The sequence below is a fragment of the Corapipo altera genome, unplaced genomic scaffold (genome assembly GCF_003945725.1).
Source record: "Corapipo altera isolate COAL_440 unplaced genomic scaffold, ASM394572v1 23b, whole genome shotgun sequence".
Classification (NCBI taxonomy): domain Eukaryota; kingdom Metazoa; phylum Chordata; class Aves; order Passeriformes; family Pipridae; genus Corapipo; species Corapipo altera.
Window position 1 is genome coordinate 1,352,781 of NW_020884885.1, and position 288,358 is coordinate 1,641,138.

At 36.7% G+C, this 288,358-nt stretch overlaps 5 protein-coding genes across 10 annotated transcripts in view; 3 read left to right on the top strand and 2 right to left on the bottom strand.

The window, feature by feature from the left end:
- The first annotated feature begins 20,513 nt into the window (after positions 1–20,513).
- On the top strand, positions 20,514–33,289 carry ARHGAP11A (Rho GTPase activating protein 11A). 2 transcript variants are annotated; one of them, XM_027642351.1, is made up of 12 exons: positions 20,514–20,699; positions 23,153–23,223; positions 23,553–23,649; positions 24,150–24,400; positions 24,872–25,032; positions 25,140–25,286; positions 26,563–26,637; positions 27,294–27,461; positions 28,681–28,816; positions 29,150–29,258; positions 30,069–30,216; positions 30,622–33,289. In XM_027642351.1, exons 1-12 carry the CDS (start codon positions 20,565–20,567, stop codon positions 32,202–32,204), a joined length of 3,081 nt encoding a protein of 1,026 aa, XP_027498152.1. In that variant the 5' UTR covers positions 20,514–20,564; the 3' UTR covers positions 32,205–33,289. The 2 variants fall into 2 exon arrangements, with proteins under 2 accessions (XP_027498152.1, XP_027498153.1); XM_027642352.1 differs by lacking the exon at positions 26,563–26,637 and having other exon boundaries at positions 20,517–20,699.
- A 1,670-nt stretch (positions 33,290–34,959) lies between these two features.
- On the top strand, positions 34,960–68,812 carry SCG5 (secretogranin V). 4 transcript variants are annotated; one of them, XM_027642361.1, is made up of 6 exons: positions 34,960–35,081; positions 36,367–36,599; positions 53,633–53,782; positions 56,718–56,830; positions 62,299–62,352; positions 65,983–68,812. In XM_027642361.1, exons 2-6 carry the CDS (start codon positions 36,386–36,388, stop codon positions 66,076–66,078), a joined length of 627 nt encoding a protein of 208 aa, XP_027498162.1. In that variant the 5' UTR covers positions 34,960–35,081; positions 36,367–36,385; the 3' UTR covers positions 66,079–68,812. The 4 variants fall into 4 exon arrangements, with proteins under 4 accessions (XP_027498162.1, XP_027498160.1, XP_027498159.1 ...); XM_027642359.1 differs by lacking the exon at positions 34,960–35,081 and adding an exon at positions 35,391–35,699; XM_027642358.1 differs by lacking the exon at positions 34,960–35,081 and adding an exon at positions 35,391–35,534.
- Positions 68,813–82,323: 13,511 nt separating this feature from the next.
- On the top strand, positions 82,324–90,264 carry GREM1 (gremlin 1, DAN family BMP antagonist). Its single transcript, XM_027642530.1, has 2 exons — positions 82,324–82,873; positions 89,574–90,264. The coding sequence occupies exons 1-2, from the start codon at positions 82,674–82,676 to the stop codon at positions 90,127–90,129; spliced, it is 756 nt and encodes a 251-aa protein (XP_027498331.1). The 5' UTR covers positions 82,324–82,673; the 3' UTR covers positions 90,130–90,264.
- Positions 90,265–113,644: 23,380 nt separating this feature from the next.
- Positions 113,645–242,217, bottom strand: FMN1 (formin 1). 2 transcript variants are annotated; one of them, XM_027642215.1, is made up of 18 exons: positions 240,723–242,217; positions 238,527–238,644; positions 229,329–229,361; positions 224,899–224,960; positions 200,435–201,213; positions 196,647–196,797; positions 187,294–187,381; positions 177,859–177,920; positions 175,275–175,363; positions 170,574–170,703; positions 169,034–169,180; positions 165,645–165,704; positions 163,703–163,823; positions 150,524–150,616; positions 130,317–130,368; positions 127,060–127,209; positions 116,720–116,804; positions 113,645–115,651 (listed from the first exon to the last, which is right to left on the bottom strand). In XM_027642215.1, exons 1-18 carry the CDS (start codon positions 242,181–242,183, stop codon positions 115,607–115,609), a joined length of 3,726 nt encoding a protein of 1,241 aa, XP_027498016.1. In that variant the 5' UTR covers positions 242,184–242,217; the 3' UTR covers positions 113,645–115,606. The 2 variants fall into 2 exon arrangements, with proteins under 2 accessions (XP_027498016.1, XP_027498017.1); XM_027642216.1 differs by lacking the exon at positions 229,329–229,361.
- A 6,448-nt stretch (positions 242,218–248,665) lies between these two features.
- Positions 248,666–288,358, bottom strand: part of LOC113946631 (formin-1-like) — a 45,932-nt gene continuing 6,239 nt past the window's right edge. Inside the window, exons 2-4 of the mRNA XM_027642217.1 lie at positions 275,551–277,549; positions 250,182–250,357; positions 248,666–248,846 (exon numbers count right to left, since the gene is read on the bottom strand). Coding sequence (XP_027498018.1) covers positions 248,766–248,846; positions 250,182–250,357; positions 275,551–277,447 — 2,154 coding nt within the window. The 5' untranslated portion in view covers positions 277,448–277,549 and the 3' untranslated portion in view covers positions 248,666–248,765. The remainder of the gene's footprint in view (positions 248,847–250,181; positions 250,358–275,550; positions 277,550–288,358) is intronic.

The following is a 288,358-nucleotide window of genomic DNA, read 5'->3' on the forward strand; positions in this document are numbered from 1 at the left end:
GTAGGCACTTTAGAAAATTCAGTTACAAAGAATATCTAATCAGACATAAAATGTTTTATATATAGCATATCATAGTTTGTTTGGTTTTGATCCAGTTCTTAATATCCTATACTATCAGCTTAATGTGTTAAAAATTGTAGCTAATGTATAGCTCATTTTTGAAATTATTTCTAAGCATTTCCACATTTTAATTTTCTATATGATTTTCATTATCAACATTTGAGAATATTTGAGTCTGTAAATAAAAATTAATAAATGATGTCAAAGGGGGCCAAAAAAAAAATGTAAAGAGTAAGTTCCTAATTTATTTTTCTCAGTTCTGATTTTTATTTTGAATTGCTGTTTTAAGGCTGCTTGATATATTTGCCAGGGGACCACCAATATATATTTTTCTGAAAGAAACAAGTTATTTACAACAGTAACTAGAATGCAGGTTATACTAGAAAGCATATGCACCTCATTGGATTGATTAGAATTGACATTTTGTGAGTACCTGGCCTGCACAAAGGAAAGAATCTCATTTGTTTTTTCAAATTTTGCATGTTTTTATCCAGGTGACATGTGGCTGGTGAGATGCAAGACTGCTTTGTTCTTCACAAGACTCATCCAAATCACTGGATAGAATAAACATCTTGTCCTTTTGGTAAATCATGTCTTCATCTCATCTTCACCTGGATGAGAAAGCATGAAACAAAGTTGGACAAACAATAGGGGAACCAGAACCTGCAACTGTGTTGGCTATGCCACATCGAGCAAAACCAGCAAAATCCTGTTTGACTCGTAAGAAAAGACTAGAAATTAGAGAGAAAGGTATATCATTATTAGTGAACCAAGATCAGAAGCTTATCAGTTAGGAATGAGTGAACTCCACTCAGAAATCAGAGAGACTTGGTGCTTTTTGTTGGTTGCTTTTTTTTTCTCTGAAAACAGGTTTGGGGTTTTTCTGGTGATGCCTTAAGATCCTTTTAGTTTCTTATTTTTCTAATTTTGTAAGCTTTATAAGTTTTATAAGAAGTAGATTTTAGAAGCAGCAGCTCTTATTCCTCACCCTTTAGCACCCTTTAGTTTACACATTCCTCAACCCTCTCACCCCATTCCATGCTCCCCATATCAATTCTACCCCTGAATTCAGTAGAAAATGTTTAGTCTTTTGTCAAGGCAGGGCTATGCTGTTTAGAAAACACTCATATCTTGGTCTAAACTACAGAACACAGTCAAGAACTGGGTGACCTGTGCTCTGAAGATGGTGAAGGTGATGAAGAGGTGGTCCTGAAATACACCCCAGACCCAATTCCCAGGGGGTGGGCCAGGGGGTGGACCAGAGCAAAGGCTCTGGGATGGACAAAACTTGGCTTGGTCGGGCAGTATTATAAAATGTAACATCTCAGGCACAGCCTGCATGCGTGTCCTGTAACATCTATGCCTAGGCACAAATTAAACCCTTTCCTTATCTCACCCTCAATTAACTGCTTCGAAGTTTTTTTTCCTCAGCACCATTAGGCATCACTGGCAAACCACCTGTCTGAATTATGACAATTTTTCATCTATATTTCAAGAGGAATTTCTGTTTATATTGTCTTATGCCAAGTTTATGGTACATCTCCCTGGAGCAATCTATCACACACCAGTGTTATATTTTCAGAAACTGGCGAATTCATGCTGTGTTAAATAATTTGTTTATTTTATTTATTTTGTTTAAAACAACAACAACAACAAAAGCACTGTAGTGTTTGTTGTCATAGCCTGCATTAGCTGTCTCAATGTGTGTTACGCAAAAGAGTATGAAGACCTGGCTAGTCACCCTGGGGTGCATATGTATATGCTTGTTCTGCAGCACATGCTCTGTCATACAATAATGTGGCATCATCAAGGTGATTCTGGTGTGTTTTACGAAACATTAGTGAAGAGAAATGGGCAGAATGTGCTGAGGTTATCTTCCCTTTTTAATTCTAGTATTGAAAGTGAATATTAGTGAAGGAAACCTGCACTGATATTCTTAGGTTTCCTTTTGAAATATCCAGAAAGATAATGAGCTGCTATATCCAAGACCAGTCCTATGGATTTCTCAGGAAGTTTATGGGCAGCTTTGCATCCCTTAAGAACATGACACATAAAGGATTTGCACAGCATTTCCAGTGATGTAGGAGTCTATCAGACAGTCAATGCAATCAGAACGCCCATCATTCACTACATGGTTCTCACAAAGTAATAGATGAAACTAAACAGCCTAAACATCTGAAGAGTACTTTTTGGGAAATGACAAGAAAAATCAATTGGGAAAAAAATCAGAAAAAAAGATATTTGTAAACATACTGGGAGGTACTCACAGCTGGCTTAGATACATATACTTGTGCAGCAGTTTTGAGCACATAGAGGGATACGGTGACTTTAGGCTTCCTCTCAAAGGAAGTGTTCATGTCTTTGTGTATAATTAGCTCCACTGTGAAGAAGACCTGAGAAGAAAAAGGCTTGGTTATCTTGTTAGACTTGTGGTTCAGAGGGGGGTGGGGTTGGTAGAAGAGAAGGTTTTGCGCTTAGTCATAAGTGGTGCTGGGAGCAACTAAAATCATTAGTATAGACTGGCTCTGTGTGGGATTCCATTACCAGCAAAGAAGGAGAGATTCACAAACAGAGGGTGGTTTCAGAGAAATGCCACAGGGTGGAAATTCCATTCCTTCCTGAGCTCTGAACCTAGGGGCTCATTTCCATTAGGGAACAAGAAAGAAGTAGAAAAATAAATTTCTATGCGGAGAAACACCACCTGTGCATGAGATAACACAACAAGACACAGATGTGATTTACATTCCTGATGATAAGTAAATTTTTTTTCCTGTCAGTTTTTTGATATTTTATAGCATCTATCAAGAACCTTGTCATGAAATGCTACTGAAGAGGCACATAGGCAAGTTCAGCATGAATACCTGTATGTAAGGAAATCAATTGTTTTTTTAGGAAACAAACTGAGTTAGTATCTAGATAATTTGAAAAACAAGTTAGAAATAAAATCAGGTATCTCACTTTCCTGCCTTTTACTGTGATCTCTGTGGTTTTACCTCATGTAATTTTAACTTGTGTTTCTCCTCTGTTGTTGTATAAATTACAGCATAATGGAAGGACCCACTTGACTAAAGTATATGTGATAGGTCTTCATATATCTGATTTTTCATCAAGTAATACATAGCAAAACAAAGAAAACCATCTTCATCTTACTTTTTCAGTGGTAGTTAGCTAAAAATAGAGACAAGCAACTATTTAAATTGCAAGCTGTTTTTAATAGGAAAAAGGGCTTAAAACTTTTTTTTTATTTAAGAAGGAGGAAAGAATACTAATAAACTAGAGACCTGCGACAGTAACATGCATTAGATGCTTTATTTGAATTATATGACCACATACAAAACTGTTAATTGTAAGACTATATACAATTACATCTCTACCTCAAAAATATAAAAAACCTGCATCTTCATTCCATCACAAATACACATGTAATGATGCTGATGCAAAGATACTTGCACGAAAATATGTTGTTTATTATAATACTGTATAGGTTTAATTGATTTGATAAAGAGTAATTGGAGCGACGCTGGAAATTACTAACTTCCCTTGAAGTTATGGAAAGTGTTTGAAATGCTCTGCCTTCTCATCACAAGATCCTCAGGGAAGGGACTTTCCTCATTCATGTCTTTACAGATTTTTTTTAGAAAAACGAAACAATTATTTCCACTCTCAATTTTAGGCCTCCAATTTGGAAGACTAAGTTAGTGTTCTACAGTCAATGACAGACCATCTGTGTCAGAAGTCAAAGTGCTGCCCTATTTTAGGTGTTCTGAATCACCTTATGGAAGATTCCCATATTTCCCCATTAATACATACAACTTAGGACACCTGCTCACCTATACAGAAACTTAATGTAGCTGCATGTAAATTGGTCAGTACTATTAAAACTTCTTTCTGCAAAACCAAGAAATTATAAGTATGCACTTCACAGTCATGAAATGTTAAATACCACTGCATCATTTTTACTCTATTGCATTTATTTACAATTGAACCTAGTCTCCTACATTCTCTTTCTGCTCTCCTCCATATTTATGTTTATTGAGAATATATACACATTATCTTGTTTCTTCTTTTAAAATCTGACATGACACTAATGATTCACTTTTCCACATAAACCCTTCTCTACCCTGCCCCCACCCAAACAAAGAAGCAGAATTAGAAAACATTGGATTAGAAATTACTTTTTGAGTATTTTTGCCTTTTACAGGCAAACATGAAATCTCTTTTGTAAGTGTAATAAGGTGCCATCCTGAAGCCAGTGAGGTTATTCACCCCATTACTCTTACAAGAGGCACAAGAAGTTCCACCTGAATATGAGGAAGAACTTTACTGTGCAGGTGACTGAGCACTGGAACAGGTTGCCCAGAGAGTTGTGGAGTCTCTCACTGGAGATATTCAAAACTCACCTGGACACAATCCTCAGTAACATGCTCTAAGGGACCCTGTTTGAGCAGGGAGTTTGGACTAGATGACCTCCAGTGATCCCTTCCAATCCTTACCCATTCTGTGATCATACGATTCTGTGGTAACTGTCAGTGAGATCCTTTTCACCACCTGAAGCCATGTAACAATTTTTCTTCTCTCCTGTGCACCTTGTCTTTGTACTCTGTCCCTCAGCTGGCCATGTAATGCTGATAGAGCCACTCCTGCCCCATGCAGCAGTCATGTTCCTCCAGCACGGGTCTGTATTTCAGAGGTGCACCAAGTGAAGTGCAGATGGATGGAAAGCCAGGACCAGCAAGCCCTGGAGATAATTTTGCTTGGCTTCCTGTGCTCGAGTCCTTCACACACAGACAGGTTTCAAACATAGTGGGGAGGAGACAGGGGCAGCTTGGCTGAGCCATGACTGTCTTCTGGCCCCGGCATTATGCAAAATTCCTGGGGATTCGATTAAGAGACCTTTTATGTGGACAGTTAGAAGATCTGGGTTTAAAGGCATTCTATCATATGTCACACAGGCCTAGCAGCATTGAACACACTATTGCCTAAATACTTTTAGAATCTAACATAATAAGGTCATCTTCTGGCAATGTATTTTTAAGGTTTTAAAGTATTTTCATTAATTAATTATAATAATTTTAATTATCAGAGAAAAATTGAGTTTAATTTGGAAATTAAATATACTGAAACTTTAGCTTGGAAAAATGAGTAGAAAACTAGGAGCCATCATCACTGGAAAACGAATAAAAAGTCAATATCAATTGATATATTTTAAGTAAAAAAACCCACCAAACCAAAACACAAAAAACCAATCTGCTAAGGACCACAAGTAACCTGTTGCTTTCTTCATATTGTCCTTTTCATTGTGAGTCATGTAACAGACATTATCCTGGCATCATGGGTTTGAATCTCAGTAACCGCCTTGAAAAGAGTGGGAAGGATTTTATTTTTTAACAAAAGCAGCTGGTGAAAAGTGACTTGGTAAAGATGAGAGTTGACTGGAAAAAAAAACAAACAGCTGCCTACTCTTTGCCCAAATGTATGCTCTTTGGAGCAGCTGGAACTGAACCTTTTGACACTAAAGGATGCAGTTTGTTTTGCTTCATGCTATATCATCTCATTCAGCAGTATTAACAGCATGCATCAATCAGACTGTCTTTGACAAAGAACATGCAAAACATTTACAAGTTTCTCTGCTTTAGATTCACTGTAACACACTAACTACTGAAAGTGGAGGACCTCTCAAAAGGTACCTTTTGCTCTGTAATTAGCTCATGACTTCTCAAACAGGAAATCAGCTTCAGGGGTGGTGGCTTTTCTGCAGCTATCATAACCGAGGTAGGAATTGTCTGATCTTTGTAGGTTTTTAAACGGATACTTTCGTGCAGAGTTGATGGATAGAGTTAAGTATGCCTGTCAGTACATGAAAATTTCTCATAAAGCTATAATAAGTGCACGTAATTACTAAAATGATAATTTCTTCACATTCCATTGTAGCTGTTTTTTTTTAAAATTCTGCATTTAGCTGTCTTGAGAGTTTGTATATTTATGAAAGATCGAAACCAAATAGAAGAAACCATATGCTTATGCAATAATATGCTAATAACTTTGTTTCCTCTTGTCCCGGTTTTAGCTGGGATAGAGCCCATTTTATTTTCAAAAGTTGGTGCAGTGCTGTGCTTTGGATTCAATATGAGAATAATGTTGCTAACGCTGATATCTTGGTTGTTGCTAAGTTGTACTTACCCTAAGTCAAGGACTTCAGCTCTGTTCTGCATTGTGGCAGCCTCACCTTGAATATTGTGTGCAGTTTTGGTCACTGCAATATAAGAAAGATATTAAGCTCTTAGAGAGTGTTCAAAGGAGGGCAATGAGGATGGTGAAGGGGCTCGAGGGGAAGTCAAATGAGGAGCAGCTGAGGTCACTTGGTCTGTTCAGCCTGGAGAAGAGGAGACTGAGGGGAGACCTCATTGCAGTCTACAGCTTCCTTGGGAGAAGCAGAGTGGCAGTCACTGATCTCTTCTCTGTGGTGACCAGTGACAGGACCTGAGAGAATGGCCTGAAATTGTGTCAGGGGAGGTTTAGGTTGGGTATTAGAAAAAGGTTCTTCACCCAGAGGGTGTTTGGGTGCTGGAATAGGCTCCCCAGGGCAGGGGTCACAGAACCAAGGCTGACATTTCAAGAAGCGTTTGGACGATACTCTTGGGCACATGGTGTGACTCTTGGGGATGGTCCTGTGCAGGGCCAGGAGTTGGACTTGATGATCCTTGTGGTCCCTTCCAACTCAGGATATTCTGTGATTCTGTGACTTTTCAGCGTCTCATCCTGTGCAGGTGAGGAGGTGCACAAAAGCTGGGAGGGAGTATAACTGGGGCAGCTGACTGAACTGGCCAAAGGGATATTCCATTCCATAAAAAGTTATGCCCAGTGCATAAGCTGGGGGGAATTATCTGGAAGGGGGGCCAATCGTGGCTCAGGGACAGGCTGGGCATTGGTTAACATCTGGTAAGCAATTGTACTGTGAAGCACGTGTCTTTCTTGTGTTTTATATTCCTCTCTCCCTCTCATTTTTATCTCTGTTATTATTATTATCATCATCATTATTGGTTTTTTCCTTTGTTTTAATTATTAAACTGTTCTTATCTCAACCCATGAGTTCTATTGTCTTTTCTTTCCTGATTCTCTTCCCCATCCCATCAGAGGGGGAGAAGGGGAAGTGGGTGAGTGGTGTGTGGTACTTTGTTGCCAGCTGGGGTTAAACCACAACATGTCTAAAACATGAACGGGGGAAGTTTGGCTTGTTTGAGGATTACATGATGTAGGTTATTTAAATAAGTATCTGACCTGTGAAAGGAAAACTATCTAATTTGAAAAGGGGAAGAGCAGTGCTACATCTGTGACACTGGTGCTGGTGGATGCCAGTCTTCCATTCCTGGCAAAATTCCTTCCAGGAGCATGGGTAATTAATAGTCTGTTTCTATTGGAAATGTTTCATTTTCACTTTTCTGCCAAAAACAAATACCACCATCTGAAAAGTGCAGCATTTCATTATTTTGTTGTGTTCCTTTTGAAAATTATTTATTATTTATTATTTATTTTTGAAGCAAATACGGATTATAAACATTTACTTGATAGAATACAGGACTCACGAGATCCTGTGGCAACTTAAAAGCAAATTAAAATTGGATGTAGCGTGGGAAGCTGGGATGACACATAGTGTTTTCACCTTGACAGCCTTTCACTGGAGGTGGCACAGCAAAAGTTCTTGACACATTCTGACACCAGCATAAATGCCTTCAAGTGGAAGGCAGGTAATTTTTTTCAGTGTAGTAAGAATCTAAACTGATTGTTAGTCATGAGACAAAAATAAAAAGAATTTCTGTATTTCCTAGATGAGTCCTGATCTTATGTGTATTTTTAGAAAGAAAAGTGAGTAGCTAAAAATAAAATAGATTTTAAAATAACATATATAAAAATAGCTATATATACATAATTAGAACTCGTTTGCCTAGTAGAGTAAAGATGTGGAAAAAGTCCAGCATGGCAATTTGAAAATTTGATATATTTGGAAATGTCACAATAAAAACATTGTAAAATTCTGGAGATCACAAAAAATGGGGGGGAAAAAAGCATACAGCAGTAGGTTCTTATTTGCATCTTTCATTAGCTATCTTACAAAACTTTTTTTTTTTTCTTCTGAGTTGCTGGCTTCTCATTCTCAATTAATTTAGTCTTTTTCAGTTTTCTGAATAATTGAAAATAATAGATAAGCAGACAATTCTAATACTGTAAAAGAAACAGTTTTCATACATGAAATTTCAAGTTTATTTTTTGAGGATTGCTGATTAATATGTTAACATTAAATTTGTCTAAGGTAAAGAGTGAGATAACAGTTAAAACATACATTATTTAATAGCTAGGTAATAAAGCTAGAAGAATATATGATGAGATGTAAAAAAGGAAAGGGTAACCACTGAACACTTAGTGGGAAGTGCAGACAGTTTCAAAAGCCTGCAGGCTCACACAGTGAGGTATGCCACAAGCATGTGTGTCAGAGAGGGAGGCTGCAGGCCATAGGCATGTGGTGCTGCCCTTGAGTAACAAAACCTGTGTCCCAAGCCTGGGTCACAAATGACCACACCAGACATACCTACAGTGCAGAGATCCCGTTCCCATAGTTATACACAGCGAGATGACCTGACCTTCTCTGTACTCACTACATTCCGAGTCTGTAAAATGGACTAATATCCACCCATAAATAATAGGTGTATATGTGTAAGAGGTTTCAGGATTGTGGTTTTGTAGGTATCAAGACTGTTTCTAATCTACAATAACATAAATCCCTTATGACAGTGCTTTTTGTCAAAGTAACTGTAATGAAAGTACGATCTATAAATGTGATCATGCTACTGACCCCTAAAATACTGCATATTTGTGTCTGGTTTTCTCTAAAAGTTTGTCAGTAAACTAATGCAGATCCAAAAATAGATGATAAAGAAGTTATATTGTGGTCTCTTGAAACAGTTGCTATTGTCTAAATCAAAATCTATTTGGTTTTTCTCCATATTTACTAACCAGTCCTGACTTGTGAAAATGTACTTGGTGCATTGGTTGAACTGTTTGTGTAAGCTTATTTGGAGGAATGCTCCCTTTGCTGATTTGCTCTCCAATATGAGCTGGACTCAGTAGGCATTAGAAGTCTTTGTATGTATTACAAAGGTAACAGGATCAGGCCATATAGGAGAAAGGTATGTCTATATCACACACTACCACTTTTAGAATTACTGATACTTTATGAAAAAAGAGGTTGTGTAGGTCAGTGTGTGGTTAGTGGACTGAATTTCATGAGATCTGGATTCTATATTTAGCTTAGCCATTAACCTTCTTAGACAAGCCATATCACTGATCTGTGCCTGTTCTACCTAATAATACCCACTGCCTTGTTTATTTGGATTCCAAGTTTTTCTTAATAGATCCTGCTTCTTACTGGATTTACATAGCATCTAGCATAGGGAGGCTCAAATGCTAAGTCCAGCAGGCACATTTGTAATATAAATGTGGAAAAACAAAAGGAAAGGGTAAAAAAGAAGTAACAAAAATAACAGTGAACATTCTTGTCCATATTCAATTATCTTTTCTAATGGAGGAAAGAAAAAAAGATAATTGGTATAAAGAAACTAGATTAAAGGAACTCCAAACATGAAGATAATAGAAAAAGAATTAGGGAAATATATTAAATAAACCAACAAAATAATCATCTACTTGTTCTTTAAACACTCAGTAGATAGAGTAGATACAGATGGAGATTTAAGAGGCTCACAGAGCAGGAGAAAGAAAGAGTTAGAAAAAGGGGCCAGATTTCCCATCCCAAGCGCTGGGGTATCATAACAACCCCAAAATTACGAATTGTGTAACTGATGATTAGTGGGAAAACTAAGGAAGAAAAGCCTGTGTATGCTTTTCAAAGTAAGTTGGCTCAAAACTACACATCAGGTTACTGTTCATAGGTCGAAGTGTGCACTTTGACATGCACAGCAGAGCCCTTCAGTGACATGTTTCTCACTATACAGTTTATTAAATGGAACAACAATGTTATCTACAGATTTTATTTCTTCAAATACTCTCACTGTTGGTATATTTAAAATGCTTATTTCTGCCTCACTGCACACAAGAAAATCCCTTTGCTCTGTTTCTCTTAAACAGAGAATGGAGTTAAAAAGGGAATCTGTGGCTTCTGTTGTTTGCTGTATTCCAGTAAAGTTCTCCTTTGAATTGGCAAGTGAAATTTAGTTACTGCTTGTTTTTGCCCAACCCCAACTCTAGCCCTAGGTACAGCAGCATAACCCTCAAGCCTGCACTGAGTTCTTAAAACTATACACATTCCATTGCAAAATGATCCAGTGATCATTTTACCTAGTGATACATTACATTGTAATCTGTTAAAATTATAAGGCTATTGTGAGAGTAGTTTGAGACAACTGATCTGTAGTGATGAACTATACTTCTGCAACATTTAAATCCTTCAGCACCCTTCAAACATTCAAAAAACTAAAGGACACTAATGGTGTAGGCACCACTTTAAGCTTAAAAACCTTTTTATGCAAGAAATTAAGTCCTCATCAAGAAAATAACTGTTGAAATCTTAATACCTTTCAATGACAGCCGCATTTGAAGAGCAATTTTATAGCATAATGATCCTTGTTGCATAATTTGGGCAGACTATTGTTCTCATTTTAATTTTCCATACACTGCTTGCTTTAAGATCTCTCCTTCCCACACCAACTCAAGGGGAGAGATCAAAAGTCAGGAAAGAAAACACCAAGATTTGGGTCTGGAGTTAAACTTCTGAATGTTTCAGAACAGCTCCTACTTCAAACATGCTATGGTTATCTGACTGAAGCATTGGGTGCTTCATAGAAGACTGGGACAGCTGCATTCCACCTGAGATCCCGCTGTAGACACAAGTCCAAAATAGCAACTTTAAAATCCCCACTGCACTTTGACACGGGTGAGAGTGGGGGCTTTAGACAAAGTTTATTAGAGAAGCCCTCCCGTTGAGTCACAAAGTGCAAAAAGGACCCCCTTGCTCTCTAAACTCCCTCTTAGAGAAGAGCCTGGGTGCAGCTGGATCCAGTTTTAGACGCAGGCTTTGTCAAAAGTTTAAGTACAACTTTTTCCTTCAGGATTATAGATGGCAAACTGGATATATTTATATAAAACAAATTATTTATTTTGACAAATGATTAGACAGAGGATCTTAATTGGAATTATTTATTACACAATACAAAAGCTATAACTACTAGTAGTGTATAGTGCAATACAGTATAGTGCAGTATACCAAAGCAACTATATTAAAGCAATTGCATTAAAGCTAGCGAAAAAGACGGAAACAAATATTAAGTGGAGATTTTATGTAACTCACCCATAGCAATGCTCACAGGCAAATCTCTTAACCTCCAGGAGTATCCTTGAGAGGTGTCCTCACTTCAAGGGAGAAAACTCCATACAGTCCAAGAAGAGTATGTTAGAAGAAATCTACCGTATGAACGTGGAACTGGACTTTTATAGGATGAAGTGATTCCCTGCCAGTCATATGTCTGTGGGTCATTTTAGCAGCTTATCTGCCAAATCTTTGCCCCAGTATCAAGATGTTAATTTGGGGTTGATGTGTCAGACTGGTTTTAGCATAATTTAACATTAAAAACGGCACATGATGCCCCCCTCTCAGCCCACCATTGATGGCTTGCAAAACAGGGCACTGTTTGAGTTGTTTAACCACATTCAAGGGCAGAGTATCCTGCTACAGCTTTCACCCAGGACTAGAATTATCTAAAGTTCCTGCTCTTTGATTTTTATTATCTTGAGGCATCTAGAATATGAACCTGTACAAAAGATATGCCAGAAGAGGTGGCATTTTTTTCCCTTCTATTTTACCTCATACCAAATGTTGTCTGGAATCTAGAAATTAGTTCCTTATTCTAAACCTTGCTTTAGAAATGATCTGACAGGTTTCCTCAAAATAAGTTTATGGGACTGGCTAGACTATAAAATGGAGTTTCAGATTCTTACTTTATTATCAGCTGGAGGAGAGGTTTATACCATCTTTTATAAAATTTCATAGCAGTTACAGAATTTGCCAAGGAATGCAATTTGCACTTTTTTTGTGCCCAAGAGAGTAAAACATACATAATTTTACCATTAAAAAAATACCTAACCATCAGTTGTTACCCTGAGTACATAAATTGCTGGACTGTGATATACAAGATGTCACACTAGACAATCTAATAGTTATTTCTGGCTTTAGACTATGATAATCTGTGAAAACTTGTGTGTCGCCATAAATAAATAAATAAATAAATAAGGCATCTTATCCTTCTGGAATATTTGTAACAAGTTCTGTGACACAAGACATGATGTTCAGTTTCCCATCTACATTTTTCCCTTGGGGTGTGCTCAAGTCAATGCCTTTGTATTTGCAACTGATGGAGGATTTCAGCAGGTGAGCTGAGTCCTATATGTAGTTTTTGAAGTGCTTCTGATCTCCAGTACTCCATAAATGTGGAGTAATATAAGATGAATTTTAATTTCCTTTCCATTTGTAGAATTATACCAGTCTGAAGCTTTTATTTTCTCCCAAGGAAGTTTTATTAACCCTTAAACTCTAGAACCATAGGTCTTCAGAATGAATGCATTGTCTTAGTAATGCATTCTCAGCATGGTTGCTTCAGTGGATCAAAACTGTATCTCTTCAGAGAAGAAACCTCTATTGGGTTTGCATGGCAAGGTTTTGGCAGCAGAGTGGCTACAGTGATGGTTTCTGGGAGAAGCTGCTAGAAACTTCCTCCATATCTGACAGAGCCAATGCCAGCTGGCTCCAGGACGAACCTGCCTTTGGCTGAGCCCACTGACAACAGTTGTAGTGCCTCTGGGATAACATATTTAGGATGAGGAAAAAAATGCTGCAGAGCAGCAGCTGGATACAGGATTAAGAATATGAAAGGAAACAGCTCTGCAGACACCAAGGTCAGTGAAGAAGGAGGAGGAGAAGGTGCTCAAGGCACTAGAGCAGAGATTACCCTGCAGCTTATGGTAAAGACCATGGTGAGGCAGGCTGTGCGTCTGTTGCTGCTCTCCATGGTGGAGCAGAGATCCACCTGCAGCCTATGCAGGACCCCACACCAGAGCAGATGGATGACTGAAGGAGGTGGAAGCCCACACTGGAGCAGGCTCCCAGCAGGACCTCTGGCCCCATGGAGAGAGGAGCCCATGCTGGAACAGGTTTGCTGGCAGAACCTGTGACCCCACAGGGGACCCACGCTGGAGCAAGTTGTTCCTGAAGGACTGCACCCTATGAAACAGACCCACACTAGAGTAGCTCATTGATGTGGTTTGAAGCTGGCTCCCTGCCAAGTCTCCAAACCTCATCATAAGAATTCCCCCCTACCAAAACCAAGGGAGAAGAGAAAAAAAAACAAAAACAAGAGAACCGAAATGAGAGGCATCTAAAGCAATATATATAAATATATTTACACTTATATTACATTTATATACAATTGAAATATATGTATAATTTCAAAAGGAAAAGGGAAAGGGAAGGGGGAAGGAAAAAAGGAAAAAAAACAAAATAAAATATACACGATCAATAGCCCAAGATCTAGCAACTAAAAGAATTAGCAAAAGAATATCTAACTACTCTCCTTGGGACAACAGAAAGTCGCACTGGAACAACCGCTGGCAACCTCCGTCTCCCAAGGTCGGCGAGGCCTTACCAGGCCTCATTCCCCAACACGGCAGACTCAACAGCGGGGAAACCCGAACCTCCAAAGACGCCGGAAGGAAACAAGGGGTGAAAGCCTCTCCTCCTTTCTTCTTATACCCTGGCTTACGTAAAAATCGTAGGGAATACTGGGTAAATACCTTGGTTACAAACTGGTCACCAAGGAAGGCCTAGACTAAACTACCACACTCGTGAAGAAGGTCAGACTTACATTAGAGAAGTTTGTGGAGGCCTCCTCTCCCAGGGGGGAGACTGCACACTGGAGCAGGTGAAGAATGTGAGGAGTCCCCACTGAGGAGGAAGGAGCAGCAGAGGCAATGTGTGAGGAACTGACTGCCATCCCCACTCCCCATTCCCCTGTACCATGTGTCAGGAGGACAGAGAGAAAATCAGGAATGAAGTTGAGCCTGGAAAGAAGGGAAGGGTGGGGGGGAGGTGTTTTTAAGATTTGGTTTTAATTCTCATTACCCTATTCCAATTTGTTTGGTAATAAATTAAATTAATTTTCAAGAGTTGAGCCTTTTTTTGCCCATGACAGTAATTGCTGAGTGATCTCTCCCTGTCCTTATCTCATCCCATGAGCCTTTTGTTGTATTTTTTTGCCCCCATCCAGCTGAGGAAGAGGGTGATAAAGCACCACTGGTGGGCACCAGACATCTGACCATGGTCAACCCACCCAAAACCATATGGCCATTGGTTCATTTCTCAAGGTAACTAGGTGATGCATCCATATCTTTCCAACTGAAGTGGAAACTGAAAAGATACATCTCTTGAAATATGGTACACATATAATAGACATATAATAGACATCAAATCAGTGTCACACAATTATACTCTAAGCAGTTACCCAAATAAACTGAATTCTTGACACAGAGGGATTTTTAAAACCTGTATTTTGCCTTAGATATAAAATTTCCAACCCTTCAATGAATTAAATATTCGTTATTTCAAAATTCAAGTATCTTACCAGAAGCAGCCTATAATCCTCTAAAAAAATGCAGTCTCTACACAGATTTGAGATAAGGAAACTGAGATTTCTATTACCTGGGTTTTATCTTGAAGTTTTATCACGAGGACACAGTTAATGGAAAAAAAATAATTCACCTTTATCTAGCAGGAAGATTATGAAAGGGATGTACTGAAAAAAGAGCTTGTATTAAGTGCAATTTAAAAAGAAAATGGAGGGTGAGAAGTAAGAGGAGGAGATGTTATTTTTTCTTCTTAGTGCCACTATAGACCCTTGATTCAGACTTGGTTAGAGGAAACTATTATGATTTGGAGGGGGTTTGTCTGATAGCAACATTAAATCTATGGTAGTGCATCCTTCTTGTTTTTTCTTTTTATTTTTCCTTCTGAAAGCAAAACCAGCATTCTCTTAAAAAGCCCTAAAAATTCTCCAGAAATAGTATGTCCAGTTCAGCAATTGTTCCCTCTGAAGACTAGAGGTTCCCTCTGAGAACCAGTTGTTGAGATGAATCCTATCCTCAGAGTGCCCTTTTAGAGTGATTACTTAAAACAGCACAGTGACTATTATCTGTGCAGCACTAAGGAACTGCACAGTAATATATACAATACAATATATTGTAATCCATATTTAAGGAGTTTGGCCATTTATAGGGCCACAGAAATGATCATAGGGCTGCAGCACCTCTCCTGCAAAGACAGGCTGAAAGAGCTGGGGTTGTTCAGCCTGGAGAAGAAAAGGCTCCAGTGAGACCTTATTGCAGCCTTCCAGTACCTAAAGGGGACTTACAAAAAAGAGGGACAGCAACTTTTTACATGGGCAAGTAGTGATAGGAACTGTTTTAAACTAAAAGAGGAGAGATTTAGATTAAGTGTTAGGAAGAAATTCTTTATTCTGAGGGTGGAGAGGCACTGGAACAGGGTGCCCAGAAAAGTTGTGAATGCCCCATCACTGGAAGTGTTCAAGGCCAGTTTCAATGTGTGGCACTGTGAGACTCTGGATTACTATATTAATTATTGGCTCGGACCAGCTTAAATGTGTGTGTCAGATTGGCTGGCACACCAGAAGTCCTGCCTCAGAGTAGGGGCAGATTGCCCCAGAGGGCCAGAGCAGATAAAATCAGCACCATGCAGCCATTGTGTGATTGTGATCCTGCCATCTCCTGGACTCCTGGTAGTTGGATCTACACTGGATCTGGGGTAGTAGCTGTAATTGTCTCTTTTTCTCTCTCTTCCTTTACTTCTTCTTCTTCTCCTAATCTCCTTTCTTGATATTTGGGTAACTAAAAGCTGTATGGGTTGGATTTTGCTAAGCCGTATGGGCTAGCAGGTGTTAAGACAATGCTTTGTAAAATGCTTTATTTTGGTTGAATGTTGCCTTTTAAACTTTTGCCAAGTTCCCTTTTTTCTAAAGTTTCCCAGTAAAAGTGTGTTATTTGACCTCTTGAGAAATATGTGCAGCATCTTCTCCCATGAGCTCTCTCAAGATATGAAAGACCTGAAGACTCTTTTAATAGATCTGGCGAGCGGATTTTTGGAGCTTTCTGTATTTTTAAAGTGAAACCCCTTTGATGAGCTCATAGCTCGAACCTGGGATCTTACATGCTCTGAGCAATCTGACCCAGTCACTGGCATCCCTAACCATGGTGAAAGAGTTGAAACTAGATGATTTTTAAGATTCCTTCCAACCCAGGTCTTTCTATGATTCTATGAATTACCATTTTGCTCTGCCCTGAAGACCTCGCTTGAGACTGAATAAGCTATTGCTGTCCCTGTGTTTAGAGAACAAGCAGACTTGCAGTAGATACCTTGAGACCATGTTGGGGAGATCTGCAATCTTTGCTGATGCACAAAGAGATGCAGCAGTAGCTAATACCCAGATTTCCAAACAAGCTTATATCTCTGCAAGATACAAACACACAAAGCATTTCTGTGCACTAGTGGCAGGGCAACTGTCATTATCCTACCTATATCCCTAGACTATGTTTGTAGGTAATAGGTCTCATAAGACCAACTGGTATAGGTAGGGAAAAAACAACCAGAGAAGTCTTTAAGCACTCAGACACTTTTTCAAGTCTAAAATAAAAATACTGGCTATAAAAGCTAGTCCCCCTCCACTCCCCCCCCCCCCCCCCCGCATCAACATACAGTAAACCAAAACAACAACAACAAATCCGAAACAGAAGCTAGAATTTATTTTAGGCTATTATTAAATAAATCTATCAAACCAGGATTTAAAACTGGGTTTACTTTGTGTTTCTTGGAAGCAAAAACCTAAACATAGAATTGTTATCCTGAATAGAAACAAAAGACTGCTATGAGTATCTTCTCTGAGAAATGGAGCACCCTAAGAAAAACGAATGAGGGTAAAAGATTATCCACCCTGTGAGGACAGGTATGCTGTATACTGCTGTCATTTGATAAATGTTCCAAAATTTCATTAGAAAAACCTATTTGACTACAGCACTAGTACATAAAAAAGTAAATTAAATTACTGCTTTTCACAAAATCCAAAAAGTTTTAGACTATTTCAGACATAATACTGATGATTCCCAGCATGGAATCATCATGCTGATGATGATTATAATTTATACAATTGATACTAAGGTTTTAAGATCATCATATCTAGTTTTCTGCAACTGCCTCTTTGAAAACCTGAAACTTACCATCCTGAAACAGGTAAGCTGAGACTAATTCATAACCCAAGTGAAACTTGGGTTAAATAGAATTATTCTATCCTCAAACCATGGTTCAGAGGAAACTCATCTTGAATGTCAGTTTAGAGGACTCTCTCTCCAACCTTATTTCCTTACTTCAAATACACTTTAAATCCTCTTCCTTACAATTTTCTTGATCTGTAAATAGTTTTCATCATGCTAGTCACAGAAGTAAGGGATGTAGTTAACTTTAAATGTTGATGGTATTCAGAATATCCAGATTGTTTTGCCTCTGACATAATTCAGAACAGTTGCAAGTAGGGACAACATTCCATATGTCTGATCCCCTCTCAGCACTTTCAGTCACAGGCCAGATTCTTTACTGAAGACAAGACAAAGCAGCAGGGAAAGTGGAAGACAGAAAAGGAACATAACTAACAGAAGTGCAGGCTGAACAACATGGAAAGATGACAGAGGGGAGTTGGAATAAATAATTCCTCATTAAGAGAGAAAGCCAGGAAGAAACGAGAATGAGTAAGGGTGTTCTGAATAAACTCTGCTAGTAGTCAAACTCTGAGGACATCAATGCGTAAACGTGTCTTGTGCAGATACTTTTCACAGTTTCTTCTGAATGGAACGGTCTGGATTTCTCCCCTCATGATTTTTATTTTTCATAATCTCCCCTTATGATCTTTCTTCCCTCAGCTTGTTTGTTTGAAGAAGTAAGGCAAAACAAGTCATTGTACTGCCAGAACGAGGGATACTTGCACTCCTTCCCATCAAGTTCTGAGTTTGTTCAGGGAGGGGTACTTCAGAGTAAGGTCTGGTTTTCGTACTCCTCATGTTTCCCTGCTTGTCGGAGTAGCTTGGTTTTGCTTATCTGGCCGATTTTCTGGTTGGTCGACCACTAACTGTTCTGAGTGGTTATTGAAATGAGACTATTAGTAAACATTTGACTTCTCTTTCAAAGGCCTCATTTCTGATGTAGCTTCCACAATTCACAAACTGCCACGCTAAATGGCATGTAGGTGCTCATGTTTTGGTCTTTTTAGTTCCAAAATGTAAACATATACCTATATATGAATAATGCAAAGAGTGTCTGTGTCTGTATGTGTACGAATACATTTGTGTATTACAAGTAAAAAGAAGTGTAAGCCTGGCCCTCCTGATGACAAAAGAGAGGTATGTAATTTACTTCACTCAGGGTAGGATTTCACCCAGAGATGCTTAAAATTAGAACTATTTAAAATGCCAGAAGCTTGGCATATCAATTCTGAGACAATCTGGGGTGAAGGGAGTGCAGGGGGGAAGAAGAAAAATAGCTGTTTATTTTTTCTAACTCAATTTCAAACTCGTGTAATAGATTTGAGTTGGGATGCTACAACTGGTCCCAAAATCATAGTTCTTATTTTCAAAGTAATTTTTCCTCCTCTAGTCTCTATTTGCAAATAAAACAGAAATATATTAAAATAGTCACCTAAAGATATTAAAATATTTGACAAATGTTTTTAACAAAATTAATAGCTAATACTGTTGCTTTAACTATCCTCTGCAAGATATAAAAAGATCATCTCCATCACTTTTTTTTGGTAAAAAAATGCAGCACATACTATTATAATGTGTTTTTTTCTTACATGACTATTGAACAGAAAATACTTGACTTGAAAACTTTTGATATTTTTATCAGATCACAGCTCCCTCTTGTGTAATTAATTCATCATTACTACAAAAAACTAAGTAGAATAGAGATTATTTAAATTAAATTCTATGGTACCTATTTACTTTATTCCTTCATTTTTATTTTTTTCTCATCACTGATATTTCAGGTTTTGAAATTTCATATTTTCATGTCATTTCAATGCCAGGACAGATGGTAATACCTACAGTAAGTAAATACTTAAGTACATTATTACGTTTTTTGCACTAAAGCTACATTTAGAGGAATATTACTTTGCTCAGTGACTTGATTGTGACATTCATAATCAAAATCCTGGAGGCTTACTTGAGAAAATTCATATCTAATCTGCTATTTATTCTTGCTGCTAGGTCTTTTTAGGTTTGGGGTTTTTTTGCTATTTATATTTTGATGACTTTGGGAAAAATTCTAGCTATTCTCTTTTTATTCTCTAGTTTTTGTGTCCATAAGTGTTCAGAGCACTGTAACAAGCTTATTATCATTCTATGTCTAAACTTTGTTGTATGTGTCTCAGTGAAGTAAGACTCAGTAACAAAACATGCATAAGGGAAAAGCTGGAAAGCTTATTTTCAGTACAGAACTTTTTTCTGACTCTACACAGAAAGACTGCATTTGATTAATTGGAGTGTTATTGGCACTTGCAAGAGCTACCTTCGGAATAGAAAATTAAAAAAAAAAAAAAAAGAAGGAGCAGCTTTTTCTATAACAACATAGTGCAAACCCCGAGTCAGGAAGAGGTGTATGAGATCATTGTATGGAACAGACAAGGAACCCCAAATTTAGAAACTCCAAACAAACTTGGCACTAATGGTTTAACTGCCGCTTAAATTTAGGAGTGTAGTTTTGTCAACAGAAAATGATGAGTCCCCTCAGAGGGACCTGCACTGTCTCTGACTGAAACACATGGGAAGAATCTCGACCTTTTTCATATGCCAATATACAACACCGTTGCGATCAGGTTCGGTGGAAGAATCCAGCTTACTCACAAAACTTTGGTGTACTGTTTTTAATTGAAACATTCGCAGAGAAACACACTTATTTCCAAGTAACCAACCAACCGAACCAACTCCGAACCCGGCACCGTTGGCCCGACACCTCTGGGAGCGAGGGGCGGGCACGTGGTGGGGCTGGGGAATGAAGGATGCGGGATGGAGGACACGAGATGCGGGATGGGGAATGTATCCCTTCCCGCTGCTCCGCTCCCCCTGGCCTTTAGGTAGTCATTACGATCGCCCGAAAGCGCCGCGCGGGGGCCTTGGGCTGAGGGAGACTAAGAGGCGGCGCGGGTGGCAGGCGCGGCGGGGCAGCCCCGGTGGGCCGTTGGGCGGGCGGGTCCTGATTTCGAACGCAAACGGCCCAATGGGAGGCGCGGGCAGGGCCGCGCGCGGTTCGAGCGGGCGGTGATGGTGCTGTGCGGGGTCTGAGGGGGGACGGGACGGGACGGGACAGGGGGGAGAGAGGGCGGGGGGGCGTCGGGATGGCGGAGCAGAGGCGGCGGCTGGTGCGGCTGGCCGTGCTGGAGGAGCTCCGGGTCTCGTATGGGATCAAAGTGAAGGGCGGGAGCTGTCTGGCAGCGGCCAAGGAGCCGGGAGCGGCGACGGCGGCGGCGGAGGTGAGCAGGGTGGGGGTGCGCAGAGGGGCCGGGCAGAGCCAAAGCTCACGCGGGTCTGGGGCTTGTCGCGTCCCCGGCGAGGCCGCGGGCGCCGGTTCTGGCACCATTTCCGTTCCCGTAATGCTGCGGCTCCCGCCGGCCGTGGCGGGGCATTACTTCCCGCCGCGGGGAGGCCTCTTTCGTTTGCAATGGGGAAAATCGCTTTTTACCGTTTTCCCCAGGGAGCAATTGCTCCCGACAGTCGCCAGACAGCCGTGTTGTGATCCAGGAAGGTAATGGCTCAGTGATGCTGTTGCCCTCGCCCCCAGCAGTTCAGGACTTGCGTGTTGCCAGGCGGGCCAAATGATGGAGGGGATGTGTTCCTCTTTTGTTCGTATACTTGAGGATTTCTGAAACACCCACGCTTGCCTCTGATCTGTGCAAGAGCTTTTTATGCTTTGCTGTGATTAATGTCTCTCAGTACAGAATTTAAATCTTAGTGATTGTATTCTTGGAATACGTACCTACTGTGTAGTTTCTAAAAGCTCTATGCCTTTTACTTGATTCCTTAGATTTTTTTTGTTTAAAGAACATCATTTGCATGGTTTCCTAGTATAACACATAACTATAGGAATTTCGGTGCCGACAGCTCTGGCCTTGATTTGCCAGTGGTCCTAGGAATGAAATCTGTCCCATTATCTTAAATACCTATTTTGAATTTGCTGAAGGGGAAAAAGTGTGTTTTCTGTCTCAGGACTCTTATTTAAAACTAAAGTATCATATGAGTGGCAGCACTGAAGTCCATTTCAGAGCTCTGATCTTCAGGTAGACTCTTAATTTATGAAGTGTGGACCACTGTCAAGTCCTAAACAAGATCCCTGTGCCACTGATATGGCACAGAACTGAACATCCTCAGACTGAGCTTTCTGTTAGGCTGACAAGGTATTACACAATGCTGCAGTAATCCTTGGTCAATATAGGCCAAAGAAGTTGTGAAAACTCTTGCTGGAGTTGGGTTGTTTGGAAAGGGACAAAGCAAGAGTTAATTTAGAATTAGTTTTCTCCCCCTTGTCAATATCAAGCCTACAGTTCTAGACACTTCTTTCTTTTTTCATTTGAAGAGAAGGTAATACGAACTGTGAGTAATACATGCATGTCCTAATAAAATATGTCTGTGTTGCTGTCTGTAATATTTAAATTGTATGCAAGGAAGAAAATATATATTTAAATTACTGAGTAAGGCAGGAAAAGCTACAGAATAGGATTTGTTTTGCTGGGGGCATTTTATTTCTATGGTGAGGGAACAGACATAATTTTATTAACTTTATTATTTGTCAACTACGAATTTAAGTCACAACTTCAGATACTTCACACAAAACCTAGAGGAGTGAGCAAATCAGGAATTGTAAATGTTGAATTACAAACCACTGGAATTCTCTATTATGCTGTCGTGTAAATACAGGAAAAAAATATTATCTCTTGGAGTTAATTTTCTTTTTTCTAGTTTTGGTAGCAACCTGGAACACAATGGCAGGTGTGTTGCTCCTCTTTCCTTATCGTGCTATGCTTGTTTTCTGTAGGACAGATAGGCATGAAGTGGCCTAATGGGCTAGTTACTGATTAACTATTTTTCTAACGTGGTCAGCAGTTCAAGTTTCAGGTATAAATGACCAAGAGGTTGCATCCATCTCTAATAACAAGTTGGGCATGATCCAAATCCTCTTCTGGTTGGGAGAGGGACTGGCTTGCATGTTTTGTAAATAGAAATGGAAAAGAGGTGAGGTAAGGAAATAAAAGTGCCAAGTTGAAATGTGGGCTTTTATAACTGACACAACTGTGTAGCAACCCCAGAAATAAACCTGCGTTTAAAAAATGCTGAATGTGAACATCAGTAGTAATGACTGAAGAGATTGCTAATTTTCTAATATGTAACAGATACTTTAATGTCTGGCTAAAATGCTAAATATGAGAGTTCAGAACATTTTTCTAGATTATTCTCTTGAGTTTAATCCTCCCTGAAACAGCAATTGTGAGTGTCTGAGATGAAGAAAAAAATTACTTTAAAAAAAAGAAGTTATTGTGATTGTCTTATGTTGATTTTAAGAAAAATAGGCTTTAGGTAATTTGAAAAGCTAAAGTGAGATTACGAAACAATCTGGTTAATATCCTTACTGATTTGGGAGCCCTATAAGAAAACTGACTTCTTGTAAAATTAAAGGTGTAAAACATACTCCAGAAAACCTTTGTGCTCTTTCTCAATCATCTAGGGTGTTACCTGTAACTAGAATCAACATAGTCTTTGATATCAGTGCTTTGATGACAGTGCTTTTCCAGACAATACTGTCTTATCTGAAAGACTGTGTTTTGTCTTAACTACCTTTATACTTGTGCTTGTGGAATGTGTGCTTTTTTGTAATATGTAGTTGATAATTATATCAACTTTTGAGTAATATTAATTGAATTTTGTATTTTAGGGTAAAATCTTTGGGATATCTTTTTATGCGCTGCCACGATCACTTGTGCCAGAATATGGTTACATTCCAAGGTAAATTAACAATGTATATTTAGACTTTACACCTACTTTGCTCTCTTTGTAGTATTGAACCCTTGTCAGAAGAAGGAATGCAATATTTCTTCCAGGTCTGCTAAAGCTTATGGTGGATATAAGAATAGTTTCAACTGGGGAAGGAGGGATGCAGAAGTTAGATGGGGAATTCAGAGCCACAGCTCTCATTCAGTTGTATTTCTTTATACTTCTTGTCACTGGCGGAAATTATTCTATATGTTAAGTTTATAACAAAACTATGAAATAGTTTATCTGGAAAAAACAAGCTTTATTCTGAGCATTGAATTATGTTACTGTTCTATTCTCAGCTTTCTGGTTGATACTTGTGAATATTTGGAAGAACATGTTCATACTGAGGGACTCTTCAGAAAGTCTGGATCTCTTGTTCGTTTAAAGGCTTTAAAGGTATTCTGTAAAACTACTCTTGTTTTTCTTAATAAGCTGCATTTCACTTGATCATCTGCATGTTTTACTATTTGGACTCTTTTCAGTCGTATTCAAGTTTTAATATTGGAAGTAGATTGGTAACATTACGTGCTTTAGAAATGAGAGGAGATCTAGTCCAAAAACTGACAGGTTTCCCTTTATTTTTAAAATATTTTGGCCTTGTGACTGAACAAGCTAATTAACAGTTGTGCACACTGGATGCTGTGAGAATATTTGTTTAGCAATGTTCTCCTAGAGGGTGTGTACATGGGAAACACGTAAATTACACATGTGGTGTGACAACATTGCCCGTGTCTCACTGTAGGTACTGTAGTTGGGTAACACATGACAAGGCTGTAGCTAACTGTGGGGAAGATGTGATTGTCTTTTCTGACTTGGGCTAGAGGATTAATGCCTAAACTTAAAATTTGATGATAATGTTGAAGACTTTAAATCATGTTTCTTATGAAAAATTTCAGAGTAAACTGGATCAGGGTGAGAACTGCCTCTCAGCTGCACTGCCGTGTGATGTTGCAGGGCTTCTCAAACAGTTCTTTAGAGAGCTGCCAGAACCCATCCTTCCACCTCACCTGCAGGAAGGCCTTGTCAAAGCTCAGCAGCTCGGAAATGAGAAGAAAACTGCAACTGTGCTGCTGTCGTGTTTGATGGCCGACAGAATAATTGAAACTTTGAGATACTTTTTCAACTTTTTGAGAACTGTGTCATTAAGGTGAGTGCGAAGAGAGTGGTTGTAAACAGGCCTAATTCCTTTAACAACTTCTCTTTCCAGGCAAGTGCTGTAACTTTCTGTGAGTGGTTTGAACTTTAAACTTTATTATCTGCAGACGTTCATTAGAATTCAGTCATAGTCTTTTATTTCATAAATCTCCAAGCTGGAGACTTGACTTTGTTCAAGCTGTATTTCTCATTCTTCTTTGGAAAGCAAAATTACCGTAATCTAACTGATACTTTGCATTCCCCAAAACTGAAGGGGATCTATAACCTCTATCCTCTTGATTTCAATGACGTAGTTGTGCAATTACCTGGCCTGGTATGCATAAATCTACACATTAATTTTGTCTTGTTATGTAAGCACTTGAGTAAATTAGTCCATTTTTATTTTTTTAACTGCATTTGTCTTATTTGGTCTTTTCACTGCTGATGTCCTGATAACTTGTATAAAAAACCTTTTCTTGTTAAGATCCAATGAAAACAGAATGGATAGCAGTAATCTGGCAGTGATTTTTGCTCCCAACCTCTTGCACTCAAATGAAAATGAAAAGATGTCAGCTAATATGGAAAAAAAAATTCGCTTGCAAGCTGCTGTTGTGGAAACACTTATTGACCATGCAGCAGAAATCGGTAAGTTCATGAATGTTTATCAAAATGTCTCATTGCACCAACTTGTATGCAGCTTTTCTTTTCATCTTTTAAGAATAATTTAAAAAAATATTTCTTAACTAATCCAGGACAAGTACCAGAATTTATCTTGGAAAAGATTCCTGCAATGTTGGGTGTTGATGTCTTTCAATCTACTCCCTCACTGTGGGGCCAGGAAGACAGTGAAAATGAATCTCCCAGTGAATGTCAGAGGAGGAGACACCGAAGTGTTGGGGGTAGGTATGTTGTGTGAAAGTTTCAAAACCAAAAAGAGAATTGAAACTTCAGGTATCCTGATCCTAAATGCTTGCTTTGTCCAAAAGCAGAATAGATGTCTGTGAAACTTGTTGGGCTTGACTTGCAAAGTCTATATAAGACTTCAGTAATCACATTACTTTAGTTTATATTTACTGAGTTTATTCTAATGTGTCTGTTGTCTACCAAAAAATATATTTTGGTTTGTATGGATTTGTAAACCCAAATCCAGCTTTTTGTTGAGTCAGCTGCAGGTCCTGTTGCAAAACAGTAGAAGTTGAGTTTTTTGTTCTGTTTTGGTTAGGTTTGGGGTTTTTTTGCTGGTTTTGAAATGATACTTTAACACATACCTTGATAAATCAAGTCTTGAGGAAGTAAGGATACAAATGGCAGGTCTGTTTTTAATTAGAGTATCTAATTTGTGTTTTGAAGTGTAACTTTGATATTATTGGATACTGTGTGCTCTGGTATCACGGATCTGGGGGTTTGGTGTGGTTTTTTAGTTTGGGGGTTTTTTTGTTTGGTTTGGTTTTGGATTTTTTTTCAATTTTCAATAGGGTTGGGTGGGGTTTTTTTTGCCAAATGTGGACAATCAAATGGTATATCCTCTGTTCTACACTCTCAGAGGAAATGCTGTGGAATACATATGCTTGACTTGATTCCAATCCACTATAACACTCATCTTCTATGTATTGCTATAAAAATATAGGTATGTATTTAGCTCATTTAACAGGAGTGTTAAACCTGACAGCAATTGAAATTAAGGCTGTATGATTGTATATGTTTAACCAAGGCATGTTTTGTTGTGTAATATGCTTTTCCTCTGAAGAAGGGAGACTATCCCGGAGTTGCAAAGTGATAAAACACAAATGTTAACATTTTGAGGAGAATCAGTTAGAATTTGGTAGTTCTGTGGAACACATTCTGATAGTAGGTAGATTCTACTCCTTTTTCAGATGTAGTAAAACACAGCATTACTACATTTTATGTTTCTGAAGATGAGCTTTTAAAAACTACGGGATATCCACCAGACACTGTAAAAGTACCACAGCCTGTAGTTTGCTAAGCTTTCCTGTGAACACATGGAAATACAACTGTAGGTTGCAATAGCACTGTAGGTTTTGGTACACGAAACAACCATTTAAACTGATTTGCTTTATTTCTCCCTGAAAAGAATACAGGTTAAACTTGAGTTGAAAATAGAGCAAGACAAACTTCACATTTAAACTTGATTGCTCGGTGTGTCTTGCATTTCAGATATTGTTAGTGGAGCATTGAATAAATTTAAATCTAACAGAACACCCTCCACTACACCTCAACAAGACAAAAGCGGTAGGTATTGGTGTATTTGTACTAAATAAAGCCCATGCAGTATCTTCTATATTTGTTAACTATATTCCACAATTTTTTTTTATCTGAAGAATTAGAACTTAGTTGAAGATAAGTGATTAAATTTAAATTGTTTAAAACTGTGAATATAGATACATATTTATTGAGGATACTGCATTTACTGTAATTCTTGGAGCAGCTACAATCACTGCAGCAGTGGGCTCTGTGGTTTACTTCTGGGATTACACAACCAAACTTGTGCTTTTTAGCTAATGCACACTAAGGCTTCAGTGCAGTAGTGCAGCATTTTATCATCTTGGGAATGAATTTGCCAGGACTGAAATTCTTTCACACTTACTCTGTCTCCTAAACTTACGGAATATGACTATACTTTTACTTCCTCCTAATACCTATATTGTTAATTAATGTGTGGGTTTGCATTTTCCTTTCTGATACTCTAAACTTGCAAAAAACCCCAACAAAATAAAAAACTGAACCCTAAGCCATACTGATTGCTTTGCCTGTTCAAAATGCGTGCACTTTGGCTAAGCTTTTATAACGATTTTCTTTCAGAGTTAAAAAAACCAGAACAACTATTTATTTTAGTAAACCCTGAAACTTTTAAGTTGTTATTACAAATTGGATTTTCTTTATTTCAGTCCTTTCGTCAGTGACTCCAGTGGTTCTTACTCCAAGTACCAAGCGTAAACTTCCAACTGATTGCTCTCAGGGCTTGTCCAGCAAGAAGAGACGGTCTTTTAAGCATAGTTTTGCCTTTGAGTTCTTACCAACTAGCATTTTTAACAGCAACTCAACACCAGCATCAGGTACAGTGCCTTCACTTTTTCCTCTTTGCTTGGAGTCGTTGTTTGTGGCTTTTTAATTTAAGTGTACAGTCTTCTGTTCTTGTTAGGCAGTTACTGATACTCATTACTTTAGTGTTCCTTGCACAACTTCCCCATCTCATTGCATAGTGTATGTTTATGTACATTAGTAGTGTCATGTCACAAGGACTGAGCAAAAGCCCAAGTTTTCTATTAATCTCTGACTTGCAGTCCTGATGTCCTTTTACTTTTTCCCTCCCTCTGTATCATTGAGGTTATACTCCTGTTTCTGTTTTAGAACACAAATCCATGCCTATGCTTCCAACTTCTTGAAAGTTTTTGCCTTCTGTCTCCTAAATGCTTAAATAGCTGATTTTAGCTCGATGTGAAATATGATTGTTGCTATTATAAAGGTTCTTTCGTGTATACAATCACTTCTTGTTTTCTCTAGATGCTAAATAATCTCAAAACTCTGAAGAATCATTTTTACTTTTGTTTGGTAGTGCTTTAGTACCACTTTATTCTACTAGAGCGCTTTCAGCTGTCAGGCTCTTCTGCAGATCCTGGTGGGGATTTTTTTTTTTTTTTGGTTCTTTAATGTCCTGCCAACCGAAGTTAGTCTGAAAAAAATTTCTAGACTGGCTGTTTGTTTTGCCTGAAGATTATTCCTTCCCCCCCAAATGAGTGATCTTAAACTTACTGCTTTTATTTATTAAATCATTTCATGTTCTCTAAAATTCTTGGGTTTGTGCATAAGCAAATCAAAACGATGACGTTTTGTAAAGATAGTATAATGCACGTGTTTCATAAAAAAAGTTCAGTAGTACAACAGCAACTCTTTTCTTTATTGTTTCTTTAACTATTCTGGCTAGGTACGTAAAAAAAATAAATACTGCAAATAATATTGAGACTGAATCTAATTTTTCTTACTAAGCTCTTAATTTGAGGAACTGATTTGATGATAGCAGTGTGGAAACTCACTTGAGGTAGTGATATCAGTAGCATGTAATTGCGTTCCAGCCACTTTTATGGATGCTACAAGGAACAGCTTCATATAATATTAAAGTGGAAGTCAAAGTAATTTCAAGCCAGCACTCCACAAAATAAGAAAACAAATCTTGTGCTGTTTAAAAACCCATTCTTCATTGTGTTAACTGTTAAGTCTTTACCTGAAAAAATGTGACTATTTTAAATTCATATAAATATAATTTTGTTCCTGTAGTTCACTTTGAAGCAAGTCCCTGTGTGTCTCTTGAGTCATCACAAACCTCACTGTCTCCTTCAACCATGGGTGAAAATCATCTGTCTAGTACGGGGAACAGAAGAAGTAAAAGACTTGCAAGCAAAAAATTATACAGGTAATTTGCCTTAACTCTCAGAACATAAAGATAAATTGGAAAGGTGGGTCTACATCTCTTGACTAATGATATGTAAAGTCTCAATCTGTCTCTACCTTTTTTGGTAGCAACTTGTGTCTGGTCTTAAAATGACCAGATCTTCCAATGTGGCAGAATGGAGCTCAAAACAAAATAAGAACTGGTATAGTAGCTTCCTGTGCCTAGTAAAAAAAGGTTGGCAAGAAGGCAATAAAGTAAGTAAAACTAAAGGAAATAACCATAAATGTCAGGATGTTTTCACTGGGCTCCTGAAGAGTTTTTTTATGTGTCACTTCTTCCCCTCTTTCCTCCCAGGGCTGAATCAGGAAAGACAGGTTGTTTTTCTCCAAAGATCAGCCGAAAAGAAATGGTTCGTAGGTCATTGCGCTTGAAATTTGGTTTGGGGAAAAGCAATAGAGAAATGGTAAGTATTCTGCTTCTAACCCAGTCTTCTTGTTAGTGTGCAGATTTTAATCCAAAGGTTTGGGCACTGATTTTCAGTAGCAAGAAGGACTTATTTTGTAATGGAGGGGATCACAGCATTAACTGGACCTGCTAGCTGTCAAGTACAAGAAGCCTGAGGTTTATTTTCATAGCAGTAACTGATCAGCTTGTACTGTGTTTAGCTGGGATGGAACAAGAGGCTGGGAGAAGGGCAGCTGACCTGAATTGACCAAGGAGTGATTCTGTGCCATGTAATGTCAAGCTCACTAGTAAAACTGGGATGGGGATAGTTTTTGAAAAGTAGCCACTTCTCAGGGGCTTGTTGAGAATTGACCTACTTGTTGTAAATGATGGCCTTTGTATGGTGTGGGTTTGGATTTTTTTATTTGTTTGCTTTTGTCTGTGATATGTCTGTGTCTTTCCTTTTTTACCTTTCCAATTCTCCCCCTCATTCTGCTGGGGAATGGGGAAAGCAAGCATGTGGCTGAATGGGACCTTACCTGCCAGCTGGGATCAACCCCACCACACTTGTGATCAGTAGGTCTCACAGCTCCTGAACTTCTGACCTTGCAAAGCCTATGCACAGAATCACTCTATTCAGAGTGTGATTAAGTCTATCTTACTGCAGGTAGGCTGTTCCCTACCTAGGTCTACAGAGAATCAAGGGAAGATAAAATATGGCCAAGAAAATGCTGCTGTGGCTGATTTGCATAGCCTTTTCCTGGAGGTTCATCTGTAAATGAGATTACAAGTTTATATAAAAGCAACTAACACTTTGTGTTTGTTCAAGAATATTGTATCAGGATGTACAGTTGGCAATAGATCTGAAAATATTGGAAGGCGTCTTGCAAGTCAGCAAGGTTTGGAAAACAGAATGGAATGTGGAAAAAGAGATGGACTCTTCAGCCCATATGCCAATGAAAAATTCCCTAAGAAAGGTAATTATCTTACTGGGTATATTAGATGGGGAAAACTTTTACTTTTGTTTTTGTAAAGCAAAAGTAACTTTATGAATAAAAGTATAAAAGCAATTGGATTAGAAGTGTGCTTCTAGCTAAAGTTACTTGAGTGTTAGTGGCTTCTGGGGAAAAAAATTGGTTTAGGATAGGCTTGTTGTGTTTCTAGTGCATTTTAGTAGCTCTGTTTTGTTAGTGAAGTGAGATGAGATGCATGATTTCAGTTCTTAATATTGCAACCTTTTTTCACATTTCTGAAATTTAAAGGAGCAATGGTGTCTTTAAATTCAGTACTGCTTGGAAAATTAGTTTTTTAGTAAGAATTTTGCCTATAATTATTGTTAAAATCACAAGATACTCTTCTTAAACATTGATATTTATTTTAAGGTTCAAGGAATGCAAGCAAGTCAGAAGAAAACTTGCTAACTCCAAAATGTGACAATAAGGTAGTTCACCGAATGTCATGGAATAGTCCTGCTGTTATGGAGTCTCAGGTGATCAGCAAGAGTGAGCAGATTCTGCCAGGACACCCTGAAATGAGAGTTGGCTCTTCAGAATCTGTTTCGTTATCTGGAAAGCCACCACTTGTTCCAGATGAATTCAAGTCCACAACTGTAAGCAAACAAGACAACAACTTGGAACTTGTGCTTTCTGAAGAGGAAAGTAACTCAACTGCAGAAACATTACTGAAAGTTAAGCAAGCCTTCTCTGCATCTGGAAGTATTCATCACAATTTGATAGGTGATAAGTTTTCTCTCATGAATGTGGCAGGTGAAACATTAAATGAAACTCTGTGTCCCGCAGGGCTCGCTCCAGGGAAAGAATTGTTAACTGAAGAAGTTTGTGAAAATCTAGCAAATGTAAAATCCAGAGAGCTGTTGCACCAACTTAATCAATCTTCTACTGCTGATAAACAGCAATCAAAACCCCCTGAAATTAAAGTTTTGGAGAAAAGAAACTTCAAAACATCTCTTGAGATTGAACTTCAGGTCCCAAAACTAGATACAAAAAAATTAACAGAATTTCCTGTGCCTCAAGTACTGGACAGGGAAGACAAGTTGACTGTTCAGAACAGTTCAACAAAAGATGACTTAAACAAAATAGATTTCTTTGGAAGGAAAGAGGAAATAGAATTAATACACTCACAAACAGCTGAAAACTGTGTGGTAAAATGCTGTAATTTAGAAGAAGGTACTGCTAAACTTTCTTCGGCAGGACAGCTTCCTACTTTACAGTTACCTAAATTGCAAAATGAAGTAGGCAACCAATACTTGAAAGCTGAAAATTCTGCTAAAACTTTAACTAAAACATCAACTGTTTCTGAGAGTGGAAAGGTTTCTGACCACATACAGTGGTTCAACAAGCTTTCATTAAATGATCCAAGTTCTGCAAGCGAAACTAAACCACCTCTGAAATTTCAACGTACTCCAGTTAGACAGTCTGTAAGAAGAATGAATTCCTTGTTGGAGGCTAACAGACGATCTGTAAGCTCTCAGCCACTTAAATCAAGCAGTGTTTGTTCACCACTTGTTAAATCTTTGAGCTGTGATTCTGCACTATTCTCCTGCACAGAAAAGCCCTCAAAGAATTCCATGGGTTTGCCGTGCAGGAGTGAAAGTATGTGTGACCAAATTTCTGTATCTCATAAGCAGCTAGACTTAACATCTAAATCACTTTGCAGGCCATCAAATCCCTCAGAGAAGCCTAATGTTTCTGTCAGACCTGGAATCTATGATCAAAAAGTGACTGTTCATCCATCAAAATCTGTTCTAGAAGATCTAACCAATCATGAAACGGTTAAATCCAGTTTGAAAGTTAATGCAAATATAAATATTCAAGGTGCTGCCCCAGAAAAATCTACAATCGCAAGAAGTGCTCCAGGAAAAGAAAGAGTTCGTTATAGAGGTTCTCCAAAGAATCCAATATCTAAAGTGAAATTGCTACCAACTGCAAAGCCAGTAGACTTATGAGATCAAATATCATGTCTAACTGGGTTCATTGTAACTTGGTTAACCTTTAGAAAGATCTAAATTTTTATGATTTTTTTTTAACTCTAATTATTTGTAATTTTTGATTTATTTTAACTGTGTGAGTCGTGGAGATGTACAAATATTAATTTGTTTTGTGTTGAGGTTTTCTTCATTTACTGAAACTTCTGTAAATGTCAGTTCAACTAAATGAATTTAACTTCTAAAACAAAAATAACCTGTTTCTACAAATGTTTGTGTTAGATCTCAAATTTGATTATTTAAGCTTCTAAAAACATGCTGCATCTCCCAAAACAGTTTTTGCAGTATTTAGATTAAGTACCAAGTTTAAAAAAAACCCCAAACTTCTCAAATATTTAAAACAAAACTAACAGACATCGGAAAGAAAATATCTTGATGCTGAGTAGTGGTAATTAAAGCTATTTACTTTTTAGTTTTAAGTGTGTTGTAGCACTACTCGATACTACGAAGTTGGATCTTATATGAGCCTACTTCTTCTGAGACAATGTTTTTTACTTCTATTGGAGTAAATTGGGAGCATATTTTCCTTGTTGAGTAGGTAAATGTCAAAATAAAATTCGTGCGTGCACATACACTGGAGAATTATTAGAACACTTGGAAAACAAATGTGAAGTTTATTCAAAAGGCAAAAAATCTTAAAAACTTCATCCAGTGATGTGCTCTGCAATAGGTACCAAGTATTTTCAGTTTTGAGCAGTAAAATTTTTTATCTTAATATGAGAGGAGAGTTTTAACTTATTTTTAGAGCAATAGAATAGTGTTAACTAGATGGTGCAGAAGCTGGTTTTAGATACTGACAGTGTTTCAAGAGATGAATGTAAGAAGCCATAGTGTGTTAAAAGTTGATTCGCACAAGCAAATGTTTATAATTTTTAGAATGAAAACTGTTTATGTCTGTCATCAGTTGTAAAATTATTTAAGAGTAAACACTTGAAACTATTCATTAGCTTTTTATAAATGCGAATTGTTTATTGGCAAAATGTTAGAGCTGAAGCACTGGATATTTTGGTTTTAATAAAACCATTGGTTTTTTTCCCTTTTCTGAACTTGTTCTTCTATAATGACTTAGAAAGTTAGATTATGTTGTTATATGCACACTGTAGGCACCAAAATTAATAAGGCTGAGAAAACTGAAGTCAGAAGCAAATCTGTTCTGGCTGTCTTTTTTGTTCATCTTAGATACAGTTTGGTGATTCTCACAACTAACAAAAGGCATGGTGCAACACAGTTTATCAGCAGTAGTCTTCTGACCTTTTTAAGCGGTATATTAATGAAAGGAATAGTTCTTTCTGTTCCTTACCTCCTTCCCTATGTGTCTACCAACTTGCAAGCTGAATCTGTTCAGCTGGTTGATCTGGTGGAAACCTCCTCTCTCACTCTGTTTGCTACATTACTGTTAAGATCTAGGACTATGGAAACAGACTTTAGAATATCTTAACGGGATTGTTTGGTGTTGTGGTTAAATATGGGAAGCTTCAGTTTCATGAAATAAAGGAGTTGATGTAACAGTTCACCACCATCCAAAGAGGAAACTCCTTCTCTTGGCAACATGCTCTTACCCTCTGTCTTTAGCTGGTGCTGGTAGATCCTTTGGCTGATTAAATGCAGGCACCAGAGCACCACATTTTGTATCTTCTCATGAGGTAAATAAGGATCAGCAAAACAACGGCTAGCTTTCATAGTGGATGCAAGGAGGTAGGAGCTGAAAATAGGACAGAAGGAAATGAAGGCAATGTCAGGAAAAAAATGAGATCTGACTCCTGTAATAGTGAGCTGTCATATCAATTTTTGTTTGAAAGAGTAAGTCTTGAGATTTTTTTTCCTGTTAGTATGTACCAAATATTTTGAATGCTAGTGCAGCTTTGACAATGTGTCCCAGATGGAGCAGTAACCTACTTTTGATGATCGATGCAAGCCAATCTTGAACCACTATACTTAGATGTCAGAAAGGGAGAATTTGGTAGGGCTTTGACAAAGAAAGCTTTAAATGCCATAAAAAAAATTGTCAAAGTTTAGGCTCTGTTTTTACAGGTTTTGCAGAACAGTTTGGATATATATCCATTTCGATGAAGTTGATTATGTTTTGCAGAAAGAAACACTAGATGCCAAGTAGAAGTCCCTACTGCTTAATTTTGCTTGTATAATGTACTATAGAACAGCAAAAAGAGAGAATAGTCTACATTTGAAAGTGTAGGCCATGGTTCTCTTGGGGTTTATGTAGTATAATCTCAGAGCTTCTCTTTAGCTAGCTATCCTAAAATGGAATGTGACACATTCCCATCAGTAGCAGTGAAGATGTGATACGTAAATTAGCCTTTAGAAGTTACCATTTTGACAAGTGCTATTAAGTGGTGCACTTCATTCTGTTACAGTTTTCTTCTTGCTAACCTTTGCTATGGATGATGTGTATAGATCTGTTTAATCTGGGGACCTTCACCTATAAATCCTTGGAGACGGTTCCCATGTTGATACCTTGTAAACCTGTAGTTAGGTAAATGCTATCATTCCATAAGTAAATCATATTACTCTGGGAAGAGAAATTACAGCGAGAAGACGGATACAGTCCCAGGAATACGTAGTAGCTTATTTCTGTAACTGTTAATCCATCACAACCCTTCAGTTTTATTTTTATTCTATTGTGTTTAGCTGAAAAGGGAGATCTTTAATATCTCCCCAAGCTTTGTGTCATCTTCTTATCGGGACAAGCCCACGCCACGAGGGCACGGTCCCTGCACGTACCTCGGGCAGCTCCCGGCGCGGGGGAGAGGCCGTGTGTGCGCACGGAGGATGCGCGGCCGCGGAGCCGCCGCACCCGCAGAGCCGCGCTGGGAGCAGGAGGTGAGCGGGAGGTGAGCGGGAGATGAGCGGGAGGTGAGCGGGGCGCTCCGCGGTGCGGCAGGGCCCGGCCCGGCCCGGCCCGGGGGGTCCGTGGTGCCGCAGAGCTGCCCTGGGGGCCGGGTCACGGCCCAGGTGCCCGGGGGGGGCGGCACAGAAGGGCGCGGTGGTGCGGGCAGCGGAGTGGCAGCCCTGCTGCTCTGCGGATTAAAGGGAATGTTCTGTAGAAAGCGGGCTTTTTTCCTCGACACAGAGGCCGCAGAGGCTGATGAAGCGGGAGGGTTGCGAGGGGCGTGCGGTGCGGTGGGGGAGCCGCGCACAGGCGTAGCTGGGAATATTCCCAGCATCGGGGTTTTTCAGCCATTTTTGCCTCAAAGACGTTTCCAGGTGCCTTGCGTCGAGCGGCTGGAGTATTGGAGCATCTTTAACTGTCTGGAGTGGAGAAATCAGGCAGCTGTGCGTGTGTTAAGGGCACACGGGAGGGCACCAGGGGAAGTGGAGGGGTTTTTGTTTATCTAAGGGATTGGAAGTGATGCATTTTAATTATTTTCTGACGTGAGGGGAAAAGGAGGTTTGAAAAAACAAGCGTTGTAATTAAAATTCAGCCTTTCAAAGAGGACAGTAAGTGGTGCTTTGTTGTTGGTTTTGTTGTTGGCTTTGGGGGGTTTTTTTCCTAATTAAACTACACTGAGCAGCCATTTAGTGAAAGGGATTCAAGGAAACAAACCAGTTTGCTTCAGGTGGGAAAGATGATGCATATGAAGTAGGAAGCCTTTTGTTTTCAACTGCAAAAAAACCATATCTAGGTTGTTCAGAGGTCTCTCGTTATTCATTTTTCAGTCAATGCAAGAATAGAGCTTGGAAAATACAGTTCCTGCCTGAAGAGTTCTTAGTCCAGAGCTTTATAAAATAGCATAATAAACCTGGGGGGGGGGGGGGGGGAAGGGGGAAGGGGAGGGGTGTAGTGGATGACGTATTCTCATTAAATGAAAAAATGGATTCATTTTGTTTGCAGTGACTGTTAATGAATGTTATGGGCAAATACAAATCAGAAAACTGATTTCTGCAGTTTGCTACTTAATATTTCTTTTAAAAGGGAAGAACGAACCCACCCTGTTTCCCCCCCTCCTCCCCTCCCAGTTTCCACCTGGCTAGACTTTCAGCTGCCCCTAGAAGCTGTGGTAGTAAACTGTGATGTCCGGTGGTAATATCAGATGTTATTTCCACCATGTGTATAGGACTTTTTTCCCCACTATAATTTATAATCAAATTCTTTTCTTTTTCACAGGATAAAAGTGGCTACCACTATGATAACTACCTTGTTTTGCAACATGATATTTCTGCTGGCATTTGGATTGGCTTCAGCGTTTAGCCACAGCCCTAGAATGCCTGACAGGGTTACTGAAGCAGATATACAAAGGCTCCTCCATGGGGTTATGGAGCAACTGGGCATTGCCAGACCCCGTGTAGAATATCCAGCACACCAGGCTATGAATCTTGTTGGTCCACAGAACATTGAAGGTAGCTGATTTCTACTTTGACTTGTGATTAATTTATTAGTATGCTTTGGTAATAATTAATATTTTGTTTATAGATGCAGAAGGAATATCCTGAGTTTAAAATCATGGACTTCTTCACCATGTTGTTGCTTGATCTTTGTTTTAATATCATCATTCATCTTCTACCTTCATTAATGTAATGATTTTGGCAGAAATAGTGGGGTTTTTTAATGTACAGGCTTTGCAGAAAAAGTTACATTACCTTAGCAGTGTCTGAGCTCTAGTACCTCAAAACTACAGCTTTACTAAATTATGCCTGAATATTGTGCATAAATATATCACATATATGTTCTATAATAAACAAGTGTGACCTACAGAGTCCGAATCTCTTGGATTTTTATAAACATTTGCAGACCAAAAGAGATCAAGTATTTGCAGTGCCATGCAAGATAAAGGGATAAACCTTACACTGGGATTTTTCCTTCATGCTGCAGAACCCTGTAGGATTCTGCAGGATCCATTCTGGAGCACACAGGGGGAAGCCAGGGCTTGAGATGCAGGTGGGAAGGATATGGGTGCTCCTCTCCCTGCATCCGTAAGTAGCACCTCAACACTGTATTGCTGTGATGAATGCTCTGGGCTCAGCTTCATTTGTTTTGGCCAATACCTCTGATCTCACACTGTGTGAGTAAGTTTTCCTTGGAATAAGTCTTTTATAGCTATGTAAATCATCTGAAATATCTGGCTCAAATGTTAGAGTATTGTGATAGTGTTACAATGTGTTGCTATTTTAACTGTACAAACTAGCTTTTATTTTGGCATGACAGCAAAAACTTGTAGGTATGCAACTCCAAATATTATTGTTTATGTTTGAACAACATCAAAACAGAGCAGAAACTCTCATCCTTTCTCTCAGAATTAAACCAATTTGACACAGTGTACCAAGTCTCCACAGTCTGTAAGTCTATATTCTTTATTTTATTGTCATTCTGATCTACAGACTATCCTATCCAAACAGATACAATTGCTCTAATGGAGGCTAAGGAGAGGATTAAAACTGAATAGGCATTTCTACCAGATAATTGCAGACCTAACTTTATAAATTTTCTAAAGAAACTTTGATGGACATATGTTTTTCTGCAAACTTAAATGACAGAGACTAGACTTAAAGAGTATAATTTGGTCTGTGCTCTTTTCTCCTCCTTTATGAATGTTCATAAATGGAGAAATTAGGACAGACTGGTAGAGTAATTTTACTCTCCATCTTCCTCTTTCCCCTAGACTTTAAAAAAAAATCCTTAAAAAATATAAGCAAATCTGAATCTCTGGCAAATACTTAATCTCAGCTGTTTACCATTACTTTCTAATTACAATATTAGCAAAACCAAAATAGGAATCTCTTAATATTGAAAATTTTCTAGTGCCTGTGAGACTCAAATAATGCTAGTTTTTGTCATCCATACAGTCTTCCACAAACAGCAGGTTGACAATTTTTTTTTTTGTTTTACCTACTTTTCTTTTCTTGTTTTCTCTCGTTTTCTCTCGTTTGCTTGGTTTTTTGATGTAAAAAACCCCCTGTGTATATAACAGAGTGAAACTGAAAGGTGATAAATCCAGTTAATTTATCATATTTTAACACTCTCCTCTTGATCACATGAGGATGTCTCTTTTTTTCTTCAAGCATACCATGGGTATTTAACATCCTATTTCTGCAAAAGAAAAATGGTCTTGTGAGATGACTGCTATCAGTCAGTGTAGAAATAGACAAGCAAATCAGACCTTTGTAACAAATGCTGCTTTTCATGGAATGTTCTGCAGTAAGTTTTTCAGATAGTAATCACTTGTTCTTTCTTTGGTTTCTTGTGATGATATGTGTCTATTTATAGATAGATATCTCTTAAAGTATCTGATTAGAAACATCAGCCTACTGTTGGTTGCAGTTTCAAATGGTCTTTCATCGTTCCACACAGTATTTTCTCATACTGCTTTTTTTAAAAAGTACTATAATTCAGTAGATTTTCACCATGAGTTTATCTTTAAATACAGACCATGAGTTATAGGATAGTTAATCCATCAAAACTTGCATTTCATTCAATATGGGTGATTTTAACTATTACGTTGTGAAAGACTTCACAATTGAATATACCAATTACTAATCAGTTAACAAGGCTCTGTTTTGTCCTCTTTGAATATTTATTTCTGAAACCTGCATGATGGGTATGATGGGTTTGACTTTCTATTAAGTATCTACTTTGGAAACAGAACTGCTAAAATGGCATGGTAAGACATCTATTCAAAACAGTTTAGTTCTGTAAGAGATACGTAATACTTTCATATATGGTGTCTGCCTCAAAAACTGCAGTTTTTACCGTTTTCCCCACAGCCTCCCCACTACTCAATTCTTGACAGGGGTTTGACATTCCTGACCTCCCAGTGGCTCCAGTCAGCCAATATTTTCTGATCAAAAGAGAATAGAGCTGGTTTCAGGCAAGGACCTCATTCTCTGGTGAGGACTGAGCATAGGAGGCATTTGAATGAGGACTCCTATGAGTTAATGACCTATGATGGATAAATGAAGTGTAATGCTCAGTACAGTAAAAACATAGTGACTCTTCTGAATGGTGTTTTGCTTGTTTGTTTGTTTGAGGGGGGAGGAAAGGGGACACAGATGGATCTCACACACATATTTTATGATATTCAGTCACATCATGCAGAAACAGAATTCTCTCAGAGGAGAAAGCACCAATCTCTGCTCTGTTAAACAGTTCTGCGGGACTTTCTGGATGAATGTTTTTGATGGTGGTACATTCTTACAGCTTGCTTGTGTCTCAGGTACTTCTTGGTCAATGCACAAGGAGTTGAACTGAGCAGCACAAGGAACAGTGTCATGGGTTGTGATGTTTAAGCAAAAGTCCTGTGCTCTTAGCACAGGTGTTGGCTGACAGGAGTAGTAAGGAGGATTGAGAGGGAACTTTGTGGCTGATATTACTGGTGCTGTCCATGTAAGAAATCAATTTATAGTTGAGTTATAGAAAAAATAAGTACATGTGTTTTTAAATAGCACCAGTACAAGATTTCAAATTCTGAAGGATTCATCTATGGGATTTCCACAACATAGTCACACTGTTATCACTGGCTAATAATTCTGTGTGTGAGTGCTTAAAAAAATCTGTGTGATAATAGAAAGGAAAACTAAGGCAGAAGGGAAGAAAGAGGTTTCACAATTATTAGAATATGTCACAGCAAAACAAGTTTTTCATTCTAAATATCATCATGGCGAAGTGGTAATTCACTAACTAGTCTCCTGAGGCGCTGTCTTCATTAGGAATTTTTACCTGAAAGTAGTGGAGAGTAGGATTGGGTATGAAATGTTTATTATTTATGAGAAATTCTGAACTGCCAAGAGTGTTGACTTCCAGATGTTTTTCAGACTGTAGGTTTCAGTGACCAATGACACTTCAAACAGTTTAAAACCAAGTTCATCCCATGACAGCATCTTCATTATTAGTGCACTGACTGTTCTGGGGTGCATTTGTTTCTCATTTTGACTAGGTATTGCAACTCAACATTAAAAAAAAATCTTTTATCAATCAGAGCTTAATAAATTATGTTCCTGCAGAAAATTGTTTTACTGAACAAAATGCTTTTGTCAGAAATAGCCCCAGCAGCACAGACGTGCCTCAGTGGTGGTAGCTGTGAGTGCCATCAGCTTTAGCCAGGCCATGATTTCAGAAGTGCCACTGATTTTCAAAACACCAAGATTTCACCCATTATAGGTGTACACTTGCAAACAACATACTGTCAGGAAAAAATTAATTTCTGTGGCTTTGGAATTTGGAAACAAATTTTGGCTGCCATAATATAGACCATTTTATACTAGCAGCCTGATTATAATGAAATGTTTGCAAATCTGAGTGATTATTATAATAACCTTCTCCAACTGAAGTTTTATATACCACAAAAATACCATTGCTGTTAGTTCACAAGCAGATTTCCTAATTATACTCATTTTCCATCTCAGCTCTCTACATTTTTTCTGGTGTTAATCATCGTATTTTGACTTTAAAAGGCTAGAAACCAGAGGGGTAGATGTGTTGCAAGGAACTATACATGGTCATCCCCATCCTTACCCTCACCCTCCCACCACCACCAAAAAAAAAAATAAAATTTAGGACTGTATTGACTGTAGAAAGTGAAGTCACAAACTTATTCTATACCAAGGACAACTAAAAATTGGACGCTTTTCAGAAAATACATTTAGTAGCATGTGCTCTCTTTCTGAAGTGACCAGACTTGAAGTGACCAGTTTTCTTGATTGATAGAAAAAAAAAAAAGACAGTTTCTTAATTGAAATTGAAATTAATTGTTAAAATTCATAAATACATGGGGTTTTTATCTTTTCCTTTTCAGTTGTCAATTTGCCTGTTACTTCAAGTCAGGCTGCTAAAATGGGAGTAAAGTCTAGAAAATGCCTGATAAAAAGTTTAATCTACTTAGAAAGTGCTGTGAAGTTCAGAGGGATGCAGAGGCAATGTGAGCTCTCCTCTGTTAATTAAGTGGAATAGGACAAATATATCACAGAAATGGGAATTTGCTGTCTGATTCCCTATGCTTGTGTACCATAGCCAGCAGTTGGTGCATAGCATGTTAGCATGGCAGAAGCCAGACATATCCTACAGGATGAGTGAAAATGTTTTAGATACCTGAAGGTGGTATCTTAGGATCAGCTGCTTTTGCTGGTCACTTGAGTTTCTTTCTGTACACCCTCTGATTCCTAAAACTAATAAACTCATATTAACTACTCTAATTTCTCTAATAATATTCCCTCTCCTTGTTCATTCATCTTTTCAGAAAGCTATGTTGGAGTCACTCAGCAGTGTCTATAAAAAGAGGGGAAAACATAGAAAGGCAAAATAAGAATTTTTAATGAGTAGCTGTGTTTTAGTAGTTACTGTTTAGCTTTGTCACTAAAATACTATACAAGCCCTACTGGGCTATATTCAAACTTTCTACAGATAAGAAGACAGCTGTGTCTGTGTTAAAAGAGAACAATAGAATAAAATAAAGAAATGCATTCAACATTCAAAAACATAGAAGTTAATTTTTGTGCTTGGCAGGAATTTTCCGAAGTAAGAGACTACTTTTTTTCTTTCCTTGCATGCTTACATGTTTGTACCAATATTTAAAGGGACTTGATATTGTTTATTTATTTATTTGTTTGTTTTCCTGAGGAGTGGAAGGGATTACATATATAATACAAATTTCAGGACTACTATACCATGCATAGCAGAACAATAAAAATCTCAAACACACGGGGGCACCACTAGTTCAACTCGGGCAGTTTATAGCACTTTAAATTCGTAATGGGAAATGTGAAGTCTTATTTTCATTTTGCAAATATAATTGTCTACTGTAAATTCAATACCCCAGAAAGCCTCTTGTGTGGTTGGTTTGTTTGTGTTTGATTTGGTTGTTTTGTTTTTATTTCTTAAGCACTTCAAATGAAGTGATTGTTGGTAAAGGTGCTGATGTGACAGCCTAGAGTCTGAAGTTTTCTATCTCCAGAAGAGGCATAATGTTTTCAACCTCAGTGACAACATTAAATGAGATCTCCTAAATCCTGATCGTTTGTAGGCATAAGAAAATATGAAAAATATGATGCCTCTTAGGGTGGCTTTTGACTCTCCTGATGAGACTGCTTGTAGCTACTGAGAAAAGACTGGGGTTTGTTTGATTATTTTGAAAGGAAATAAATACCTGTTTATTGCTTCAGAAAAATGTTACTGTTTCCCTGATTGAGATGATAAGAGAGTCTGGAACATTTTGCAAATATTTCTACTAACAACTGGTAGTTAATGACTCGTCAGCACAGACTCTGTACAAATAGCACTTTGCATGGAACCTACTGTCTGCAAAATTATGCAGATTACTCATGCATGTTAATAATGTGTGTTTTGTTTACATTTTACTAATAAGAAAACTTAAGTGCTGTATAACTTTACTGTCTGTCCTGTATCATACCTGCAAGACTACTACTTGTTTCCTACAAGGACAGTAAAATATTTGTATTAGAAAGTTGCAAAAACTTTTGCTGATGAATGCATTTGGTAAAACCAGTGCAGAAATGCGCTTTGCACTCATTCACTTTTGGGCTAATGTGTCCTATTCTTATACCCGAATATATTTGGACTTCCTCAGGTGACTGGAAGTCAGTGGTTATTGTATGATATCTGGGGGTCAGCAAACATGGCAGTGTGATGTCTGTGTCCTCTTTGCTCTAGTTTACATCCTCCGTGCCAGCCTCCAGGGATAGCAGTGGAGTCCTGGGGCTGGCCATGCAGCTGAGCTGGGCAGACCTCCCACAGCCTGCCCTGCTGATTCAGGGCTGCTTTGTTAGTGCAAAGAGACCACACAATCATTTGGTATTGGGGTTGTTATACCTGTTCGACAGAGAAAGTCTTGCTGCAGTTAAGACATAAAGTTGTATTCACATTGGGACTGCTTTTGCACACGTGATTTTAATCAAGCACTGTGTTATGGGCCTGGTATTTAACAAACAAAATCAAACCCCAGCATCACTCTACTAGTCTCTGCTTTCAGGTTTTGTTTGTTGTTTTTGGTTTTTTGGTTGTTTTTTTTTTTTTTTTTCAAATTACTCAAATAGCCCAAGAAATATTGTTTCAAAATTTAACATGGACATCTCAAGTTTGTAACATAAAATGAAAGTGGTAAAGCTAATTTTTTATATATTAATATGGTAGATATCTAGATTTGTATTTTCTTTGTATTTTATTCTGCAAATTGTATTATTAAACATAACCAGAATTTGAGTATCAGGCAGTGGTGGTGCATGTTGAAAGAGAGGTACTTTAGAATTCTAATTTCTGAATTTAAAAGCAAATGACAGTGACAGATGGCAGTGCTAGATGACATCAGTGGTGCTTATTGTGGATTTTCTTTATCTGAGTGAGTGATATGGCACAGGTCTATAAAGAAATTGCACATAAAATGTTTATACCTCTAACTCCACAAATGGGAAAATAATGAGGTGGTATGACTTTACTTTTATTAAAGAAAAGTCTTTGAAAATTTGGCCCATAATATCCTTGATTCCATATGAATTTATTAGCCATGACAAGCAGTGAATAATAAGAAAGCCAAGTTGATGTCTGTGTTGCTATGTGGAGGTCATACCATGTTACCTCAATGTTTTTCACAACCTTCCCTCTTGAGGAGCAAGAGCAGGATCCAGTGAAGGCAGTAAGTATTACCACTGTGGACTCTGCCACTTCTCAATTTTGGGAACTGCCCTTCCTCTATGCCCTTGAGGAGGGGTGCAGGCACTATTCCTGTGTTCTCAGTGTGGCTGGGGAGATGTAGGGAAAATTCTCGAAACTACTGTTTTCATCAGAGAAGTCAGTCAATGGGGAACACAAGAAGAAAAGTTTCTCTCTAAATCTCCATTATTTGCCTGTGGGTCTGACTAAGGGACCTATTTAGATTTGAGGCTTTGAAACCTTTTCTTGAAACAACATTGTCTTCTGGTGACTGCAGAAGAGTCTGCAGGTGTCACATGTCTCTTCTGAGGAACCAAGAAGATGAAGAGGCTCCAACTCCTAAAACCTCATACTAACCAATGTTATGTGGTACAGACTACTGCTACTGTTCATGAAGTCATCTTTAAAAGACTCCATCAAAGGAGAAAGCTGTTTGAGATGGGACTCTTTCAGGAAAGAAAGAGGGCAAGTCTGTAGGGATTCAGAATTAAGTAGAATCTCCAGTACCTTAAGGTAATTAATCAATTAGAATGGGATTTGTAGCCCATACAATTACTTTTTTTTGTACATGTTACTAGAGGAAAAAAAATCCAATAAGAGAGATTAGAAACTTGACAAGAAGAGGAAATATGACAGCTTCTATATTGTCTTATCCTTTATAGTAATTATGTTTTCTAGAGTTGGCAGATAGTATATAGAAATTTAATACAAAACAGTAAAATTTCATCTACCAATCACTTATGGTCCCAAAGAATTTAAAAAATCTACCAGTAAAGATTGGCCAAATTATGATAAGCTTTTGTTTTTAATGATTTTTTTTCCCTACTTGTCTTTCACATAGCTAAAATGTTTCTAACTAATGACACAGCATGAGGAACAAACGAGGAGCTTGAAGCTTTGGCTCAGTCCCAGAGATTTGATATCTTTGGCATGAGTGAAACCTGGTGGGTTGATGAGACCTTTGACTGGAGTGCCCTGTTGGACAGTTACAGGCTCTTCAGTAGGGATAGGCAGGACAGAAAAGGTGGAGGGGTGCCACTGTATGTAATAGAAGGGATAGAATGTATGGAGCTCACAGCTGGCAATGGCACAGTTGAGAGCTTCTGGGTAAAAATCAAGTCAAACAAATAGTGTGGATGTCATTGTGGGAGTCTGCTATAGACCTCCCAGCCAGGACAATGATGTCAACAAATTAATCTTTGAGGAACTAAGGGACACTCCCTAGTCAACTACCCTTGTCCTCCTGGAGACTTCAACTTGCCAGAAATCGACTGTGAGCACCACACAGCTGGTACAACCTGGGCCAGAAGATTCCTAATAAACCTGGATGGCAACTTTATGGAACAGATCCTGAGGGAACCGACTCAAAAAAATGTCCTCCCTGATCTGCTGCTTGTCAACAGAGTGGATCTTGTGAGCAAAGTGGAGACTGGTGGCTGTTTTGACCACAGCGACCACGGAGTGATTGAGTTTAAAATCTCTGTTGAGAGGAGGAAAAGTGCCAGCAAAACCTCAACTGTGGACATGAAGAGAGAAGAGACTTCAGGCTGCTCAGGGAATTTGTAAGTAAAGTACCCTGGAAAGTGTTTTTACAGGTGCTGGGGTCCCTCAGTGCTGGTCACTTTTTAAACATCACCACCTAAGGGCACAAGAGCAGGCAATTCCCAAATGTCAGAAGACAAGCAGGCTAGGCAGAAGGCTGGCTTGGCTGAGCAGGAATCTTCTCTTGGAAATAAGGCAAAAAAAAAAAAAAGAATGTATGCCCAGTGGAAGCAAGGTCAAGTGACATGGGAAGAATTCAGAGATGCTGCTTGCCGCTGTAGGGAGAAAATTGGTGTGGTCAAAGTTCAGCTGGAGCTGAAGCTGCCAGAAATGTGGAGGACAATAAAAAGAGTTTTTTCAAATGCATTAGTGACAATAGGCAGTGTAGAAATATCATCAGCCCCTTACAGGATGAGGATGTTCACCTCACAAATGGGGACAGAGACAGGGCAGAGGAGTTTAATACTTTCTTTGCCTCTATCTTCAACATGGATTATGGACCAAGGGGATCTCAGTGCTCTGAGCTAGAGGACCATGACTGTGAAAATGATCAACTCCCAGTTGACCCTGAAATTTTGCAGGATCTGCTGTTCCAGCTGGATCCTTATGAATCTCTGGGGCCTGATGGGATTCAACCAAGAATCCTCAAGGAGCTGCTGATTTCATTGCAAAACCTCTCTCGATAATTTTTGAGCAGTCTTGGGAATCCAGAGAGATCCCACCTGACTGGAAGCTGGCAAATGTTGTCTGAATTTTCAAGAAGGGCAAGGAAGAGGACCCTGGAAACTTCAGTGCCTGGTAAAGTTATGGAGAAGATTATTCTGGGATTAAAAAACACCTGAAAGTCATCGGTCATAGCCAGCATGGCTTCAGGAGAGGAAAGTCCTGCTTATCCAGCCTGATTTCCTTATATGACAAAGTAACCCACCTAGCTGATCAAGGGAAGCCAGCTGATGTAATCTTTTTGGATTTCAGTAGAGCTTTCAATACTGGATCCTTCTAGACAAAATGTCCAGCTCACAGCTCGATAAACACATCATATGGTAGGTGAGCAGTTGGTTCATGGGTCGAGCACAAAGGCTACTAGTGAATGGAGTGACATCAGACTGGTGACCTGTCACTAGTGGTGTTCTGCAGGGCTCCATCTTACCTTCAACATCTTCATCTTCAACATCTTCATAAATGATTCGGACACAGAACAGGAAGGGATACTAAGCAAGTTTGCAGATGGCTCAAAACTGGGAGGAGCTGTTGACTCCCTCGAAGGCAAGGGATACCTTAACAAATTAAAGGACTGGGCAATCCCCAACCATATGAAGTTCAACAAGGGGAAGCACTGGATTCTGCACCTGGGATGGGGCAACCCTGGATGTACATACAGACTGGGGAATGAGATGCTGGAAAGCAGTACCACAGAAAGGCACCTGGGCGGTCCTGGTCAATGGCAAGTTGAATATGAGTCAGCAGTGCCCTGGCAGCCAGGAGGGCCAACCCTGTCCTGGGGGGCATCAGGCAAAGCATCGGCAGCCCGTCGATGGAGGGGATTGTCCCGCTCTGCTCTGCACTGGGGTGGCCTCACCTTGAATATTGTGTGCAGTTTTGGGCACCACAATGTAGGAAAGATATTAAGCTCTTACAGAGTGTCCAAAGCAGGGCAACGAGGATGGTGAGGGGCCTTGAGGGGAAGTCAGATGAGGAGCAGCTGGAGTCACTTGGTCTGTTCAGCCTGGAGAAGAGGAGACTGAGGGGAGACCTCATTGCAGTCTACAACTTCCTTGTGAAGGGAAGAGGAGGGGCAGACACTGATCTCTTCCTTGTGTTGACCAGTGACAGGACCTGAAGGAATGTCCTGAATGTCGGGGAAGGTTTAGGATGGGTATTAGAAAAAAGTTATTCACCCAGAGGGTGGTTGGGCACTGGAACAGGCTCCCCAGGGCAGTGGTCACAGCACCAAGGCTGACAGAGTTCAAGAAGCATTTGGATGATACTCTCGGGCACGGGGTGTGACTCTTGGGAGTGTGCAGGGCCAGGAGTTGGACTTGATGGTCCTTCTGAGTCCCTCCCAACTTAGCATATTTTGTGATTCTGTGATATGTAAATAAATCCTTGAGCATGCTAGGATTTATAACTTTTTTTAATTGTTCTCAAAATCAGCTGCATTTCCCATACTCCCATCTGAATTTTAAATTAACTTGCAGTAAGAAAATACTTCTAAATTTACTTGTTTCTATGAAAAGATATTTTAGAAGTCTAGACAAAGAAGAAACTCTTACTCTTCTTGATTGTGGTGTTATCCATGGGCGATAGGATCTTTGGCACGCTCCAAAGGTTTCTAGAGATATTTTCTCTGTGCTTGTCATAGTGTGTGCTCTCTCAGTTGCAGGGATGAATGAGAAGAGGAATGTTCTCAGCTGATAAACAGGAACCAGAAGCTGGTTCCTCCCCTTTGGATGCTTTAGTACATGAAGTGAGCTGATCTGAGTCCCTTTTGCAGCACCAAAGTGCAGTGTTCAGTCTGATCTTACCTGTCAGGGCTCTTCATTTCACTGCTCTCTCTTGCATCTTTCTTGTGTACCAATGCTTTTATCCAAGTGCAAATGAACCTCACCTTGACTCCAGTGGTGTTGGCAGAGCTTTTGAATAGAAAGGCCTCTGCTTTTGGAGTTGTGAGGTTATACCAAAGCAGAGACTGGAGAGCCTTGTGGCTCCGCACTGGGAATGCTTACAATGAGGCTATTTGGGGCAGTTAGAAAATCTGCCCTGGTAGCAGCTGCCAGACAGGCATGGGAAAGTTTTAAACATATCTGCTAAAGAACCAGCTGGGACTTTGAGTCATCGGCATGGAAGAGAGAATTGAATGAGTATGAATGGGGCAATGAACAGGAAAATTTTCTGAAGTTCAGTGGAGCAGTAGAGAGAAAACATGGTCCTGTTCTGGATGATTCTGGTGCATCCATGCTTCACATTACAGGAGTGAAAGGAGGATTTTTCCATGAGTGTGTTGACACTGGTGGAGCATTCAGACTTCTCGTGCAGCTGGTGTCAGTGCCAGTGAATAAAGCATTACAATCTTTCATTGGCACATTTACATTCATAGAATTGAAATACTGTCCCATCCATCGTGGGATAGAGGAGGTCACTATTTTCCAGTAGTTGCTCTGTTTCCCTGAGCCGTGCACTGCACATGTGGTCACCAGCGAGGTTGTGCTGTGGCAATGACAGGAGTGTGCTATTTGCTGGATGTGCTTTCCCTCACTCTGTTGATGCGGGGTCGCTGGAAGTCAGAGCAGCAGAGGGGCCCATGGCTGTGTGCTGCAGGTTGCACTGTTTGTAAAAAGGGTAAGCTTGTCCACACAGTGAAGTGTGAAAGCTTCTGCTGAGACTGAAGGGCAAGTAAATATAGTCCATTAGAGGACTGTTCAACCAAGGCAGGCTTAAGAGATTGCTTTTTTCACTTTGTCAGCAAGTGAGCTGCTGGATTTTTTTTATTGTGTATACAATTTGAATAATGACATATAAGCTACTGTTATAAATTTATTGTGAGGGGCATGGGCATTACTTTGGTCCTAACCATTTCACAATAAAAGCCTTTCATATCTTAAATATTTGTACTGTTTGTAATTAAAATATGGGATAAAATTGAATTGTTCACTGAAAGCAAGATGAGTAGTTGTATGGTGTGTGTGCTTAAGGCTTTGGAAAACACATTGAAAGGAATTTGTCCCTCTGCAGAGAAAAAGAAAATTAGTCTTCATAGTTTCAAGAAACTTGGTGTCATTAAGAAGAAGACAAGCTGACTCTGGAATCTGGGATGCCTGAGCATGTATAGCTGTAGTGTTTTTGGGTTTCCTGAGGCATGCTCTTGAATGGTTAAGGAAGTTGGCTAGGTCTGTATTTTTCCGTTCTTTGTTCTCTATGCTTTTTCTCCTTCCCTATTCTCTTATTTAGCAGCTTCTGTGGAATAGTCACAATGTGTTAATTTATATTTTTTTTTCAGTGCTTCTCATTTCCTGTGCTTAATCAATCTCAGTACATAGAACAAATAGTCCAGATTAACAAAAGATTTTGCAAAGTAGCGAAGATGGTATTGCATCTCTGATGGTATTGCATCTCTGATTAATAATCTGTTTGCTCCCTCAGAAATCTGAGGCAAATAGGATAAGGTATACCAGGCTTCTCTTGCAGCTCATATTTGCTTGGAGTTAGGTCAAGATCATAAGAGGTGCAGTTTTCTCAGGGAGAATACTCCTCTCTGCACCTGGGAGGGGCTTGGACACTAAGACTAGGGCATCTAGTATGACTCTCTAAAGTAAGAGGCTTTAATTTTGTATCTCCTTGTTAAGATTGACCAAATTACCTCTTTTCTGAATTTGTAAGTGGGGTAACCCTATCTTCACTGTTAGGTGGGAAATGGTTTCAATCAGACTAAAAGAGAAATTCGTCCCATTATTTCTCTTTAAATGTTCTGCAATCATTTTACACTTTTGAAAATCCATTCTCATTGACTTTCTTGAACTGACTCTTCTGGGGGACAGCATTGCCTGTTTGTATTTGATGTGGAGGATTGCTCTCAACAGCAGATTTGTTTCAGCTGTGCTTTATGCTACCAACAGACAGGTGCCAGTAGCTAGAACTTCAGCAGACTAACAGCATTTCCATCGGATATGTTTGGTCAGGGGAATATTCAATACTTGCAAGAAACTAGTTGCTTGTTGTGTTTCTTTTCCTTTTATTTTTTTTCTTTTTCCCTCCAAGAATTGAGTGGTTGGTTGTATGGGTGGGAGACCCATACAGACAGTATAGCCCCTGCAAAGAAATGAGCTGAAATGTATGCACTTCAAATTTTTAATCATTCCAAGTATCTCTAATTGAGATGATACCAGCAGTTGATGAGGTAATTAAATACTTTTCCAGAATTATAAGAAAGGTGAGGCATTGTTCCAGTTTTGTTTTCCACCCAGCAACAGTTCCAGACCAGTGCCAGCTGATAACATATATGCATATATTTTAAGTGGAATCCAAAGCTTACTTAAGACAATACTGATCTCATCCCAAGAGACTTAAGCTTCTAATTTATCCTGTAGGAATGTAAAATACCTACATACTCACACAGAAATCCCACATGTGAAAGGAAGCTGATTATTTTGGAGGGATTTTTTTTCTGCTAGAATGTGACACAGAAAAGCCTGTTCATATGAGGAGTAAGGAGAGATGGGAAAAATACCTAGCCCATCCTTTCTCAATACAAGAGTGTTTGTCTGTACTATTCTGGATTTTTGCTAGTCTAGGTTTGAATAATTAACAATGGTATCTCTCATGGTTTCTTTGGATAGGAAATTATGAAAAGTTCCTCAATATTTAGTTGTCTTGTCTTTTTCTTTCAGTCTCTCCCTGAAGGTTCAAGAGACCAGTCTTGTGCTATTTTTGCAGCTGACTGTATATGTTTGTATCGCAATATTTTGACTTGGTAGCTGCAGTGTATTTAATCCTAATAAGTTTCTTCAAATCAGTAATGTTATAATACCAAAACTAACGCAGCTTGAGAGTTACTGTGCATAATACCCCTATTTGGTATATCCATAGCATTTAATTTTTATTATTGTAGTCTTTGCTGAGTGCACTATTTATCAAAGATTATAAGGAATGAGTTTTGCTGATGCTATTAAATCACTCAAGTGTGCTAAATTATGGCACCAGAGCAGGTGCTATTATCTCCAGCTCTTCTGGAAAGAAAGGAAAGGAAAAACCCTGAAATGATCCTGGACATTTATACCTAAAGGAAACAATTCTTTTTATTAATATAAAAAGATTGGTTTGTACTCACTCAAGGGAATTCTTGGCAGTCGGTTTAAACTTACATGTATATATAGCACACTGGAGCCTGCTGAGTACCTCTGTTTTCTTTATGGATGGAGCTTTGGTGCCAAGAGGTCTGCACCACATGCAAGCATAGATAGGCTTCTATCTGATGGATTGTCCCATAGTGGACCACATTGTATACAGGATGTTCAAACACGTATTGATTATGCGGGTCTGTAGTTTACAGCAGAATCATAAACTGATGCTTTTAAGTACATATATGTAATCAATCTTTATGTGAAGGAAATCAGTACAAAAGAGAAATGTTATGCTATACATTAGACATTATATTAAATTAAATTAGGTTGCATGTATGTTATACACTTTTTAACTTTATCACCATAACATTATTGTGTTCCAAGCATCATCTTTGTGGGGACTATGGACTGTAAATGTATAATAAAGTGCACAGTGTGTATAATGCTATTCTGCTTTTAGTGCTGTGTCTCATGGTTAGCTCCAAATGAAAGTCCCATATAACAGAGATGTAAATTTTTTATAGGGGTACTTTTATGTTTGTTGCATATCTGTAAAACTTTTCTGCAACACTGTATTACAGAGTAAGAGACTTGTACTTAAGGGGGAAAATTAGCACACTGATTAGATTTTAGACGGTTGTGAAAATAAAATAGAAATATATAGGCTTATAGACTAACTTGTTTCTGGTAGCAGACGTCCAACTGATTATTTACCAAATATAGACAGTTTGGCTCAACTACCACTTTTAAATGGAAAAATGAATACAAAATTCGTGTTTTGTATTTGACTGCCTTATGTTTGCCATTTTTGCAAGTGATTATATTAGCTTACAATGTTTAGCTGTATAAAAGATGATTTAGGCTGGTCATGTTTATTTGTAATTTGGGACAGGAGTACTTGCATGATTCCTTTGGAGCAGCTTTCATGTTCAGAGGCTTTATTCCTGTCTTCTGGATCTATGAAAAATATATGAATTGAAAATAAGACTATTTGGTGATAATATGGTGATTATGCTATTTACTCAAACAGTTATGTCCACATTCACGCTTTAACTCATATTTTCCAATTGGTCAAATTCCTTCTCTCATTCATTGTTAGTGGAATTTATATGTTGACTGTATGTTGTTAGCCCTCTTTATATAGGGTTTTAAAGAAATATTGTGCTGCTGTCACACAACCATCTCAGTTGCTGGAGAGTGTGTGGTGGCTGTCTTATGTCAGGGAAAAAGAACATGCTTGAAACTAACTTTTTATTTGTCTGAAATTCAAAAGAATAGCATAAAACTGCATTTAGAAAACTCCACAAGCTGCTGGGGTTTAGCCTGTGGATACATTTGGTCAACAAAGCGTGCAGAAAAGATCTGGGGCAGATAAATATTTGTAGAGAGGCATATAGAGAGAGTGGCCTGAGCTTGTTTCCCAGATCTTTAGTGAAAGACCCTACTTGTCAAAGGCAAGGCACTCAGCTGAGATGTGTGGAAGAAGGCCATAGCAAACCACTTCTGTGTGCATTTACCCAAGAACAGTGGGCCCATCATTGTGTCCTCTGCCACTGAGTTATAAAACCTGCTGCACACTGCTGTTGTAACCCTGCAGTGATGGTGATCTCAGTCCCACAGGGCAAATATAAAAGCCTGCCTCTAGAACTGATCTATTAAGTAAAGGTGTAGAAGTCGCTGAATGTGATGTTTTGTACTAAATTGACTACTGTGTACGTATACATGCACAAGAATTCCCATCAACAACAGGGACTCTTCATCACTTTTCACCATTACTGCAGGAAATAGAAGTTTACATTTAAGAATTGATTTGAATTAAAAATAATTTTTCGAGGTGTATACAACCAAATTTGCTAAAATAGTCTGGGTCCCCAAGGACCTTAACGCCCTAAGTCTCCTTGAGACTTAATTTATTAATGTATTTCTAGGCTGTGCAGAAAGTGTTATTTTTTTCTACAGTGTCATTAACTTTGTCTTCTTGCTGATGCTGTCTTGGCATATCTTCTTTATTAGTTTCTACAGTGAACAGTATCAGTGACTGGAGATGATTGTGCAGCAAATGTATCAAGTTTCATTATTGTCTCCTGTTCGTTTTTCTTTGCATTTTTTTTGCCTAAAACTTTCGTTGTTAAAGAAAAAAACAACCCTAAGAATAATAATATGTAGCTGATTTTGTTTCCTAGTTTCATTTTTCATTATCTAAGTTACTGGATTTAGGTCACATGGTTACATTTCTAAAAGAGATGCTTAAAATCTAAACTTGGATCTGTCTCTAAAACAATTACATATAAGAGAGAGATACATATATTTTAAATAGAAGTCTGGATTACTTGAAACAGCTAAAGCACTTACACTTTTAATCTTGTAAAAAGACAGTGTGTACAAATTGTCTTTGCTAGGTGGTGCACATGAGGGTCTCCAGCACTTGGGTCCTTATGGCAATATCCCAAACATTGTGGCTGAGCTGACAGGTGATAATGTACCAAAGGATTTCAGTGAAGATCAAGGCTATCCTGACCCTCCCAATCCCTGTCCTATTGGAAAAACAGGTAATTTGTCTGTAGCCTTTGTACCTCTGTCTTCGCTCTACATCTTCCAGTCTTTCAGCGCTGTATGACACTTAAATCAGCAATGAGTGTTTTCTTTCATCCTCTACCCCAGGAGTATAACTGTGCAGCAACTGGGTGTTTTAGATGAGCTTTTTTTTTTTTTTTTTTTAATATGTACACCTTCTGTATTGCTGTATGTCTGCTGGAGAAGGTCATGTGGAAAAAATGGTATTGACCTCAGAGTAGAAGATAGTGAGATTTATGATAGCATCTTGTTCCCAAGGGACTTCATTTTCAGGCTGGCCCCTGAAAAAAAGTTATCATTCTGTACAGTCCGTTATTTTAGAGACTTTCATTGTGCCAAGAGGAATGAAACTGTCTGCCCTGATCTCCAACCCAGACCATGAGTCAATATTTAAGATACCTTGGCTCCAGTCCATGTGTCTTTATAGCTCACTGAGGGTGCCTGTCTGCCAAGAAACGGAGAACTATGTGGATGTACCCCAAGATGTTGCATGCAGGCTCAGTCTGGCAGAGGAGCAGTGCAGCCTCTGAGTGCCAGAGAGGTGCCCCAGACAGCCAGTGTGTCCCTCAGCTCGCAATTGCACATGTACCGAGCCCTGCAGGTGGCTAGTGCTGAAGGATCACTAAAGCAGCACTGCATGTGCATAATATAGACATACTCTAAGAGAATTGATCTTTTTCCTGTTATTTGAGCCAAGGAATGACTTCCAGTACTGAAAGTAGTAGTAAAACACTCATTGGCTGCCTTGGGAGCTCAAACTGGGAATGAACACTCTATTTTTCTCTCATTTTTTATTTGTGAGCTAAGATATCCTTTAAAAATGTTTTCTGTTTAGTCTTCTTTTATGTTATTTGGATAATGCAGAACAGTTGTTTGTATTCTTGTTTAAAAATGTTCTAACTAGCTTAGAATTCATAAAAAAATAATATTTGTCATGAAAAGTTTTGTGAAGTATTTTTACATTTCATTCAAAAATTTGACAAAATTTCAAATAGCCCTTCCTTACTGTTTTCTATTACAACCCATTTGGTGGTGATGCCTACATCTCTTCTGAAATAATACCTCTTCTTCTAATTTTTTCATTATAACTGTTTGACAGGTTGCAAATGATGGGTTTAGGTTTTCTCACACACACAAGCACACACACAGACTTTCTATCTGCTGTGCTTGCCCGTTAGACTTCTGTTAGTGATTAGATAAATAAATTAAAAACATGGCATCCAGGGAAATGCCTTTGAAAATCCCTCCAATTTTTCTTTCTTAGGCGAAATAATAGTTGTTAGCTAAGCTAATACAGTCAGATCTGAACACAGGGGGAATTCTTAGGGAAATGCTGCCTGCTCAGATAAATGGCTCTGTCATAGGTATGTTGTGAGTGAAGATAGTATCTACTAGGATTAGAGTAAAATGTTTTTCAGAGCCTTAAATGGAAATTCAAGTGCTGACTGTATTATGCATACAAATTACCAGAGGCCTTCCTCAATCAGGTCTGTGGATTTGCTTAATGGAAACAATTTTTCCAGTCACTGTCTACATATGCACATTCCACAGCAGGAATACATAAGTCTGGAGCACTTGAGCTTGAAGACTTTTAGATTAGCAGTCACAGAGGGCACACATATGCCCAGCTGCCCTTTGTGTTTTCTAGCAAAAGACACACATACTCTGAGAAGATTGACCACACTTCTCTTGTCACTTTTTTCTCTCTTGAGATAACCTCGTCCCTACTGGGACTGAAATAATTTTTAAGTGCTTTAGTGATATCTGAGTTACTTAGCATATATATATAGTTTTCCCCTGTTTTCTGTTGGCAACTTAATTTTTTCCCCATCCTAAGGAGCAAATAGGGAAAGCAGGATCTGTTGAACTCAGAATAACCTCCTCAGGTCATTACAGCAACTCAATTTTAAGTCAAGCCTTTATTGTTTCCCACGTCTAAGAGAAAAAAATAATCCATCTGCAAATCTTTTCACATGATGACACACAAGGACAAAAAGGAAAGTCCACATGTGTGTGCTCCAGAGTGCCTGTGTTCTGGCAGATGTAGCTGCTTGGATGCCCAGCATCATGCCCTGGCTGGAAGGATCTTCGGTGTGTCTGAGAGGAACTTGGACTGCAAGCTCCCCATGATGGCAAAGCAGAGGGAGCTCCAGGAGCAGACTCTATCTAAAAAATACTCTGGCTCCAAGTTGCTGAAACTTTGTTTAATCTAAAGATGACTTGTTTTGGTAAAAAGACTGTAAGTTGATTTTTAAATGGGCATTATCTTGATGTGACACTCTCTACAGAACCATCCGTTGTGGTTAAAGGAGGTTTCTAGACCAATCAGACTAGTTACCAATCTGCAGAAATGTCTTCATCATAAAACTTCTACCACACTGCATTTTTAGGAGATCTTATGATGCATAAATGATTTTCAGCCAATTTGAACAAAGTAGCAAACCAGAAATGGAGCTCCATGAAGAGCTGCTCAGTGAAGGAAATTCAGTCTTTGTTCACAGCACTTTTACCATAACCTTCAAAAGTATTGCCTAAACAAACCATTTCTAAAACTACCGTGAGGATTTAAAAAAGAAAAAAAGATCCCTTCTGAATAAGAACAGGATACAGTTCTACATAAAATCAGTGCAATAATGAAAAGAAAAACAAAAAGGAGGAGGAGAGCTTGGAAAATAAATTTTGTTTAGTTTTGAAGTTTCATTAAGTTGCAGGGGTTTGGGGTTTTTTAAATTAAATACATCCTGACAAATTCATTTCAAAATAAAAGAAAACTGGTATTTTCTAGTCATCCTGTTCTTTATTTTTTTTTTAACTGCATGATTGCATTTAAGAAATTTGATGACTAACGTGGCACATATTGTGTGTTTCAAAGCTACTAAGTACTCAGTGCTTTCTAACATACTTTTGCAGTTGATGATGGGTGTCTAGAAAACACCCCTGACACAGCAGAGTTCAGCAGGGAATACCAGCTGCACCAACACCTTTTTGATCCAGAGCATGACTACCCCAATGTGGGCAAGTGGGTGAGTACATGCTTCCTGCTTATTTTTTTGCATGTGAAACTGGGTATTGTCTGCTGTGTGTGATACTATGAAACCACAAGGAAAATATTGTCCTTATTGCTGGAAAAATTATCACCCTAAGGGAAACCACTCAAAAAAGGTAAACTTGCCCTGAAAAATACAGAAATAGTGCTTGTGATTGATATGCACCCCAGAAAAATAGAAAGTAGAAATCCTTGTTTTATTACCTGTCCCAAAGCATGACAGCTATGTATGTACTTGATAAATGCAACAAACCACATTTCAAACTACAGTGAATAAGTAACCAAAATTAGTGCAGATCTTAGGACAAGATTTCAAAACATAACAGGACCCTAATCCAAAAGAATATCCAAGTTCAGTGACTATTCATTGTTCAGCTACTTAGATAAAAAATAGCAAGAAAAGAAAAAAAAAAGGGAGTGCAGCAATCCCTAAACACCTTAAAAAATCCAGGACCAGACAGCTTGCTCTAAGGAATCCTCTCTGCCTTAAGGATTTTTGAGTACTTGATGCTCTTCTTCCTCTGCTCAGGTTGTGCACTATACTGAAAATCTATTTAACACATCACATATAATAAATACAGTGAGATACACTATGGGCAAAAATCTTGTTCTAAGCAAGCAAAGACTATAATAACTGCAGCTAGACTATTTCTGCAGGCTAAAGGCTCCAAAGAAAGCTCTGCTGCTTAATCTTAGATTACATCAGTTAAAATGTCCAATCCCAAATCCGTCTTCAGGCGCCAGGAAAACAGTAATAATGATCGTAATTTATGCTTCTAGAGCAAATAATGAAATCTCATTTTACATTGCTATAACACTTTACTTAAGATTGCCCTAAACCAGTGCTTTGTAAGCATATATCGATAAATGGACATGTTTGGCAGCCTCTTCTCCTGCTGTAATTATGAGACAATGATTCATCATTCATAATCAAGCCAGTGTAAGATTTATAGTCTTAATTACTTATGTGAGTGCTAAATTTCTGGAGAGAATCATGCCAAAAATCCAAATTTTGGAGACTTGTGTCAGTAATTATCATCAAAGGTTTTCATCTAAAAAGCACCAGATGGTGAACTTTCTTATTTATGCCAGATAAGGCTGTTAATTTTCTTATTATTCATAAGTACTTTACTTTCATAATACCATTTTGAAGACTATAAAAGCACTTCTGTAAATCGTTGGCATCTCGTACTATTTCAGAGTCAAGCGTGTTGTCATTAGCAACATATATACGTAATAAATGGTAGTTAATCATTAGTGAATCCTGGACTTTTTTCATATCTCCATCCATCACTACTTATTCAGGGGAAAAAGCTGCTCATGCATGGATTAAAACAGACTCTTAGGTACTAAATAGTAATCACATCTAACTGCAGCTTAGCAAACTCCAGATCTTTCTAATTAGAGATGAAACAGCTGGTCATGTGCATGAGCAAATGTTCTGCCGAGATCCAGGAGAATTGCCTCATTACCTCCTCATTGTATATTATTACATGTTAAAAATATAAATACAGTGGTATCTTTTTATGACTGGTTTTGTTATTTTTAACTCTCTGGAAAAATCAGAGAAGCACTCTAAAAATTATTTGTTTGAGACTTGATAAAAGAGAGAGATCAGATCTTTTAGGTCACTCACTGTCATCTGCATTAGGTTGTAAATGACCAGCACAGCTGGCTGTGGGCTGCCCAGCTGGTAACTGTGTGCATCCAATCTTCCCACTGCCCCCAACCACCAAAATTCCCTCTGCCCACCAACAGCTTGTTCCTGTTTCTTGTGCCGAAGAGCCTAGGACTAAACACCATTAGGTCTGTGATGGCTGTCTACTTATAGACTGTGTTTCCATCAGCTCCTACTGGCACACACCCTGTAGGTGCAAGGCTGTCACCACCATCTGAAGCTTTCAGAGCAAGCTGTCTCCTGGACCCATGTGGGCTGCCATGTGCTCTTGGGAGAGCTTCTCTCCTGCCTTTTCCTTCCACAGTGCAGTTTAGGCACTGTTACAGTTCCCAGTGACTTGTCCTTTCCAGGACCCAACATGCATTCCTTAGCATAACAACAGTAAAACCCAACTTACATTAGCAGGTCAGGAAAAAAAAGCTGCTTGTCTTAATGGGACAGAAGCAGGTTGGTTGGTTTGTTTTCATGATAGACTGTCATGCTTGCAAAGTACGAGACCTCTGCAGTACCCTGTGAATAACAGACACACTTTATAAGAGTCAAGCAAGTCTAGAAGGTGTCTCATGCAGCAAAGTGTATGGTTCCATGTAGATGCTAAATATTATGTGTAAATACTGCTAATACATATGAAAATATAAATATGTAAATCATGACAAATGTGCACTGGGTTAGGAGTGGGAAGAAAGAGGAAGAATTTTTTTGTCTTTGGAACAACTCTCCATATGTTAATATGCCGACCTGTGGGAAGTCTCTGGAACAGATTCTGTTTATAGAGTGAGATGCACAGCTTATGCTCTCATCCCCAGCCCCTAAAACTCTTTTTTTGTTCTCCTCATATGTGGAAAACATAGAGGCAACAGTGGGAATAGTAAGATGAGGGACTTTTGGAGGTTGCTACCCTAGTGTACAAGTATAGTTTCTAAGATTTCAGGGTTTTTTTCCCCTCAGTTCAGACTTTTCCTTGCAGGACACAGATATTTTCCATTTGAGTCTGCCTTTTTTGCAGCTTATCTCTTTAGATGGTTTGAAGACGTGTTGTTGGCATCCGGAAAGACTTTCACAAAGACCATTTACAATATACAATTTACAATACAAATCTAAAAACCACTTATATGTAAGTTGTTATTTATTGAAACCCAAGGTGTTAACCAGTACCACATGTAGGGGTTGAAAAGAGAAGGGAAGTTAGCTGTGTTTTCTGACACCAGTATTAGTACAAACAGAAAATTAAAAGCAACTATGTTTTTCAGCAACACTCCTTTGTACTGAAGCAATGGATGACGTTTCAGTCTAAGGACAGAAATAATGTCGGTTTTGCTTATCAGTCACAGTGGAGGGATCCAAGGCAGTACAAAGAACGGCAAATGGGAAGCAGGGCTTAAAATATTCTACAAAGGTGAAATCCTTGTTAAGAAGTTACTATCTGTGGCTTCCTAATTTTAATAGAAACCTGAACTAGTAACTCAGAATTTATTTTAATCCAATACAGTTATAGTGAGCAGCCCTAAGTGTATCTGTCTTTACCAACTGATATTGCTAAATATCTGGATGGTAATGGTGATTATTAGATATGTTATGACAGGTCTGGTCCCCCTCTTCAATTTTAGACAGTACAGATTGTATAATTCAGTGTAGTATGCTTGATGTAATAGAAATTGTCATGCTTGATATTCCTGGCAACACTGGAACTTGACTCAAAAAAAAAAAGCCCTCCTGAAAGGGTGCAACCTTGCTAATGCTTTTCAGTTTTGCTCAATAGTTGTGCAGATGCACATTACAGAATTGCTGATTAATACTGAATTGAAGATTCAGTGCAGTCTCAAATACTTCAAAGAGAAAATCTCTCTGACATTAGTTGGTTGTAAACATTTTAACTTCTGATTTTTTTCCCACCCAAATCCCAGCCTGTAGTATCCTAATCCAAGTAGCCAGGAGGGTGCAAAGGAACTTGCAAGAGTGATAGGAAAGTAGCAAATCATGTGCAGCATGTCTCCAGTTGAGCTATATCTTTAACTGGACAAATTCTGTGCCTTCATTTCTAACAACCTCTTGGTGAAGGATGGGCACTGCAAAGGCAAATTTTGGTGGCTGATGAGATCAAACCATTACGCAGTGGAACATATTTTCAGGATTGCTATTACTATACAAGTATGTTCTTAGCTCATGCTCCATAACCTTATTTGCTTTGTACTCTACATAATGCTGTAGTTATGGTCTTAAAAGATTCCCAAGCAGACTAAACAAAATATGATATTCATGGTTCAATTGTGAGGAATTTTTCTGAGTGACAGAAATGTTAGGTCCAGTAGTTAATTCTTTTTATTTCAGAAACACCATTTTTCCTCTCATGAAAAGTATAAGGTCAAAGAGTTTACCAAGAGAGGCTTTGGTGGTGTTTCATTTCTTAAAGAGAATAATGCATGCAAGTGTGAGTTTCCTTAAAATGTTAAATTTAAGTTTTCCTGAAGAGAATTTGCATAAATTACTAGCCAAGAATGTCCCTCTTGGCCAACTTCATCTCTGTTCCCTTTTGGCACAGCTCAGACAAAATAACTGAGGTTGGGCAAGAGAGAGGCCTTGTGAATTTGGGGTTTAATGAACATGAGAAGTACAAAACAGACAATTTTGGCAGATTTCATTGTAACACTCGAAAATGTTTGTTTTTTCTCATATCAAGGCTGCAGAGAGGGTAGAAGTGTTTGGTGAATTTGTTTCGTGTTAGAATTACACTTTCTATTTATATAATCAATGTTAGGTCAGTTGTTTATAGCAGAATTAATGGCCTTGTTTATACAGTCTTCTGCTTTTATATATGTAATTCTTCTCTTCTTCCATGTTCAGGTTAGGGTTTGGTTTTGGTTTTCTTCATAATATACAATTGAAACAAAATGTGGTGAACATGTGTGTGTTATTCTAGACTTTATTAGAATTCACTACTTGTAAGAAATACAACAATATGTGGATGCACTTATGTAAACTATGGTCAGAGGGGTTTTTTTGTGTTGGTTTTTTTTTCTTTTTTCTTTTCTCATCATCATAACTTTCTTTTCTGCCAAGATGTTTCTGGCAGTTTTTAAAAGGTTTGCCATTAAAAACGTTATAGACCAAATGGGTTTTAGAAACTTTATTGAGGGCACTACTTAAACAAAGGAAGAGTTGGCGCTGAACTCCTTTCAACAGAACTTTGCACTGGGAAGTGTTGATATCTGGAAGGGAATAAGCAAAGACAACAAAACAGTAGGAATGACGCCTATTGCTGTTTTTAAAAGGCATTAGAAAATCTCTCATAAAGCAAATATTTTTTTTCTCCTGTTCTTCTGTCGCCTCAAATACATAAAAAGATATACCAGAGGCAAGAATCCTGCTTCCTCTCCCTCCTACTTTTTTTTTATCTTTTACCTTCTGCCTTTTTTAAAAAAAAAAAAAAAAGTCTAAATGTATTTATACCATGTATCATGTGATGGGGAACATTCAGACTGTACCATTATACCAGCATGCTCTTGAATCACTTATTGCCTTAACACGGGTGATAACATAGTGCAATATAGTGGAACATTACTGTTACTGGCTTTTAAATTGTTAATAAGGCTGTGACTGCTCCTGAAGAACTTCACATGTTAGCAGGAATATCCAAATATTTATTTGTGCTTTATCTTTCCCATAAAACTGCACACCCTTCTAAACTTGCTAATATTTAACATCAAAAATGGTATTTTAAAAGAAGAGTGTAATGAATTTGATGGCTGGTTTATTTTTTTCCCTTCCAGAGCAAGAATTTACTCTTTGAAAAGATCAGTGGTGGTCCAAAAAGAAGAAAGAGGGTAACTATTGGAATACTTTTTAGCCTTGTGTAATCTAGAGAGAATTAAAATCATATTTTTGAAATGAAGAGTTAATCTAATGCATTCGTATTATACTTTAGATAATGTGTAAAGTCCGAGAATCTCTGTGATAAACTACTATAGCCAGCTTCAGAACTGTACACTGGCTACAAGATTTATTTCTCTAAATAGCCTGCTACTTTCAGAAGATGCACTTCAAGGTAGAACATTAATTATAAAACTTCATATTACCTGTGTTTTAAAATTGATCCTATCTGCATAGAACCATTTAAAATTATTTAAATGTGTCTAAAAGAGAATTTATAAGTTCCCTCCTAAAAATATTAGTAAATTTAATTACCACTGTCCATGCATGTGCATATGTTTTTTGGGTGTAAATGACACTAGAGGTAGTTCTTTAGCAGAGTTTGTCTTGGATGAAACTCCTATCTCTATGTCCCACTTTCTTGAAAGACAAAGATGACTGGGCTCTCATTGTTCTGCTCCTGGAACAAGGAAGGCAATCCACGTATCACAGAGAACCTCTGCACCATCTGCCTCACTACCATCTCTTTTTTGGTAGCGTCAGCCTTTCTTTTATTAAAAAAATCATTTTCAGGCAGAGTCAGAGTGTTTAGCTTTGCTGCTGGCATACTGTTTTTCTAAAAAGTCTAGCTCTCTGCTAGAAAGTAGCTTTTCAAAATATGACAGCACAGTTTATACTGCAAATGAAGTAAATTTAATTTAAAATAACAAGCATAAGTGAAGATTATTTATTTATTTAGCTCTCAAACTTCTAGTCTTCACTAGAAAGGGAGAAGATAAGTTGATTTCTTACCAATTCACACATCACTGGCAATCAACACTGTTCAACCATGAGTAATGATCTGACCTGAACTTAGTATCTGCCTCCTGCTTACATTTGATTTTTGAGTTTGTTAGTGGAAAAGGAAAAAGGGTAGGCATCTGATTTTAATTTTTAAGTTTCGTGGAATGTTTATTAATAGCTAGAACAACATGTTAAAGTGGAATTCATGCAATATATACGTGAGAGGAAAAAAAATGAAAAAAAGAAAAAGACTTTCTGTCTGTGAAATGACTGATGTAATTGAATATAAAAGAAGCAATTGCTGGAGACATGACAGCTGCATGGCCAGGGGTAGCCCAGAATTTTGAAGATGAAGCTTCAGTGTCTTGCTTTGCAGCAGATTTATTCTCCTAGCACAGGCATGTCACCTAATGGTAAATTCATTAGAATTTAAGGTGTTTTAGAGTAATACTGTAATGATTACTAATGCTTTAATGAACAATTCAGAATTTTCACTTTATCAGCAGAAGGGTAACCTAGAGATGTCACCAGCAGAGTGTATTTCTCCAGAAAGCGAAACGTCCACTGGATTCCACTGCTGCCTTCTGTGCTCCCTGCTACTCTTCCATGCTCTTCTGCACAGACATAGAGTTTCAGAATCTTGCAACAAATTGGTCTTTCGGGTCTGATTGTCCCAATTTTAGCTTAAAACAAGTCTTATGGAACTGTGTAGGTAGTAACTCTGTTGTATCTATACAATGTGTAACAGTCACAGAGGCAGTACTGAGGTCTAGAAAACCACAAATTCTAAGTATATGTTGCATATTCATATATTTATAAACACACCTGCAAGCACATATATACATAATCAGTACCTACAGCAAAGGTGTGTATTTACCATTTGCTACTGTGTTATTTTTTTTGTAGCACTTGTAGTGCCGGACAAGGAAACCTACATGACATCTAATTTTAATTAGCCATCCTCCCCTTTTTTGCATTTCTATGCATGAGCATAGTCCTGTCCAGAAAATAATAAAATATCCCGAAGTGTCAGGAGCTCTTCTGTAATCACTGAGTCACGTTGCTGTGGGCTCGGAGCTGTGCACAAAGGTGCTTGGGAACTTGCATTGCTTTGAATTCTGCACAGCTGCATGGGATTAAACATTTTTTAACAAATCAGCCAAAATATTTTACATTATATTTTGTTTTCTTTTGTCTGTTGAGAAGAATTTACATTTTTATGTAGTTTCATTCCCTTCTACTTTATTTCAAAAAGTAGCAAGCAAGTACCATTCCAAAAAGAAGACCAATTAATCTTCCTAAGAATCTAAAATAATTCCTAGAAGTTTATGCAACAGTTGAATTTCACTAAATTAACATTAAACAGAACTTCTTTAAACAAACACAAACAAATCATTTACATATGTCTTATTTCTAACAATTTAAAGCATTAAATTAGAGTTAGCTTATTTTCAAGGATTTTTCCACATTCATTTCTGATTCTTAATATTTTTATGTTTTTACTTGCAGCAGGCAAAACACTCAAAAACCAGTGGAAGTAGGCAAAAGGGTTGCTCTGCGCTATGATTAAGTATTAATGATAGCATCCACAAATCTGGAGAAACCCAAGGGGTTAAACTTGAAGGCAGACAAACCCCAAGTCTTTTCCAGAGATTCAAGAAATACTTGGGATATTTGAAAATAAATATTTCGTGCCCATTTTGAATGCCTTTTTTTTTTTTTTTTTGATTCCTAAGTTTTGGTGAAAGAACCACAGAAATATCTCAAGAAAAGTAATTTCTGTAACACAGTCAGCCTGACAAGAATCAGGAGATACTGGAAAATTTGCATTCCTCCAAAGTTTGTCCTTAAGCAAACAATTTTTATGGCATCGAAAACCTGCACACTAGAAATTTTGTCTATATCTGTGAATGAGAAAGTATATACTTGAATTTTGTTTATACAGACACTGTAACATGCCAGAAAGCAGGTGTAAATGATATTTAATACTGAAGTGCCACTAAACTGCTTGCTATTTGTAAATAGAGTAAATACATTTTATTACATTGATATAGATAAAATTTGAGCATAGGCTTTCTATGTTATTTCATCTGCAATCTCCAAACAGTTTTGAGACAGGATCTGTTCATCTTCAGCCTCACATTGTGCTGCTTGCATAGTGCAAAGTGAAGTTAAACCCTCTCTAGGGATCTTCTTTCCAGCATTCCCTTGTTCTGGCAGTGGTATGAGAGCCATTTTATATGCCAAAACCTTGCTTGGCTCTGCTTCTGTGCCAGCAGTTATTTTATCTCAGCATCAAGAGAGGAAGCAAGGAGGGGTTTCCTGGAGAGGACATGGGCTGAAGAAGAGACTGTGGTCAAAATGATTTGATGATCTCTAACTTGTCTCTCAGCATAATGTCCATCAGCATCTAATAATTTAATCTAAAGCTTACCTGTACTTCTCTGGCAAGTTCTGTCCTGCCTCAAGAATGAGGGAGTTAGGTCTGCTGTGGTTTCTCTGCTGAGCTGGGGAAAGGGGGAATGGAGCAAAAAGGCAGTGTTTAATTCAGATTGTCCTGTGTTCTTGCAAGTCCTCCTCCACTTATATTCCTTTCAGTGGATTGAATTAAATTCCTTCACAAAAAAATTTGTAGAAACAAAACAGTGATTGACGTTTAGATTTAATCTCTGGAAGCAATTTTTTTTCCAGTCTGCAAGTGTTTGACAGATAAGAAATGCATAAATACATTTACTAAACCTAGTTACCTTTTATATGTTTCCCTGTTTCTAATAAGTTTAAATCATTTTAAACTTTTTCAGAGTGTGAACCCCTATCTGCAAGGACAGCGACTGGATAATGTTGTAGCAAAGAAGTCTGTTCCACAATTTTCGGATGAAGACAAAGGTCCTGAATAAGTACAGTAAAAATGAAAGATAAAAACTCATGCCATCCCCTGCTAGATATTGCTTATATATAATCATCTATGAAAATCCTTGTGAATGGCAGCATGCTTATTATTTATACAACTGTAGATAAAAAACAGCTGTATTTATAACAGTATGTTCTAGATAAGAAAAATATGGTTCTGCTTTTTGTTAAGTTACGGTAAAAGGACATTTCTGTTGTTTTTATTTTAGTCATGGAGCAAACTTTAAAAATGTTAGTCATTTTAATAGCTAACGTGAGGTAAATGGTCCTAATGAGCAGCTTGTAAATAGAAAGATGAAAAAATGCCCAATCTGACTCCAGCATTTAATCTTAAATGTTACTATGTTTGACACATGAAAATTACAGTTTTATGTTTTGTTCACAAATATTGTTACTTAGCAAAGACAAAGTATTTATTTTACCAGAGAATTTTGGCTTTTGGTCATTTTAATAAACATTTAAGCAAGCTACAAGGTTTGCAAAGTGACATTTCCAAAATATTTCAGAGGCTTATTTGTCTCTGTTATTGCTGTGCAAATTTAAAAATTAAAGAACTACTTTTTGACTCTATTCACTGGAATATTTTTCTGTTAGTTTTAATCATTCCTTAACTTTCCTGAACACTTGCACATCTTTCTTCTTTATCAATGAAACTGTTATGTGGAATCTCCCCCACAGTTCTTTGTCTTAGTAACAGCGGAATTTGTGCATTATAGTGTTCTTAAATTATGCTTCCAGGGGATATTATAAATGAAGATGGAGACATTTGTCTGTGTTAATAAGGTTGTATCAACAACCTCTGAATCTAAATCCAGGTTATGAAGGTCGTTACAGTTGATCTTCTGAAAAATTATGCTACTCTAATAACACTGGTAGCTATCATTGCTCTTAAAGTTGTTCCAGGAAGCTTAAATTGCCTTTTTGCCCCTAGGAGCTTGAAGAACTTTGTATTCCAGAGTTCTCCCTTTCTGAAAGAGGAGAATATAAAATTACCTAAAATTTTTTATTTTTAGAATACATCTGAATATTTAAAACCATGTGCACAGAGCATTGGAATTACAGAAAAGAGCCTTAATTTACAGCTTTGAACTTGAAATCTGTGGAAAAAGAAGTAGTTTCCTTTCCCATCCTACAGAAAAACACAGTAAAATAATGATGACCCCTTGGAAAAAAACCAGATAAGAAACTAAAGTTCCTAGCTACACAAGATTAAAGTTAACAGGATGGCACATATATGACTGTCAATAGCATTTGCTTTTTTTGTCCCACCACTTGGTAATAAATTATGTATGTAGAGAGTTGGCCTTCTCATGTCATTTATGGGTAGATTGTAAAACTGTGTGACATTTTAGGATGAACTATCATGTCTTTCATCATAGATCCTTTTTTAAAAAAATCTGGAAGAGAAGACTAAATAGTATGTAATGCAGTGGGGTTTATACTCGCACATGACACAAAATTGAGGAATTTCTATGAATACAAAGCTGCCTCCTACTGGAGGAATAGGATGGGAGCAATTCATGTAACAGAACTTGAAATCTCTGCTCCTTAAGCCTACTCTTTTTATCTGCACTCCTGCTTAGTCTTCACTCATATATTGAGAGTTGCAAACTTGCAAAGGTTGTCTCCAAAACCAGCAAAATATATATATATATATGTCCTTATTAGCTCCAATAAAATCACAAAAGTGAAGCAACCATAATGGCAATTAATTTCATTTTCTAAGCTCTTAGTAAGGACCAGTACATAGTAAAAGGAGGTATATACGGTGAATAGGGGGCTTAAAAACAGAGGGGCAAAGAAGCATTGTTTGCTTAATAGTATCAGTGATCTCACATCTAATTTCTTGAAGTACTTTAGGCCACTACACCCTTTCTGGGGATGATGTGATAATCCAGAACAGCAAACTGGCCAGAACAGGAATCTTTGGATTCTGCCTGTGACCTGGGTGGGGCCAGAGGAGCTGTCCTCCTGTGTATGATAGGTCTGCACAGCACAGGCAAAGGAAAAATATCACAATTCAGAGGTGATTTTTGTCTTTAAATGCAAACAAAAAAACCCAAAAACCTTTAGAGTGCACAAAACGATGTGTCTTACAGGAATTATGTGCTGGAAGAAGTCAAATGCATGGTGGTGAGCAGCTGTCTGCTGAGTCCATCGGGCAGCTTGAGTGTTTCACCAAGAAGACTCAATAGCACTATTATGAAATTTTAATAAAATATAGCTCTTACACCGTGATAATGAGATTCATTATTCTAATTTCAGTTTCATACTAGAGCTGTCTTACTGTACTGAGATTGGTAGTTCCATGTTGATTTAAAAAAAAAAAAGAAAAAACAAGCAAAAAAACCCCAAACCCTTGTCCCTTCTGCTTCTCCAACAAGAGTCCTAACATGTATATGGAGTTTTTATTAGGAATCATCTTTCAGAGTCACTGAGTAACGATACCAACTGTCCCCCCCACTAAGAGCTCACTTCACCAAACCAATAGATAAAAGAATCTAAATAACTGCACAGCTCTTGCAGGTGTGATTGCCCTTTTACATTTACGATGCATGTGAATTAAGAAGCATGTCTATTGATACTGTTGTTTAGAATTTTCATTAATTAAAACCTTTTTAGAGTATTTTAAAATTCGCAACTGTGTTAATTACCTCTGACGTATTTAAGACACAATGTCCTTGAAAGAAGCTATACAAAATAAAGTGTATTGCCATGCAACATTGATTTTGTCTAGTAAAGAAATATTTATTATCCTGATTTCAAAAAAGGACCGTGTAACTGATCATATTATAGTATTTGATTTGTGACACAAAACTTACTCTGGGAGTGCAATGTGTGTATGCACACACACACACACTAACATGCACTTTTTAAAAAAGACAATATAGTCAGTAGTGAAGAGTATAAATATGTTAACCCACAGAAGAAAGTAATATAAAGATGCTTAGTGAATTACTAAGGAGGGGAAATAGTGATACGCTTCTATATATTGACACATTTGCATTCACCTAACAAAACTGTGTTGCTGATCTATTCAGCAACTCATGAGCAATCCAAAGAAACTTGGAAATAGTTCCAGGGATCTGATGTCAGAGTCCCAAGAGTCACAGGGTTGCAAGTAAAGCTGATCTGAAGCTTATTTTATGAAAATATGATGAAAAGTTCTTCATCCGTTAAACTGAAGAAAGGCACAGGCAGAAAGATGACTACTAAGTCAGTTAAGTTTTTGGCTTTGTTGTGGAAAAAGTAGCAGTCAAGCGCCTTTGTTTCAAAATGTCAGTAGCTGAGGATGAAGACAGATTTTTTTTGATGATGAAGAGGAGACTTGAGTCCATGCCCTCAAACCAGGTCTCTAACTAGTAGCTTTGTGGAAGTGTTGAAAAGACTTTGTTTTCATTTTCATGCTGTACAAAACCTAATTTTTTAACATTTACATTTGTTGGAAAAAGCCAGTAATAACATCAACCCAAAACAAACTTGGAATCTTCTGGCCTGTTTGCTGGTAAGCTCACTAAACCAACTCTAACCTTATTTGTAATGCTGTAACACTTACAATGTGATAGAAGTTTTATGCAATTACTTCTTTTCTATATATACACAAATCAGCAATGTCGGGATCTGTAGGACAAAGAGTTCAAAGATAACTTTTCAGTCAAAGTCACACAGATTTATGGAAGGAGAAGGGGAAGGTAGGAGGATTCAGATGATATCACAACCCCACAAAAATTGGAAATGTCTAAGGAAAGTACAATTTCACATGATCCACAGGGGAAATTAGTATGTTCACTATTTTATTAGCTAAGTGTGCTAGAGGTAAGATTTAAGGTACCTCTCCATCCAAGTCAGAAACTATCAGGGAAAGAGAGGACATTGTCTCCCATTTTGAGACACCTAAATCCGAGGTTTCAGGCTAATGGAATTGACAATTAGATTGAACTGTATTTCTGCCATACTTGATACAAATAAGAGGGCAATCCAATATGCCCTAAAGGAAAGACTTCAACAATAAAAACCAAAAAGAACATATTGACTCCAGTGCCACATGGATACATATGCATACACTTAAAAATTTAGTTTTGTTTGAAGACATGCAATTACCTTCAATACAGTTAAAAAAGAATCATATTCAGGAATTATCTCAAATAAGAAGTCTTCTTTTTAAATAAAGAATTATTGTGTCCCTTAAAAGGTCTGCCTGTTTGTGATGCCTAGAGTCAATGACAGATTCCAAGCATGAGCAAAGACAAGTTCCCTTGAAGGGTTCAGCCACTGACAGTGAGTGGCTTACATGCAGACTACATAAAAACTATAAGGAAATGTAGGTGAAGGAAGTGGAATTGCCATCATGAAGGGCCTCATGAATCACAAATGTAGCTGACTAGCACAGGATTGGGTCCTAAGCCAAGATTTTCATATACAAGAGACCGAAATGCTCAAATGAACCATTTTCCAAGTGCACTCATGGTCCACATCTACCACGCTCGAACCTTTTGCTGTTAGGTGAAGAGTGGCATTGAACTCCAGTTCATCATCCTAATTTGCCATGAGAAGGAAGCATGTACTTTCAGTTCTTATGTTCGCTTTATTTATGATGCCAACTGCTTTGCTGCGATTACATGAATTCTGATGGTTGGAAGAGCCTCTAGCCATGTGTTCAACATATGGGAGCGTAAAAAATGTTAAATAAGAGTGTCATGGCAGTAGTGTTACCAGTTGGAACTAAAAGAGCTTAAAAAAAATCCTGTTTGACTATCAAGGTCTGTATTTTTATGTGCGGCAGAAGTAGAGATGGTAGAAACTGAGAATGGCTTCAGACTTTAGGTAGCTCTAATCACCTCTTTTTATTCTTTCCTGTAGTTCCTGTTACCAAAACACATGGAATGCAGCTCCTAATGCAATGTATGGTCTTTTACATTTAGTCACTATGTTTCTTCATCCTACTCTTCTCTCCAAGAAAAACAGTGGTGGGAGTCAGTGGCTAAATTTCATTGTAAACTGAGTGAGACAAAGGAGAAAGAAAGCACAGACAAAAATAATGTGCTACTAGTCTCAAACTCTCCCTCATTCCCTAACCAGCATCATTTATTTAGAGACCATTAAATGTATAATGGGGGCCACTTTCCTGGGAGCCACCAAAGATCTCCATTAGAGAGGGTTTTTAGGTCTGGGCATATTTGTTAGATCACAGAAGGTGCATATGACTTCAATGCTGAATTGAATCTTAGCCTCTTTTAATTAGTTCTTTACTCTCTAAAACAAAAAAAACCACCAAAATCCTAGCAGTTCTTCAGTGCAATATATGCATTCTAATGCTCCAAAGTCCTCTAAAAGTGGCTGAAATTCAAGTGAGATAGCCCCTATGGGGAAATGTAGTCCTGATTCCTCAACACAGTAGAGAACACCTTTCTACACTGAGAAATTAAATACCACACTGTGACATTTTGTCTTTCTAAATGGACAAAACAGACTTATGAAAGAACACGTCAGGCCATCCAGAGAAACACTCATACTTCACCATTGGTTAGTTTTTTCCCTTTCTTTGAACAACATTGCAAACAGTCACTAACTCAATTGCAAAACTTTGATTCCAACAGGTGGTGCAATGGCTGTAAGATTTATGGGCTTGAAAGTTGCATTACTGCAGTTGAAGTAAGAAACCTATTTTTAATGCTCAAATGAATCAAATTAAAAAATAGTCATAACTGATTTAAGTAAGTAAAAGTCAGTGTTATGATAAGCATGGCTGTCATAGTTTGTGCACAGACTCTGGCTATTCGTTAAATTCCCAAACAACTCTACTACTCAGCTGCCACAGGAGTCTGTGCATGTGTGGGTAATGTACGTGTGCACAGTTAAAAAAGCAGAAAAGTATGTCCTGCTTCTGATTCCTTACAGCTTTCTCTTGCTACTCCCACAGTGTCTCCAGCTTTGCTTCAGCCTTTCTAGTGGTTACTGGTCTGAAGCTATGGTGTCTTGGAATATTTGTTTTCAGGGACTTTCATGAATGCAAAGTCATCCAGCATGCAAGCAGTAGGTGCCAGAATGTTACACATTTCTTTCGGTTTAAAATATGTTAATTATTTTCTGCTTTAGTAGTTGAGGCTATTTTCTGATTTCTAACCATATTGGCCATTTTCTGCTGTGTTTTTACGTTCTCAACAGCAACCTATAAGCCTTTAAAAGACAAGAATTATCCACAAACTTGAAGATAAGACCTTCATAGACCTCCTGTAAAATACCAGTTGCTTGTTAAAAAACACTTTGTGTCTATTTAGTTGTGTATCTGGAGGTTCTTGATCTGGAGGTTTACAAAACTGGGAATTATTTCCTTCCAATTAAAAGATGGGTGAACAGTTGCAAAGAGATTGAGGGCTGACTCCACTAAAGGCCAAAGTACCCACAGTTGGACTTGTGTCCAATGCAAATATCAAAGTCCAAGCACATGCTCCTCAAACCTTGAGTCCCTTTCCTGATTCCTTAGCTAAAGGCTCTACACAACTATGTTTTCTTGTAATCATGTACCTCAGGGGCCTGAACTTCTACTTCTGTGCATGGCTAGGACTGTTTGAAACTTGGTGAACCTGCATAGCTCTACATCTCTCTCAGTCCTAAAACCAGCCTGAACCCACAAACTTGGCAATTCCTGCCCTATATTCCCTGGGGAACCAGCCTGGCAATGACTCACCTCACACATGTCTATAGGAGCAGGCATTGAACAAAATACTGCAGCAGACATAGACAATTTAATTAAAAAAAACAGTGTCTGTAAGAGGTATGGCAAAAGAATCAAAGCTCTAATGACACCAGAGAGGGAGATCAAGAATAAACACAAATTTGTCATCTAGTGGTTCAGATGGCAGGCTGAACACAAGGAAGGACAGAGTAACACCTGGGCTCTAGCTACTCCTCAAGGAGTGTTTCGGTAGCTAGGCAGACACTTGATGAAAACACAAAAGTAGTCTGAGAGCATGGCAAAAACAAGCCAACCACGCACCGCTATCCTTCCCAGTAGATGGCTAATTTTGGCTCCCTGTCTTAATTGTTTTCTGAATTGTTGAACAGCCTCAGCAGGGAAGGTACAGAGTCCTCTCATACAAATAGGCTCCAGACTCAGGGCTAAGAGGCTGCACCTCTGGAGGTGCAGGTTTGCACGCCTCCAGTGAATAGATAGACACCACAACCATTTCTTTTCTGATTCCTGAAACAACACCAGCTTTCTTTCACTCACTTTTAATGTATTGTTTTTTTCAGGAAAGTTAGATGTATTTAGTTGCTATCCAAATTATTGGAAGAATGTTACATTTAGCAAGACTTGAAAACTAGCAAGAGTTAATTTGCTTGACTGTGCATTCTTTATTCTAGTAACTTTAAAAATATCTTATAGATCATTTTGCGTCCGTTGAAAAGGAAGCACTTAAAAACCCCACTTCCTTACTCACTATTAGCATTCCAGTGACAAATTTGATCTTGCTATCATTGTCATATATGGGATTTGCTGACAAAGAGCTCCAGTGAGCCTAAGGGATCCTGTTAGCGTTGCTAACACAGCTCCTTATAGCAGGACGTGTCTTATTGTAAGTATTTTCAGCACCAAAGCTAAGACATAATCTTTTTCTCCACTCCATCACAAATAATTCTGTTCGATGTGCTTTCAAGTGGAATTTGCCCTATTAAAACACACAGGGCCAAATACTGAAGGGGTTTCCAAAGCTTTTCCATAAGTTGGTGGCAGTACAGTCAAAGCTAAGAGGGATCTGGACCCCAAATCAAACAAACAATTTGACTAGAAAGACTAAAACATAAAAGTACTTGGTCTTACAAAGTACTACTCCAAATTAGAAACAAAGAAATCACATTTCATTGTGGTGGCTTTTTTTCTACTTGGGAAGAAGGTTTTGTTAGACCTGACTGCAGTAGACACTCCTCCCTAAAGCACAGAGGCTTTTGAAAAAAATCATCCTATCTCCACTGGATAAAAAAAATGCTTTTTGCCTCCAGATAGCCTGTGCCCTCAGCTGGATTTATTTCAACTAATTACATCAAGATAAAACCCACTGCATTTTGTTTCTTCTATGCTTTTACTTTATAATAGCTTTCTCAATGTAAAAACTTCAGCCTACAGTAAAGGCATAGTCAAAAGATCTCATAAATTCTGAATCCAAGAATTTACTATATTAAAAAGGAGGGTTCCTTCTTGGAGTGCAGGAGAATATCCTGTTCGTTTCTGTTTTCTCTTTGGTCAGATCAGAAGAACAAGAAATGGCTATGATGATTTTTTTTCTTTTTTTTTCTAAAAATGTGTCTGATAACTTTTGGTGATGCCAGCTTCCAAAGACTCTTTCCTCTTAAGTGTTCTAGTATATTTTTCAAAAGAAAAAATTGTTATTTTTTTACTATGAATTCATATGCTTATTTTGAAACCCTAGCAAGAAATAATAATACCTCCTTCACAAGGAGTCTAGTTCCATCTGGTTGAGAACCAAACAGCCTTGCCACAGTCTGATTTGAAGTGTAATTGATTTGATCACTTGCAATTTAACTTCTTCACTTACGTCTTTAGTGCATTAAGACTTCCTGGGGAGGGGAAAGAAAACTGTTTACATTTTTAGACTTTTTACAAGTGCATCCAAAAGCTCCAAGTGTTTGGTGCCTGATTAATTACAAACACCTAAAGGACTGCTCGCAGCCCTATTTACAGAATCCCTCCTAACATCAAGTGACTTAGCACTTTCCCAGGCACTTTGAATCACATGTTCTTTGGGGGGGGCAAATCATTTAATCAAACTGCCAATGAAAGCAGCTAGTGCAGAATTGCTGGGCAGTGTGGTTAGTCCCAGAATTTAAGATGACAGCTCTGAACATCTCTACAGAAAGGGAAGAGTGATATCTGTTGTAGCTTGTTTGGAGAATAAAGTAAAAGGACTTGAAAAATGCTAATTAGAATTCAAGATAATGTAAGAAAGGGAAAGATCAATGAATAATATCTAATTGTCCTTAGCCAAATAGGCTAAACAGGATACTTTTGACAAGGAAACAGAAGAAGTAAAACAGAGCAGTTGTTGGAAGTATCAAGAAAAGAGGTTTGGCCCCAGGCTTGCCTGTATAGCTTCCCAGAAGTGATTTTTTTTTGGCAATTTTTAAAAGAGTAAATTTTTGGTAACAATACAGATAAAAAGTAGACTATTTTTGTATTTTATTATTATTGTATTTTTAATTCTTAAGTTCATAAAGTTTAGCATTCTAATATGCACATCAACTAGAAAGTCCTTTAACAGGGGAAAGAAGTATATATGAATTATTTTTAGGTCTTTTAGAAAGGCTTGCCTGACTCCAGTCTCTTGGATTGTTGTGTGTGCTTTATACACTCTGAATAGTCCCACTGAAAACAAAGTCAAGCATCTGGCCAAACAAAGTCTCTGCAGCATTCGGGTCCAAATCTAAGTTTAGCAGAAAAATGAAGTATGTGCACAAATCCACCTTTCTTACCAAGGCACTTAACTATCTGTTTGCACTTATGTATATAGTTAAAATGGTATATAAGACAACCAGCAGTTCTTTTTAGGTAATGACAACTGGTTAAACACTTCTTTGCCTGCCTTTAGATTTTTTTTTTTTGTCCAGAACAGTGAAAACTTGGCTTATTCACTGGAAATATCCTTTTTGTTTTTTTTTAATTGGGGAGAATTACAGAAGTTAAAAGGCCTTCTTCCTATTTAAAAGCATTTAGAAATTTCAAAATAGATGTATTTAAGCATGTAGACAGAAAAGAGATGAAAGTTAAAAAAAAGTATGTTTCATCTTCCCAGATTAAGTGGAACTCTCAATTTCTCCTATAAATTGCTTATTTCATGGGAAGTTTGGTACCAAATTAGCTTTAAGGATTTAGGCCAAAATTATTCTGTCTCCGTTGAAAACTCTGTTCCTTACAGCAGTTTCATAGGTGGGGAAAATGGAGTCAAGAGAAAATCAGCAGGAGTGAAACAAGGTAAAGGATGAAGGGAGAATTCACTTGTGCCTCTTATACCTCTTCTTTTTGCTGTAGAGACCATCTAAATAAAAAATGTCAGTGAGAAGACTTTGGTTTCTTCCCACCTGCATTAGTATTTATTTTGAGAAGTGAAGTAACTGATGCTGAAGCAGTACAACTGTTTAACAGCAGTCATTTTTTGTGACACTGGATTTCAAGTATAAAATGCAAAAATTCTACACAGTCTAAGGAAGTTGTTGTCTCAGACAAAAAAAAGGGCTTCAGCTCTTTTATGCCTGCAAAGCTACTTTTTTATCTGGTATTCTGTTTTACATGGATATTGCCAGGAAAAGCGAAAAGAACAGATAAGATTTCCATTTTGAAAGGAGGACAATGGGATATTAAAAAAAAAAAAAACAAAATAAAACCAACCCAACCCCCAAAAAACCCCCAACCCTGAACGAAGCAAACAAAAATAAAAGCCTTGCAAATCTTCTTACATAATAAAATAGCTCTCTTGCCTCTCTTACTCTTTTTTTGTTTCACTACAGACATAAGTGGCACAGTCAGGAGAAAAGCCTAGACCTCTTGAGTACCTGCTGTTTACCTTACCTGCTAGACTGTCATTGTATGCTCTGTAGGTGTTGCACAGAAGCCCCCACAGGTAACACTCCAAGGTACAGGTGGTCACACAACAACAAACTGCCTTCCATCCCAGCAAGAAAGGAGTAAAAGGGCCTACTTTGCCAGAACTGTGTACAAGACATCTATGTATGTCAAAAAGTGTAATTCATCTAAGATGTTGGGATGCAGTACGGTATAAGAAGGTAGTCTTTTACTTTTGCAGCAAAACTGGAAACTGTATTTCATAGTTGTCATATCCTTGGAGGGAAATATGTATGTAAATAATACATTGAGCTCCTTAGATACCTCTTTTCATAATTCCCAGTTATAACTTCAGACTGTAAGGGCTTCTTATGTTCATACAACGTCAGTTTGCTTAGCTAAATCACTTGTATCATTTTGCTCCAGAGGTGCCATGAAAGCAAAGAGTGTCAGCAAACACCTCCTACAGCTTCAGGAGACAGAAGAAAAACAAAGGCATGAGGGTAGAGGAATTTTTCATGGATATTTTATGGCTTTCATTTTCTTGGTAAATTCTTTTATAGTCATCAAATACACAAGATGCACCAAAAAAAAAATAATTGTGAGAAGAGTTATAAAAAGGTTAGCTTGACAAATGATATTCCTTCATTTGGCATGAAAGTTTATATTTATCCAGCAGTCAAACTTCATCCTAATAAAATAAGCTTTTGTAAATCACTTCTGAAAAAATAGTCACATATGGATTCGATTATGTCAGTAGGTATTTTGAGGCCACAAAACATATTTTTGTTCTATGTCTGCAGCACACAGCAAAGTGGAATGTTGGTGGGTGACCATGTCTCCTAGGTGTGGAGATGACTACAAGCCTACAACCTGACTCTACATGCATTATATGCTAAACAAGAAAGCTTTTCAAGCATACCAGGATATCATACTTTTCAGAGCAGAATCCCAGACTTCAAGCTTTTCTCTCTAACTCATTTATTCTTTTGATGTCCAGTATCTTATTCCTGAAGATTTGCAAATTATTTCTAGAGCAAGCAATATTTTGAAAATAAAAAAATGAAAATATTTCATTCTCAAAAAAAAACCCAGTCGTAAAATAAGCATTTTTCCATACTTAATTTTCTCTCATTCAGCTTATGGAAATCTATACATTACAGTGTTGATGTTCTGTCAACATAAATCTAAAATATTGTTTTATTCAGTAAGTACAATATTATAAAAATCTTTCTTGTCAGCCTGTATGGTGGAGCCTCCATCACTGAGACATTAATTCTAAAACACAAATAAGATTAAAAATCCTTAATTAAACAGAATTTTGCCGAAGTTAAGCACAATCTCAAGCTTGATTCTCTAGTAGATTTTATGAGAAATGTAACTCAATTCAGACTAGCCTCAGTCTTTTTTTCTGGTACTATCTCATGTGGCTTGATATGAAGTTCAGTGCTACTTAAATGAGCCACAGGGAACTGGATTCTTTGAGTATCAATTCTTTGTATGACAAAGTATGTAGTCTTCTTCCCCTGTATAGCAAAGAAGCTCAAACACCTGGGCAAGAATTCCATGCATGGTCCATCCAACACACACTACATATTATCTTGCTTGTGCCCCACGTCATGAATAACTTCTGAGACACTGCTCCTCTTTACCATCAAGTCAGGAAGATAGCAGTGTACACCACCAGAAGTTCAACAATATCCCACAATGTAAAGATATCCCTCATCTCTGAAGAAGAGAATGTACCACAAAATTTGTTTCTGAAACCAGACATCTCTGCACACATCTTTCGTCACATCAGATAACAAACTTTATAGCCTCACAGCTCCACTGGACAGCTTCAAACCCCCCAAGGATGGCAGGTGGCAAGCAGCAGACTGCAGTGGAAGTCAGTGTTTGCTTCTAGCCTTGTTACGAGCTCAATCAGAAAAGTTACTGTTGTGTTGGTGAGATAAATTCTTCCTTAACATTTCATTCCTTTATTTTCACATGTTTTTCACAGGCACCACTGGAATTTTAAAGGGCAAAAAGCACAGCAAAACATCACTATCTCTGTATTAAAAAGAAGCTGAGGCATGCTGGTAGGTTGGTATGTAGGTGCATACATTCATATTTTCTCCTTTAAAATGCATGGAGTGGCTGGGCAATACTCTTCTTGAATGTTACCAATAGAAAGGAAACATCTCAAGTGACTACCATAGAAAAAGCACTTAAAACATTAGAGATTTTGTCATCAATGGTTGAGTATTACGTACACCCTTAGGTTTTTCTCTGTAAATTAGCGCCAGATTCATAGCCCTGTATACCAAGGTCCTTTCTCTCTTTAGCAGTACAGTTCAAGATAACAAGTAAGGCAGTTCAGATGTGCCCTGTCTCTATCAGACAGTTTGCCTTATTTCTGACCTGGAGGACACATCTAGAAGTGAGAGATATTGGCTTTCTAGGCATATTAGGGCCAGCTCTCAGCTGTCACAGAGCAGTTACATCTCCCTGAAGTCATTATAAACTATTTCAATTTACTAAAGAGGATCTGGTCCCTGTGAATCTTTGACTTCTCTGTAAAGGCTTTTAATAAGGTGCCAACTGTCCTGGCAGTGAGGATATATTGAGTAGCACTCGAAGTTAGCAGTAGCAGACAGGAGCTCAGCCCAATGATATTTTTCTCTGCAAGAATTAAGTACAGCACTTCTTTTAAGCTTACACAATTCTTACTGTTCCACTAAAACAAAGAACAACTCACACAGTGAATACCAGCAAGAAATGGGAGAGGAAATTAAAAAAAAAAAAAGCCCAACAAAACAATAGCAAGCGGGTGGTTGAAATCAGTCAGGTTCACAGTACAGTACACACTGCTACTACTCCATGACATGGAAGCTCTTCATCTAAATCTTTCTCACAAAAACATGCAGACTCCCATAGGCCTCTTTAATACTAAATAATTACGCAGCATTTCTCCATAAGTATTGCAGCTCCAATTAGCAGCACTGGTGAGCTTCAAAAGAATTTCAAGTGTTGGATAAGGAAGAAGTATTTCCCTTTAAGCACTGGATCCTTTTTTAACCAGTCTTTGGTTGGGATCTGACCAGCACAGCTGGACTTTTGGAGTAACCACAGGGAATGTTTTTTTAAAGACTTCAGCAGAAATAAAGAATACAATCTTCCACGCTGGATATTATCTGGATACCTGATGTTAAAGAAAGAACAATGAGGAAAATGATGTCTTTTCCCTGCCTCCCTCAATCACAAAGAAATAAAAGTAGACACAAATGTTTCTTCTTTTTTTGACAAGTCTATTTATTTATTTATTTATACCTTCATTCAATCCAAGAAAGCAGCTGCAGCTGCAATTGTTTACCTTGTTGGTGCCCAAGTGGTTTATTTTTGTGAATGAGCAGATAAGTGCTTGCAGGAATAATTCTGCTTTCCAACTGTCAAAGAAATTTGAACACTTGTCTTGCTGGATCCAAGCAGCTAGTGTTTACTTGAAACACTGTGTGGATTAAACTGAGAGAAAGATGAGATGGTTCTTGAAGAGGGGTCACAACTTCTACACCAGGAGCTGCTTCTTAGTGTTTCTTAGTTTGCTTTAATTCAGAGTGACATCTACTCCAGATCACCAGCTCTGGCTAGATGACAGTAAGGCATTAAGTGGACATACCCGCTCTGCAATAGATGCCCAGAAGTATCATCTAGGAAAGTCAATACCAGAGTGTCATGTAAATGACATCCCAGAAAAATACAGCAGAGAGGCAGGCTGCCTGCCTGGAAGCACATGCAGAGCCAGGGCCATCATCAGGCACCACAAGGAGCTCAGGGCAACTGCAGAAAACACTTGCTCCAGCACCAGTCAAGTGGTCAGACCATGGCCCTAGGGAAGGTGCAGCGCAGAGTAGCTCCCCAGCCTGTCTCCAGGGCTGGTAATCAGAGTGAGAAAGAGCAGATGAGAAGTGAATAGACCCTTCCCTTTCAGTACAACTACTTAAGAGAAGAAAAAGAAGAAAGGAACATAAAGTCTGTCAACATACAGAGAGGAGGGAATTGTGACTTCTTCTTTGAATTCACAAAGAAAGTACCCCAATTAATGAAAAACATGTATTAATTTTATAGCACTTTTATGAGTAAAATAACAAAAAATCCTAAAAGTTCCCTGGACCTCTCTTTCTATCCATCTAGGTACCATTTGCTGTACTTCTTTGCAAGTAATCCTTCCCCCAATAATTGTGTTTGAATTTCAATGACTCCTGCACATCAACTCATTTTCTCTCTGATGCTGCCACCTACCACTGCACTACGGCCACTTGCTCGGTGACTGAAGTGATTCTTTTTTAACAAGCTGTTGCTAAGCACTCACCTACGTAACTAGTATTAAGGGGAACCATGCTTTGGCCTTAGCAAAGAACAAGCTATTGTTAAGTCCTTTAAAAACTACTGTGGAAAACTTGCCATCTTGCATAGCCCTGGCATCGCTAATAAAGCAGATTCTTTCATTTTAATTTGTCTTCCTCCTCTGCAAAACCGGGCACAATAAAACTATCTCTTTGTCAGGTGAGATCCGGGCCTCTCTGCGGCTCAAGGTGGATGCTGATTGCTGGATAACCGAGGAGCAGGGCTGGTTTGGTTCATGGGCCGTAACTTGTGCCTGACAGTAAGGAAAGCATAGACCGTTGCAGCACCACCTGCAGCGCCGAAGTCCCTTGCAGAGCTTCTCTCAGCTTTGCTTTCACCTGGGTGATGCCCACAGCTTGAAGCAGCACCTGACAAACATCTCCGTTTAATTAGGAAGCCCAAAAGTCAGTCCCTGTTTCAGAAGCTGCTCCTGCCCGTAGTGACCATCAGCTGCGTTGCATCCCTCTGTGGTAAAAAGTCCGCAGTAGACGAGTGCCGGTGCTGGAGCGCCTGGAGGACGGGTTAGCCGGCTGGCACCGAAGGAAGTGCAGGTTTCACTGCGGAGCAGTGGAGTTCCTCCCCCCTCCAAGGCTCTGTCCCTCGATGCCCCTAGCCGCACGCTGGCTGCAGATTCGGGATATGCTTCGGGCAGCCGCAGGGTTACGGCTGCGAAGGGTTCGGTCCGTAAAACGCTAAGCCCCCGCTGGTTTTTGCCTAATTTCGAGGGACACCTGGGACTCCATGGGGGCTGGCTCGGGCATCGCCGCCGCCCTGCCTTAGGCCTCTGCGCTGTCCCCACGGCCGCCCCGACGATCGGGCGGCTCCGGCCACCTCCGCGCTCAGCCTCGGCAGGACGCGGCGCTCCTCCGCTGTTCCTGCCCCCCGCGGTATGCCTGAGGATCCCGCAGCTGTCCAAGAGACGCAGTGACGGGACACTCGAGGTGTCCCGCCTCTTGCGGGACAAAGAAAAAAAAAAAAAAGTCAAACCAGCCAAACAAAAAACCCTCCCTGATACAGAGCTATGAGCGCGGGTCTGCGGATGGGAGCCACGGCTGAATACCCTCTGCACACAGACGTAACCGCAGGGTTTGTGGTTTGCGTTTGGTTTTGTTGTTGTTGTTTTTCTGTTTTTGTTTTTGTTTTTTTTTCCAAAGCTGCGTTACTCCCGGCATATTGCAGAACCTCAGCAAATCCAACTTGTAAGAAGGAGGACTGCAAAGGTAGGCTGGTCAGCGGCTCCCCGCGGCGGCCTCACTCGTCCGGCCGGCTCATGGGCAGCGCAGCGCCCCGGCAGCCCAGCCTGCGGCCAGAGCAGCGTGCATGGAAGGGCAGTGGAGGCGGGGTGGAGTAGGATTTAACTCTTCTTAAATGTCATACTTTAATGGGGATGGAAAATGTGAATTTTCTGTGCATTCCAGGAACAATTCCTTGGGGTAGTGACCTTTAGCACCGATTCTCTTATGAGAGGAAAGTAGTCGAGTGTTTATCTGGATGACTGAAAGCTTTCCCTGGTGGAAGTTTATGGAAGTGTTAAAAGGGGCGGATAACACGGGCTTTGGAGGCGCTTGTCCAATGATCTGGAGGGGCTTGGAGAGCAGATCTCAGCTGGCAGACATTTAAATGGGAGACAGCTCGGCGCTGCTGCAATTTGTAGTCAGGATTCGAGACTCTCTCTCTCTATGGACTCCCGGGCAGCTCCGGGCTCCCACGCCACCCTCTCCACCGAGTGACCCGCCGGGAAGAGTCCCGCAGAACCCAAAGCCCCGCCGAGGAGCCGCCACCGACGAGCTGGGTCCCGCCGAGGAGCCGCCGCCTCGCAGGTGAGCCGGGACGGGACGCGCTGCGCGCACAGCGGGGGCGCAGATGGGTCCGGCAGCTGTGGAGGTCGGTCAGTCTCTGTAGGAGGCAAAATTTTAAGTTCTTTATCCTACCTTCGGGGAGAGGGAAGGGGAGGAGTCGTTCACTGGTTTCTAGCAAAACTCCGGGGCGACTCAGTTTTGCAGGGGGTGACACCCGTCCCTCCCGTCAGCGGGAGTGAGGCGGCCCGACCCTTCTGCTGCAGTGCTGGGGGTTAGGGTGCTGTTACATCTCTTTCCCCTGACAAGCACAGGGACTGCAAAAGCCCCGTTAGCTCTGCCTCTCATCTCCGCCTACAGCATCACTCCCGACAAATTGGATTCGGCGCCCACCCGAGACACGGAAAAATCCCGGCCCGGCCTCTGTACGGAGTGGGGCGGGGGCAGATCCCCAGGTGCCAGCCCCGTCTCGTCCCGTCGAGCGGCCCTCTACGAGGTCGCTCAGCCCCGGGCTCTGCCCTGACCCGCCTTTGCAAACGTCTGCTCCTCGGAGAAGAGTCCCCCTGGTGCTCCAGGAGCTCCAGGGTGCAGGGAACCGTACCGCCCGGGAGACTCGGTGTGTGTCAGCGGGATCGGGGGCCTCGAAGGGAAGGGTCTGCACCGGCAGTGACCGTGGGCAGCGCCGCGCGTCCGTCATCGCGCGGCCTCGGGCGCCGTCGGGCGGGACGGGACGCGGCTCACCGCTGCGCTCGGCGCCTCCCGCTGCCTCCTCACCCTGCCCTCCCACCTGAGTCGGAGCCAAGGGCTTTTTGTCGCCCGACGGTTCTATTTATCTGTCGACCACCGCTCCCCTTCCCTGCCCTGACAGGCCTCTCAGCCAGGCCAGAGTGACCGGAGCCCTCCCCGCAGCGCGTCGGGCCCCTGCGGCCCCGCCGACGCAGACGGGCCGCTCTCCTCTCGGCCCCGGCCCAGTGGCGCGACTTGGAGCAGGGCTTTTCCCTCCCAGAGGAGGGAGGCTTCTTGCTTGCCCCGTCCTTTCCACTGCGACCCCCTTCCCCCCCGGAGGGTCAGCAGTCACCTTAGGGAGTTCGTCCTCCGTGGGGTAAACCTAGACGGCGGCCCGGGGGGAGAGCCGGGCGGCATTCCCAGCTGCCGTGAGGAGGGTCCGCCCCCGCGGGGTATTGGGCCGAGCCACTCCCGGACGGGCCGAGCCCCTCCCGGACAAGCCAAGCCAACCAAGCCTGCGGCCTCTCCCCTCTGAAGGCCGCCGATGGTCCCTGCGCCGCAGCCAGGCTGTGCTCAGCCACAGCTGCGTCTTACCTCGTCGGCTTGGGCGGTGCGGCGGGGCTGTCCTGCCCCGGCCGGGGCCGTTCTGTCCGACGCGGGGAGCGCCGCGGCGGCAGAGGGCTGGGAGGGTGTGCCGTCCCCGCGTCCCGGCGGGCTGGGAAGGTGTGCGGCCCCCGGCCCGCTGTTCTGAGCCGCAGCGTCCCTCTCCGGCCATCAGCTGCGGCCTCGCTCCTGGTGTCCCGCTTGTGGCTCCTTTCGGTGACAGGATCGCAAGCGAAGCATGTTTCGGTCATCAGGGCTGAGATCCAGGGTTGGGAAAACTTCCTTTTGCATTGACGGAGGTTCTGAAACACCAATGTGCGTTTGGCTTTCCCCGCTGCTGACAGGACACGGGGTTTGGTCATCCGTTTTCTGAGCGGCGACTTTCGGGTGCAGCGCCAGTTGGGCCCCCAACCCCAGCTGCCCCTGAGCCCAGCCCGGTGAGCCGGGAGCTGGAGAAGCGCTCCGCTCCTGCCCCGCTCTCGCTGAGCGGACAAGCCCCACAGTAACCAAGCAGCGTGCGGTGAGGCTGTGTATAAATTATAAAGAGCACTGGTACCCGTAGCTCTCTGCTTCTATTTATCGTCCAGTGCCAAGCTGTCCTAAAGCATTTTCTTTTTCTCTTGCCAATGCCACCCAGAAATGCGTAACCTCTGCTGAATACTCTCTCCTTTTCAGCACGCGTGGCTGTGCACAGGAGCAAGGCTATTCCGGTTGTTTTAGGGCTCCGTGAGCAAATCTGTCAGAAGGGAGTTTTGTACTGGGAAATAGAACTGTCGGGCTGCGTGGACGTCTTCAGGCAAGGCTAATTCGGGTTTGGTGCCAGCCATGCCCACCATGATCTTCAGCTTCCCTGGAGTCCTGTAGGACGTTCTGCAGAAAAATGCTCACTTAAAGGGGGAATTCTCAAAGTTTCAAGGGTTTTTTTTGTTTATTTTGGTTTCTTTGTTTTTAAATTGCTGCCTATACTCATTACGTGTCTCAAAAAGGCCCATCTCTATGACCCTCAAGAAGAAATTATCTGAAATGTAAATGTATCCAAATTCTACCAAACTGTCTTGATCTCAGAAAAAAAATTGCAGTTCTCTGGGAACTGCAGTTGCCATGCCTTTTTTTTATATTTAAAAATACAGATCTATGAACTATAAAAACATTACATAAGACTATTTCTGTAATTCACATGCAATAAGTGAGCCATAAAATTATTCTGATCCTTTGGGACACAAACCACTTCAATTTTCGAAATAGTCAAAGGGATTGTGTTTTTCCGCTTTCTTTAACTGGTATTTGAAGCCCATCAAATACATTTTTCTTTTAGGTCTTCATCAGATTATCTTTCATGTTTTCTGTGAAGCACAGGAGCCCATGGCTCATCATGATATTATCCTAGCAAATATGGTTCACAGATGAAATTATAGGCCTGCTGAGGTCTGTGAGAATTTTACTGTATATTTCAACAGAACCAGGTTTCCATCTAGTTGCTTTGTGCTAAAAATTTCAGTAGTAACTTTCTGATTCTGCCTGGGAACTCACAGGGAAATTCTGTCTATGAACTGACATGTGGAGGTCCTTAATTTGCAGCAGAAAATGTATAAATTAAAAATTACATCTTATTTGTATGAAATAATAAACCTGAAAGCATATACATTTCCCTATCAGTGGTTGCTAATATTGATCCACAAATTTCTTAATCTGTTTTGGATGATGAGATCTCAGCTCTAGATAATCCTCATATGAAGTGATATCGATGCTAGGGCACAATTCTGCTCTTATTTGAAGTCAGAAATAAAATTTCTTTTGGCTTTGTGATTAAGACTTTACAGATGATGAAAAGTGGAACTCAACAGTGAAATATGGAAAGAATAGATTTTTTTGAGTATTGAGTTACTATTAAAAAATAAATATTAATTTTATTGTATCTCTGGAACTGAATGAAATAAGTGGGAATTGACTATGTTGGTTGTGGTCATCTGTTTGTTCAAAGGATTCTCAAATGAATTGTCAAAAGGATTTCTGGTTATGCCAGTGTAACATCCAGTACAGTGTCAAGTAATAAAAAATTTGCAGAAATTTGGAATATAAGCTTTTACAGCCTGATTCTCACAGCTTCTACCCAAGCTCTAGGGCTATTTCTGCAGAATTATGACAGTAGTGAGGAGAAAAAACATTTACTTCAGAGAGATTTCTCTTCAGTAAAACTTCATGTATGGTGACATTGATTTTTAGTTACTTCTACTGTCCTCTTCTGTGTTCCTTTTTTTTTCAGTAGTAAAAAGACCTTGTTAAAGAAACATTCACAACTTCTAACTCATAGATAGATGAACCACTTCACTTCCTAATGTCAGCAAAGGTGTCATCTTCTCTCATAAGCAAATGCATTGCCCTGGGACCAAAGGTGATGTAGGGTGCCTGCATTACATTTTGACTGCTTTCCTTCCTGAGGCATACCACCTCATGTTCCTTTGTATTTTGCATTTAAAACCCTATCCCTTAATCTTTTAATAAATGTTTAATAACTTATTATTAGAAAAGGATCCTGCTTGAACTGCTGTGGAGATCTTGAAGTTCACACAGCCTCTTCTGTATTCAACCTGTATTTATCCCTAAATGACTGGATTAATTTTACTTTTAGAAGTGTATTTTGGAAGTGACCATAACAAATGCTTCTGCTGAGTGGCTAATTTTCATTTGAATCACTTCTTTTATGAGAATGTAATGTAGCTTCCCTTAAGGCTGGAAACCAAATCACTGAAAAATTACTTTCACTCCCCTCAGTTTAGGATTACACTGAAACACATGCTTGCATTTCCTTAGGGTTAAGCACGTGGTTAGTAAAGATGCATGAATCTGGGATGCAGACCTTTCAATAGTAAATATTATCATGAAATTTTCCCCAAATTCCCATCCTGAAGTACACTTCATTTTCATATGACTAGACCTTACTTGTGCCATCAATTGCACAACTAGGGGGAAAAAAAGGTGAAGCATTGTGCACCTCATCAGTTTTAAAAGTAAAAGTTGTCCAGGAATATGCATGCTCATGGAACCTCAACTAAGTTGTGGGACACTAAACAAACACCTGAAGTTTTCTGGCACTGCTTATAAACTAGCAATTTATTTTCATTTGCATGCAATTACTTTTTTTTTTCTTTTATGGCTCTGGCACGATGTTGAGCAAATAAGTGCATATTAAAATACTGTATAATAGAGTATGGGTGTACAGTCACCAGAGAAGTAGGAATAGTTTTGAAAGAAATCATTTTAGTCTCCTGAGAAAATAAGCACTGGTTTATAAGCCTCTTTAAAAAATATTTTTAAAGCAAAATTAAAATGAAACATGTTTAAATAACATTCAGGCTGTAATAGAAATGAGGAAAAAGCAGAAAATGTGAAGTCTGGGCTGACATTTGTTATTGGTTATTAAAATTGTGTGTTCCATATAATATTTCATTTAGATATTAAAAGCAACCCTTCCAAATTGTCTGTTGGAGTCAACAATAGTGTCATTCTTACACCCCTTGCTTGAAACCTGAAGCTTCTCACAAACATAGGACATGCTGGTACATAAATATAAATTAATAAAATGAATGCATATATTTATGATATATATTGTGAGCTCTAGGGGCTCTAAAAATCTGTAGACAAAGACTTAAAAGCAACTCCCTGAGTATAATGGAACACTCCTATGATACATTTCCACTTCAGAAATTCCTTTCCCAATCCATTTGATGAGAAATGCTTTTTGAACAGCATAACGTTTATTTTCTCCATGTGACTGGAAAGACCTAGTAACTGAGAAATTAGCAGTTATCTTTTATAGCAAATGGTACTGACCCTGAGCCTCTGCTGAGTCTCTAGGTGGCCCTCACAGCATTGGCATTTGGCTGCTTTCCTGCCTAGTTGTGTGGTCTCAGGCAGAGCGGATAAAGCCGTCCAGGACAGTGCCCTTGGTTTCGTATGTTTCTTGGGTAGTAACACAAACAGGACTCTTCAGCTCAAAAACTAATTTTTTCCATACTGATAAAACGAGTCTAATAAGGGATACAACTGTAGCATTCCAAGCAGGTAGAAGACACTGACTTCCTCAGGGTTTTTTCCACAGTTCTTCGCCTTTTTAATGCCTGTGCTCCTTCACACTTTTAGAGTTTTACAGGTTGGGGTTTTTTTGTAAGTAATTGCTCATTTCTAGTGGCTTCTTCCAAGCTCCCATGGGGAGGGTCCCTCAGAGATTCCCTCATCTGTCTGTCTCGCTACCATATCCGTGGCTTTCAGAAAACTCAGAGACTACAATACATTTGGAAGGGGGAAGTGTAACAGCTGATGAGTTTCTGCTGGGCTGGTTGCTGTCTTGAGCTGACTGAACAGACTAAAGAACTCAGAGCTTTGGGAAGAGGAGAAAAAGTGGAATAAGGGAGGCAAAAAAGGTTGTTGCTACGCTGTTAGTTAGGTTGGAGCAGGCATGCAGCTTTGAAGGATCTGATCATCTCCACTTAACAGCACTTCTTGAAGTGGTCTTTTTATTGTGTGCACAAACTCTATGATATTTAAGCTCATATATGAAACTCTGTCATCCTATGTCCTTTCAATATCATCCTGCATATAATGAATAAAACTCTGAAAGAAGTCTGAAAAATTCTTAACACTTGGATTGCATCTGTATTGCTTCTGTCAAGGATTCAGAGTAATGTGCGAGAAGGTGTAGTTTGAAATTACTGATGCATCTGTTTTAACCTATACCTAAATATTCTTTCATTTTAGTTGCCTCACTTATTGCATATCTCAGCTTAAGCATTATTACACGCAGGTGCATTGGTCTGCTTTAGAGGTGCAGAGTGACATATCTTGGGATGGTGTAATTCAGGCAACATGTGGATACAGCATACACGTTATATACTGGATTTATACTGTACAAGAAGCTGTACAAAGCAAGTCCAACTAAGGAACACATAGCTAGACTAGGTCTGCTGAGTCAAAAACTTTAGTCCTCTGATATAGTAGATAGCTGTGTCATAATAATAAATCCTTGTGTGATGTAAAATTTATTCTTCCACCATTATAAGTCAGGAGCAATCTTCCTAATGTCAGTGAGCTATAAGAAGGGAATGAGAACTAGGGTAATATACATGGGAAAAAGGTCTGGAAAAAGATGGAGGGTACACAAAATAAAATTATGTTTGGACTTACTTTAGCCTCTGACTTTCAATCACTATTTGAAAGCTTTTATCACTTGATAATTTGGAAACATCTGTCCAGCTGGTAGAGTCTGAATGCTTATCTTTTTATAAGTGTGTGTGTACACACAGTTCTTTTATGGAACTGAAAATTTACTGCATATCTGGCTTCTGTTGATATCTGAAATCCACAACTGTGTTTTATTTCCTCAACTTCCTTCATACAGGATGGTCCGCACACTGTATGCCATCGGTGCCTTGTTTCTTTTGATGGGATTTCTGCTTCCAACAGTGGAAGGGAGAAAGAGGAATCGTGGATCTCAAGGTGCTATCCCTCCTCCTGACAAAGATCAGCCCAATGATTCAGAGCAAATGCAGACACAGCAACAGTCAGGTTCCAGGCATCGAGAACGAGGAAAAGGCACCTCAATGCCTGCTGAAGAGGTGCTGGAATCCAGTCAGGAGGCTTTGCACATCACTGAGCGCAAATACTTAAAGCGGGATTGGTGTAAAACTCAACCCCTCAAACAAACTATCCACGAGGAAGGCTGCAACAGTCGTACCATTATCAACAGGTTCTGCTATGGCCAGTGCAATTCCTTCTACATCCCCAGGCATGTCCGTAAAGAAGAGGGCTCCTTCCAGTCTTGTTCCTTCTGTAAGCCCAAGAAATTCACCACCATGACTGTTACACTCAATTGCCCTGAGCTTCAGCCCCCGAGAAAGAAGAAAAGAATCACCCGAGTTAAAGAATGCCGGTGTATATCTATTGACCTGGACTAAACTGAGACAAAAGTAACAATTGCACTCTAACTGTACTCAGTCATTGCCAGCGTGAGAGTGAGTGGCATGAACTAGCATACCTTCAAGGCTGGACAAAACTGAAAGGGACCTAGTGAATTACCTAAAACCAGCAAAAACCCTCCAAAAAGAAAGAAAAAAATGATGTAAGGAAAGGGCATGCATGTGTGTGTGTGTAAGGGAGAAAATGGATATGTATAAGCAAATATCTCAATGTTCACTGAAAAAAAAAAATTAACAGGGGTATGAAATATTGAAAAAACACTATTTACTCACAGTTGTGAATTAGGGTTCCTAGCTTATATCCACATTTTTGTGGCTTGCTGGGAAAGTGAAGCTGTGGGTTTTGTGAATGTTCACCTTTTGTGCTATTTGCTTTTACTGTATTACATGAAACATCAAAGTGAGAGGACAATACGTTTGAAAGCATGAATCTATTCTTAGATACAAAATAGACAAAATGCAGTTTAAAGTGTAGCAAAGCCATCACTGAAAATAGCAGCCATGTCAAGAGTTTGTAACATGCTTCTTCAGAAAAATAGCTGTAATCCAAAAGCCATGTCTGGGGAACAATGGGGGGATGTGGTAGTGTTGAAAAGTCACTATAGGTGGATGGAAAACAGAGCTACATCAACTTAGAAAGAAAAAGGTCAAAGCAAGTAGACAGGGAGAGTACAAAAGGGAGTAGAAAAAGGAAAGATACACAAATAGGAAGACACAGAGGAAGAGATATTGTCTTCTGTTTATGTTTTGCTTTAATTTATATACCTAGTCATATATTACATAAATTAAAAAGAAACTATATACAAGGCTATAAATATACTTCTGAATTCTAATGGTTCTCTAAACCAATCAAACCCCACTCTTATGCTACTAGATTCATTTGATGTCTTGTATTTCTGATATCAGTTATTCTTCATATCTACATATATATGTATATGCAGTATCTTTTAGTCAGTGATATCTATACATACATGCAATGAGTATGCATACTTCAGTGTGTGTATCCAAACTCCTTCTCTTTTTCACACACAGACATAAAAAAATACATAACCACAGCACAAAAATCTTGCTAACCCAGATCAAGTACAGAATGGCAGTAATTTAGTACATAAAGAGCAAAGCAAAAATTAAAACAAGCATCATGTGACTTCAAATGCAATAACCACACAAGAGACAAAAGACACGACATTCATGACTAGTAAACATTGCATTGTTATTGTTATTTTAGCTTTGCCACAGGCATGCAGTTTGTTGAAACAGAGATGCAGAACTTTGCCAGCAATAATCTTCTTTTTATATCTTTTACCACAGACTTGCATTTAAACTGGATTTGGAGTAAGTACAGAAAATTTCCTGAAAATTGAGGGTTAACTGACCCTCTCATCTGGGGGAAAGAAAACATAAAAGGGGATGCACTGCTTCCGACAGCTCGATGACTCTCACCTGTGAGGTTATCCTGCCTTTTCTTTCCTTCAGGATTAGAAGCTTAAACTTGATCAGGGGGTTTTGTAAGAGGACAGAAGGCCCTGCAAAAGAAGTTGGTTTAGCGGGGTGTGTTCTGGGCCACTGGACCAGAAAGGCAGCCCTTCCATGCATGTAGCCCCACGTGCTCAGTGGGAAGCCTGGCAGTTGTCTCCCTGGCAGCATCTCACACCACATGGTGTGCAGACTGCTCCTGCTGTCCTGGGTGCTGCCTTTGCAAGGGCACTTTCAGGCCAGGTGCTGAAGAGCTTACAGGGTACTGCAACCTCCCTGCCTGTGCTGTGCCTGTCCCTGTGCCTGTGCCTGCAGGGCCTCGGCAGCTGATCCTGTCCAGTGGGTGCTGAAGCAAAGGAGTGTTCCTGTGTGAGAGTCAGTACCGGGCCTGAAAGCAACCCTGACCTCACTGATATGAGTGAAATGGGAGTTAGGTCCACACTTACTATATGAAGAGTCACTGATAGTTCAGAACTAGGTTTCCTCACCCAGCAGCAACATTTTCCAGTATCCACTATCTGCATAACTGTTCTCTCTCACACCAGATGCCTCTCTCAGCCACAAGGTGATTATTTTGACACCATTTCTTGCAATTGAATGCTGAGGAAGACAATTCCACCCTTAGTAACATGTCCAAAGGGAAAAATATACAATGAGTGGCAAGTCACAGATTCATCCTGTTTGGACTCATAATTGTATTAGTTGTCCCACCTGTTATACAGTGCATCAGGCATTTATTGGTGATATCCTGCATCTCTACAATTAATCTATTTTTACTTTAAAATCCATTGCTGTATAGGCTGCGTTTGTAAGATGAAGAGATTGCAACTCACTGATTGATATTATAAAAATGCATTTCATTCGGTGTACTCTCACTCAGCAGGTTTGACACATTTCTTCATGGATTTTAGAATCCAGTTTTAAAATCTGGAATTACAGGAGGTAGATTTCCACTGTGTGGAATGTGAATAGTTAAACAGAAAGATACAGATATTTAATGTTATTATTAATACAAATTCTCTTTCACTGATAATAGGCAGGGATTGTTTTCCTTTAAATTACTTGTTTGATTTTTATTTTTTTTTCAGAGGAAAGGCCAACCTCAGTCATGGCTGAAAGTTTTGGAGTAGCTTAGGTTTCTGTCCAAGAAATGGGAACACCTTAAGAATGAATTTTTTCTTCATGTAAATTTGACAGCGGAATTCCCATTGTCTTTGACAGGGACGGCTATGTCCCTATACTCTTAGCTGTTAAGTAAAGCTTCAAACATTATTGACTCCTTTACTTAAGATTAGGCTAGCATTCTGAAGGAAAATTGATAAAAATATTCAAAATCCTTATGCTCCAAAACCGCCTGTGCATAGATCATGATGGAACTCCCCTTGAGGCAGATCCTTCCCTCCCCCATGTAAATTTTATACAAAGAACTTTTATGAATTGCTAGTTATTGCCTGAGAGTAAGAAAGTTCTGCTAACTTACAATTATACTAGATATTTAATATCAACCACAATATGTATTTAAATGTCTGCTTTATTCTAAAAACAATGGACTATATAACCTAAGGCTGGAGTATTTTCATGCTCAGTCTCACAAAGCAAAACTTGGTTTAAAATGAAGTTTTAATTATTTTGTAACTGAATAGAATTGGAGGTTTTTTTCCCAGCATTTTGTACGTTATTTTAACTACTAGTAACAAATAAATAAAATATCTTCTCCAGCCCGTGTCTATTGTTGTTTGTTGTTTTTTTTTTCTTTCTTCCTTAAGTTTCCAACTCTTTCTGGATCTGTTGTACTTTAGTCTGACTTCTGTGGTTTCTTCTAATTATAAAGGGGTTTACATTATGACAGCGAGACACAGAGACAAGCAATGGCACCATCATTCAACATGGCTACTTCAATAACGTTTTTAAATGAGATCTGTCACTTCCCCCTCACCCTTCCACAATTTATAGAAGGAAAATCTCAATCTTAACTCACACTTTTCCCCTTGTAAACCATATAGTGACAGTTCAAAATATAAATCTGTCTTGAATTGTTGGAGTGTTAGTCGGAGTCGGCATGCCTGTCCTACACCATATCTCAGTTTTATGTCTAGCTAGCAGTTTAGTCCTACTTTTAGGAAAAAGAGTAAGGAACACTTTTACAATACAGCACGTTACAAGTTGCAAATAGGGACAGAGGAGATGAAAAACAATTATAAAAGAGAACAGGAAGATTTGCCCCTGCTGGCAGCATTGGCACAAGGCCAGGGTTGAGGAAGGACTGCAACTAGAGAGAACAGGTTTCTTCAAACTTTCTATATCGCTGGTGGGAAACAGGCAGTAGTGATATAAATTTTAACTCTCCAACCTGCCACTTTGCCAGACCTGTGATGGACTGGGATCGGGCAGGGCAGAGCTCGATGCAGTGCTGCCGTCTCCAGTAGCGGTGGCATTGGCTGCCCTTGTGATGCCAGCTGCTTTGTTAGGGACTGCCATCCTGTTGAACCAGACTGAGAACCTCCTCTGATTTCACGTGAACCTCTGAGCAGTGACACAGGCCTAGTAATTTTCAGACTTACACCTTTTAGTTCAAAGAAATGAGTGACATAGTCAGATACACAGTTATATGGGGGAACAACATGCAGTGTTTTCCTGTGACACACAGAGCGACAACTAGAGAGAAAAGGTCAGATGCCCCATTTCCAGCTCTGAAAAGCTGGGTGCTGGTAAGATCCAGTGTGTTCTTCCCTGACACAAAAATGGAGCTGAACAGTCCAGTAGTACTGGTTGTTTGGGGACTACTAAAGGTTTTTTAGTTTTGTCTTCCTTCTCTTCTAGTATTTTTGTGCTTCTAAAACTTACTGAAAGATAATAACATTAGCTAATAATCATTATTTTTACAAGGTGATTGACTTTCTCTGGTCTGAGATATAGGCATAGCTGAGTAGAATGTTTCCTTGAAAAGATGTGCATATATATCTTTATTTGAATATTTTAAACAGAGAAAAACCTTGTGGTCTTACCTTTGTAGTACTCTGCAGTACCATGGTCTTATTATTTACACGCTAACAAGCTCAGACATTCATTATAATTCATATTTGTCCTACATACCAGCTTTGAATTAATGATACTTCCACTGTGAAGTCCCATGGGCTTTACAGATAATTACACTGATCCAAAGAAGATAACAGAGAAAGCATTCACACACCTTAATCTGCTTCCAGGGATGCAGATAGAAATAAGACTATTCTTCTCTCTCTCCCCAGTGAGATAGGTTAGATTTCTGTGTGTGCCACGCAGTTGATTCACACATGCGTTATAGGACTGAGGCATCAGGAGAATGTTAGATTTGCTAAGCACGTGTGCACATCTGAGTAGCAGATGCACACAGTAGGTATAGTGTGGCCTGGATGGGTCAGTGGGACAGACAGCATCGTGGCTCTGCTCCAGCTGCCTGTCAGCAGTGGTGCCTGGCTGGGAAGAGGGACACTGCCTTTGCAAAAACAATGTGGTAACTTTACCTTGTAATTTACCTTCTTCTGAGCAGAGGAAAAAAATAAAAAAATGAGAGCAATTAGAATTGCACCCTTGGGGACTGATGTTCCTTTTCCAGTGTACAGGAGTGAACAGAGTTTTTAGTTCCAAAAGGTTTCCTGAGGAGAACAACCGAGTCAGTGGCAGAAGACTAAGTCCTGTTTGCTTAACAAAATGATGCCCTTGCACATTATTCCTTTGCATTTTAAAACACTTAGATCCTATTCACTCCAAATAACTCAAACGTGCCTTAGAAATTACTTCATTAATTACTGAGATACAACAGTCAATATCGGAAGAAGAAGACCCAATATTTTTTCTGAGTCATGCTGCTTGCTTGGGTGGTTGCACTAACTAAAGTTCTGAATACTTCTGAAGGTGATAGTTGCATCATTTAAGATTTCATGGAGTGAAAAATTAATGTGTATTTGGATTTAGGCAAAACAATGAAGATATTTTTAATACCCATCAGCTCTTGGCCTTAGGTATCAAAAATATTAATCATAATAAGATTCAGACACCTTGTTTTATTTTTTTAATCAGCTGAGACTGAAACCAGAACTTCACATCAATGCACAGATATCACAAGGAATCCCAGCACAGATTTTCGATACTACCTTGTAATGTAGCTTCAGAAAAACATCTGAAGCCTGTCTTCACTGCCTACCTGAAAACGTAGCTGATGACTCTAAGGTGCTCTTTGACAATGTGTGACTTTTGGCTGCCTGAATTCCTTCTCTAGCTTTTGTGGGTCTGGATGGAGGAGTACAGAAATTTTAACTGTCACTTGCTCCCTTTCTTAATATTTTCTAAGAGTCTTGAAAATAAAATTTATAATTGGTTTTTTTTGAATGATCAAAGAGCAAGATACAAGGATTAAATTCTATACTGACATAAAATATGCTTGCTTGAGATCACATTAAACCCCTCCAAACTTCTAGGTTGTAATAAGTAATAACTTCTCCTTGCTGTGATACAAAAGTAAATCACATAGCTTGGGGATGGATCAAATAGAGAAATTACACTGGCTCACAATAAATGTTCTGCAAAGAAAATTTGAATTCCTATGTTTGCATTTCTTTTTTAAAGAATGCCTTGTGGAAAAAGTCATATTCCAATGCATATTACAAGGGTATAAAAGAAAAATGGTTAAAAAAATCTCTCTCTCTAGAATATTTGAGAGTTATATCTTATCCTTCTGCCTAGTAATATCCATAAAGTTTCCAGCAATAAAGTAATTGGAAAAAATTAATGTGCCAGTTACAGCTCATCTGGGACAGAACACTCCAATTCATTAATCATAATTTTATAGTTATTGCATGGCATCACTACTGAGCGCTGTTGAGATTGTTTGATTCATATAATGATAAATTTGCAGACCTTAATATTGTTTTTCTTTAAATTCAACTTTTGTAGTTAGTTTGCGGAGGTGTAAAGGCACAGTATTTTCTGTGTTTAAGAAAAGAGACATAATCTTAGCTCTGTATTAATGCATACTTATATAGAGACAATTAAAAAATTGTGCTAAATAGATGTAACATAAATGTATTTATCTCTTTAAACAAAGGTATCAAAACCCTAGGTTCACATTAGATATATTTAAAAGTCTGAAAAATGTATATTGGATAAGATTATACATAAAAGTATTGGCCACTGAGCCAAGCTTCTTAACGACACACTTTAAGAGTGATTAATATGGAATAAAGCCAACAATGACACTAGTTACAATAGTAGTCAAGAAGAATTTATTTTTCAAGGATGGAGACAGAGTTGTGTGTACTTGGTAAAGTTTATTTCTAGAAAATTACACTTAATGGCAAAGATGAAGTCTTGCTGAACTTCTTTCTTTAAGACCTGAAGGACCTTGAATGTTCCTTCGGAAACAGATGTTCAAGAGGAACATGATTTCTATTTTTGTTGTTAATTTGTTTCAACTTCAAATGAATGAAGAGGCTAGAATTTGGGTGTTAAATTAGATTTAGCAAATAAAAAGGAGAAAGAAAACTATGTGTACAATGGAACGGACTTATTGAATGGATCTAAATCCTATGGTAGGTAATTTGATCTAATTTTTGCAGAAAGGCAAATGCCAGATGTTTGCTCCACTTTGATCTTAATAACACTTTAGGCTGCAGACAATAAGATTGGTTTAAAATTTATTGTCTCTTTGATTTCTTCATTCTAATGCTTTTTAAATTCTTTACACAAGACAGATCTATATATAGGCAACTCGGGTGGCATCAGAAGCACTGTATACTTAAAACATTCTTGAAAACCTCAGTATGGAACAGTGTTTGCTGTTTTATGCATCAAAACAAAGCCAGATTTTATACAAGCAACATTCAATTTTCATTTTATTATAATGTCTCTTTTTATTTTGCATATGATGTTCTGACTGTCGCATCTGTGCCACAGCTCCTTATGCTTTTATCTTTCAATAACCTTATTAAAAGTCAAGACAATATATTAAATCAACATTAAGCAGCAGGAGTTGAAAGTTAAGCTAATCCATTCCTTTGCACTGGGAGTATAATCTGTGTGGATCTCTAATTTCACCATTGAGTTGCTTTTAGGATTCTTTTTGTACAGAATATGCTTTTTAAAAGGAGAGCTGCTGCTGAAGACACTAGTAAAAGCCTCTGAGAAATCATAACATCCAATAGGTGTTCAACTTGCCTTCAGTTTGCATCTTCACATTCAAGGAGATCATTGCTCTGTGAATGTGTATTGAACTCATCTTACAGCTGTTTTTTAAGTGGTGTCAGGTTTCTAGCAGAGTATCTTGTATATTCACTATTACTGAGAAATGGTGAAAAGCAAGTGAGACAGAACAAACAGTAGAGCAAGAACAATGATTAAAAAGAAACAAATAAAAAAATCCTGGTATACACCCTGAATGTCTTATCATGATTCTCTGGCACAGTTCGGAGCCATCTGTCCCTTAGATCCATGCATGATGTCTCAACAATTGCTTTTATTCTCCTCAGCCCAGGAGTCTGAAAGTTCAAAAAGTCAGTTTTCCTCTGAAGGAAATTCTGAATTTTATCTGGTGATGAAACTCCCATCACTCAGCCAAATGAGAGAAGAGCTACTCTGACAGGTCTTCTTAAACAGTCAGCATTAATGGACTATCAGAAGTTGGCAGCCTCCCTACTCCTGTACCACCAAATTTAGTTCTTTCAACAAACTCCTTTGCAAACCAAAAGAAAAATTCCTTCCTTCAGAGCCAAATATTTTAGTTCATTACCAGGGACAAAATATTATGCACACATGCATAGAAATAAATATTCTCTTTCTATCACATAAGCATGATAAGTGAGAAGACTTGCAATCACTTCACCTCAAGAGAGAAGCTGGGTAAAGCAAAAGACTCTTCCCATAAGAATTGCTCAAATGCATCTTCACATCTTTTCTTCCTTATCTTTGCTATATCTCGAGAGTGAAAACATCTTTGTTTATCACTATTACATTGCAATACTGTTTGCATAATTCCAAGGCACATTTTGTCAATGATTTGATTTCAAATCATTGCAGAAGCACTGATTTCCTAAAAAGGCACTGGTTTCCTAAAAAGGCATGATGTTTTGAGACTGAAAATCTTTCGCAACACTAGCTTTGGTGCATCATAGTTGAAAAGTGTACAAATGCTACCCAATGAAATTTAATGGAAGCCACACAAGGAAATATTTTAGCCTCAACATTTATCTTTACCAACACACGGAACCCCCTTGATCTGCTTTACTGTTGGTGAAAAAAGAAGGTAGTGTCTATTTCACAGGAGAGCATAGGAAGTAACAGTCAGTGTGATGGATGGTGGAAAGAAACAGAGGGCAAGGGGAAAGAAATATGAGCATCAAGTACTGATCACAAAGATGAGGTCTAGTCTGCTGTCAGAATGTATATAAATAGCTTATTAATAACAGGAGAGATGTATTGGCATTAGTGTGAAAGGAGTGTAGTCAGTTTGTATTGTATTCTCAGAAGTAAGCCATCTGGGTAGAGTACAGTTTATATTTGTTAGATATAAATAGACTACATCAGTAGAAATCCAGCACAGATCAATTCTTGTAAAAATATTCACTTACTTCAAGGCATTTATCCAGCAGATGACACTGCAGTAATCTCTACTATCATTATCAAATCTGTTACATTCACTTACAGGGGGGCATAGCTGTACATCAGCATGACATAGAAATCCCAGAGAAGTTTTAACCTCATGAACTTTTTTACAAGTAATAATTTAATTTCCAAAGCTGGAAGTTTATTCTTTAATTAGCATCAGTCGATGGGTGAAACAAACTCTGCTTTCCCCCACAGGGAAAAACAAGTTACCAGGGAAATCTTTCAAACTTCTGTAACAATTATACCACATCATTGCTAAGCACACCAACACTGAGGATGATGTCCTACTCTTTCCCCAGTTCTCTTCCCACTTAACCTGTCGGTCTCAACAGCAGCTTAGCTTCCATCTGGGGCTGGTACGCTGGGGAAAGGAAGACCAAAATTACATGGTGAGGTGACACTGAGGAGAGAGTTTATGCTCAAGGGGACCCCTGCAAAGTGAGGTTTGGTGCTACTTGCATCTTGCTTGCAAGAGAATGGATTCAGAGAGGTATGCCAATATCAGAGATACGTCCGCAGGGCACCCTTGACACACGTTCAACAGCTTGCTGATGAAATGTCTCACTATCAGTGCCAGTGCAACCAATGTCTCCTGGGAAGCAATCTGGTTTATTGCTACATGCAAGATTTTTTTGTGATGCTTAAGGAATGCTTCATTTGATGTTGCAGGTCTTGCTTGATTTAAGCTCCTATGTTCCATCAGTGATTTGCAGTAAGTACATTTTTCTTTGATTTATTATGTCTTTTCCAAATAAAACTAGTATTGAGCAATACTGATTAGTTTCGGTTCTGGATTTTTCAGATTTCAAAAGTTTAATTAATTTAATTTACTGCTGAACAACATACTGCCTGATAGCTATGGAAATAGGATCTCCAGTCTGTGGATTGTGCCTCTAAGAATAAACTAATCATACAGTTGACTCAAGTGAAATGCTATATAGCAGCTAAAGACTGCAGCCTTTCCTCAGGACTCATTGTTGGTACAATGATGTGAACTATATATACAGTATTCATTCAGGTCAAAATATCCTGGAAGCTGGGGTGGCAGCTTCAGCTTTAGTCTGTTTGGTTTTGTACAAAACCCTAACCTTACAGCACAACCTCAGACAGGACTAGTTTTATGCAGAGGATGCAGGTTGCCAAAGCTTATACGTAGGGCTGTGTTTGACTTTCACAATATAAGACCTGGAGTGCACATTCCCTCTGAGTTGGAATCGGATGTTACACCCTGAGGCACAGGTCAGCATGTCCGTCATGCATAGATGAGACCGTCTGCACCTCTCAGTTGGAGAGGGATGTTATTTTCTTAAGGAGCAGGATGTTATTCCTAGAGGTCTGCCCCTTGGTAGGGTCAAGAGTAATATTTTATGGATAATGTTTATGATTAATTTTGGCTGTGGCCTTTCAGAATTTGTATGGTGTCAGTTCAAGCTGGTAAGGGGAATGCTTGACAAGGTTAAGGCGTGAACCGTATGCTCACTTTTCCTTCCAAAGTAAATACTACAACAACAATGCACATGGGAACCAAGTAGCACATTCCTAAATCAAACCAGAAGACTTATACAGGGAACTAAAATAGTAGGGTCCAAGAGGGTGGGTTTTCCCTTTTTTTTTTTTCAGTCCAAAGATACATTTTCAGAAAGATGCCTTGGGAATTAGCTCTACACAATCCCAGGAGCAAAAAGGGCAGTTTGGCATCAGGTTTCTTGTGTTCACACTGCTTAAAATTAATATTGTCTTTGCCCCTGTTCTCTAAAAAAATCTGCTAAAGTAAGGTGAATACTTCTTAGCTGTTCAATGCTGCTTTAAGGAAAGGACACACTAGCATCACAGTGTGATGCAAGTTTACATTGACTCTTGCTTTTGGAAAATATCCTGATTATCTGCCTGACTGCAAATAGGATCTTTAGATTCATATGTAAGTTGTTGTCTTTGTAAAAATCTAAACTCTTTTCTCAGCTTCTGGAAACTGTATTCCCTTCATGTTTTTTCTTAATATATTAATTTCACAATAGACTTGCAGGTCAATTTGGTTTGATATTTTAGAAGACACTTAAGACCAGAAGAGATGGGAAACTTCTTTTAAAATCTCAAGGTGTTCTTTTTGCTGGGACATAGTGTACGGTCCCACAACTTGCTTTCTGTGGCAGTGTCACTAGAGAGCAATGAGTAGAAAGAAGTATTCTTGTGATATTGTGAAAACTTCCAAAAAGATACTACTGTATGTAAGCAATTAAGATGACAATTTCAATAGTGTGTGCATGAAGCAAAAAACCATCTTGGATCTGCATCACCATTTTGGAGTGTTGGAATGTATCATCCAAGGAGTGTGGTGGGGAAAATCATTATATGAGAGTTTCTGATGATGATTTCAAATTTGGAAGAGAGGGCAAAATTTAAATGGTGGAACACCTTCTCCTCCCCCTGCCCCAATCTTGTCTCTTATTCATCCTATAGAAAATAACTTCTGTAATCAGACAATACATCTCACATTGTGCTTTCCTTTAAAATTCTGAGGTCTTTAAAAATCTCTCAAATCTTTAATATCACTGAAATTCAGAACCTAAGGGTAGCAATGTGATCTATAATTAAAACCCTATCATGAATGCATAGCCTCCTCAGAACATTTGCACTGTACCACTGCACCTCTGAAAGATACGATTGTTATGGCTACTCTGAATCATATATAAAACCAGGATTATCACATATAAAACTAGCATTGTCAGCCTTCATCAACACTTTAATGGAAATCAAAGGTGCTCAAAGTGAAAAAAAAAAGGGCATAACACACTTCTGTCTTATTCACAGCCAGTCAACAGCCCAAAATACTGCTATAGACGCTGCAAGTGAGATTAGCAAAGAAAGCTTCAAAACATCATCATGTTTCCATTTTTGAGGTTAATAAGAGAAGCAAAAGATAAAAAACATAGACATCAAAATTTAAAATGTTTCTCTTAACTCACATGCATGGTCCCTTGCAGCTCACTTTATATGGCCATTTGTGGGTTAAGCTTTTCATAACAAGTTAATTTCAAATATTACTGCTCAGCTAATTACATAATTGTAGAATTCTCAATTGAATCAAAGTGTTTATTGACACTATCTTGATTAGTTATATATGGTATGGTAGGTTTTTGGGCCTGACTCTGTGACTAATTGAATCTGAAATGAAAACTTGTAAATATTAATACAAATACTTACAAGTATGTCCAACAATTTGGCTGAGAAATTTAGGGATCAATTACTGGAGCTATTTCAAATAGCTTAATCATTGCAGTCTTGGAATTTGCAGTTGGAATAAATTTCATTATTAGCAATGAACAAATGCTGGAGCTGGATAAATGCAAATGAAGCTAGCAACGGTTTCTTAAACAGGGAGGAGAAAGAGGAAGACAGAAAAATTTACAAAGAGGAAACAATGCAAAAGGAAAAAAAAAGAAAGAAGTCTTAGAAGTCTTATAACACACTGTGACTGAAAATATTATTCCTCACTCACCCCTCACATTCTTTTTACAAAGCTGCAGAGGGTTTTCATGAAGGCTCAGCATGCCTAAACAAGTTTCACTCAGAAAGAATAAGTTGTAAAAGTTAAATCACCACTCATTTCTTTTGAGCCTGTCTTCAGCTGTGATCTGTGGAGCTTTAGCTTCTCTTGTCAAGGGTAGATAAAACAGTACTATAAGACCAAACTTGAAAACCCTTAACTTTTCCCAAGTGTCTGGGAAATATAAGAACATACATAAGAACAGTATTTCTTCCAGCAGCAGTCCATACAGTAGATGACCTATATGCAACCTAGGAACTTCTGAAGCCCATACATCTGTTCATCCACCATCCTACACAAAAGATTTGGCATATCCATGAATGCATCAAAGATTGCTTGTAAGATGCAAGAAACCTAGAGCAACTAGACACAATGAAACGTAACAATTATGTAGAAAACAAAAACAGGACTTACAAACTGTTCTGCACATTTTTTTTTCATCCCTCCCAAGAACCCAGCATGCCTTGAAAGGCAGATCTCCCAGTTAGGCTGTCTTTGGGGCTTCTATTTTTTTTTGCACTGGAATTCCTTGGTTTATTGACTCACGGTAGTAGCCCTTTCAAGACTGCTTTGTTTGACCTAGTGTATTTATCAATATTTGTATTGCTAATTTCATTATTTTGTGAAGGACCTTGGGATTTGTCTCATGAAAGAGGTTACACATAGAAATCCCCAGTCTGCTTTGATTAAAGTTTTCTGACAAATGCATCTCAAATGCTCATTTGCTTTTAAATTATTTCAGCAAGTACAGCATTCCAGCTTTTACTACTGATTTTGCATGAACTATCATTTCCTGAACTAATGAATGTATGAAAATTTCATTATATATTACTGAAATAGATAATAGGTCTATGAATGGATCAATTTCTTTTGCCAGATCAATAGCATAGCTTGCATTACAGATGTATGTACACATATTTTTAAAAATATATGTATGCATACATATGCATCTGCATATTTATAAATAAAGTAACTTAACAACTGCATGCTTTTATCTCCAGCTTTAACCCCTGGATAAATAGCTGTGATATTTACAGAAATGACCAATGCATCTCTGAAATTATTTAATTGTATAGATCTAATCTGCCTATTAATTAGAAGCAGACAGTTGTATTACAGTATTTAAAATCAGTATATCATTAATTTGCTCTGTATTTATGAAATAACACTTTTCAATAACCCCAGAGCTGAAATACATTAAGAAATAATAAAGAATTCCATGTTACAGAAAATAGGCTTTATGTCTGATGAGTGCTTTGTATGTTCAGAAGAGTAGGATTTATTTTTGACCTTCAGAATTGGTCTCACAATTTTGGATTTCTTTTCAAAATGATGTTATCATGTAGGCTTATTCTAGAAAATAAAATAATTTTATCTGTTGTATTTGCTTTCCTGCATGTGGCATTTTTCTCTCAGAATAACAGAGGCACAGCACTATAGCAAATACTGCTCTTTGGCTAGATCCTGTGTGTTGCATTCCAAGAAGCACAGGAACAGTTCATGAACTACAGGAGTCCAGCACTCCTTTTGGACAGAAGGGTCAAATTTAGGTTCTTAATGAACAGTAAATCAATTGTTAATGTGGATAAACAATCTGTCATCTGATATCTTGGCATATCAATAGGATTCCAAGAAAAAAGTTTATAATGTCCATCTTTTCAGAAGCACACCATTTTTTTGTGTCAGAGTATCAAGAAACTAGACAGTAAATAATATGAGGAACAGAGAGCAACTGTCTGCAAGTTGGATTGATTTGCTCAAGTATTTTTAATTAGGATGATGTAACTAATTATATCCTTGTGTAGCTGTTCAGTGTCTATCTAGATATTTCTAACGTGCTCAGCACTGTAGTACTTAAGCATGTAGTATGTCTTTATAGAATCTTAGAATGGTTTGGGTTGGAAGGGACCCTGTGAAGACCATCTCATTCCAACCCCCCTGCCATGGGTGCAGACACCTTCCATTAGACCAAGCTGGTCCCAATATCTGTGTCTCCCTCCCTTCTACAGAAAATTGATTGCAAACACTTCATATTTGGTTAATGTTTACATCTTGGTGATTATTTCTACATGGCAATATATCTCCAATTAATTTACATAGCTGAAATCTTGCTCAGGTTCTTGTTTTCTCCAGTCTCGATGCATTAGTCTCTTCTGTGAGGAGAAATGCAGCCCTTCAAACCAAAATCCATTGGCTTGATCATGCTTCTGTAAATTTGTTGAGTTTCTCCAATGACTCCCTCTTTTAACCTGAGTAGTTATGATTTTCAAGGTCCTTCATAGTATGCATTTGCTCTTACTCTCTGTTGACATGATCACTCCAACTTCTCTTGGCTAAGGATAATGATTTTCAAGCAAACACACTAATAATGTTCTCAGAAACATCTAAAACCAAATCACAGTCTTTCAGTTTTAAATTTGTGATGTGTGATGCTAACCCCCCCCCCCAAAACTGGCTAAAATATAGCCATCTATCTTTGGAGCGCTGTTGAGCATCCTGGTGAAGATGTTTCCAGTTTCTGTACTCCCCCAAATGGTCACCTGCTAGATGAAATCACAACACAATTTTATACTTAAATTGTTATTGTTTTCTATTCTGACTATAGAAAAACAGGAAAAAAATACAGTCATGATATTAAGGTTTCTTACACTATCAATATATAAGTAATGGTAAAATACATATAAAATTGTAATTCAATTTATAGATCTTTTTCCCCCCCTTAGAAAATAGAGCCCAAATGTCTGGACACACAGATAACACATACCTTTGAGATGCCATTTTATTATAATTTTGTGGGCAGTATGCTCCAAGTTACTGAAAAGCTTTTCCATATTATGCATCTGGAAATGTGACAAGTTGCAAAAAGTGGGATGAGAACTAAAGGAAATCTAAATCTTCATACCTGTGCAAATCATTTCAGACAGACCCACCAAAAAACACCTTCAAGAAATTGACATCAGTAAGCTAGGTATTTGAATTCCTTGCAGATCTGTGAAATACTGTCTTTTTAACAAGCACACTGAACCTGGCATATTACATGTATCGGTAAAACAGTGGAAATAAAAAGTTATTTAGACAAAATTTTTCAAATGGAGAAACCTACAATATCTCAACAGTGTATTTTGCATACAAAAAAGACAACTGATACAACGATCAAAAGTACTGAGGAGGAAAATATAGTCTTTTATTTACAGTCAATGTCTCCTTAAGAATTTAGTTTAAAAATAAATACTCCATTCCACAACAATAACTTTTACAAAATTAATCATGTGCACATCTTGGTTTTTGAGAAAATTAAACTTTCACATACATAGTAGAAACACATACAAACGAAAACACACACACACAGTTACAATGTGAAGGGGGAAAAAAGGACCTGAATCTATGGAGCTTATTCTTTTAAGACATTTATAACATATTTCGTCAAGAACTACCCAAATGAGTTTAATTCCTGAAAAGCAAAAAACCCCCAACCATACTAATAATCCATTAGTTCTGCTTTATATATTGTAGGATGAAAAATGCAATTTTTCAATTCAAAGGACAGCAAATATGTAATTGTTGAGTGTATGTGCGAACATTCAAGTAAAGCTATGATTTTACCAAAGCAAATCCCATATGGACATGAAAGACTTAAATACTGTTATGTCTCTGAAACTTGCTCGGTACACAGAGAACATTAATAACATTGTGAGAGAATTTACCATTTTGCTACATCTTCAAAGAGAAGTTAACCAGCCAAAGAGGGCTTTATTTTGATGATTTTGAGTCATATGGAGAGAAGAGAGGAAAGAGTACCAAAAATAATAATGTTCAAAAGTGCAACTATTCAAATCAAAATGACTGAAAAGGAAGAAAAAATTAAAATCACTAAATGAAGGTTGAAAATCATACTATAATCTTACTAAAAACACTGTCTAGTGGCCAAGTCTGATTCACCACAAAAAAATATTTCTCAATTTTTGCTTCCTATAACTTCTGAATATGGCGAAGCTTTTAGTACAGAGAAGAATAGCTGAGTACAATGACAGGTACAGCTTTTCTTCTTGAGGCAGATATACCCCCCAAAAATAGAGTGTCACTATAATGTTTTCAAAAAATATAAAAATAATTCCATTATTCCTGAGCAGCATGTCAGTCATCAGCTGGGCATTCACAGCTTTACAGAAAGCACCCACAAGAAACAGTGCTTTTATCAACTGTCAAAAGTCCTTATCCAGTCCTATCTGACATGGAGCATGAGTTTTCCTTTGCATCAGTTATCACTGGCATTTCAAAACCAGTGCAATGTGACAAGAATGCATTTAATTTGACACAGCTTTTCTGAACTTGACACCTAAAAATCTGTGAAATTTCCCTCAAGTATTTCCCTCTTCTGAGCTATATGGAAATGAAAGTGTGTTGTTCAGGCTACATGCCTGATGAGCATGCACACAGATTATTTTGCTTGACTAGCATGGCACTCAGGGCTCCACAGAAATTTGTCCAAGATCAAGCTGGTTTGTCTGATGTAGTATCATCTTTTAATTAAAAAACCTCAAACAAACCCAATCAAAGACTTCAATAGGAAGTTACATGAGGATGGACTTCTTCAAAAGAAAACCCATGAGGAAGATATAGTGAGCTTTATATTGTTGCAGTGGTACTTTTTACCAACATTTTCATTCTAGGTATGTTTCTGAGTCTCTTTACTTGGCCCCTGCGTAAGTGATGGAAAGTATGTGTAAAACTTAATGCCAAAACACTCAGATACATCTCCCATATAACACATCTGGGCTTGAATCAAGCAGAAGTTGATTATGTTACTAAATAACAAGTCCTGCCCCCCAACTCAGAGAGATGGGTTTTCTTGATGTAAAATGGTAAGTTACAGAAACGCAGGAAAACATTGTATTGATTGTCTAACTCTATTAAATGGAGTTGTGTTCAACCAAGGTGAATTATGAAGGTTCAACTCCTGCGCAGTAAAGCATTCAAGTCTTTATTTTGGTTTGGAATTTAACTGACCCCCTCCAATAGTTGATTTTTTTTCTTGGATGTTTAGGAGCCATGTGACTTTACTTTTATTAAAAGAAACAGAGGGAAATTAGATGAATTGCTGAGTAAAAATGGTGAGAGGCAAATTCCTGCCAGTTGGTTGAATTCGAATATTACAGAGAATCTTGAAGCAATGAGATTCACAGATGGACCTTCTTGTTTCTTTACAGCCCTTCTAAACACAATGGACTGTAACAGTATAACTGAATAAAAAGGAATGAGAAAAAAGTATTATTTTTATGTGGAATGAAATCAGTTTTATTTGTTCATCTTCCTGTCAGATATGAAAGAAGTCTGGAATCGAACTCAGAGCTTGTTCTGTTTTTGATTCATTACAAAATGGTATCCTCCCTCGTAAAACCTAGAAGATACCCACACCACAAAAAATAATTCCAGTAGATAGAAAAAAAGAATTATAAGAAGTAGAACATGGCTTTTATCCAGCTTATAGTGATTAGCTGCTAATGGCAATACATCCCTAAAACTACTTTACAACTAAGAAGTAAGTATCAGGTGTTATACAATATATATGTTATTTGCTGACTATAGATGCTCCAAGCTGTAGGAAACAGTGCTATGGTCTTTGATCACTACTCCATTTCTGCAGTTTCTATAATATGGTTCGTGAATAGTTGCTCAGGATGACCATTTGTTCAATTACACTGGAAAATATTTACAGCATGTAAAATGAAAAAGTGAAAGTACTGAACTACAAGTTTGATCTCTCTGGGAGAAGTCAGGGAGAAAATGTACCACTTAAAGTATTCAAATGCATAATTCAGAGATTGACAAAATCATCTGGTGCAATATATAAAAAAAATAAAGAAACACTATCAACCACTGAGCAGATATTACAGCTCCTCTTTCTAAAGTCACTTGAGCTTAACCTATAAGGATGCTGTGTCTCACTATCAATATAATACATGAATCACAGACTCAAACTCTTCAGATCTTTGAGCTTACCAAATATATAACAGTTTAATGGCTATCACAAAAACATCCCACCTGATATCTTTAGTGTTATTTTATGCCCCAGTTAACTTTTAATTGTAGTGAAGACAATAGTTATCAATAATGATTGAATTTGTCCCCGTCGTTTGGCCCTATGCTACAAGTATTTGTTTATGACTAGGAATGGCTGAGAATGCAGATGGCATGACAGCTAAACTCATCTTACCTCTAGCAAAATATGAATGTTCCTGTCAGGACAACACTGGAAAATCTGAAATACCGCTGTCTGTCCAGACTCTGATGATGGATCGCTCGTTCAACAGTTTTTGCAGTCAACACTTTGGTGGTCACAGCACAATAAAAGAGTAAGAATATACAAGCAATTCTGTTCATATTAAACAATCATACAAGCAATAAATACAAGAACATAGGCACAGAATGATGCTCATATATATGACTGAAGCATTTCTGAAATCCGTGGAACCTAACTGAAGGACACAGACAACTGCACAAGATTTCTATTTTGGAAGAGTGTGCTAGCTTTTACCTTAATCTGGAAATACAGCTATGATCTCTTTCTCTTTTGAAAATCTATGGCAATTGACATTATTTTCCAGTCTCCCTTCCAGGAGTCCCTGGGGCAGTCTTGGCTCAGGGAATTCAACTGCAGTGTAACTCCTGAGAAGGGTACTTCTAGAAACTGATGGCCAAAGCAAAGATGCCATGCCAACAGCCTCATTCTCCATCCTCCAAAAGTTCCCAGAACTCCAAAACCTTTTGAAGAAGAAGAAAGAAAAAGGAAAGGGAAAAGGGAAAGGGAAAAAGGAAAGGGAAAAGGGAAAGAGAAAAGGGAAAGGGAAAAGGGAAAGAGAAAAGGGAAAGGGAAAAGGGAACAGAAGGGAAAGGGAAGGGAAAGGGAAGGTTAGGGAAGGGAAGGTTTTGGAAGGTTTGGGAAGGTTTGGGAAGGTTTGGGAAGGGAAGGTTTGGGAAAGGAAGGTTTGGGAAGGGAAGAAAAGGTTTGGGAAGGGAAGGTTTGGGAAGGGAAGGGAAGGTTTGGGAAGGCTTGGGAAGGCAAGGCAAGGCAAAGGCAAGGCAAGACAAGGCAAAGGCAAGGCAAAGGCAAGGAAAGGATAGGGGAAGGTACCATACTGGCACAGTTAATAACAGGATTCTAAAGGAGATTTTATTCAGTTTCACAACCCCATACTGTTCTCTATGGATATTTTTTACTGTGTGGGCCAGAGGAATACATACATAACTAAAAGTACATGCATCTATAGGCACTATCAGCCTCTAGAAAAAGGCTTCTTATTAACTCAATAGTAAACTGTTAAAGGGGAAATTGAGGTGAAAATGTATGAAATGAAATTAACCAAAAATATCTAAGGGGAAAAAAAAGTGCAGCCTTTAATTTACTCTGACACCCAGAAGAAAGAAATCACAGGAAATGCAATGTTGTTCTACATTATGCAAAAGCTTATGTTATTCAATAATGCCCCTGCATAAGTGCAGCATTCTGCCTCTAAGCTATTTATCAATTCAGCATTTTTACTTCACTGCTTCTTAAAATATATAGTCTCTTATATCCTGTGTTTGCAATTTACAAACACGTCCTAATTTAAAAGCTTGAATTCTATGAGGTATCAAATCAAAATCATTTAAAGCCAGTTGAAGCTTGCCAAATTTTCTAAAATAGTACAGTTTAGGTGCAGTAAATTTTCAACAAGTGGAAAAAACATCCATTTTTGTAATGTTCTCAAGAATATTTTTCAATTGAGAAAATTGTTAAAAAAACACCCAAGAAAAGGTCTTGCAGGTATTTTTAAGAAAACCTGCAAAACCAAGTATTTTTGAAGAGTTCTAGCAATTTTGCTTGCACAACTTCTGAACTTCAGATAGCTAAAAAAATTGTATAAAATTCATACGGTTTAAACCCTACTGAGCAGTGGAAATGTTTGCTAATGATACTAACAGGTCATATTTAAAAATTCACTAAAAGGAGAGACAATTATTTAAATTTGGCACCATGCAAGCTGTACCCAAGGCAAAGTCTTGCATATGCTCAAACCTTTGATTAAGGAACTAGGGCTTCTGTGATTTTTGAGATTTCTCACTGTGCAATCCAAAATGCCAGTTTCCTCAGATCTAGCTTGGGAATCTCCAAATCAGAATTGAATTTCATAGCATATAAATTTGCTACCTTGTAAATACCACAAGATGTATCCAACAGATATGAATTAATTTTTTGAAATAGAAATATTTATTATTTGACAATGTTTTCCTGCATTATATTGTTCTACACCACACTGTCATATTTTAATTTCAAAATCATAATAAAGGGCTCTTTCAGCTTGGATAGGGATATATCATTACAGATAAGAAAAATATTTTATTAAGTCTTTTTGCATACTTACTGTTACATTTTTCTGTCTAGAGGAACTATCTGAACTGGTGAGTCAATGGACATAGGATGCCACTGAACTGAGTCCAATATGCTGTATTCCACTACATACACCTTTCAGAAAAATGTTCCATCCTGATTTGAAAGCATCAGAAAATGAAGACACCCCAACTATCTTTGATAACTTCTTCCAGTGGTTAACTAGCCTCATTACTAATAGTCTGGAATTTATTGGTAATTCTAGTTTATCTGACTTTAATTTTTATACTGTTTTGTTACATTTTTCCTTGCTGGTTCAAGGAACCATGTTGCTCCTGGTATTTTTTTCTCTTTGAAGCAACTTACTGACTGTATTCAAGTTGCTGCTTAACTTTCTTTTTTATTTTCTTTACAGTTATATGCAAATACACAGGCTTATCTTCCTGAAATTCACTAACTGGCATTAAGAAATTCCAAAAGTGTTAAAGGAAAAAAAAAAAGAAAGAGTAAGGTGCATAAAAATACTGAATGAGACAGAGAGAAGGCCAAGAATTAGAAAAAACTAAAGTGGACATGATTTTCTGAAACTATAAGCCTAGATGGGTGCCTAAACACAGATTAAAGAGATGAATATTTCTAACTTGTTGGGTGTTTCTGAAATTCTACACCCAGACAAGATTAAGGCATACATTCTTAACATACTGACCTGAAGCAATGAAGAAACAGTATTATTAAAAAAGTAACTACACAGTCTTCCGCTACCCCATGTTCAGCCAGGAAAGATGTTTAAATCTAAGAAAGTAATTGGTATCAATTTACTGGAAAATAAGGGCAATAAGAACCCTCTACACCATATGGAAAACAAAATATTTTATTCATGTTTCATGTAGAAAAAAAATTAGACTGGTCAGAGATACCCTGGCTGTTTATATCTGGTTGGAGAAGACACACTCAACAATTCAGAAAGGTTGAAATCTTATGAAAACCTTATCCTACCTAGAACTGCTTAAGATGTTCAATTATTCTTCTCTCTGCTTACTGCATATTGCATCCATTCTACTTTAATTTTCTACATATACAGAAACTGAAGATCATACAGTTTCTGTTTTGATGCAAAAAATTCTAAGTTAAATACAAAAGTGTGACATTTAATCTATACATTTACAACGCTGTGATAAAATATATGATAAAACATTTGCATGGGTTAGTCATGGTAAAACTCCTGGGTAGTTTTCATAGGTTAATAAAAACATAATGAAAATATAATCTATATTGTCAGATCTCTCAAAGACACTAAAAGGTCTTCCATTTTAATATCTGCAAGTGATAATGTTGTAAGTAAGGTAAAGTGCACTTCAAAAATCATTCGGATCTACTTATCTATACTAAATTCTTCCTAATAATTCAATTTATAAATCAGTAATGCATATAATTTTTCTGGGTCATAAGCACCTACTGAGTAACATGGCCTTTGCTTTACAGACTTTGAGAAGCTTGGCAATAACGGAAGAGATGAAATCAAAACAAAACACAAACCCCCCTTCTGAAGCCACCTCTACTTCATGGTCACAGAAGCAACTTCAAAAAAGTGTTGAGGTATTTTAAATTACATAACCCAGAAAGTTTTAACTGTCTATCTATTGCTGCTTGGATTAATTGAGTCCACTCTTTACTGTTACTTCCTTGACAGTAATGTAGACATATACCACAGACTTCTGTTCCATTCCATATTTATATATTCTTTCTTTTCTCCTTTTATTCTCCCCAAACTAGAAAGCTCAGGGTAAAGTGAGGCATCAAAACTAAATGTAAGCTTAAAACATAACTTTTTGGTGACACTTGGTGACCCCAAGATGAATGCTGGTTGATGCCTATTTTTTATGTCTGTAGTGTCTAAACATTTCATAAATAAACACCTTACACAGATATAACTCTTAATATCTCCTCTCCAATGCAACATTTTAGTTAGAGCCAGCAGGTGTACCATTGTGACTACAATTACTGCCTGAAGACACTTCTGGTTATCACTAGGGCTGACGAATTCCATCCAACGGTCTTAAAGTCTTGACTAAGAAAATGAATCAAATAATCTAGATGAATTCTTCTTCTCATTTAAAAATAGTTTAATTAGTGGTCATGGGTGAAGTTCATGGGTGAAGCTGGAATCAGAATCTCTGAATTGAGAGGAAAATCAGTACAACTGAAAGTTAGGAAGAAATGAGTGCTATGTAAGTTTTTGAATCTTCGGAAAAAATAGCCTTAATTCTCAAAATTTTGGCAAACTGATAATCTGAAAAAAGAATTATAAATATGATCAAGGAATGCATTACATTAATAATTTTAATTTTAATCCCTTTTTATATACATTTTTAAACATTTCAAAATTAAGAGTGAATCTGAACTGAAAAATGAAAATTCACATTTATAAATTTTGCAACAGGATATTTCAATAATTTAAAACCTTTTTCCCACAATACACTTCTAATGAGAATTTTCAAGACAAATCGTTGTTCATAAACAGTGCTATCCTTGCTGAATAATATTTCAAGTAAAACACTTCATTGAAAAATTCTCGATCAAGTCAAATGACAATATACACTATCTTCATTACAGATAAAAAACTACACCAAAATCAACACTCATTTGCTTAAATACTCAGCAGAATTACCTTGCTTGCTATTGTTCTTTGGCTTTTATAAGCATTATTGCTCCTCTTGCTTATCACTAATAGTATTGGAAACAAATGTACTTTGCCTATTTAGTGGAAGATAGAAAACTTAAAACTTTGGAATTTTTTTCTCTGCAGTGGGACTAGTCAAGCTACAAATCAGATTATTTTTGCTGGCATATTACTGACTGCTTTCATAAGAATTATGCTCACACATCTTGAGTATATCTGTAGCAGCTAGAAACTCAAAAACATACAAGAGAATCTTAAGTCCTTTATTTTTATTTATGCAGGAATGAGAGAGATACTATTTAAGAAACCTGCAGTGAAATCCTCAAGTTAATTTGCGGATGGGGTCTCTACAACTGCTGTTTCCCTTAATATTTCCTTAGTATCACCTCTAGGGATGACTTTGTCTTAGGTTTCATCACAGTTTCTCTACTAAATTTGGTGTATGATAACTGATGCCTGTTTCATGAATATTCCTTCCAGTTTCTAAGCAAAGGACTAACACCTTTCCCCTGTTACCTTTTTGCACCTTTTTGCTTCACCTAACTTCTCTTTGTAACCAACTTCATACACCATTATCATAAAGAAGGTTTCTCTCTTGTGGACAGCAAGCAGAGTCACTTTTCTATTTTACCTTAAATTAACTTCTGCTTCAAGATTTCTCCTCCTAAGAATCAAAATCCTTAAAAAATCTTCAAGGAAGTGGATATTCAGTTATATATACACACACACACACACACACACACACACACACACACACACACACACACATGTATGCTGGACACATTCTTCATACAAACATAGGTGGAGAAGAGCAGGCTGCATTATATATTTTAGAGTGAGATATTTACTGTTTAAAAGAAAGCTTTCAATGGAATTAAAAGCCAGAGATTTAATGGCAAATGCGTAACTTCATAGAGACATATTATTGTATTTTATGTCAATGAATAACGACTAATAAGATCATCATTTTGTGGAATTGATATTTTAAATATATACTGAAATAAAAATATACAATTTATCCTTTTTTCTTTTGAAGCTTAAAATTTAGGAAATGTTAGGTTAAAACCATAAAAATAATGAATCAGTTATGCCATCAATCATAAAACTAAAGAATTTGAAACTATTCCTTTCCATGTGCAAAATATTATTTCCATTTCAATGTATGGCATAAGCTGAAGTTTCTTTAAAAATATAGTAAAATACAGCATAAATCTATAGTTACATTTAATCAGTTTTAGAAATATGCATCCAATACTTAGACACTGTAAAATTATTTAGAATCAGTCAATTTTACCTCAGTTACTGCTGAAGTAACAGAAGCTATGATGCAATCATCTTTTGTAAATGGAGTGGCATATTGGCCCTCATCTACACAAAACCCTGTAAATATAACCTACATGTTGTTAGTCATTACTTAACTCAGCATCCAAAGTGCTCATTTTAGTTGTTCTGTATTAATGCATTATGCACAGTGTATTTTAAATAACGGTTAACAACAAGATGCATTTTAAGCAACGTAAGGAAGAGTTACAGAAAACAGTTTCGACTTCCCATATAAAAACCTTCTTAGAATTCCCTCCATTGAACATACAAACCCCTCTGAAGGAACTCAAAAGTCTTTAGTGGATTGTCTGGGAACAGATTAGCAAAGCAGAATTCAGTATTTAACATAAGGTGCTCTCTGGGCCATGGGTGTAATAAAGCATCATGCAAGATATGAAATAACTCCATCATTTTCATCTTTCTTCTTTCAGTTGGCAGTCACATTGGCTTCCTTCTGACGCAGTCTTTCTTTCTGTAAAAGAAAAAGCGTTTTATTATCATTCTTGTCTATAATTTCCCACCTCCTCTCAAGTTGCCATGTGCACTTGGTCTTGAAGATGGAGAAGTACTAAACAAGTCACAGTAGATTAAAGTTTTCTTTAATTTAAAAATGCCTAGAGCACTCAAAGAAGGCCCAGAACCAGTTCTTACTCACTGTGGAAAAGCTGAGTTTGCTTTAGCTACACATTTGTCAAATACTGTGTACAGTAAAAATACACATCTCTGTGAAGAAAAGTGCAGCCAGAGAAAATCAGATACATTTCAAATTCATGTGACTCTTAATACCTTCTCTTGTCTGGAATGGTTTCTGCTGACATAAAGGCTTTAATTTAGCATCAGCTAGGTTATCTTGCTTAATGACTTCTTCCCAGGTAAGTGTAGTCATTCTTATCTCTGACGCCTGATACTGCAACTGATATGCTCTGCTGGGAATGGAAGTAATATACTCACTCCTTCATGTGCATTTCCTTCCCTTAGTCTCTTTCTTACTAGAGTTTGAGAAATGACAATCTAACCTATCTGTCTTTCACAAAGACAATAAAGGTTTTCTTTACAGTGCACATGATTAGTCCTCTTTTTGTGTTGTATTGAAAACACTGGTATACAGCAAGGAACAAAATGGGGGTTTAATCTCTTCTACAACTATTTGACAGAGCAAACAAGATTTTTAAGGTTTTGAAAAAAACAGCCACTGGACAAATGTATGCAGTGAGTTTCAATGCACTATGAAGGATGGAAGAAAATATGAGACTTCAGTGGAAGGGAAGAAGAAACCACAAAAGCAGCTCTTCTCATATTTTGTTATCTAAAACAGCAGGGCCATGCTTAGGCACAACTCAACTAAGTTTTAAATATAACTGTTGGACTACCATAAGGCAGAAGCTTTAACGTTTCTCCTTGGGTAGAAAATCACTCTGCTACATTCAAACTAAGCATACTACATCACCCTTCAACAACACAGAAACCAACCATCATTCTGAATGACAAGAATAGTGTCACAAAACCCGTTTGTAATGTCATAGTGGAAACCAGATCATACCAGGCTGGCTGTAGGATTGATCTTCTTCGTTTCAACTTTCTTCTCTGCAGTTAACTTGCTCACTGACTGCTGAGCTACTTTAATTCTGAAACACAAAAAAGACATCATTAGATTCAAAGAAATTAAAGGTATTCTGGCTCTGTTTTGCATCTACTTTATCTGTAAGAACCCTCACCACTAACTTTTCTTTTTGGCATGTTAACCCAACAAACTACTATTTCTATTCAAAGGCACTTAATAAAGTACCAAAAGTAGATCAAAGTACATTTGCAAAGGGACAGCCTGCCTGTATTGCTCACTGAAAATGTCACCTGGCAAATGATTTTCCAGTTCCTGCAGTAGCTGGGTTTTATGGAATACCTTTCCCACTAAAAAGCTGCAGTATCAAGGTCAAAAGATCCTCCTCTGAAAAAAACAAAAGCTATCCAGTTCAATCTGTTGCACATATAGAATATGTTATTTTAGTAGGCATTTGCCAGGCTACACATTATATTTCCCATGAAAACGTTGAAATGAAAGCATCTGCCATTTTTCCCTTGTTTTCTGTGTTGCTTTACATGGAATTGACTGACTAATCTCATTGATGGGGTAATTGGAGAGGCAAATCAGGAGGTGTTCTTGTCTTGGGGTAGTTAAAGCTGTCTTATGTTCAGCTACAAACCAGTCTACTGACAGTACTACAGAGATAAGGGGAAAGAAGAACACAGATCTGATTCCTCTGTTTCTTTCTTTTTGCTCTTATGGTCTTGCCTACAGAACCCTTGTTTCTATGGGGATTTAACAAGAAGAACCCAATGAGAAATTTAAGCAGGAGAGAAAGGAGAAACAGAATTAAAAAAAAGGGACTGGACTCTCCTCTTACAGACTAGAAAGCACATGGGAAATTATGCGCTAAACAGTGATAAAAAGGAAAGAAAATTCTTGGCATTCCTAATACAGGATCTGCCCAGTGCTCAGTGCCTTTGTAATACTGATGCTACATACACCTACCTTATAATTCATATGCAAAATGCAGAGGGAAAAAAGTAGGGAGTGAATTTTTACAACCAAGAAGAACTAGCAAAATAGGAAACTAGTAATGCACACCAAGTCAGTCTTTTACTAGAAGCAACAAATTTCCTGGCACTCTTGAACTGAAAAAATTCTACTTCCTTCTACTATTTAACTTTTCCCACTGGCAGAAATAATTGTTAAGGTCAGTCAAAAAGTATTTAAAATACCATGTCCAGTTCAAACCACTTTCGACACACTCAGTTTTTGAGGAATTTTGGAAGAAAAGCAAAAAGGGAAGTGGATTATAGCTGCAATTACTGATGTGTATTTCCTCGCTGTAACAGTAGCAGCAAACTAGATTCTTTTTAAAATACAGAACACAGTGATAAGTTCAGTTACTGTGTTTATCAATTTGGAAATATTATCAGTGCTGGAAATTAAAATTTCTTCTTTATGCATTTAGAAACATCTACTTGGTAGTTATTGTTGTAGTCTCACTTTCCAGTGCTTAAGAACAAGAGCAAACAGTTAGCACTACTTTAAAGTAAAATAATTTTCAACACTATTTAGCTACAGCATTGATTCAAGCTGTAACTACACCCTCAAATACACAAATACAAAATTATTATTCTCTATATTTTTTAAATACAGATGCCCTATTTTTAAAACTTAATTAGTGTTCCCTGTTTCTACAGGTAAACAACTAAGTGACAACACACCATTCTATCTTTTCACAACTTTGTTAATCAGCACAGTTTACTTCTTAATGATGAATGAAAGCACCCACTGGACAGCATGCTATTCCTCGCAGCTACAAAGTTTATGCAAAGATAATAATATATTTCAAGACAGTCTTCAGATTCAGCAGAATCACACCAAGTGATCAGCTTCTAAACTCTTCCCTATTTTAAGCACATTTTCTATCTTATCCCATTCTCTTTGGTCCTAGAAGTGTTTTCAAGTAGAGTTTAAATGTATGGAGTCCATATTTTCACCTGAAGGGAGAATTACAGGGATTATAAACTTTCGAACTTAAAAAGAAAATTATGCCTCTTCCTGATTTAGGCCTAGCCCTGTGCATTTTATGTCATATTTGCACCATTTCTGGGAAACCTGGATTTTAAAAAAGAGAATTAATATTCTGGAATACAAAATAAAAATAAACCAACTTGATTTGAATCATGTAATATTTGGCTCACAACAATGAGAAACATTATGTGTATTACACTTTGGTCTCCTAGGGAAAAAAGCCACCACTCTGCTAACAAATGACTGATAAGATTAGCAGGCACTATCAGAAACATAACTGCATAATTTAAAAGGAAGGTAGTTATTTGGATTTTTAAAAAATCAGGTGGTTCAATTTTAAGAAAATTGTTAGCAGTATTTACTTCAGTAAAGCTGATGTAAAGGTACCTTATAAATAAAAATAACTCTTTGTCAAACATGGATAGAATACTAGAACTGGCTAATGTGTTTGGAAGCACTATACTTGAAATGCAAAAATGAAATGGTATGAAAACTATCAAATTCAAAATCATAAAAGTGCCTAACTTTATTTTTTTTTAAATTTATTGTCATTAAAAAGCCCCCTAGGTACGAACACATATCATCCATTAAAAGCTGTGACAGTCTTCCAACAAAACTTACACACACACTGTTCTTTACCCACATCTTTAGCAAAGGATAGACAAGAACCTGTTGGAGCACATCCTGAGGAGGGCCACAAAAATGATCAGAGGGCTGAAACACCTCTTCTATGAGGAAAGGCTAAGAGAGCTGGGGTTATTCAGCTTGGAGAAGAGAAGGCTCCAGGGAGAACTTACTGTGGCCTTCCAATACTTAAAGGTTTACAAGAAAGATGGGGAAGAACTTTTAGCAGGGTCTGTTACAAAAGGAAAAGGGGTCATGTTTTTAAAATAAAAGGTCAATTTAGATTAGGTATAAGGAAGAAGTTTTTTACAATGAGGGTGCTGAAAGAGAATCAAGCCCTGAGATGGAGCTTCACCATTTAAAGCACAATTTAAATAAGAATCCCACCAACCATTCTACACTCCTTTCTTCTGATTTTTGTTGTGTGAAATAATGTACAAGGTAGCAGCTCACACTAACTGGACATTTAAAGAGGCATGGCCATGAGGGAGAGTTTAGAGATGTGCAAAGAAATGGACTCAATGAAGAGATTTCATTTTCTTCCTACACCAGTATAAAATACTATGGATGGACACAATAGTCTAGCTATGTTTTAGAGAGTGCACTGAAGAGAAATTGGGACTTAATCTAATAGATGTGAAATCAAGGAGGAAGAAAGGGAATAGAAAAGTCAATGGAAGTATATCTAAAGCAGAAAAGCAAGAAAGGATAAAAGTGTGCAGTAAAACATGACAGAAAAATAGTGACAAGGACTCTTTCAGACAGAGAGTTCTGGAAAGGACAAAGAGACCAGAAAGTATGGTAGAATAGTTGAATCACAACACAAGAGACACCAGTGACTGCACATTGGAACAGACTGCCCAGAGAGGTTGTGGAGTCTCCCTCACTGAAGATAATCAAGAACCATCTGGACACAGTTCTGTGCAATGTGCTCTAGGATGACCCTGTTGAGCAGGGAGGTTGCACCAGATGATCGACTGTGGTTCCTTCCAACCTGACCAATGTGTTAACTTAGCAAGCAGCAACGCGAGGCCACAACATTGTGGAATGCAGGTCGCTTAAGCCTTTAAATCTGATGAGCTGCAACACTGTTCAAAAGAAAAGTTCAAAAGAAAAGTTATTCTCCTTCAACAGTGATCAGAAGAGATTAATATACCTTGATGAATAAAGAAGATGTGGTGTCAAACTGAGCAGTACTGCACATTAGCACATGATACAGGAAAAAAACTGAATTACATAATCAAAACAATGTATTTTTAAATAGGAGACATGACTCCAATACTGCATATGTATCCTTACTAAAAGCAATGGGAATATAACTGGCTTTTTCCTGCCTTTATGTGGCAGATGTTGTCTTACCCTGTATGCAAGTCAGGCCTCTTAAATTAGAAGTTATTATTGAAAAATAAAGACATTATTTTTATTCAAAATTATTTTTATTTTTTAACTACGGACACAGAAACTAAATCTAAACATAAGCCTTTATTTTTTAAAAGTTTCCTTCATAAGCTCATGAAAATACTTTTTCTCCTTACAGGAAAAGATATCAAGTCAGGGATTAACCAGATAAACTGATTATCATTTTCATGCCAGCTTCCCAATCAATTCAGACAGAAAGAGGAGTGAACTGGCATGCTCCATGCTCTGAAGCCCTCAGTAAGAAAAAACAGTATCTCTTCTAAATGAGCCAATTGCTACTCATGTAATGTTCTGGCTCTGCTATTGTATGATGCCAGAGACCAAATTATCTGGATTGTCTCTCAGCTTCTTGATACTCTGGAATAATCCATTCTTTTTGCTTCTACAGCTCCTTCCATGCAGCTGGTGGGTTATGTGGATAGCTGTGGGTTATGAAATAGCCACATGACAATTCTGTGCCACCTGAGCTTTCCGTGACTAGAAGTTCAAACTTCTCCCATAAGACTCTTTTGGCATAAGGAATTGTTGTGTAAACAAAGCTATGGGTCGAGATGAACAAGCAGAGGTAGCTACAGTGAGCATCAACTGTTCAATCTAGAGCCAAGCTGCATACCCAGCCCAGATCCTTAACACAGCTGAACAGTGACTCCCCTTGAGAGACTAAGAAATATCCCCATAGCTCAAATTCCTTTCATGTATCACACGCCTTTCTGCTCTCAGTCCTATAGTGATTTCTGTATGCAGCCCATAAACCTTAAGTAACAGCACTGTTTCCTGAAAACAGTTAGCCCATGCAATATAACAGATTAGATTTCAGTCTTAAAATTTTAGAAGAGAGATGCCTGGCAGACGATTTTAGAGAGCTCTTGGTTAGCTTCAAAATTAGGAACTTTATACCAGACTATGAAGTTTGAACACTGTCCAATTCTAATACCGTGTTGTACAATACAACTGCTTTCAGACTTAAAACTTCTGGAAAGAACTTGGTCATTACTGATCAAATCTTTAAACTGCAGTTTTAATGAATGTTCACTAACTAAACCAGTACAAATACAGTAAAATATATGTTGTCAGTGGATTTTGTTGTCAAATCTCAAATTGCTAATATGTTTGATATGCTTCCATTTTTTCTGGATCTACTGACAGCATTTATCTGTAAAAAGCGAGTGAGAAATGTCACCTGTTGTAGTCATGAGAAACAAAAATCCATTTTTATGTTTTTAGGAAAGCTAGTGCCTAATTAAAAACAATATAAGGCTACACCAATTCAGATCAAAAATATGCTTCAGACCATCTGAGATGGCCACTTGCATACTTAGGAGTATATAAAGACAGCCAAAACCTACAGTGATAATGCCCAGAACAGTTTTGCAGCTGGAAACTCTCTTCTTGTGTAAGACCTTCATAGATTTTTCTAATATGATTTTGTATTGTCACCATTTGGAAGCAATGCAAGCTTTTGCCACCAGTGACATTTTGTGGTAAAGTGTTCAACAGATTAAGTATGCCTATTGCAAAGAGACATCACTGCATTTGGCTTGTACCAGACACTTCCTAATTTGAATTGATTCTGTTGTATTAGATGTGGTATGTAATGACTATTTTCCATTAATCCTTTGTGCTTGTACAGATCCCTATCATATCCTGTTCAGTAGAATCCTTTCCAAGCCAAAGAATTCCCCTTTATTTAAATGGTTCTGTATGCAGAAGCTATTCTGTACCTAATTTTTTTTATTTTTACATCTCCTAGCTCTACCACATCCTTCTGGAGAGGAAGGGAAAAGAACTACATATGGATAACTGTAGATTCATGTAATGATTCAATGATGTTTTCTGTTTTGTTGTATAGTGCTTTCCTAATAACACCTAAAAAGAAACACTGTTCTTCTTTCCAAGAGCAAGAACCTTGACACAGCACTTTGCCAGATCTGTTGTATGCTCTATGGGAAATAGCCATTTCTGTTTTGCAGCACAGGCCTGTAAGTTGTAATTATCTCCTCAATTTGCTCTATAGCTATACCTTAACCTCAGAAACATGCAAAAATCTTCCCATTTATTTTTTTTTTATTAAACTCACATCAAATGCTTCTGTATGGCATGAACCATTAGCCTTCAGCCCGGTAATGCTGTAGGGCTCATTGATCAAATTTTCTCTCAAACATTTTGCCTTTTCCTGATGCTGCAACTATGTGTACAAGAAACTCCCAGCAGAAATCTATATTGTCACCAATGATCCTAATGATCACATTTCAAATATTTTCTTAAAAGTCATTTGTGTTGTGATGTCAACTTGCCTCATTAGAGCATTAGTTTAATATCAAATGAAATAAATCTGTAGCATTCATCTTTTAGTTTTTATCATGTAGGCAGATTGTATGATAGCTGGATGATGCCCTTTCTGGATCCTCAGGAAAGAGTGTTTTACAACAGCACAAACTGCTCAACATAGTTGGAAACCTAGATTCTCACTCACTCTTTTTCTTAGGTAACATATACATGACATACAATAGATGAAAGAGAAATTCACTTTTCAAATCAAACTATAAAATAAATTTGGTCTTCTAAAATAGATACAATGTGTTGAACTAAAGATTATTTCTCCTCCTTGCTCGCTGTGATATTGAAAATGAAAATATAATCCACTAGTTCTTCTGTGGCAGGTCTTTCTGTCAAATTTCAGTTAGGCACAAGGTAGTCTCATATTTAGCCTAATAAATGGTTGAAAACGTTAAATATTGCATGGCCACCACTGCTAAGAGATTTTGCGATCTACATGTTATCTCTTATGACCACATCATGCTGTGAACAAGTATTCCCCAAACTTACTCTTTTCCTGTTCAGAAATAAAGGGCACTGAATACAATTAATTCTCTAATAAATGGAAGAGTTCAGTAAAAAGCTGTAGCCAGCTCCAACTTACCATAATAAACAAAAATTAGTTGGGCACTGCTTGGTGCTTTTTCTTTTGTTAGGATATTTTAATCTCTACCATTAGGTACCTACACTGCTACAGTCAGAGCTTCTGCTCCTCAAATATATTATTGCCTTTGTGGCAATAAAAGAACCACTGTCTTTTTTTCAAAAGATTAAGCTGAAACTATCAACACATTTTGTGTTAGGGATGAAAATCAAGAAAAAATAAAACATTTTAGAGAAAGGACCTTTCATTAAAGATATTATTAAAAATATAATTTTGTTTCTGTTTTTAAGATGAAGTATGTAATTCTATTTGTTAAATAATGGTTATATCTGGTTTTGTTTTCTGAATTCTGACCTATAAAATTTGTATGTATTTCAATCTGAAAGAGATTACTCAATCCAGTACAGTAACTACCAATCTTAGCTTTCCAGTGTAAAGAGTGGGTTAAATTAACAGCAGTAATTTTATTTTCTATTTAATTATATCATATTTAAAGGGCAACAGCTGAAAGAACATTAGTATAATATTTTTCACATTTCTTTTGCAAAACATAATCACAGTTTGTGATGAACTGCAAACTACTGCAAACTACTAGTATTTTTTCTGTATTCATACTTCCTACCTATTTCAAACCTCTTAAAAATACTTTAACAGATCTTGAATGCTTTAATAGACTTATAGATAGGCAACCATATATATATATATGTATTTATGTATATTGGTTTTAAGTTGTTATAAATACTTTTTAAAAATTTTATTCTGAATCCATAAACATGCCCACTGCAAATAAAATTAGTAGGCTAAAAAAAAGAAGTGAGAGTAGAAATACATGCAATCTACCATGCTGTGTTTTCCTGTCAAAAAACCCAACCTTTCTTTTAGTCTTAAATTCAGCTACCATCTCAAAATTCCATAAACAGCAGTTGATATAGCTGAATGCATACACATATTAATTTATAAAGCTGTCAAAAACACAACTGGATTTTGATGCAAAAGAACACAAAAAAAAAGTTTCCAACACTTGGTGCATTTACATTAAGCTGTTTAACATTCCTACATAAATGTAAACATTTAAATCAATTTTTAGATATATATATATGTGACTAGCTAATTCATACACATTTTACAGTGAGGTTCTGCAATGCCTCCTGAAATTTGAAGGGTAATCCAATTGGAAACATGTTCACATAATGATATCAATGCCTCAGTTTCAGAACCCAAGTTGGAAAATACTGACTTACATTGTAAATTCTTCCTCTATAAAATTTCCTTCAAAACAAAATAATTGGTTCATGATAAACAGTACTTTTTTTGTAATTAAATTGCAATCTTTAAAAATGCACAACGAATACTGCATCCAATTAATTAGCCAGTTAAGGAAGACAGCTGTCCATTCCTGTCATTCTAAGGTTTTTAGTTACCAGTGTGCACAATGACTCTTAGCTTGCTTTCAAATTTTTTTGGACATCAGTTCATCAACTGTTATTTTCATATTTTGTAGAACAGAACCCTTAAATGGTTCATGACTTCACAAGGTATTTTCAGGTGATGAAAATAAATTTTCTATCATGCTAATCTACTGATATCATCTAATTTACTGATGTTCTTCTTTTCAGTAGCACACAACAAAACAATTTAGGATGATGAAAACAGTTCTGCCATTCTAATTTACTTATTACACAAGGCTCCTCATTTTAGCAGCTCATTGTCTTGATGAATCACGCAAAGTTTGAATGTAAAGGGCAACGAATTGTCCTTTTGAGATTAATGAAACTTTGTAAAAATAATTTGAAGTAAACTCTGAAAAAGTCTATGTGATCCAGAAAGTGTCAGCACTTTGAAGTATTATAGTAAATGCTGCTCTGCATTCAACTGATATTGCTTTACACTGAATAGGAATAAAGGCATCCATCAGAGAAACTGATGAAATATTTGATCTGTATTTTTATTTGTAAATTGTATTTACATAACTATTAAAGCATGAGATATTCTCAGCTCACCTGAGCAGGAAAGCACAAAATATAGCAGGCTACTTACAAAGATTTCTTTGAAGGGATCATTGTATGCCATCGGCAAGATGCTAATTACATAAAAAGGAAAGGATGTATGGTCTGGATTTCTTTTTCCTTGGGGAGTTAATTTCTATTCCTCTTAACTGCTTTTGGAATAAAAATCAGTCATGATTCAGCAGAAAACATATGCCTGAGATGATCTTTATCATGACTATAGCAATGTGCTAGGGACTGTTTATTTTACACACTTTTTAACATGTAAACCAAACTTGCATATTGATCTAGACACACGGAAATAAAAGATTTTTTTGTAAATGTTGACAGTTTTCAGGTTCCAAAATCAATCTAATAATAAACAACAGAAAAAGCTACAACTTTCATGTGTTTAAAACTGTAAGATCTGTAAAACAATGTTCAAAAGGCTGATAATCAGGAATTTATAATTTCTACATCTTGCCCTTCAAAAAATATACTTTACACGGACCTAAAAACCCCACTGACTTTGAGCAAAATGGAAAATGCAAGTGTAAATCAACTTCTGCTGATACTTTTAGAGACATTTTTATCTAAATCTCTGTTAATTTGCAATAAGCACTTGAATTTAAATTTCAGGCTGAAAGTGACTGCTCCATTTTTTTCCAAAGCATGACTACATTACCACTCTAGGACTTTTTAAATGATATGGTGAGCACGTTGAGTTTGTAATAGAGTTGCTTTTTTGTGTAAAAGATTTTAAGCTTCTTAAGAAAATCAAGAAAATAATTGAAGGGTTTAGGTTTTTGCATTCTTTAACTAATAAAATCAGGAGACTGTTGTGAGATCTAATGGCAAGTAGTTTGATGTCCTCAGCAGGACACCGAAAGTCAGAAGTAGTGCTGTAAATTCAGTGTGGGGCTTCGACACTGTGCTAAGTGTGGCCTGAATCTCTGGGGCTTCCCTTTGATGCAAGTGCAGTATATTAACTGGAAAAGCATTCGCTTTTATTTGTCTGTACTGTCTGCGACAGCAATATCGCCTCATTTAGGCTAGTTCAACATGAAAATGCACAGAGAAGCAATCTGTTATAAATTAGCACAGCTCCCCTTTCATTTTACTAGCTAGTAATTGGAAGGGGTTACAAAAGTGTAATTTATCAGATTATATGTGTTTATCTTTTTGTGGGGACAGCATGCCTTTGGTGAATTTTCCTATGCACCCTGAGGGAATAATCTTTCCTTGATGTCCATTAGATCAGAAAGAAAACAATGACGCCTGTGAAATATAGGAGGATAATTTGTTGGGTTTGAGAAGCAGTAGTTTCCCAGACATCTAAAATGGTATTAATGACTTTATTAGAACCTTACCGTTCCTTGGAAATACTTTTGCTCTCTCGTTTCCAAATGGTCTTGAAGTCACTGCAGAACTCGTACCACACTGTGAAAACGTAGTTTGGTGTGATCTCCTTCTCGCCAGGCTTTGGCTTTATCCCAAAGTATTCCACTGTTTCTTCAAAGCTACAAGGGAGGGGGAAGAAAAAAAACTATCAACACTTAAGTCCACTGGGGAAACAGTAGTCAAAGCTGGTAATTACTGTAACTTCCCATAACCTTGGAAATTTTAGCAGCAATTTACGCTAAGCATAACTAACCTTCCAATACCCACCTCATTTCCAGGAGGATAACTTACAGATGCACAAGCCATCATAGATGTATGTCACACTGGCAAATCATTGGCATATAATGCAAAAAATTTAACTTCTTGCATTTCAGGAAATGCTATATTATACCTATTTATTTAATTTTATTCTGTAACACTCCATGAAGATATTATTCTCCCATTTATGTTTATTGAAGGACTATGGAAGAGTCACATGCCAAGTCAGGAAAAAATCTCCAGGCTTGGTTAAAAATAATCTTCTAGTGTTTAGGGAGAACTGTGAGTAGCAACAAACAAGCCCCAGACAGTGTCAACAGTCAGTTTGCAAAACTTTCACTGAAAATAAATCATCTCCTTCCACATGTGTCAATAAACAAATGATTAATTCTACAAAAAAAGACACTGCCAATATTTTAATGGTTTTTTATTTCTTTTACAACGTGGCTACTGATTGCTATATGGCCGGATATTTCCAAAGTAGTCTTTTATTACAGATGGTATTTCCAAGAGCATTTTAACTGACTGTGCATTTTTAACCTTTATGGTAGTGCTTTGTATAGATAAAATGGAATGATCCACGTGGCTAGGTACTGATATAAATAGAAGTATGTTCACTACTGTAAAAGTTGAACCACTTTTCTCTGCAAAGTAGCCATAAGAATCCTGAAAGATTTGGTGATACTTACTAAAAATGCTATAAAGTTAGCAACATATTTAAAAACTACTAGTTTTTCTTGAAGTAATAACTTTATTTAATCAAAAGAAAGTAAAATTCTTCTTTAGAGTTGATAATAGGTCCTAAATCTAGAACATGGGAAGTGTAAATCTTGAAAGTAACACAAATAAGAGGCACTTTAAAGACCTGTAATGAGTCCCCACCTATTCAACAGATGCTACCTGAACAACAGAAAGAGCTTCAGCAAATATTTCTCTTTTAATTCATATTTGCATAGTCTGCATATGTTTTCAAATGAAATTGTAAAGGTTAGGGCCAAGGTTTTTTGACTCAGATTGATGTTAAAGCTTTTTAGCTAGGCTTGAAGAATATCAAGTAAGGATCAAAAAATACAGAAGTTATCCCCCCAAAATAAAAGAATATATACTCCAGCTGCTTCACAAAGTAAAGAAACTTTTATTTTACCCACATGAGCCAATATGCTCTGGTTTGTTTAGGGTTTTTTTATCCTTTATAAAGATAGAAAGAGATTCTAGACCATGTTGAAGAGTATCTCATATTGTTCAAGGTGAGCTACTAATATAATAGTTTTTTTAATCCCCATATGTGATAACCTTAGCCTTTTACATTTCTTACACAGGTTTTGTATGAGACATGTAACTATATTTCAAGTTAATCGATGATGCATGGTAAAAGAATCACAGTGACATAAGTATGTATGAGCCATAATATTCAGAGTTGAAGAGTCTCATAGTGACACTGTGAGGAGAAAAATAAATAAATAAAACTAATACAACTTTAAATATCTGTGTAAACCATTTTGGTATTTCAAACCCTAAAAATACTAAAACACCTCAGTCATACTTACATGGTTAAAAACATTTATGTCTACTGGACAATCTAATTTTCATTGCATTCACTTGTGTCAAATACTCCTCAGATGTTCATAGCCCTCGACTGGGATAGCTGAGCTAGGAATAGCAAGACCATAAACTCTTCTCAGGTTTGCTTCATTTAACAGCAGCCCCAGTAACATCATGCACTCTTCTTCCTAATAGAACCCCTCTCCATCCCAGCTGGTGCACACAGAGGTGGGATTCTGAATTCCTGCACATTGTCTCTCACTCTGCCTTCATGCTGACACTTCTCATCCTCTCTTCATGTTTCTTCTTCAGCCCTTCCCCCAGTAGTACTGCTTTGCTTTCACTCAGCTTAATCTGGCTTCCTGGACTGCTTTCTAACTTTCAAAAGCAGTAATTTAAAATATTGAGTATTCAGTTAGGAATTAAAAAACAGAAACTCTGTGTCAGACAACTAATTCCCTAAGTCCACTGCAAATTAAGTGCAGCTCCATACCCTGGAGAGTCTACTCTACTCAAGAAAGGCTACAAAGCAAGTAGAATATGAAAGAGTCCTGTGCCAAAAAGGTAGGTTTGTAGCTAAGTAGAGCCTGTCAGCCACCCTTGAAATTAGGAGGTAGAGCCCCAGCTGATGTCACCCACTTGTTCAGGCAATTTAGGCACCTTCTGCAAGCAAATGGAAATAGTCCACCTAAAACATGAACTGCATTTGGGAGGTGCCTTATCTCCCTTTTCCTGTCTTCCTAGGAAAACTAACCTAGGTGTCTCAGGTGGAGTGACTTTGGGCTGACAAAAGTAAAATTAAAATCCAGATTACCACAAATCTGTCTTTAGTGACCATGAAGAAAAAATATTGATAAGAAGTTAAAAATTAATTTACCCCAGTTTATTTATAGCAGGTCCATAGCAAAGGCAGATCCTTCACTCTCACAAAACTGTAATTTGGTAAACAAAATTTATTAGAAATATTAACTTATTGGATATTTTACCCTCCATCTACAAATCAATTTATCTCACTTTTGTCCATATTTTGCCTCCTTTGGCAAGTGTGTAAGGCACAGATATTCACACAATGAAAACATTAGGATTTCCCTGGTTTCTTAGGCAACTGAATGCTGTATACTAAGTAATGAAAGTGTTCAGTGATGATGAAATACCTTTTTACCTCATTAAGTAGCTAATCAGTTATTTCAGTATTCTGTAAAACTCTGATTCAGTTCAATGCTGATAGTAATTAAAACCTCAAACACAGTACACTGTTTGGATAAAAACTCAACTGAACTTTTTCCTGGAAGACTACATAAGAGTTCTTCAGAAAACATATTACTTCTTTGAAGTACAGATCCTTTTTCCTATTTAATACAATTCCCAAGTTAAATAACATCTTTGACCAAAACAAACTGTAAGAAAACACTAGCAAGAAACTTACCATTTCTGAGCATTTTCCAAATTGCTCTCTTCTTTTTTACGCTCTTCTTTAGCTGCCAATGAAAAACATTTTAAAGATATAAATTACTGCCTTACCATTTTAGAGATCCCAGAGATTAAAGATCTCTTACATTTAAAATTGGATAGTTTCTATACTAGATATAATAAAAGTGATAAACACTTGCTAATTTTCAATTTTTAATTATTTCCTGTACCTAATGAATGCTTCTAATGTACCAATAAAGTGTATAGGATTTGATACGTAATTTAAAATCCGTATTATAATATATGGTGGTAGGTGTTAATATAAAGTAAATAATTAAACCTGACTTTCAGATTTAAAAAGAAAATCATTAAGTTGTGTATGTTTCTATATTGTTGTACATCAAAATTTACAAATTTAAACCTGTTTCTGCAGGACAAATAATTGGAAGTTCAATTGGAGTTGAACAGGTACCGAACATAATTACAGCTCCATATAGCTACCACATTTTATTCTGGAAGCTGTAAAGTGAAAATACTTTAAATGTACGGTACATACATGACTTTTTTTGAAAAAGCAGTCAAGAGTATGAAATACGGTTAGTGAATCTGAGTCTCTCTGTTACAGAATGCTCAAAAGAACTACTTAAAAGGATTTGATTTTCAGAAGATAGGCATTCTCTACTGTTGAAAATGTTTCCTGAGCTGGATATTCAAAGCAAAAGCACTAGTTTTTTGTTGATCATGTCTTCTTAATACAGTGGAGCAACTTCGGCTGCAGTAGAATACCACATATATAACACAATACTATCGTGGAAAAGTTGTTACTAATCCACATTAGAATAATTCTGTAAGTGCTAAAGTTAATATAAACAGAATTCAGACAATTCTATATAGAAAGATAAAGAAGTGCATCTTTTTACTGCTCAGTCTATAGGAGTGGCTGGTTGAAATACAGCTACAAACTGGAGTTCACAGACAAGGACATCGAGAAATTGGTGCCGAATGACTCTATTTCATTATAAAGCTACTGACAAAGAGGTTTGTACTATGACAATGAAAAAAAAAACAAACTAAAAAATGGATTACTTCAGCACATTTGCTGTTAACAAAACAAATTGATTTCAATTCATATGCTTCCCTATGTTGGGCAAATGTGTTGGAGATACTCAGATTATTTCAGTATGGCAATAGCCAGAAACAATGTTGTGTGACCTTTGCAAGGAAAGCAATTAATTCTATAACATTAGATTTTCTACCTCAAACCTTGGTGGCAAGACAGCTGCAATTGAAATAGATAGGGCAGTTCTGATTTGTTTGCATTCATCTCAATCTCCTGAAAATTCAGCCAAAGTTAACCTACTAAACTTAATTCATTATTTGACAGGTCTTTCATTTTATATCATTAAAAGCAGAAAACATAGGTTGGAATTCTGATGATTCATAATGATACAAAATAACTGTATAAGCTGAACTGTGTATAAAATTCCACACTTCATTATTACATTAATAATTTCTTTCTGCTTGTCAAGGAGATGAAAAATTCAGTAGGGCAAATTTATCAACATAACTACATTCCCAGCTACAACAGAAATTGAGTATCTTCAGGTCCCTGCACACAAAACACAGTAACTAACAAGGACAAGGTGCTCATACGTATATAGTTAGGTGGCAAGACCTGACCTACTGTCTTTTGATCTTGTAAGAACAGAATAAGGAAAGATAGCGGAAAGAAGTTTTAATTTGTTAGAGAGAGTAAAAAAAAAACAACTATGTGGCTTTTAGGAAGGAACACACAACGTTTACATTAATATAACAGTGTGTGTGTTTATGTACCAATAAGAGGGAAAAGAGGAAGGAAGAAATACTTTATTTTCTGACAAACAGTATTTTTCATATTTTTAACTGTAAAAATGTCCACCTAGGAATTGTTTAAAAGCATTTATTGGAAATTCAGATGTTGAGATTTGTTAAGAAAATGAATTGGCAACTCTATATAACAAATTATAAGTAAATAGGAGTTATAAATATTACATAATGTGTAGGACAAGAAACCAGAGCAATTTGTTAATCTTCCATGAAATTTATAACTGATTTTCCACTCAGAATTTGTAATATCCTGCTCTTTTTCTCCCTCTTCACAACTGCAATAACTAACACAATCCATGCTGTCAGCAAATGTTTCCATGAAACACTGTATTTTCCTCAGGAGTCCTCAAAGACCCATAATCAAGATATCAGTCTTATCTAAATTTGTGGAATTACTGAAGGCAATTAAAATGAATTACATAAATGAAAGAACTTATTTCTTTTTATTTCTCTAGCAACACCACACTTGCTTGCACAGAATTTGCTTTTTGCAGAAGTGGGATCCTGTAATTCTTTCACCATTAGGCCACATGGTTGATTTCAGTTTCCTCAGTTTCCTAAAGTTAAGAATATATTAACAGTCATATCAGACTGGCACAGGGATTTAACCAACCTAATATCCTGACCCTGGCAGGCACTGAAGCAGGTGCTCAGTTAGATTTATGGGCCAGGACAAACACACGATCCTTCCCCTGAGTGTTCTCTGCCTCTGAGATTCTGTAGGTCATACAAAATGTTTCCTGCACTGGATGCCATTTTAGTGTAATTCTCAATGGATTCCCTCCTAAGAACTTGCTCATTCTCTGCCTAAGCTTTTAGAAGCTTTTTAGCTTCCAAAAACTTGCTGTGGCAGGAGTACTATAGCCTAACTATGTGCAGCAAATATTGTTTGTTTTGAAATGGACATTTCCTTTCACACTCTATTTCTTGTATTAGAGAAAAGCATGACTGCAGTGAACACTGAAATACAGTGACGATTGGCATAAGCTTTTTAATTAGGATGCTTTTGAAGCAAATTTCCTCACTGTTCCCATTTATTGAGCATTGATTTGGTTTGCAGATAAGTTCTGGTGCTTGTAAACTGATTTCCATTAGGAGGAAACTAAACAAGAAGCTCAACATGAAATACACTCCAATACTTAATAGGGACAAAGGGACTGAAGTAATATTTGAGCCTTCAGACAGCTTTGAAACAAGAGGTGGAGATGTTCACCTCACAGTAAATCTAACTCAGAGTTTAAATCTGTACTGCAAACACACTGCTGAGCCAATCCTACCCCACACACATCTCATGATGTAACCACAGATGTACTACCTTACATGTATACAGATTACATAGGGGTCCTTCAAAAATACTTCCCCAAAGCCGCATTTGGTATGGAGATACCCTCCTGTCTGGTCTTCATTCAAGTCATTAGTCTTGACTAGTTTTGAAGATGAAAGGAAATTGTCAAATGTAAAGTTTGCTGTCTAGTCTAACATCTAAATGCAAGTTCTTAATAAGTTCCACTGTTGGATTAGTCCATATCCTGATAAAGTATCAGATCCTGTCCTACAAGAAGCAGACAATCTTAGTCAATATAACATCTTTGAATACAGATATGAAAGTCAGGATCAACTAAGAACTGCTGTGTCTTTCTACAGAAAAGAGTTTTGAAAGGAAAACAGGTATTTACAAAATATACAGTTCTAATTTGCTGTAAGAAGTTATTTGTAATACAGCTGCAGACTCTGAAGACCAGCCACGAGTCTTACTCATCTTGCTGTCTGTATCTAGCTCAGAGAATAAGCAAAAAAAATGGACTATGATCTTATGAATTTGCCTTATGAATCTAAGATGTTTCTAAGACTTCCTTCTACTGAAATGGAGAAGTGAGCACTTGAAGATTCATGACCCTGTAACAGTTTTAAAAGTGAAATGGTAAAATGGTAAAAAAAATCCACCAGCTTATTTCTTCTACATATTCTACTTGCTGAGGATGGAACAGCATGTGAAACACTATATTGAAAATGAGACATTACCAGAAAATATTTATTTTTAACAGGTCTAATATATGCACAGCAGCTTCCAGTTACAACAAAATGAATACCTCTTCATGTATTAGGCTACTATGAAATAGTTCCCTAAAGAATGAAGGAAAGAAAAAAGTGGACACCAGCACAGACTGAAAATTGGAGAAGGTCAGTAACTAACAGAGGCAAGCACAGAATGATGATGCACTAAGAGGGGAAAATGAAGAAAGAAAAACTCTTTCTTGGGTACTCCCAACTTCACAAAAATCTGTTACTTCTGTCCCTCTAGTGAGAATACTCATTGATTCTGATGGATAAACTTTCTGGTATTTCTCTCTGACCTTAAATATAGGAATGCATATAAGAAGGATAATTCACACAAGTGTACTGATCTAGTTGTATCCATTGCACCTTTTTTTTTTTTTTATTTTTCAGTATCTTATTATTTTCAGAATTGAAAGATCTGATGCATAAAGTTTTATAAATTTTCTAAGCATTTTGGAGCAATGATAATCTTCAAAATTACAAGAAAACCTAGACAAGTAGCAATCAGGATGGAGACAATGGAACTCTTAGCTTATATTCCAAGGTTGAGTACATGCTTCATGAACTTTTAGAGACAGGTAAATTATAGAGTTTTCTGCATCGGAAAAACCCTAAAACAAGATATTTGATTTTTTTGGTTTTGCCTCAAGGAAGGAAATATGCTGTTTCTGACTCATGTCTTCCAACCAACCAGTTAAGATTAAGACAGAATCTAGGATAAAACATAGACAAAACCAACCAACAACAAACCAAACCAAAACTGCTAATGCCATTCCTTTTGTAACTTTTTAAAGCTTGGACAGAGACTGCTAAAACAGTGACAAAAGGTTATTAGGACACTTCTAGAGAGCCCACATTCCTTACTAGTCAAGACTAAAACCTCTTAGGTAGGCATGTTGAAAGGTAGTCAAAACATGAAACTCATCCTAGAAACATACTAACGCCCTAATCAAGGGCTGAGGAAGAAGAGTATATCTACAGAGAGGTTCAGCTGGGTTATCATTTTCCAAAGTGACAAAGTCACATTCTATGACTTTGCCAAGTAAGGAGAACAAACAACAACAGACCTTATTTTCTCACTCTTTTTAAAGCATAAAGACATACTACCATTTAATAACAGAGATCCAAATCTCTTGGATATTATCACTGATGCTATATTTGGGTATCAGAAGCTGAACCCAGAACACTTTATGGCTAAAAGTATACTAAATGCATCTCCACTCTCAAGTATAATTTTCATGCAAGGGAAACTTTTTAATAACCCTGTTTAATCAGGCACTATGCAAAGTGGAAAAAACAATCTGTAGTTTTCAACGCATTGAGGCTTTATTGTTTAGCGGATGACAGCAATGCCAACAGCATGTAACTAGCAATTCATACGAAGTGTTCATAATAATCACCAGCATCCATTTAATTTCTTTACTCTTACTGTTATCTGACTGTCTAGAAAAAGACAGGGCTCTGCATAAAAGGCCATGAAGAGAATACATTGTAAACGTTATAAATGAATAATCTGTATGATATAATACATGAAATACATTCCAACACCTGACACTGCCAGAATCTGCTTTCTTGAAATGTGAATTTTAAAGGAATGGAAATAAAATTAATAGCATCTTTTAAACAAATTAACAAATTTCAAGTGCAAATAAACAAGTACTCATGAAAATACTCATAAGAATGCAAAAGAATGTAAAATCCCAAAATGAATAGTCTGAAGTATTTTGCCAATTACGATGTTTCAAAAATCCTAGAGGAGTTGTGTATCCTGATCTAGGAAGAGATATATTCAAGAAACATCTATCTGTCTAGAACTGTACATAAAAGCTTAATTTTCTCCTATTTCTACATTCTTATATGAGTTACTTGTAATACAACCCTATATTTTGAGACGTAATGTTACTTTTAATTTTGTTTTGAACAATGGAATTCTTATTACTTAGAAGACTTCCTATACAAACATAGCAAGTGAGAGAATACATATAGTAGAAAACATTTTCTGTTTCATTTTGGGTTTTGTTGTACTGTATTAAATTTCAAATCTGAAAAAACCATACGACTGTAAATTACTTCATGTGGCTACAGTCCATTATTCTCATGCAGGAGCTTTTTTGTCTTATAAATGTTTTATATTTCAGAAACATTAGAAAGCTTAAGTGTTCTATATACAGCTTCCTAGTAACTTATAATATGTATTACTTGATAAACTGTTTTTAGCTACTTACTAACTTCTAATTGGTAGGCTTTATGAACTCAGGGAATTCAACAGACACCCTGGAAATTATATGTAAATATCTGATTGTATGACTAACATAATTTTCTATTACAGTATATTAGAAGGCAAAAAATCCCCAAAACAAATGATCCCATGCCCATGAAGAGATCTTTCTTCTATGCTATCAGACAAAAAAGAAGGTCTGGGAGCAATGGAATCAATGAAACTTGGTCTACTGTAGATCTGTGTTTCAGAGTTGGTTCCCAGATGGATTCATTAATGTTTAATTAAGGGTTGAGTTCCTGATACAGCCTTTCCCTCCCTGGAAGGCTAATAGGGTCACTCTTGTCTATTTAGCCACATATTTTTATTGAGATTTTAAGAGCTTAATATCTTAGGATCTCTAACCCTGTCACATTTGGTCAAAATTGGCCAATGCATTAAAAATTATTAGCAGGGGAACAATCAACAGACTGTGTAATCACATAAGCCTTATTTCTTTCACCTAGGCATTAAATTAGAAAAAAGCACATTTTAACATGGAACCTGGCTACACAACTTTTTTTTAGATGGTTTAAATACTGGTATAGACATCTTAAATCCTTTCAAAATAGTCTTCAGAACACTTGCTGCCATGAGGTCTTAATCATCCCTCCCTGAAACAGTTTACTTTCCTCTGCAATGGTGCAAATTTTTTTTTTAAACTAAGAACCCAATCCAATGATGAAAATGTACAAATGATTCTATAGTACAGAGTGTTTGTGCAGTCTTGGAAAGCCGCTTAACCAGCAAGCTTCCCACAAGTTACAAGGAATGTAAGTTGTCAACCTATATCTTAGGTATGGGTCAAGGACTAATTAATTAACATTTACCATACAGAAATTGTGAAATATCAGATTTAGTATTTTTAATGTTACGAAACCATAATGAATTGTAGACATTTGTACACACACAGAGAGACACAACACCAGCAGAACATGCTCAAGCAACACATTCAAGAAAGTGTTTATTATCAGAGGTAATAAAACAACCTAGGAAATCATGTTTTCTTTTAGAAGTGATAATGCTGTCTATAAATGTGCCAGAAAAAGTGTTGAAGGTTATTTTAGAGAACATTAAAACTAACTATGAAGAAAAAAAAGTTATTTTTCATAAAGTCCTACATTTCTTAAAATATAATTTTTTTTAGTACAATTTTATTGTATTTTGTGAGAGCAGATTTTTAAATTAAAGCTATTTTTCAATTGGTTTCCATTCAAAATGTTAATTTTTTCATCAAAATTAGGACTAACATTAGGCTTACTTTCCTGTGTTCTGGAGGTACTAATTACAAAACAAGACTTAGCATTACATTTTTCAATTTATTACAATTAAATTATTTGAAACTGCATTCTGTTAAAATGTAATCAAGCTATTAATCCCTCATTCTCCCACACTCAGTGTTCCACATAATAAATATTTTTTAAAGCCTACTAGTACTTCAACACTACAGAAATATATTCTAATTCTACTTACTTACTAATAAACTCCTATAATGTTGTGGTCTAATTCCAAGATTAATCTTTGACTAAATGTATCTAAACAGTTTATGGAACTGAAAAATTAATTCTAATCCTTTCAAACATAATAAGGTCAAATCTGTTCTGTGTCTGGGAAAACTAGATTATCTGTAACTACAATTTCCTTTTGTAAGCAGAAGTAGAAACTTTAAGGATTGACATGCTTTTATACCAAGGACAATATTTTTAAATAGTTGAATAATTATTAAAAACCAATAAGAAGCAGGAGGTCTCAAAACCAAAAGAATATTATTTTAAAAAATTAATTTGATGGTGAACCAACAGATAAGCTGGTAGATAATTATACAAATATAATTAAAATAATTTCAGAAAAGCTTGTGAAATTTGTGGCCTGAAAACTTTTAGGAGAAAAAATCCATAGCAATACCTCCGCCTGTGGAATGATAACAGTGATTTATGAAGCTCAAGCAATTTCTGCTGATTGAGCTCAGTCAAGATTGGTTTCACATGATCAGCTAAAGTACAGAAATGCTTGATGTGTAGTGGCCCCAAAGGTTGAACTCACTAGGATATGCTCTTCTAGGTGATCGAAAGCATGGGGGTGGGGGGTTAAAAGCTGCTGCTTTGTTTTACCTACATTTTCCCCTCATTAGGATACGCTCCTCCTGCAAAGTAAGCCAATTCTGGTGGTCGGGAGCAAAGTCTCATTGTAAATGCCCAGCAGGATAGTGGCAAAGCTGAGATTAATTCTCCATAGATTTATATAGACCTTTCTCACTGTTGATTGCTTGTACTGTTTCAAAGGTGTGTATGTTGCCTTTTTTTATTGCTGGTTACTGACTTTATTTCAGCATATGGTGGTTGGCGCCATGACACAAAGTGAACATTTTATACTAGAATTAAAGTGGATATTTGACAGTTTCTGTCAGAAAGTTCAGAGCAAAGAATTTGTGAGACAAGATTTATTGCATATTTTATATGGGACACATCTGTTTCTTTGCTACTTTTCTGTTTAAATAAAAAAAAAAGCAATGAAGGTTCTTTAAGAAACAAAGACTGTCAATAAAAAGCATGAACAGAAAAACTACATTATTTAGAATGAATTTAATAATTCTGACCTTCTAAAAATGTGCTGCTTGGAACTATGACAGTCACCTTCCTCTTTTTGTTCATCCATATAGACAGGATGGGGGAGGAGAACTTCAAGCGGAATCTGGTTCTCAAATACACAAATACCCATACATAAGGGTAAAGAAAATCAAAAGGAAAATCAAATCTAAGTATTGATATCAGATATTCACATATAAAAGTAAGGTGAAATATTAAGGTAGACTTTGCCTACCTTTTTTTAGCATCCATAACTTCATTTTAGTGATGCGAAATGTGCCAAATGAACAGTCCTTCTTTAGAAAATTTCTTATAAAACTACAGATCGATTATAAGATGATCTACAGCAAACTTTTCCACATTTATCTATTAATATCACTGAACCTGATACAATTGGGCCTCTGAAGTTCATTGATTTAGTCTTCTTCAAACCTGAATCAAAAGTGAATTTGAAGAACACCTAGCAGGATCTTGTTTAAGAAAAAAGTTGTATGCCTTAAACAAGAAAGAAAAAATCTTCCAATAAAACTCTATATTTTTAACCAATAAAATTACTATTTATAAAGATTAATATTTAGTAAGAAACCCTAAGATTGAGCCTAAGAAATATGAAATTCAAATAGCTAGAATTAAACAAGAAACAACTACAAAAATAAAGAAAATATATTGCTCAAAAATCACGAATGCCTCTATGAAAAAGCATGCATGATTTAGCTTCTACTTGGAGAATACAACAATAGAAAAATCACTTCTGTTGGACTACATACATTCTACACAAATAGTTATGATAAATAGTTAAAAATACTTATAATATAGGCTCAATACTTTCCCAAACAAAAATGTTGTAATTTCCTCTACAAAATCATAAGTATTTGTCTAATTATTTCATACTTCCAATGTAATTAATTTTTGTTTTTAACTCAAAGTTTTTCTACAACCTTGACTTAAACAGGAAAATTTATCTACCTACTAGTTTGGAAGGCCTGTAATCTGAAATAAAACGAAAAAAAAATTTGGAAAAATAGATGCAAACCTTGACCTGCAATATTTCTCCATCTTGCCACAAATAAAACACAGGATATTAACATTAAAGAGTATTTTGTTCAGATTCTTTTAATTGATGTTTTTACAAGAAACACCAAAATGCATACAAATACAAAGCAAGGATTTTTTCCCGAGCTTGCCTTCTTTGTGATAAACACATAGAAGAATATATTTGAAAGAAAGGATCTCTCAATTTCTAAATAAGAATCCTACTATTCTCCTTATGCGGGAAGTATGACAGGAAAAATGAAGCATGTGTGACACATTATTCAGGTCACTTAATTCATTCATTGAAAGCACTCAGATACTACCATGATGAGAGAAATGAGAGTGTACACAAAAGAAAAAAAAATTCACATTAGCTTGATTTAAGAGTAGGAAAACAACAAGAGTTATTACTGCATCTACCTGATCTATTTTAGTGTTTTACAGCTTGCTTATTTTCTGTTGAATGCTATCCTGGGAGGATCTGGAATTTTCTTCCCACAGTAGATTTAAGCATTTACAATGTTCACATTTATCCTCATACAAAAGGAGAGAAGAGGATATGAGTACTAGATAATAGGACCAGGGAATGTGAGTGCAGCAGCTAAGCCCGTTACTGCAGACTTTCTGCTCACTGAACCTCTAGGGCTTTATTATTACCTTATTGTTTAAGAGGTACCTCCTATCTCTTGGAAATGGCTTTTAATGAATAATATTAGTGGATCTGCGCAAAAGGAAATTTCAATTTTCCCATTAGTAGAAGAGTTAAATATAATGCAGTCATAGCTGAAGTTTTATTTGACTACCATTTTGAATCGATATTATCCATTAAAAACCACAAAACCTATTTCTGAGAAATATAATTAACACAAATCATTTGCATTTCAATTCATTATGCTGTAATAAAATAGTCATAATGAGCTTGATTCCTCTTATTTTTTTTCTCTATTAGAACAGGAAAGTCTTGAATCAACTTAAAAAATCATATGCAGGTGAAAGTAATAATATACTTTGGAATTTGGTTCATCTGCAACTACAACTGAAGAATATTCTTTACATCAAATATTTATTAGAACAACTTATTTTAAAAAATGTTTGGAAATACCATAAAATTATTGAAATTATTTTGAAATTTGAAAAGAAATTTTAAATACTGAGAAAATTTACTTCATTCTCACAAAACCCAAACCAATATAAAATTATGGCACAGTGAAAAATGACTGGAATAAAAAGGCAGGAAAGTCAAAGTTCCCCTACCATTATTTCAAATAGAATTCATAGAATCAGCTCTCCTAACTAAACCTGAGGATTCTCTGTCCTACAAACTGCTCAATTACATTTAAGGAAAGAATCCCTGATGTGTAAAGCTTAAAAATCTTTAACATATATATGCTTTATCCAACTCCTATGCAACTCAATGCTGGATCAGGCCCTTTGTGTAAAACAGAAATTAAGGAATCGCATTGTAAACAGTTACTGGAAACTGTACTGATAGCTCCATAGACATTCAAACCAAACACATTTTATAGAGCATTTTTTTCCTCTTAGCATTATACTCTTTCAGTTTAAAGATTTCTGCTTGGCCACAGAGCTACACTGTTGAGTTTAGTCAGGTATCCCTGCCTGTCCTAGGGCACCACGATCCTCTATAATACCTCATTCTGTTCCAGAGATGGCAACACTGTGGAAGGAACTTCCAGACTGTAAGACATTCCCAAGATGAAAGACTTCATACGCATGCTTTGTACCAACAGTTATATCCTAAAATACGCTGTTCGGAAGCTTAAAAGAAGTCCTTCAAGAAATATTTTTTAGACACTTTCAAAACAGCTGACTTGGGACAAGGCTTAGATGGTTGAAAAATCTTGATGCTAAGTTTCAATTGATTTACATGCTATGAAAGAAGTACTGTTCCAATAAATTTCATACATACATCTCTTAAGAGATATAAAACTACTGATTTCTCCACCTCTGTCAGGGTGCTCAAAAGCAGCACTGTAAAGGCTCTTTGCAGGACAAAGGTACATTTTTAAATATCTTGTCCTGGCATCTGAAGTATTTAGGCTCAAAGATATCACAGAAGTTGCAGGAGAGGTTGAATGATGACCTGAAATTAGACTTTTTTTTTATATTTAGGAGAAGTCTGTCTTTAATCACAGGTGTAATCTCACAACACTGTATTATCCATATGGTTTTACTCTGTCATTCCTCAATTTTGAGACCTTAGTAGCAAGCTGGTACTTATAACTAGCTTCAAGCTTCTGATAACTGCCCTAGGAACACTGTGATTGTTATTTTTGTTCTCAAAACAAGGGTCCTGCTACATCCTGTTCAACAACACTGCAGATTTTACTTGTTCTCATTGCTTAAAAAGGAAATCAGAGTTTACATCATAAGAGAATCTAATCCATAGAGCTCCAATTCCTTGATGAAATTTTCAGCATCTAGTATTTTTATCTATCATGCTCAAAAGCATTAAAACAGGATATTCATGTTTGCACAGGTATGAAAAGTAATTGAGAAAAAGTATTAACATACCAAAATTACAAATGTCCCCAGAGAAATTCCACACAAATGCATACCAGATTAAGCATGTTATTGTCATAATCAGTTTGTGTTATATGGTAGCAGTGATGGGTATTTCCAAGTTTAATACAAAGACTATGGTGTGAAATTACAGAGTACAGGGGACAAACATAAACTGAGAGTGACCAGTGTGACGGTAGGTACTAGAGCCTTTTGAGAGAAAGTGTGTTTGGTCCTTTCATTATTTAAATGCATGAATCTCTGCTATCCAATCATTTCCAATTCTTGACTCTGCTCTTTCCTTGTAGTAGTATCTTCCATACATGTAAACGCTTGCTCAAAGGATATATAATCTAAAGTAATGAATCAGGGAGCATCCTGACTTCCTGCAAGGAAAGCTTTGACATGGATTTAAATGCTATTAGTTCCCTGACTTTGAATATCAGCACAAATAGGGCAAGACGAGAATGTCCACAGCAAAGCAAATCCAGATAAACTGTGTGCTAGTGGAGTTGACTGGAGAGAATAATGACACAAAAAGTAGATAAATAAGAAATCACGCAGGAAATTCATAAGAATACAGTAAAGAAGAAAGCAGCTGGATTAAAAGAAAAGCCTAGTAGGATCCCTGTGAAAAGCAACACACATAACCTACAGTTCTGTTTATCTCTAAGTCTATGATACAGAAACTGGAAGAAATCCAGTGGAACTGAACAGAAAATAGAGGTTACAATGAGAATTCAAAGTGAAAGCTAGAGTCCAGACAGCTGATTGTGGCTATAGTAAAGGTATCAGTAATTCTGGGTAAAAATTTTATAACTATCATATACATCATATTTTTGTATTAAATCAAGGGTATCAACAATAACATTCATTATATCACTCAGCTGCTATTAATAGGAAATCCTTCTCTATCATGGAATGCCAGTGACTTTGTAGCAGCCATGGTAATTCAGTAGAAAACAATCAAATTGAAAAGAAGCTGGAAGGAACTGTTGTCTCTAAGAGATTCTCTCCTTGTCTTCCAAGAAAGGATGGCATTCCATTTTTTAATTAAAAGTTCTTCTAAATTACATTCATATTACACATTCTGATGGAGTGTAAACTTCCAATTTTTATAGTAAGTCATGGTGGAACTGATTATAGCAATTTGATGTATACCTTTTTCAAAAATAATAAACTGAAAGTTTCCTGAAAAGTCATATCTGTAATTAACATCAATTTTAAAGACTTTGATTCTGGTAATTCTTCTGGCAGTGTAGAAGGAAATATTAATTTCAGAGCAAATTCTTGTTCTTTGAATCAGTTCACTGTCAATATTGTATTAGTTAAGAGGCATATGGATGCAATCACATTCCAGGACAACTTATTTGGTGTCTTATGGACTGAGGCTAGTGTCTAACTATACAATCTCTGAGTAACACAGCAATAAGGTTCTGTGCTTTGCAGACTCATGCCAATTTATGTAAATCACTCTTTCATCTGTTTAAATACAACGATCTTTGAGTGATGAAAACAGTTATGACTGTCACAAACAGTTTGAAAGATAAAAGAAATTCTGCTGCTGGCTTATAAAACAGCGTTCCACATCTAAACACAAACTTTGCCTGGTCTGTAATGTCATTGCTGGGAAGGATAAAAAGTTTTAAGCAAACATTATCACTGCAAGGAAGTATGACATATTTTTCATGTTTGACACTGGACATAAATATCCTCCCACACTGTTTAATGTGAGAACTGCATATGCGTGGCAGAGATAATAAAACATCTCAGTGAAAACAAATGAAGAGAAAAAAGTTATGGCAAGTAGAACAGAAAATAAAGCTTTGAAGTTAAAAGTCATCATATCTGTACATTTTATTCACAAACGTAAGAATCAGTATTTGATATGCAGATCGAATAGTCACAGAATCTACATGTCTTGTAGAACTGGTTATATGTACAGAGATTTATTTTCCAGTTGACAGAAGCAGCTTCATAACTGCACGTAAGAAAATCAGGACAAATCTAAGATCCTTAAAAGTGCTATTGCTTTTCTGTTGTTTACACACAATATTTTAACAGGCAGCTGGTACTGAAATTCAGTCCTTTAAAAAATTATCCTTGATTTTCTTATTCATTTGTTCAGCATTAAAATGTTCAAGAGCTTTACAAATAAAATGGAACACAAGTACCATAACCCAATATGTAGATTAAAGCAGAGGAGTACAAAACTAGTGGGAAGACACGTATGTGACTTAATTTCATATACAGTTTTAGAATATTTTTCTTTCTTTCTGTTAATATTCTTCTTGGGGAAAAAAGCTGTAAATTTATTGTGTAGAAGCAAGAATTTTAAATAGTTCTCAGAGGTTTCTGGTATTTTGGGAAGTCATTATAGAAAAGCTCTACCAAACTGCTTTGAGTAAGGACTTTAGACATAATCTTTATATCTGTCTTAAAAACAACTATAATACTGTCACACTATTAAAGGAAATGAGTGCCAATGTAATTTTCTTCCTAATCTCTGACTGTATTAAAATGTATAAATGTATGTCCCATTAACAGTAAGAGAGAAATAAGAAATGTTATTGTATTGTGAAAATGGTGTCTTGGGAGTATTGTTGACTTCTGATTCACTACTACTAAATAATATTAACATTCTGCTTTCTACTTCATAGACTGCTTTGCTTTGATAGAAAAGCAGCAAATTTGAGTGGAAACGCTTTTTTTCCTGTATTAGAATAAATTATCATCCTCCTACCATCAAAATATGTACGAGGCTAAAAACTAATAAAAGAAGGTTGCTTTCCCTGGGGGCATAGATCACTATGTAACTCTCTTGTAGCCCCATTTAGTTACTGGAAGGCTGCTGTAAGGTCTCCTGAGAGCCTTCTCTTCTCCAGGCTGAAAAGCCCCAACGCTCAGCTCCAGCCCTCTGATCATCTTGATGGCCTTTCTAATAGAATTTATTTCTTATTTTCTTTCCCAACGGACTACCTCAACAATCCTATGTCGTGCACTCTAAAAGGCAAATGAGAAAATGTGGATCAAAAGACCCTTCTGTACCAGAAATACATTAAAAAGTGCGTTAGACTGGATGCATGCCAAGGTAGCTACTGCAGCCTAAGAAGAAATTACTCCTAAGAAGATATTCTAAGAAGAAATTACTCAGCAGTTAAAATCTGATTTACAGACTTCTTCCATCTAATTGTTAAACTTGTCTGAAGAATGCACTAGCTCCTGAAATAACACTACAGTGACTAGCTTGGTCTGTGACTCTATTTTTCTATTGTATAGTCCCAAAGACTGCACAGTGTTGACCTTTCATGTAGTATACGTAAAACTACTAGTACAGCAGTTGTAGCAAAGTTGTAGCAAAGCAATTAATTTAACCAATGTTTCCTAAGTGCTAGGACAGAATTCTAAACATAGGACAATTTCTTTCACTTTGGGATTAATCTCAACAGATTAATCTATTTGCCAAATGCCTCCCTCTCCATCTTGCTTGTTACCTTGGATGCTTCAGTGTATCATGTGCCTTTCCCAAATAGCTTTGCTTTCCATTGTTAATAAATCTCAAAAACTGTTCTGTCTTGACATCAGACTACTTGCTTCCCAGATGCTGCTGTAAAATAAATTAATTCCTCTAACAGCACAGTCTTCATCACCAAGATGCTTTATTCTTAGAGAAATGAAGAGAAGCAGCTATGCTCTTCCTATGCTAATTGCTATGAAGGATAAAGACTTTTTGATGGGCACATTCCAGAATATGAGGGAGGAAACCACACCCAGATTAAAGTTTCTACATGCTTTCTGACCTGGATCCAATGAAGAAGAATTTGGGACCAGATTATGCAAGATCCTGCATGAATCTGTATTATGCATTTCCACGGTTATTAAAATGGACAAAAAATAAAAGTAGCTAAGTGGTAAAATAAGAAATAAATTTAATTAAGGTTATTCACCTACTCCTTTATACCATTCACTTTCTGGTTTGTTATTATTCTTGAGAGAATGCACAAGGAGAATAAAAAACACTATGAAAAATTAACGCAAATGGCCACTGTCCAGTATCCCTTCCAGTGAGCTGCACAGTTGCAGTAACCAAACTTTTTCTTTTCTACTTTTCAAAAGAGAGTATTTTGCATCTTTCTCATAGTCATCTAACCCTTCTGATTTTTTTTGCATGAGATAGCTTGGTGTCAAACAAGTTTTATTCTAAGCAATTCTGAGCAAGAATTTCATGACCTAAAAAGAGCATTTTAACCCACCCATTAATTTCATGATTTCAAAGGTCTTCTTGCATATCATGGCAATTTAAATGGAAAATACTTACCAACACATTTCTCACCCCACCCCCCAGTAATTCCATGGGAATACAGTAAGTGTATATTAATTTATAGTAATTAGTAGGTTTTTGTATTATAGTAAAACTAGTATAATTTATTGCATAAAATTAAATCTACTAAAGATTATTTCCAATTTGAGAATAATCTAAGCCTTTTTCAAAAACCATGAGCATGTCAAATATATCTGATGAAGCATTAAGACAGTTTACACAAGACATCTTTCATGTGGGATTCAAAAAGTACTTGACAAAGATTATCTTTCACTACAAAAACCAGCAAGAATCATTATTAAACATTCTGTGTAACAGAAAAGTGAGACGCTCTCTGAAAAGGATATTAACCAACTCTGCTAGAATCACAAAGTAGCTAAACTGGGAATAGAACCTAAAGCTTCTGGCACGTAATTCCCTGTCAAAGGCACTGGGCTACATTACATCCAGCTATACAAAACAGCACTGACATCAGAAGAAGTACAGTTTATCCCCTCTAGCATTTTAGAATGTCAGTCTCCATAACACTCACAGTGTTTTTTGTTACAACAGAGCAAGCATTAGATTTAATTGGTATTAATTATCCTTAGGAAATGTAAACATTTCAGTTCAAGTCAACCAGTATTTTTTTTCCTTACAGTATTTTCAATTTAGCATTGACTAGAAATGATGGGAATTGTGCATATAAGAAAAACTTCAGTGTGTACGAGTTCCAGCCTTATTTTCAATCCAGAAGTTTCAGAAAATCATCTGAGTTTTGGATACTTGCTGTGAGCTGGCAGAAAGATAACAGACAATTTTTTCTTACATTTGCTTAAACCAGCCGCAACTCTTTTTTAAGCAAACAAAACTGAAAGCAGATGCTTATCAGATGCTCAGTATTATCAGCTAACTCCTAATTTCAGAGAAGCAGCTGAGTTTACAGACACTTGCCTCTGAGCTTGACATTTGTCCAATGCCTATTCTAGTGTCACAAATCAAGATGTGTTTCTGTGTTATTTTTATCTGTCTTCATTGTAGGATTTTATAGGATTTCCATTCTAATGCCACAGAAAGTATCACCCACCATTATAAAGATTCAAATCAATCAGGTGATTGATGAAGAAATAGGATCAATAGTTACGGAATCTGACAACCTACTGAAAACTCATCTCAGAATAAGGTAGATGAAGCAAAGATGCCAAAAGATGAGAAGTTAAATGATACAAAACTAAATGTGTATGATTAGATACCATAAAGCATAACATTATAAAGCAAAAGGAGAACATAGGGATAACTCACACCACATGACATCACATGCTCAGCAATAAACTGGGAAAAAAAGGTGGAAGCAGGGGAGAAGTTCAGAGTTACAGTGTTTGTCTTCCCAAGTAGTGGTTACATGTAATGAAGTCCTGCTTTCCTGGAAATGTGAAATTCAGAAATGCGTTTTTCTAAATGAAACTTGTGCTTGTCACCTGTACTTGGCACTGGTGAAGCCACACCTCAAATCCTGTGTTCAGTTTTGGGCTCCTCCCAAAGACATTGTGGTGCTGGAGCATGTCCAGAGAAGGCCAATGAAGCTGGTTAAGGTCTGAAGCATAAGTCTGATAAGGAGCAGCTGGAGGAACTGAGGTTGTTTAGCCTGGAGAAGAGGAGGCTCAGGAGGGACACTATGGCTCACTTACAATTACCTGAAAGGAGGTTATAGCAAGGTGGCGGATGGCTTCTTCTTCCAGGTAAGAAGTGATAGGACAAGTGTGCCAGGGGAGGTTTGGATTGGGAATGAGGTAAAATTTCTTCACTGAAAGGGTTATCAAGCATTGAAATAGGCTATCCAGGGAAGTGGCAGAAGCATCACAGGGATGGCCCTGCAAGAGTTCAAAAAATTTGTAGATGTTGTGCTTAGGTTTAGTGGTGGAACTGGCAACGTTAGGTTAGTGGTTGGACTTGATGATCCTAGAGGTCTTTTCCAACCTTAATGATTCTATGAAATGGCTGAACACCTGCCTTCTGATGGGAAGTAGTGAATGAATTCCTTATTTTGCACTGCTTGTGCACATAGTTTTTGCTTTCCCTATTAAACTGTCTTTATCTCAACCCGTTAGTTTTCTTTCATTTATCCTTCCAGTCCTCTCTCCCTCCTCATGGAGGGGGAGTAAGCAAACAGCTGTGTGGTACTTAGCTGCCAAACTGGACCAACTACAACAGTCCTCATGAGAACCAGGTAAGAATTACAGAATCTGTGAAATGATTGTGAAAGACACTATTTGATTAGGGTCTTGGCAAGACTTGGGCAAAATTGAATTATTACAATATTTGGCAAGCTAGATCAAGAAGCATGCTGGAGATCATAATGGCTCTGTAGAAATACATATATATACACATATACATATATAGCACTGTCTCAATCTGGATGTTATTATTAAACTGTAAAGTGAAAATTTCCAATCAAATAAATTAAAAAGACAATACAATTGTCCTGCAGTGATAAAAAGATTTCCATTACAATTTTTTGTTTCAGAAGTTCTGTGGTAAAAAATATCCTGCTTTAACACTATCCAAATACACTTGTAATTAAAAGAAAAATGATATAAAATAAATATATCCAGTGAGCTTCATGGCCTGGGAGAACAGTAAAGGGAAATATTACCTTACTTAACAGTAGAATTTAAGAGGAACTGCTACTTTTGAAACATTCTGTTTTCACTTGTCAAATTATTTACATAAAATAGCCTTATGAAATAAAGTTATTAAAAAGACATTAAGACGTCTCAAACAGTAAACTGTTAAACTGTTCACCATTTCTATGAGAAATACAATTAAATTCTTAGAAATACTTAATACAGTTGTCAGAAATACAGAACTTCTATTGTTTACCCAAAAAGTCTGTACTCTTACAATGGGATGGGGGAAAATGTATTCCTCTATATATTTTGCACAACCACAGAGGCAATGGTGCTGGCAGAAGCAGGTGATGGGAAACACATAGATGGGAAGCAGGAGGGAGCAGGACTGTTGTTTTCAACAGCAACCTGTGTTTACATTGTCTTGAATTGATGATCAAACTGTACCTTGGATTTCAGCCATTGTCTCCAGACTCTACCCCGGTAAATCACTTTTTTTATGCTTACTTCTGTCTCACGTAAGACAAAATCTTTAAATCTGAATAAATCAGTTCATAAGCTCACATTATTGATAAAAGATGCCATTACATCCTGTATATATGTGAACTTTCTCTAAAAGAGTATCTTTCATTCTAGTCTTTTATAAACTTGAAGCTTTATATTCCCTCTGATAAATTAAGGATGATGAATATATTTTTCATTTAGCATACAAATAATAATTTTTTTAAAAGTACAAAATAATCGATGGGAAATGTGTGAGATCAAGGGAACAATTATCTTTGACCAGTGATGTCCAAGATCTGTATAACATATATTAACATACATTAACATACATTAGGCACATTAGGAATTATATTAGGAATATAATCCACAGGAATTTTCCGAGGCAACAGATACTTAATGCAGCTTACATTATGAATAACTTTGTGAACCACTACACTATTTGCCAATATTTTTTTTTTTCTGATGTGTTACCTTTCTGGAAGAATTCCTCTAATTTCCCCTTGAAGGGCTGGAGATGCTCTTCAGAAGACTCTCTGCAAACTAACTTCATCTGCTTCTCAGAGGCTACAAAAAGAAGTTGAGACACGTGGCATAAGTTATCTACCAGAAGTAGAATCCAGCACTGTAGAAGCCTACATCTAAATTAGTTACCTGAACTTAGAGGAAATAAATAAGCACTAAGGAATACAGTAACTACATTAAAATAAAAATACCAATACTAGTCTAGCATACCAAAGAGAAAATTCTGTATGTTTTTAATTTGTATTTTGTAATGACTTTGTCCTAAAACTCCTGCAATGTGCTAAGGTTTGCTACTAACACAGTCAGACTCAACACTAATTCTAGGTGGTATACTTAAAGCTCCAAACTTCGTTTCTGCGGTGAGTGGAGGACGCCTTTTATCTGGGCTGATTTTAACCAATCAGTGCCAGGTAGCCTACACTCAACCATTTTTCCTAAAACAGATGCAGGAATTCAGCTTTACTTCAGTATTCAAACTCCAGACTATGATATGAAATAGTGGAAGTCTGTAAGAAAGTTAGCTTACATCTAAGTACAACTTGTTTACTATTTAATCTATCTGTTATTTTAAGAACTGATACCACGATAATTTCTAAAAAAGCTCCAGTTTTTGCCAATGAATTTTAACATGCCTAGAACTTCTAGTAAGCTTTGTAGATTCCACCACACACACTAAAAATGGAGACAGAAATCAAAATGCAATTACCTTCCATTTAGCAACTGAATTTATGAATTGCTACAAGATTTTTTTCCCCACAACTCTTCATTCCCAAGAAGCTAAATTTAGTCTTGCAACCTGCAGCATATGACAAATCTTTCAAACTGTTCAGAGTAAAGTTAACGGCTATTTGTTGTATGCCAGACAGTAGGCAGAACAGAGCATTAAGTTAAACATACTGGATTGGGGAAGTCTTTTATTAGCTGCTCAGCTAATAATTTAAATTATCAAAAAAAATTAGAAATCAGGGGAGTTTATATGACATCTAAAGATTGTTTCCTTACGATACATGCTGCTTACTATTAAAAATTTGAACTTTCCGTGACTATTACAATACACTTATTGAAATGGGATTTCGTTCAAGCAAATTGTGGCACTGCTTTGGAAGACAACAGACATTAGAGTTTTATAGGTAGGAAAAATCCAGCAAAGTAACTGACACAGTACTGTAAATTTCTGACTAAGTCTGAACAGAGTAGCAGCTACAGGTTTGTGTTTTTTTCTTTTTGTTTAAACAAATCTACAGATAATCACACCAGGCAATATTTAGAAATTATTTTGAATAAATACAAAATGACAACTGTAAAAGTAATAGTACACATAATGTGTTCAGGCATTTGAAACACAGTAAATGTACATGATTATTACAGTTATGTAAGGTTGCAATGATTGCATAAGAATAATTATTTTATAATATTCTTACATAATTAAATTTGTATAAATCTATATGGAATTATAAATATATGAATATATAATAATAAGCTTGTAGCTACAGTAGTATCTACACACTAATATACACTAGAAAGGCATTTTACCAAACATATGGTATTGTCTGAACTATTGAAAGCTTCCTGGATGTTTCCTACAAGCTTTAATAACCCAAGATTTAGAAAAGTTCCTCAGACATGTCCCATTTAAATATTGAAGCGACCACGACTAGAATGAATTGTTTTTAAATTAAAAAGAAAGCGCATATAAACCACCTTCGATATTTCTTTTTAAATTGAGATGACGAACATTAACCTTAATCAGACGACAAAAATATGGACAAGAAGTACCAACGTATAGAACATACAGAAAAAAAGCTGATTTGGGTAGTGAATTCTGAAGAAGAATCCTAACATCCTTAAGAAGGAGATCAACATTTGGCATGAGGGGAGAGTAAGAAGGTAGGAACAAAAATGAAGAGAAAAATGAGACAGATGACATAGAATAAGGAAATTAGGGTGCTGATTAAAACTCTAAAATTTTGAGATGAAGTGGAATGAGGGCAGATACCAGTTTCAAATGCTTAAATTATCTTGAAAGAGTGAAACTGAAAGAGACAGAAGTTAAGTAACTGCTGGCAGACTCTAATAATTTACATTACTGGAAAGCCTTAAAAAGAGATCTTTGGATGATTCTCTGATGACAATATTTATCTAGATGATATCTATCTAAAAATCCATTTACTTCCTGAAGTTCTTGCAGATAATTGCCAAAACAGAATGAAGGGCTCTGAGAATGTTTTATCTCAGGAATCAAGGACAAGGGTGATGAAGTGAAAATTTGTTAATCACAAAAGCATTGTATTTGCCCTACACTGCTTATTCCTCCTTTAACTGACTGAATTTAGGTTATACTTCCCTCAATAACCTATACTTTTGGTCTACAAACAAAAACTTGAATTTATTTACTTGCTAATGTTAAAAATAAGACATATCCGATAGGTATAGAGGCTATAACTGATGGCAGTCATGAACTTCAGCTGGAATTGCAGGCTCCAAAATGTCATATTCCTACTGAAATATCTCCAGTTTCAATCTTCCCTTCAATGATGAAATGTTCTATGCCGAATAATGATTCCTTATCCAGTATCTATAAGCAAATGGTGGCTAGGACTGCAAACCTTTTCGGCTGAAGAACCTTAGAACATCATCAAAGTTGCTTGGGATAGCTATGGCAAGGATCTTGGAAGTGTGTTCAAAGGAATCAATAATCAGATACAAATAAAGACACATTTTGAAGAGGAAAAAGAATTTCATGACAGGACTAAATAAAAGTTTTTGATTCAAATGGCAGTTGTAATGATACATGTTAAAGTCAGTTGGTCTTTGTTCAACTATTTTTGTAATAATGATGAAAGGCTACCATACAACTCTATGACCTACCTCAGTTCTACACAACATAATAAAAGGTTTCTGGTAACTAGCATTCATTGAATTTCCTGTCATATATAAGGATATATATGTCTTTGGTTGGTTTTACTCAAAAAATTACTTGATATATACTGTTAAAAATAAAAAAAATGACCATATCATGTCAGACATTACATAAAAAACCTAAAACTGAAAAGTCCAGTTCCATTATTTGCTTTGATTTTCCTTGCTAAAAATACTATAAATAAGTGAGAGAACATTACATCAATTCTTTATATTTTGTTCTGATATTCACTACAGTAGAAACCTTCACTCTTTAAAAGAAAATTACGTCAGCAAAGTTTTTATTAGACTGATTCTGAGCTAAAGGATCCTATCATGCATTCCCCCTTTGAAATAAATATTAAAAAGCTGCTTTCTGGAAAACGTCTGAAGGAATTCTGAGGAAGCTGACAACTAGTACACCACATGTACACATCTCCTCTCACCATCTCATTCCAAAATAATCATTTGGGAAAATAAACAACCTGTTTCAGCATTAGTGAGTTCAAACAGATGCAAATTCTCCACTAATTTAAAAACCTTTTGGTTCTTTTTCTTGGTATGCACTGTATGTTAGTGAAATTGAATGTAATATGCTACTTTGAAAACTGTTTATTTTTAAGTGAGCTATTGCAAAAAAAAAAAAAAAAAAAGAAAATACAAATGTGCAACAGTATTTGAAAGCCCTTACAAATTACTGGATGTACATCATGCTTCACCCACTACAAATTTTGGCCACAGAAATGGAAAGCATTAGCAAAACACTAAAACAAAGCTGGAAACTGCTGATTATCAGTTTGCCACTGTCTTCAGATTTAATGCAGTACTTGGCTCAAAAAGTTCTCTAAAAATCCCAAATATAAGTGAAAATATTTACAAAATAGAACGTCTCTCACTTAATGCCTATTGGGCAATAGTCTTTTAAAACTCCACAGACACTTGTAAATCTGTCAAAAGAATCATGGCTCATAAACAAACTTTCATGTAAAGAGGATTTCAGTGTCAATCAGACAGGATTTGGAATTTTTTAAGCACCACTTTTAAAGTAAATGCAAACCTCAAAATAGTTGAATGTTGATAACAGTAAATTACTAACTATTTAATCACCAGAACCCACCAGTAGCATTTACAGGAATCATCCTGACAGCAGAACCAAGTATCAACACCATGAATTCCTATAAACCTGTCACTGACGCTATCCCCTATGAGTTATGTCTCTGTGAAAGCTGCTAAATCTCCCCTGGTCTTGTTTGTTCAGAGCCTGGTAGGTTATATGGCCAAGCTCACTATTTTATTTTGTTATAATGCAGGCGTGTCTTTGACAGAAGGTTTACTATTTGATAATTCTTTTTTAGAACCCTTACCTTTTCTCTTCCAAAGAGCTTTTGAAACCATACTGCAAATGAATTCAGTGTAGTGCTAAACAACCCCAAATTTCTGTATGAGAGAATTCCTGATTTTTTACTGTTCAGAAGTCTGTTATACTACTTGGGCTTACACACCCAAATAAAAACCTAATAAATTTTAGATGAAATGCATAAATTTAAATTATTCAGCAAGTGCTATATAACTTTCTTGTGATTTAGTTTCTTTGGACTTGTTTTATTAGATTGTCTTACTTGCAAACAACTTTGCAAGGTAAACAAAAAGTTACAGGAAATGCATGTTTAGCCACTGTACACTGCTGCAGGATCTGGCTATTTTCTCTTGTTATTACATGCACGTAGATACTTATTTAGTGGAGCTACGTACATGAGATTTTAGCGTCATACAATCCATTATATTTCTGCTATCTACTGCTCTTGCACTTATTTATCAACTTATTTATAAACTTGAATGTAACTGTTTCTTTTCAGATACAATTTTAAATAAATGTGCAGAAGGAAAGAGATTTATCTTGATTCCTTAGAAGCACATGGTAAGAATTTTGACAACTTCTAACTCCAAGAGGTTATGCTGCTACCAACTCAGAAAAGTTTCAGAGAAAGTATTTTATTTGTTCTTTGAACACATTTATAACCAGTACACATCTCAGTGATGGCAACACACAAAGGTTCAAGCACTAACACCCCAGAGCCGTGTTGACTAATACAGAACCCTTTGGACTAAGTAGATAGACAGGGAAATGCCATGAAGCAGGGTGGGAGATTTTCTGAGAAAAAAGTATCTGAGAAAAATGTAAGAGAAGATCAGACTGTGGCAGTACTCTATTCTGAAGCTTCATTTTTATTGTCTTAAATAAAGGTCAACAATTTAATGCAAAAAAGTGTTAGTACACATGAAACTAAAACCACCATTCTAACCTATTAATCACTTGTATAGTTACAGTTTTTTGAAGATATTTTCAGTTAATTTAGAAGAAGAAATGTGTTTCTATATAAGATTATTTTCTTCACACATTTAGAATTCAGTTTTCTTAAAAAAAAAAAAATTCAGAGGATAGAGGCTAGTATATAAAACTTTAAAAAGCCCAATCTTTGTCTGAGCTACATTTTCCTTGTGACACATAGAAACAAATATTTGTTTAGGTGCTCAAGCTCTCATGCATAAATGAGAAAGAAAAAACATTTCAGTGACAAGTCCTAAGCTGTGGAAAGTGAAATAATTGAATTAGTGGCACACAAAACATCCTCTAAAGTTCACCTGTTCTGAAGCCAAGAGTCAGACATCTTGACAATTCTTAAATGTTTGATCAGGTATTCTGGCTTTGTCTTTTGAGGGGGCTTTGTTTGTTTATTTTAAATTTAACAACATTTTCAACTTTTACAGTTGGTGATGGCATGCACAAGAACTTTTAGGCCTATATGAATTTCAACTAACCTAAAAAAAATTTTTTTTGCTCCTTGTTTTGTCAAAGGTCATCAACATTATATATAAATCATTTAAAAGCCTTTCTGCTAAAACTGTTTTCCAAGAATAAATTTAGCAAAATGAACGAAGACTGCTAGTAAAACTAAATATTTTTCACACCATAGCAACATATCTGAGCCTCTGGTTAATGTATTCCCCCTGAAATAGTAGTTTACATTCAGTGCACCCTTCAGTGGTGCAGCACACTGCACATATAAATGATTATAATGACTAAAGCCTCATAATTTTCCAGTCGAGTCTTTGTAAGATTCCTTTAAGTGCTTCCAGCACATATGATTAGTAGAAAATTTTTGTTAAGTGTCAAGATCCAAACATACAGACCTCCACACATCATTAAGCTCTGTCAGGAGTGTAGAACCATGCACTAGCAGTTTCTGCTGAGAAATTTCCCTTCTGTCTGAGCACTACAAAAAATGAGTATTTTGAAACTGAAGGGTCTTGTCTGGCTAATTGAGAGGGAGACAACATTTTTAAAGAAGGAAGAATAATATTTTTATCAGATGAGCTAGGATTTTTACATTGTTTAAAAAAAACCCCAACTTTTCAAACACACAAACATTTTATTACTTAGTGTACTGGACAAGGGATCAGATGGAATTGCTGGGCAATGGCTGAAACAGTATGTTTATGAGCTGAAACTGTAGAAGTCAGAAAAGTGATCTCTTGTTTTCCTCTGTAGTGCTGGACCTCTGATTTTCTGTGCAAGACAGATCATAAACTTCCACCTAATTAATTCTTCTACCAAGGTTATGGCTTTGGTTCAGTGGGAGAATTCTGCTTAGATTTAAAATCATGTAAATTCATAAACTGCCTGCAATATCAGCCGGAACACTTCTTAAAGTGCTAATTAGCCTCACTATTACTAATTTGTATCACACTGTCTAAACTAATGTACTTTCAATCATTGATATGTGACTGTCTCAGTCCTAGCAGAAATCTGCCTTTTCTTTTACTGAATACTTCTCCTAAAAAAGGAAAAGCTGAGGAGGTCCATAAATATGAAGTCGCCATTCCTCCCAACGCTAGTATTACACACTCTCCAAACAACATAATTCATTATCCGTTATGCACATTGATAGGGACAATACTCCTCCTCTTCCCAGATGTACACTACCTGCCACCAGATGTATACTACATGGTTATGTAACTAATGCTTAACATACACACAAATATTTTATTTATTTATTTGTTTGTTTGTTTAAAAGGGCACATAAAAAAGCGCACAGAAAATTTTAACTGTGTTACTTGCAAGATTCATTTTAGAATCTTAACATTTGCAGAATGTTTTTTAACAAGAAATTTCCGAGAATTCTTTAGCCAAAGGACAAAAAATATAAAAGAAAAAATGAACAGCATGCCATTGTTTACCCAACAGAAAGCTTTCTCCCTGTGCCTTTGTGCACACATGCAGACATCTGCTTTCAGGGAATAAACTCTTCTAAAACATCATTGCTTTGCTCCTCTATTATATTTCTGAATGTTATTAAAACCATTCCATACTATCCTTTATTATCAAAAACTAGAAAATCTAATGAAACTTTAAGAAATGATCCATTTAGGAAAATTTCCTAAATGTATTCATATATGAACATTACCAGTGGAACACTGTCAAAAAGTTTTACTGTAAAATAGAATCCAATGCACATATAGAAAATATGTCTTTAATGCCTGTGTTGGATCTTTCTAAATCAAAACAAACTGAAATACATCTCATACTGCTGAGGCAAAAAGCAGTCAGAAAACTCCAAGAAGTAAGAGTGTCAACTCTTGCAAACAAAATAACTTCTCCTTTACAAAGACACCCTTTGGTTTTTTTCCTTTTACCGTTCTACATTGCCTCATAATAGATAAATGTTGTACTGTGCAAAAATACAGCGAAACCACGTACGAAAAGCTATGCTTCTTTTATGCTATTACCTCAATTTCTACTTGTCTGCACCTCCAAAGTTTTAAAGAACATCTAATCAACATGAAGAAAATTAAAGTAAGTTGATCCTGTAAATTATTGTTCCTGTAAACTTCTCTGCTCCTGCTGGGAAAATTTTTTGAAGACATATATGTTAATCAGACATCTAAGTTCCTCTTTTAAATTGACTTAAAACATTTCATTGAAATTAGAATAAGGCTTCAATTGGTTGAAAATATTTTACAAAAGGGTCTTTGGTACTTTTTTGAATACTATTCTTCTGTAATGAATAAACAATCACCTTTTATTGAGAAATATGTATTGATCCAACAAATTATTTAGGAAGTTAACACTCAAACTGATATAATATTTAGAATTTTCATGGGACCCCATAATCTTACTTTCTATCAAGCAAATCAAACAGACAAAACCTCTCAACATTGTAATCCTTGCCCTATTGATTATTACTGTATCATGATTATACTAAAACTCTAGTCCATAAAACAGACTTTATCTAAGGGTGTACTATGTATGAGGCATCAATGACATAAATATATAACTCCAACTAAATAAATTGTAACATTAAATTAATTTTTCCATCTGTGCATACATAGAAATCCAAAACAGGCTAAAATGGTCTCAATTTATTAATTGAAAATATCAATTATTCTCTAGAACACAATCACCCTATAGTTAACTAGTGGACATTTTGTTGCAAAAACCTTCCATTATGTTTCAGGACTCTAATGGGAAATCACATATTTAAGAATTTTAAATTAACTTCTTATGAACAATAATGATTAAACTTTTCTGCCTTAGTACATTATTGGTAAATATATTCCCTTATAATCCTTCATAAATCCAGATATTGTTTAGTATTTTAAATCTGGAAAATCAGAGTTTTAGTTAAATGAGTATGAACAGATTATTTTTTCTTTTAGCAGTTTCCTCTTTGACTCTTTTTATAGTAACAGTGGATGAAAGAATAGAGAATGAGTGACCCTTTTCAATTTCCATTCTTTTCTTATTTCTAAATTCTCTTCCATTCTTTGCAAAAGACTGTGATACATAGCTACCAGAAGAGGCACTGAATGAGAGCACTGTAGGTGTAACAGTTTAGTCTGGTCTAATCAGCTATGCTAAGAGACAGGGTTAAGAGACATGGTTGTGAGTAGCATGGTGTTTGCCAGTCAAATCCAGTGCACTGGATCTGTTTCTACGAACGAGAATATATTTATTTATATATAAATATATATATATTCATAACTGCAAAGACTACATAGATTGTCATGCCATTTAGGAATGAAAATAAAATGAAGCACTTGAAGAAGAGGCAGGCAAGGACAGGTATGTTCAGCTGACTGGGGATTTAGTTTTTCACTTCAACTATCTAACAAATAACTACAGAGAAGACAGAGCCAGACTTTTCTTAGAAACGCACATCTGAAGAAACAGGAGCAATTGTCACAAGTTTCAGCACAGGAAATTCTCACATGGGATAAGGAAAAATATTCAAGACAGTGATTCAGCACTGGAACAGGTGCCCAGAAACATGCTGGGATTTCAATCCTTAGATTCAAACCTGAGCTGGCTAAGGCCCTATACAGCCTGATCTAAATATGAAGTTATTCCTGCTCAAAGACTCTGGACCATGGGACCTCCAGAGGTACATGCTAACGCACCAACCTGCATTTCTCTATGATTCTAAGATACTTGTAATGCTTCTGTATGAAAAAACAATGTGAAAACAGGCAACAGAACATTTTAATTTCTCATCTTTTCATGCACAGATTTATTTGCTTCACTTTTAATCTTTTTGTAAATATTGTACAATTTTAAAAAATGGGGTGTCCATAACTTGAAGTTTTGGTGAAATTCTGCTATTTAAATGGGGAAAAGTTGGGACTAACATACTTAAGCAAGACAGATCTGTGAACAGCTAGATTAAGAGGCACTCAATGTGAAACCATATCTCCTGGAGTACTGAAATCCAACTGACTATTATATAGCTGATCCATGAAGTCTTGCTTCTATTTCTATTGGTGGCCATGAAAGGAAGGGAAAGTAAAAGGTATGTGTTATCACAACGGGATTTGAATGCGGCAATCTCAGAGGAAATTTAATTAATTGTGAGAAATAAAAGTGTGACTCTTGAAAGTACCCAGAGTGGACCTATCTTAGTTTCCATTTTTAACCATTCAATAAATATCTTTGCTCTTTCAGTTGTTAAGGTCAAGAATACTAAAAGTTATAATCAACATTGAACTAAATGATACAAGACATCTAATACTGCTTTGAGTAATAGAGCAGCATTTAAAAATTTTATGAACTGTATTGCAAAGAAGAGGAATGAGTATGACAGATGGGAACAATCTACCACGCAACTGATTTTGAATAATTAAAATTGTTCATCTTTGGAAAGAGATAGTAAAAGGTTCATGGTAAAACTTATACAAGTCTATCAAACTTTAGTAAAGTGGTTTTCTTTTTGAAAATCTTATTATTATACAATTCAGATATTCTGTGCTTATTCCAGAAGAATATCAACACCAAGAACATCAAGTGGCATTGTGCAAATTAGAAGAGGAATCATGTTTGGTCCCAGGGAAAAAAAAGAGTGAAAATCATTGCCCTAGACAAGCAATAAGATATCTTACAATCTTAAGCAAAGCAAAACCTTTTTTTCCATAACTATACAGATTAACTGGAAAGCTAACACCTGTTAAATGAATAAATGTATCTGCTAATGATACTGTGTAGTATTTTAAAACCTTGGAAATACACCAGCTATCCAGACCTGAACTTACAGAAAACATGTCTTTTTCCTATGACATTAAAGTGGAACCAGATTTCACTCTAAAATTTTCATTTCAGTGTTTAATATTGAATTCTCTTTTACTTCTTTCCCCTTAAAAGCATATATTAAATGCATATTTTTATTTCTCATTCTTTTTAAACTAAAACGTTTGTGATTACAAAGCTTGCTCTGGAATACATGTTAAAAACCCGTTGGATTAAGGTTCTCCAAAAATTTGTTTGACTTCTTGAGTTGAACTTTAGTCTAATCCCTTTAAACTAAAGTTAGTCTGTCCCTTTAAAGTCTAATCTGAACACATAAAAATAGACAATTGTATGGAACTCAATCTGTTTATTAGAAAAGGATGAAAGCATTTGTGCTTCATCTCGATTTGAACTTTCGGTTCCACAGAGTCTAGGTATTTCAAACTAGAGGTTTACAACGCTAAGAGATACCACTCACGATAACTCTTATCTTTTCTGTGTTAATATCCACATTAAAAAGACAAATTTGTGTCTTGATAAACTAGTAAAATATATTTTTAAATACTAAATGACAACTACTACACAAAGTGCCTATCAAAACTGTCATTTCAGTTGCAAGAGGTGATATTTACCTTTTTTTTTAATCATTCTATACAAGTTTCAGAAAAAAAGGTAAGTCACTAACAGGAACATCAGTTCATTCCCTAATGACACACAAGAAACCCCCTCTTTTATTTATTACCTTTGTCTCATCTCACAGGATAATCTGCTTAAGTCTACCTTAGCCAACAAAGTGTGAAATAAATCCAATGTACCCTATAACACAGGCAGCCCCAGTTAATATTGTTCAAATTATTCACATCTGAAGGGCCGCGCCTGTCTGGATAGCTGGGCCCGACGCTTCTCCGGACTTGGTTTCTGCTTTTCACATCTGTTTCAGCTTTAGACTTTCACTGGTATTCTGCCAGCAGCCACAACTTTTTAATGGCTACAATAAACTACAGAGACTCATCAAATCTTTGTTGTACGTGTTAAAATTATAACCTCTTCAATTAAAATTTTGATTTAAAAATTAACTAGAGCATTAACTGAAGGAAAAAATTTGAAAGGGAATGTTTGAAAGAGATAAATTTTTATATGCGTGATTTGTTTAAATGTAAGAGAAACTAATTACAGGAATGTTTGTTAGAATTCCATTGCATATTTCTGAGTGATAAAATACCAACATCTGAAAACACTTCCACAACTTTCTTCATTTCAAATCTGTGCTGTCATTAACTTTATAAGTTAATTGCTTTGGCTGGGTTTCAAATACATCTTTACAAAGAAGAATTATGAAAACAACTGCAACATAAAAATTTTTCTAGATTTGCTATAAATACCTACAAAAATTTGTTCTAGAAAACATAAATCAGTGATTAGAAGAAAGCTTGAGTTTTTATTTTAAGAGTTAAAGTGCCTAGCTGCCTGTGTCTTTGCAATGTGGAACAAATATGATATGAATGTCACAGCCTCAATGCAGATCTTGCACGACTAAGATGCATGACAGCAGGACTACATGCTAAAAAAGTACAAGATCAAACACAGATCATGTTTCTGCAAAAACTAGCCCAAAAGAGGGCAGGCCATGGGGCTTACAGGGCCAAGCGATGAGAGGAGATAGAGCACTCACTTATGCCCGGGTCGAACAAACAACAACTGATACTTTCCTACCACTGTTAACCTTTGAAACTATCTTAAAGATGGCAGTGACCTAATCCAGCAATTTCTAACTGTAAGGATAAACTATTTTGTAATGGTTTTCATCACCTTACATTGAAAAAATAATCATCGCGTTCAACTCTGATTCTAAAAGGACTCTGTCATTCTGATGCAGAGATCTAAATGTAAAAGTTTTTATAGGCTTTTATACAAATTCTCTCCCTAAACTCCATTTTCTACACAAAACTATTGTAAGTAGAAAGAGCAACTTCTTTGTAACAAAGAAAGACAGGCTTAAAATATTCGGTCATCATTTGCTGAATTTATTTTAGAAAGTCATGTGTAGCACAAAATAAAAAGGAAACTGCTTGGAATAGTTAAGAGAACAACCCTTCCTAGTTTATTTCCAGTCAGTACCTTGATTGATAGATGACTTGGGTTTCTGAGCCTCTCTTTTTAATAAACATTTTTAAATGTTTATTTTATGTCCCAGGGTAAAAATATTTTGAACTGGAGATTTCCATTTCCCTTTGCTGTGCCTTGGCAAGCTGTATTTTATTTCTACATTAATAGTATTCAACTCTTTCTTGTAGCTTTTAAATTGCTGTTATACAAGTACTGAAGAAAGTATTTATGTTATGGAACTAACAGATATCTACAGCTAAACACACAGTTCTGGAGAAGTCAGAGGAAAATTCACACATAACTGAAGAAATATTCAGAAAGATTTCTTTAGGGGTCTTTCAATTGTAAAAAAGAAAATTACTTCTCAGGATCTCTACTTTCAATTTTATTAAGTCACGAGTTTAATTTTTTTTCTTTCTAATTTATGTGAGTAATTTGTGCCACAGTGTAAAAACTCTAAATGAATCAACACTATAAATCTAATTAGCAATAAGAAAACCTCATAAAGATCACATTTTAAATGGCACTTTGTTGTTAGCAGAACAAATGTGAAAGTTCCCAGCTACCTTCTAGATCTCTCTTCAGTTTCCTTAAGTCTTTTATTAGGTCTTCAAATTTAACTTGGGAGGCCTGGAAAAAATCTTGTGGTTCTGGTAAAGGAAAAATGCTCTTGTCTGTTCCTGCTTCCTAAACAAACAAACAAACAAACAAATAGGCCACTATGAAAATTGAAAGCATTTGCAGTGAAATAAATTACTTTTTTTTTTAAATTCTCATCTATGAAACTGTATTATAAAACTATAGAAATAGTATATTTTAAATCATTCTTGCTAAAACAACATATATCTCATTCAAGATTAAATACCGACCATTCTGAGTATTGAAACTTCCTTTTAGATGTTGTAAAGCAAACTGTGCTCAATTTAAACTTTGAAACGAAACTCAACTGACAACATTTCAGTTCATTTTATGTCAATAAAGGTTTAGGTAAGGAATTAGAAGTTTCTTAAAAACAGATAACAGGAATGCCTATTTTAAGGCAAGAAGTCTTATGCCAAAAGTTTGTGGTTTTACTCTCTCAATTCATTAAATATACAAATGCTTTACAAGCATAAATTGAAAACCATATTTATATATTGCCTGAAGTACTATCCACAGATAAAAATATACAGTTGAAGATTTATGTGGCTAAATAAACCACATGCGTTAATGTCTGTATGGAACTGCTAAGTATATACCTTATTTTTAGTGAAGTAATAAAAAAATTTGGAAGTAAAACAAAAAAACAAATACAAAAAAGAAACAAATAAAAACCCAAAACCAAACAAAAAACCCCAACCAAATAAAAAAACCCACGAACCTCTGAAAAGGTTCAAAGCAGTATCTCCAGTGGAAGTTTAACAAGTAAAATATGTATAAATGGTATTAATATGATATTGCTGTGTATAAGCATATACTAGTGAGTTTAAAACATGCATATACCTGTGCATAGATTTCAAGTCTGTAATAAAAGAAAACTCCCAGGTTAGAGAACTAATTGTTTTTTGAACAGGGAAAAAAATAATTTTATTATTATAAATGAGCATTTTTGGGGGGAGAAGTGCAATGGATGACAATTACACTGTGTTAATTTTCTCCCAAGGACGATAAACTGTTTTGTTTTACAGAATTCCTTGAAGTAAAATTACAATATAGTAGAAAATCTGCAGAAATATTAAATATCATATATTTAAGTAAACTGATTAGAAAGCAAAAAAACCCCAAACCAACCCCCAAAAACTCCCAAACACCAAACCCAAAACAACAAAATCAAAATCAAAAGACAACAAAAAAGAAAGAAACCCAAACAAACAAAGAACACTAGTACAGAGCTACATATCTCATGATTACTAACTCATCAATCCAACCACCTTATGTAAGAATTAAAAAAAAAAAAAGGAAGAAAAAATAAACCATCACATACTTAAAATCAATTATTAGTGACATTTTTATTTAAAATACAATAGTTCAAATTTTCCACTCCATAAGTTTGGCCACTGTTAATATCAAAAATTTCATAAATGTAACTCACTCAAAAGCAGCAGCCACCACATCTTCTCCTACATTTCCATCCCTAACTTCATCCCCATGAGCTGACTCATCTATCTTAAAATACCAAGCTGTCCTTGCATTCTGTCGTAAGAGTGAAATCATGCTTCTGTCTTCCAACGTAATGACATCACAGAAAATTTTACAACATTATAGTGACCCGGATGTAATAAGACAGGGCTGGAGTGACCACCTGTCCAATCTGCAACAGTCACAGGCAGTTGCCTGCAGTGTAAAATTTTCCAAAGAAAATTTCACACCTATTGAGGTACACAACTGTTATAAGAAAGCAAAAGAAATGGATTCTGTTTTTCCCTTAGAGGTACTGTGTTCAGATTTAAAAAGCTAATACGATCCCTTTCACAATTTGTTAAAGAAACCTACTTTTGGAGAGGTTGATACAGCAAATGAATCTTTTACCTTATCACAATGGCGTAGGAAATATATGACGACATAATCCACAAGATTAATACCGCTATCCTAGGAAAAAATAAAAAAAATATTAAAAATGTGTGATTTACACTGATTCAAGTGAGCAAAAATGTACTCTATTTCAAAATAAATGTAGTATTATTTATATTGCTATAAGACATAAGACTCCCAGTATTTTCAGCCTTACCATTACTGACCAAAAAAAATCGATCTTTTACAATATTGGCTTGATCACACCACCACTGGATCTAGAGTTTCTTTTGGTTCTAGATACCAGGTAAAAATACATGCACTGGGAGAAACTGTCCCCATATTTTATTTAATAATACAAGGCATTAGTGAATAATAATATTAACCTGAATAATAATATCAAATAATAATATTATTGAATAATATTACTCTTGAACTTAATATCAACTAAATATTAAAGTCATCTCAGATATATTAAGGTGAACTGAATTTCTTGCTCTCTCTACTCTCAATCATCTATAATGTAGATCTGAAAGAGGCATAGATACTTTTCATATTTTATTCCAGATACGAAATATACTAAGAAGTATATTTCATGCCCTGTTACCATACGAATTTTAATTCTCACTTTATGGAATCACCATTTCCGTGTTCCTCCACACAACAGTACACAATATTTTATTTTGTTATGTGTCATTGGGTCAGCATGGGCCAGATGAACAAAGGACAAGTTATACGTTACAGAGTACCATTCAGCAACATAAAAGAATCATCATATATGGAATTATATCTGAAATGTCTTTGAAATTTTTTGGATGTGTTTTCACATTCTACATTGACAGCTATCAGGACAAACACTTCTATATGAACAATGTCTGGCTTCCTGTATAGGGCTGTCTCGTTTATATTAGAGCCTGCAGCACATTATATTTTATTAATATCATACACCAGCAAAATTCTTTTAACTAAGTCACTGCTGTCATGCAGACAGAGCCACTCTGCATGTATAATGGTTTTAGAAGACACTGCTGGTAGGTAAAAAAATCTCTATAAAAAGTAACTTTCTAAGATCATGTGACAACAAATGACTTTTATGTAAAATAAGAGATATTTAAAATTGAGTCTTTACCTTAGCTCATGGAATTCAGCTTACTTAGACATAATATTGTTTGCTGGCATTTCACAAGAAGGGAGTAATGGGACACAGGAAGAATATCTTAATGTTCAAATACGCATTCTTTCTCCTTGCAAATATGGTCTACCAATTATCTCTGAGGTTTCATGTCTGCCCGTAGCAGGCGGACCCTTTGAGGTTTTTTGCATTTTGGAGACTAATCTAAACTAATAATATATTTATTTTTGCTATCAGGAAACTGTAAATACTATATCTTTTTTTTTTTTTTTTAGCTTTTTTTGCCAAGGAACAAGTTTTATTCAATTACACTGTATATCAGTGACTACTTTTCATAATGCACAGTTTTGGAACAAGCTGGCTAAATTCAGCCACAAAAGTTCTAAGAGGTTTACGGGTAGACGGAAGAGTTAGACTAAAACCATTACTTGTACTGAGAAAAGTCAGGCAAAGCCCCGTTGTTTTACTTTCTCCTTCAAGCCAGCTAGCCAAACAACAAACACCTGAGTAATGGGAAACCGGTTCTAGTTTAGCTGCAGCTTGTACTGTGTCTTGTCCATAGAGCAAGACTGGAATGAAAGTGGTCATATGGAACAGCTGAACCACCACAATGAAGAGGAAAGTAAGAATTAGAAACAGAGTCATTTGGGTGGGAAAGCACCTCTACGATTGTTGAGTCCAACCATAAACTCAGCACTGCCAAGTCCACCACTAGACCATGTTCCTAAGTGCCACATTTACACATCTTTTAAATTCCTCCAGGGATGATCATTCCACCACTTCCCTGGGAAGCCTGTTCCAATGCCTGATAACCCTTTTGGTAAAGAACTTTTTCCTAATATCCAACGTAAATCTTCTCTGACTCAATTTGAGACTGTTTCCTCTCATTCTATCACTTGTTACTTGAGAGAAGAGACCAACCTCCCCCCAGCTACAACCTCCTTTCAGTTAATTGTAGAGAGCAATAAGGTCTCCCCTGAGCCTTTCCTCCAGGATAAACAACCCCAGCTCCCTCAGCTGCTCTTTATTACATAAGACTTGTGCTCCAGAACTGACACCAGCTTCATTGCTCTTTGGGCATGCTCCACCACCTCAATGTTTTTAGAAGACGTAGGACTCAAATGCATTGGAAAAGCTTTCATTAATACAGTTGCTCACTGAACAATTCATTAAATATGTTTTTACACTTCATTAATGATGATATTCACAAGTAAAACAAAAAGATCCCTAGATATACCACTTTCCTGACATTGCTTGTCTCACAAATGCATTCTTCTGTACATGAAGCATAACTAGGAACAAACGCTTAAAATCTATCTTTCTCATAGTAAAGAAAGCACTTCATGTAAGAAAGGAGGAAGAACATGAAAGAAGAGGTTTTTTTCTCATCCTACAAATATGTACCAACAACAGCAGAAAATATCTCCTATTCTTTGCTGCTTTCTATATCCATGTGGGGTCTAAGAATGTTTTGGTAAAAGAACAACTTTGACCAGTGTTTCCATTGCCTACATTATCTAACACCTCCTCCTCAGTGTTACTGAACTAGTAAGAAATGAAGTAACCTCATCTCAAAAGGTGTCTAGAGTTTGATCCTGACTTTGATTCTAGCATGACTAATCAAAAACCAGCTAGTGGTTCTCAATTTTTGACAAAATAATTTACTGCCATTTATAAGCATTTTCTCATGCATGCCATTCAAAATTTGTGTCCTACATCCATTTAACGCACAATTAAAAAAAAAGACTGAAAATATCTTGCTGGGTCTGACACTTTTTTGAAGAAGAATAAAATCCTGTATGTTTTGAATTTATATCCCTTATATACAATTTGTTAGTGTATATGCTACACTGAACCTTTACTGATATTTTGGTTTTGAACATGATTTTTTAAACATTTTTACTCACCCTAAATTAAGAGCACAAAAAGACAATGGGGACATTTACTGCAGAAGATTTCAGCAGTTTATGCTCTCTGATTTCTCCCTGCTCTACTGTAATTAAGTCCTTGCTAGTAAAAGAGACACACAGAAGTTCTTTCTCACATAAGATAATTATCCTAGTATTACTGAATAGGAGAAATTAAGAGATTGTGGAAACATGTACATGTGCAGACGGAGGTGAAAAGCTGGGAGAAAAAACCACGAAAATTGTACAAAGTGCCTTGCTTTTTCCAACAAGAATGATAAGAAATAAAAGATTAACTTTTGAACAGATGATGAAATGAAAAAAGATCACTTGAGAAAAATTATCTTTAATTAAAAATTACTACTTACTCTGCTTTTGACGTCCTTTAGTTTGGGGAGTATTTCCAAACCGAACCCATCAGCTTGACCTCGAGTCCTATTCCCGCCATTCATATAATTTCCAAAAGCCAGAATCAACCCCAAAATTTCCTTTACACTTGTCATGTTCAGCAAAGCCTGGAAAATGGACACTGGTCTGTAACTTCCACTGGTAAAAAAATTCTAATTATTAATATAAGATAGCCTTTTTAAAAATTTTATTTTTGCTAAAGGTTTTGTTTCTTATCTGCTTTTACCTTGGTAGGTAAGGGAAGTTGAAACTAGTGCAATAATCAAGGCTGAGAGAAACATTTATTACACTGTATCCCCCTAAGATACTATGTTAATTAATCTATATGAAACAAATTATATGGCATCGTATACTATGTTGATGACAAAAAGATTAATGGAAGAAGATTATTGAACACCCTTAGTAGCCTTTAAAAATCTTACAGATGAGGTAGTTTATCATCTGTTTGCATAAGGCACAGTCTAATGTACTATTTTTGCTGTCACTAGGTTAGATTCAGACTGTCATTCAGTCTGCTTCTCACAGGTTGTGGTACTCTAAAATTCAGGCTCCTGGATCCATACTTAATGCAGATATAACAGGGCTAACTAATTGCTATGTCTCAAAACAGAAAACAATTCTAGCAACACAGTGCAGAACTAGTAAATTATTTACAGTTACATATAAGGACACCTGTATTGCCAATTGAGAATCTAAGGTCATAGGACTAATCTTTAATTATGTAGCCTTATACACTGGATAAATCAGTTGCAGTGTAAACTCCCGAGAAGTAAACTGAGGGCAATACATCTTTCCCTATCTCAAACAACACTGATTCCTTTTTTATGTCTCCTTTGGAAAGGAAACATCAAGTAACTATTTTTATTGACAGCAAATCCAAAGGGGTAGAGCATGTGTACTTCGTGGAAGCAAAGCTAATCAAAAGCTAATCTTCAAATTGGAAAAAAATAAAATTAACCGTTCTGCCTAAGATGTTAGACCTTTAGGTCACTTTCAGTTTCTCTCAATTCTCATTCTATTTCTCATATTTGGTTATAATTTGACAATCTTGTCTTTAGTCTTTCATAGCATAAAAATATTTGGCAGAGCTTTGTCAGACACTTAAAAAAATCTGCTGTACCAGGGTTAACAGAAATTAATAGATGACAAGCATCTATTGGTATCAACAGTGGTATGCAAAAAAAAGAAACTTTGCAAGGCCCTGTATTAAGCTTGTCTGATATTTAATTTCTTGTTTATGGAGATTATCTATTACATACTTAATATGGAAAGTAATAAAAATCTACCATTCAAATAAAAATAAATTTCTATGTATTGCACAGGGCATCACATGCAATTCCCTTCCCTTTTCCCTCTTCCTTTTGTTTTTATAAGCAGTTATACATTTAATATATTTTTATTTTCCTGAAAAGGCAATAAGGTTCATCTCTTACGGTAAAAAAGAGGCATAAATACTCTAATATATATTTAAGTTTTAATTTAGCTTTCATTAGGACTCACCTTGGAAGCACGAGTTATGATATCTACTTTCCGGTGCACTGATGTTATTCCTTCAGAGAAAACTGACTGAAAGATAATACACTGAGCTCGTTCTGCAAAGTTGGGGATCTGAGATAACTCGTATAAAAATCTGTGGGGAAGAAAGGACTATTCATGAATCTTTATAATTCTTATCTCTGGGGTACATAATGAATGAAAGCTGCAGTATCATGAAATATATATGCAATCTTTCCTACTTCGAATCAAGTCTGACAGAATTTATAATTGTTATATTATTTCTATTAAGAACGTGCTAAAAATCCTATTAATATCACTAAAAACGCACAACATTAATCATTATCACATCAATCCATTAACTATCATAGCTGCATAGTAATAAATAGAAGAATGTCAAACCTAAATCATCGGTTAAAAAAAAAGGGAAAAGCTAGACAAACACTGTGTGTGTACTCTTTCAACTTACATGATTTTGCTTCCCTTAAAAATACGTCCAGAAATACAGAAGTCAATATATTCCTACAAGTTTATTTCTACAACGTCTGCCAAAAAATTTATTCTGATTCTCAGCATCAATTCTGTTTTACTAATTTCCACCACATTTTCAATCATAGAGCAGTATGTTTTATGGGAAATGTACCTAGCTGTGTATTTAGCTGTAAGAGCATCAGTCTTCGCTCACTGTTCAGCAAAGTTACTAAGCCTTTACCTTCTCTATACCTGTCCTCATATAAACATTTTTCTCATGAGTCTATTCTAGCTTTTCTTCTTTTAACTCTTTGGTAAATATTCAACAACTCTAATTTGGATCTCACAAAATGAAAGCATCCCAAAAGCATGAGTAATTCCTCCCTTTCCTCTTCATCAATTTAAAATGTAAGAGTTTGGCTAAATAACACAAGAAGCTTTAGCATTTCTTATAATAACAATGATTTGCTTTTGGGTTTTCAGTTGAGGATTTCAGTGACACATATGCTTTCTTAAAATCCAAAAACAAGCTGTCTTTTGCTCCAATATCACTTTAGAAATATTTTTCTAGTCTCCTGTCAACAGATATCCTTAGATCCCCTTAATGGAGTGCCATAAAGGTTTTTACTATCTCACCAAATTAGGGGAAATTCAGTATTCAATTTATTAGCTTGAATTCTCTTTAAATTTATTTTAATTATTTAAGCCAATACATCTGATTTCTCCAAATTATTTCTTTTCTATAATAAATAATATCAGTGTATTTAAATCTGCTTTACAGATTTCTCGTGTATGCAAGGCTTTGCTGAATACATAGTGACTGTCTAAAAAAATCAGCACAATCCACCTGTGGTTGGTGTGAACTAATACGTTTTAATTGGAATAACATTTTTTTCCTTCTTTTTTCTTTCTTGCCTGATGAAAAAAATCTATTGTGAGAGAAGATCAGGGAGGCCTGGCTTGACTCTTATACTTAAGCAGTGGGAAAAAAGAAATGTCAAGCTGGTATTAATAAAAATGCTTCCTATTGGGGATGAACGGTATTGCCAGGAAAAAAAAAGAGGGTATTTTGCACTTTGTGTGAGAGAAACAAAAGAAAGAAAAACCAAACTGCTCCATTAAAGTTCTAATATACACACAATTAAAAAACTTAAATTTAAAAAGCCAAATGACACATATTCTTGCCTTCCCTTGAAAAGAGAACTATCTCCCACATGACTGCCCATCAGAATACAGAGTAATTGTGCTGAGAGTTAAAAGAACATCAGCGTAAAAAGAAGATATCTCCAGATTTTGGAATTCAAAGCATTCAAAGTTAAATCCAGACAGAACACTCATAACTGAAATCCATCACAAAAAGGAATCTTAGTGACTACAAATGTACTTACTAAACAAAAAGTCATAACCTGAATCTAGGGTTATCACAGATAAACCACCAATTCAGGTGGATAAAACTTTAGGAGAGAAAAGAATATTCTTAGTTCAGGCATTTTTGCATTAGTCTGAGGAAAGTATGATTAAGACTTAAAGTAATGCTGATGTGAGTGTGACATAGCTTTTGGATGGGTTTCTCATTACCACACTTCTTATGGCCTAAAACAAACACAGAGAATATGTTGTTCATGTCTGTGAGGTCCATTGTACTCCTCTCTTTCAGAAACAGTAAATAAAAAATGCATTCACTTGAGAACTCTTATCCTACCATAATTTTGTAGTAAAGGCCTTGAGAGAGAACTTTCAAGGCAGGCATACTGCTATGTTGTTAGTGTAAGAGAACATTCTTGCAAATATAGACAAAGTAACCCGGTTCTACAGAGGTAAACTAATTTTCAGATCACATTTATCCACATTTGAAGAATATAAAATTTAGAAACAAATTTTTGAGAAAAACGTGCTTCTAAGTAAGCCAGAAGGATTTAAACTGAAGTCCAAGGAAAGCTGTCTTCAAAGAGAAGCAAAGGGCATTACTTGGACAGCAATTATAAATTGCTCTCTACTTCCTGAATCAAACTACATACAAATATGGTACTGAGGAAAGCTCAGTACCATATTTGGCTACTACTTCCTTTATTGCTACTTATTTCACAGCAGAAAGGACTTTACAGAGAATATTCTACAACTAAAAAGGGTCTTGGAAACTAGCTAAAGCATCTGTATCCTGTTAGTAAAGCTCCAAATTGTGGCCAATTTTGCATATAAATCTTTATTATGGTAATGAATATTAGCATTTAACAACTATTATCACGAAGCATAATTTAGGAGGGTATTGTTATGTTGCTGTCATACTTACAGTTTGTGCCAAATTTAACATGACAGCAAGATAAATCAAAATCACACGTGCAGGAGAACATCAATGATACCATTAAAGCTTTTTATTTGTCTGGTAGTCCAAGCATGTAATGGTTTCCTTTAGACTTCAGTGAATTCACATCAATGGTTTCATTATATGAATGCCTACTGTTAGTATTTGCAACCATTTGATAAATGGTTTAGTTTACACTTTTGTTCTGATCCTCATAAAGAAAATACATGAGGCTTATGCCCTGTAGCATATATTTTTAATCACACATGCAAATTTAACATTCTTCTGTCTTTAACCTTTTATGGAACTAAAATGCATAGTGGAGTTCCAAAAAATCTCCAGTTCTGCATTTAGGTTGACTCAGAGGTTGACTTAGACAACAAAACCAGTGGCATCTGATCTACTGAGTTTTCAGAAAAGACATTATTTTGAAGGTCCAACAAAATTTACATAAGTGCATAAAGCAAACTGTTTCCTCCTTAAGCTACACCTAAAAAGGCTAATTTTCTTAACCTATGTTGTTTAATAATAGGGTAAAAATGGGATAATTACACTTTCAGAGAGAACACAGAGAGTAATAATTGATAAAAAATAGCATTTTTCTTTGACACTACTATTTCACTCTGAACCACCAGGCGTAACTGCTTTATTTACAGTTTATTTTTACTTATGGAACACTGATAGCATAAATTAAACTTTGTATTTAATGAAGATTAACCTCTCTCCACTATAAATTACAAAAAAAGACAACCTCTGATAGCTCTAGAGGTCTACAAGATTCATATTCTTCAGAAGACAAAATGTATTCATATTTATTTAACTCAGATATACAGCAAACAGACTGCCAAAGTTTCAAGCTCTGGAAAACATCGGCTAGTCACACAATGTATTCTTATGCCCCAAGCCAATCCAATGAAAGCCATGGAAATGGGATGCAAAAACAAGTCAGTATATAAACTTTACAAATATTTGTTCTATTAAGTCTTACTAAAGAACAATAGTTACTCTTACTCAAGTAAGATAATAGCCTTATCTCCCAACACTAGCCTATTCCCTAGTGGGCAGTCACAAATTGAGTACTTAACTGCTTATGGTAGGAGAAATAGAAAAAATTATCTGTTCTTCAGCACTAATATTTTAATGGGAAAAAGGTATGAAAATGTAATACTTCTGACATCAAACAATCATATACTATCTCTGCTATTTCAGTTATTCCCCCCCACCCTTTCTTACATCAAAGACTGCAGAAAAGGTAAAACAAGATGGAAAAGGAAAAAAGATGACAAAGGCCTCAGTGCAGGAAGATCAGAAGAGAGTAAGAGTACAAAAGGGAAAAGTAGTGAAGTAGCAGAAGGCAAATACTACTGGTAGGCCAAAATCTAAAATCAAATGTATACTCTAAAATAAAATTCAGGATTATATGATGAATATAATAGTCCGTGGAATCTTGAGGATTCTTTCTAAGGTGTATTACAATAGAAGGAGCAACACTTATGAAGTTTTTCATCCCAACAGTTGTCACTGGCCACAACGGTCCCAGCAGAGGAATGGTGGAACTAGTAAGCATACACTGTGTCTTTGTCACAAGACTCACCAAAACCCTCTGTTCATGCAGCTCTTTCAAATAATTAACAACAAAAATCAGTCCGGCCTCTAAATGCTCTAATGGAACGATAAGCCTTTTACAAACTTGAGAGTGGGAACAGAAATTCTTACTGATTCAAGGCTACATATTTTATCAGTTCTGGTGGTCCAAGTTCATGTAGTAAAATACATCATTTCTGAAAAAAGTTACATGATAAGTTTACCTCATGCCTTAAAATACACAAAAAAATTTATAATTACTTACCAAAAATTATGTATCAAAATGGCTTTCAATATATCATTGAAGGACTGTATTATATAATGATAAAATATTATGAAACAAATCTTACTGCTCTGGTTTATCCAGAAGCTTCAGTTCCTCCTCTTTTGAAGTCTGATAATATTGCTTGATTTTCTCCAGTTCATCCTTTTGTGCTCTCTGAGTGAATTAATACAAAGCAATTAGTTACTAATTAATAAGAAATTAATAAATTACTACTTTACCTGTTTGTTTGCAAGCAACAACTGTATTTTTTTATTAGGAAACATTTAGTCTGTGCAAAAGAGTGAAGCACAAAGATCCATGACAAATTCCTTCAGTGCCCTGCATGCCATTTACTACCAATGGTCATGGAGCACAGCATCCTTGTGGAACACAACTGCAAATATTGCTACAGGACACCTCACAAAGTTTAGGTCAGGAAAGTATCTGTGACATCTCCACAATCCAGTGTAAATGTGGAGATTTCAAGTTTGCTTTCAAGCAACTTCAGAGTCACACAGTTCATGAATGCTATATCCTTAATCTATACAGCAACCCAGGGTAACTACAACAATCCAGGAGCCTGATGAGAAAAATTCAGCATGATAGCACAAAACAGGCCTTAAGCGAGGACAGTATTTTTCAGGCAGCTCAGGAGAGAACACTGTTACATCTTTTTTTACATTTTAATCTGATTCCAAAGGCACTCCACTGTTTAAAATTTCTGACATTTAAAAACTAAGTTAGCGAGAGAAATAAACATCTCAATGTGCCTTTTTTTATGTTCATACAATATCCTGACTTGGAAGGGACCTACAAGGATTGTTGAAATCCAACTCCTGGCCCTGCACAGTACAGCCTCAAGAATCACACCATGTGCCTGAGAGCACATGCCAAACTCTTCTGGAACTCTGGCAGGCTTGGTGCTGTGAGCACCTCCATAAAGAGCCTGTTCCAGTGCTACCCTGTGGGTGAAAAACCTTTTCCTTTATCTCTAATCTAAACATCCCCTGACTCAGCTGTAGTTGGTCAACCAGGTGGGTTCCCTTGTCATAAAAGAAAATTATGTTTGACAAGCAGGACTGTCCTCTCCTGAAGCCATGCTGGCCATGACCGATAACTGCACTATCCTTCAGGTGTTTTCCAGTACCTCCCATGATAGTCTTCTCCATAATTTTACCATGCACTGAAGTGGGACTGACAGGCATGTAGTTTCCAGGGTCATGCTTCTTGCTCTTCTTGAAAACTGGGAGAGCGTTAGCCAGCTTCCAGTCAACTGGGACATCTCCAGATTCCCAAGACTATTAAAAAATCATCAAGAGAGGCCTCGTGATGATATCAGCCAGCTCTTTTGACGATTCTGGGATGAATCCTATCAGGCCCCAGATTTGTAGGGATCCAGCTGCAGAAGCAGATCCCACACAATTTCAGGGTCAACTGGGAGTTGATCATTCTCACAGTCATGGTCCTCCAGCTCAGGGCACAGGAACCCCCTTGGCCCGTCATCAGTGTCGAAAACAGAGGCAAAGAAAATGTCAAACACCTCTGCCTTGTCTCTGTCCCTGTTTGTGAGGTGACCATCCTCATCCTGACGTTATTTATGCACTGCCTTTTGCTTTTAACATATCCTAAAAAACTCTTTTTTATTGTCCCCCACATTTCTGGCCAGCTTCAACTCCAGCTGAGTTTTGGCTGCATGAATTTTCTCCCTACAACAGTGAGTAGCATCTCTATATTCCTCCCACATGAGTTTGCCTCTACCAGGCATACACCTTCTTTTTTTTTTGACTTAGCTCCAAAAGAAGATCCCTGTTCAGCCAAGCCAGTCTTCTGCCTGGTCTGCTTGGTATCTGACATTTTGGAAACTGCCTGCTCTGTGCCCTTAAAGAGGTGATATTTAAAAAGTGATGAGCACTGATGGAACCAGAGCACCTTCAAAAGCGTTTTCCCAGTCAACTTATTCACTACTTCCCTGAGCACCCTGAAGTCCACTCTCATTGTCCAGGGCTGAGGCTTTGTTGGCACTTATCCTTCTGTCAACAGAGATTTTAAATTCATTCACTCGATTAACCTAAATTCACTCAATTGCTTTGTAGCCACTGTAGCCATGCCATGGTCAAGACCAATCACCACTTCACTCACAAAACCCTCTCTGTTAACAAGAAACAAATCAAGAAGGGCATCTTTCCTGGTCAGCTCCCTTACTACGTGTACCATGAGGTTATTATACAGGTGTTTCAGCAATCTTCTGGACCTGTTTGTCCCAGCTGTGTGATGCTCTCAGTTAACATCTGGCAAGTTGAAGTCTCCCACAAGAACAAGGACAGTTGGTTTGGAGATGTCACTAAGTTCCTCACAGAATAATTCATCACCATCATTGTCCTGGACAAGAGGTCCTTAGTAGACTCCCACAATGACATCTGCTTAATTTGTCCCTTAATTCTTACCCAGAGGTTCTCATTTGTGCTACTGCCAATTGTAAGCTCCATATATTCCAGTCCCTTCATTCCATATGTCACCCTATGTTACCTATTTTATTAGTGGTAAATTCCCTAAAGAATTTTTCTACATAAGGTCTGTAGTCTAAAATTACAACATAAAATAGAACTTTATTTATTCTGTGTCTGAAATGCTATGGTGATTAACCACATCGCTGCCCCGTCTTTACTTACATTTTCATATAGTGCTTCCAGTGTTTCTAGATCTACTACAGAGTCATCAACGCACAGTATAGCTGTATAGAACACAAACACAAATTAGATGCTAGAAAACATACTTAAGAGTTCAATTCTTTTTCCTGAGAAATGTACTAAAGGGTTCTAACCTAGCTAAAGGATATATCCAGTTTGTATTTTAATATTTTCAGTGTTTTATTTTTGTTCTAACTTCAAATCACAGCACTCATGGAAGAATATTCTATGAAGTCTGTCTTAGGAGAATAGAGTTCTACTGTCCCCCTCTAATACACTCAGCAGTCAAAGATATGACCAGTCAAGTACTCAGTTGATTGTGTACAATGACAATGAACAGTACAGATTTCCTGTTAGCTTAGAAGGCTGGATAGGAAGGAATTGAGAGTTAGGGTATTTAGGTCTCCCTAGGTGTACAGGAAATCAGGGAGATATGCTTGTCTTGGAGTTAGCCATCTTGAGAAGTAGACAAGTCAACAAACTTGCAAAATTTGCAACTTGCAAAATAATTGATGATTAATTATGCCTCATTACCAAAAATGAGAAGTCTCAAAATCTCTCCTGTCTTAGTTTCAGATTTTACTAAGTTTGGAATATGACACTAGGTGCTTCCAGCATTTGAAAATCCCATTACTTAGGCAAGTATTGGTACTCTTCTGAAAACTAAATGGGATTATTTCATTGTGCTTTCTAATGCACTCTGATGTTAAATTCTAGGAAGCTAAGAGATGCACAATGGAATGGAAATAACTGTGGATGCTTAAATTTTTTTCAAATCAGCTTTTCCTTGAGATCCATAATGGGACTGGGTACAATTTTTGAACTCATGACTTACGTTAAAATATTACTGAGAACATTAATCCCCAAAAAATCAAGCTTAAGGCCTCTACCAAGTTTCCATGTAACCACTGACTCATCATTAGCTACTACCTGATAACTTTGGATTTTAATTTTATTATATTTCTTCAAAGGAAATTTGACTGCTTCTGAATTTAGAAGATTTTAAAAGCTCTTGCTGCATTTGCAATCCATGTTTGAAAGGGGCAAGGCACACATCTTTAAATAATTATTTAAAAGTAATAAGCTTTCGCCTGCTCTACCACCTACCCCATGATTTCACATTGTGAAATTTACCAGCAGGCTAGTAAATTTTCCCTGTGGCAGGCTAATTAATTTTATTAAAAGGTCCAGTGACATTTAGAATGCTTTAAAATTCTGCTTGTCAATTATGATTCTGTCTGTTGACATTACACCTTGGTTAGAAGTAAAGAATTATAGAGAAAACAGTATCAGTGAAAAAAAGCAGTATCTCCAACTATTTTTGTCCTACTGCAAAGATTCAAAAAAAGCTCAAGCGTGTAACCAAATCTAAAGCCTGAACAACTGAGACTGACAAAAATCTTTGTTTAAAGAAAAGTCATTAGGGATTGAATTTAAGAGATGTCTCCTATAAGACAGCTTCAAGAGTTGCACTATCTTCTGTATTATCCAATGTAACTTCAAAAGAACCTGAGAGATTGGAAAATCTCTTGGAAAATTGTTTTCACGGTTCAATATATTTAATTGTGAAGATTTCGAAATATTTAACTGAGTTCAGAAGCTTCCCTTATGGTTCAACATTCATCCTATTTTAGAATATTCTGAAATCTGCTTACAAGGAGAAATTTATTGTCTAGAGTTATGTAGAAAAGGCAACTTATTGGAGATAAACTGAACCTGTACTAGAAAGGCAAAGCGTGCAACTAATAGTCAATTTTTTAGGTACAAAACTATTATGATGACAGGAAGTAGTTTAATAAAAAGAGCACTTTAATAAGAATATTAAGATTTTTACACCTAACTGAAATTTTTTGCCAGAGATTTATCATCAAAAAGGCCCCAGAATCACAAAGTGGTTTTTAACGCTCTATTATCTTATCCATGTTTCTGTACTCAACATCAGTTCTAACAAATCATCATTTTGAAGTGACATGATAAAACAAAAAGTGTCTGAGATTAAACTAACAAAATAAAACCTCATAAATCACAGAATTGATAATAATCAGTGTTAAGAAACATATATTAATATGAGTTATTTTCTCTCTTTGAACAAGTATGTGATTGTATAAAAGTTCCAGGAAAATATTTTCTGATTTACAACTTGCACTGCTAAAATTGGCAATGTCCATGCAGACAACCTGCAGTTAAAAATCTGGCCATATAACTCAATTTAATGATAGTTGGACATCTTAGGATGCCAATGCATGTAAAGACACCTTCCCAAGAAGTCAGAAGTACTGCCAAAATCTACACAGCCTCCTTTATTTCATCTTTATGTATTTTAATATCTTCATCCTTCTCTGTTTTTTTCACACGAACTGATTGAACTTTATGCCATGCACATTTGGAGCAGAAGACAAAAACATGTAAATTTTATGAAGACTGGCCCATTTTTTTGAAAAGAAGCACTGATTTTGAAAAGCTGGAAGAAATCCCCAAATTCACAGGTGTCTTGGTACTCTAACTCTAAAAATATGGCATGAACAATACATTCAAGGTATGTTGAATAAATTAACTTGAATTTGAACAGCTGAATAAAACCCCATTACACTAGATCAAAGAAAGTAATTATTTTGATTTCTACTTAAAGGAACAAAAGTTTTTTAATTTTTCTGTGAAAAACAAAACCCACTTTTAATCATATGTATATTAACATTATCAAAATTAATATGAACATTGGAAAGTTTTTCAAAATGCTCTTCCTGATACAGTGAACTTAACCATAATACTTTACTGCATTAAATCTCATTATATCGAGACTTACGTAAGTGTAAGTAATATAGGTGAAGTATCATAAATCTACAAAAGAGGCTCCAAAACAATTAATAGCTATTACAATATCAATCATCATTGGTGATTTTTACTTTCATCTTGCTTTCTAGTTAGCTGTCTTCCTTACACTGTCAGTTTAGTTAGAATATTTCACCTACACCTCACAATATGTCAAAAGGAAGTAGACTCATGCTGTGAAAAGCTGGTAATTTTATTGGGTTCCTCTACCTTTAAAAAATCTGTTACTTGGCCAAGTCTGGTTTCTGAGATCCTTTTTTGCAGGGAAATTGAGGCAAACATTTTTATGTGGCCTATGGTGTCTGCTCACAAGAAGAAGAATTTATATACACAAGGATCATTAGTGCAGGGTTGCACCCATTAGGCTATAATAACCGTCAGCTAGGACAAAAAACAGATCAGCATCATGCATTCAAACTAACAGGCACACATAAAAATACTTGCCAACTACATTTCCCATACAAAGCATTGCTTTGAATATAAACTTATACCAAAGGTATTTAACATAATTCACTTTTAAAAAATGAATCTAACAGATTCCCTGCTGCACAGATTTCTCATACTCTGATTACTTCAAAAATGTAAACCAAAGAAAAGCTGAGAATTTAAAGCATACTGTGTGCAGTCGACAGACAACTTTAGAACTTAAAGGTTAAAATGAAAAATATACTTATCTCCTCTTAACAAGCTTAAATACCAACAGTCTTAAGTCTGACTTTGATATACAGCCTCACTCCTACTAAACACATTTTGGTTGAATCAGGATTTAAGTCCTGCTGACAGAGCTTACATATACTCAGCAATATCAAACCACTTAATATGGTAATTAGACTGTGAAATATGAAGAAATCATCTTAACTGCTCTCTAATGATAAAACAAAAATACATTATTTAAATAAAAAGAGCTTGCCAAAGGTACATGTATTTGACCTGGAAGTATTTAATTGTTTTATATTCTACATTCTGTTGAGTAAGGTTTGATTTCATGGGAATATGCAGCCCATCACTGGGAAACTGAAATTAAATTGTGACCGATCTGGTCAATTAGACAATGACAACAACTGTTAAATACAAATCCCTACATGGCAAAACTGCCTAAAATATCCAAATCACTCTTGTTTACTTCTGACAAATTGATATGTGATAAACTTATTTAAAGGTTTTCTCCACTATTTAACTGTCATGCAACACACAAAAATACACATAACAAAGAAGCACCATGGGCACAGTGTAGGTTTAGAAAACTAAGAAAGCTCAACTCCTGAAAGAAGTCATGAGCAAAAGATTCTGGCACTAATGTTAACCTACTCACATCATGCTGGATGCCCAAGGGAGATTCATAAAAATGTATGTTGTGAATTTTCCCGAAAAAGAGAATTTAATTTTAAAGAAAATTTAATTTTAAAGAAAACCGTTTCCCAATTTCTGAGGTGGGTATGCAGCTATCTCTATACTTCATGCATAGCATACAGTATACGTAGAATGCATACATGTAATGTTCTGTGTAGGTGGGAAAGTCACACAACTTTGGAACAACAGTTTTTAAACCCTTAAAATCCATACTTCCACTTTCACTTTCAGCTGAAACCCCATAAAACTCTTTACACATAGTGCAAGTAAGAAATATTCCAAAGTCATTCTCTTTAACCAGAAGTATTTCCAAAATATAACAGAGAAACTACTTGTGCTGCATGGTATGGTTAATACACAAATTGGAGCTGCCTTGGAATAGTTTGGCTTTAGGATATAACACATAGTCTTTAAGATGCTAAGAAAGTGCCTGGTTAACAATGATACTGGTCTCTAAAGTTCAGATGTGCTGTAAACTATAAACTGCACTAAGAAAATGCAACCTATTTATATAACTGCTATGATCTCTCATCAGAGGAAGACCACGCAGCAATCATAGGATGATTAGAAATATAATACTGAATTAAAATGATTATTAGACTTATCATCAGTCTGGCTGAGTTCACATTCCTCCAATTACTTCAGTATGTTGACAATGGAAGGTAAATCATTAAGTTGAAGAAACCAGTCAGACAGTTTTCAATTGGTTGACATTGTACAATACTATCATAACTATGTTTTTTCTAGAAAGTTTGTCCCCTTCTGTGGCATGATAGTTCTTTGCATTGCTCACCATCAGAATATCATTACTGTGACACTGTAATAAAAATATATTCTGCTATTGGGGAGAGACAAAAATACCACAAAAAACAATGAAGGTGAATCTACAAAAGCAGATGGCATGATCAAGGCTTTTTAACAAATTCCACTCTAATCCATCCCATCTAAGTGCGATCAAATACATTTCTCTAACATTTTCAAATCTTAATGTGCTTCTGCATAGATAATTTACAGAGCTGGTGAACACAGGAATGTTCCAAATGTCCAATAAACATACCAGGCCCCCATACGTGCTACTACAGTTTGGCCAGTGCTACTCTGATGTAATAAATGGAGTCTTGGCCAATATATTTAACTGCTTAAAATCTAGGAAAAAAAAATACTAAATTAGCATTAGTCTCAATGTTATAGTCTCAATGCTAAGGATCAATGTTAGTTTTCCTCTTTGTTATACAGACTACGTTCTGTCTATTGTAGTGCTACAGCACAGCTACTCTTGCTTTGGCAAATGTACCAGCAAAGCCTGTAGTTGTTCTGTGGGGAGTAATATGGCACTTTACTACCACAAAGAGTACAATAAGCTATAAGGTGTGCAGCTGGTGTGATCTACCGCATCTTACAGATTAATCCCATGGAAAATACACCACCATGTATACCAGCAGACCACCTAGTTAATGTGTCCTGATGGAAATCACGAGTATTACTGAAACATTTCCAGCAATACAGAGAAGCGGAACTTCTGATGCCCTACAATTTTAGTGGCAAAATGCAGGTGCTGTGGAGGTAGGGAGGATTTGGGGGAATTACTCCTTTGAACATAGGCATCTACATTTTATTAAAATCCCATATTCTGAAACTAAAAGTTTTCTCATCTGGGCCTCCCCACAATTTTGCCAGTTAGGTCTTGAACAAAGATCTCAGCAGCTCATGGAAAGCCAGCACAGATGACATACACTGCAGAAAAGAGCATTATTATCCTTTTCCAGTGCACTACTATTGCTAGCTACTATATTGGAACTGTCTCAGCAAGTGGAACATTGCCTTGTAAAAAGCTGGACCAAGGGCCCACAGAGGGTTTTCATACACAGTTATAATCAGCATTTCCCATTACAAACAGAACTGAATCACCTCACTGTGGAGTGAGTTGTAATATTTCAACAGCAAAGCCACACAAATAGTCCTGAGCCACAAGTTTGTCTCTCAAGCTGTAAGATTTCAGCTGAACAATGACAGGAAAAGATACAAGTGGATTAATACAAAATGGAGATTACTTCTCTAAGTGTGTACTGTTAAAGCATGTCCCTTACCTAACAACTGATCTCCACTATTCCTCACCTCTTCTTTTTAAAGGTTTTAAAAAAATATGGAGAAGGAGCCTTAAAAATAATCTCAAACCTATGAACAATTTGATTATTGCTATTTGTCTTTTCAATATAAAGATCCAATATAGCATACTGAGTCAGACAGATTTTCTGCCTGCTTCTTCTGCTCAGGAAATTAATAGTATTAATAGTGGTCTAACTAAAAACGATACTATTCTCACAAGTACCAGATTCACCAGTGTTCTCAGAACATTGTAGGACCTAGGATTTGTTCTCCTCTCCCACCTATCTAAAAGATATTAGGACAGGTGCAGCATGACAATGTCAACTTTTCCTCTGCATCATATAATACCAACACTACTCAAAATAATTATTCAGTTTTACATTGTCTTCTCCCTAGACTGTACTCAGACACAGAATGAATGTAAACTTATCTGCAAAGGATGCATTTCACTCTCTCAAACCAACACATGTGGAAGATTCCCTTCCTGAAGTGTGGCAGCTGGCTCATCGTCAGATGCAAACTGAAGCATCTGAGTGCCAGACATGGTCACTTGCTTGTTTTGCGCTGCCAAGTCATCTACAGAATATGCTGTGAAGTTATGTACTTTAATACGAGAGCATAATCCTATAGATGCAGAAATCTCACACTCTTTTAAAGGACAGTGTAATTTTTCTCATGATTTCTTGTTTTGTCTTCTCTAAAACTTTGCATGCATCTGTATGCACAGGGCAGTTTATTTGAGTTTTTCTCTTTATTTCTGTAACTGCTACATACAGTAGAGCAAACGGTATACTATACACAGACAGTAAATTCACTTGTACATAACTTTTCAACAAACACTGTCAGAAAAACTTGAAATAAAATATTTTCTTTTAATTTTTGACTTTCTTTTGCCTCAAGTTTCTCTATTCTCCATTGCAAGTGGTCAAAGACCATTAACTTTTCCCTGTTTTTCATGTACTGAATTAGGCCATGAAAATTGGCTTGAAAAAAGAGATGAGTGCTTAATTTGCATGTTTCTTAGAGGTAGCTCTTAGTAACTTCACTTTGTAATGAAAAAAACCACAATCTTTGACAGTCATGACCCTATGATCACATGCTTTTTTGGTTAGGTGTTATCATGAGTCATTTAGCCTATTACGAATTTTTTTCATCCAGTGCATTGACTACAGTAGGTTTCAAATAATTTTTCTGCTGACAGGCAGGACTGCACACAGATTTAAACTACATAAAATGCTATGGGACAAACACACACTAAAAGAGAAACAAGATAATTCCACTTTTGTCTTCATATTTGTATGCATTTCTAAAGGTCCCCTCTATATAACAATGTTCTCCCTTAGTCTTGTGAACTGGGGTTTTTTCCCTAGGTAGTCACTGAACACAGATTTTTATTAGAATCACTCATCCTGCTTTGTAATTTTTTTTTAAAGTTCCACTAACAGTATTCCCAAATTCTGTTTGTAACTCCCAGTTCTTTCCATAAGCAAGAGACAGCATATCGTATTGCCTCCTTGAGCAACATATGTGGTGACAGGCCAGTCATTTGCTACCTCAGACTAGAGAGGGTGATGAGTGACAGCACTTGTTTTGCTGCCTTTCTTGTCCCAACACCCTAATTTTCATTAAACTTGTAGGACTACATTAGCTATGTCTACACCTGCAAGTAGTGTAGTTTTTAGATTTGTAGACAGTAACAGCTGATGCTGAGGATTCAGTGTTCACACTATACACATTTCAGGCAGTTTTAACTACTTCTGATTTGGTCCTGGGGTATTTAGAGCCCGCTATAGGTGGACACTACTGGCACTCTCGTAAAGCAAATCTCAAGTCTGAAGGATGTTTGTGCACTCTGAAACTGCTCTGCATTGCTTTGCAATGCAAATACAGCAAAGGGGACAACTGGTAAATATGATTCAAAAGTGCACAGCTGATTCAAGCTAAAAATGCTAATGTATACATACCCAAATATTTGAGTCATTATGTTCTCTTAAATTTGGCATAAATTGGCCAGAAGATTTCAAAAGCTATAGGAGTATAGCAAATAACTAAGAGAAAGATAGAGATGTTCTATTTTAGTAGAATATTATGGCATGGAAAATAAAAAGTAATAAAAAACATCTCTGAAGATACTTCAGAATACTACCCGGTTTTTATAATGCAGCTTCTATCGTATCCCTATGCTGCTGTAACTTCTGCCAGCAAATTATTCAGACCTTTAGTAACAGCAGTTTTTTTCCATCTCATTCTGATACCTTTCACACAATACTGGCAGGCATAAAGTTATTCCTTCTTTTCCTTATTCCCTTGCATCCCAAGAGACATCTGTAAGCCCTTTTGCTTTTAAAGTGCTAGATGCTCAAAGGCTCTTTTGAAATTAATAATAATCAATGCCAGCAGCATCTCAACACCCTACCCAGTATTTGCATGTGATGGAGGGAAAACAATAGCAAAAAAGGAGACATCAACTTGAGTTCTTCCAGCAGTTGTTTTAAATGGTGAATATTTTCCTTTTCTTAATGTGAAAAAGAAATAAACAATATCCTTAAACAATATCTTTTTAAATCCAGAACATAAGCAGACTCTCAACTACCCCAGTGTTCTGAAAAATCTGTATTTCTCTACAGTTGTACTAGCAAACTCAAATAATGTCTACCAGTAATGGAATTTACACACTGAGTAGCTTTACTCTTTGAAAAATGCCATCCAGTAATTTTCTTTCTGATTGTTATGTGGTAACATAATTTTGGGATGTACTTTACACTGCTAATGAAGCAAAATTTAAACATTAAACAAATAATGACTGCATGTTTGAAGACCTAAAGATTTATTTATAAGCCATCCATTTAATTTTTTTGGTGGAGGATTTGCTTTAGAAAAAGCAGGGAACTGCAGGGGAGAAATATGAAAATACTGAACTGAAAATGATATTCTAACTGGAATGCTACAGAAGGAGTTGTGCCTAAATTCAATTCTGATTATTAGGTGGAACTTTTACATATAGTGGAATATACTGGAAAAATTAGCTTAGAGGACTATATTCAAAGCACAATCTGTAATGTAAGACATTCTCTGAGGGCTATGACAAAATATCCAAGGAAATACAATATACTAAGTGTAAGAAACACTTACCTTGTTGAATATCCTTCATCTCCAGATGCAAACTCGATATTAAAATTCCTACGGTTTGAGACCGTTTTCCATCCAACAGTTTGGTAATCTAGAAAGATGAAGTAAAATGATCTTAGATCAAATGAACACTCTACAAAGGATTCATTCACTTTAACAACAGAAGCTAATTCGTGAATTGAATTCAATGTTTCTCCGAACATCAAACCATTTTATTAACTAAATGTGGTAGTAAGACCTTCATCTTATCTTTATGCTCTGCACCTTAACAAACAGCTTATAAACATAAGACTGAATTATCACCAGGTGTAGTAAAGAACATCACTTCTTACTTGTAGGATGCTGTTAAACAGGTGAAAAAAAAAGGCACATTGGATATTTATTCTGGCATATAGTTTTTCCCCCTTCTTCTTAAGGTGAAATTTAAGAATTATTTAAGACACTCTACATCCCAAGTTACCACCTAAGGAGTCTTTCATACCACCTAAGGGGTCTTTCTGCTGTGCCTTTTGCAATCAGATGTGTCCATCTTGTATTTGCCTCATAAGCCACCAGCGTGCTTGTAACAAATATGGATAGGAGCCTTCCTAAATCTTCGTTCGCAAAGCCTAGTCATGATGACATCCCAAGTTCCTTAGCTTGTCTGCTAGTTTACATTTCAATGCGAACACATTTATGTCTACTTTTTTAACAAAGGATCAACTCCTGACCAAGAGGAATTGAAGAACTGTCTTTTTGTGCCCTCTCAACACTATTTCTGGAACACCAGGCACTACTGAAAGTATTTCTTTCACTCTTGTCTGAATGTGCTTATCCCACATTGTTGACACTTCACAGGGATTTGAGGATTTTGTTCACATTTTGGGTAACCGACACTTGATAGTATAATATACTGACATTCAGATTGTAATATTTTCAGATGTCAGTTGGGGGAGAAGAAATAAAAGGAGAAAGGAAACCTTAAGGAAGTTATTTTGGCTGGTTGAAATTAGTGACAATGATGTGGATCACTCCATAAAGTAAAGTAAACCATCAGACTTTTGGAAGTGTAGTTCCAATATTAGAAATGTCAAAACCAAATTTCCCACAATGTTTGGACTGTTGTTATTTGTGATTCTGATTTATATCATAAGGAAGATATGACAGCAGCACATCACAAAATGCAATACAGACACAAGTTCTTAGAAGTGTTCAGATCCAAGCAGTTGTCTTACTTCCTAGTGCTGACGAACAAGAACTATTAAAAATACTAACTCATATGAAGGATTAAAACTAATAGCTATGTTTTCCAAAAATTCAGATTCTTAGTATCTGAACAATATTTAATCTATTTCCAAATTTAATTTTAATTTTTGTGTGACACTAACATTTTGATATTTAATAATGTTAAAAACTTTAAGTAATTGTTATCTCTTATTCCTGTAATATTTTTATTGATGTTCACATTAGAGACAGTTAATTCAAAAAATTTATACTAACTCATACAAACATTTCCCATGTTTTATGTGATTTAGGAATATTTAATTGTGCAACTATTTAGTCATTCACCTATACAAAAGTAGATTTGTTGACAAATACAGGAAAAAGAGAAACGATAGTTAGTTCTTATTTATGACAAGTTGGAACACATGCTGTCTTCAGCAAAGATTTGACTGATATTTTATGTCCCTCTTCTAGGGAATCAAAATTTAATAAACTTATGTCAACCTAGATATTGTATATTTTCTGGCAAAATTTGAAGCAAAATCTATCCTGAGAGATTTCTCTGCCTATATGTATGGTACGTAAGATGGATATTAAGAAAGTAATATTATTAAAATTGTTTTCTTCAAATGATAAAGAATTCAGGTTCTTTATCTCCTGAGTACACAAGTACACAAGACGATTTGGCTACAAGTTACCTTAAATGAACACTGTGGAAGCATCACATCCTGTTAACTGAGCAAATGTAACTAACTGCATGGTTTATCATGGTCATTTCTGGAGCTTACATGAATTTGCTGAACTCTGAAGCACATTAACTTCTTACAGGGATAATTACAGGGTTGTGTAGTATGCAATTTGTATAGCATTCACTGACCTCCAAGTTGACCTTGTTCAGGGCAAATTCATAGGTTGTCATAAACCCCATTAGACATGCCTAGTTTGAGGCAAAACCTTTCCAGACTATAGCTGTTGCAGATAATATGACATTTGAAATCATTCTATTGAAGTATTTTTTTAGTGTTAATATATTCTCCCAATACGATCAAACTAGCTCACATTGCTAAGCAAGACTTCCTCCTTAAAAGAAAAAAAAGGAAAGAAAAAGTGAAAAAAGAAATGAAAGAAGATCCTATGTATGTTTTAAAGCTAAACCGGAGATTCATGTTTTAAAATGGCAACTGACTGTATGTTCACATGCATTTTAGACAAATGTACACATGGTCACAATTACCAGGCATCAAACTAGACACAGACTACCTAAAACAACTTCAACCAAGTAACTGAAGGCTAATACTTTATTCATTAGGGAGCAAAAGTGGAGGAGAAAGACAACAGAATAGTTTAAACTGGGCATAAAACTATTCCAAACCGATAGTTATAACGTTAAGTATTATATAGGACTTCTATCATAGATTTTTAGAAACAATGTGTACCTTGTAAGATATTGCATCTAAAGATATAAGCAGTAGTAAAACAGAGAACAAATTTTCAGAGATACTAATTTTGTCCCAAATTACAGTTATTCTGGGAAAGTCACTGAGAGGGAATTAAATATGTGCGTGAATTCCAAATAGAAAGGAGACACAAAAAAATCAGTACTTTTTTAGTCCAATAAAAACATAAGGTAATCAAAAGGAAAGTTTGTAAAGACTGCACTGAACTATTTAGTCTATGCTTTTAAAAGACAAATCACTGATCACTTCTCAGCATATTGGGACTTGTTTGTAGCTGGCAGTGACAGGTAAGCAGCTAAAATCCAGTTGATGCCAGCTGATGCTGCTATGCCAGCAGGTGGGGTTTGCCAACTGCCTGCTGCTTCTCCAGACTATGAATGTATCATTCTGGCTTAGTGACAAAATTGTGACTGCTGGTGATAATTCATTTACGTCAGTGATCCATAACATTATTTGCTCTGTGTGGTTTTTCCCTATTTTTTATTAAGTTAGTTGATTTGCTGTACACAAGCAAATATAAATATTTCAAATATTTATCATCTAATTTAAAAGTGAAGATATACTGAAGCTTGAATACATTTGTAAATTATTCTGTCATTTCCATTAAAAGGTGTTTCTCTAACATAGGCAGAAATGTATTTCATTGAATACTATAAACCAGACTTCACTGTTTTGTCTAACTGCAATGTCTACATTCTGTCCAGGACACTTACTGGTGCTGAAATCTGAAGAGACTCAGTTTACTTTAGTGATTAAAAGCTAAATCCTTCCTCCTGGTGGTGCACGGATTCTTTCCACAATATTTAAATTTACTGAGAGAAGCCATAAGCTAAAGAGTTGTCCTGCATATCACAGTGCTTCCCTCTATTCCCACTCATTAACTTTTACAGTGAGTCAACCGCCTGGGCCGATAAGTAGACTGCTGAAACCCTGTTCAAACAGAAGATCACGCACAAGAAGCCAAAGATCATGCCCCTCAATCCATTCTACATAAATACTCAAAGAGTTACCAATGAAATTTCAGAAGTTTAAGACCAGACATCTTTCTATTCCTACTCAGAGGAGTGCCAAGTTTAACTACTTCTTATTTCACATGGATGAATCATTTTTAAAATATTTTAGGAGACAGAATTCTATTTACAATTTTATTAGCTTAAAAAAAACCCACTATCTTTAGCCTTTTGCTAAAGGACACACAAATGGCAATTCCTCAGGCTACAACAGGAGGTACGAAATAAGCTAGTAAGAAACTAATTTCAGTATCTTTACTCCTATCAAAACTGTGAAAATTAGACAAAGCCACAAAATAGATATTTACTCCTTATGGATACTTTCTATATTCTACCTGACTGCAGAGCTTTGTGATAAACAAGGAAATGTCAGTGATTTTTCTCAGCACACCACAAAATATAAAAAGAAAGTGAGAGTGCATCGGAAAAGCATGCACTAGCATTTTACTAGTTCTGCTTTAGTTCGAACACTGTTTATTATCCTATGCAGACAGCTGAAGACGGTCATTGTGTTTCAACGCTGCAAAGCTTCCAACATTTTCTGCAATATCTGCCCTTCTTGCGGAAACACAAAATTCATTAATTGTAATTCCTCATTTAGTTAGATGGACAAAAAACTTGCTGACAGACATATCCCTTTCAGTTAAAAAAATGCAATTCACTCAAAATATTGACACTCTTCTTAAATGAGAACACATGTTAATAATTATGTGAAGTCTGTTAGAGATAATAGACAACAGAAAAGCCATTATCTTTAATGTCCTCCTGCGTCTTTGAAATGATAATCGTTGCACCAAAGGGCCAAAAATGATTGATGGACTTTCATTTGGAGTATACACCTGACACAAATTACTTGACATTTACTCTTTGTTTTGTAAGATGAAGACAGAGTGGCATCACAAACATCCAACTATCCTGTTTCTTGAAAAGATGTAGAAAATAACTTGAGTTTTTGAGGATAAATTACTAACAAGTGCTCAAATATATTGGAAAAACTAACCCAACTTCAAAATATGTGTTAAGTTTAGCAATGGAGCTACAGAATGCATATGGAATAAATCGCAGCAAAGGAATGTTCTTTTCTAAATAATCCCTTTTTCAGAATTAGAGAGAATTAATACATAATGAATCGCATCTTTTATTTCATCCCAAAATATATGTCCTAATTCTGCCTTTCTTCTCTTTGGTAATGTAAGAATTCTGGTTCTGCAAATTTAACAGGAAAGGGAGAAACTATGGCTTGAAAACAATAACATGTGCCTATCAGCTTAAAAATTTGCATGGATATGTACAGACAAGATAAATTAACATGGAATGAGTGAAAGTAAAATTGTCTGCATATAATACTTCAGTCCTTCATCTGACATGAAAATATCTATAGAAGACTTTCAGAGTCTGAGAAAGAGGTTAGATCACTCAGATTATATTCAAACCTATAAAAGCAGAGTCCTTCCAGAAACAATGATGGGGTTTGGCTTTTGATTGGTTTTATCTTCCAGAAAAATAGGTTACAGTTTAATGCTAATTGTTTTTTGTTTCCATTGTTTTCATAAGCAGCTATGGACCTTAATGGTACTGTACTGAATCTACTTACAGTTGAACATTTTTGGTACATAAAACTTCATAGTTTAAGTCCATTTATATTTTAGTAAATATAACTTAAAATTTGCTTTTCTAAAGAGATCATACATTCCTAGAAAAATATTTTTAATTGAGTGTCAATGGAAAATAGAATAGATGCAGAAATCATATGTCCAGAATGTTCCATCTGAAATCAAAGCATAAGAAAATAAAGAAATTATGATGAACACAGTCTAGATTAACAGATGCACTTTCACAAGTCACATGTCAGCGATGCTTTAAAAAAAGTTCAAAATATGAGTCATATTCAAAAGACAATTAAAGTCTAAATGTCCAACAGAATCAACACCTAAACTGAAGTTATGAACTAAAATAAACTGGTGGATCTAGCCCTTCTTTTTCTTGATTTCCAAGAAGCTGTAACTTCTTAGTAATATTAAAAATGGGACCACCTACAAGCATTTGAAAAAGGTTAACTACAGACCCCAACACTTTACATGGCATAAACAGTTTTAAATCCAATGGATATTATCAAGATGCACCATACCAGTAACTTACACATTTATATTAAGCTTACTGAATTAGCCAAAATCAGAAAGAAATTTATTTGATTCATATTTAGGTGACTAGCACATGGTACTGAGTGCCATGTCCAGTCTTCTCTTAAACACCTCCAGGGACTGTGACTCCACCACCTCCCTGGGCAGTCCATTCCAATGTCTAATCACCCCTTCTGCACAGAAATTCCTCCTAATGTCCACACTAAGCCTCCTCTGCTGCGGCTTATATAGGACAACATTTAGATATTTCTGGATGAAAATGGTGGATGTCTATCAGCTGTAAGCAAAAAAAGCACAGCTTACTGTGAATTTTTTAATCTGTTTCGCCATAAGGTGCCTACAAATGTCGACAAATGGGTAAGAATGGAACAAAGTGAAATTTCTATATGTTTTTCACAGAAGCATTCATTTCATGGCCTAAGCATGATCATTCCAAGTAGTTTCACAAAACTAATGATTCTGAGAATAAATTGAATAATATTGTTTTATGTCGAACTGCAAGAGAAATGTAAATAAATGGTAAAGATGTAATAATTCAACAGGCTACTGTTAGTCTTCTTAATTTTATAAAGCCTAGTTAAATGAGAAATTTAACTTCTCCTCTAATTCAAAAGATAAAATCTTACTTCCAGTTACATAAGGAACTTGATTGTGAGGCACTGATGTAATTCTCATTCAAGGAGAAAAGTATTAGATAGTCATGTTTTAATAAGCAGTCCTGCACCACCTATTGGTCTGTAATTTTGCTAAATATGAAGGATGCTGAACTTAATTTGCATAAGATGGTATGAAATAGGGCAGAGTTTGTGCAGAGAAGTGATTTAAGCAGTGAATGGGTCAACCCTAACACGTATCATTAAATAAAACAGCTTAAGTATTCCAAACACAAACTACAACTCCAGATTTTATTGCTGTTCCCCAATCTTGCTCTGGAAGGCTCTTTTATAAAACATGAAAAAGAAATTTACAAATAAATACAAAATGACACAGCATCAGCCAAAAATTGTAATATATGATGAACCTCATAAGATTCATAACTGTTTCACAATGTCTGTAGAAATCATCTTTAACCTATAAGACCTTAACTTTTAAGACTATACAATCCCATATACTGTACCATTTTTAGGACCAGACAAGCACAAATTTCTGTATTGAAGCAAAGAAAAAGATTGTTGCTAAAACCCTAGTCACTAGATGTAATTGTTAGAAAAAAGGTAAGAAAGGTTGAGAGCCAAGAAAAAAAAAACCAAACCAGAAATAAAGACAGCAGAACAGACAGCTTTATATTGATCTACAGGAGCTCTCTGTTGCTATCTACTAATAAACCTTCCTGTAAGTAAATAAAATGCTTCTCCACTACTATATCGCTTGCAGCCCACCAAGAGTGATCCATTGGAGCCAGCCTGCACACATCTGGGCTTTCAGAGAGACAAAGAAAAACACAGAACCATCTAAGAGGGCCAACTGTCTGTAAAAACATTCAGCCGCTACTGTGACTTGTTTAACAGACAAAGGTAAAAGGACATGATATACAAAAAGAAAATGCTTCTGTACTCAGAAAATTAAAATTTTGTTTCAATTCTAAATTTTAAATTGACCAAATGATGGAAAGTTGAATACTGCTAACCCCAAGTTTTTAAGCTCTCACGGAAAGCCCACAGTTTGTTAACACCATGATCATAATCCCATCAGTTTACCAAACTAAAGACATAGTAATAGATATTATTCTTAATTTATCTCTTACGAAATTTGTTTTTGTATTTTCACACAGTACTTTAAAGGAATCTTTTTCATTTCATTAATTTCAGGAAATATATCCCTTGTCTTAAACCAGTAAGTTTACCTTTAATACAAAAGCAGAATCATTCAAACAGTGACATAAATAATGAAGATATCTTTGCAATACAATACACTGGTTGCTCAAAAAATTGGTATTTATTATTATATAATTATTTTCTGTAACTATTATCCAATTCAATTTTGAATAAAGCTAAGAGAGATCATTAAAAAATCATGCTGCTGTAACAGGTAGGTTGGTTTACAAAGCAGCAAGGAAAAATACAATTTCATCTTTCAGGATACAGGCCTAATCCTGTACCTGCTTTGCTGTCGCCCATCTGCAGAAATGAGTCTGCTTCCTTAACTGCTGAGATTTTAAAATACAAAAGCACTTATCTGTACATATTAATTCTCCATTAAAGTTACATTGGTTACATTCTTCACAGTGGTTATATTCTTCTAAGTTATTTAGAAATCTGTATTTTCTATTAAATACTTCTTAATAAAATAGGTAAATTTATGAAATAAATGCTAGAAATAGACCATCAGAAATGGGATGGGATGGGAACTAATGGGATTTATGGATATAGCTGCTACTAAAATATCACATACACTTGAAGCGTCTGTCAAGTAAAATATGTTGAAACATTTCTCACAGAGATATTCCTGTCCAACTTCAAGCTAATATTTGAAGGACTGTAGCAATTATTTCTTTGGGCTGTATTTACAAATGCCAGCATGGTCCCATTTTTCATTTTTTACTTCTTGTATCGCATGAGTTTGAATTTTATAAGTTCTATAGCCTTACTTACACTTCTCATTAGCTATTGTGTTAAGACGCAATACAGGAAGTTTATGATCAAGATGTCTTGACAGATCTGATTGCACCAACCTGTATATATATATATATGTGTGTGTGTGTGTGTGTGTGTGTGTGTGTGTGTTTCACATTCTCTATATTATAAAATCGAAGGTAGCTAGCACAGCTTACATGCAAAGTGCCCTCTTGTGGTTCCAAGCAGATAAACTCAGAGATTTATGATACACGATATGTTTAAATAGTTTCTGACATGTAATCATGCTGTTTCAGGAAAACAGTATTGATTATTATTCACCCTAGAATTTTTCTGGAAGCAAATACTACTAATGCCATTTCTTTTTCCTATCGGCACATTCTCTCTGTAGTGGATCACGTCTGAGGCAGACAATATCTGCCCTACAGCAATGACATACCTCCTGCATGTAGCTTTGGCCATTAAAGACATGATTGTCCTGTCCCTTCCTGACACAACTCTTCAGCTATACCAGAAAAAAAATATTTGGCATTCCTTACTCAAAATGTCTCTTTATACTTTATTTTTCCAATAACATTAATCTCTGTGAAAGAGAGGTTTGCTAGAGTAACTTAATGACAGGTGTTAATTATAAATCAGTTCAAGGGCAGACTAATGGCCTGAAATATTAGAACTTTCCAATATGAACTGGAACTTCCATTCAGTTCTCCTACACAATACTTTTTCTACCTCACTGGAATACAAAACTTTCATTATCAAAGGCAAGAAACCTTCCAAAGTAAAGAATAACCTCACATTCTCAAGGAAGAGTTGAATCAGCAATCCGCCCATTTTGCTTGTCTGTTCATCCTCCAAAAGACCCCAAAGAATTAAAAGGTAGTTTTCTCAAAATGAAAAACTAAACAATAACACACACAAAAACCCCCCAACAAACAACTCCCCCCCAACAAACAACTCCCCCCCAATAAATACCTTTTTGGCCTTAGTTTTTTTTTCGTAAGTCTCTGATAATGGTTTTCTTTTTTCCTGAGTGGTGTCTTTGGAGAATAAATATTCAAACTCAGTAGTATCAAGTATATCAGGTTCTTCTAGTGATTCCCATAAAGTTGGCACAGCAGTTTTCCTGTAAAGTGAAAAGTAATAATAAAATTTCCAAACATTTATGATAATAGATATAACTATAATAGATGAAAATCCATGATAGATTTAAAATCAAAGGAACACAAAGGGCATTCCTCCCCTACAACTTCCTCTTCTAAGGAGTCAAAATATTTTGCTATTTGTTTTAGCTATTAGTTTTAGCTATTTAGTCCATGCCTGCTAGACTATCGAAATGCATTATTTGAATTGTACAGTTCTTTGTACAACAACTGCAGTTTGTGCAAATACATCACAAGAGATTTCTGCCACTTCAACTAGGATTAGGAGTATTTCAACAGCAGCTTTTTTGAGAAATTCCCAGTAATCTATTTAGACCTACAAAAATAAACAAAATCAACAAATAGTGAACAAACTTTATCCAAGCATATTTTAAGAGCATTTGGACTAATCTGTATAGGACTTGATTTACTTCATGTTAGCTGCAGATGTTGTATGCTCATATTTATCCTTGTTGCAGCTCTGACAAACTCGAATAATTATGTGGCTTATATTTTAGGAGACTAGCCAGTATTCTTCTCCATACAATCAACTGTAAATTTTAAATGTGGATTATCTTTCCTTCTTTTTTTGCCTTCCAAGACTGAAACTTGTTTACACAATCCTCTAGTTTTATCTGGATTTAGGGGTAATACTATGTAGTGCTACAAACATCGCACTTCAATTCTGAAAGGGCTCTGTATCAAAATTTCAATGCTTCAGGAAAATATGTGGAATAAAACTGCTGAGGGCTCTTCCTGCCTGTTTATCAATAGAAGGTGGAACAACTTCTTCCAGCAGATGTCACTAAAAGGCAGTGAAATTATTTGCAATTAAAAAAGGTGATGAAAACCACTATAAAATACAAATGGCTGATGTCACTAAACAGATGTAATATGCAACAAAATGGAATACCTATGAATTCAAAAGGCACGTGGTTTTTTTTTTCAAATTTAGGATTTTTTTAATACTCAACTGTATGTCTACTATTGTGAATTTTAAGGAATGCCTATTTTTTTTCCATTAGCATCCGGTGATGCAGCATATTCTGTGTCACAGAAAACACTTAGAGCTCCATAGCTTCACTCTCCCTGATATTACCCATAGTGTCAGCTATGACACTAGAAGAATGAAGGATTCTTTCTGCAACAAGAAGTCCTGAAGAGCTGCTGATCTGAGCAGCAAACCCTTGAAGAATTTTCCAGTTCTAGTACAGATCATGAAAATGCCGAATCATTACATCTGGTGACCAGTAGTTCATCAGAATGCTTAGACCTTATCTTGCAAAAGCTTGGTGAACTAAAAATATTTCAGAAAAAAACAATTTGATTTCAGTGAATCAACAGAAAGAATTACAGTACGGTTTATTTATGGACCAACTATTTATTCACTGTGAAAATATTATGCACTAGTAATTTTGGGAAAGTAAAACCAAAATGTTCAAGCTTCCTGGTCCAAAGTATTTCAATGTTTTTAATTCTAAAAAACTGAATAAATACGACTAACATTTTATTAATATTTTGTTCCTGTCAACTATTTTATATAAAATATTAACACCTTAAAATGCTTTATTATACTAGAATAATGGTACTTTCTCATCAAAATAAATTCAGAGTTGTAAAGTAAAATAAAACTCATATTTAATTACACTTAACTGCAATTACTTACTTTAACAATGTTTAAATGTAATGGAACAATAAAATAAAATATAATTGATAATAATTTTATTAATTTACATAGAATTGTTACTATGATAAACTATAATGAATAATTTCTAATAATTCATAATACAATATATAATATAGTCACAGTGTATAATACAGTACACAATATACTGTGTGTATATATATATATTACAGCGTATATAATATTGTGACATGTTATGGCTGTAAGTCATATATAACAATATAATTTCATTTATTAGAATGTTTAAATTTAGCATCTTTCAGCTGCAGTTATGTTAAAAATAATTTTGAACACAGATAATTATTTGAACTTAAAGATCCAAATAATCATGTAATTTCATTACTTGCACAATGCAGGACCTGAATCAACGAGCACGTCCTTGTTAAACTAGAAAGAGTAGATGTCACTTAAGCATCCCTCAAAACCACTTTTTGAGCCATCCCTCCTAATGGAGCTCTGTATTACGTTAATAAACACAAGAACCAAAATTAGAATCAGTCAAAATCCAAAAGAGCAGCTGAGCAGCATGTGAAGCCACATACCACTGTGGTGGTATGCAGTAAGGTATGCATGCTGGCCCAGAAAGCGTAAATGGGAGAACTTCTTTTCTCCTGTCAGCTGAATGAATGGGTAGCATAAACAAAAGACTGTGGGATCATTTCAAAAAGCCTGTCCAAAAATTGTTTACTTATGTCTGTTCACCAAATTATCACTTATAAACAAATCAATAAAACAGATGTTTCACAGTAACTTTGGATTTGGTACAACTAACACTATTAGACTATCGTTATAGAATCATAGAATGGCCAGGGTTGAACGGACCTTAAGGATCATCTAGTTCCAATGCCCCCGCCACGGACAGGGATACCTTCCACTAGACCAGGCTACTCAGAGCCCCATCCAACCTGGCCTTGAACACTCCAGGAATGAGACATCAGCAGCTCCTCTGGGCAACCTGTTTCAGTGCCTCACCACCCTCATAGTAAAGAATTTCTTTCTTACATGCCATCTAAATCTACCTCCTCTATCCCCTAGATTCTATTGATATTGGAGGTTGCCCCACCTCAGGTGCAAGACCTTGTACTTGGCCTTGAACTTCCTCAGCTTTACACAGTCCCACTACTCAAGCCTGTGAGGGCCATTCTGGATGGTATCCCCTCCCTCAAGCATATCTAAGATTTTATCCCCGCACTAAATCACAGTAAAATGGGTAATTTTTTTATTTTTTATATCTATTTTTTTTAAAACTACAGTACTGAGATTTGTCCATAAGAGATGCTTCACATTATAGATTCCTGAGCTGCCTATATTTACATATATGCTTTACTCTTCCTGCTCAGATAGAATTATACACAGACGTTAGGTTACAGTTTAACTCTTCCTAGAACTGGAATCGTAGAGGATGACACAACATAGTTCTCTGAAGACAGTATCACATGAAGTGACTGGAAAGCAAAAATGAAACTAAGTTCTTACATGACCAAACTTTAACTTCAGTTCTAATTTTAATTCAGATTTAATTAAAAAAAATTAAAATCTTTCTAATCTCTTGGCAACCATTTTGCTTTTTAGTGCTAAATCTAGGAAGGACCCTGTCACTAATGGTTATCCATAGAGTACTTGGATGACTGGGGGAAAAAAACCACAAAAAAATACGGTTTTGTTATGATGTACAAAATTTCCATTTATAATGCATACAATTTTAATTGAACTATAATATTTTAAAATAACTTCCTATGATCTATTTCTAGACTTCAATTTTTTCTAGATTTTTTTTCTAGATTCAATTTTTTTCTTAAAGCGTATCAATTCCATGCCTCTACACTGATTTTGTTATACATTCCTAGACTGCTAAATTTTGTTATTAGGTCTTAAATAGTATACCTTAAATATCATACCTATCATGACAATTCTAAGTCCAAGTAAATATATTTTACCTGCTATCTTGCAATTGTATCCGTGTCCAGTACAAAGGCTTCATGGGACGGCTAGGTTCAATGGCAGGTTTTCGAGGACCTTGGTTTGAACATAAAGTGCTATTAAAAAAGAACCCAGGCCCAGGAGGTGGAAGAGGTGGAGGTAACCCAGATCCAGGCAGTGGAGGTGGAACAGGAGGTCCCAGCCCTGGAAGTGGTGGTGGTGGCGGTGGTGGCGGTGCTTGTAAATTCCTACAGCCTTCAGAAAGTGGAGGTGACAGTGGTGCACTAGATCCAAACTGAGATGTCAGTGAAGTTGAACCCATTGGCAAAGGTGGTGGTGGAGGAACTAAACCCGACAGTGAAGATTCAGGAAGGGGTGGTGGAGGAGGAGGAGGTGGTGGTGGTGGAGGAGGCAGCATTTGTTTTGGTTGACAAGATAAGACACTTTCTGAAGACTGTACATTGTAATTGTCCTTATTTTCACTTTGGGTAGAAATACTATGTGACAAAGAAGAAATATTAAGCTTTTTGGGTACTATTTGGTTATTTTTCACAGCTCTGTTATCTTCTTCACTAGGCTTTATGAAAGTTTCTCTGTCAGTCTGTATACATACATTTCGGTATGCCTTTGGTGGTTTATCATCTTCAGTAGAAACACCAATATCCTTTGTTTTTTCATTTCTTCTGTTTAATTTATTATCAAGTTCATTTTTCAGATGTGCAATGGTTTCCTCAAGCTGAGCAGTTGATACAGCATGTTCTCCACGAATATGGAATACCCTGAGTTCAAACTGAGACTGCAGAGCAACAAGAAAAAAAATCCCTTAGTGCAAATATTCTTCTGAAGTGCTAATTTGGTAGCAATTAAAAATCTTCAAATTTAGACTATGTTCTTACATTAAGCAAAGAGAGAAATACTTCATTTTCCTAGTTCTAAATGCCTTTATTGCAAGCTACTACATAATTTGAGAATTACTACTCGTTAAAGAAATGTAAGCAGGGTATGTTTCAAAAACCCCATATTTTATAAGTAAATATCCAGAACATCAATTTGGGTAAATTCTAAGTTGTACACTGTCTTTAAGCAGACTTATTGTTTTTTAATTGAATGCAACAATTAATGGTATATTATGGAAAAAGGTATCTTTTTCAAATGTTATCATATTTAATGACATGATTTTATTGACTATTTCGTTTCATAAATAGGCCATATATATATGTAGAGTTAACATGTTGGGAAGTAAAAAGTAGATTAAAACCAACAGAAGTCAAAATTCATCCAGAATACAATAAATAACAAATTAAAATAATTTCTTAATCAATTAAATTCACAGGGATATACATAAATTCTTCAAGTTTATCTTTACTATTAGATTAAAACTTCATTTCTACCAGATATACTTTAATCTACAATTCAAAAAAATAAATCTTAGAACTAAGAGGATCAAGACAATTTCACTGAATAATTAAGGAAGCAAAAAACACCCATTTATGTTACCACGTATAAGAAAAATATAAAACATTTGGTATAGAAAGATCTCCTTTAAATAATCCAACCCAATCCAATCCTGCTATTCCAGATGATTAAATCTCTACAAGCTATTTTCTGTTATGCCATGATACTATCAGGCAGCTGGCTGATGCTATCTTGTTTCTTTGCATGGTTCTTTCAGGATCCCTCTACCAAGGGAAGCCAACATTTCAACAGAAGCCATAATGAGCTTTGATTTTCCCAAATTCCTGCAGGCACAACAATTTACACTTACGAAATTCCTACACAGTGCTTGTCAGAAGTGGCAACACAGCACTTCCTAGTTACCATTCCAACTTGAGTATTAGGTCGGAGTTCATAGTTTACGGCATTAATTAATATACATTCAATTAATACATGTATAAAGTAAAATATTGGGACTTTATATTGTACAACAATGCTTGATTAGATATGCCAACAATATACATTATTTCTTAGAGCAGTATGATCAGCTTGTACTCTAATCAATTTCTTAAGATAAAATCCAAGGTAAACACTCTGAAAATACTGGGTACAAAATGCTCCTTTTCTCAACTGGCAAGTGTAAAGGTCAGAAATCAAGTTTAAAGTCTTGCAAAGATAAAGAAACAGAGATCTGCATTGGAAACAACCCAATTTCTTTTGGTTTTATAGAAGAATTAGGAAGAATATGGACAACAGAATAGACTTGTTTAGCTTTTTCTTTTCCTGCTGTTACTCTATCAAAGTTTGTTGTCACTCAGCTTTATTACTAGTTCAGTTCAACTATCACAAGATTTTTGGCCATTTGAATTGTTCCGAAGAAATCACCTGTCTCTTTAAACTTGGCATACTGACCCATAAATGAAGTAATAAAGTAAGTTTGCCTTAGGGAATTTAATTGTTTTTTTATCATAGTATTTTGCTCCCATTGGACATCAAAAACTCCCCCATAGAACAATTTACTTTGAACATTAGAGATTTTCCCAGCAGTAAATCTGAGGTCACCTTAAAAACACACTGTAAAACAAGCACAGTATCTAACAAAACTATTTATTACATTTAAATGGGCATGAAAGCAACTGTATTAGTATTATAAGCCTTTTCAAATACAGATCTTCAGTATTTATATTACAATATAAAATTGGTGGTTTAAACTCAAAATTATATTTGAGGTGATTGTTTTATGCTTTTTCTTGCTTTTCATTCTTTCATATTTTCAAAATTATTTTCTGTTAATACAGAAAATTTATATTAACAAGAATTAAAGCTAAAGTTATCAAGCACAAAAAAGAAACGCAAGCTTAGCAAAAATGAAACATTGGAAATGTGTGTTGAACATCTCATCAATGTAAAAGATCAGTCATATCCAACTGAGTGCAATAAATAGAGTAATAAGTAATAAACCAAGTTTTTAATTACTTTTTATGTCAAAATAATTATCTTATTCACCATAAGATTAAGTAATATTGAAACCTTTTCAGCTTGCATATATAATACTTTTGACAAAAAATTCTAGAATATGTACATTAATATGTACTATTTTTATATATACACATAAATAATGCATATGTATTCTTACTAAAGGTCTGCTTCCTGGCAAATATTTCTTAAAATGAGAGGAAATGCTCTAATATCATATAATGAATCAAATGGAGATCAAACATGATTAGAATATAATAGTTTAGTCACAGTTACTTTAAGCAGAATGAAACTAAAAAAAATTTCAGCACGTAACAAGATGTCTGAGGGAGGTAAGGTGTGGGAAGAAGGTTGGAGGGACAGAAGATATGAGAGGGCAGCTGAAAACTAGACCTTATAAAGCCACCCTACGCATGAACGAAAATGATTTATTTCTGAAGAAGAGTAGAGGATTTCGAAACCTATTAGAGTAAAATGCCTGTATAAATTTCTGTGTGAAATGAAGACATTACAAAGAACAATGTGGGAGATGTTCATCAGCATGTTTTAGACATAGAGTATAGCAGTTGTTTTCCTACGAAAGCTGCATTTGCCACTTTGCTGACTTGTACAGATGCCTAGTTGCTTGCTTCTCAGCAACACTCATAAAAAAAAATTGGGACTGTACGGCCAGATTCATCATCAAATAAACTAGTGCAAGGAACACATTTCTACTCCCCTGACCATTTCACTTTCTTGCACCATTAATCTGCTCTTTCAGAGAATGTATCAAATTAAGCCCTCAAGCCTTGGCGTGTTGAGGTTCTCCGGCTTTTCTTTGTATCAATGACTCTTGCCAGTAACATTATGGAGTTTTTTTTAGATATTACTCCCTCTTCTGTACACACACACGCGTGCACACACACACACACACAAGATTGATACAGCCACCTAAATTTCCATGACAGCAGAGATGGAATTTTCTCCAGATTACTTTTACAAATACCGTATTAAAGGTAGGTATGTTTCAATAAAAGCTTATTACTATTTCCATATTGCTAGCTTAAAAGAAAATATAAGCATGTAAAACAACGTACTGTTAAGGTCTTAATGTGCTGGAATAAGTTTTCAATCATATATTTGAAAGTACATTCTGAATATCTTAAGCCTGATTCACGTAGCAGTATACTACTGAAAAAAGTTGCCTTACTTTGGTACAATCTTTCTTGCATTCATTGCCAATATTAAATATGCAAACAATACTATGCTAGGAAGCTGAAGAACACTGTTAAAATTCAGAATTCATAAAAATTTTATCAGACAAGGAAGCAGTCTGAAAATACATGCTACAATTCAAGAAAGAGAACTGCAGCACACATAGGTACTGAAGGGATTGATAAGTTGTATGGCAATCCTAGGGGAAAAGGATCTGCGAAGGACAGCATATCACAGACTGATCGTGAGTCAACAACTCTGTATCAGAATATATTAAAAGAACTGTCATATGCAAAAAAGTAATCTTTGTGCTTTATTTGCTATTCAAGCCTCACCAGTGCAGCTGCACCCAAAAATCAGTTTAACTTCTCAAAGTTTGTCTGGTATCTGAGAATGAAACAGGTATGATCCATTTTCCTTGAGTAAAATCAACTCACGAGAGCAAATGACCCCAGCGGACTTCTCAGATCCCTTAGCACAAACATTTATATATAAGCTTAGAAGGCCTCTATTATCCTTCTCCTAAAAAATAATGAGTAAAAGAAAAGCCACCACTAAACAAAAAGAAAAAACCATACAACAACGAAAACCCCTCCATCAACAACAATATAAAAAGACCCCTCTTCCTAAAGTACATGATATTGCCATGGTACAAAGATGATTATGCAAATATTCAAAAATACTGAAACACTGTAACCCGGAAAACAAGAGGAGCATTTGGAATGGCCTTCCAGTGTCTTCCCATCTTACACCCATTCCTCTGCCATGATTCCAGTGCCTTCCTTTTGGCACCTACTACGTAACTTGACACAATGCAGAGAAAAAAATGCAAGATATATTTTCTGAGACAATGCCAACAGCCCAGCCTTGGTTCTATGAAAGCCAGGAAATTAAGAATTTCTTCAAAGGAAGATAAAGTACAAAATTTGAATCACTGTACCGTTACATATGAAGTGAAAAATCATGTAATTAATTGCAAAAGACTAAATCCTCTCATTCAGAATGTAACCTAGAGGTTGTTTAAATGTCTTTGAAATGATAATGTGGATTGACACAGATAAATCTCAATACAGAGATAAATGTGACAGCTTTTCTCTGTGCTCTGATAGGTGACAGAAAGATTACAGTCTCATTTAATACAGTCAATATAGTCAATTACAGTCAATTAAATGCAATCCACCAAAATATATTTGTTTTGTTACTGATTTATATAATGTGATTTTATGTCGACAAAAACTTTTCAACCATAACACAGAATTGCTCTGATGTGAAAAGCTGTGAAACAGTTTGTATGTATGAAGATGAGGAAAGTATAAATTTCTACAGTAATCTACATTCAAAAATCAGTTGCTGGCTTGTAATTAGTCATGACTTATTTTCACCATAAATGTTAACAAAAATTCTGAGCAGTTTAATAGTAAAACATTAAAAAAAAAAATATCTCTAAAACACTGTCTAAGAGCAAGCAATATGTAGAACTTTGCTTTGAAACTAGCAAGTTAATGCTCCACTGTCAATGCCTAATACTTTTTCACTAGTGTTTACAGTGTAATTCTACTCTGAAAAGTGAGTGTGTAAAAATGACACATATTTAATGAACAAAGCTATTCTAGGTATATCAGAGACAGACCTCTTCTTTAACTGAGAAACATACACTTTTACAGGTTTTTACTCTAATTAGTGTGGAAAAACAACATATTAGGAAGAAAGCGAGCTCGATTTTATTCCCTTCTCTGACTTTTATACACTGATTGCTACATCTAATTAGTTACTTATGCCAAGCCAAGAAAATGAAAAAAAATGGGAACAAAGAAGACATGAAGTATCTAAGGATATATTTTACAAAAGTGGAAATGTTTGGGGGAGGAGGGATATTAAAAAAAGGAGAAAGAAAAAAAGGAAAAAAAAAGATAAGAATTATGGAGTTGCCAATGAAAAGTATTTTTATAGAGTTCACAGTTTTTTTGTCTTAATAGTATTTTGGCAATCAAGGAAGTGTCCATAGAAAAGAGAGGAAAACCAAATTTTTTACAGACAGTCTCTGACTTTTTGGTTTTGTTCACTCTAAGTAATTTCATCTTCAGTTTTTGGAAGAATTCACACTTTTTATTCTTGTATTGTGTTGACAAAGGAAAAGAAGTCCTTTTTTTGTTAAATCTCTGTCCTTGAAAAAACATACATTTGTTTTAAATTTTAACAACAATCAGAGATTTAGCAAAGGATTTCTCCACAGGAAAAAAAAAAGTTAAGCCCATGCCAATTTATATTTAAATTCAAAATTCCTCTCTAACAAATACTTCACCAAACATAACAGTTAAATATGGTATATTACCATTTTCAACGGTATCAGTAAGGATTGTTCTCACACCTCACAGTAAAAAAGTAATAACTGACCATTCTCAAACATTCACAGAACTGTAAATATTTGTGTAGGCAATGTATACAGAGTCCAGTCCTCTAATTTAAAAATATTAAATACATATAGAGGAAATGTAGCAAAAGTAGTTGTGGGAAATTTGACCATGGCAGGTATACACTACACTGTTTTGCTATATATTTCTGAATATTTAGTTATTTAACAACTATTGGCATTTATGCAGTTGAGAAAGAAATAAAGTATTGTAGCTAGCAATTTTGAAATAAAAAATTATTGGCATAGCACGTAATTAAAATATACCTACTTACACTTCAACATACACTTTTTTTAAATATGTGCATTATTTCTTATCTATAGGCCTACAAATGACTTAAAATTCACATAACATTTTAAGCACTAATTCACTTTAAGTTTGATAATTTAAATATTTACTCTGAAAATATATATCCTGTTTAGAAAAAAAAAAAAAAGGAAAATGAACAACTGAATGAGTGTGTGAGAAAGAAATACACTCAATACAAGTAGACATTTAAAGGCAGTCTAAGGAAAAATTACTTTTGAGAAATGCCCTGTTTCATACTCCATCTGCTCTTACTTCTAGTGTTTTCTTATCCTTTGTTAGAAAAACTTCAAAACCAGCAAACTGCCCTTCTCTGAATACAAAAAATCAATGAAAAACTGAAGGTATTAACAGAATGATACCTGCTTTCTCTACTGCAAGAACATTCAAATCAAGCATGTCATATTTATACTGAGTGTTTAAATTAACATATCCTTACATTTTCTTGAACGTTTATGTTTCTAATATTCTTTCAATTCACTGTTCCAGTTTCAGTCAAAACTATTCTGGATATAGCCAGTAACATGTTCATGCCATTTCCAAATTAGTTTGCATTTATAACACATTTTGAATACTTCTTTTATATAGACTCGGTCCTGCAAACTTAAAATACATTTATTAACACCTTCAGCTATTCTTCACTCTCCTCCCTCCTAGTGTGTCTCCTTCCTCCTAGTATGTCAGTTGTATTACCCCTTTGCTTTGTTCCCTTAACTTCTTCCCCAGTGCTGTTTTTATATCTGTCTTTCTCATTTCATCTTCTACGCATATTCAACTGTATACTACATAGAAAATGTGTCACTGAAATTACCATATTCATTAGAGGCTTGTTGACATCCTTCACTTTTTTTGTATTACTATAAATTTATTCTTCTCCTAAATTAAATGCCATTCTTCAAAAATTTGATTCTTTATATATGCTTTCTGTCTTCCTCCTCTTTACCATTTTTCAAGACTCAGAATCTACAATAGCCGTAACATCCTTTCAGTTGCAAAGTCTGTGTGCCTGTCTCCAACATGAAGTGCCTTTCAGAAGATTTGTAAGCTTTTGGCCAGTGCATTTGTACTTATTGAGTCTAGTGGGTCTATGAAGACAATGAATAAGAAATAGCTGGGGGTTTTGTTTGTTTGGCTTTTTTTTAATATATGTTCCATGAGCTTACAAAAAAACCCAAATAAATCCACAACTGGAACTTATTAAGTCTGCTGACAGTGAATACAGTGGGAGTGGGAACTAAATCAGGCACACGTTGTGATTCTTGGGGTGTCCTGTTCAGGGTCACGAGTTGGACTCGATGACCCTGATGGTTCCCTTCCAATTCAGCATATTCTATGATTCCTTCTCATTACTGCTAAGCTTTCAGTGACCACGTAAGCAAAAGGTAACAAACACACCTTCATTTTTATCACTATTGGAAGAGTATGAATAGCCCTGCAAAGCAGATCTATGGCACAAGGACACTGTGGATTTTTCTGACCAGGACTACGCATTTCAAGAGACTATTCTGTACGAGATACAAACCACCACTTACATTACAGACTGCACAAAGTCCTATATTGTTCTAAGCTCCAGCATTTCCTCCTCCAGCTCTTTGTGGGCCTTCGATTCTCTCCTAATGTTCTGCACTCTTTTCCTCTCTCCTCACAGAATGATTCCCAGATTGCCTAAAGTTTGCTTTCCTCATCCTGATTGCTTTGTGCCTGCTCTGTAAATGTTTTCATCAACTTACAATAATCTAGGTTTTCTTTCCTGCACATATACATATCTTCCCTTCAGTCCATTCCCTGTTAAGAACTACCATCCAATCATTTTAGATTACACAAATTAACTTACTTGGAGAATTGTGTTATACAATGCATAGCTCGCAACAGCTCATCTCTAGTTCTTCTTTTCCTACAGCTGTCCTATATACATGTCACTTTATTCAGATCAACCCCCTTAATAAGGGTACATCCCTCCTTCCTCCTCTCCATAACTTCTAATAAAACAATTAGATGTGCCCTTGAAATTTCTTGGTAATCTCTCAAGATCCTGCAAACATTATGAATCCAAATATAGGGAAAAGTATCTCTAATAATGTCCATCGTACTCCACAGCATATTCCACATTTATGGATCCTATTGTGTCCACTTCAGCACCTGCTACATTATGTACTCTACTGTGGAACCTCAATGCCCACAGAGAAATCTCACTGGAATCTAAATTATTGTATCTGACATGGATAGATGGTCTGATTCCAACAGGATGAGGTTCAACAAGGTCAAGTGCCAGGTCCTCCACTTTGGCTACAACAACCCCCTGCAGCACTACAGGCTGGGGACAGAGTGGTTGGAGAGCAAGGCCAGGCAGAAAGGGACCTGGGAGTTTGGATTGACAGGAAGCTGAACATGAGCCAACAGTGTGCCCAGGTGGTCAAAAAGGCCAATGGCAATCTGGCCTGGATCAGGAATAGCGTGGCCAACATAACCAGGGAAGTGATTCTTCCCCTGTACTCAGCACTGGTGAGTCCACACCTGGAGTGCTGTGTCCAGTTCCGGGCCCCTCAGTTCAGGAAGGATATTGAGGTGCTGGAGCAGGTCCAGAGAAGAGCAACGAGCTGGTGAAGGGACTGGGGCACAGGCCCTATGAGAAGAGGCTGAGGGAGCTGGGGCTGTTTAGCCTGGAGGAGGCTCAGGGGAGACCTCATCACTCTGTACAACTCCCTGCCAGGAGGTTGTAGCCAGGTGGGGGTTGGTCTCTTCTCCCAGAAAACCAGCAGTAGGACAAGAGGGCACGGTCTTAAGCTGTGCCAGGGGAGCTTTAGGTTGGATATTAGGAAGAAATTCTTTACACAGAGGGTAATCAGGCATTGGAACGGGCTGCCCAGGGAAGTGGTAGAGTCTCTGTCCCTGGAGGTTCTTAAGAAGAGACTGGATGTGGCATTTAGTGCCATGGTCTAGCAACCACGGCAGTGTTGGATCAAGGGTTGGACTTGATGGTCTTGGAGGTCTTTTCTAACCCAGCTGATTCTATGATATATATCAAACAGAAAATTATTAATGGCTTGGATTCACTAACTTCTTACCATAGTCACATTTGCAAAGCAATGTCTTCCCTTGAGATAAATGATAAAAAACCTCTTAAAAACTAGACTAAATAGGACTTAATAAAGTCAACTGTTAACATGTGCTTAAAGGGGCAAATTTCAGGTTATTAGTAAATAAATATTAACAGTACGTAATTTGGAATTTTATGTAGATTTAAAATGTTTGGTAGGTAACTTATAAAATTCCCACTAATGCTAAAGTTTCTGCTCATTTGAAGGACTGTTTTTAAAATAATAAGCTCATGAAAATATTCAGCTGAAAAAAACCAGTTTAAGCCTGTGTGTAGTGAATTAGAATAGAGAAAGTAATACTATACCCACTTGAATTTGCAAAAAATTAGTGTACAGCAGCTACCTGTCATGCCATGTAAAAGGGAGTGATCCTTGCAGAAAGTGACTGTGTTGATTCTTTCTAAATGTAAGCTAGCTTATGCTAGGAAAAATAAATCCTACCTAATATGTAAAAATGGGGTATCCAGCTAAATTGAGACCTACCCATAAATTTCTACGAAAACTGGTATTTTTGTGGACAATTTAATTGGTAAAATCTCTAAATATTGTTAAGCTCTGTTAAATATTTAAATTCTGCAGAATGGAATGAGGCAACTCAGTATGCAACACCCTAATAAATGTAAATGATATATTGGATATAATTTCTCTGAGGCAAAGCCAACAGAAGAAGGAAACCATGTCATCAGCTAAAAATTTATTTCAAACTTTTGTTGAACTAGGACCACGAACAATTAATATGCAAAATCCAAACATTCATTTCCTATCACAAACTTTTTAGTTACTTCTCTACTTTGCTTCTCACTTGCAGCTGCTACCTTAGTCTTAGGACACCCTCAGTTACCACGTCTGTATAGATACAAAAATACTAATACTAATTCTTTGTGGTGGTGTTCGGAAGACTATATGCAAGGAGAAAAAAACCCCTAATATTGCTACTAGAATATTTTTAAATACAATACATAGAAATACAGAGCTCTTATTAAAATTATATATTATTTAATCATATATTTTGATGATAATTTACTTTAAATAAGTTATAGTATTTCTCAATTGCCAGGGAAATTACACGAATCATTATTTTTACCGACATATAGAATGCTTTGGCATGTAAAATGTGAAAACAATGAAAAAAAATGGCTGAAAACAAGCTGAAGATGAAGTTTCAGTGACAAAAACTACAGAGGCAGTATGGATCCAATAAGAGAACTGATTGTAATAGAGAGCAAGTTGTCTCTGATCTTGGGAGAATGTTTTTGGACACCTAACAGCTTTTTTATTACTGTGGCTGATTAAAATGAAAAGCCCTACTACTAAAATGTTCTTTTTGATGAGTTTTTTTGCCATGAACTACAGACCTTGCAGTCCAGTGGGATACAAATCCTTTGATCCTGTGCAGTCACATAAATTCAAAGTCGTAAACCAACATTGAATTTGATTTTATTAGTGTGGCTGATGTTGCCAGAATTGTAATGCAACCTTGTTTTTCTTCTCTTTTCTTCCTTTTCTTTTTGAGAGGGGGTGGAAAGGAGAGTTTACTGTCAACATTGCTTCACATTATAAATAATTAATTTCTTTGGCAACCACACTACAAGACTAAGCCATTATAACAAAGCCTTGTAACTACATAGGAGAGCAATGATATAGATCACATTTTGCTAAGTTTCAACCAATTATTTTGTTTAAGTAAAAGTTGAAGCAAAAAGCATTATCAGTACAGCACATGGAAAACAGTAACCAAAGTTAAACTTACATATTTATAGAAGGATAACAGACAGCAATGAATACTTCTCAGTGGGAAATATTCAGCCAAAAAGTGCTATGAGAATAATAAAAAAGTAGCTCTACACTTTTAGAAACAGATGATTTTTATTCTTCATAATGAACATCATTTTTGTCTAAAGGTTCTAAGAATTTTTAGAGATGACTAGCCTTTCCACTGATATATAGAGAGTTCACATGTGCAATCAAAACAACAAAAAGATTTTGAGGTGTAACAAGCCATTCACTTCCTAGCTATGGAGGGAAATAATTTTCTGGGGCCTTTTTGAAACCAGATATCAAAAAAACAACAGATGTTCAATTTTACTTTAAGAAATATATTCACCTAAAAGATTAATCCTCTGATGCTTACAATTATCACATTCCTCAGGTGTTACAGAGAGCAAATTCTGCACGTCAAAACAACTTGATTGCTTGGTGAATCAGTCCTTCCTTCAACCTAAAACATATTATACTACAAAAACTACTAGCTCTTTTTCTATAGCAAAGGAAATTAAGGCAAAGGTTAATTTCACATTCGGTTTCACATTCAAAACCCACAGTTTTCATTATGTTACACATTTTCTATGAAAGGAAAATGCGTAACATACAAGGTAACGTAACCCAAACAAACCATTTCTTTCCTCACAACTTCATTACAGAAAAGATTTTTTTCATATTGACAATACTCACCTCAATTACAATGATTAAAGAGAAAATGCAAACTGCAAATATTCTTGTAAAGGCAAAGTCTATGAGTAGATACCCACCACACAAGCTTATCTTTCATGACTTCTATCTTACTTTGACCAGGAAGCTTCCAGTTCTGCAGATACTACCATGAACTTCAGTGGTAAAACCAGAAGAGTGTCTTTAAATACTCACCAAGCAGGTAACAGGTAGAAGAAAACCCAACACTGTGTTTATAACTAATCTTTTTAACTTTGTAGAAATGTTTATGCTACACTTAGCAGATAAAGATACTAGTACACTTATCTAAGATACAGCTTATGAACTCCAGAGATTCTACATGGATAAAGAGAAGTATAACATTAATTATGGAAATGACTCCGTGTAAAAAATATACCTACTTTAAACTAACTTATACTACATGCTAATTATGCATCATCACACTATTCTAGACTTTCCCATCATGGCTTTGAGGAAAATATTGCACACACAGAAATGTCTTAAAGAAAACCAACTTTGGTCCATTACTCAAACAGGAACAAACAGAACAACCTTAATTTTATCCCTCTCCATCAAGTTTCCAAGTAATGCAGCTACACAGAAACCTTCTCTTCGACAGAGCCGATATCTCATTCAGATGGGAGTTATTCCAGACAAAAATTAAAAACTGTAAATAGCAGCAAGATTTTAAGACTTCTGCATTATGTGTGCTGAAGCTGAAAGATATAAGAACGATGCACAGACTCACAGAGAGAGACACTACAGTATTGTAGTAAAGACATGATAATGCTGACCTGGAAAAGTAGATTCTATACTTTCTCAAACTGCAAAATGCAATAAGAGTCACAAGTCACTTTAGTCAGTTGTCCTCGAGTGGTCACCTTCTTTAATAAGCAACTATCTCGAGATTCTGGGATCCAATTTATAGTTGTAATGTACATTAAAAATGAACTGTGATTGACCATATATGCAACTGTAAGCACCCCAATAAATCTGTTACATCTTAGGTCTCTGTGCATAAAATATGAATAACAGGAATACATCGTTACCTTGACACATATTATAAAGTCCAGTTTATACTTAGAAAACATCCTGACAAATTAAAACTTAGGACACTAGAAAAAACTACAGTGAAACTATCTGTATTTAGATTAGATTCTGATTAATAAACAAGGGAGGGTATTACTAACTGACCAACAAAAATAAAATCAAATACTGAATGGAAGGTATTCATGCTAGGATAATATTCTGGAGAAAATTGCTTACATATAAGTAAAACCTTTATCATGATGCCCAGGCTCAAGTCTCTGCAATCTACGTCCTACCTGCTTTCTATTTTAATTTCCAGGCTACTTCTTTTGCCCTTCAGTATGCTTGTCTCAGATCTCTAGGACTACCAGTCCTAGTATTCTTACTCACCACTTTTACCTAAAATTCTAGCTCTCACATCTTCATACATATGTCCAGCTCTTAATGTCTGCTTTGATTTCCAGTGGGTTTTCTTTCACATTGCCTAACTATCAATAAAAGGGTCAGGAGACAGGCTTTCTTTTTCAAAGCATCACTGGAAGGGTGATCCCCACCTAACTAAGAGTAACTTGTGGCACCCATTAATCAGTGAAACTTAGTTTTGCTCCAGTGTTATTTTATAACATCTTTGGTGGCTCTGTGGAAATGGCAATTAACAGTTTGTTCAACACCAGACGATGATGTAATAGATGCAATTACATATTTCATTCAGACAAATGGCTTAAAACTATTAGATTTAAACAAATATCTGGTGTAGTAAATTTCAAAGCACAGATAATTCTGGCAAGGAGGTATGGGGTACATATTTTCAAAATCAAAATGGTAACTTTGATACTACTTAATTTTTATAGGCATTTATAATGCCATGATCATTTCACTTAATTTCTCTTACGGACAATTTTTTCTTTGCTGCAGAAGTCTTCCAAGTCTGTCAAAATAATGTCATAATGTTGAAAATATGTGTTCTACTTCTTCTCTTGAGTGTGTAACATATTTATTCAAGGTGATGAGAAAAATTAATTTTCACAAATGATGAAAAATGTAGTGAGTTATAATGAAATTTTTTTAAGAGTTTCATTTTAGCCCTAATTAAGCAGAGTGTTTTGCAAAGTGTCTAAATTTGAGCAGGAACTCAGTCTTTCTGAATTTTAAGGCTATAAATTATCTTGCTCTATGCACATTTTGACTATATAATACAATATCCATGTGCTGAAACAGAGTTACAGAGACTTTCACTGTTTTCAATACAGGGAATATGGTCTGCGGTAACTTCTTAAATAATCAGGGGATTATTTAATCCTCGGATCAACATGTGGAATTAACAGCATTCTGCAGCTGACAAGAGGTTTAAACATCTGAAGTTGTCATAGTGAAACTGCATTGAAAATATGAGAATGGTAGCATGGCAAGTAGCAGTGAAAAAGCCCACAACATAACAAAAGAAGAATCTTCCTCGATATTCAAGTTATCTGATAAGAAAGTAATCACAATGTAAACACATGATTAAAGGAAAATAAGGATGAAAAGTACACACTTCATCAAAAATATGAAAAATGGGAAGTCAATGGAGGAGGAGAAGTGGGAGAATTTTGCTTAATATAACTATTTGAGTACAGAAGAAATGCTTAAAACTTCATCAAGAAATTGATTATAGAATATGAAATGAATACAGTTATTAAAATATGCAAATTTTTAAAACAAAATTAAGCACTGAACTGGGGAATATCTTCATACACCACGAAGAATCGCTCCAAGCTTCCTTTCTGAATGAAGATGCAATTGTCAACAGGCAGTTTCAAACAGATTAAGTGTTCTTTGCATGCTGCTATGCACCCTGTAGAAAATTATTGTTTTATTGCTCCTGTCCTTTACCATCATTCCCTAGTCTGCAATTCCACCTTCTCTAGCACCGGCTATGCAGATTTTTCATTATAGGGAGATTTTTCTCCTGCTGGGATTTTAGTATTTTAGAAAATGCGTACTTTAAAGATAATGTTGCTGCCATTGTCTGGGAGCCTTAGGAGCTCAACAATTTAATAGGACTTCAGTCTCTTCTTTCTCAAAAATGTTATGTTTTTTCCAATCTTTATGTTTTCCTTTCTTGCACTGTAGAAAGGCTCTGCAGCAATCAGAGAAAATTCCTTCAGGAGGACAAAGTAATCGAGAAGAAGATTCATAAAGGCACACAGTACACACACAGTGGTGAAACCATACATTTAGCAGCTAAACACAGAAGACTGAAACATTTCAAGTTAGGCGAGATTAGTATCAATAATTAACCACAAGCTGGGAGACCTTCATCAGTTCACCACATGGAAATGCTGAAAAGCCTGAATAGCTCATTAGGAAAGACTAATAAACCCTTGCTGACCTTGGCTGCTCCTTTGAGCTGCAACTCCACCAGACCAAGCAGCATACATGATACAAGTTTTCTTCTACACATGCAAGCTGGGATATGAAAATCCAGCAGAGAACACTCGAAGCAGCAAGCCACCTTATGGATGCATTTCATCTTTCAGAAGTTAAAAGCAACAATCTCAGCATCCTAAAGCAAAATTTTATCACCAAAAGTCAGCATATATCCATTAGTTAGATGTTTTAGGTACTGTGGCATATAAAGCTTTCACTATTTGTCACTGACCTCCGTATTTTAATAGTAGATTTCTAAACATAGTGACTGCTGACAAATCATGACATCCCTATCCCATGCAAGAATTCAGATTTGTACACACAAACCAGAAGGGGGGAAAAAAACTCTAAAAATTTCTTTTTTCCACAAAGGAATAATAAAGATCCCTGAGAGTATCCAGGTCAGACTTTTTTTCAATTCAATCTGCTCAAAGAGAACTTGCAGTAATAGACTATCTACAAAAGAGAAGATTTAGACAAATTAAAATACTGGAAAACTTTTTGATTTGGTGTTAAAATATCTAATTTCTGATGTAATTTCTGAAGCTGAAATGAAATTTTACCTTTACATGTAAGTAAAAGATATTTTAAATTGTCAAAATAAAACTGCAATCACCCACTTCTATAAAACAGATATTTTCACAAGCATTCTGACATACAACAACTTTCAACACTATTCACCATTGCCTCCCACAGCTGAATTACAAATTTCAAAATGCAACACCTTTTGTTATACTCATGTTATAATTAAAGACCAATGGAAGCATTCATAAATGGAAGCATACTGACCATGAGGAAAAATTAATGGAAAAGTGAAAAGACACAGAGCCAGGAATGGACTCATGAAGCACAAGACACAGAAAAACAGCTTTGTAAAAGGACAAAAAGGTCATCACAAAGGTAAAGGTTTATTACTTCATAAAAACATAAATGTTTTTATGTCTTTTTGGTCTCAGTACAAAAATAAATAATTTTTAAATTATCAGATCATTTTGACTGGTCTATGACTTTCCCTTTCACATTCCTTTTTCTTCCACATTTTTCAACATTTTCTGGGTCACTTTGAGGCACTGGTCTTTAATTTCAATTTATGATATGAAATTGTTTTCAAAGTTAAGCAAGTTTTTCTGTGAAAAGGAAATTACTTTCTAGCCACTTCTACATTTCAGCTCTTGGAACCTTCACAAAAAAGCAAAAATGCAAACATTACCAAGGAGGCCACAAAGGTCACTATGAACACCTCATGATACATTCTTCTCTAAATGAGGCCAGCTTGTTTTTTCATAATGTCATGGGCAGTTTTACACCAGCTGCATTACCATTCACTATTTCTTAAGTTTGTTCATAACTGTGTTAGATGTAACCATACAGGTATTTCTTTCTAAAATTTGTCACAAGATACTTTGAGATACATAGAAATATTGTTTTATTATATAATGTTTATTCCATCATTTTTAAGTTATCTATAGTTATTATTTCTTACAATATATTATATTACATGCATCATGTAACATTATTATTATAAAAACCTGTGATTAATAGCTAAAGATGCTATTATTCTCAGTTTGGAAATATGTAAAAATACAGTGAGTTGGTGGAAGCCTAACAACCTGTATCAGAGAAAAAGACTCACACATAGCGTACAGGGTTATAGAATAGCTTAGGACTTTGATTCCATCTTCCAAAAGCAGTATTAAACTTCCATGTAACTGAAGATGAAGGGACATTTGGCACCCTTGTGCTAAAGGGAACAAGGAGATACTAGGGAAAAAGCTTAAATTTTTACTCACTTCATGAAATGAACTTAGAGAAAAAAAAGTATGCTGCACCCTTGTGCAGCTATGTGTTGGGTTAAATATTAAGCACTGCAATCAGAATATTGCCTTCAACTACATTTCCTTCTTTCAGAAGTCAGTAGTCCATTTTCATTATTCTGATTTAATGTTAAATCATTCTCATTTTCTGAGTTGGTTATTAGACACTAAAGACTTGGTTCTGTAGGGAAAATACTATGAAGCTGATTACTTATCTATTGAGCAACTTCAATTCTAGCTCCATAATGTGCAAGTTAATTTCTGACCTAAAACTAAGACTGTGTCAGATACACAAACAGTGGGCAGGATGTCACCAACACACATACTCTCACAGTTTAGAAGTATGAGATTTGCATATGTACAGAGAAACTGTGACATCTTTTGGGAACTGCTTCTGAAACACTTAGCTGACATCTAGCGGTACAAGCAGGAAAAGCAAAACATTTAACACTGGAGAACAGAAGTAGTTTCATATCTTAAAAATATATTTATTTTTTTGTAAATTTTAAAAGAAAAATTCAAGAAATCCTTTGAATGCAGCAATTACATTACCCTTTCTAAACATTATCTCATGCGGATGATTCAGCTGAATTATATACATTAACTAAACCTTTAAGTTATGAGTTATGCAGATTGTTAATGCAGTATGAGACGGTAGAGATTCATCAATAATTGCCTTGGTGTAATACATGTTGCAAACTTAATTAGTATGCACACTACATGACTAAAATTGATTTCAACTGACATCAAAAAAAGGAACAACACTTCCAAGTTTTGGTGATAACACAAGGATGGCAAAATACAGCACTGTCATTCACCCTTCCTATCCAGTGATTGTACCTCCTTCAGGACTTCTACATTCACTGCAATTTCACTGTCTTAAAGATTCAGCATGAACCTCTACAAACTAGTGATATGGGTAAAGCTCTAGTTGCACTCTGGGTATTCCATATGAAGTTTATAAGAAATGAACACAGTGATAACAAATCCTAAAAAATAAAATCCATTAGGAATTATCATTCACACACTCAAGAAAGAAAATAACTACAAAAAGAAAGAGTACAAAGGTATAGGACACTTCTTATTACTAAAGAATAAACTTTAGTTAGTGAGTTATCTCTCACTTAAAAGCCACTACATATATTTAACCCAAGCATTTCCAATAATTGGGGTATCTACCATTTTTCTGTTATACCCTAAAGAATAAAATGCAACAAGTTATTATATGAAATCAAAACACAATTCTCCTTCTCTATTATATGTTCCCATATGAAATTTTATAATGTAAAGTTCCATACTTCACATTATACAATATTGTACACCAGTATATGGTAATGAATATTTTTTATATTGAAATAATTCCTTCCCTTCCTTCAAATAATGAAAAGCTACAAGAAAGACAGTATACAGAAAAAGTTTAGTCTTCTCTAATGCATTCCATTCCAGTGCAAATGCTGGTGACATAAAGCATGAACTTTGCTCTTATAGGCTTGCCAAGCTGGTCAACAGGGCTTTAGACTGAAGTTGCTGGGAGAGGGGAACCTCAAATCATCCCACATGTACCAGTTTGATATCCAGAGCTTGGAGAGGCGTCACAGCTCAGCAGAAGAGCACCTTAAGAGCAGCACAAAGGAATTCCAGCCACTCCAGCCAGCAAGTCAGCTTCACTGGAGGCCCAACTTAAATGACACTACAGGTAGCATGGGAAATGAACAAGAGTTTAGAGACATGTGCACATCTGCAGGGCATTGCATCTTATCGGCATCTTGGATATGAGCTAGGATGACCCCTATGACTGCAGTGTTGGGAATGGAAGGATACAGGCTCTTAGGAAGAACAGGTAGGGGAGGTAGCCCTCACCTCTTTAGGGAGACAAGGAAGTGGTGTTATCCTCTATGTCTATGACCAGTTGGAGGGCATGAAGCTCACCCTGGGAATGGATGAGGAGCCAACCAAAATCCTATGGGTCAGAAATAAAGGGAGGGTAGGGACAGGCGACATTATAGTGTGGGTCTGCTACAGGACACTAGACCAGGAATACTAAGCAAATAAGGCCCTCTACAGACAGATAGGAGCAGCCTATCTGCTCACAAGCCCTGTTCATAAACCCCAGTCCTCATGGGGGACTTCAATCACCCTGATAACTGTGTTGTCCCTGTGCTGGAGGGACACAGTAGGACACAAGCAACTCCAGAGGTTCCTGGAATGAGTCGATGGTAAGTTCCTTCTCCAAGTCACAGGGGAGTCAATGAGGAGAGGCGCTATGCTGGACCTTGTTCTTATGAACAAGGAGGGGCTGGTGGAGAATCTGAAGCTCAAGGGAAGACTGGAATGCAGCGACCATGAAAAGGTGATGTTCGAGATCTTTAGGCTAGCAAGGAGGGCGTACAGCAAGCTCACTATCTTGGATTTCGGGAGAGCAGACTTTGACCTCTTCAGAAACCTGCCTGGTAGAGTACCATGGGATAAAGCTCTGGAGGGAAGTGGGGCAGAGGGAAGTGGGTCAGTATTCAAGGATCTCCTCCTTCAACCTCAGAAGTGATGCATCCCAACAAAGTCAAGCAAAAATGTCAGGAGTCTTGTGTGAATGAACAAGGAGTTCCTGGACAAACTCAAATACAAAATGGAAGCCTACCAAGGGTGGTTCCTACAGAGCTTACTTGGACAATTCCTGTAAATGAACTGTCCAAGTCGACAGGGATCTGGTAAGGAAAGATAAAGCCCTGATAGAATTAAATCTCGCCACAGTCATCAGAGGCAACAAGAAAAGCTTCTGTAGGTACATTGGTGATAAAAGAAAGAAGACTAGGGAAAATGTGGGCCCTCTCTGGGAAGAAACAGGAGACTTGGTTACCTGGGATATGGAGAAGGTTTAAGTCCTCAACAATTCTTTTGCTTTGGAACACCGGCAAGTGTTCCAGCCACAATGCCCAAATTGCAGAAGGCAAAGGCAGGAACCAGGAGAATGAAGAACTGCCTGCTGTAGGAGAAGATCAGGTTTGAGACCATCTAAGCAACCTGACAGTGCACAAGTCCATGGGACCTGATGAGATGCATCTGCAGATCCTGAGGGAACTGGTGGAGGAAGTGGCTATATTTAAGAAGTCACGACAGTAAGGTGAAGTTTCCACGGACTGGAAAAAGAGAAACATAACACACATTTTTAAAAAGGAAAAAAAAAAGACCCAGGGAACTACAGGCCAATCAGTCTCACATCTGTGCCTGACAAGATTATGGAAAATAATAGTTTTGCTCTTGGAAACTATGCTATGGCACATAAAAAATAAGGAGCTGATTGGTGATAGCTGACAGGGAATTTTGTGATAGCCAACAGGGAAAACTGTGACTGACAAATTTGCTGGCCTTCTGTGACAGGGTTACAGAAGCAGTGGATACAGTGAAAGCAACAGACATCATCTACCTGCACTTCTGCAAAGCACTTGACCATGTCCCGCACAACCAACTTGTATCTAAATTGAAGATACGTGGATTTGACAGGTTGGACCACTTGGTGGATAAGAAATTAGCTGGATGGTCGCACTCAAAGAGTTGTGGTCAACAGCTCATGTCCAAGTGGAGATCAGTGACGAATAGTGTTCCTCAGGGGTCACTACTGGGACCAGCACTGTTTAACATCTTTGTCAGTGACATGGACAATGGGACCGAGCGAACCCTCAGCAAGTTTGCTGGTGACAACAAGATGTGTGATGTGTTCGATACGCTGGAGGGAAGAGATGGGCCATCCAGAGGGATCTTGACAGGCTTGAGAAGTGGATCTGTGAACCTCATGAAATTCAACAAGGCCAAGTGCAAGGTGCTACACCTTGGTCAGGGCAACCCCAAACATGGATACAAGTTGGGTGGAGAATGGATCAAGACCAGCCCCGAGGAAAAGGGCTTCGGGGTGCTGGTGGACAAGAAGCTCAACATGACCCAGCAATGTGCACTTGCAGCCCAGAAAGCCAACTGTATCCTGGGCTGCATGAAAAGAAGTGTGACCAGCAGGATGAGGGAGGGGATTCTCCCCCTCTACTCCACTCTCGTGAGCCCCCCACCTGGGCATCCAGCCCTGGGGTCCCCAACATAAGAAGAACGTGGATCTGCTAAAGCAAGTCCAAAACAGGGCCATGATGATGAAACAGGGTTGGAGCACTTCTCCTATGAAGACAGACTGAGAAAGCTGAGATTGTTCAGCTTGGAGAAGGGAAGGCTCTGGGGAGACCTTACAGCAGCCTTCCACTTTTTACAAGGGCCCATAGTGCTAGGATGAGGGACATAGTGGCTTCAAACTGAAAGAGAGTAGGTTTAGTTTAGATATTAGGAAGAAATTCTTTACTTGTGACAGTGATGAGGCACTGGAACAGGCTGCTTAGAGAAGTTGTGGATGCCTCATCTCTGGAAGAGTTCAAGCTCAGGTTGGATGGGGCCCGGAGCAATCTGGTCTAGTGAAAGGTGTCCATGCCATGGCAAGAGGTTTGAACTAGATGACTTTTAATGTCCCTTCCAACTTTAACCATTCTATGATATAGAAATTTTCACACGGCATTCTCCATGTTCCAAAGGAATAAAGAGCTTCAAAATAACCTATGCATCTATGGCAGATGCAGTTCTAGTATAAGGAATTCATTGCCAAGGACATACAGAAAAAGACAAGGAACACTACTCAGTTGGCATAGCAGAAGTCATGGAAGCATATGCACTACAATCACTACTATATATACCAAAACCTGTGTGCAGGTTGCTTCAGGAAACCCTTACAACACTGATTGCTGGAAATGGGTACACTAGGGGAACATTTCTCAGCAATTTGGTCGCTGTGCATCTTTTATGAACTTGATGCCTTACATCAGGCTGTGCTGAGGTCCAAAAATCAAGCAGCACAGGGGCATGAAGGCAGTGGAAGCAGAAGCAACAAGGAAGAGACAATGAAGACACTCAGAACTGCCAAAAGAAAACCCCAATCAAAACAAAAAGCACCCTACAGGAAGAAGACATTACTCTTTCAGTCAGCATTTCTTCTATATATTTTCTAAGCACCCACTGCTGGGGACAGGATATTCAACTGGTCCTTGGTACAGGAAGTTTTTATGTCTATCTATATTGTAAAATGAAAGATCACTTTGTATCTCAGGAATGATCAATCTTACAAACTTACAAACACAGTGCACAGTCTCCATTAACTTATGAGTAACTCCAAAATGCAAATTAAAAAATCTGTTAAAATTATGTCTCATATACAATAAACACAGGTATTCTTTCTCTCAATAAATTATTTTTCTGATCATCATGATGCAGACCTTTCACTTCACTGCCATTACCTGAAGGTCTACAAAACATTCATATCACCTCTTGTAATTTGCCTTTGAAACTGCATAGTGTAGTTTCCAACATGAAAATAATTGCCAAATAACTGAAATATAAGAAGATGAACATGATCTGTAGGACATAGCTGCTAAAACTTCATAAATTTTCTACCAATCATGGACAGCAAATATTTGCATGTTATCTCTTTTCTAATTGTATTTACATACATATATAGAATAGTGAGATTTTATGGTGTTGAACGTTACATCAGGATTTCACACTTCTGGAAACAACCCACTCACAATTTCCGTACTACTAAACAAGACAACATATAAACACAATTATCAATAAGACATGATATTTGAGAAAAACTCAAATAACCCAGATAAAGTGAATGTTTATGTCATTCAAAGGTATGAGCAGCAAATCACAGCATCTACTTCTCCTCTTGTGTTTTTCAAATGTACTTTCATGGAAGACAAAATACTCAAGAGGAACTTTATTTTCATGAAAGGTGTCATCGGAAAGATGTGTGATTTTTCATGGATGCCTACCAATACCTGTCTGTTCTGCTGCTACTGTCTCCAGGGTTGCTGGAGAAGCACGCAGTTTACTCTCCCACTGAGACTATGTATTCTATGAAACACCCTCTCAAAATGAATAAATTCCCCTTGGATCCATCCACTGTTCATGTGTGGGAAAGTAACACTCTTCTTTTTAACAGTTATTACTGATAATATTTATTGTACATTACTGTTGTATTTACTTTAGTGCTAGCTTGCATTTCCCTGTGCTGAATTTTAAGAGATGCTGCACACTCCACAAGCTGCTACCTTCATTCCACACCTGCCTACTCAAAGACCTCATTGAGCTTTCTCAACACTGTGCAGCTATGCTCAAGAATATATTATAACTGGTGAGAAAAGGAAGATGCTATATATTTTAAACCAGGAGTGTTCATCGAATTCACTTATACTGCCATCTAAGTTCCTGCTTTTATGATAAAACCACTTCCTTGTAATATTTCACTTTGCTTAGCACAGTCAATCATGCCAAAGGAAACTGAGTTTTAACACTAAGCTGTGTTATTTCTGATTTTGACAATTAGTCGGTCGACTTTACACTTTAAAAAAGGAAACATCAGTACAGAGTGCTCAATGCAAAACTTCAGAGAGTCTCACAAATGCTTACTTTTCATTCTAAAATTACAGAAAACTGTTTCTACAGAACTATGTTTCACTGAGAAAGAGCGAGTAGTTAAATGCCAGTACCAATGCAGAAGTACTGCACTGCTGAGTTAGAGGGAAGAATTTAGGAGCACAGTAATAAGGAAAACTATAAACAGGAAACATGTAAAACTACTTTTTCCCATCATATATGAGTGCTTGTATAGATTTTATAGATTAAGATCAATTTTAGCTGAGTTGGCAGTCAACTGAAAACAACTTCTAGAAAGAAACAATTAATTCTTAACATTTGATGGAAAGTATGTTTGCACTACTTAAATCTGTAAAATGCACTAGAGTCAGGGAAAGAAAAAATCATTACAAAAGTATACCTTTAATGTTTCAATTTCTTCTTTGTGTTCCCTCTTTAAATGTAAAATGGCAGCTTGGTACTCTGTAAAAATAAAAAGTACATTGGAGTCAGAAAACAATGTGCCATCTTCAGCACAGAATATTTCATACAACACTACTGAGTCCAGAAGGCAGATGTAGGCTCTCAAATAAATGACCTTTTACAGTGGTGATGGAAAAGAAAATCTGAACACAGTAATTAGCACTTTTTTCTATGACCACATGATTTTCCATGGTGTTTCTGACAGAAGAGGATAAAGAAAAGAGGTCTTCCATGTTGAGAGGGGAAAACTGTGGGAAGATATGGCAGACTGGAATAACAATAAGAAACTTTAGTTTGGCTGAGTTCTGCAGATAAATGTAGAACTGACAGAATATTATGACATACACATGAATGCACATACACTTCCCCCCAAATGATAAAATAACATGCATTAAATATAACAATTTAAATGGAACTGTAAACATATAATCACTATACACAGTCAAATTGGATAAAATAGCAATTACAAATGCAAATGAAGACCTGGAAAGGTACCCAACAGCAAGAGATACAAAGAATTCTTTGTCTAAATTCTATCAGATTAAGATTAATTACAGAGTATACGTATCTTCAGAGGATACCGTGAATAGGATACAGGATAGCTCTTCCATTTAGTGAGAATATAACAAAATCCAAAGGTATTATAATTAAAAGCACGAAACTTAAAGCCAGAGAAATTCAAATCAGCAGTGCAAAAACGAGAAGGTTGAGCATTGATTATGGAGGTTTAGTGATGGCTGTAATGTTAAGATGTAGGTTCATGAAATGGATCTCCAGAACCTGGGTCTCATGCTATGGCTCCTCTCAATCCATACATTTGGCCAGATGAAGAAAGATACGCACTTTTGATATACTGGTGTAATGGTTTGAGAGAAGCCTGTCTTCTATAACACATTGTCCCAGAAACTACAGCCCTCCTAAACAAGCAACTGGAGTTCATTCTTAGATGACCAAAGTCCCACTTCTATCTGCTTCCAAATTAAAAATTCAGAAGTGTATTTCCAGTTCCCTGGTTTGGCTTCTGCTTCCTCAGATAAAAGAGGAATTAAATCCTAATTTAAACAAGGATTAAAAATAGTCCAAGGAATTTAAATGTTACTGTCAATGTTCTCTAACACTAAGGATTTTGTATGGTCTGTTCAGCAGCAGAACATTAAAGTACCAAAGCGTGGACCAAAGTACCAGAGCAGTAAAATATTCCAATGCTTAGGTGCTTTTTTTTTTCTTTTTTTTTTCTTTTTTTCTCTTCAGAGCACATGAAGGAAAGAGGAAAGAAAAGATAACCTCATCATCACCCTGAAATCTACATGACATCAAAACTTTTAATGTAAACCTACTTTTTTCAAACACAGGTGAAGCTATGTGCAAGCAGCTGAATTGATATACAAAGTCAGAAGGAAAAGGACTGATATTTTACAAGGCACGAAATAAAAACCTTGGGTGATTCCAGCTAGTAATAGTATCTATCTAAACTTCTCCTTCCTCTCTAACAGGTCTCTACTCAGAGCTTTCCAGCAAGAGAAAATTGCCTGACTGCTCTGCTGGAATCACAACCAGTTAGGTCTACAAACTTTTAAATTTTCTGCTGTTAATTCCTTTGACTGGTTGATATTCCCTCTGGACATGGGCTCTGCATGTCCGTTCACCTAAAGAGGACTTAAACTGTTGCCTCAGGTCCCCAGAAAAAGTTATGACCCTTCTGTCACCTCAGCTGCTTAAGCACTCAGTTTGCAGGGCATGAACCTCACGAACATCCTGACTTGAAGTTTAGCTCTTCAAGGTCAAATGATAACTGAAGCAAAGAACAAACTTTGAAAATGCTGCTAACAATCAGTTCTTAGTTTGGCTAACAGAAGGATACAACTCTATCTTAACAAAAGGTCGACTTTCTATGTAGGACTGCCACATGCTTAAAATTCTTTGGGATTTGGGTTAGTCATAATTCACATATGCTGACATAGAGCTGCACTAGCACCAGAAGCAGATTTTTCACATCTACCTATTCCCAGCCTTCTGCTGCTGACTTTTTTTATTTTGGTACAAATGTCTGTGCAGTCAGAGAAGATGGAAGAACCCCCACGAATGAAATCTAACACAGCATAAAGTTAAGAAATCTTTTAAATATTAAGTGTATGTCATTTTGGTGACAGGCATTTTGCAAGATACCTTGTCAGGGAGAGATCTGTCTCTCAGACCAGACTACCCACAAGTCCACTTAATGACAGACTATTTAGACAATATAACTTTACTAACCTAAGATCATAGATGGTACGTATGCACAGAGCAATTCTAACAATTTCTAATATCAGTTACTTTAATTAATGCAAAAGTCTTAACACTGTCTTACTTTCTAAGAAGTATCCATGAAGCTGAAACAAACATGACCGGACTCCCATTACGAAACTTCAAAGAAAATAAGAGGGCTTCAAACTCCTTTGGATTTATCTCTTCTGATATGATGTCCACTTGCATTATCATCTAAATGGTGTTATATGGTAGAATTAAGGACTAATTTGTTCTTCAGTGACATAATGCATCCAGAGTTTATTCTGGTCATAAGGTTTGTTTATAAGTCTTGTAAGACTAACTCAACTACAAAAAAGGATCAAGAAAAGAACCCCCAACACCAAATCTTAATCCTTACAAAGTTTTAAGTCAGCAGATTGCTATTCTGTAATTCTATGAAAAGCATGAAAACAGGAAACTACTTAATGAATAAATATACACAGAAAAATATTAATGCTTTGAAACATGCCTTATTCAGCTAATGTCAGTTACTTCAGCAAGCAATTGCAGAAGTGACAAGTTATTTTAGAAAAAACAGGAATTCTATCAAAAAATTCTTTTTAAAAATGAGTTCCAACTCAGCCTCATTTAGTTATTACACATTTTGACAATAATTCCTCATCCCTGGCAGTGCTCAAGGCCAGGTTAGATGGGACACTGAGCAACTTAGTCTACTGGGAGGTGTCCCTGCCTATAGCAGGGGAGTTGGGACCAAATGAACTTTAAGATCCCTTCCAACCCAAATCATTCTATGATTCTATAATTCCATTATTTGAAAGAGCTGCTTAAAAGTAGCTTCCAAGTCATGAGAGCTTGTTCAAAATATCTTTCTCAGGCTTCACTTGAAATCCACCAACAGCCAAGGCTTTGTGTGTCCTGTTCTTGGTGAATACAAAACTGAGCAAGAAAACACAAAAAGACGCAGCAGGGACTATAACTGAAATAAACTTTCAAAAATCAGGTTAATATAGTTCATGCTTTTTCTTAAAGCTCAATTAAATCTCCTTTTCCTTCAAAAGACATCTGTACTGATTCATTACTGGGAGGTGTCCCTGCCCATGGTAGGGTGGGTTGGGACTGGATGATCTTTAAGGTCCATTCCAACCCCTTAACATTCTGTGATTTTATGATTACTAATGGTATTATCAGTTACTATCTAATTAGCCCTCACACAGTTTTCAGTGAGATTTTACTGTATTTTTTGGCAGTCTTAAATGTGCTCCTGTTTTGAATAAGGATCAGTGTATGACCAACTACGTCAGAGTTATGGAAAAGTAAAAAGCTATCATCAATTTAATTCTTTCAAACTGACTAGTATTACACTACTAAACAGTGCAAATTTCTCGTACAAAGAGCTTCTGTTCCTGCTATTTATATTCAATATTTATTCAAATCAGTAAAAGTATATTGCCACAATATTTCTCATTTATGAATTTGCTTCACCTTGTTTTTTTGCTTAAATTCAGCAATTTACCTCAGTTGTATGTAACATACACCTCAGAACGAAGGACCACAGCCCACCCACTCAGAAAGAACTTCACTAGCTCAATTTTCACTACAGTCTTTGCTTCAAAGATTTTCAGAATAAACACTGCCAGATTATAACAAGTCTAATTATTAGGCAAATTAGATTAGCTCTAAAATTGGTTACATCTACCTGGAGTCTGCTCACAGACAAGATAAATGAGCGGGGAAAAAAGAGGAAGAGAAAGTAATACACCAGTTCTCAATTGTGATCTTCTTCTAATCAGGCTTCAAATCTTAACTTTGTAAAATTTTACACTCAGCACTGTGAAATGGATCTGAAAGTCAACCTAAATTCCACTCACTTTAGTGGGATGGCAGACACTGAAACTGAAGTAACATAAGCTAGAATTCTTAAAACAGTTCCTGATGTATTATAGAACTTCTGTAGTTTTTATCAAATGTTTAGTTCTAAACAATGAACTAAACATGTATAGCAGACTCTGCACTTACCATTTCTACTCCATCAAGGAAAAGTAAATACTACCTTTATGGTAACAAAAGAGACCAAAGACTAGATACAGATGGACAACATTGTACATACACTGTTCCACCCACCTGGTGGTCCCTCCTTGTAAACGTTTAGGTGAGCTAGAGACAAAAGCGTAAGTAAGATATTTAAGCTTCACACAGGGAATGTATATTTTACAGTCCTGAATTACATATGCTAGGAGGGAGTCTGGGGGACCGCATGCTTTTTATTCATTACTACAAACATATAACTCAGTTGCTATTTTCAGCTCCTGCTTATATAATTTTGTCTTGCAAAAAAATATCAACTGCTTGTGAACTGCCTAATTTCTGAAGTGCTGCTAGACATTAGCACTGTCTATCAAACCAAATCAAAATCAAATAGCAAGTACTTAAAAAAATTCCTACCATGTAAAAAAGCCCATGGACATTCCTTGGGCCACATGCAGTAACACTCTGAAAACAAACTTGCAAATATTTCTTTAAAGCTCTCAGCTTGATATATACACAGAATGGCATATCACACATTGCAGAATGATGAAATAATTTATTTTGTTCATTCCTCAAGATTTCCAATTGGAAATAACAACCATGTTTACTCATTATTGTATTCTCATGCTATTTGTTAAGGCAAGGAGACCAAAGCAGATCAGAAAGCTTAGACTCTTCTGAGAGATTCATTCCATACAATCTGATTAGAAGACAGAAGTTTGGGGTAGGAACACTTCCAAGAATTCCTTGTTTTGCTTTTTGTCTCCAAAACATGCATTTTAAAAAACAAAAATTACAAACTGTACAACAACAGTGAAAGACATTGTTCACATATATGACAGATGACATATGCCACCACGTGGCAGATATAAAACATATAAAATATTCTTAATGATAAATAAAGTATGAGGCATGCTTCGCTATTTTGCAAACAAAGTAACACTACAGCATGCATGCCTTTCCTTAATGCATAGAAAATCAAACATAAAATTATGATGTCTTGGACAACAACCTATGTAATTTATGGAAATGTTGAATATATGTTCAGTTTTATCATCACACAGAATTTGTCTGAAAACAGAGAACCAATAATGTTTATAAACACACACAATACATGCTCATGAAAATCTTTGTTGTCATATTGAGGAAGCTGCACTGTTCATGACCCTTTCTAAAACAAAAGGTACAAATATTCACTGGTAAATCTGGTGACCTGAAAAAATTCAAGCTACATCCCTGGGAATACTGGATACAGAAGGTCACAATGTTTTGAATGGAAATTTTCATTCTTCAAAACTGTTGTGAAAAGCAAGTATACACATTCAAATATTATGCAGTATTATTCTATTTGTGTGCAAAACTGCTGTGCAAGAATTTCCTTTTCTTCTCTGGTAATAAAACAACTTAACTACTTGAATAATTTTAAATAAAATCTTATACGAAAACCTTTCCCACAGAAATCTCCATAACTTACACATCAAATAGATGGGTTACTCCTCAAACTTTACATAAGCAATTTAGTAACCTTTTCTGCCATGACCTCAAAACTTCAAGTAGAAAGTAGAAGCTTTGAAGTTAAATGACCTATATAGCCACTTCTGGTCAGGACCTCATTTTTGTAAAAAGCCTTATATATTAAAGTCGGTACGTGGAAACATGCAAAATAACGTTAAGACAATTTAAAAGTAATTAGAGAACAAAAGCTGGAAAACTTGAGTGCAATCTACCTCTCTTGAGATGTACCTCACCCTGTAGCATAAAGGAAATCATAAACTTATAATTGAGTCGATTCATTAAATTTCATAATAGTGAGAGTTCCTTAATGTTTTCTTCCAGCATGGTAACCCTTGGTCCCATCATTTTCAATATTCTCTTTTCCTGTAAGTCTTTGTTTCCTCCTCCATTATTTCCCCATGTCGTTCTCATCTTTAACCACCAGGTGTCAGAAAGGAATCTACTCACTACAGCTACATCTTCTTTCTTACTTTTTATTTATTTTTACAGATGCATTGATTTGACCTTCCAGGCTTTTTCATGCTGCAGTCATAAACAGCAGCAAATTTTCTTCCAATAAACACAGACATGAGCAACTTTTAAAACATGTTTGTAATTTGTTCATTCCTGGAACGGTCTTTATAAAGCATATCTGCATTTAAAAATCCTTTTATAAGTAGGAAAATAAAATTTATTTATGCTCGAAGAAATTCACAGAATTACCTACTTTTTAGGGACAGAGGATTGGCTAAAACAATACTGCATGTAGTTTTAGTACATGATTCTAATCCTTATTCCCCCACTCCACTCCACCTACTCCTATCTGTCCTCCTTTCTTTACTTCCCACTGAACCTGAACTCTTTTCTTTTACAGCCCCATAATTCATTATATGTAAGGATGTCAATTCTGTAGACTGGGAAATGAGCAGACACCTTCAATTTTTGGGGGGGGTTCTTGTTTGGTTGGTTTTTGTTTTACTTTTAAGAGAAGGAAGAACCCTCCAAACCTAAAATTTCGAATATTTTCAGCACCTTTAAGATTCTGGTACAATGAAAATATGGTAGATGTGAGGAAGGGAAACAGATGGAGAGGGACTTGTGGAGAATAAACAGTTTTAAACAAGCCAATAGTCCAGTATCTAAATACTGTCTGGATGCTAAGATAATACAGAGGATATTAGAGTAAACTTACTACACGAAATGAAGTTTCTTCACCACACACACTGAATTCCCTAAAAATAACAGAACTATATGCACAGAAAACGAGCTTCCTACAGAAAAACCAGCACCCTTGATTCTCTGGTTATGAAAATGAAGAAAACAGTTACTCCTCTTTCTGACAACAAAGAAGTATGAAGCACTATTCAGAAGCAATCACCTGAGTAACTGATCTATTTGACCATTCCTCAGCTGTGAGAGGTTACAGTTACAGTTCTTTTACCTGACAGTAGGAACTAATAGATTCAGTTGCCATTTTCACCCTCCCAGGAAGGCCACATTAGAAGTACTGCTGCCGGGGACAGTCAACAATGATTCTTTCTCAATAAACATCCTACTTCATATTTACAAATCTGATCTATTACAGGATTACATTCTCCAGTGCAATATGGTAAACAAATAACACCTTATTAGGAAACACGAGGCACAGATTTATTACAGAATTTCTTTGATGAATTACAGACTCTACCGACTTAATTAAGCACAAATTTAAAACACAAAGTACTTATTATTCTAGAACTATAACACCTTCGCAATCACTATATACTATATATAGTAAGTATACATTGCGAGTCCATGCATACTATACATGCAGTATACGTGCATATTCAGTCATATGGGGGTGGGCATGTGAGTGAATGAAAGTACAATACAGATTCACACACAGAGACACACCAGTTCCCCCATATAATAGTCTCAGCAATTCTGAAGTTTAGAACTGCTATCACACTTAAAACACGGACATATGTAAAACTAAGAAATGTACAATAAATTGAGTTTGATTTTTTACAGATAAGAGTACACGTCTGTGCTGTAGCAGAGAGGGCAATCTTGGCAGGGCTGATATTGAATTTATCTAAAAAGAAACCCAAAAGCCAGTCAAAAATCCAGGTGCAAATTTTTAGAAAGCATTAGTGTGTTCAGATCCAGGGTTCAATTTAGACTAGTATCTAAATCTCTCGTGTTCAAATGCTGGGCCAAACAGTACTTCAGAACACATGAACAGTGAGACTGGAGAACAGGAAAGGGAATTCAGTAAAACTCAGAGGCATTTCTGTTACACAAAGGGCCTCATATATTTTGAAATAGAACCATGGAAATAAAATACAAAGTCATTCTTCTTGTGCTGTACACAATTGCTCTTTCACTGTGTTTCAATTATATAACAGGAATCATCTTGTAAAACCCTCTGACTGTTTTGGGCCTTTTCAACATCAGATTGGTCACGTCCATAGTGGGGTCTACATTTCAAAATAAAAATCACAGTAAAAGAAATAATTCACAGAACTTGCCTTCCTCATATTCAGGTAACAGATTATTCTTCTCATAAGGAAAAAAATTAACCTTAGAATGAAGTTGCTACTTTGAGTGGACCAAAGCTGTTCTGTATGTGAATCCTTAAGCTTGTTGGTATTTATGGCTACACACATATAGGCATCCAGAATGGTTTTGTATACTGTAAAAAATGTCTCAAAACTTTCCTGAAGTCATTCTAGAAAGTAGCAAAAGGATTGAACATGGAACACGAGCATGTTAACAGCAATCTTCATCATCAACAGGTGCCTATCTTTTTGTTCCTATCTCAAGAGGCACAGTATGAATGTCGGTGTCAGCAGAGGTAGGGAAAGAAAAGCAAAGGCAACTTTTGTTGCTTGCTTGGTTTTGAGTTTTGGGGTTTTTTTAATATTTTCAACGTACATCTTAGCAGACAGTGCTGCAAGATATCTGGAACAGCAGCTACTGCAGTGGTACTGTAATGCAGTGTACAGCTCATTTGTGTGAGACTGTAGAGATTTCCAAGGAGCACTATACACAATATCTTCTAAATACATAAAGTTATAGCTTCAGCTAGCACAAGGAAGGGGCGCAAATGTCATTGTTACTCCAGAGGAATACAGTATGGCTACAACAGTCTGGTTTGTCATAAAAACCTCAACTTCTCAAAAACATGATGGTACATCTGTCAGAATACGAAACATTGACATAACATGGCCAAATACACCTGTCATGCTACACAATATAGACAGTAAAATAATTTACAACACCTTTACGCAGCTCACCTGCACTCTGAGATCACATCAAATTGATCACTGACCATTAAATCATAAAAGCACTATCTTCAACCAAAGCATAATACCCTGCTTGCTGTAGTCCTGCTTTATCTAATTCATTACAATAAAATTTATAATAGAATCCCGGAAGTAAATCCCAAATACCACAATGAAATCAAATAAACTTAAATTACTAATTTTTTTTTTATCTTTAGAGACAAACACAAACTGTTCAAGGCCACAAAGGAAGTTTAGTTAAAGAAAGATAAATCATGTTGGTATCTTTCATCTCTTTGTTCTGACCATTATGCCTCTCTTTCACATTAGCTGGTTGTTCCCTGCATTTACATCATGACCATAAAGTGATTTTCTTGCTGTGAACCCAGAGCACAAGGAGCCAAGGATTTAATATATTTGAGACTTAGCTATAAACTTCTGCCACTATTTTTTATTTCATTCACCATTTACCTGGTCATTTTTTGTTTAATAAGAGCTTTCTCAGTCACCTCCTGATTTTCTTATTTACACTGAAAATTGTGCTTACTTCATAACAGACTGTAATAAACATTGTGGCACCATTACCTCACTGCAGATTTAAGGATGATGAACATACAGACTGTGAGAGAAAGAGGTTTTTAAATGTTAAATACAGACATACACATTAACAAGAAAACATGTAGTGGAAAAAAAGACTAAAGGAATTAATGTTTCAAGTGGCTTTTTAAAAAACATTTTCTCCAGAAGGAATGCCAAATACTTTTTTCTCTCTTATTACTTTTTACATTTCTGTTTTGCTAAGCAATGGACTAAACTCTCTGTTTATATAAGAGAACTAGTTTGATGCTGATGGTTAAAAACGCATTTTTAATAGGAATCACAGAATCTGTGTATGTACACCACCTTAATGTGGAGACAGTTCTTCAAACATAAGTAGTTTTATGAGCAGCAGAACCCATGGTTAAATTCCTTTCCTTGGACATGGGAGTCTGCAAGTGCTGACCCGGGCATACACAGCAGATGAGATATATGTGGACTCCATGTGATGTAGCATTGCACATGAGTTTACTCAGTATAGACATGAATTTGTATCCTCTACCTGGCTCGATATTTTCACCATATGTAAGAGCTGACACATCTACCCTTCTGTCAGATTTAATGCTTTAAAATTAGAGAAATCTCTCTAAGAATTATGGAGGAAAAATAAAAAAAAAACTTTTAATGAAAGCAGATGAACAAAACTTTACGACCAGAAAAATATGCAGAGAGATGTCTTGGATTACATGGATTTTCATGGAAAAACTATATATTAAAATAACCTTTTTTTTAGTCTTCTGGGATATAAATGTACTACAGGCTTTCTGGACTTCAGCTATTTTAGAAACACTTCAAACAAGTTCCAGTTTCTCTAAAGAACCATGTAAGCAGCTTGTCTTAATTAGAGAGCCAGCTAACAAAACAGTCTATGCTCTATGGAAACAGAGGAATTAAAGGATTAAGAAAACATAAGATAAACCAAAATACTGTAACATCATCCTTTTAATTCAAAACTTACAACCCAGGATTCGGGTGTTGAAGGTGACAAAACTACGACTACACAAGGTGTTATCAAATGCATGAAAAAAACCTGTTGCAGAGTTGTATTTGTTCACAAACTTCTTTCACTTCTAATATTCCTAACAGGCCTAGTCAGCCTCACACACTTGTTCCTTACTATGTCCATTTGCTTTTCAGTTTGTTTCCCACACATCAAGGCAGACTACGAGCCTCAGGAGGGAGTTAGCTACTCCTCCAAGCTGCTATGAATCATTGTCATGTCTGCTGCGTAGGCCAAATTAAGCCTGAATTTCTTGCTTCCACTAGGCAACAAGAACAGTGAGGAAAAACATGGCAAGAAGGTGAGAAAAGATCAAAAAGCCAGGAATCCTCTCCCTCAATATCCCTACCTTCCTGCCATAGTTGTCATAGTGCACAGTGATGAAGGAAGCAAATCAAAGACACAATGTAGAATTGCAAAAAAGATTACAGTATTACAACTTTCAAGTGTTCAGTCTTACTTAAATCCTATTTTATTGTGACAAACGAAAAAAAAAATCTATGCTACCTCATAAAATATGTACATATTCTTGTACCCTATTAGAAGTACAAAGACAAATTGACAGATTTATCCTTGGATGTGATCACATTTGTGACATATATTTTGTCTAAGCCTAAAATAAAGCTGTACTAAATGAACTTACCTAATAATTCCTCCTCTTATTATTGTTTTTATATAAATTCCTATTGTTTCAGCAGATTAAACTCTTTACCACAGAAATTAAAACAGTAACATATAGAGCTGACTGAAAGTTAAAAGAAGCCAATTTGGCATTTTTTATGTTACAGATATTCATCTATTCAGAAACGTCAGTGGAGGAAGACTAGAATCACAAACATCCCTACCACACACAATTTTTAAACTCTCTTCTGAGATCAAGAACTTTTCATTTTATCTTAGTTGTCCAGACAGGACACTGAGGTAAGAAATAAGGTTTCTGTTTGAGACCAGTCAGTTTAATGCCGCGTTATAGCATAGTTTTAAGAAGTCCACTTCAGGAGACAAGAAGTTCCTAAAGTACTGGTGTCTGGATGGGAAGGGGCATGAAGGGAAATGCCAGTATACACATGCACTTCAAAGGTACCAACTGCTGTCGGAAAGAAGACACTGAATTCAGAAATTTTGCTGCATTGCCATTTTCATATTCACTAGAAAATCGCCACAAACCCCCAGCAATAAAACCAACATTGAATACAAAACCTATTCACTACTCACAAACAGTACCTTTCTTTACTTGCAGTTTTTACAGTGCTTTAAAACAGTCACCTAACTACTCAGAAAGGTCAATGTAACTGATCCATCATGTGCAACTTCCAACTGCTTGCAGTGTCCTTGCTGCCGCAACTGCTTTCTGGGAATCCACAAATAGCTGCAAGAAGCACACCTGCTAATCTCTGAGGTACACCTATAACTTCACTGCACTCTTAACATACGTTGCAAACATAGTCTTTGCCTATTTTCTTTAAAAGTATGTCTCATCCCAGCTGAATCACCAGCGGTTTGTTTTCATTCAAATCCATCTGCCAGACGCTGGAGCAACTAATGAACTGCAGAATCTGGTCTATAAAAATTTGACTTAGCAAACAAACCATCAACATGTTGATGACACTGCCACCCAAAATATCACAGTTAACAAGAGTAACAATTTACATGGGCCCTAAGCCAGCCTATCCTTCCTATTTATATTTCAAGAAAGCATGACCTAATTTCTCTACAAGTAGTAGAATCTGGAGCTTTTGTTAATTCAGGGTTTTTTTCTTTCTTTCTTTAAGTGTATGTTTTTGCCACAGAAGATTACAGTAATTAGGAGGAAAAATATTTATTTGGGTAAAATTAAATACAGCAAGTATATAGCCTATAATAAGAATCTAAGAGTAACATGAACAGCCTGTAATGCTCCTTGTCAACAGCTGAATACCTGTCCTAGTCATCTAAGTGATAGACTCCCACACTTCAGACCAATCAGATGCACTGTCAATTCAATTCTGTCTATATTAGAACCACGTTGTTCTTGTTAAAGTCAAGTTTTCTCAATCTTCCAACAACTTTACATTTCCAGTATTATTGCCACTTTACAAAAAGTGGAAGATTAAGGTAGAGAAAACTGAGGGAAGAGGGAGAAAGACTAAACAATACAAGGCAGTAGAGCAAATAGGAGTACAGTTTCTCATACACAAGGTCAGAAGGAATTGGAAAGAATCATAGAACATGAAGAACAGACGGTCTCTTGTCTTTCATTTTAATATTTCAGACAATTCCACAGTTTACAGCTAATTTCTGAATAACAAGAACTTCCTGATTTATATTTAAGAATATAAATTTGAAACAGTTGTGGTGGCTAAAATAATCACTTTCTGCCTTCTAAATATGTTATGTAAGCATCTAAATAACATAAAAACCAGTAAATATTTTTCTGTGGAAAGCTTACCTGATAATTAGCATTGCACTTCACACACACCCTTTCATACATTTCTATAGGACAATATACGTGACTAGCTATAAAAGTGATCTGTTCACGTTCAGGTTGCAACAATGGTATTCATTGTTTTCATTATGGACAGCACCTGAAGAAAACATGGCAGCCAGACCAGAGTTCAGCAGTTCTAAGGCATTGGAAAAGGTAGTCATGTTTCCATGCATGCACTAATCTGTTGGTTGCTCGAACAAAATCCCACAGGAAATGGATAACCTAATTTATCAAAAAAACCACTTCTTTCCTCATGAATTTGTACAGGCAAGTATGTAGATTTCAACAGAGATTTAGACATTTACATTTAAAAATCAGATGCTTAAAAATTAGCAGCAAGCCACATATCCAAAACATAAGGTCTGTTTTTCCAGATAAGAAAATACTGTGACTTATCACCATCTCTGTATTAAACAAGATTAAAAATGTCAGAAACTAATTTCTGCAGATGCTTCACCTCTTTGTTTTACCTGCTTCTGTGTACTTTAATCCTACTTTTACTTCTTCGTGCTTTGCTTTTGGCGGTGGCCAGACAGTCTGGAGTCTCCCTGGAGTCTTGTCATCTTGCTCTGAGGGACTCAGGTCAGGCTGTTAAAATTACGCAAGAAAAAAATTAAAGTCTGCAGTATCAATTGATTCCAAAACAGCAACTTCCATGCTCAGTTCTACACACATACTCCAGAATGGTTATCTGTCTCATTCTACTAATTGAAACAGTACTCAGTTGGTTGGAAGGGATAATTTTGAGGAGGAAAATAACAATGCATGTGACATACAAGGATACGTTGGAACTGATTGCATCACTGTGGAGAGCTGTCTGTCCTTTGGCAAACCACAGAGGTGGTGAAGAATACTAAGGTTTTTTCCTGTATCTTTATTCCAGAATGAAAAGACCCCTTTGTGCTCCTCTTAGAAGCAAACATTAGTGCAATTCACCTAAGACGTAATTTGACAATATAATTTTCTGAAACCAGAGCTAGTTTATGAAATTCCTGCCCCACCCCCAGCAGATTGCTCAGTCCACATACCAGGTAATATTGCCACATCAAAGTACTCCTACAGCTGTTAATGGGACTGCACTGTCAACTGGAATGCTAAAATAAGTCCTTAATTTGGGGGGGAAGGAGAAGGGGGAAGGGAACAACCCACTAAACAAGCGTTCTTTTACAGGTTTATGTTTCGTGGGGTTTTTTTACATCTCCAACATTTCTGTTACCAGATTTACAACATGTTACTTGGAGTAATTGCATAGACACAACTGCAGCAACAGTGAAACCCTGTACAGAAATGGCCTCTTAAACGGCTCACATGAGCAAGGAAAAGGAAAGGCAAGACCCTTTGACTCCGGCTTTGCCTTGAGAAAATACAGATTTGCACTAGATCCGACGTTAAGCAGACACTTATAAAAGCCACTCCTGCTGACTCCTGCGCCTCCTCCCTCAATGTGTGTGATGACAGCTTCCCAAATAGGTCTGCTGTGAGCCACACAAATGCTGACGCCAGCACAGCACAGGGACTGGTGTAAGCAGGAAGAAGCAAGTCAGGAGTGGGAAGGGCACACTCAGACTGCTATTGCCGTACATGCCACAGCCAATGAGTACTTCTTTTCTACTCCCCATAGGTAATTTACTACAAACTGGTATTATCAGTCTACCCAAGTGTCAGTCAAGATTTTTTAAATGTTTTTAATTTTATGTAAGAATAAAAATTTTAAAGATAGTACAACCAACACCGCATATTAACTTAAAGAGCTTCAGGTTTAGGGTACAATCCTGCAAATTCAATCATTCAGGTAATTCCCACTTCAGCAACAACACTGTACTCGGCTGAGTACATCTGTACATCTGCCAAAGATGTAGCTGTAAGAATTTGGGATTAGGGGAATGCCAATTCAAGGGCTACTCATTTAATTAAGGAGTTCAAATCACATTCAAATTCATTTATGACTGTATGAAAACTTAGCATAGATTTTTTTCATTTCTTAATAATATACTAACTACATCTCCATATGCCTAAGAACATTAACCTTGTAAATGTTTATATTAATCCATAACTTGAGTCGCTGAATTGAAATCACTAAGTTAAACTTGGATAAGGTTAAATGCTTATCAATATTTGCAAAGCCAGGTATTTGCAGGTAAACAAGAAAAAAAACCCACTTCATATTCTATGTCTTGAACAAACTGAGCTGCAAATCACTGACAACCTCTTGTATCAGCTCTTATCATAAAATTATTCCTACAGGTAAAATGAAGAATTACTTTTAAAATTAAATAACTACATGAAACAAAACTGAGTGGATCGAGAAACTATTAAATAATACTACAGTAAATATCTGCAGCACCAAACCAATTTAAAGCCATACTTAACATCTAGGGAACTGTTACGTAGAGATTTTTTAAAATCAGAAACTGATCTTTAAGTTCTCACTTCCAATTGAAAGGCTTTAACTGTCACTGTCAGCTGTAGCCAAATTCTGCTACAACTGTAGATCATCAAAACCTTTGACAAATTAGCCCCCAGATTTCCTCGGCTGGGAATTCAAAATCTGAGACTGCCAAAAGAAGAGGGCAATCCTGACATCTCCACCAATAATATTTAAACAAGACATTATTTTTTTTATACTTCTACTTCCAGAGCTAAGGAGGAAAAACAATTCAACCTACAGATTTGTCTGATGGTCCATCCCCAGGTTTTGATTTTGACCTTTCAAATACAGCTTTCAAGGACTCTTTTTCATTTCTCATTTTGCGTTTTATGGCTTCCAGCTCTGAAGTATCTGCAGTTGTTTCTTTCTTGGGAGGCCGCGTGAATAAAGCTTTAAAGACGTCCAGTGCAGATTCAGCAGGGCTTGATTTTATCTCCTCAGAGGGAAATCGTGGTTCTCTTTTGCTGGAGGCTTTGTTCTCTTGAGCTTCATCGCTGTCCTCGGTCTCCCCAGATGCCTCACCAGAGTCCTCAGTTCTACCTTCATTCTTGGAGACATCTATGTTTAACAAGTGCGAGAGCTGTTCCAGGAAAGTCGGATTTGCTTTAGGTTCAGATGTTTTTTTTTTAATGGTCAAACCTGATGCAATACTGGATTTCTTAACAGGCTGTCGTAACTTAAGCAGAGCTAAATCATTCTCCCTCGGTTTAATTTCTGTAACAGTTTCCACATCTTCCGTGGTTAGTCCCTTTTTCCTCACACGTAGTCCACTAAAGAAGGCAGGCAGCTGGAAAGTCTTTTCAGCCAGTGCTGGTTTTTGGAGTGATATATTATCAACTGAAGGTCTTTGTTCTTCATCTGAAAGTTCTTGAGGGCATTCCCCTGTAGCAAGCAAGCAACTGAATTGCTCATCCATTAACATTTTGTCTTTTCCATTGGAGTCATGCTCTAAAATACTATCCAGCTCGTTCGGGAGCTGCTTAGAAAATTGTGGATATAACTCAATGCCATCTGCATCCACAGCGTCATCACTGTTGCTGTGCTCTTCTGATTCTGAATCTTCCTTATTTTGACTGCTACTGTCCAAAGCCTCAGCAGACAAAGCAGCATTATTTCGTCCATATTTGCTTGTATTGTTTTCATCGGTGTTTAGGTCTTTACTCTCTGTGTCCGATTCTGTGTCACTTGTTGTATGAACCAAAGTACCTTGTACGAGAATAGCATCCTTGTCATCATTGTCCGATTCAGACAAAGAAGTCTGTACAAACCTTAAATGCTGAAGAAGTAATTCGTTTTGGTCAGCTAACTCCAGCTCCAGGCCTGCTTGCCTGCTGGACATTGGGTCATCTCGGCCACTGGTACTATTCATGCTCTGCTGATTTTCTGAGTCGCCATTACAACCATTATCATTCCTCTCATGCCAGGTGTTAGCATGAGTGTTTATATTGCTCTGCAAAGGCTGAAATGCTTTAAGCACTGTTTCTTCTTTGGAACCTGTAGATTCAAACTTTGTTGTAAATCCAAACAGTGTTTTTACAGAAAATGTGGTGAAAGGGTCAGGTTCTGTTTCTGCTGTACTCTTCAAGTGTAAAAGCTCGCTACAATCGGGCACGCCATTATCTTCTTCCATGTTGCGTGAAGCGCAGAATAGGTTCGCTTCTAGCAGTGCTGCTGACTGCTGAACACTCACTACGCGCATTCAGGCAGCCGGTGGGACTGGCTGCAACAGGCGGCCCGGCCCGGCCCGGCCCGCGCAAGCCGCCCGCCCCCGCGGCCGGGCCGCCCCGGCCGCCCCGCCGCTCCTTCCGGCCGCGGCCGTCGGTGTTCCGAACTCTACCGCGGGACCAGCAAAGAGACCCACCGTAAAAAAAAAAAGTTCTCGGCAGCGCCTGGAACCTGTTCTCTCGCACACAGGGGTTTGTCCCAGCGCTAATCTCAGCTGAAACTTCGGCCAACGGTCCCCGCGGGGCTCCTCGCCCCGACGGGCTGCGCGCCCCCGGCTCCCGACGCGCCGAGCCCGCAGCGCCCGCAGCGCCCGTCGGCTACAGCAGCCGCCCCGCCGGGCCGCGCCGCGCCGCGCAGCCGCTTGCTACTTCCTTGTCCCGGTGCGCCAGCGCCGAGTGGCTTTCAGCAGAAAACTCCTGGCGGATTCTTTTGCATAGTCTTTTCACACGGAAAAAGAACTTCTTTTGTAAATCCATAACCACCAAAATATGTCAAATGGAAACCCGAGGTGACGAATCTGAAGTTTCCAATGCTTTCTCCTGAAGTTCTTCAGAGCCCCCAGTGCCCGGCCGGGCAGAGCCAGCTCGGGTGAGCGCCCTTGAAGACGAGGAAAGCAGGAAAAAAAGAGGCTCTCTTCCGATTTGCTGCAGGTTTCATCTGGAATGCAGATTTCAGCCTCCAGGGCCATGAACAAAAACCAACGAGACTGGTTTCATATTACCACTGTCCTTGCTCTGCACAGCTACTGTAGTGAGGTGCACACAGGTACTTATCAGAGACTCCGGCCGCACCCAGGGACTGGGAGCGCTGGGCGGCGGGAGCACGGCCCGCGCCCAGGAGGGCCGAGTTAACTGTTTGGAAATCGGACGGGCTGTCCATTCGCACCGCACCAGCCTTGGATTGTTCCAAACCAGAACAATCTCTGCTAACGAATTCTGGGATAATTTTCATCTCTCTGTATATTGCTACAGTACTGCTATATGTGTGAGATTTGTTTAGGTAATACGGGCAAAAACACTTGAAGGAAATTTTCAAGACTGTCTAACTCATTATTAACTTGTTAAGGGATACTATATATATTTTTACTAGTACATATAAAGAAAGTATGAAATGCTTCTAAGCATCTTTGATATTCAGAAAGTCAGTAACATTTAGGCCAGGTTCCCATCACAAGTCCCCACTTTTGTTATTTTTCTTATTTTTGGAATTACAGAGACTGCAAACCTGCAGGAATTTATATTCTTCTTATTCCCAAGCCTTTAAGAAGTTTGTTTAGTCAAATTTCCACACTGGTACCTTAGAAATACATTTTTTTTTTCTGCACCCAAGTTAAAGGGTCATTCTACAGTCGGCCATTTAGCTGTGATGAGTAATCTTAAACAAGCACCATGGGGAAAGTTGTCCTTCACAGGGAAATCAGCTGCAGATCACATCACTGTGTGTGATTTCCAAAAAACATTTACTGAAAAGCTGAATATTACAGACAACAAGCAACAACAAAGTACCCCAACACATTTAACTTTCAGTTTGATACTTAAAAATGTAGACCAAGCAAAAAGCATTTGTTTATCTTTTCAATATATTATATAACATCATAAAGTCAACAGCAAAACTCATCGGTATCTCCCCCAGGAAGAAAGTTTCCTGAAAATCATATTGTAATACTAAGGGCTTAGATGAAGCTTACAGACACCTTTTCAATTACAGGGTTGTGTGCATACCTGTAGACAAAGGGCACTGCAATCATTCCCATCTTTATCTGTGATTTAACACAGAGCAATGTCTTCTGCCTTACTGCCTGACATTTCTTGTAGTGAGCTCCGGACTTGCTTCTCCGCTATGCTTAATCATCAGGTGCAAAGGTAAGAAGCAACTGATGGGTCATGGCTCCCCTGATTTTCTAAGCTTAATACAGATTAATATCATAAAAAGAAGATCTAAGTAAGGAAAGAGACACAGAGTCTTTAGGACTCTCTACACCAACCTGCTCTTATAATCCTAGGATTTAAAAAACAGGTGGAAGGAAGCTACCTCAGCACTGGTGATTTCCAGCAAGACAAAATTTCTCAAAGGGAAAGCTACAGCAATTCTAAATTTCATTTCATGACAAAATAACTGGGGCAAAGTGATCACACTGAACCAAAGTTTCCTACATTTAAATTTACATCTATTTTTATGTTCAATCACAGGACTAGTTGGTCATTGTTCTAATAATTTCTATGGTTATGTCTTGTTTCTTTATTTATTTATGTGCCTATTTATTTGGGATTTGGTTAACTACATATGGTGGATAAACATGAAACCATATTTTCAAGAACAGTTTTGTTGGTCACTAACAAAAAATATACCATTATGAACAGCTTCATGGTACCTTTTAAACTAAACATACTTAATGAGATTTATCTATTTATTTATCTGTTAATATTAACAGCAACTTACACTTCTCTGTAATAAACAAGGGTCACCAAGCTGTAACAGTCCTATGAATATAAGGTTACTGATCATAGCTACTATTTAATTACTCAAGATTTTAATAGGATATATGAAAAGTTTACTTTTAAAGTGAACATAAAACAGGAATCTCATACTTTACTTCTAAACAACATCTCAAAAAAATTTAGAAGACAAGGATCAAATTAATAGGAAAAGGATGGTGCATTGGGTGTCAGGCTAGACCATGTGTTGAGATGCTAGGAATCCCAGAGTTGAATACTGAATAATTAAAACTCCAGAAGTAAAAATAATACTTTATAAAACCAGAGGTAATCTCACAAGCCTGCAGAAAATGATACTGCTTTATATGTACCTATATTTGTAATAAACTCTAAGAAGTGTGGAGAAACTTTCAAGCTTTTTGAGCTTTAGGACGAGCAAAGAAACTCATCTTGATATCTACCCCTGGAGAAATGATCAAAAACTGGAAGTCAGTCAGTCTCTCAAATTCACCACAGGGTCCATAAACCCCCAGTCTCAAATAAGGCTTTTGTAAGGACTTGTTTCTTACTTTCTGATGATCAGCCCAGTGGACATTCCCCTGTTGAGGGACTGGATAGCTGATAATTAAATGCACATTGGTTACTTACCCAAGAGTGTTTCTAGGTAAAATACATACATCAATATGTGCCCATTAATATTTTTATACAAAAAAGGGATCATCATATTGTGATGTGCAAATGAGACAGCCAGTTTGCTGGCAGATGTGTTTTAATGCTGGGTGGATCTCATAAGGATAGTCTCTCTGAACAGGCTGTAACACTGCATCTAAGGGAACAACTTCAAAATCTCTAGAAGAAATCAGTTATGATAATGTTACAAGCCTCTTTACTTCATAAAACTGACAACTCTCTGGTGCCTCAGAAAAGCCCTTAAAACCTGTCATAGCAACTTTCAGGGCAGTCAATGCACTAATTATACAAAAGGACAACCATTCCTTACAGTTTAAAGCACATTTAATAATCCACACCCTTTTTGACCTACATTTCATCACAGACAGAAGTCACACCTACAACTCACTCCAGTTCTTTTCTCAAGGTGTTTAAGAGCTTGTGAAGTAGGTTTTAAAACCAGCCTTGAAGAAAACACATATTAAGCCAGAATAAGGTGATCTAATTTCTATCACTGTCATATGGCAGGGCTCAAGACTTCCTGACCCCATATCTATTCATATTTCCTTTTCAGATGACTGTAGTAACAAACTAGATACAAGAACAGGACAGAAAGACACATTCTACAAAACAGCAAGGTGCCTAAACTGAATAGAAAACAATCTTTCTACTGCTTTTTCAAAATAAAGACAGAAAAGTTTGCATAATTTCTTGAAAATAGTAATAGAATCAAGTATGCAGCAATTGTGTCAGGCTTTGGGAGAGCCACATGAAGCACCAGGTTGTGGCTGTAGCTTGGGTGGTTTGAACTGATCTGAAGCTCAGCTGACACAGTCCTGCCCTCTGCCCTGTCCTCAGCCCAGCATTTACTGTGCAGAATTGATAGTGGTCTTAACATTCTCCTTGCACTCCTGTTTTTATCTCTTGCTGTTTATCTTGTTTTATACTTAGTATCTCTTTAAATGCTCTAAGAGAGAAAAGGCATGGAAGATGGAAGAAAACCTCTAAGTCCTTGACTGATCATTTTTCTCAGTTTTATGTGAGCAATTTTCCTGACTTTGGAGGATCTGGGTATTACCGACATAATTTCTTTAAATTTAAGTAATTAATTTTAGACATAACAATAGAAACAGAGATTGATAATTCTTATCAAAATTCTGTATTACATGATGTTAACAGAATGCATGGACACAGACACTTTTGGTGTAGAGGTCTGTATAACTGCAAAGTCCTTTGTAACATCATCTAAATTCTGCTTGACATTGAGATATGGACTACTTAAAAAGAATTTGAAAAAAGACTAATAGCTATATGCTTATAAAATCAGAAAGGACATTAAGAAAGTCAGTTTACTATTTTGAAGGAGTGCATACTGTATCAATAAATGTATGAAACATTTAGCCTGTAAAACCCATCATATGAAAAATCAGTGGTACTTCTGAGGCAGAACTTGTAGGAAGATGTATTGGCTGATCTAGTTAATACAAGCAGACTTACAAGTAACAAAGACAGGGAAGACAGGGAACAGAAGATCACTATAAACTGTGTAAGTAAACTAAGTAAGATCTTTGTGCATTAAGGCACAAAGGCTGGTACTCAGTGTAACAAAGAATGGAAAAGAATTTTTAATCTTTTTCCTTTTCTAGGTTGCTCTCTCTTCGTCTCCTTTCAATAGGCCTTTTGCTCCCCATCTACAGTATGATATAATAGTTTAAACATTAAACAAAAAACTTTATAAAATAAAATCCAGTTACATTAATTTACCATAATTTTTTAAGTAATGACTAGCTATTAATAGTAACTTTACCTGAATTTTCACATCTCACTTATGTATTTTTTTATCTGAGATGAAATGCCATATAAAAAATAGGGCAGACTTGCATTTCCATTTTGCTTCATTATCTTCCATATTTCTATATCTTCTCCATGTGTAAGATTTAAAATCTAATGCAGGATTTTTTCATGCTTCTGCTATAGACTGTGCATTTAAAATTCCTGTTAGAGCAGAATTCATTCACTCTCTCCCTCATCTACTTTACCTACCTTCTTCCAATAGAATAGAAGCATAGAAAAATGTTTTCAATAATATAATGAAAGAGCTTGAGAAGTGGGCCTGTAGGAATCTCATGAGATTTAATAAGACCAAGTGCAAGGTGCTGCCCCTGGGTTGGGGCAACCCCCAGTATCAGTTCAGTGTGCGGGATGAACAGATTGAGAGCAGCCCTGTCATGGATGAGAGGTTGGACGTGAGCCAGCAACGTGCACTTCCAGAAAGCCAGTCATGTCCTGGGCTGCATCAAAAGCAGAGTGGCCAGTAAGTCGAAGGAGGGAATTCCTCCCCTCAGCCTATGTGACACCCCACCTGGAGAACTGCATCCAGCTCTAGGGTCCTCAGCACAAGAAAGACATGGACCTTTTGGAGTGAGTCCAGAGGAAGCCACCAAGATGATTAGAGCAATGAAGCACCTCTCCTATGGGGAAAGGCTGAGACAATTTGGTTTATTCAGCCTGGAAAAGAGAAGGCTTTGGGGTAATCTAATTGTGGCCTTCCAGTATCTGAAGGGAACCTACAAGACAGATGGGGAGATAATATTTACAAAGGCATGTAGTGACAGGGCAAGGGAGAATAAATTCAAACTGAAACTAAGAGTAGGTTTAGATCAGATATTAGGAGGAAATTCTTTGCTGTGAGGGTGGTGAGGCACTGGAACAGGTTGCCCAGAGAAGTTGTGGATGCCCCATCCCTGGAGGTGTTCAAGGCCAGGCTGGATGGAGCTCTGACCAATCTGGTCTAGTGAAAGATTGACGGGGGGGTTAGCACTAGGTGATCTTTAAGGTCCCTTTCAACCCAAGGGATTCTATAAGCAGACACTGGTATATCTATATATTAACATATGCAAGTATATTATACATTAATGTTAGGTTACTCATAATCCAGAGAAAGCAGAACAATTCAATAAATAGCTTTGTTTTTCACATTGTCATTATTATGAATAAAACTGAATTATTAAATGGTAGTGCCAAACTTTTGAACAGTCAGACTAAAGTTTTTCTTCCAACAGCAGGAAAGGGCCATAGATCACATGACTGGGTGTAGTGCAACTGTGCATAAATAAACAGGTCCATTTCAGATGCTATTTCCTGGAAACATCATTTTTGCTTCTGAGTTGCACTCTAGATAGTGGCACATTTTTTACAACAGCAAGTTGTCTTGCTGTCCAGTGTGATGACTGCATAGGGAAGACAGTATCTGGGTGTGACATCCCAATCTTTAGGGGAAGGGAACGCCCAGGGGTTGCTCTCACCACAGCAACTCATGCAGCCTGGTTTTGGCCATTATCTTTCTTATAGGCTTCTTATAGCAATGCTGCAGTCCAAACAGATTCTGGCAGCAACTGCAGCAGTCTTCTCACTACAGTTCTTTTGGCAGCTCCTTCTCCAATCCCATGGACTCATCTTGGAGATACAAGGGTTCTGTAATTCAACCCAGAGTTCTGTTCTAAAAGACTTTCAGAAAAGTCCCAGGGAGTGAGCTGCAGGATAAAGTGTCTCGGTGAGTCCCTAACAATCCATCAGCCCATGCTGAGCACCCTTTTTTAAACTGAAATTAAGGCTTTTGTTCTGAATTTTTTAAAAACAGTGGAATAAATATTCTTCCTTGTTAACTACAAGAAACTGAAGTTACTAAATCTTTCACAGTGCAATGAATCAGATTTTTAGACATAAAATGTCTCTTTAGAAAAAGTAAAAAAAATTGAAATAAACTGCTTAGTAATCTTAGATATCTCTTACTTAACTCAAAATGTTGTTCTTAAATGGCTTTTAATTTGTAACTCCTCCTGCTCTATACAAGCACTGTAAATGCAGACAAAGTATCCTCATGGACTGCTGTAGTATATATTTCTAGCAGTGATAATAGCTACATCACAATTCTTCTCAGTCCAGTTATTTGTCTTCATCTCATCATTTTACTACAAGGATAAATAAATCTGTACTTTCACAGTAGTACAACAGTATTCTAAATAATTATTTTAGGAAAAGAAGATTAGGACAAGAAATCAATTTTATAACAAGCTCAAGAGAATAGCAATGGTGATTTTAAACACCATTAAAAGCATTTTAAATGTACTTCTAAGTCAATTCTGGTATTTCTACCAATAGATGTCACTGTTACATAAATTTTGTTAGTGTTTCTTTGTAGGAACTGTATTAGGCAGTCTAGTCTTTAAAGCAATATCTTTCAACCTTTTCAATCCCTTCCATTTTTCTTTCCTCTTCTGTTACATTCTGTTCCTTTTCCCAATTTGAAAACTTCTGCCAAAACGTGTCTATCTGTAGGCTGCTTACTGCTCACACTGGGAGCATGTAAATACTTCCAGCTACATTAAGCTGGGCCATGTTGAAGTGTCTCACATTGTAATTAACTCATTTTGCCTTCTGAAGCCTCAGAGGTTTATATCCCAGGAAGTTTAGACACTTTTCCTGTCAAACGCATGGCCCGTCTGACTCCAGTGCCAGTTCAGCTGCACGAAAACTGGGTATTGGGCTGTGCACATGGACAGAAGCACACGCACACACACACACACACACACACACACACATACAGACACACAGAGGTATGCACACACACGGTTTGCTGACCTGAATCTTCCTGGTACTTACCCTTGCTGTCTCCTAGTTGCTAGCTCCTGCAATGCATTTCCAGGAAGCAACTAATTTAAACTAAACATCCATCAAGATTTTAGAAGTGACACATCATGTATCTTAATCTACTTATATAGTTCCAAAAGTTTTCTTTATGTATTGCTTTCAGGCTTTGCTGCATAAAGATACATGGACAAAGATAGCATGAATAGAGTCGTACTTACATTCAGTTCCAGGCTCAAATGCAACACGTTTCTGTTGATCTTCTCTTTATCACTTGAATGAGTAAATGAGTTGGAGTGCCCCAATCTGCAATCCAGAACCCAAGTATCTTCATCTCTGTTTGCCACATCCAAATTAGTCAGCCCTTCAGTGATGTCATCCTTTAAAGCAGACTCTGCTGGAAGGCCCAAGTAAAATGAAATTAAATAAAATAATTCTATGCATCTGCAGATAAACCCTGCATACAGAAAATTATATATCTTTTTGAAACTCTGGTACACGCCACCAACACTTGCACTTACAGTTCTCCTATTTGTTTAAAAAAAACCAGAATGGCATAAATGGGGTAGACACTTTGTTTTCACTCAGAAAAAAAATCTTTTTGTTTTTAAATTTTGTGGGACAGATGTAGCATTAAAAAAAGTGGCCTGCTTGTCTTTCCCCTGTACACAGATACAGACTGTGTGTAAGATGCTTGAGTTTTCAACTGCTCTGCAAAGGAACTCTTACTCATCCTTCTGAATGTGCTAATTAGACACACGCATTTCAGAGGTGGGTGTGAAGTACAAAAACTAAGGAAGCTCCACAGACTGATTGGACAAACTTTTTGATGTTGGCTAAACACAGCCTTAGTGGGGACTGCGCCAATCCACATAAGTCCCTTACACCAAATGCATAAAAAGCAGAGTTTTTCAATCAGAAGTGATACTTAACACTTTGCCTTGCTCCATTAACCTTAAAACATAGTATCAACCTAGTTTTGGAACTGTTTAGTTACAAACAGACATGAATTTAGTGGGAGAGGTAACAACAAAACCTGATAGCCAAGAGTATACTCCTCTATGTCATGCGCTAGAACCACTCAGCACTCTCCTTCATTCATAGAATTGCTGGTTTATTAGTCCCCTCCAAAAATGCCTTTCATGATAGCCTCTACTTTAACAATGAGAAGAATAATGAATTCCATGAAGTCAGTGTGTTCTCTGAAGTGTAATGTCTGATATAGGATATGATATAGGAAACATACACCTCCTTTTATATTCTCTAGGACACTCTTTCATATACACAGACACATCCATCCTAGAACATTTTACCGGAAACTTCAGACACCAGCATAATTCCTGGCTGCTGCATATTGTAGCTCAGCACTATAAAAGCAACCCTGGAAGTATTTAAGGTCAGATTGGAAGGAACTCTGAGCACATAGTCTAGTGAAAGGTGTCCCTGCCCATGGGGTGGGGGTTGGAACTAGATGATCTTTATGGTCCCTTTCAACTTGGGCCATTCTATGATTCTATGAACTGCACTTACAATTTTGTAATTTTTTGGATTTTTTCTTTTCCCCTAATTTTAAAAGACCATGTTAAAAAAGTAGCACTAGGGCTGGCAGCTGTAAGAATGTTGGCTTAAATATAGGCTGATTTTCAAAACTTCTGTTAGTTTAAAGCTCAAAAAAATTCAGGTGCCACATTGTATCAGTAAGCATAGTAATGTAGAACACCTGGTAAAATGGCCAACACTCCAAAATACAAATCAGTTATTATTGTGTGAATAAACTCATCTGCTTATTCACATGAAATCTCAAAGTGAGATCCTATCAAAAGACAACCTTTCTGCAAAAAGAGTAAGAGTATTACACATACCTTTACACATATTGAAATCATGCACTGTGTATAATATGAAGATATTCAAGTATCAAGAATCAAGAATATCAAGATATTCAAACACAAGACAGCACATTTTATGACATTCTCAAGTCCAGATGTGCTATCTTTAAGATCAGAGATCTAAAAAGAGACTTGCTTTCTGACTTTCTGAATCATTGCTTTTCCGTATATTTTTACACATTTCATAAAATATTTTTCTTGTTGGCCCATATGTCATTACATAAGTCATTCTGATATTTAGAAAACTTTAAGATCAGAAATGCAAATACTATGCTTGGAAGTATAATAAGCTGAATAAAATGTATCAGTTGAATTTTGACCTCATTTTTATTGCTCTGTACAATTAGCCCTGTTATCTCCGGCCACCCTACTTTATGTGATTATGACATATGGAAAATAGAAAGTTTCAAGTGAGTGGAGAAGAAACAGTAAAAATCAACATTTTTAAGGTAATTGAACATTATTTGTATCATGCTAGCAATCTATCATGCCAGCTTTTGGTGTTTCTCTTGACTTCTGTCATGTATCAGTGCTGAAAATTTTGTATCTACTGATTTTTCATCACAAAAAATTGGATTAATGTAATATAATCTATAAAAACCATACATGCTTTCATAAAACAATGTAGTATTAAACCAGTATTAAAATGCAAATATACATAGTAAAACCCAGGAAACAGTACTATTTTTAATTCAATGCTCTTTGGGAATTCATTTTAATTTTCTAGTCCCCCATTACTGGTTGCCCATCTTGCTCAGCATTACCTTCAATACTTCAAAGCTTAATTACAGTTTGTAGTTGGCAGTATGTTTGGATCAATTTTTATCTATGTTTTTCAAGATATCTGTTCTAAAGCAGCTACACCTAAAGAGAAAATTCCTTTGTGGCAGTGAATTTTACCCATAATATGGTCACTGAAATAATTTTCATTGATTCATTAAGTGATACAGAGCTGTAGCAAGAGGCCACAATCAGAATTCCTTCTTGCAGCAGCTGGTATTTCCCATAATTAACTGTGGCCCAGCTAAGAACAGTTAGCCTGCCAAATGCTTTCTGGGCCTCTAGAAAAATTAGTACCTCCCTCAGCTGCAGAGATTCAGTTTTTGTCCAAATTTAATTTTATGCACCATCATATTAATTTATGGCATTTTTTGCTGTTGGCAGACTGCTCCCAAGTCTGTTACCAAGCCTCCATGCTTCACACTCTATTCCAGTTATAACAATGTTCTGTTATCTATGCATTTATCTGGGTAGCTGATGACCCCATTCTGCCCTGAATCAGTCCTCACCAGCACACACCATTAGCATACAACCACTTCTGTGGTAAGGGACCCATCCACCTCAGCAGACAGTGGAATATGAAAGAAGTTTAACCCTCTCTCTAAGTATTCTATTTTAAGCAAAATCTTAAATGGTCATATTTTTCCCTGAAGTTCACCATTCTGTCAGTTCCAACAGATGGATTTTACTGCTACTTACACTTACCCAGAAAAGATTTTTTTTTAAAACTGGCAACGCACTGTAATCTGTGTGTTTAAAAAAAAGGTCATATATATTTTATGCATGCATATGCAAAGAAATGTATATATCATTCAATTATAGACTACATTTTGGAACTTTTAAAATCCATATGCTTATCTTTTAGCCAGCTGAACTGATTTGACATCTTCCCCCCCCTCCCCCCCCGAAAAAATAAGGCTTCAAACAAGTCCAATGGCTACTCAAACTGTGTTCCAGATTTTACAGTTTATACCAATTAGGAGTGCCTCCTATGAGCATTACACGTACAAAGAAGACTGCCCAAATACAGATCTGTTGCCATCTATTGTCCCAAGGGAAAGGAAGACAGCAATATAAATGCAGGAAGATTAAATACTTAATGCTTCTCTGGCAATTTTTACCATGCAGACTTTGTGAGTGTAAGCAAACAACTTTTTTATCTTGTCACATTTACAAGTAAGACAAATGAGGCACTTAAACCTCAGGGGTACAGACAGGGTCACATCATCGGACTGTGATAATTAATAGTACATCCAGGATTTCCTAAAACCTCTAGTCCTATGCTGAACTTACATAATTATATAATTATTCATATGTTTGAATATTTTTGTACAAATTACAATTCTTGCCATACGAAGTCTTTTATATACCCTTAAATTAGCAAACAGGCGCTTTAGGTAACATGTAATACATTTCTGTTAATTCACCACTGTGGAATACACAGTTTCTGTGGACATGGTATGTTTTCTCTGGGCAGTCTCTCTCTATAGAAAACCTGTTTGTACTTTCTCAGCTGTCTTGAACAAAGAACTTGGGGAAAAAAATCAGCTTGTCAAACATTTTTTTTTGTTAGTTCAAGGAATTAGGATGACTCATGATATCCATTCTATATGGGAACATGGTTTGCTTAACCATGACACACTTAACTCTGAGGCCAATATTTACACTGTCTTTTTAGCTATGTTTCCTGACCACTGGTCATTCTATATATTGATATTTTAATCACACTGCATTCTTTCTAGATTGCTTTCTTATATCACGTATGATAAAAATATAACAGTTACTCTTTTTGTATGTTCATTCCTATGTAATGTAGAATTCTATTGCCTATTTGAATGTTATAAACACTCACATGCATGAATGAAGAAAACCTTTTGTTAATTAGATATAGACACTTGTGTTCACTATTTTCTTCTTAAAAGGAGTGAAAAGAAGGTAAATAAAATTTAAGTCTTTGCACACCATTGGAAATTGAGTCTCTGAATGCAAAGTTTTGTAGACCTTTAAAGTTTTGGGGGTCTTGAATTTTAGAAACAAAGAAACAAAATTAATAACCAAGTAGATTTTTTCAGCAAGTGGACCACAAAACCGAAACAGTCTAAATGCAAAAGTTGCTTATTTAAAGGCAGCATTTTGACAGTAGAGATGAACACTTTGAACATCAGAACTACATTTAGAGGACTTAAAATATTACTAACTTAAGACCATGATATTACTGTAGGGATTTAGCTGTTGCAAGATCTTACATCAGTGAGTTACAGCACATTAAATAGTCTTGGCTACACTTCCTTGCTCAAATAGATTAGGCTTGACCAATGTTGTTGAAAGCACTGGCAGAAAAGTTAAACTACTTTTTTTTTAACTTATGGGAATCCAAAATATGCAGATCCTACCAATTATTTTTTTGCTACAGGCACCTCAAATTTCATGATCCATCCCTCTGGCCTGACCTTTTTCTTTCTAAGCAGTAAATGCTTTCTGATTTTTCCTGTTTAAAATATCTCTTTGTTACTACACACACCATTTTATTAAATCTCAAAAACAGCATTGGAAGTAGTCTCAGCAGTTTCAGATTCTGTAGTTAGATGATATTGCACAGTTCTATCCACATGCCACCTGTGGTTATCTCAGATCTGTTACTACAAAGACATTAATTCTGTATAAACATAAATTTTGCACTCAGTGTTCCCATGTATGTAGCTGACACAGAGGACAATAAGATTTGATTTTCTACAGTTAAATTCTATTTTAAAGTTAAAGAAATTTGCAGATTACATGAAGTTGGAGAGAGTGTTGATCAGCTGGAAGGTGGGAGGGCTCGGCAAAGGGACCTGGACAGGCTGGAGAGTTGGGCTGATTCCAATGGGATGAGGTTCAACAAGGCCAAGTGCCGGGTCCTGCACTTTGGTCACAACAACCCCCTGCAACACTACAGGCTGGGGAGAGAGTGGCTGGAGAGCAGCCAGGCAGAAAGGGACCTGGGATTTGGATTGACAGGAAGCTGAACATGAGCCAGCAGTGTGCCCAGGTAGCCAAGAAAGCCAATGGCATCCTGGCCTGGATCAGGAACAGTGTGGCCAGCAGGACCAGGGAAGTGATTCTGCCCCCTGTACTCAGCACTGGTGAGGCCACACCTGGAGTACTGTGTCCAGTTCCAGGCCCCTCAGTTCAGGAAGGATATTGAGGTGCTGGAGCAGGTCCAGAGAAGAGCAACGAGCTGGTGAAGGGACTGGGGCACAGGCCCTATGAGGAGAAGTTGAGGGAGTTGGGGTTGTTCAGCCTGGATAAGAGGAGGCTCAGGGGAGACCTCATCACTCTCTACAACTACCTGAGAGGAGGTTGTAAGCAGGTGGGGGTTGGTCTCTTCTCCCAGACAACCAGCAGTAAGACAAGAGGGCACTGGCTTAAGCTGTGCCAGGGGAGGTTTAGGTTGGATATTAGGAAGAAATTCTTTACAGAGAGGGTAATCAGGCATTGGAATAGGCTGCCCAGGGAGCTGGTGGATTCACCATCCCTGGAGGTTTTTAAGATGAGACTGGATGTGGCACTTAGTGCCATTGTCTAGTAACCATGGCAGTGCTGGATCAAGGGTTGGACTTGATAATCTCAGAGGTCCTTTCCAACCCGTCTGACTGTATGATTCTATTGAAATATGAATAAGTAGAGTGAAAAATAAGAAAAGCTGAAAGGAAATTTAAAAATCTGGAGGAAGCTATCCTCCTCCCCTTTTAATTTTCCAGATTTCCCTTATAGGAAGGAAGAAAATGAAGAAACCTGTTTGCTCTGCTGGAGACTCAAGACTGAAATCTTAGCATCAATACAGTTCTTTCTCTTGTATTGGATAGAATATAAAGACTTATGGAGCTGCCTGTGCAGAATAGTAAACATTGTGTACTAGGTAGATGAATGAATCCTCTTAAGATTAAGAAGATCTGTAGTTCAGTGGAGGAGTAGAGAAACTGGAAAATTATACTAAATGCTGTCTTTGGGAACAATTGATATGTGTCATCTTTCTCCATTGTTGATATAGTTTTTATTGAATCTGTATTGTAGCATGAGGTGATTCATACTATAAGCAGCAAAATCCTTGCTGCAGGTTGCCTCTGTTTCCACAGTACATTTAAGAAATTCTTTTTCATGATGACAAATTGTGGATTTTTAAAAGCAAATGTTAGGCCTGGTACTTGCTATACAGCTCTTACAAAGAAGACTGAAGGGTACAGTACTTAGAACAATTTTTAAATCAAATCCCTCAAAGTGGTGAGTGTGGTAAGAAAGCCCTGGAGTGGCGGTTGAGATCCTTGTAATGCTGAGAAATAGAAGCTCCTAAAGTATCAATATCCAAAACAATTAACAATTTATTGTCTTTTGGCTGTGTCCTATTTCTCCTGGCAAACAGTAAATACAACATAATACTGCTAGTGTTGGAGGAAAAATATTTAAGAGGCTTCAAATCAATCCAATTACTAACAGAGAAATATATCGCCAAGTGAAATTAAGACCTGGCTAGCTAATAAATATTAGTGTGTTATTCTGAAGTGTGAACTTGAAATAGGATATTCTCCCACAGGAGGTGATAAATTGTACATAGCATTCACATAAACTTCTAATATTAAAAAAATAACAGCAAAAAATAGTGAAGATAAAGATTTCTGCCCTAGAAAATTTGACTGAACAACCACCAAACATAGGGATGTGAAGGAAATCCAAAATATTTACCTTTTTGTGAAAAATATTCGTGCAACTTCTCAATGCAGAGTGTATCAACTGCGAAAGCATATGATACAACTCAAAGCTTTTCAAAAATACTTCAGAATTGTCACAAACCTTAAAAATATTAGCAACATCTATCAAATAGTATAAATTCCTTTTATAAATTTTATGCTTTTGCATTAAAATAAGTTTTCACTTAGAATGTTGACATTGAATGCTCTTTATAATTTTCTTATTAAGGGTTTACATTTACATTTACAGTAACTTATATTCTTTATACTGCTTTTTTCCTTAACCTCAGTCAATTTATTCTAGACAAAAATCCCAAATCCCTAAGAGAGTAAACTCTAATAGCAAAAATAAAAATACTTATCACTAACTTAGTGTAAAAAAATTAGTAGTATTTGTTTAGGAAGAAAAAATAACAAACAAAACCAAAACCAACAAAAAAAAAGTAGGATCATCACCAGAAAGATGAGAGAACTGTATTCAAGTTTCAATGCTGTGCAATCATCCAACACGTGCTCAAGAAAGCTGAGGAATAGGAACTCTCATAACAAGTACAGAATTTATTTTCTGAATTAGGATACAGACCTGTAAGGTACTGAGCAGCTTGAGCCCATTCAAGCCTATCGTTTTAGCACATACTCAAATTTAAATAGTTTAGTTACACTGAGCAAATAATGAGCAAAACCTGCCTTGTCACTTTCCAGCCCAATCTTGCTTAGAGATGCAAGCAGGATGCCCTCCAAGTGTTCAGAATTGGCATTAAAAGCAAAGAAACAAAGATTACTAAAAATCCCAAGAGGACATAACACAGGAAGCAGTTGGCACTTCAGTGCAAATTCTGAATCTTTTACTATTCCCAAAGAAGCTTCATGTGTCCACAGCAAAATGCCACAATCAGTGTTCAGGCCAAGGTTCTGAGCTGCAATACCAGGAGCTTTTACTGAAAGGTTCCCTTTTAATGCCAAAGAATTTCATTGCTCACAGTAATTCCAGATGGGGATAACACCCTGAGTAATATAGTTAAATATCCAATCAACATTTCGCAAGTTAGCCATTTGTGGACATACAAAAATTAAATTGTATGGAAAACTTTTGAAATACCTGACAATTCACATATGTTTTTGTTATTAAGCATATGCTAAATGTCTTGTGGGGCTCTAAAATAGATAATGATGATTTTCCAATAAACAGTTTACAACTGTTTCTTTCATTACCTGAAGTAATTTCTAGCACATACCGTATTTTTTATAGATTGTCCTCAAAGCAACTACCTAAAACAGAAGCATGCCTAATACTGTAATTGCTGTCTACTATGGGGTGTGTTTCACTTTGTCGTTTTACAACTGGTTTTCTAATCTGTGGCCTTAGCCAGTGAACTAAAAGAATGTGGAGTAGGAGACTGATATTTAAATTCTTTATTTGTTATTTTGTTTAGCAAGATTTGTCCTTGCAAGCAATAGTCTTTGAAAAGATTAGGAACCTGTGTCTAGTGCAATAAGAAGAATAAAGTATATAGAAAATCCAGACAAAAAGCTACACAGTGGAAAGCTAACATTTTTTAGGCAGCAAGCTAGAATACAGGCTACAATGTCAGCAGGTTCAGTAAACGAAATAAGCGATTTAATGACTTCAAGTGTTTACATTATTTTTCTCACATGCTGTTTAGAATATTTCCTGCTGTACACTGGTTCTCACTCTTCTCTCACCTATTAGAAAGTCACCACAAAAAAGATTTGGTTTGTGCAATAGATTAATAAAAAATCCATGACAATAAATGATTTTAAATAATCTACATCTTTTACCTTACACTTCAAAATGTTGAAAACTGCCTAAAATAAGCTTTAACATTGATGAATCTATTTGCAAACGTCACTTAGGTCACTTCTACATTGAATAAATGTTATTATATAAATATTTTAGTGCAGATATTAAGATCTGACTTACTGAAGTATGGATAGAAATGTGCCAAAGCACCAGAAGCAATAATTAAAAGAACAGCCTGTACAGGTAACCAGGGACACTACCGATAGTAAGAAAACTAATTAACACTGAGTATGTTATTTATAGCTAGACCATGGGGCATATGATTCACCAGTGAAAAACTGTACTGTTTTAACATGATTTGTGCTCTTCCTCCTCCTCCTCATGGAATAACACCACATTGCATATGACATTCTACAGGAAGCCACATGACAGCCCAAAAGATATTGACAATCAGGAAACAAAGATAATAGACAGTAACCTTGCTTAACATTCATGAAAACCAAAATACACAAGACTTTGCAGCAAAAGGATCATATGTTTTATTACCAATTCAGCAGAACCCAAGAGATGCAGTGAGGATTTGACAGCTAGTGTCTTTTTCTCTCTAACCTCATTAGCAATGCTGTCCAGACTGCTTTAACATATGCAATATCTCGAGTGAGAGTGATAGTATCCTGTGAATGGGCAGAATCAACTTAGAGAATTCACCTACCTAGAGATCTGTTGAGATCATTTTCTTCTGTAAGGTCCCACAAAAAGTTTTGTAACACTAATTTTCTCCATCCAACTGGAAGGATGTCTGAGTCAGTGTCATAAAAACTACTAATCCAATAGCTAATAGTACTAATTAATATTAGTACTATTTAGTAATACTGCTAGGACAGCTTTTGATGCAGCCCTGTATTCTGTTAACTATACTAGTTTCAGACATAAATTAGTATCTCTTCCTGATTCTGACTATGTCATACAGGTGCACCAGCTGAACTCCACACCAGTGGGGTATTTCTGCACTGTTACATGGTGTCAATCTATCCTCTGGGACTTATTCATCAAGATGTTAACTCAAGAATGACCTTAACAACTGGCTCCTTTTCTTAACTTCTCCTTACTTCTATTCCAGCTCTTGTCTTTCATTCAAAGAAAAGCCACCAGCTTCTTGTACACTGCCTAGGCCTGTGGTAGTGCGTGCAAGATGCACGCAGCATGGCCCATGGAGACGTAGTATTTTGCAAAAAACGTCATGTTTTTTGCAAAGGAAGGACACAGAGGTGCTGGAGAGTGTCCAAAGAAGGGCAACGAGCAGGGACTGGGGCACAAGGCCCTATAAGGAGAGGCTGAGGGAGCTGGGGCTGTTTAACCTGGAGAAGAAGGGCCTCAGAGGAGACCTTATTGCTCTCTACAACTCCCTCCCAGGAGGCTGTAGCCAGGTGGGGGTTGGTCTCTTCTCCCAGGCAACCAGCAGTAGGACAAGAGGGCACAGTCTTAAGCTGTGCCAGGGGAGGTTTAGGTTAGACATCAGAAAGAAGTTCTTTACAGAGAGAGTGATCATACACTAGAATGGACTGCCCAGAGAGGTGGTGGAGTCACTGTCCCTGGAGATATTTAAGAAGAGAGTGGATGTGGCACTTAGTAACCATGGTGGTGTTGGATCAAGCGTTGGACTTGATGATCTCGGAGGTCTTTTCCAACCTGTTTGAATCTGTGATTCTGTGAAATGGTCAGCTTCATTTTACATATGAAGTGAAATTGTGGGGGTTTTGTGCATTGTTTCCTATTTATTTCCTTTAAGTTCACCTGCCTTTCTATTACTTAGTAAATGCTTTCTCCAGTTCTTCACAGCACTTCTCCCAAAACAGCATGGTATCATATGCATTGGCTAGAACAGTATTCCTGACCCTCAGAGAGGTCAGGCTGGATATCAGCATATGCATCCTCAGGCACACCAACATCAATTTTAGTTAGTGATGAAGACTGACTATGCCTGGGTTGGGATAGTGAAAATGAGAGAAATCAAAGGAGAACAGCACAATGGAGCAGGCTGCAGAAGACATGAGGAAACAAGCTACTTTAGAACAGCTACCTCTCAACACCACTCATTTCTTTTGTTTTCAGTCCTTCAATAAAGGACTGGCTAATTATAGCAATCTTGAAATGGCAGACCAGAAATGATGCAAAAAAAGTGTTAATACATTACTTTAGTAGTTACCGCCTACATTTCTTTTTAATACAGTCTGTATTTATTCATATTTTAACAAGTATCTGCCAAAATGACAAGCAACATTTCACAATCTCAACTCTGACACATCGACATGTTACAACCAGTCAAGTTAGGAGACAGCTTTTTATTTTCTCTAGAGTGCTTTTTTTGGAAGCATTTTTTCAGCGTATGGCTGACTGCATAACATCTGCAAGATACTACATGCATGTTCAATAACACTTGCATGCCAAAATAATTGTAAAAACCACCAAAAGAAGCCACAAGTATCTCAGCTTTATCAAGGTTTTCTTGAACCCAAAGGGTTCTATTATGAAACAAAAGGAAACAGTCTTCATTATGTAACATGGCCCTTTTTATTGGCCTCAGTCAGGTCTGGCAAAATAAAGCCTTAGATGTCTAAGTACCTAACAAGTGGTCTGCTTAATTCACTAGAAAATGTTTCTGTCATTCAATTCATTTTTGCAACTTTTTTATGTAGTCATATTACATTACTGAGGAAAAAAACAAGCTGTATTCTTTTTAAAAGTTCAGAGTCTAATTAAAAGGTGGTTCATTAGCCAAATGGATTTTTGTCACATGAAATTTTTCACTGGCATGCTAATGAACCAGATATAAATACCAGTCACTACTGGTATTATAGCTGCCAGTATTATTACGTTTACTTTAAATATAAAATTACAACTTCGCAAGTGCTGGCCATCTAGCATATAATTTTGTTTTGGAAAGCATTTCTATTTAAAGTCATTCGTAAGCACATACCTGCTCTCTGTCTTACTTTGAGTTAAGCATGCATTCAGTACTGTTCTTGAAAAGGGAGGTTCTCTCTCTCTCAAGGCACAGTGATAACATACGCCATTCTGAAGCCTACCACTATACGAATGTGAGAGCAAAATGCTCTTGGTCATATTTCTGATTCATACGAAAGATATTCTTCATATTTTAAAATTCTTTCATCTTCAACACGTAGATGCCAAAGGAACCAAATGAAAAGCATAACTTCCCTTTATTTTTGTTCTCACAGTTCTGTTGTAACAGTAAACCTGTTATGCAAATTATGCACGTTGGCCAAAGACCTCTAAGGTTTGTCCTCCTGAGCCCTATACTTGTGTCACCAAGAAGAACAATTAGTTTCACCTCATCGATTTCCCTCCTAGGATTAAAAAAAGGGGATGCTATATCTGTGAACTGAGGACCCTAAAATCTTTTTCCAGAAAATCCCAACATAGTCTATTAAGTTTTATAGTTGAAAGTCAGATGAAGTGCATTACTGCACTGACACAGAGACAATGACTGAATTATACTTAACTAGAATTGTAATACAGAAATACAAGTACTTCCTAGGAGAAAAAAATGCAGAATTAAATAGAATTCAATTTCTAAAACAACGAACAAAGACAGACTACAAAGCACCAAAATGCATGATGAAAGTCTAGACCAAAATTCAGACGTGTTTTTAAAAAGATTTCTTTTTTCTGAAGGAGAGAATCAATTTTTGAATAATTTGGCTGGATGAAGTTAACAACATGGCTGCAATAAAAAGCTGACACATCATTTACAATACAATTATTCGGATTCAGTTGCCTAAGTGAATGTTAGATGCTAAAATTAATTTATCCTGATCCACAAAAATGTGGATCATTATAGATCTATCTATCATAGATTTGCCAGCTCTATGCCTGTGCCTCAGACACCCTAGTGCACCTAAAACTGCTTTCTCCATTCTGTATGCTTTTACATCCCTTCCAAAGATCTTGTGCAATAAGGAGGCAACACAAATACAGCATTCCTTCCTTTCATTTGTGAAATGACCTTACAGGTAATTGCCTAGGGCACTGAAATGGGTAGCAGAGATAATTTCATGTGAATAAGCAAAGCACGAGCTTCCTTATTTCAAAGGGTACAGATAGGAAAGTGTAAGTCAGATGAAGGAGAAAAGTAGTAGAAATAAAGGAGACACGATGAAGGGGTTGCGAGAGTGTAGTAAGGATGACTAGCAAAGCAGCATGCTACTATACATCACCGAGAAGATGGGTGGAAGTATTTCCACGACTATTCAAATCTATGACTATTTAAATATTAGTATCATTAGATGTTGTTTTTAGCAGCCAAAGCTGCTAAAGCAGACCTGAATTCCAAGAAACCTTTCATTTGTTCTGTTGGAACACCCAGCTGTCAGCCCAATTTGCACATTTAACATCAATGTCAATGAGTTACACATAAGAGAATTCAACCCACTGATGACAGAGCTGCAACTTACTTTACAAAGTTAATTGAACCTGCTTTTATGCTCTGTCTCATTGACCATCCACATTATTAATGCCTCAAGCCTAGGCTATGTCACAGCCTTGCTTGTAGCCTGAAATCCCCTTTAAGCCTATAGTCACGCCTAACCCACATGAGGGAAGTCTGAGCTCTGTGCCACAAGGTTGGAATGACTGTAACTCACTGGTGTGAGAGAAGCTGTGCAATGTCAGCCCTGCCATGAAGATTTTGAGAGATGTATGAAGTCTGTGCAGACATATCTTAGCAACTATATCCAAGAATTGTTCAAGCTCAGGCTACTCTTTGAACTACATGAGTATCCATCCAAAGAGTCTCATATACCAAACTGGAAAAGCAGTGGGTGGCTAGCACGGACCAGGCATGCCATGCAAACACACTCTACATGACAGCTCTCATACAAAGCATCTACATTACTATAACAGAAATACAATTACACAGAGAGTAAAAAAGTAGGATCTGAAAGTCAATTAGTATGGTTAGAAATACATGGAAGATGGGTGAAAAAAACCCACCTATTAAATTTAATTTAAAAAAACCCCAAAACAAACAGACAAAACCAAACCCAGACTCCTGCCTGTTCTAGATAAAAAAACATTTCACTTTGGGCCTGTTATAAAAGAAAGTGTTCTCACTGTACTTAGCTATCTCAAAATCTTTAACAAAAGAGATATCTCTTGTGAAGTTCATGTCACCCTAGAAATCTGAAATAGCTTCCAACTACAGCCCATTTTCTGCTAACCTTTGAATAAAGCCTTTAAATTCAAAGTTCTTACAAGCAACCAAATTCTGAATAGAATGGAAACAAATCTTTTGTTTACATTGCCAGGTGAAATGGTTTAAATGTTATCCAACCACCTTGATGAAAAGGACTTGACAGACATTCAATGCCTGATGAGATGAAAAATAGAGCTCTTTGGGCTAATTACGCTTGGCCTCTTTCGCTAATCCACAGAATGGAGAAAAAACTCTCAACATGGATTAAGACTGTCAAACTAAGCAATGAAATTAGGAATATTTTTTTCCCGTGACTTGTAAAAATATAAGGAAAATACTGAAATGGAACACTGCCTTTCATACTATAATTTAGAGGACAAGGTAGAAAACTGAAGGCTAAAAAGTAAGAGATTATTGAAAAATGTGAAAACCTGAAGAAGTAAGTCCTAACATTTTTCTTCCTATCTTTGGATTTTTGCATAATTAGACATTAGAAAGAAGTCTTTAATTTTTGCATAATTAAGTATAACTTGCATAAATAAGTATAAAAGGGGAATACAAATTAATCACAGGAAAGAAAGATGTAAACAATTCCTGGGGATTTATATGGTGGTATTTATCTTACTCATAACACTTAAAACTGTAGTTTCACTGTGTGTCAGATTTAAAGAATCATCTGTTTTAGTAAACTAGCACAAAAATTATTAGGTCCATATTCCATGAAAGAAGGATATGACAGGAAATTAGGGGACAAAAGTATTATATATAAATACTTAGATCTTGTACAAGACTATTCTGCCTATGCAAAAAGATGTATTACCATCTTTTGTTCTTGGTATATTAGTTGGAGTTTATTATTCACTGAGAAAATAATTTTCAGAAGGCTGCTATTTCTAGGGAAAAAAATGTTTGTTTGAGGTTTTCTTTAGTTTTATTTCAATGAAAGCTGGTGTTTTCCAAAAAGAAAAAAAAATCTGGCTGGCATGAATTAGTATAGGCTATCGAATACATGCTCAAGTTTAAACTGTAATGTCTATTGAAAAATTTGTACAGAGCTGTAACTTCATTTTAATATACATTTATTTGAAAACATATACTCTCCAAAATTGAGTAGTTTTTTTAATCACATTTTTAATATATTTTCCTTACTTAACTACTTTAATTTCTTAAGACAAAAAAAATTTCATTTTGAAAAATCAGAAATTAGTGAACATACGCTCAGGTTTACAACATATTGACAACTACAATAATGAGAATAATATATACTCTAGAAGAAACTTAGAGAAAATAATCTCTAAATTTTAGCTTTTTGAGATGAAATGGCTCAATGCCAGCAGCTTTCCAGGTCATATATACATATCCTGAACAAAATTAACTCAGGAAAAAAACCCCCAAACTTTTAATCTCTCCAAGTGACTAAACAAAGCTTTAAATTTCACTACTATAACAACACTATCAGACTCAAGTATTGTTAACAAAATGTTAGTCAAGGGGCTGCAAAACCAGTGAGTTTCAGTAATGTATAAAATAAAAGAAGCCAGTTTTTGAGTAATTGCCCCAAAGATCTTGACTTCCGCTGACTAACGCTCCAAATTTATCCCAATATGCTTGAGAAAATTCTGCAGCTTCTAGATATGTCTGCCTTAGTGGCTGTAGTGTTCGGTTTCTCTGGACATGGAAATCAAGCTATTTGTTATAAATACACCGGCAATATGAACCAGATCCCATATACAAATTACGTATACGATGTAAACATGATTAACATCTTAGGTCACACAGAAGCACCTGGTACTTTGCAGATAATAACAGTTAAAGCTGCTGGGAGCAGGTTGGGAGCTGAGAGCGTGCCTTTCCAACTGGAAAGGCCTCCCAGGACTACTAGTCTAGCTGCTGACAAATGTGAAGTGTTAGGGGGTAAAAGGAATAGGAACAACAACTTTTAGCCATTCTGCAACTTCTTCCTCAAAAATAATTAGTAAGTTCATGCATTCATAGAACTAATAACTTGCTAATGGCCAAACTCCCCTGTACTAAAGTTACTTTTACTGATGTTTCTGGAACAGAAGTACTGAAGCTTAGAGAACAAGAGTCAATTTATTTTGTACACATAATAAGAATTATTTTCTATTCATAAATATTTAGTGGCTTTGGGGAGGAAAGAGGTTCAGATTTAGAGGGGTGATAATCAGGAAACAGTTTCTACTCACAAGATAAGACATACATATATAAAATCACTGAAAAAGTTATAGAATAGAAACTCAGAATATTTTTCCCATAAAGTCAGACTTTTTTAGTACACACATTTTCCTGCTTAATTTTCCAACATACTCAAGAAAAATGACAGCAAATACAGTAATATGTTAGCTAAACTATTAATCAGTTATACCCTCAATCTCTGTAGTTTTGAATTATCTAAGTAAAAAAAATATTATATAATGGTAGCAAAGAAAGGCTAAGTGATTGTTTAAAACAATTTCAGAGAGACTCCCTGTATCTAGAATACAGAAATGACCCATATGCCCCTTTACTGTAACAGCAAACCTTACGAGAAAAGAAACATAGCACTTTTCCTTTTAACATGTCCAAAATGTAAGTGAAAAAAAAAAAAATTAGAAAATTACAAAGCATCTAAATCTTTATCACACATGACACTACAAGTGGCAGTATATAGCGAATGTCGCTCAGATGAGGGACTGTGACTTATTTCTATTTCCTTCCTTACTCACTTTTTCTGGTAAAGCCTAATTTTGCTCAACCTTTAAAATTCCTCACGTAAAACACATCCCACAGTTCTCAACATTTCACCTCTATTTTCTCTGTCCTATTTTTACCTCGCAGATCCCCACAACAAAACACACAAGCCTGAAGAGCTCTTTGAATATGATCTAGAAAATCATAAACACTTGGAGCAATTGAGAAATCACCATAATCTAAATGTAAGGGTAGTCATAATCTAAACCCCCCAAAAAATTATTCTGACACAAATAATTAAATAATACCACTAGGTGCAGTATTTTAATGCTATGACTCATAAATAATATTCACTACTTATGGGTATTATTTAAATGTATTATTATAGATTTAATGTCACATCTGAGTCATGAAATAATATTCAAAATTATTTACTGATACGGGATACCACAAACACATAAATTGTGTCTTTATTAATTTTTAGTAAATTTATTTTAAAGTATATTTTTAGCAGGGAATATGCTTTTTTTTTCACCGCTTTCAGAAGTTGGATTTGGTGCTATGTCAAAATACCAAAGAGTAGCTATTAGATTTTAAAAATTCCCATATATATTATTAAATCATACTTACAGAGGTAAATACTTGAATTTGATCTCACTTTATATATTATCCTGATCCATCAAGAAAAATTTCAGCTGAGCCATATCTGTTGACTTGTTTTAAATGGCCAACAGAATACATAGAGATTTACAAAATGACAACTTCCACAATATCCCAGTATTTTACTTCAAGAAATTCTTTTTATACTGAGGAAAAAAGAAGTCCATTTCATTACAGTAAGTTTATTAAACTGAGTGCACAAACTGTAAACCAGAGGGAATGTTTTGGCCTTTTCTCCCCCCATGAAATTGTTAATCTATGACCAGCATAAAACATTAAGCTGTCTCTGTTTTTCCATGCCAATTTATTTCACTTGGTTTCCCCTCACTGACTGCCTTTGACTGAAGAGTCACATGTTACAAAGAGAGAATAAAATATAACTGTTGCTTAAGCGTGTCATGCTGGGAAGTCATTCAACTAAAACAGGAGCTATTTGTTCCCAGTGTCTATCAAGAGTGGTCTTCAGAGGGTCTTTTTAACTCAGAGACCATGTCTTGAACTTCCAGTCCTGTCTACATTCATTTCAAACTGCTATACATCTATATTTTCAATGCAGCATTGCCCTGTTTTGTATACACTACTACGAAAAGACTTTGGCTTCACTGGGATGAAGTATTAATGATCTTTTATCATTAACATGTGTCATAAGACTCAATAGAGAACACACAATGATGCCCTCAAAGACAATCATAATATACTGTATGATGAGGAACTGCATTGAATGTAACAGAAAAACAAAGATCCATTAAACAGCTATGCAGTGACTGTAATTTTAGTTGGACATACTTATTAGCAAATATTATACATATTAGCAAACTTTGCAAGATTGGGTATCTAGAAAGGACACACTAGCTTAACTGGAAAATTTTAGATACAGTCTGCAACTGTCTACAGAAGGAGCAACAGAAATCCTTACCAAAGAGGATATGTATCTTACATCTAGACCAAAGTGGCAGTTAGGATACTGGTGTTACTCACTATGATTCAGAAAGCCAGTATCTGGAAAGATCTTCAGAAATAATTACCTTCATTTTAGCCACACTGAGTCTTTAGGTAACACAATTCCCATGGAACCATCACGGTTTTACATTGGGAAAAAAAAATAGAAGTTAATGGTATTTATAACACTGAGATGGTAAACTGAATTTTGCAGAGATGATAATCCACAGAAAATAACACTAAGAGGAAATAGAACTTATAGACTGCTACCCCACAAGCAAGTATAGTACTGAATTATATTGGTTCTATTAAGACATTAACAGATTTAACATAAAATTTCATTACTTTATGATCCAGACTGTAATCTACAGAATCATTTCATAGTCAGAAAAGGAAGGCAATAACTTTAAATAATAAAAATAGATTGATAGGATTGATATGAATCAAGTTTGGATTAAAACTTTTGAACATCACTATGATAATTAATCTCATAAATTTTATGTGGTAACGAGCTCTCTCTTTGTTCAGAAAAACTGTGATAAGACTATTCAGGTTTGGAAAACCATGCAAAATTATCAATTAAATAACTGATGAACGGAGGAAGAGAACTGGTGACAAATGATAGAGATCAAAGTACTCAATGCCTTCTTCACCTCAGTCTTTACAAGTCCAACATGCCTTCAGTTATCCCACGCTCCTGACATCAGAGGGAAACTCTGGAGCAAGGAAAACTTACCCTTGATGGAGAAGGACTAGGTTAGGGGACATTTAAACACCCTGGATGTATATAAATCTACAGAACCAAACAGGCTGCACCCACAAATGCCATGGGAGCTGACCATTCTCATTATGAGGCCACTCATTGAATGGTCAGAGCAATTGGCAGAAGTTCTTGAAGACTGGAAGATCCCTCTTACCTTAAGAAGGAAACTCCAAGGAATTACAGGCCATGTAATGGTGATGGAGAAAATACTCCTGGGAAACATTTTCAAACACATGAAGGCCCAGAAGGTGATCAGGAATAATCACCTTTACAATGGGGAAATCATGCTTGATCAACCTCATTGCCTTCTACAATGAAGTGATTAGGTTGGTGGATGAGATACGAACAGTCTGTGTCAGTTACCTTTACTTTATTAAACCCTTAGACTCTGTCTTCCATAACATCACCATGCTGACAAAGTATGGGTTAGACAAGTGGGCACTGAGATGAATTAAAAACTGGCTGAACAACCAGGCCTGGAAGGTTGTGATTGGTGGCTTTAATTGCTGTTGAAACTAGTGGTTCAACACCTTCACTACTGACCCATATAATTGGACAGAGTGAACCCTTCAAAAATCTGCTGCTGAGACAAAACTGAGATGAGTGGCTGATACACCAGAGGGTTGTGCTACCATCCAGATGGACCTCTATGGGGAGCAGCAATGGGCTGACAGAAATCTAATGAAGTTCAACAAGGGGAAGTGCAAATTCTTGCACCCACAGAGGAACAACCTCAGGCACCAGGACATACTGGGGGACCAATCAGTTGAAAGTTACCTTTGCAGAAATGGACAGCAATAAACCCTCATAGGAACAAAAAAAGGCTAACAGTAACATGGGCACAAATTAAAATTTACATAATTCTACCTTAACATAAGAAAACACTCTTTTAGTGTAAGAGTGACCAAGCACTAACACAGATTGTTCAGCCATCATTCTCGGAGAAATTAAAAAACTCTGTTGGACATGGGCCCAGGCAATCTGCTCTAGGTGACCCTGACTGAACAGAGGGTTAGACTAGATTATCTCAAGTGGTCCTTTTAAACCTAAATGATTCGGAGATTCTATGATTAATTCTCTCTTCTTTTTTATTTTAATTCTTTTCTTAACTCCCTTACAGAATCTTCAAAGAACATGCAATCTGAATAAGATGGGTTTTGTGAAGCAACACACTCATGTATATTACTTTCATGTGAATTACCTGTGAGAAACTATGCATCATGTCTCCATGTGATCCGTATGCAAAATTACCTCATGAAGTGCATACTTGCTGTGGACAGAAGGCTATAGTGCTTTTAAAATGCTAATTAGCAATTCTCTGAACCACTTCAATTAGAGAATATATTTATAAACCTTTCCCTTCCTTATAAAAGCAACATCACAAACAACATAATATAATCTGGCTCCTATTTGTTATAAGAGCCTTCAAACAGAGTTTTGCTTATATGAACTTCATTTCAGGAACACATCATAAGGTCTTGTTATTGAATTTCTCTTAACTGACTGTGTCCCTTTTCAGCTTAAAGAGTTAGTTAAGTTAGGAAAACACAAAATAATGTTCAAATAGTAACTTTATATTCATTATTTTTGCTGCCTTCATTAAATATCTAGGATAAAACTTTGCCTGTATGCCATTTTTCAATTACAAGTCTTCTAGCACTGGCACTACAATAAGTTAATTTTTTTGTAGTTAATCATAATACACCCAAACAAATTCAAAACTTCATACATGTTAGCAAACCTAGCCAAGGTAACACTCCCTACTCAGTCTTGGAGTTCCCCTTTCTCGATTGTTCACCCTCTCTTATTCTTCCTTCACTATTAAGAGCACTCACTCAAATATTACAATCTCTCCGTATCTTCATCCAACTTTATTCACCTCATTTCCCACTCCTAACAACTTCTATTTTAGCCAGTACCGTCTGGCTTCCAGTTTTGGGATACAACTGATGTTTTGGAGATCAAGTGATTCCCTACAGTGAGGGGTGGTCCTGCTCACTTGTCCCTTCTGTCTCCTGGTAGCACACTTGCATGTCCTCCCTCATCCTAGCTTTGGTTTTCTTCAGACCACTAGGGAACTGTTCAGCTCACTAAACCAGCAAAACCTACTCACCTCTCTCCTTGCTGGCTCAGTTTTCAGCTTGCTTAGTGATCTGACACAAATTACCAAAAAGTAAGAAAAACATCAAAGTTGTCCAAAGAAAGGGAGGAATAGTGAAGAGAAGAGGCCTTTGCTAGAAGAAGGAAAAGAGTAAGAAGAGAATGGGCCTGTCCTTTTCAGTCCCATAGGCTCAGCCATTTGACCTGGCACAAGCCTTAACCATTCAGTTCTATTCCAAGTTAGTTTAAATTTTTCTACAGTCCTACTAACTTTGGATTTCTGTGTTTTCAGGGTATAGTCTTTTTCACAACTACTATATATCAAAAAAGAAGCATTCTTCCTTGGCTGGGGGTAGGGTAACACTATTTTTCTCATTTGTTCTTGTTCTCACTTTCCCCATTCCCCCTTGCCAAATTTTTATTCTTTTTTCCACATTAGCACCAATATATACAAAAGAAAGTCTGGTAAATGACCCATCCAAGTCTCATTCTGACTCGAACCATGGTCATCAGTCACTGTCCTAGAACTGCCTTAAATCATAGAGGCTACGTCATAATCAGAGGTTTTTAAGTTTCCTGCTCTGAATCAAATGCACTTCAATAACTGCTAAAAATACCACTAATCTTCCTTCTCTTTCAGATAATACTTAGAAAAAGAGCATATTGGTGTCATTCTTTACTAATTTAACAATTCTGAAAATTTTCTCCCTATTTTTTTCTACCACTGTGAACAACTTGAGAGAGAAGCATTGTCAGGAACTAAAAGGTGTCAGAAAAATCTTTCCCTGAGGCAGATATTCAGGTATATTGAAGATCATTTCAAAACCAAGCTTGGTTTCTCCAGGGCTACAAAAGTATAATGTATTTTATGTTAGAGTAGGAAAAACTTCATACACAAATGCAGAAAGTATGTTTCTGACGATTTAATAAACATCTTTTTTATGAGAAATTTTAGTGTTTGTACGTCTGGTTTTGCAGAGCAGTTTATTTCTTGAAAGCCTTAAGTTATTCTAAAGCTTTTACTTAGAATTTTGATAATTCAAATGAAACTATTACATGCAAATATAGGTATGCTAATTCCTAGTCCTGCCTACAGAGAAAATTGCTAAATAATTATTGTTGAACTATAAATTATTCTCAGTTAACTATTAACTCGCTAAGATGAAAGCTGTGGTCTCTTCCCATGGCCGACAATTGCACTTCAACAGGAAGATCCCAAAACCTGTACTTTCAAATGAATTCCTGACAGAACTTTGTGCAATGAAACTACAAGATATGTGCCATAAATATGTATCTATATATCTATAAAGAAACTGAACTTCAGAAAAAGTCAAAGTACAGAAGTAAGGGTACTCTGCCTTAGCTAAATATTTCAGTTTTGACTGCAGGAATATTCTCCAATTATCAAGAAAAAGTGTGAAGAATTATGATTTTAAAACAATCAGAAAAGAGAATTAAAACTATGTGTAGAGCTGTATGAGTCCAATTTGTTATTTAAACTAATAAATTAGAATATTTAACTAATTAATGGAATTTTCCAAATACAAAGTTACATAAGTAACTAAAGACTCTGAATGTTTTGCAGAAATAAGCAGTGCATACTGTGACAGCAATAGAACTTTGAAAAGCCATTCATAAGATCAGCATTTTTGCCATGAAACAAATCTTTCAATCAATCTGACTGATAAAAAGTCAACCAAAATTCTCCATAACCTGGAGTGCAAGTTTATAACTGTAAATCTTAATATCACTTACATTGACTAAATTTGGAGATACATCGTCTGTCTCACTGAACTATAGTTTGTTAGTTATTACTCATGTCAGTTTACAGAAGAGAAGTATTCCAAATGCTCTGTCAATATGAATGATTCCACCCCTGGTTCAGAAGAAAATGGAAAGTCATCCCAGATCCAGAGACATACCTACAGTGTTATATATGCCAGCAAAGTAAGAAATTTTTCCTTGAAGTCACAGATTTTCTGACACACCAGTAATAATGTTGGCATACAATCATACTTGAAAATGAAAAAAAAAAACCCTGAACAAAAACCCCAACAGAATAGTATTACATCTTTCAGAAAGTTGTTGTGATATTTTTTATCTATATTAATGTTGTAAAGTAACTGTAAACAAGAACTAAGATCTGGTTTGTCTGCTTTTCTACTCTCCACAAAGATGTTTCTGTTTAATAGCCAGGATTTTCAGCCAAGAGATGCCATTTGTATGTATGTGTCTTATTTTGTTTCTTGTAAAGCTATTGTGGGTTAACCCCAGAGAGCACATAAGCACCACACAGTGGCTCACTCACTCACTCCCATTCTAGGTGGGACAAGGGAAAGAGGCATGGAAAAAACCCCAACAACTCAGGGGTCAAGAAAAAAACAAACAAAACTGTTTAAAAAATGAAGGATAAGTGGAAGAAGAGGAAAGAAAATAAATGAAACAAGTGATACTAAAGCAATCACTCACCGCCTCCCATAGGTAGACTGATGCCCTGCCAAATCCCAAGCAAAAGATGACTAACCCCTCCAAAGCCCCCTCTTTCTGCTTTTTTCCTGAGCATGACATTATACGGCAGGGAATTTCTCTTTAGTTATTCTGGGTCATCTGTCTGGATGTGTTCCCTCCCAGCCTATTGTGAAGCCCCTAGTCTGTTCACAGGGGGGATGCAGAGTGGGAAACAGAGATTGATGCTGTGCAGACACTGCTCAGCACAAACTAGAACATCCCTGTGTTTTCAACACTGTTTCACTGTTTTCATCACAAATCCAAAAAACAGCAACATACAAGCTACTATAAAGAAAATTAACGCTGTCCCAGGCAAACACAGTACTAGATTACAGCACAACAGGTACAGTTCCACATCTAACATCTAATTCTAAATAATACTTTAATTTAAAAAATACTAACATAAAACAGGGAGAAAAAGATTGGCTGTGCTACTTTAGACTTATAAAAGGGTGAAATTGCTAGTCTTGTCAGATAAACCAGCTCACCAAAAGGTATGATGAGTACAAGCAGCAATGAGAGGCCTAGGACAGCAGAGCACAACAAGAACCAAGAAAGTAATGGAAGAACGAGAGCATAGCACTCATCTTTTCTGCTGCCAATGAGTGTTTGCATCAGCTTTGTCGATTCATCAAACAACACTCTAAACCTGATTTAGTCTTGAATGGGACTAAAGCTACTTCTAGAAGTACCAGTCATAAATGCAAGCCTCATAGGTAGTATTCAACACCCTCTGGCTAAGGTAATGGTTTCATATCCCTACACACCTCCCCTTTTGGAATCTCCCTTTCATGTCACTTTGCACTGTCAGCCCTCCCTATAACACACAGGGGCCAATCTGAACCACACCTACACCACTGCAGAATTAGGTCATCCAGCTCTTTTCTTGAGGATGAAATAAAGGATATAGATGTTGATGTTCTAGCTAACAAAGTATTCAGTATGTCATATATTTATGCATTTTTATATTCACAGGATATATTTATAAATAAACCCATGCACTGCACTCAAATACATTGTAACATGATTCCTGCACACAATCATTTTTAAAACAAGCCTTTTGTTATAGAATTTGCATCAACCTCTTGTATTTAAATGGTCAAATGTAAATGTAAATTAGTTAAATATTATAATATTGTTCAGACAACATTCTATCAGTTAAGCTAAACAAGCTAAAAAGAACATTTTGGATAATCAGTGTTACCATAACATTTTGACAGACTAGAGCCCAGCACAGGAAAATCAGGTAAATAAACATGTAAACTTCTTTCATTTTATATAGAAAAATCTTTCATTAACTTTGGTTAAGAGGTCATTCAGTAACAACAGGACTGAAATATAAGCTGACATAAAAATGCATCTCCAAGGAACTCTTATATAGTTGTAATATTTGTTTAAAAATTTCAACAATTTTCACTCCTTAAGTAGTGAAAAATACTTTCATTGCAAACATATTTATTATTAAAGGCTAGTATTAAAAAAAACCAAACAACACAAAACCAAATACTACAACACTTTCATGGCTGGTTGATTCTATTAAAGATTTATCAAATAAGACTGACCTGGACAGAAATTTTGCTGTGTCTGAGTAGTTAATTTTTCTTGCACAGCACGCTTTTCAAAACGCTCTGCAGTTGCATTCTGATGTGAGCCCTGTTGTCTGTTGGCAAATCCCAATTCTCCAGGTTCAGAAAACTTCAGATAAAACTGTGGCTCCAAATCACTGAAGGAGAAGTTTATAGCACCATGTCTTCCACAGCCATAGTCACTGAACGTAGATTCGTCCTCGGTGTTCTGTGTTGGTAACGGGAGAATCCGATGATGCAGCTGTGGGCTAGGCAGTCTTGAAGATAACGGAGAAGGAACAGGTGACATTTGTTTGTGTGTATTAGATAGTGGATATGAACTACTAAAAACATTACTCACTGCTGCTAAAGGGGGTGAATGCAGCCTTTTCTCTTCCAGTTTAAGATTATTACTTGTCTGAGGAATATCAGGACTTTCATTTATAGGCAGGTTCAAAAATAAATGCTTGCTGTTTCCCTGGGATACCGTGGTTCTTTTCTCATATAGAGAGCCCGGTAGGTTTCTGTCTGCTCTTGTAATTTGTTGCAGTCTCTTCCATTCTGCAGCTTCATCTAAACTGTCGCTCCGTATAACTTTCAGAAGAGCTTTATTGACTGCTCCCACAAGGTTGCATGACTCATCAGTAATGTGCACTCTCTCTGCTTTGTACTGCAAACCAGAGCCCTCTTCCTCCTTCTCCTGCAGCACGGTGTTATTATAGTCTCCAGCAGTTTCATCTACAGAGCATACATCAGTTCTTGATATAAACTCATTATGTACTGTTGTGAGAACAGGAGGAATGGTTTCTTTCTCTCTGTGAAAATCAGGTAAAGACTCTGCAGGGGGTTTGGTAACTTTTTTAATACAAGCATCTAAATCCTGTATTTCACCAACAGCTGTGATTCCTGGTTTCTCCTTGCATATTGGCTCAGCATACTTGCTACCTTTCAAGCTTTTAGCAGCAGCTGGTTTACTTAATGTCTCAAGTTTATTAGACAGACTGTAGTGAGATGGCTTCACTGAAGTGATACTCTGTTGCACCTTTGCAACTTCAGGAATGCATTCTCCATTATCCACTGGTTCAACTGTGACCACATCGTTGTTGTCTTTGGAGCTAGAACTTGGTAAGTCAGCATCCAGTTTCACAGCTTTGTTGCTCCCAAGAATACACCTTTCTGGTTGTATTCTACTGTCTACTGGCAAATTTTCCTTACCTTTTACTGTTAGCCAATTGGAGGCAGAAAAGGAACCAGGATAACTCCTGGTAGGAAACCTTGTGGGGAGATTCTTCTTAGTTTCCTGTTGCGTGTCTTGTGCACTCAGTAAAAAAAAATGTTCATGTATCTTTTTTCCCCCTTTCCGGTGCCTGAATTCTTCAAAACTCTCTTTCCTTCTGTATTTCCTCATTTTTTTGTGATTCAAATTGTCTCTTGTTGTGGAATCCAGAAAGAATTCCTGCTGATGTGTAAGACTAGAGTAATTATCACCTTTAAGTTTCGTGACTCCAGAAACATCCTGTCGCTTTCCCTCCTGATGTCCTGTCTTAAGGTCCGGAACATGATGTGATCTCAAAACACTGGATAACAGTTTTTCCTTTTCAGTAGTCCGTTTGTACAGCTCGACAAGAATGTCTTTTGTGGTAGTTTGTTTGAAAATAATATCTCCAAAGTTTTCATATGGCTGTTCTCTCAGCTCCATCTCTAACCTCTCCCTTACTTGATAGCAGCTACAGAAACGTTTACTGGTTCTATCCAGAGTTACACAGCCCTTGTAAGTAAATCCTCTGACCTTTCCCTCTGGAAGATAGAAGCTGATGTAACAAAGCTCCATAATGGGTCTGTGCAATTGAAGGACAGTATGTGTGCCTTCCATTATGCTTGCCAAATTAATCATTCATTTAAATTATGGGCTAAGTGTTTCAAAGCTTGCATGACATAGCATGTGAGGCAGGGAATGGACGGAAGGCATCTGACTAATCTTCAACCATAGTATTGTCTGCTGGAAAAAATAAAGAGAAGCCTGTCAAACTTGATTATGGCAAATTTAATATGACAAATAACAAGCCTGCAAAAGCATAATCTTCTTTTACTATCCTCTGATACAAACCTTTTACCTTGAAAAATCTGACACAAAAAGAATGACATTGTTAACACTCGTAGTTGGAGTCATAATCCTTCTGTCATGTATCATCCAGGGTTCTCAGCCAATGTTCTGCAATAAGAGCACAAGATATTCACTAAACACCCATCTCATACAAACCTTACTTTTGAACAGTGGAATCTATTGCTCTCCCTCTGTTAAAAGTTAACTTGCTGTTGAACATTTAGTAAAAAGAACCATTCGAGCATATCTGTTGTCCTTTTACTCAACATAACATCATCACAATGTAATTAGGTCTTGCTGCTTTATTTGCTAGGAGAATGTGAAAAATAACTAAGGCTGAAGATTTTCTTTCTGTGAAAGTGCCATTACATCACGAAAACTTGGAATAAGGAAAAAGAAGTTTCTGTTTACTTTCTAGCATATAGGTACTACATAAATGTATTTTGATTAAACATGCAATATTGTACTACTATGGGCAGATTTATTTAACTTTGTTATTGTATTTTCTTGCTACAGATGAGATATGTTTACATTCTTTCGATACATCATAGAAGTTCATTTACTCCTTCTGAGCTCTAAACTGGCTTTTTATCCAGAAGGAACTCTGCTACCACAATTAAAGTGGACAAATTTGAAGTTCACCAAGAAATGCATAAGGATCAGGGAAAGGCCTAAAGCCCAGGGGGATGGAAAGCTGGAGACCACTGGTTCCAAGGCTTTTCTACATTGAAAAATGCAGGGATTTCAGTTTTCAACTTAAAAAGCATAAATACAACATAACTTTTCATCATTTTAAAGCAGTTAAACTTAGCCTCAGGAAACAATAATTAAAAGGAAGCTGCCATATTACTATGTAACACATTTCAGACAATCACATAATATGCTGAGTTGGAAGGGACCCATTGAGATCATTGAGTACAACTACTGCCCTACACAGGACAGCCCAAGAGTCACAGCATGTACCTGAGAGCATTGTCCAAATACTTCTTGAACTCAGACAGGCTTGATGCTGTGACCACTTCTTGGGGACACTGTTCCAATGCTCAACTATGCTCTGGTTGAAAAAACATTCCTTGATATCTAACCTAAACTTCCCCTGACTCAGCTTCATGCTGTTTCCTCAAGTCCTGTCACTGGTCACAAGAGTGAAGAGATCACTACTTGCCTCTCTGCTTCCCATCATAAGGATGCTGAAGCCCATGATGGGGGTCTCCCCTCAGTCTCCTCCAGGCTGAACAGACCAAGTGACCTCAGCCTTTCCTCATATGGCTTCCCCTCAAGGCCCTTCACCATTTTTGTTGCCCTCCTTTGGAAGCTCTCTAACAGCTTAATATCTTTCCTATATTGCAGTGCCCAAAACTGCACACAATATTCAAGGTGAGGCTGCCCCAGTGCAGAGCAGAGAGGGACAATCCCCTCCCTCGACCAGCTGGCAATGCTTTGCCTGATGCCCCCCAGGACAGGGTTGGCCCTCCTGGTTGCCAGGGTACTGCTGACTCATATTGAACTTGCCACTGATCGGGACCCCCAGGTGCCTTTAGACAGTGCTGGTCTCCAACCCCTCATTCCCCAGTCTATATACACAAGCAAGGTTGCCCCATCCCAGGTGCAGATTCCAGATTCCCTTGTTGAACTTCATATGGTTGGTGATTCCAGCCCTCTAATTTGTCAAGGTCTCTCTTCAGGGTCTCTCTGCCCTAGAGGGAGTTGACAGCTCCTCCCAATTTAGTGCCATTGGCAAAATCACTTAGAATTCCTTAGAGTCCTGCATCCAGGTTGTAAGTGAAGATGTTGAAGAGAACTGGACCAAGGATGGAGCCCTGCAGAACCCCACTAGTAACCAGTCACCAGCCTCACGTTACTCCATTCACCGTAACTCTGTTCCCGACCTGTGAGCCAGTTGCTCACCCATGGCATAACACAGTTATTCAGCTGTGTGCTGGACATTTTGTCTAGAAGGATACTATAAGAGACAGTATCAAAAGATCTGCTCAAGTCCAAAAAGATGACATCTACTGGCTTTCCTAGATCAGTTACATGGGTTACCCTGTTGTAGAAGGAAATCAGGTCCAACAAGTAGGGCTTTTCTCTCATGACGACATGCTGGCTGTGACGGATGGCTACACTGTCCTCCAGATGTTTTTCAATACCTACCAGAATAAATCTTCTCCATGATTTTAATAGGCTCTGAAATGAGACTGACAGGCCTGTAGTTTCCGTGATCCTCGTTCTTGCTCTTCTTGAAAATGGAGAGAACGTTTGCCAGCTTCCAGTCAGCTGGGACCTCTCCGGATTCTCAAGACCATTCAAAAATCATTGAGAGAGGTTTTGAGACGACATCAGCAGCTCTTTCAGGATTCTCACATTAACCCCATGAGGTCCTATAGATCTGAAGGGATCCAGCTGCAGCAGCAGATTCTACACAAGAGTTCAGGGTCAACTGGGAGTTGACCCATTCTCGCAGTCATGGTCCTCCAGCTCAGGGCACTGAGACCCCCTTGGTCCGTCATCACCCATGTTGAAGACAGAGGCAAAGAAAGCATTAAACACCTCTGCCTTGTCTCTGCTCCTGTTTGTGAGGTGACCATCATTCAGTTTTGCATATTTTTTCAAGATACAAGTATTGTATCAGTTTTTATTATGCAGTTATATATCATTTTATAACAATGCCCATAACTTATCATAATTAGTGAGTCCTAACTGTAAGAAGCAGGCAGCATTTACCCAAAACATCCTATCCTATCAGCAAGTAGTCATTTATTGTAGTGTTTTACTTGCATTTTTTATAATGATCTTTAAATAGTTTCAAACTTTCCATATACTTTAAGTAGTATTGCTCTTCATGCCAGTAAAGCTCTTACTATGTACACATAATCCTTGAAGACAAAGGGGAGATCCTAAGTAGAGAGAGTAGAGTAAGAACAATCTTACATCAGAGTCAGATGAGCTTCTTAACTCTGTTCACCAGCAGTTACCAGTTGTGTGGCATGATTCAGAATCCTGTGCAAGTACAGGAAGGGGTAGGAAAGGTGAAAAACCTTTAGTAAGCACTTCTGTTGAAGACCAGATTGCTGTCTCATAGACCCACAGAAGCTTCTGAGAAAAATATGCCATCTTGTTTCCTCTTGTATTCTTGTTTTAACTCGTTGTCTGAGCCTGGAGTTTGAATATGGACAAGGCTGAGTACTGCCAAAAAGAGCAGCCTCATCTCTAGTCTTCTTTGTCTCCAGCTGTGCAGGCCTGCTGCTCTTCTAGGATACAGTGATGATGCAGCCACAGCAGGGGTGTGTCACTGGCAATGCAACCAAAAGTGGTTCTACATACAGAAATAAGAGGAGCAAGAAGTACTGAACATCCTTTATGGCAGCAGGTTGCCAGCATATCAGCTCAGCATAGCACAAAATTGCCACTTAAGTAATCTACTGTGGTGACATCCATGAAATATGAGCTATTTAACTTGTGGACATTTCCATAAATGTCTCAGCAGTCACAGCTAACGTATGCCGAGTCACTTTTTCCTTAGAGAACATTACTTAGAAGAATATCAAGGGAGTTACTAGGCAAGGAAACGGATGGCACAGTCTGTTTGGTTCACTGGTAACATACAGCTGTTCAACTAGGAAGAAGAAAAAATAGGTAACTGGCAAAAAACTAGACAAAGTAAGGGTGCATATCCCAAGGAGACCAACTCTATGCTTCATATTGAATTAAGAAAGGTGATGCATCACATCAAAGTATTTGTCAAAGCATTTGATTTGGAAAATAACAGACACACTACACAGAACATCAATATGCAGAATAAAACAGTCTGCATTATGTGTATTTCACAGTCTTATCTAGGAAAAAAACCTTAGTGCTAAAGTAGTCTGAATTATTTTATCTGTTCCTCTTTTTCGCCTCAACTGGCATAGTAATTTCTCACTAAAATATGATTAAATGATTACAAGGAAATAGCACCATGGAAACTACAGACCCAGTAGCTACAGTCCCAGACATTATGATCAAATTTCATATCCTCAAATGACATCTATGGTTTTATCAGGTCCAAGTCAGATCCATTCTGTAGAGTACATTACTCTTGGTAAAGTCCATGTTTTTGGTTTGGGGTTTTTTGGGACAAAAGACCCAAATGAGAGAACTAGCTAGCCCTTGCCTCTGCTGCACAGATTTGCTAAGCTATGCCCCTCCCAAAACACAAGCAGCTCCCCTAATCTAATCTGAATTCTGAATCATTACGTTACTGAAAGGAGATCTACAGTTCTTCTTAAAACATATTGCAACTAAAAGTTCTTTTTCAGTTAGAAATAAATACATCTTTTGAACTTTGTTTTTTCAAGATAACAAATTGTTATGCCAGTTTAAACCTGGTCTAAAGGCTACATCCTATTAGATATCTTCTTAATTACACCAAAATAAACAATGGATTTGGTGCACCCATATTGACACATTAAAATGTAAAATCACCATGAGTAGAACATAACTCACCTCCTTACGATGAAAAGATTTACATAGACTTTGAAATTAAGTATTAAAAGTGAATTTTTAGAAAAAAACAGTAATAGTAACAATAGTAATAACAGAAAGAAGACTTTTTTACTATTAGGGCAATGACATATTCTGTATCTAAATTTCCATTGATTTAAAAGATAATGTTATACCATGTGCTGCACTGTTTACTGGTATTTTGAAGCTTATTTCTATTAATAGATACATTCATTACTAAGAAAACCTTTTAATTTCACTGCCTTCAGCACCTTATTCAACCTTTTTATAATCTTCCATCAGATAACAAAGAAGTGAACTGCCTGCTATAGAACCAGAAGCACTAGAAGAAACTATCAGAAGAATTATGTCAAAGAAGAAAACTGGTTAAGGACTTTCAAACCTAATTACAATACCTGCCCCCAACTTCTCTGTTCACCTTGCAATCCGCTTATAAAATTACTTCCATTGCAAAACAAGGAGTGAACTGTTGTAAATTAAAGCCACATTCAGGCAAAGCACACACAGGTAAAATTTTAACTACAGAACACATAGTGTGGAGCAATGAAAGCAATATTCAGCATAATTCCCAATTGTTTCTCTCGTGTAACTTTCCAATGAGTAGTAGCAGAGCAATGGGTTTGTGAGAAATACTGCTTCAAGGAGAAAAGCAACTACTCAGAGATATCTAAAAACTGGAAAGAACAGCTGAGAGTGTTAAATAGGCAGCTGAGAAGCAAACCTACTCTGCTGATGGATTTTTTTTTTCAGTGTAACAACAAAAAATGTCCAGATTTAGTGGCCCTCAAAGGCTAACAGCAACACATCTATTCATTTTGCTGTTCAAAATGTTCTCTTAGAAAGCCAGGAGTCCACTCCTGCAGTTCTTTCTCTCTAGGAGGATGCATCATTTACTGCTCTGCAGGACAGATGGTCTTCCTCCTTTCCCTGATACTTAAGCAAGAATTGAAACTCCTACCTTTCCCAGCTCTCCCTAGTATCTAATTGTCATTAAGTGACAACCTGTTTCTGAGCACACCATGGCTAACTTTCTGTGCTGTTACGTAGCTAATTAACACATCACAATAGAAAAAGCGTGGTACAGGAAAGGTAGTAAAAAACTGAACAGAAGAGCTTGTTCCACGTCACAAGCTCGAAGAAACTGAAATGAAACTACCATAGTATTTGTTTTGTTTGATAGATACAAGCAGAGACAAACTCCATCATTTTCTTCTTCTGCTTAAAACTCATGTTTCTCCGGCTCTTTCAAATTATCATTTGACTTATAAATATTATCATTAGAAAGATAAAAAGTTATTATCTCTTCGTAAGGACAAAATATTACAGCTCTTTGCAGCAGCTTAGACATAAACAAAAAAAAATTCATAACATGAAGCTTCCAACTCTAAGCCTACATTGTATTTCCTGGATTGTTGCAACAACAAAACAAAACAACAACAACAACAAAAAACCACAAACACCACAAGCAAAAATCCCACCAAAATTAGAGTATTTAAGTATTTGTATAGTGGTTAGAATGACAGTGTGTATTGTTAGCAATAGCAGTTTAAAATACTGCTCTTCCCAACTTTGCAAGTACTGATGTACAGTAGCAAAGAAAGTGTTAAGGAATACAAAACAGAGTCTATACCAGACAGAGAACTGCTTTATTAAATTTCAGATCTAATGCAACGGTACAGGGGAAGTACTAAAGTATATTACAGTCTTGCCAACAAATTGAGATGAAACATAAAGCAGTAACACAAAACACAGGGTTGAAAGTCATTAAGTTAATCCTCAATGCAGAGCTTTTTATACCAAAACCAATTTTTAACCATAAATGCAACCTTTGGCTGTGTCATTCTGTTCAAACTATTTCCACACCAACAACCACAAAATCCAGGACCAAGTCCATGAAACAAAAAATCTGAAACCCAGCTCTCTGAATACATCATCTTTGTGATCTGAAGATGAGGACATCCAAACTCTTGAAACATGAAGCCATAATTTAACAAAAAGATAATCTACACAAGGCATGTAAAGTTAATTAAAATTGTTTTTAAAATTTTATGGTGGACTGAATAACATGACGGTGCCTCACTAGAAACAAATACATTCTCAGTAGCTAAACTGCCCCAAACTTGTTTCTGGAGCTTTATAGACCACTGTATCCCTTGAAATAGCTGCAAATATGCTTATTGCCTTTTTAGTGCACAGGAGATGGAAGAAAGCAGGGATGATACTCTGGGGTTTAGAACTAATGCTCACCATTTATATTAAAAATGTGTGTCAGGTTGGAAAATAAACATAAAATACATGTATTACTCACACCACCTGGCCTTAAAAATGTTTAAAAGATGCCTAGACTGCAAAACTAGAATTATACAGAAATTATTGACTTCTATTGAAGTCAATAAGAGTGTAGTTTCTGAGTAATAAAATATTTTTAGTACAGTGATCTTCTCTAGAAAAGATCACAATTCCTGACAAATATTTTCAGTTGTACAAAGAAAGTCCCTTTGTTCAGATTTTTGCTCCTATGATGAGATGTATATAATGTCAATGGTGTCCTTGAAACTGATGGTTCCTGTTCAGTGCAGTTCTTAATAATGGTTGCTTGTAAAACAGCTTAGCTCTCCACAGTACTCCTTCCAAAAAAGGCTGACATACTCCTGTGTTAGTAGCTTCCATTTTACAGGAGATACGTGGTCCCAAAAAATAAAAGAAGGCTTCCAGCATTATGCTTCCTGTAAAAATGTTTCTCCTGATATTTGTGTTGTAATCCCTATTAAAAATCAACTATCAACTTAAAAAAACCCAACTATTTAAATTATACTTCTTAATATCCATGTTTTAATGCTGACCCCTTTCCTATATGATTTTGTATTTGAAAGACAGAATGACAGAAAATAGAAGCTCGAAATAGAAAAGAGAAAAACAAGGAGGGAAGATGTTAAAGTGGGCAGCAGAACGTGGAAAACACCCCTTTAAATGTAAAATGCCAGAAGCTAATAAAAGATTTCTGAAGACATGAATACGTGCTTGAAACCTCTCTTCTCAAATACAAAACTTTGAGCAGTCAAATCATTACCCATTTTCTATGCCTAGTGACAAACCAACAGTCCATCTCAACAACGCAAGATATTTTCCTGTAAGTGCTCCTCTAGCATGCCCATCTTTCTGAAAAATGGAAAAATTCCAATCCCCAGAACAGAAACTAACTTTAAAGAATATATGTTACCATATCACTTTTTGTACCTACTTCCAGCAAAATATTGTGCCAAATAATTATTGATCTTTCTTCCAACACAAAAAATTACTCAATACAGTTTTTACAGACTAACACTCCTGAAGTAACATGTGTTAGCCTAGGCAGAACTGGCATGAAGAACTTCTTTCTGCTAGATCAGCCTTGACTAGAAAGTACAGATTTTAATATTTTGTAAGGAAATTTCCCATTGCTTATGATTAAAAGGTATGCAAATACAAGATGACATTTCAGACCTATAGGACATTATATTAGGCAGAAACCCTTGATTCACAAACTGTTAACAGGCTTCAGTGAATTAGCTGAACTAATGGTGTTCCTGCAACACTAACAGAAACTCCAGGTTACCCAGCACTTCTGATGCATTAGAGCCAAATGCACCTTCCAAGCTAAACTTAAATGCCCATTTGCATAGTATAGATGGGCCAGGTAGTTTATGTAGCCTTTAAAACAACAGAATTGAGTGCATAAATAAGTAAACTATCTTCTTTCTTACTGAGTTCCAATATCAACACTGGAGTGCAATACTGAGTGCAATATCAACATAAGACAAGACCAGGACATTTAAATTCTGCAACCACAGGGTCTCATTTTCACTCCAGTACTTCCCCACTAAAGCCATATATGTGAAGAACCCCCACAAACAAATGCTTCTTGATTCTCAGAGGCTCTCAAGGCTCTCTGAGGCCACAAGACAGCCTTGGTAAATCATTTCTAACTGGTGAGCTGATCTATACAACAGGAATCAAAGAAATGGATGTAGGGTAATCATATGACAAAAGAACCCTTTCTGTATTAAAACTCCCTTGGATGAGAACAGATGGAACACATATGAAAAGCAATTATAATCTCCAGATAACATGCACTTTTAGATTTCCTATTAAATTTTGTCACCTAATGCATCTCAGTTCACATAATATTTTACACATCTTTCATCTAGATTAAGCATCTTACTGAAATCTCTTATAACACACAAATAATATCCCAACTTTTTGCCCATGACCTGTAAAACATGAAAATGTATTGCAGTTTTCATAATTTTGTTAAGGAAGTAATTTGTATCACTCTCTTCACATTCTCTGAAACACAACCCATTGCTGTTTATTAACAAAAGAGGAAGCTACACATGAGATTATACAGAGCTATAATGTTGAAATGAGTGATAATTACAGGCTTTATAATATCTACATTTTATCTAAAAGCTGATGTACATTTTAACAATGATACTGCAATGAAGATCACATAGAGAAAGCTCTTTTAAAACACTATATTCTGCTTATGATTACAGTTGAAACAGAACATTATCATTTCACAGAAATGTTAAGAGGGTCAAAGACTTAAACTCAATTTGGCTTGTTAATGCACTATTACGAAAGAGAGAACAGGAATAAGGAAAACGAACAAAAGAAGAGAGAACCATGGAGCACACATAGAAACTGCTAAGAAATATGTAAAAATGTATAGGATTATTCCCCTAATTCCTCAACCCCATTTTCTGACATAGTTAAGTATAAAATTTAAAAAAGGAAAAAATTAGGAACAGCCATTGAATTTTTCAACACTAGAAAAAATTAAACTGATGGAAAATAAATAAATAAATAATACATCTTTAAAAAAATCCTGGATAACACTGTTCTTGAACAGTAAAAAGAGTAGGGGAAATTTAAAAGAAAAGGGCATGTAATACTTAAAGTTTCTATTTTTTAATATTTATTTTAAATATCCAGGTAAGAGTTTTACTACTACACTGCAGGTTGAGTAAGAAATGTAATGTATCATTTCTTCTTTCAGAAGAAAATAATTTCCTGTCAGGTCTACATTTGAACTTGAGTACAAAGAAGGAAATAATGGCTTGGAACAACTAGTGATTCAAGGAAGACAAATAATTCTGTTCTGTTGAAGAGCTTTGTTAGGGCATGAGTTGAACCCTGCAGAAGCAAACAGTATTATGACTAAGGAAACTGAAATGGAAGTGCACTGGAAGCACCAGCAGACGCTAATGGAAACTCTGATAGCAAGTAATACATTTGTTTCTTACTCACAGTACTTTCTGAATATAACCTGTGATTATTTGGAAATATACAATATAATTTGTGCAAGTGAATTTTTTTCTTCTCTTTTAAATTTTTATCTGTGCTAATACACCTTTTGCAATTTTAGTTTCAGAAAGCAAACAGACCTGTCTTCCCCAAAGGAGACTGACATGAAAATTCTCATCCAGTGTAGCCTACTTCAATTTAGCAAAGCAGCATGTATTTTTTTCCTGGTACAACTGCGTCAGCAAGTTAAAAAAAAAAAAATCAAAGATGTCACACAACATGTCTTCATGAAACTGTGTTGGCAGAATAATCTGTTTGACAAAGATGACTAATTTGGAAGAGGTTACCAAATGAGATTTCCACCACAAATTCAATGATTTCACTGTTTAAGAGGTTGCTAATAAAAAAAATCTGCAATGCTATTATAAATATGAAAAGTCTTTAATTTAGTAAGTACATTAACTAGCAAACCAGCAGACATTAAAGGAGAGAAAGAGCAAAGGCAATCTGTACACATATCCTGAAGAAATCACTCTTAACACAGCAATGGCCCGTCTGAAACAGACTATTTCAAGAAATAATGCTTTTAAATAAACAAATAAAATCCCTCCACACTTCAGTCAGGTTTTTACACTCTCCATCTCATTCCTAGGCATTTGGCAGGGGAAAAAAACCAAGGGAGTAGATAAGTCTATTGTCCTTCTTCCAGTTCTTTTGGACTAGAACAGAGTTTCCTGACTGCTGAAGAGGCAAACTAAAAGGAAAATATCACAAAAAACATTCTTTTCAGTTTGCCTCTGGAATGCAAAGTACCACTAAAAACACTGCATTCCAGAAAAAGATACATCCAGCATATAGAATTTGAAGCAAAATGTCATTACCAAAATTCACAGCCTTATAAATAAGGGAGAC

Excerpts from the sequence above, each read along its gene's own strand:
- ARHGAP11A (XM_027642351.1), top strand. The coding sequence starts at position 20,565 with ATGGCGGAGCAGAGGCGGCGGCTGGTGCGGCTGGCCGTGCTGGAGGAG. Across the intron at positions 27,462-28,680 it reads CAACTCAACACCAGCATCAG|TTCACTTTGAAGCAAGTCCC; the intron begins GTACAGTGCCTT and ends TTGTTCCTGTAG. Across the intron at positions 28,817-29,149 it reads GCAAGCAAAAAATTATACAG|GGCTGAATCAGGAAAGACAG; the intron begins GTAATTTGCCTT and ends CTTTCCTCCCAG.
- SCG5 (XM_027642361.1), top strand. The coding sequence starts at position 36,386 with ATGATAACTACCTTGTTTTGCAACATGATATTTCTGCTGGCATTTGGA. Across the intron at positions 53,783-56,717 it reads CTGTCCTATTGGAAAAACAG|TTGATGATGGGTGTCTAGAA; the intron begins GTAATTTGTCTG and ends ATACTTTTGCAG. Across the intron at positions 62,353-65,982 it reads GTCCAAAAAGAAGAAAGAGG|AGTGTGAACCCCTATCTGCA; the intron begins GTAACTATTGGA and ends AAACTTTTTCAG.
- GREM1 (XM_027642530.1), top strand. The coding sequence starts at position 82,674 with ATGGGAGACAGCTCGGCGCTGCTGCAATTTGTAGTCAGGATTCGAGAC. Across the intron at positions 82,874-89,573 it reads GAGGAGCCGCCGCCTCGCAG|GATGGTCCGCACACTGTATG; the intron begins GTGAGCCGGGAC and ends TCCTTCATACAG.
- FMN1 (XM_027642215.1), bottom strand. The coding sequence starts at position 242,183 with ATGCGCGTAGTGAGTGTTCAGCAGTCAGCAGCACTGCTAGAAGCGAAC. Across the intron at positions 165,705-169,033 it reads TAAAGGACGTCAAAAGCAGA|GATAGCGGTATTAATCTTGT; the intron begins GTAAGTAGTAAT and ends ATTTTTTCCTAG. Across the intron at positions 116,805-127,059 it reads AAAAGTATTTCCAAGGAACG|AATTAAAGTAGCTCAGCAGT; the intron begins GTAAGGTTCTAA and ends TTTGTGTTTCAG.